Genomic DNA, 288,358 nt, shown 5'->3' on the forward strand with positions numbered 1-288,358 from the left:
GTGTCTACTTCAGAGTTGGCCTGCCTTTAAGGTCCCCAGCCCCCGACCACGCTGTTCCAAAGAAGTCAGCAGGCTGCCTCCAGGTCCCCTTGTGCAAACACACTTTCGAGTCCGGCTCTTTTGCTGGCCCACGTGCTTCACACATCTTTTAGGGTCATCCACTGGGAGTCGGCTCTGGTGTCAGGTAGGCTGAGCCCCAGTCCCAGCTTCCTCATTCAGTAACTCTGCCTCCTTAAGACACGTTCTTGACCTTTATGAGACTGGTGTCTCCCTCAGTTAAAGTGAAAGTTGTCGTTGTTGGTCAGTTGCTCAGTCGAGTCCAACTCTCTGCGACCCCATGGACTGCAAGATGCCAGGCTTCCCTGACCTTCACCGTCTCCCAGAGTTTGTTCAAGCTCATGTCCATTGAGTCAGTGATAAATACCTAATTCTATTTTGTAGTGATGTGGATGGACCTAGAGTCTGTCATACAAAGTGAAGTAAATCAGAAAGAGAAAACAAATATCATATTAATATATTAATGCATATTTATGGAATCTAGACTAATAGAGTTTTGCCAAGAAAAGGCACTGGTCATAGCAAATACCCTCTTCCAACAACACAAGAGAAGACTCTACACATGGACATCACCAGATAGTCAACACTGAAATCAGATTGATTATATTCTTTGCAGCCAAAGATGGAGAAGCTCTATACAGTCAACAAAAACAAGACCAGGAGCTGACTGTGGCTCAGATCATGAACTCCTTATTGCCAAATTCAGACTTAACTTGAAGAAAGTAGGGAAAACCACGAGACCATTCAGGTATGACCTAAATCAAATCCCTTATGATTATACAGTGGAAGTGAGAAATAGATTTAAGGGACTAGATCTGATAGACAGAGTGCCTGATGAACTATGGACTGAGGTTCGTGACATTGTACAGGAGACAGGGATCAAGACCATCCCCATGGAAAAGAAATGCAAAAAAGGAAAATGGCTGTCTGGGGAGGCCTTACAAATAGCTGTGAAAAGAAGAGAAGTGAAAAGCAAAGGAGAAAAGGAAGGATATAAGCATCTGAATGCAGAGTTCCAAAGAATAGCAAGAAGAGATAAGAAAGCCTTCCTCAGCGATCAATGCAAAGAAATAGAGGAAAACAACAGAATGGGAAAGACTAGAGATCTCTTCAAGAAAATTAGAGATACCCAGGGAATATTTCCTGCAAAGAGGGCTCGATAAAGGACAGAAATGGCATGGACCTAACAGAAGCAGAAGATATTAAGAAGAGGTGGCAAGAATACACAGAAGAACTGTACAGAAAAGATCATCACGACCCAGATAATCACGATGGTGTGATCACCACCTAGAGCCAGACATCCTGGAATGTGAAGTCAAGTGGGCCTTAGAAAGCATCACTACAAACAAAGCTAGTGGAGGTGATGGAATTCCAGTTGAGCTATTTCAAATCCTGAAAGATGATGCTGTTAAAGTGCTGCACTCAATATGCCAGCACATTTGGAAAACTCAGCAGTGGCCACAGGACTGGAAAAGGTCAGTTTTCATTCCAATCCCAAAGAAAGGCAATGCCAAAGAATGCTCAAACTATCGCACAATTGCACTCATCTCACACGCTAGTAAAGTAATGCTCAAAATTCTCCAAGCCAGGCTTCAGCAATACGTGAACTGTGAACTTCCAGATGTTCAAGCTGGTTTTAGAAAAGGCAGAGGAACCAGAGACCAAATTGCCAACATCCGCTGGATCATCGAAAAAGCAAGAGAGTTCCAGAAAAACATCTATCTCTGCTTTATTGACTATGCCAAAGCCTTTGACTGTGTGGATCACAACAAACTGTGGAAAATTCTGAAAGAGATGGGAATACCAGACCACCTGACCTGCCTCTTGAGAAATTTGTATGCAGGTCAGGAAGCAACAGTTAGAACTGGACATGGAACAACAGACTGGTTCCGAATAGGAAAAGGAGTACATCAAGGCTGTATATTGTTACCCTGCTTATTTAACTTATATGCAGAGTACATCATGAGAAATTCTGGGCTGGAAGAAGCACAAGCTGGAATCAAGATTGTCAGGAGAGATATCAATAACCTCAGATATACAGATAACACCATCCTTATGGCAGAAAGTGAAGAGGAACTAAAAAGCCTCTTGATGAAAGTGAAAGTGGAGAGTGAAAAAGTTGGCTTAAAGCTCAACATTCAGAAAATGAAGATCATGGCATCTGGTCTCATCACTTCATGGCAAATAGATGGGGAAACAGTGTCAGACTTTATTTTTTGGGGCTCCAAAATCACTGCAGATGGTGACTGCAGCCATGAAATTAAAAGACGCTTACTCCTTGGAAGGAAAGTTATGACCAACCTAGATAGCATATTCAAAAGCAGAGACATTACTTTGCCAACAAAGGTTCGTCTAGTCAAGGCTATGGTTTTTCCTGTGGTCATGTATGGATGTGAGAGTTGGACTGTGAAGAAGGCTGAGCGCCGAAGAATTGATGCTTTTGAACTGTGCTGTTGGAGAAGACTCTTGAGAGTCCCTTGGACTGCAAGGAGATCCAACCAGTCCCTTCTGAAGGTCAACCCTGGATGTTCTTTGGAAGGAATGATGCTAAAGCTGAAACTCCAGTACTTTGGCCACCTCATGCGAAGAGTTGACTCATTGGAAAAGACTCTGATGCTGGGAGGGATTGGGGGCAGGAGGAGAAGGGGATGACAGAGGATGAGATGGCTGGATGGCATCACTGACTCGATGGACGTGAGTTTGAGTGAACTCCGGGAGTTGGTGATGGACAGGGAGGCCTGGCGTGCTGCGATTCATGGGGTCGCAAAGAGTCGGACATGACTGAGCAACTGAACTGAACTGAACTGATGGATCTAGAAAAATGGTACAGATGAACCTATTTGCAGGGCAGGAATAGAGATACAAACATAGAGAACTGACATGTGGGCACAGCCAAGGAAGGGGCATGCATACTAAGTTGCTTCAACTGTGTCCAACTCTTGGCGACCCTATAGACTGTAGCCCACCAGGTTCCTCTGTCCATGGGATTCTCCAGGCAAGAATACTGGAGTGGGCTGCCATGCCCTTCTCCAAAGGAAGGGGAGGGTGGGACAAACTGGGAGAGTAGCGCTGACATATATACACTACCAGGTTAAGAGAGAGCTAGCGGGAAGCTGCTGTGCAGCGCAGAGGGCTCGGTTTAGTGGTTTGTGATGGGGGTGGAGGGACAGGAGGGAAGCTCAAGAGGGAAGGGATATGTGTATATGTATGTATACTTAGAGCTGATTCACTTTGTTGTACAGTAGAAACCAGCACAACATTGTAAAGTGATCATACTCCAATCAAAAATAAATTAAAAAAAATAGAGTACCTAAGTCTACACAAAGTAATACATTTAATCCTGGGGACAACCACTTGCCCAATTGGGAGCATTGTTTCTACCATCCTTCCCTACACATGCCCTGATGGCAAGGAGAAGAGGGCCAAGAACAGGTCCGCAGGTCCTTCTGCTCTGCAACCTCAAGATGGGATCTGGGCAGAGTCCAGGGGAGGAATAATTGCATACGCCTCGGTTTCCTCTCGCCCTGCCATCCCCATCCATCTCTGAAACCCCCTGCCCCCAACCACCACCACTCAGGCCTGGATGGCATCTTTTAAATTTATTTATTTATTATTATTTGGCTGTTTCAGGTCTTAGGTGTAGCACATAGGATCTCCTATCTTTGGTTGAAGTATCCGAACACTTAGTTGCAGCATGTGGGATCTAATTCCCTGACCAGGGATCGAACCCAGGCCCCCCGCATTGGGAGTGTGGAGTCTTAACCACTGAACCACTAGGGAAGTCCCCAGATGATGTCTTTTTATAGTAAGTTCCAGGCAAAGATTCCACAGTTCCCAGAAACTAGGAACAGAGACCCCGTCCCCTCATAGGACCTCAAGCAATAGGGTTTACTGCAACGATCTCTGATCCCTGGAACCCGGGAAACACCCAGGTCAGGCCTTGAGGCAATCAGGAGCTGGAGCAAGGCCGGGATCTGGAGAGGCCCAGGGTCTGCCATTGGAGTAGGCTGCCAGCTCTTTCTTAAACTGCTCTGCTGTTCTCTCCCCAACAACGATTAGGACATAAGAATCAGGGCACATGATGCCATCAGGGAAGCACTCAGGCTGGCAACCACTGGCCATTCCAACCTCTGTGAGATGGAACCTTTGCAAAGAGTGACCTTGGCAAGGAGACCAGGAAACAGCATGGTTCCTGGGAGCTGGAATCTGCTGTTGGTAAACACAGGAATATACAAATGGGGGCTGGGCTGTACGAGCACACCCACCCTTAATGCCCCTGACAGTTGGTACCTAACCATGGCAGTCACTGTTCAGGGCCCCTCAACTTCGTGTGTATGGAAGGGGACAGTCCAATTCCAAAACTGAGACACAAAAAGATGCCCCTTTATACTTTTCTAAACAAAATGTAACCAGTCAATCCCAGGTGGTGGCGTGTTGAGCCAGACAGAGCATGCATGAGGGCCAGCTCGTGACCTGGAATCTTCAAGGCATCCGTGCCCAAAACCCACCTGCTTTCCTAGCAGCCTCCCATGGATACAGGAAGGATGTGACAGAACAGACAAGTTTCCAGCAAAAAAGCCTCGGTCAGGAATCAGCCACCTGGAAATTCACAATGGACAAGCTCCAGTAATACCTATCATGAGACTTCTCGCGACCTATAGATTCTTGGAACTGCTTAGCTTCAAACGACCAAGCCAGTGTGGTAATAATGTGAACATCGGTGTGCATGCGTGCATGCATGCTCAGTCATGTCCAACTCTTTTGTGACTCTATGGACTGTAGCCTGCCAGGCTCCTCCGTCCATGGGACTTTCCCAGCAAGAATACTGGAGTGGGTTGCCATTTCCTCCTCCAAGGGATCTTCCCGGCCCAGGGATGGAACCTGAGTCTTGGAGGATTTTTTACCACTTGAGTTATCAGGGAAGACCATGGACATGAGCATTAACTCTCACATGAGAAGGCTATTCTGGAGGACAAGGATGTACCTCTGCTGGCTCGCAGCCAGGTGAGACAGAGCACTGGAAAGTTGTAGAGGAGTCTTTAGAGATGGTGGCAACCGCACTGGGAGCAGTGAAGACTTAATCACGCACCTCCTCCTTTCACTTCTCCCTAGAGATACAGCTTCTACACACTCACAGCTTCAGTTTACACAGGCTGCTCATGGCCAATTGGTCTTTCATTGTATGTGAGCCTTTTTGCTTCCTCTGCCACTGTTCACTGTTTCATTACCTACATAAGCTTTTTGGGTTTGTTTTATTCGGTAGCTCTGCTGGGTCTTCATTGCTGCGTGTGGGCTTTCTCTCATCCAAGCGAGCAGGGGGCTATTCTCCATTATGGTGAGGATGGTGCACGGGCTTCTCATTGCAGTAACTCCTCTTGTTGTAGAGCACAGGCTCTAGGCATACGGGCTTCAGTAGGTGCAGTGCATGGGCTTAGTTGCTCATGTAGAGTCTTCCCGAACCAAGAATCGAACCTGTGTCCCCTGCACTGGCAGGTGGATTCTTATTCACTGTACCACCAGAGAAGTCCAAGTTTTTTTTTTTTTTAATAGTTACTTTTTTATTTGACTGGGATGGATCTTAGTTGTGGCATGTGGGATCTAGTTCCCCAGATCAGATCAGATCAGTCGCTCAGTCGTGTCCGACTCTTTTCGACCCCATGAATCCCAGCACGCCAGGCCTTCCTGTCCATCACCAACTCCTGGAGTTCACTCAGACTCACGTCCATCGAGTCAGTGATGCCATCCAGCCATCTCATCCTCTGTCGTCCCCTTCTCCTCCTGCCCCCAATCCCTCCCAGCATTAGAGTCTTTTCCAATGAGTCAACTCTTTGCATGAGCTGGCCAAAGTACTGGAGTTTCAGCTTTAACATCAGTCCTTCCAAAGAAATCCCAGGGCTGATCTCCTTCAGAATGGACTGGTTGGATCTCCTTGCAGTCCAAGGGACTCTCAAGAGTCTTCTCCAACACCACAGTTCAAAAACATCAATTCTTCAGCACTCAGCCTTCTTCACAGTCCAACTCTCACATCCATACATGACCACAGGAAAAACCATAGCCTTGACTAGACGAACCTTTGTTGGCAAAGTAATGTCTCTGCTTTTGAATATGCTATCTAGGTTGTCATAACTTTCCTTCCAAGGAGTAAGCGTCTTTTAATTTCATGGCTGCAGTCACCATCTGCAGTGATTTTGGAGCCCAAAAAAATAAAGTCTGACACTGTTTCCACTGTTTCCCCATCTATTTCCCATGAAGTGATGGGACCGGATGCCATGATCTTCGTTTTCTGAATGTTGAGCTTTAAGCCAACTTTGTCACTCTCCTCTTTCACTTTCATCAAGAGGCTTTTTAGTTCCTCTGCACTTTCTGCCATAAGGGTGGTGTCATCTGCATATCTGAGGTTATTGATATCTCTCCTGGCAATCTTGATTCCAGCTTGTGTTTCTTCCAGTCCAGCGTTTCTCATGATGTACTCTGCATATAAATTAAATAAGCAGGGTGACAATATACAGCCTTGACGTACTCCTTTTCCTATTTGGAACCAGTCTGTTGTTCCATGTCCAGTTCTAACTGTTGCTTCCTGACCTGCATACAAATTTCTCAAGAGGCAGATCAGGTGGTCTGGTATTCCCATCTCTTTCAGAATTTTCCACAGTTTGTTGTGATCCACACAGTCAAAGGCTTTGGCATAGTCAATAAAGCAGAAATAGATGTTTTTCTGGAACTCTCTTGCTTTTTCGATAATCCAGCGGATGTTGGCAATTTGATCTCTGGTTTCTCTGCCTTTTCTAAAACTTTATTCATATATAATTCATGTACCATGTAATTATCTCATTTAAATGTACAATTCAGGTTTTTTAGTATATTCACAGTTGTGTGACCATAACCACAGTCAATATTAGAACATTTTCATCACCCCCTAAACGAAACTCCATACCCATTAGTATTACTCCCCATTTCCTCTTAACCCTCTCCCTACACCCAGCCCTTGGAAACCATTAATCTGCTTTCTGTCTCTGTAGATTCATCTCTTCTCAACATTTCATAGAAACGGAATCACTCAATATTTGATCTTTTGACTGGCTTCCTTCACAATGTAATGTTATCAAGATTCATCCATGTTGTAATATGAATCCAGACTTTCTTTTATTGCTGAAAAGCATCTATTGTGTGGATACACCACATTTTATTTATCCATTCCTCAGTTTGAGGACATTTAGGCTGTTTCCACTTTGGGGGCTATCATGAATAATGCTGCTATGAAGATTTGTGTGTAAATTTTTGTGCAGACATATGTTTTCATTTCACTTGAGTGAATATACTTGCTGGGTCACATGGTAATTCTTTAACTTCCTGAGGAACTGCCAGACTGTCTTCCAAAGTGGCTGCACCATTTTTACATTTCCACCAGCAGTGTAGAAAGGTTCCAGTTTCTCTGCATCTCATTCTCTATGTATCTTAGTTGCAATGTTTGAATATAGATTGGACTGACAGGGCATCTCTTACCACCAGGAGATACAGTTCACTGTCTAGTCCATGGAGTCTGCCTTAGGTTGGATACTCAGTGTTGGTCAAGTCACCTAGGGCAAGGGTGATGAAGCAGAGTAACACATTCAAAGTAAAGGTGCAGAGCGCCCATACCTTCAGCACAGCCCACAGGGAAGAAAAGAGGTTTGAACGATGTGATTCCCTAAAGACAGAGGCCTTGAGGATGAAACCAGCTTCATCTCAGGACCATTTGTGCACAGAGGGCAGCTGGCTACAGAAACAAAATGGTATTGCTTTTTCTTGAGACTCTCAACAAGGCAAATTAGGAGGCCTCATAATGAGTTTCATCTGCTTCAACCAATGCTGTGGAGTCTGCATACAGTCAGGTCTCTAATTTTTCCCTGAGTCGCTAAAGCATCTGCATGCCGTTGTGGGCAAGAAGCCCAGTGTCTCCATCGCAAGGCTTCTCCTTTCCTCCCTGAGTTGTCCAAGAATCTCACGGGGCTCTCACTCAGGTCAGGGGGGTCCATCCTGCTGCAGTTGCGGAAAGAGAGAGAGGACAAGGGGTTGGCTTTGTTTACCAGCTAGTGTCTCATAGGCACCTCAGCATCACCACTGAAAGCAGGCCTTCCTTACTGGGTGGACACTTGCTCCTTTTGCAGAGACCTGACCCAGAAGCCTAAGGCCACCACCTGCAGCTGCGTTCCAGGCTCCAAGTTCAAGGCTCTCTTGGATCACACTGATACAACTAGCGGATGAGTCCAGAGCTTCCTTCTCAGCCATACCTGCTGTGGGAACCAGCATGCGGTCCCCATGAAGATTCATCCCAGGATGAGGCCCAGGGCTTACGGACACGGACCTTTCCAGCTCACTGGATCACAGACTCACACAACTATTAGCATAAGCAGATAAACAGCTTACTTGTTGTTGTTCAGTCACTAAGTCATGTCCAAGTCTTTGTGACCCCATGGACTGCAGCATGCCAGGCTCCTCTGTCTTCCGCTGTCTCCCAGAATTTGCTCAGATTCACATTCATTGAGTTGGTAATGCTATCTAACCATCTCATCCTCTGTTTTCCCCTTCTCCTTCTGCTTTCAATCATTCCCAGCATCAGGGTCCTTTCCAATGAGTCAGTTCTTTGCATCACGTGGCCAAAATATTGGAGCTTCAGCTTCAGCAACAGCCTTCCCAATGAATATTTAGGGTTGATTTCCTTTAGGATTGACAAATTTGATCTCCTTGAAGTCCGAGGGACTCTCAGGACTCTTCTCCAGCACCATAATTCAAAAGCATCAACTCTTCGGCACTCAGCCGTCTTTATGGTCCAGCTCTCACATCTGTGTACTTTGACATAAAGAATGTGCCTGCTGAGAAGGGTATTAGGCAGATCTGCAGAACATGCTTCGCTCACAGACGAGAGTGGAAATTCATTACATTTGTCAAATGGCAAAACCAGGAGGGGCCCTGAGATCCCCTCCACTGGGCTGCACCTTGACTGTTTACCTTCCTTCCCAGGTGTGATGCAGAAGAGGTGTTTATCACCGTAAGAGGACTCTTCAAACAAACTCTGGGAGATGGTGAAGGACAGGAAAGCCTAGAGTACTGCAGTCCCTGGTTTCGCAGAATCGTACATGACTTAGCGACTGAACACGACTCTTCTCAACACCTTCACCTGAACAAGCCTCTTAGCCAACTTCGACAGAACGCAGCTGAGAATAGTCAACCAGTTTTTTCCTGTGGACCCCCACCTCTGGACCTCCAGGTATGTCCTCCTGTGAATCCTCGCCAAGCTCCTTGCAGTCTTCCAACCATTTCCCCATCCTCACACTCACACCTCTGGTCTCCAGTTCAGAACTCTCTTACACAGTTTCCCTTGGGGCTTTTGGTATTCTTTTCTGTCAGCAACCTTTCATTTATCCCAACAGGTTTTCCTGTCTTTGAATCTCAGAGAGAAAAGGCTGAGATTTGGAGATTTTGCCCTGACAAATCTCCTTTACTGTTGAGTGTGTGTGTGCTCAGTCATGTCTAACTGTTTGCGACCCTGATGGCAGCCCACCAGGCTCCTCTGTCCATGGGATTCTCCAGGCCAGGATACAGGAGTGGGCTGCCATCTCCTACTCTGGGGGACCTTCCTGACCCAGGGATCGAATCTCCTGCATTGGCAGGTGAGCTCTTTACCACTAAGCCACCTGGGAAGCCAGCCTCCTTTACTGTTGGGCAAGTTTATATTCTTTCTCCTCAGCTACTGGATTTGCTTATTAAGAGGTATTCAGGGAGAAATGGGCTTCATCAACCCTTTAAAAAAGCTTTATCACCTTCCACTAGGGCAATGAGCGCCTACTTGCTCAGAATTTTCATAACTGAAAGAATCTACATGAAGACTCTTGCCTGAAGATTCCACCCTGTGGCATAATCATAATTATGGCATAATTTATAAATTTCTCTCAATAGGTGCCCAGTTGTATTTTTCAAAATTTTTAGATAATTTTGACGAATTATTGTGTCGCAAAGTTCTTTCAGACAAAAAGAGACAAATGATCATTAATCTTCATATATTTTTTAACTCTCAGGATTTAAAAATACTAAAAAATATGGTAACTTCCATTTTGTTCATTATGTTTCACCCTAATGATCAAGATTTTTTTTTCTAATGATCAAGATTTTATAAAATAGTTTAAAAATAAAACATTTCATAATCATTTGATGAATGGTTTTAAGGATTAAGTTTCTTAGAATGAAAAACAAGAGAGAGATAAAAAGAGGGGAAGGGAGGAGGTAGGGGGGAAGGAGGAGAAAAAAGGGAGGGGGAGGGAAGGGGTCCCAAGAATAACTTTACTAATTAGTACAAAATGTATGGCTGAGATGGTTTATTTTATTATACATGTGATTTTATTTGTGGTACATTGAAATGCAAACCTTGAAATAGTTCTTTAAAGTAAGGCTTTACTAAAAGCTATTTGAAAGTTACAAGTCTCCAGGGGAGTTAATTTACAAGCACAGGCTAAAGCTGGCAGCTACTGGCCTGGGTGGATGGACTGTGACTATTACATTAGGCCCTAGAGTCCTGAGATCTTGGCTCTTCATGCCAGAATCCTCAGTAACTCACTGTGTGTATTAGGGACTCGCTTCCCTTGGGCTCTTGAAATTCTGCTTCAGTTCCATGACCGCTAATACAAGACTCAACGCCACAAATAATCAAAATCTGAGGTCAAGGATTTCACCCCACTGAGCGGTAGGGGGCGACTCATGACTATGCCTTTTGTTTTTACCCCAGCTGGAAGAAAACCTTTCCTGCTTTTACAGGAAGTCATTCCTGAGATCGTGGGCTCCATTTCAGAATGAATTCCTTCTTTCATTATTTTTTATTTCTTATAGCACAATCGATCCACTAACAAAGACCAAAGCCTTATTTGAAGACCAAGTTAAAAAAAAAAAAAGTACAGGATGTGCTGCTGATCTAAGATTAGGACACAGCGCTAGGATGGGAGGGCTTCCCTTGTGGCTCAGCTGGTAAAGAATCCGCCCGCAATGCGGGAGACCTGGGTTCGATCCCTGGGTTGGGAAGATCCCCTGGAGAAGGGAACAGCTACCCACTCCAGTATTCCAACCTGGAGAATTCCATGGACTATATAGCCCATCGGGTCACAAAGAGTTGGACATGACTGAGTGACAGTCATTCATGCTTTCATTCCATGAATCAATGAGACACCCCCATTTTCTAAAATTGGAAAGATTTATGAATCAGAAAAAGTATACAGTCTGATTATAATTCTACTCCAATAATGAGAAGTGACCACTCGCATTTGAGATGATATATGGTATGTTATGGCCCATTCACATCTTGGTTGATTTTCTAGCAATGTAAGCCTGATTTTGAGGGAAAGGCAAGTGGTCTTCGCACTTCTGTTTTTGTCTTTTAGCTGCTAAGTCGTGTCCAACTCTCTTTTTCGACCCCATAGACTATAGCCCTCCAGGCTCCGTGGGATTTTCCAGGCCAGAATACTGGAGTAGGTTGCCATTTCCTTAGGCCAGGTTTGTTCTTTCACAAAGAGCAGGGTCAAAATAAAATGTCTTTGTATGAGATAGGGCTATTTTATCCTTGTATGGGAATAGAAAAATTAATGAGTCACATTTATTTCTTAGATAACTAGTAAGAAACCCCATCACCCCACGGCTCTCTCCCATAGCTCTTGCTGGTGGCAGCAATTACGGGAAATCGTAGCATCCATCATCATTCCTCTACAGGGACTAGAGCTGTCCCTCTCCAGGCAAATGGACAAGGTTATGAGCAGAGAAGAATCTCAGCATCATGGCAAGGCCTAAAACCTGCATTTGAAAGACTGGAGAAAAATGAGAAGCAACTCCTTCCCCCTGGGGAAAGTGGTGAGTCCATAATGTCAGACGAGTTCTATTAAGAATAGTGAGGAAAGCTGAACAAAACATTGAAGACAAGTGTGTGAAGGTGAATTACCAACGTGGTGAGGGTTTGAGGGCCACGATCCCAGAAAAAAGGGTTAGAGGAGAATTTACTTTTGAGATATTTGCCCATTCTTAAGAGGTAGAGACGTTTCCAGCCTCTTACGCTAAAGGGACAAAAATTGGAGTTCAGAGCCCCCAAGGAGGAGAAGCCCACATAATCACCTGGGCATTCAGCTTGGAGTTCCGATGCGCTACACCAAAGACTGGGGTGAAAATGGAGAAACTCTCCCAAAGATTGAAACCCAGCTTCCAATCAGCTCAGTTTTTGATTGGGTTAAGGCAAGGTTTCTCAGCCTCAGTGTTATTATCATTTGGGGGCAGCTAATGGGCTTCCCCAGTAGCTCAGTGGGTAAAGAATCTGCCTGCAATACAGGAGATGAGGGTTCCATCCCTGGTTGAGAAGATCCCCCGGAGAAGGGCATGGCCACCCACTCCAGTATTCTTGCCTGGAGAATCCCCATGGACAGAGGAGCCTGGCAGGCTGCAGTCCATAGGGTCACAAAGGGTGGGACACGGCTGAAGCGACTTAGCATGCACACAAATGGGACCAGCCTGTGCCTTGTAGGATGTTGAGCAGCCTCCCCTGGCTTCTGCCCACTAGAGGCTAGTGGCACCCTCTGCCAAGTTCTGACAACCAGAGACATCTCCAGGCATTGCCAGTGTCCCTTGGTGAACAGAATCCTTTATGATTTAAAACCAGAGTGTGAGGGTATCTCCCTAGACCTTACTGCCTGCCAGAAACAAAAGTAAATCCTTCCATCATCCAAAGCCTCAAATTATAGCTGTAATTTTTTTTATACATGATATCCAGTACCTAATAAAAATATCACTCTAAAACAGATGATAAAGTTGATAGACATGAAAGGAAATAGACAATCCACAATCATGGTGGGATATTTTAGAACACGTTTTTCAGGAATGGATGGAATAAATAGGAAAAAAAAAATCAACAAGGTTTGGGCAATGGGGTTAATAACCTGTGAAGAAGGGAGAGTTTCTGGAAGGAAAGAGGAAGGCAGTTCCACAAGGGTGAACGCGGGGGTGCTGGAGGAAAAGGAGGCATTAGGGAAGATGAACAGATGGCGAGCAAAGACACATCTTTGTGGCCCACTTATGCTGAAAGCCTAACGCTATAAGACCTCCTCACTGTGGGTGCTACAAGGGAACTGCCCAAGTGAAGAGTTTTTTTGTTCCTTCCTCTAAAGTCTATACTAGCTGCTCTGTGCGATCTCTGTTCATCTCAGTCCACAGCTGTGGCCTCCACTGTGTTCAGTGATGCTTGTGTTAGCAAAGACTGGTAAGGCAGGCAAAGCAGTGGTAAGCGCTTTCTGATCAACTGCGGAGTATGTCTCCAACACACCTGCAGCTGAATTCTCTTTTTCCCAGCCCCCTGCCATGGAGGCGCCACCAGGTATCACCAGACTTGGCATCCTATTGTCTCAGGGCTTTTTCCAAATTAGGGCACAGTAGGACTGACTATCTGATTCCTGTTTCAACCCTCCCCTCAAAGTGTTAGCAAAAAGCCCTCCAGGACACAGAAGAGGGGCCTGTCCCACCTGGGTTACACGGGTATTATTGATACGTGCTATATGGCAGACATTATTCTAATTGCTGCCGAGATGCAGAGAGTATAAGACCGGGACATAGAGATGGGTAAGACCAGCCCAGTGGGAGTGAAGGGGTGAGTGGAGCAAACCAAGTAAACCAGTAGCTTGAACACAGTGTGTGGAGGCTGTGCATGGCGGAACATAAATTGCTCATAAAATGCAGGTATAATCGGGACAAGTAGTTCATGGAGACAGAGGACAGTAGATCAGGGGAATCTGGCTTAAGCGTCTTCTGGGGAGCAGGAGTAATATGAACAAAAGTCTGCAGATGGAAAAGTAACAAGTTCATTCAGAGAAAATTTTTTCTTAATATTTATTTTTATTTATGTGGCTACACCAGGTCTTAGTTGCACATGGAGAATCTAGTTCACTGATCAAGGATTGAACCCAGGTCTCCTGCATCAGGAGTGTAGAGCCTTAGCCACTGGGCCACCAGGGAAGTCACCATTCAGGAAAATTTTTACCCAATAGTCGTTGAGCACCTACTCTCTACCAGGCATTGTGCTAGGAGGGAGATGGACTTCGGCGAGCAAGACTCAGTCCTTCTCTCCAGGTTGCTTAGGGCTGATCCAGTAATGAAGTTTGAAAAGGAAACAAGAGATTTCCAAGCCTTGATGGGGAGAAGTTCTACAGCGAGCTGTCTGGAGTAGCTAGAGCATGGAATGCAGGCAAAGAAGAGGTGGGAGATATTGAATCCATCTGTCAGGCTAGGCCTTAGGCTTCCCAGGTGGCACAGTGGTTAAGAATCTGCCTGCAGGAGGTGCCAGGAGTTGCAGGTTCCATCCCTGGGTGCAAAAGATCCCCTGGAGGAGGGCATGGCAACTCACTCCAGCATTCTTGCCTGGTAAATCCCATGAACAGAGGAGGCTGGGAGGCTACAGTCCATGGGGTCCCAAAGAGTCCAATATGATTGAGCATGCATGCATATTATGCCTTAAAACTTAAGGTGAAGGAATTCCCTGGTGGTCCAGTGGCTAAGACTCTGTTCCCAATGCAGGGGGCCTGGGCTCGATCTCTGGTCAGCAAGCTAGATCCCACATGCCATAACTAAGAGTTCGCATGCTGCAACTAAATATCCCACATGCTGCCACGAAGACCTGGTGCAGCCAAATAAATAAATATTTACAAAAAACCCCTTAACTTTGTGTGTGTGTGTGTGTGTGTGTCAAATGATTGGTAATAGGGAGCAACTGATGTCTGTTGGACAGAGAATTTGTGCATTACACATGTGAATTCTTTAGGCAAGATGTCATCTTGTCCTTGATTCCTGCCTCCACCAAAGCCAAGTCAGAGGTCAAGGTGGAATGGACAGCAGCATGTGTGTGATTGACAGGGTGGATCTTGAGGCCTGAGTTCAAGCTTGTAGGGCATGGAGATCCCCTGTTAATATCCATCCTATTCCCACTGCCTGAGAAGATAAGATACATGGCTTGACAGAGAGTCGATACTCAGTAGCTGACACTCTCAGTTTTTTTTCTGGAAAAACCTTTTTTTTTAAAGCATGATTGCTCTTTATTGTCCCAACTCATCTGCTAAAACCAGCATTTATAGTACGTATGTGAACTATGTATATAAACTGCCAGAACATAACCAACCCCATCTTTGAAGCTCTGTGTTAGAATCGGGTGCTACTGAAGTCCAACAGGAAGCATTCACATATAGCGGTCAAATGTTACTAGCCAGTGACTCAGCAAGCCTATGAGGCATTTCACATGATATATGATACCTTGAACCCAAGCTGCCAACAGCCTGCTAGAATGGCATGGTGGATTATGACAGAGCAGAGTCCTTGTGACTCCTCTCTTACTGGGAGGCATCGTTAGTGGGGCAGCTGAGAAGAGACTCACTCTGACCTGGGGAGCAGATGCTAGTCAGATGCATCCATGCCGATGACACTGGGCTCATGGGCTCTGTTCGAGGATGATCTCAACACCCACCTCTTCTGAGACCTTTCTTTATCCATTATCTCAACACTCTTGTGTGTCCAGCTTCTGTCTCTCACTTGATTTTCCCATCAGCATTAAAATATCCTCAAGTCATCCTCATCCCTCTATTTAGTTACTGCTCCATCTCTCTCTTCCCTTGCAAAACCAAGTTTCTGGAGGGAGTTGTCTGTACTCACCACCTCTCCGTCTTCACCTCCTGTGTTGTTCAAGTTCCTTTAGAATAGAGACCCATCTGGCTGGCATGAGGGAGCTGCCTCTTGCAGGGGCACACGAGGAACCGTGTGCAAATCTAGAGTTAAGATAATGAAATAAAGCTAGTCCCATAGAAACTGGGAATAAGGATGGCACGTCCATCAGGATCAAATTCTCCTCGCCTTTCCTCCCTTCAACTCCACTCCCTTCCCCTTCCCTCCTCTCCTCTCTCTCTCTATTTCTCTCTGACCATCTCTTCTATTCTCCCATCTCTCTACATCTCACCTAGTGCCCTCTCGTAAGGATGTCATCAGCTCCAGCCAACCTCAGAATCTTTAGCCTGGCTCCTACTGTCAACAGACATATGCCCAAGAGAGATGCAATGTAATTAGCCTGCTAATTTCCTCAATAGAGGAGAGGAGTCAGGTCTCTGACCTCATATTACAGGATGTGACTATTTAGGGCCAAGGGATCGTGCACAGGGCAGCCTCCGACAGAAGGGTCTGTGGAGGAGGAGAGCAGACCATCAGAAGCATCTTTGTTTTGCTCCCATTCACTCTTCAACTCAAGGCAATTGGCTTATGTGCTCAGCAGCCCAGAAGCTGCCCTCACTGAGGTCATAAACAATGCCTTTGTGGTTGAATCCAATGGCTAGTATTCATTTATTTCTGTCTGTGAACGTTCCAGGGCTTTTAGACTCTTGACCCTTTTCTACTTCCTTTTCCTACAACTTCTGTGACATTTACACTCCTTAATTCTCCCCTTAGTATTCTGGCTGCTCTCCTCCAGCCTGTCTTGTGGGCAGCTCTTTCTCCAGCTCTCCTTTCAATGTCGGCCTCCCTCTGGGCCCAGATTTCCTTTCTTCTCCAGAGTCCTTCCTTCTCCAGGCCACCTGGTCCTCTGACACGGCCTCAATCACCAGCTCTATACTAAGAGCTTCCAGTTTTCTGTACCTGCCTGACCTCCTCCCAGAACTCTTCACCAACTGGACTGCTCTACCTGGATGCCCCCACAGGTACCTCAAAGTCCCTGTGTGTACGTCTGAACTCACCACCTTCTCCCTCAAACTTTTTCCTCCTTGGATGTTTTCAAGTTCACAAGATGGCACCACCCCCTTGCTCAAGCCAGAAACTGGGCCTCATACTTTATGCCTCTCTCTACCTCACTCTCCGCACCCAACCAAATACCAAGCAAAAAAAAAATTGATAATAACCTTAATATAGCAAATACCCAGTATTCCACTTTCTAAGTGTCTCTCTGCTTTTTTTTTTTTCATTTTCCCTCCTGCCATCACCGTTACTTCTAGGGTCATTCAAACAGCCTTGAACCCAGGCTTTCTACCTTCAGTTTTCCAACCTGTCCAATCTAGTCACCCCACTATGGCCAGGGTGTTCTTTTTCTTTTTCATCTTAAAAAAATATATAGTTTTAGTGCTTTTTAAATACTCAAAGACTCAAACCACTACAAAAATTGGAGGCAGGGGACTTCCCTTGTGGTCAAGTGGTTAAGACTAGGAGCTTCCACTGCAGGTGGCATGGATTCCATTCCTGGTGCCTGGATGGGGAATGAAAATCCCACACGGTGTTTGCACAGCCAAAAAAAAAATGGAGGCAGGCCGGCCTTAATATGAATATGTATATGTACTTTTATTACTTTTAAACTTTTTATTATGCAGAATTTTGAACATATATTAAAGAAGACAGAATACTATGATACTATATGTTCCTATCCCCCCACTCCCAACAGTCATCAGCCCAGGACAGGTCTGCTGAATTCCTGTCTCAATCTGCTCCCCACTCACATAATATTTTGAAGCAAACCCCATATAACCTATGATTTTATTCCTAAATAGTTAGTTCAGTTCAGTTCAGTCCCTCAGTCATGTCTGACTCTTTGCGACCCCACGAACTGCAGCACGCCAGGCCTCCCTGTCCATCACCAACTCCCAGAGTCCACCCAAACCCATGTCCATTGAGTCGGTGATGCCATCCAACCATCTCATCCTCTGTCGTCCCCTTCTCCTCCTGCCCTCAATCTTTCCCAGCATCAGGGTCTTTTGAAATGAGTTGGCACTTTGTATCAGGTGGCCAAAGTATTGGAATTTTAGCTTCAACATCAGTCCTTCCAATGAACACCCAGGACTGATCTCCTTTAGGATGGACTGGTTGGATCTCCCTGCAGTCCAAGGGACTCTCAAGAGTCTTCTCCAACACCACAGTTCAAAAGCATCAATTCTTCGGCACTCAGCTTTCTTCACAGTCCAACTTTCACATCCATACGTGACCACTGGAAAAACCATAGCCTTCACTAGATGGACTTTTGTTGGCAAAGTAATGTCTCTGCTTTTTAATATGCTGTCTAGGTTGGTCATAACTTTCCTTCCAAGGAGTAAGCATCTTTTAATTTCATGGCTGCAATAACCATCTTCAGTGATTTTGGAGCCTAAAAAAATAAAGTCAGCCACTGTTTTCCCATCTATTTGCCATGAGGTGATGGGACTAGATGCCATAATCTTAGTTTTCTGAATGTTGAGCTATAAGCCAACTTTTTCACTCTCCTCTTTCACTATCATCAAGAAGCTCTTTAGCTCCTCTTCACTTTCTGCCATAAGGGTGATGTCATCTGCATATCTGAGGTTATTGATATCTCTCACAGCAATCTTGATTCCAGCTTGTGCTTCCTGGATTTCTAAAAGATAAAAGATTTTTAAAATACCATTATCAGACTTAAAATAACAATATAATTCTTTAGCATTAAATATCTAAAATATCTAGTGTTCAGATTTCCAATTGCCTCATAAATGTCACAAGTTTTTAAAAACCTAGGATCTAAATGAAGTTTATACATTGTAATTATTGCTGTGTCTTTATCTTTTTAATTTTTTTTGCTTAAAAAATCTTTATTTGCTTGGCTGTGCCTGATCTTAATTCTGGCACGTGGGGTCTTTGATCTTCATTGCAGCATGCAGGATCTTTTAGTTTGGGGATGTGACCTCTCAGTTGCAGCTTGTGGGATCTAGTTCCCTGATCGGGGATTGGACCTGGGCCCCCTGAGTTGGGAGCAAGAAGGCTTAGCCACTGGACTACCAGGGAAATTCTTGCTGTGTCTTTAAATGTCTTTAAATCTGTTTCTTCTTCTCTCTCTTTCTTTTCCTTGCAGTTTATTTACTGAAATTAAGAGAAAAGAGACATATTGTAGTGATTCCCACATTCTGGGTTTTGCACCCCATGGTATTTAACTAGATGCTCAGTCTTTTGTATTTCCTATACATTGGCTATTGGACTTAGAAAATCTTTTAGTCAGTTAGGGCTGTCATAACAAAATACTGTAGGCTGGTTGGCTTCAACAGTAGAAATCTATTCCTCACAGTTCTGGTAGCTGGCAAGTCTGGGATTAGGGTGCCTGCATTGCTGGGTTCTATGAGGACCCTATTCCTGGCTTCTTGCTGTGTCCTCACAAGGTGGTGAGAGAGCTCTGATCTCTCCTCCTCTTCTTATTAGGATGCTAATTTCATCATGGGGGCCCCACCCACATGACCTCACTTAAAGGGCCCACCTCCAAATAACATCACACTGGGAGTTAGGGCTTCAGCAAATAAATTTGGTGGGGAGGAAGGAAGGGAGAGAGGAGTACAAACATTCAGTCCATAACAGAGAATATATTTTTTTATTAGCAGCATCATTGCATCAGACTCTTAATATTTAGGATCTTAAGGTTGATTGGTTTTCCTTAGTAGTTTGAATTTCTTGGACAAGTAGACGTGTCTAAATCTTATTACATCCTCCCCTATTTAAAATCCTTGGGCAATGCTCCCCTTTTCCTTAGGTTAAATGCCACAGGAATGATCTTGTTATTGTTCTCTGGCCACTGCAATTGGTCAAGGAATGATTATGTGACCAAGCCAGGCCAATCAGAGCCCTTTGTCAGCTTTTTCTTCTGGAGCTGCTGAGACTCTCTTGTGCTATTTACTGACCCTAGGTGAGGCACAGAGGAATTCTTGTGAAAGTTATCTTGTTTCCATGAAGGAACTTCTGCACATGTTTCTTAATCCTGGCTGCACAACCAGAGAGATTTTAAAAAATACACTAGCCCATGAAAGAAGCCAGACACTAAAGACCACATATGTGATTCCATTTTATGAAATGTCCAGCAAATCCATAGTGAAAGAAAGTAACTTAGTGCTTACCAGGGGTTAGAGATGAGGAGAAATGGATGGTGACTGTGAATGGATCTGAGGTTTTTTTTGGGGGGATGATGAAAATGTTCTGAAATTAGACAGCAATCATAAATGTATGACTTTGTGAATATATTGCTGCTGCTGCTGCTGCTAAGTCGCTTCAGTTGTGTCTGACTCTGTGCAACCCCAGAGACGGCAGCCCACCAGGCTCCCCCGTCCCTGGGACTCTCCAGGCAAGAACACTGGAGTGGGTTGCCATTTCCTTCTGCAACACATGAAAGTGAAAAGTGAAAAAAGTGAAAAGTGAAAGTGAAGTCACTTTTGTGGGGTTTTTGTTTGTTTGTTTGTTTTGTTTTTGGCTGCACCTTGCCGCTTGTGGCTTCTAGTTCTCTGACCAGGGATCGGGTTCAGGTGCTTGGCAGTGAAAGTTCAGCGTCCCAACCACTGGACCACCAGAGAATTCCCTGAGTTGTATACTTTTAAAAGCGCATCTTATAGTAAACGAACTATTTCTCAACAAAACAATTTATAAGCCTAGACTCCCCCCAGGCGTGGATACTTTTGGAAAGCTCCCCAGATCATTCTATTAGCAGCAAGGCTTGAGATTCACTGTTAGAGTAACACACCTACTCCCTCCCTTCCCCACTCTCTTGCCTCCAGGAGAAGTGGAGTAACTAGAGAGAGAGCTTTGAGTCTGTTTGCTTGACTCCCGTCTCTGTACTTTCCTCTCTCAGATCAGTTCTGCAGGAAAGATCTCAAGAAGCCCAGTTATGGCTGTAGATCTTAGTCTCTCTTATGGACTGAATTGTATTTCTCCCCATTCACATGTATTCACTTGGTGTGAATGTCTTTGGGCATAGGGCCTTTAAGGGCTTCCCTGGTGGCTCAGTTGGTAAAGAATCCCCCTGCAATGCCGGAGACCTGGGTTCCATCCCTGGAAGATCCCCTGGAGAAGGGAAAGGCTACCCACTCCAGTATTATGGCCTGGAGAATTCCATGGACTGTATAGTCCATGGGGTTGCAAAGAGTCGAACACAACTGAGCAACTTTCACTTTCACTGGTGACTCAGCGGTAAGAAAAGAAATCCCCCTAAAGGAAGGCGGTTTTGATCCCTGGGTTGGAAAATCCCCTGAAGAAGGAAATGGCAATCCATTTTAGTATTCTTGCCCAGGAAATTTCATAGACAGAGGAACCTGGTGGGCTACAGTCCATGGGGTCCCAAAGAGTCAGACATGACTGAATATGCACACAGGGCCTTTAAAGTGGTAACCTGGTAGCTCAGTTGGTAAAGAATCTGCCTGTAATGCAGGAGATCCTGTTTTGATTCCTGGGTTGGGAAGATCTCCTAGAGAAGGGATAGGTTACCCAGTCCAGTATTCATGGGCTTCCCTGGTGGCTCAGGTGGTAAAGAATCTGCCCACAATGTGGGAGACCTGGGTTCCATCCCTGAGTTGGGAAGATCCCCTGGAGGAGGGCATGGCAGCCCACTCCAATGGAGATTCTTGTCTGGAGAATCCCCATGGACAGAGGTGGCTGGTGGTCTACAGTCCATGGGGTCGCAAAGAGTTGGACGGAGTGACTGAGAACACAGCACAAGGTTAAATGAAGTCATCAGGGTGGGGCCTTGTCTTCATCTAAAGAGGAAGACACACAAGGGATAAGTTCAAACAGAGAAAAGACCATATGAAGAAAGAGAGAGGGTGCCATCTGTAAGCCAAGGGGATAGTCTCAGGAAAAATCAAATGTGCGGACACCAGCCTACAGCAGTCTGTTACTGCAGCCTTAGCAGACTAATACAGTCTCTAATCCAGTTGTTTTGGTAATAGCGCAGGAGGTAGGCAGTCATATCTGTATATAATGATAATTTTGTCTTATCTTTTCTAATTGTTATACCTCCAACTTTAAAAAATTGTGTTATTGTGGTGTCTAAACTTCCAGGAAAAATGCTGAATAATATGAGGAATAACAGACTTCCTTGTCCCGTTCCTTGACTTAATGAGACTGCCTCTAGTGTTTTATGGATAAATATGACGTTTGCTTTTCATTTTTAAGTCAGGTTGCTATAACAAAGTACCACAGACTGGGTAGCTTATAATCAACGAATATTTATTTCTCAGAATCCTGGAGGCTGAAAGTCAGGGTGCCAGCATGTTGGGATGATAGCTCTCTGCTGGGTCACAGAGTTCTTATTGTGGCTGAAGGTGTTAGAGATCTCTCTGGACCCTCTCTGAAAAGGGCACTAATCCCATTCATGAGGACTCCATCCTCATGACTTAACCACCTTCCAAAGACCTCACCTACTAATATCATCACTTTTGGAGGTTAAGATTTCAACATAAGAATTTGGGAAGGTCACAAACATTCAGACTGTAGCAGACACTTTTCTTCCAACTAACCCATCTTGACAAACCACCTTCTTCCTGCCGCCCTGTCTAGACACTTCTAAGGTTTCCTCTGCACACTCACCAGGCTATAAACAAAATGAACTATGAGCTATTTTTTGGACTTGCCATGCCCTTTCATGGCTTCATGCCTTTGTACATCCTCTTCTTCATTCCAGGAACACCCTTAACAATATTCAAACATCTGGCAGATGAAGAAGAACCAGATAAAATTTTATTTCCTCTTTAGACCTAGAACATAAGGAAGAGGGGCTTCCCAGGTGGCGCTAGTGGTAAAGAACCCACCCGTCAAGGCAGAAGACTCAAGAGATGTAGGTTCAATCCCTTGGGAAGATTCCCTGGAAATCCCAAGGCAATGGAAACCCACTCCAGCATTCTTTCCTGGAGAATCCCATGGACAGAGAGGCCTGGTGGGCTACAGTCCACAGGATCGAACACAGCTGGCACAACTGAAGCAACTTAGCACAAGAAAGCACATAGGGAGAAAGATTCTTGCTTCTCTTCCCATTTGGGATAATATCAGAGGAAACATTCTCATCACCCTTGCTCTCTCCCAGGGGAGAGGTGGACAGGCTGATGGCACCACTCTCATCAGTGAGTGGGGTGACTGGTCTTTAAGGCAGGGCCCAGGCTCCACCCTGCTTTCACTTCCTGAGTTCACATATGGTGCTGGCCACATGAGTATGGTTAGCACCTCCTGACAGGGCCACCCTCCTCAGGGAGGGGGAAGCAGGGATCTGTCTTTGTCTCTTTTCTAACATCTCCCTGAGACTGGATGGGTAGATCCAGTGACCCTGCTCTGTTCACTCAGCGGAGGGATAGGAGGACTATGTCTCCCTTGGGCCTAGGTTTAAGCATGTTCAAGTTCAGCTTTTACTGGAACTTTGAATGAAGGCTGGTTTTCTATTTCCTGTTTGGCTGGAGATCCTCAGACATACCCTATTCAGTTGGTGTTCAGCCTGGTGTGCGGGGAAGGTGAGAGACTCTCACCCAGTGATCTCATCAAATGCTTGCTGGGTGAATGAGGGAACTGACGGAGGTACCCCAGGCTCTCCCTGCTCTAGTCATAGCTACTATTTACTGAGTAACTTCCATGATCTCACTGCATCCCCTCAACAAGTCTATTGGCTTCCCAGGTGGCTCTGTGGTAAAGAATCTGCCTGACAGTATAGAAGACTCAGGAGATGCAGGTTCAATCCCTGGCTGGGGAAGATCCCTTGGAGGAGGAAATGGCAACCCACTCCAGTGTTTGTGCTTGGGAAATCCCTGGCAGACTACAGTCCATGGGGTCACAAAGGGTTGGATGCAACTGAGCACGAGCATGCAACAACTCTATCAAATGTGTATCATTGTTTCTATTTTGTAAAAGAGGATATCCTCTATACCACTATCATATTAACTCTCCTAGAGAAATTCTTTTTTTTTTTTTTTAGAAGCATCCTCCAATGTGGAGAGAAGGGAACCTTTCCATACTCTTGGTGGGAATGTAAATTGGTACAGCCACTATGGAGAACAGTATGAAGGTTCCCTAAAAAGTTAAAAATAGAGCTACTGTATGACCCTGCAATCCCACTTCTGGGCATATATCTAGAGAAAAACATGATCCAAAAGGATACATGCACCCCAGTGTTCATTGTAGTACTGTTTACAATAGCCAAGACGTGAAAGCAACCTAAATGACCTAAATGTCCATTGACATAGGAATGGACAAAGAAGATGTATGTATATATATATGTATGTATATATATATCCACACATACACACACACACACACACACAATGGAATATTACTCTGCCATTAAAAAGAATGAAATAATGCCATTTGCAGCAACATGGATGGGACCTAGAAATTTTCATATTGAACAAAGTAAGTCAGACGGAGGAGAAATATCAAATGACATCCATTATATGTGGAAACTAAAAAGAAATTACTCTAATGAACTTACTACAAAATAGAAAAGATACTCACAGACTTAGAGAACAAACTTACAATTGCCGGGAGAAGGGATAGTTTGGGAGTTTGGGATGGACAGGTACACACTGCTATATTAAAAATGCTAACCAACAAGGACCTACTGTATAGCACATGCAACTCTTCTCAATGTTGCGTGGCAGCTTGGATGGGAGGGGAGTTCGGGTGAGTGGGATGACGGGTGTGTACATATAGCCGAATTCTTTTGCTGACAACCTGAAACTATCACAACATTGTAAATTGGCTATATATACCTCAATACAAAAGAAAAGGAGTACGTCAAGGCTGTATATTGTCACTCTACTTATTTAACTTCTATGCAGAGTACAGCATGTGAAATGCCAGGCTGGATGAAGCACAAGCTAGAATCAAGATTGCTGGGAGAAATATCAATAACCTCAGATATGCAGATGACACCACCCTTATGGCAGAAAGTTAAGAAGAACTAAAGAGCCTCTTGATAAAAGTGAAAGAGGAGAGTAAAAAAGTTGGCTTAAAGCTCAACATTCAGAAAACGAAGATCATGGCATCCGGTCCCATCACTTCATGGCAAATAGATGGGGAAACAGGGGAAACAGTGGCTGACTTTATTTTCTGGGGCTCCAAAATCACTGCAGATGGTGACTGCAGCCATGAAATTAAAAGATGCTTATTCCTTGGAAGGAAAGTTATGACCAATTTAGACAGCGTATTAAAAAGCAGAGACATTATTTTGCCAACAAAGGTCCATCTAGTCAAGGCTTTGGTTTTTCCAGTGGTCATGTATGGATGTGAGAGTTGGACTATAAAGAAAGCTGAGCTCAGAAGAATTGATGCTTTTGAACTGGGGTGTTGGAGAAGACTCTTGCGTTTCCCTTGGACTAAGAGGAGATCCAACCAGTCCACCCTAAAGGAGATCAGTCCTGGGTGTTCATTGGAAGGACTGATGTTGAAGCTGAAACTCCAATACCTTTGGCCACCTGATGAGAAGAGCTGACTCATTGGAAAAGGCCCTGATGCTGGGAAAGATTGAAGGTGGGAGAAGGGGACGACAGAGGATGAGATGGTTGGATGGCATCACCGATTCAGTGGACATGAGTTTGAATGGACTCCGGGAGTTGGTGATGGACAGGGAGGCCTGGCGTGCTGTGGTTCAAGGGGTTGCAAAGAGTCGGACATGACTGAGCGACTGAACTGAACTGAACAATACAAAATAAAAAGTTTTTTAAGAAGCAGACCCCATTCCTCACAAAACCCAGCCCTAGAGCCATCAATCTTCATTTTGCCTGCTTTTTGGCAGCTCAGCAACTGCCTCACCTCTATACTGCCCTAGGTGTTACTGATCTTGCTGAAACATGCACTTTTCTGCCTTAGTTCCTGCTTTCATGCATTCACAGATATTTATTGAGCACCTACTATGTGCTTGGTACTCAACCAGGTGCTGAGGACATGGTGGGTCATGAAGAAAAATACAGTCTCTGCCCTCATGGGGCTTTCCTGGACTAGGCCCTCAGATTTGAACAAGCCCAGTGAGTGTTCCAAAGGAGAACTGGGGGCTGAGTGGGTGTGAGACAGAGGGACATACGGTAATTTGGCAAGCCGAGGAAGGCTGTTGTGAAGAAATGATGAGTTTAAGCCTAGTTTTCCATGTGCTTGCTCAGGCCACCCTGAATATCTGGTGAATGGAAGAAGCTCAAAACTGGGGACTCTGCCAACAGCAAGGTCCTACTGTACAGGGAACTATATTCAATATCCTATGATAAACCATAGTAGAAAAGAATATATGAATCACTTTGGTGTACAGCAGAAATTAACACAGCACTGGAAATTAACTATCCTTCAATAAAGTTTTTAAAAATTAAAAAAATAGAAAAACTGGGACTCTATTGTCATTGTTTAATTGCTAAGTCATATTTGATTCTTGCAACCCCATGAACTGTAGCCCTCCAGGCTCCTCTGCCCATGGGATTTTCCAGGCAAGAAAAATAGATCGATTTGCCATTTTATTCTCCATAGGAGCTTCCCAACCCAAGGATCAAACCTGGGTCTCCTACATTGGCAGGCAGATTCTTTATCCCTGCGCCACCAGAGAAGTCCAGACTATTACTAGCTGGTAATACTGCTTTGGCCAAAAAGTTCATTTGGGTCCCCGAACAATCTTTCTGGCCAACACAGTATTTTTGTGCTGCTTTTCAAAATCAGAATTACAGGTAATTGCTGTTAAAAGAACCCTGAGCCCAGAGTTAAGGTCATCTTCCAGTTTAACTTTCTGTAGGCACATATCCATTTGCCTAGCATTTATTCAATGAAGAGTGTTGAGCACTTATGATTTGTGAAGAACTCTGAGGACTGTGGTGACGCCAGACTGAATAAAATTTGACCCCACCCTACACAGTGGAAAATATTGTCTTTTCTCTGTTGATTGTAATTACTTGTTTGCTCTATAACCCAAATGTTTTATTGTTAAATTGTGTTCATGAGGGAAATTTATGAGCATACCATGAGTATATTTTTGAGTTGGTATAATTTCACTTCCTTCTTTCTCAAAACGTTTACTATTGATAACACTGCACCAAAATTTCCCCTTTTTTTGAAAGCATGGCAGGGATATGGAAATTTCTTATATGAATGTGGAATTAGGTACAAAGAAGGAATCAGTGATTGTGATCAAGACACCTGGATTCTAGTGCCAGATCCACCCACAAATTAGCTGCATCACTTTGAGCAAATTCCTTAAATTCTGTAGACTTTGGCCCTTTTCTGTAAAATAAAGCTGTTAAACTAACCAAAATTCCCCTCCCCTCTTAAATTTCTATGCTTTCATGATTCTAGAGAGAATCATAAGGAACAGAGAGTGAAACAGCTGCGACAATTAGGAAACTGTTCAGAGAAATAAAAAAAGAAAATGAGGGGAAAGGAAAATTCCACGGACAAAGAGCCAATACAAAAACTTTAGAACAGCAGAAAGATAGAGAATCCACCTGCTAATTCAGAAGACTTGGGTTTGATCCCTGGGTCAGGATGATGCCCTGGAGAAAGAAATGGTAACCCACTTCAGTATTCTTGCCTGGAGAATTCCATAGACACAGGAGCCTGGCAGGCTACAGTCCATAGGGTCACAAAGAGTTGGACACACGCACATGCATGAAAAGTAAAACAAGGTAAAAAGGAGGAAATGGAAGCTAAAATGTCTTCAAAGGCATTGCAAATATACATCATATGAAACTTCATTTTTAAGCCAAAGAGGAAGAAGAAGTCTGGTTATTTATATTTCTCTTACACTGATATGAAATCTTTAGAAGTTCCTATGACTTGCCTCTCTAAGCAATTCTAAAGAAAAAAAAAAAAAAGCTGGTATTTTGTAGCTACTTTGAGCTCTCAGCTTGTTAATACTAGTACATAGCTGTTATTGAGTGAATAAATGGTTTTTAAGGAGAAGAGAGACAGAGAATGTTGTGGCTAAAATGAGACAAAGTGGGGTCACACGTGAATGAATCATTCAATTCTACTGGTTCTCCTCCAGACTAAGAAAGAACGATTACATTTCCCAACTTCCTTCAGCCTTCCAACAAAGCACAGTACAGAGGAGGGGAGTACGGCTTAGCTCACAGCCACCTGACCCGCATGACAGTGGGGCCTGTTGCAGGGTGTCGTGTGAGTGGCTTACTCTGATTCTGTTGGCCCATCAGAGGCAAGACTGCACAAACAGCAACGGCAGTCCCTGAGCAAACCCTCACTTGGTACAGAAAGGGGGAGGGAAGCATCTCCTCTGGGCTTTTCCCATCCTCTCTGCTCCTCTCTCGGTCCCAGTTATCTTGCTCTTGTGGTCAGAAGTAGGGTATAGCTGTCTGTCTCCTTCATCCTCTTAGGGGCTCAGAGACCTTGACAAGTTCCTTGAGTCCTCTCTCTCTCATTGTCCACATCCCTAAATAGGGGTGCTCGTGTGCATCATCTGAGGGTGCCTACCACAGAGTCTCATGCAGAATGAATGCTCCAAAAGGTTAATCATTCTTAGAATATGTTTTCACTCCATGGACATTCTTTTTCCTTTCCAAAGAATAAGATGAATTGTTTAGAACAGAATACCACATTTTGAAAGAAGATTTCTCTGAAAAGTGCTGTTGCTAGCGTTGCTGCTGCTGCTGCTGCTAAGTCGCTTCAGTCATGTCCGACTCTGTGCGACCCCATAGACGGAAGCCCACCAGGCTCCCCCGTCCCTGGGATTCTCCAGGCAAGAGCACTGGAGTGGGTTGCCATTTCCTTCTCCAATGCATGAAATTGAAAAGTGAAAGTGAAGTCATTCAGTCGTTTCCTACCCTCAGCGACCCCATGGACTGCAGCCTACCAGGCTTCTCCGTCCATGGGATTTTCCAGGCAAGAGTACTGGAGTGGGGTGCCATTGCCTTTTCCAGTTATTAGCGTTAGGGACAGGAATATGTAATTTCTGTCATGGAAAAGTCATACAAGATATTACAGATAGATTCCATGGGACAATAAGTGTTAAGTCATAGAATCATGAATTTTGGATATGGGAAGAATAGAGAGCTTATTCAGAAAGGGATTCTAGGCCATTTCACCAGTAAATACATTGTTAATCTCCCTTTTGCTTTGGAGAATCATGGCTGTTGGTGGTTTTGAGTAAATTGACCCACAATAGATGTGATCAAGTTAAGATGGGGTCATACTAGAGCCCTAATACAATGGCTGATGCCTTTATAAGAAAAGGGACAATTGCATACAGACATACAGATCCACTTGGAAGAACATCACGTGACAATAGAGGCAGAGTTTGGAGTGATGCATCTACAAGGCAAGGGACACCAAGGATTGCCAGCCAACACCAGGAGCTAAAAGGACAGGAAGGATTCTTTTCTAGAGCTTTCAGAGGGAGCATGTCCCTAACAGCACCTTGATTTTAGATTTAGTTTGCAAAACTGCAAGAGGATAAATTTCTGTTGCTTTAAGCCACTCGTTATGTGGTGCTTTGTTGCAACAGCCCCAAGAAACTAACACATTGACCAAATAATATTTGCTTGTCCCCTTTCTTGCCTATCAGTTCAGTTCAGTCGCTCAGTCATGTCCAACTCTTTGCGACCCCGTGGACTGCAGCACGCCAGGCCTCCCTGTCCATCACCAACTCCTGGAGTTTACTCACATTCATCTCCATTGAGTTGGTGATGCCATCCAACCATCTCATCCTCTGTCGTCCCCTTCTCCTCCCACCTTCAATCTTTCCCAGCATCAGGGTCTTTTCAAATGAGTCAGTTCTTCTCATAAGGTGGCCAAAGTATTGAAGTTTCAGCTTCAACATCAGTCCTTCCAATGAATACCCAGGACTGATCTCCTTTAGGATGGACTGGTTGGATCTCCTTGGAGTCCAAGGGACTCTCAAGAGTCTTCTCCAACACCACAGTTCAACAGCATCAATTCTTCTGAGCTCAGCTTTCTTTATAGTCCAACTCTCACATCCATACATGACTACTGGAAAAACCATAGTCTTGACTAGATTGGCAAAGTAATGTCTCTGCTTTTTAATATGCTGTCTAGGTTGTTCAAAACTTTCCTTCCAAGGAGTGTCTTTTTGTTTCATGACTACAGTCATCATCTGCAGAGATTTTGGAGCCCCCAAAATAAAGTCTGCCACTATTTCCACTGTTTTTCCATTTATTTGCCATGAAGTGATGAGACCAGATGCCATGATCTTCATTTTCTGAATGTTGAGCTTTAAGCCAATTTTTTCACTCTCCACTTTCACTTTCATCAAGAGGCTTTTTAGTTCCTCTTCACTTTCTACCATAAGGGTGGTGTCATCTGCATATCTGAGGTTATTGATATTTCTCCCGGCAATCTTGATTCCAGCTTGTGCTTCTTCCAGTCCAGCGTTTCTCATGATGTGCTCTGCATATAAGTTAAATAAGCAGGGTGGCAATATACAGCCTTGATGTACTCCTTTTCCTATTTGGAACCAGTCTGTTGTTCCATGACCAGTTCTAACTGTTGCTTCCTGACTTGCATACAGATTTCTCAAGAGGCAGGTCAGGTGGTCTGGTATTCCCATCCACAGTTTATTGTGATCCACACAGTCTAAGGCTTTGACATAGTCGATAAAGCAGAAATAGATATTTTTCTGGAACTCTCTTGCTTTTTCAATGATCCAGCAAATGTTGGCAATTTGATCTCTGGTTCCTCTGCCTTTTTTAAAACCAGCTTGAACATCTGGAAGTTCATGGTTCTCTTGTCTATAGAATAGGACTAATTCTTGTTCTCACTAGATGTGGGGTTTCTGATGGAGATAATTATCAATACTTAGTATTTTATATTAGGATATTATACATTTGGGTTGGGGAACCTTTCAGATGGCTGAGTTGGTAAAAGCCCAGGAGAAAGCGAGACGCTGTCTCTACAAGCCCTCTTTTGTGCCGCTCCATTGAGGGCAGGAAACCCTGCCGGAAGAAGCCAGGCACCACAAAATCATCTGTGAAGGCTGCTGATATTTTCACCCTGCTACCTCAAAATAGGAGCTTCCCAGGTGTTGCAGTGCAAAAGAGTCTGCCCGCCAGTGCAGGAGAAGCAGGTTCGATACCTCAGTCAGGAAGATCCCCTGGAGAAGGAAGTGGCAACCCACTCCAGTATTCTTGCCTGGGAAATCCCATGGACATGGAAGAGCCTGGAGGGCTACAGTCCATGGGGTCGCAAAGAGTCCGGCACAACTTAGCAACTAAACAACAACCACCGCAAAATAAAAATACATGTTTATAATTTGCTTGGAAAATCCCATGGACGGAGGAGCCTGGTAGGCTGCAATCCATGGGGTCGCTAAGAGTCGGACACGACTGAGTGACTTCACTTTCACTTTTCACTTTCATGCATTGGAGGAGGAAATGGCAACCCACTCCAGTGTTCTTGCCTGGAGAATCCCAGGGACGGGGGAGCCTGGTGGGCTGCCGTCTATGGGGTCGCACAGAGTCAGACATGACTGAAGTGACTTAGCATAGCATAACATAGAGACTGCTGTGGGAAATTAAAGGTAACAATATCTTCCTTTGCCTCCTTTTTTTTTTTTTTAAACTGGATTTCCCCTCTTCGAGTTTGGTATTCATATCTTTCCCTCAAGACATCTTCTCCTTGGTACCTGGTGATAAATAATTCTTGTCCTGATGTCATTGGTGATTCCACAGCTGAGCAAAGGTATTATTTTTCCATTCTGTCAGGAACTCAGCTATTTATTTCCATTCATTCTAGACTTGTGGCTGAGAAGGATATTTTGATTGAATACATTCCCTAACTTGTTAGGTTGTAAAAATGAGTGTTAATGAAACACATCCCTAGTACTGTGGGCTTTTTAAAAAAAATGTGAAACCCTGTTTTACGATGTTAACCCCTGTTGACTTTATGCTTTTTTTTTTTTTTAAACATCTCTCACCACTTACATTGAGTCATATAGAACCTGGAACTGATACTAAGCCAATGATCCAAAAAGGATCTGTGGCTTAATTACATTAGTATTAGTGCTTTAACTCTCTGGTCTCACTTTCTAACTCCAAAAAAGGTTTTGTTTTGTCTGTTGAAGGAGGACTCCTCTCTCCTGGTGTTGAGAAAATTTTTCTGTGCTTACTTTCCAGCTTCAATGCTAATCCTCCCCTAGGACATTGCTAGTATTCTTTTTCTTTGAGCCCTAAAGAGAAATATGAATAGCTATTTGGTTTTCTTTTTTTCTCTCCACATGACCCTTTGGCTTTCATTCTTTATCTGAAATGTAGGCTCTTTTTTGGCCCATCATTAACCTTTTCTCATGGGCTTTAAGAAGATGCTTTCTCACATTAGGTGCTAGTTATGCTTGAGGATTTTATGATTTTAAAAAAGTGATATTCACACTCATCTTGTCATTCACACTCTGTGCTATTTTTTAGCAGACAGCAAGCTTGTTGTTTTAGATTTAATTAATAATGGAACTGAATTTCTCAACTCTATTTTTTTCCATTTTCTCAGTGAGATACTTGTAATAGGTCTCTAAAATCATCATTTTCAATAGATACTTTCATTTATCCAATAACCTTAGAGAACTTATCGCTTATGGGTGGAAGTGAAAGTTGCTCAGTTGTATCCGACTTTTTGTGACCCCAGGGACTAAACAGTCCATGGAATTTTCCAGGCCAGAATACTGGAGTGGGTAGCCTTTCCCTTCTCCAGGGGATCTTCCAGACCCAGGAATTGAACCAGGGACTCCTGCATTGCAGGTGGATTCTTTACCAACTGAACTATGAGGGAAGCCCCATCACTTATGGGTAAATTGTTATAAGTAGCTTGTTTATATGTGTCTATATTACTTTGTATGTTTCACATTATACTTAGAGAAAAGAGTCCACATCTTTTAGGGTGACTGGATGGACCCCAAGAATGGGAAGGGGGTGATGGGAAGAAGAGAGAAGAGTAGATAAGCTGATGATGAGCTCTTTGGCTGATATTAGTAGCTGAATTGTGTCCCCTGCAAATTCTTATGCTGAAGTCCTCAGATTGTGACTGTATTTAGATACAGGGCCTTTAAAGAAGTAGTCAAGGTAAAAATGAGGTTATGTGGGTGGGCCCTAATCCCAAATGAGTGGTGGCATCCTTATAACAAAAGAAGATTAAGACACATACAGGGACTTCCCTGGTGGTCCAGTGGTTAAGACTTCACCTTTCACTGCAGGGGGTGAGGGTCTGATGCCTTGTCAGGGAGCTAAGATCCTACATACTTCTTGGTCAGCAAACCAAAAACATGAAACAGAAGCAACATTGTAACAAAGTCAATAAAGACTTTTAAAATGGTCCACATCAACATATCTTAAAAAAAAAAAAAAAAAAGACACATACTGCACACAACAGAGAGAGTTGTGTAAGGATACAGCAAGAAGGCAGCCAATTGCAAACCAAGGAGAGAGACCTCAGAAGAAATGAACCCTGACGACACTTTGAGCTTGGACTTCCAATCTCCGCAGCTGAGGAAATAAATTTCTACTGTTTAAGCCACGAAGTCCGCAGTGCTTTGCTATGACAACCCGAACTGCTCCCGCAGCTGGACACTGACTGAAAGGCCTTCCCTCCAGTGGAGCTCAGCTTGAAGGGCAGTGGGAGGGGCTTGGAGGAGAAGGGCAGTGGGAGGGGCTGAGTTGTCAATTTGGAGATCCGCTTAGAACAACCCTGAAAGCTCAACAAAGAGTGTCATCATGCATAGGCCAGCTTGCAGAAATGGGGCCCTCCTTGAGGGTAGAGAAAGGGAAACAGCGCAGGTAAGAAGAACATATCCTAGTATACAAATACACACTCCTGGGTCTAGGGGAGAGGGGTGGCTGAGGGGTGGCAGCAAATAGCAACCCGCTCCAGTATTCTTGCCTGGAAAATCCCACGGACTGAGGAGCCTGGTAGGCTAAAGTCCCTGGGGTCCGCAAAGAGTCGGACAACACTGAGCCACTTCACTTTCACTTTCACTTTCCCTGGTGGTTCAGTGGTAAAGAATCTGTCTGACAATGCAGGAGACTCAGGTTCAATCTCCAGGTCGGGAAGATCCCCTGGAGAAGGAAATGGCAGCCCACAATCTCTCTGTCCATAGACAGAGGAGCCTGGCGGGCTGCAGTCCATGGGTTGGCAAAGAGTTGGACACGACTGAGTGACTAAACAACAATAAATTGGTTGCTGTCATACTCGAGTCCCTGATGACCGATGACTTTCCTAAGTAGTAAATAAATCTCGACTTTCTAAAATTAGAAGGAAACAATACAATTAATTTGTACAGGCTTCTGTTACTCTCTGTATAGCTCTTTCTTAGTGATATGAGGAATCAGTATATTAAAAGGGACAGTAAAAGAAAATCAAGCCGTCCCAAAGAGACCTGTAAACCTTCCTTGGGTAAGTGCACTTGGTTCAACAGCGTCCCTCTCTCCTCCAAATTCACATCCAGGAGGAAACTGTGAACGTGACCTTATTTGGAAACAGAGCTTTTGGCAGATATAACTAGTTGTTAAGATGATGTCATAGTGAGTTACAATGGGCCCTAAATCCCATATGACTGGAGTCCTTATAAGAAGAGAAGAACCGAGAGAGACACAAAGAAGTGGAGCGGGAAAGGCCATGTGACAGCAGAGGCAGAGACTTGGAGTCCTGTAGCTGCAAGCCAAGAAATGTCAAGGATTGCCGGAAGTCACCAGAAGCTTCGAAGGCCCAAGGAAGGATGCACTTCCAAGCCTCTGGACAGCATGTAGACCTGCCAACATCTGGATTTTGGACTCCTAACATCAGGAGAGATGGATTTCTATTGTTTAAAACCTCCTAATTTGTGGGACCTGATTACAGCAGCATCAGGAAACGGATACAGAAGGTGAGTAGGGCAGAGACAAGCATAGCGATTGACAAGTGCTTGATGGCTTGAAAGTATCCTACAGGTCCCAGTGAGAAACTTCACACCTGTAGTGCATATTGTATATGTGGGAAAGTGTCTAGCACAGACCCTCAGAAATAGCTCTCCCCTTTCTTTCATCACGTAAATATGGTAAATGAAAACTGCAGATTGATGTTCCGTGAGGACACATTGAGGGTATCCATTGTCTCAAATAAGATAACACATGTAAAGAATTTTAGGGGCTTCCCCTGGTGACTCAGTGGTAAAGGATCCACCTGCCAATGCAGGGGACATATGTTTGATTCCTGATCCGGGAAGATCCTCCACAGGACAGGACTAAGCCCATGTCCTGACTATTGAGCCTGTGCTCTAGAGCCTGGGAACCACAACAGCTGGGTCCACGTGCCACAAATACTGAAGCCCGCGTGTCCTTGAGCCTGTGCTCTGGAACAATAGAAGCCACTGTGGCGAGAAGCCTAAGCAATGAAGAGTAGCCCTCGCTCCCCGAAACTAGAGAGAGCCTGTGCAGCAACAAAGACCCAGCACAGCCAAAACACAAGTAAATTTTTTTTAAAGAATGTTAGAATCAGAATGCTTCACAAACTGGGAGGTGATTATTGCACTTCTAGCATAAAGAATCTTCTATATTCTCATACAGAATAGCTGCTTTGGGATGTAAAATCTGCTAACTTTTGAGAGAAATCTTTCCCTTTATGAGAAGAATTATCATTTAGCAAAAGGTACAGAAATGGAAGTATTTGGGACTGTACTGTTTTCTTACATCTTTCAGATGTAAATTTGAAATATGAAGCCCTGGTTTTAAAGTTTAGTGTACGATATGCTTGTCTTTTCTGCCAAAAGCAATTGTGTAAATATGAGTGAGGTGTATATTTGAAGTTGGTTGTGAATGAAATAGCATCGTCCCTAGGTAGGGAATTAGAGAGAAGCTAGGCGGTGTGGTGGGAATCATGCTGGATTAGAAAATCCAAGGTTGGTTTCTGTGAAGCCTGATGTTGAAATGTGCTGCCTGATTGTATGGCAAACTACTGCAGCTCGCTGAGGCTTCATTCAGTTCAGTTCAGTTCAGTCGCTCAGTTATGTCCAACTCTTTGTGACCCCATGGACTGCAGCACACCAGGCTTCCCTGTCCATCACCAACTCCCAGAGCTTGCTCAAACTCATGTCCATCAAGTTGGTGATGCCATCCAACCATTTCATCCTCTGTCATCCCCTTCTCTTCCTGCCTTCAATCTTTCCCAGCATCAGGGTCTTTTCCAAGTGAGTCAGTTCTTTGCATCAGGTGGCCAAAATACTGGAGTTTCAGTTTCAGCATCAGTCCTTCCAATGAATATTGAGGATTGATTTCCTTTAGGATGGACTGGTTGGGTTTCCTTGCAGTCCAAGGGACTCTCAAGAATCTTCTCTAACACCACAGTTCAAAAACACCAACTCTTTGGCGCTCAGCTTTCTTTATTAGGCTAGGTGATTGCTAGAGCTCTATGTCATTCCACCACTGAGTGGGGAGGGGTCTGGCCATTGTAATGGATTGAATGTGTGTGTGTGCTCAGTCACTAAGTTGTGTTCGACTCTTTTGCGACCCGTGGACTGTAGCCTGCCAGGCTCCTCTGTCTATGGAATTTCCCAGGCAAGAATACTGGAGTGGGTTGCCATTTCCTTCTCCAGGGGATCTTCCTGACCCAGGGGTGGAATCCATGTCCTCTGCATTGTGAAAGTAAAAGTGAAAGTCGCTTAGTTGTCCAGACTCTTTGTGACCCTGTGGACTATACAGACCATGGAATTCTCCAGACCAGAATACTGGAGTGGGTAGCCTTTTCCTTCTCCAGGGGATCTTCCCAACCCAGGGATCAAACCCAAGTCTCCCTCATTGCAGGCGGATTCTTTGCCAGCTGAGCCACCAGGGAAGCCCAAGAATACTGGAGTGGGTAGCCTATCCCTTCTCCAGGGGATCTTCCTGACCCAGGAATTGAACCAGGGTCTCCTGCATTACAGGTAGATTCTTTACCAACTGAGCTAGCAGGGAAGCCCATCCTCTGCGTTGGCAGGTGGAAGGCAGGCGACAGACCCTCAAAAATGGGAGCGATGGAAAGGAGGGAACAGGGGGAACAGGTAGTGTCCATTCAGAGTATTCCCTGAAGGCCTTAACTGAGAGGCCTTGCCCTACCCACCCCAACCTTGAGTGGCAGGAAGACTAGACTAAGTTAGATGAAGGCAAGGCTTCCTGCCTTACTGCTGGACTGCTTTAGGTTGCTTATCCGACATTTCTGTAAAAGCTCAGTCTAAACCCCTGTAGCCGGCTATACCACAACAAATGCAATCACATGCATGCTATCAAGAAGGAGGTTGAGGTAGATCTTAAAAGTTCTCATCATGGGACTTCCCTGTTGGGAAGGATACATGTGATTGCATTTGTTGTTATTCAGTCACTAAGTCATGCCCAACTCTTTGCAATCCCATGGACTGCAGTCTGAGAAGCTCCTCTGTCCTCCACTATCTCCCAGAGTTTGCTCAGATTCAGGTGAGTTGAGTCAGTGATGCTACCTAACCACCTAAATGTGACCAGGGTAGGAGCCTTAATTACATCTCAAGATATCCTATCATACTTTCAAAGACACTTTTCTGTATACAGTAACATTTGCAAGTTCCAGGGATTGGGCTCTGACATCTGATATCGGTATAGCTGGCTACAGGGGTTTAGACTGAGCTTTTACAGAAATGTCAGATGAGCAACCTAAAGTGGTCCAGCAGTAAGGCTGGAAGCCTTGCCTTCATCTAACTTAGTCTAGTCCTCCTGCCACTCAAGGTTGGGGTGGGTAGGGCAAGGCCTCTCAGTTTAGGCCTTCAGAGAATACTCTGAATGGACACTACCTGTTCCCTCCTTTCCATCTCTCCCATTTTGGAGAGTCTGTTGCCTGCCTTTCTTTCTTTACTTTTTATATTTATTTGTTTCTTCTGGCTGCACTGAGTCATTGTGGTGGCATGCAGGATCGTTAGTTGCAGGATTTGAACTCTTAGCTACAGCACGTGGGATCTACTTCCCTGAACAGGGATTGAACCAAGGCCCCTTGCGTTGGGAAAATGGAGTCTTAGCCACTGGACCACCAGGGAAGTCCCCTGTCTTCCTTTACTTCCCCTCCTGTCTGATGTCTCCCAGCTCCAGTTTTGAAAATTTCAACCCTTTCAAAAGATTAGGACCTACACTACCTCCCCAAATACCCATCACTTCAGGTTTCATCCTGTTGTGACTTAGAATGTTCTTCTCTTGGCTCTGGGTTGTGTTTGGGGGGCTGGTGGGGAGTGAGCCTGGGTGCCTGTGAACCAGGGGAGGACCTGGTGCCTTGCTTGCTTCCAGAGATTTCCTTGACCAGGTGTTGTGTGACCAGGTTCCTTCTGAATTCCACAAAGTGAAGTACACCTGGCACATGGAGTGTTATGTTTCTTCCAAAGACAGTCTAGTCTATTATCACAAGATGAAAACAATTTCTTCCTATTAATAGTACTTTGGGATCCACTCCCGGAACATCTGCAACCCTAGCATTATTGAATGAAAGACTTCTTCCTAGCTCTATTTTCATGATAAGGGCTCCATATTTAACTGGGAATAGCTCTCTCTGAGTCATTTGGGATGAATGGTGCTATCCTTGAACATACTGTTTCTGATCTCTAAATTTATCTCTTGATAGAAGTGTGTGTGTTAACAGCTACACAACTGTTAGTGGATTAGAGAATTAAGGGTGGGACTTTGCTGGACTTGGGGAACTAAGATCCTGCATGCCACATGGCATAGCCAAAAAACAAGAAAAAAAAAAAGACAGAGAGAGAGATTTAGGGGTAAGAGAAAGTATATCCAAATTTAGAAAGAGGGGAGGGGCTACAGTGACGCAAGAGAATGACCAAAGGGGGAAAGGCAAATCAAGAGACAAAGAGCAGGCCCCAAATTCTCCTGGCATGTAGAGCATAGAACATTCTTTTATGCTAGTGTTGGGATCATGGTTTGTGGCACCGGAAGCTTTCCAACATATGGAGGTTCTTCTTTATAGAGAAGAATACAAAGTAATGAATACAGAATTATGCAGAGGGCTTTGGATGAAATCCAAAAGTCCTGAAAAGTGAAAGTGAAGTCGCTCAGTCATGTCCGACTCTTTGAAATCCCACGGACTGTAGCCTACCAGGCTCCTCTGTCCATGGGATGTTCCAGCAAGGGTACTCGAGTGGGTTGCCATTTCCTTCTCCAGGGGATCTTTTCAACCCAGGGATTGAATCCCGGTTTCCCGAATTGCAGGCAGATGCTTTACCATCTGAGCCACCAGGAAAGCCCCCAAAGTCCTGAAGCTTAATGTAAAATAAGTAAGCATCCAAGATATATATTATACGGTACAAGAAAACAGAGCCATTATTTTGGAATAACTTAAATGGAATACTAAAACAAAGTCCTGAAGCTTAAGTTTTATTAGCCCTAGGGCAGATCCTCTGTCTCTGGTGAGGAATTGTACAGTTAGGTCATGACAGATGGCTGTTCTCTTGCTTTCTGTACATGTCCCGCTTGACTAAGTCCTGCTTCTCTCATGTGATTATCCAATCCTCTTAATTTTAGGACTTAATGGGAACTGTCTACACGCTTGCCCCTGCTGCAGCCATTGGTTTGCCTGGTAACTGATAAACCAACCTGACATCAATCCTGTATCTATATACTGAATCATACATACTAACATATTTCATCTTTAGTATATATTAATATACGGGCTTCACAGGTGGTGCAGTGGTAAAGAATCTGCCTGCCAAAGCAGGAGACACAGGAGACTCGGGTTCCATCTCTGGGTTGGGAAGATCCCCTGGGGAAGGAAATGGGAACCCACTCCAGTATTCTTGCCTGTATATTCTCATGGACAGAGGAGCGTGGTAGTAGGGCTACCGTCTGTGGGGTAGCAGAGTCAGCCATGACTGAGCACAGACACATGTATGTTAATATATACATAGTAGGTATATCATATATGTGTTAAAATATATGTAATATGTTAGAAATCTCTCAGTTGAGGTCTAGAGGGAAAAACTTTACACATAAAGTACATTTTTTGAAAGTTATACAGTAAGAATTCTTTAACACTTTATAGCTTAGGACACTGTTTCAAAGACGAATTCCCTTAATCCTCACAATAAACTTGTGAAGAAAGTTATATATATATATTTTTTTATTAATTTATTTTTAATTTGAGGATAATTGCTTACAATATTCTGTTGGTTTCTGCCATACAGCAATAGGAATCAGCCATAGGTATATATATGTTCCCTCCCTCCTACCTCCCACCCCACCCCACCCCTCTATGTTGTCATAGAGCATCAGATTTGAGCTCCCTGCTTCATACAGCAAATTCCCACTGGCTATCTGTTTACATATGGTAATGTATATGCTTCCATGTTACTCTCAATTTGTCTTATGACAGTTTTATATTTTATCTCTAGTCTACATAAGGGAAATTGACTTGGAGAGCTGGGAGATTTGCCCAAGTACATTAGGCTTCCATTAATAGGGGTAGTGGGCAGGGACCTAGGGCTCTGCTAGCTATCTGTTGGGGCTAGGATGGGGGTGAGGGTAGAGAGAACAAGGCAAAAGAGTTCATCTAAATTGCCTGCCTCCTGACACGGATCCTTCCTGTCTGTCTCTCTCCATCCCTTTGGACTTCTCAGTTCCAAGCTGGACAGACAGAACAGTAAGTAATTTGCTCCAAATAGGCCAGGTCGGCAGAAAACAAGGGGCTGGTGTTGCTTTAGGGAATGCCTTCAGATCCAGAGCTTGTCCATCTCTGCAGGCAGAGTTCCCCGAAGCTTGCTCTCCTCCTCTGAGACAGACTTCCAAACATGAAATCACAACAGAAAGAAAATCCAGATATTAGTCAGTGGCCTTTAAATGTAAAAGCCCCAGATAAAATTGCTTATGGGCCATGATTTTTTCCCATCCAAAATAAAAATAGTTTTACAGAATCCCAAGGGAGAAATAGGCCCATGCAGAAGTGATGGCATAGACTTTTTAGTGTCTGAGTGTCCCCAGCCTGTCCCCTTTTTCCCACAGCTGGAGAGCTAGCCAGTTTAGCCTTCTATTTTTCCCCCCTCTCCCACCCTCCAAGGAGGGCCAGACCTCTCTTTGGGAAATAAGCCTGAGTCACCGTGTGAGCATGCTCAGTTGCTCAGTCGTGTCCTACTCTTTGCAAGCCCACGGACTGTGTAGTCCGTCAGGCTCCTCTGCCCATGGAATTCTCCAGGCAAGAAGAGTGGGTTGCCATTCCCTTCTCCAGGGGATTGTCCTGACCCAGGGATCGAACCCAAGTTGCCTGCATTGCAGGAGGATTCTTTACCATCTGAGCATGCGCCTCATTAAAAACATTACCTTGGAGACTCTGCAAATCACACTGTATTATTCGCTGCCCCACTCTCCAACCCTATATACCCCTCACTCCCTACGCTCATCCAGTTGGGAGCACCCCAACACACACCCTTCACTGTGTTTCTGCAGGCTCTTTGAAGAATTGATGTAAAATTCAGGGTAAAGAATGGAGCAGTATTAGGAAAATCCAAACCCTCAATTTCCTTGTCACTAGTGCTACTCTCATGAAAAGGTGCAACACTGTGAGCGGTTATTATTTAACCAGCAGAAGAAACAATGGGTTGGAAATGCACTGGGCAGCTTTTCCAAAGGTGTACCAAATTTCTACAGTCTACAGTCCATGGGGTCGCAAAGAGTCGGACACGACTAAGCACACACACACAATTCCACCTCTACCCCACCCCCAGCCCTGTCGCCATTGTTTTCCCGTGCAGCACAAAGCCTTCTCTGAAAAACCTTTAAAATGACTATCTAACAGAAGGCATTATTGACAGTCGTTACTGATTTACAATGGTAAAGGCCCCAACAGGCCATCAGCTTGAGAATTACAATTGGCAGAGGCTGGACAAGCCACAGCTATTGCTGTGGTTTAAGTAAAGGTGCTAAAGGAAAAACTCTTCCTTATATTCTATTTAAAAGTGGATACAGGGCAGAAAAATGGCTTATATACTTAACCACAGCTCACTTTGACAGCATTTAAGGTGTTAGGAAAACTCAAAAATATTAAGTAGCGTGTGTAGAATAAAAAGAGCTATGCCCTGGATTCCTGACTTGTCAAGGCAAAAGGTTCTAAATCCTTAGGTAATAAGTTACCTAAAAATACGTTTTTGTGTGCGGTGGAAGAATATGTTTTAGACACACACATATTTAACTCTGTATTTTAGTTTGAGGCATTAAAAACACATTAAAAAATCAAAAGAATATACAGAAATATAAAGTGAAAATTAAGTTTCTATTCTCTTTCATGCCATTTCTGAGTGTCCCCCCCAAGCCCTATTCCCATTCCTCAAAGGTAATCACACTTCCTGTGTTTTGTTTCAGAAATGTTTTGGGCTTATAAAAACATAATATCTCTCCCACTCTCCCCATTAAAAGCCCAAGTGGGATACATTCAAGTCTCTCTGCAACTTGGACCTTTTCTATTTAACAGTATCTTTTTTTTTTAAATTAGCTTATTTAGAACTCTCTAATTTTTAAGCTATTTTTAAAATTGAAAAATAAATGCATAACAGAGAGGAAGTGAGAGACAGCTGTTTTTGGACAAATATGAAATTATCACTGTAAAAGGCTAATTTTCTTTCCTCTGGAAGGAGAAAGACGAGATACAGAAAACACATTCCATTCCCTCCCCCCCTCAGCCCCCCCCCGCCAACTCCCCCTCCCCTCACACACACACACACACACACACACACACAAAAGCATCATCACTGGTTTAAACAATAATGTGGGTCCTTGACAAGTTTGTCAGACTGTGCAACTAAAAAGCAGAACTTATTAACCCCCAAAGTATAACAATGGAGGAGAGATCATCTTCTCTTTTAAACAAAAGTATCATTTAGACGAATGTTAACTGTTTCCAGAGGGACTTCAGGGACTTTCTTCTGGTGCTTCTCAAATGAACAATATTCAGTTCAGTTCACTTCATTTTAGTCACTCAGTCGTGTCCAACTCTTTGCAACCCCATGAATTGCAGCATGCCAGGCCTCCCTGTCCATCACCAACTCCTGGAGTTCACCCAAACTCATGTCCATAGAGTTAGTGATGCCATCCAGCCATCTCATCCTCTGTCGTCCCCTTTTCCTCCTGCCCCCAATCCCTCCCAGCATCAGTCTTTTCCAATGAGTCAACTCTTCACATGAGGTGGCCAGCGTATTGGAGTTTCAGCTTTAGCATCAGTCCTTCCAAAGTACACCCAGGACTGATCTCCTTTAGAATGGACTGGTTGGATCTCCTTGCAGTCTAAGGGACTCTCAAGAGTCTTCTCCAACACCACAGTTCAAAAGCATCAATTCTTTGGTGCTCAGCTTTCTTCACAGTCCAATTCTCACATCCATACATGACCACTGGAAAAACCATAGCCTCGACTAGACAGACCTTTGTCGGCAAAGTAATGTCGCTGCTTTTGAATATGCTATCTAGGTTAGTTGTAACTTTCCTTCCAAGGAGTAAGCGTCTTTTATTATATATGTTAAAGTTCCAAAATGGTTGTTACAATTTCCAGTTGTCCTTCATAAAGTTATGGGAGGAGATATGGCAGTCAAATCCAGGAAACATTGGTGATGATTGGTTAAATGTGAAAACTTGGCTTGTGAGTATCGTAGGCTCTTTATGGTCCCAACTGCTGACTGAAGAAATCAGCAGTCTCCTGACAGGCAGAATATACATTTAACAAATATATATCTTCTCTGGAAGATTTCTCATGTACAAATAAGACTGAAGAATGTTCTTGTAGACAAATAGCATACAAGACTGTAGACAAGTAGACAGAAGATGATGTTAAAAGCCCAATTTCACCATAGGACACTAGAATCTAATAAGAACCCTCAAATCTCAGAAACAGTAAATGTGAGAATGAAAGACAAATCAATAATCACAGTTGAGTCATTTACCATTATTATTTGTGTAAGTTTAACTATGTGGACACATGTCCTCACATTCACTGATTTTAAGGCTAGAAGAACACTCAGTGATCATCTCTTTTAAAAAAGTAAGGAAACCGACGCTATAATACAGAACAGGCTAGAACCTAACTTCCTAGTGGACATACTTAAATTAGTATAAATGTATGATACATGTAAAGATACATAATACACATGATGGTTATTCATTTTTAAAAAACAGCATCACATGAACCTTCTACCATAAACTGGGTGGCATCCTTCAAGTGCAGGAAGGTCTTGAATTAGGAAGTTGGAGGAGAGTGATGAAGGATGGGGAGACCAGCCAGGTCTGGTAGAGTTGGGAGCACCTGGCAGGTAAGCAGTATCCGAAGTTCAGGAAGTCTCTAGTGGACAAGGCAAGGCATCTGTGGCCGGAAACTGAGGGACAACATGAGAGACACAGTGTTTACTCTTTCCACTCACTCTGCTTGGCCAGGCCCTGCTACCAGGCCCAGGCTCCAGCTACCCCAAAGTCAAGCATGCTTTCAGAGTGAGAAGAACAGAGCCATGTGCATCTGCGTCAGATAGATTCCAGGAGCATCTTCAGCTTCTCTCTCTCTCTTAAGAGGTCTGCTTGTTAAACCTGGATTTACATACAGGTCATAAACCCCGTTCCTGGGTATTAGTTGATAACTGACAGGTGTGTTCTACTAAGCTGCTGTCAGGCAGATTTTTTCCAATTAATTTCATTTAAAACAGTGGTGCTTAATCCTGGCTACACATCAGAATACTCTGGGGAGCTTAGAGAAAGAAAATACTGCTGCCAGAGCCCATCTCAACTAAATTCTGCTTTAATTGTTCTGAGATCCATTGGTAAATTTGAAAAACTCCTTAGGTGATTCTAATAAGTAGCCAGCGCTGGAATCACTGATTTAAAACATCAGAGAAAGTTTCAATCAACTGATCAGTTGACTCAAAATGGTTACAGTAGCATTATTTTCTTCACATCTGGCAATATGATTAAAAAAATAATGAAGTAATTTGCAGAACATCCTGTCTTCTTAAGACTTTCTCACTATCTATTCCTTGTTGCTAAGGAAAGTCCACACATGACTGAATTCAATAATAAATCTGACACTGATGGTTCCACCGAATCTTCACCATCTTACTGCCATTATCTTCTTTGTCCAACTCATCTCATTTGCCATAGTAATCACTCCTTTTGACCTGCAGGCTGAACTGTTTGGGCAGTCCAAAAGCCATAGTACTTATCAGAGATTCCAGGAGAGTTTGTCATCCTGGGACTTTCTGTGCTATGAAAATTCAACAGAGAAATCAGTGTGGACTGGAATAATTAGTAATCTGGAACTCCTTCCTACTTTTGGGGCCTCTCACTTTTATCTGCTGCTGCTACTGCTAAGTCGCCTCAGTCGTGTCCAACTCTGTGCGACCCAATGGACAGCAGCTCACCAGGCTCCCCAGTCCCTGGGATTCTCCAGGCAAGAACACTGGAGTGAGTTGCCATTTCCTTCTCCAATGCATGAAAGTGAAAAGTGAAAGTGAAGTCGCTCAGTCGTGTCCGACCCTCAGCCCCCATGGACAGCAGCCTTCCAGGCTCCTCCATCCATGGGACCCTCCAGGCAAGAGCACTGGAGTGGGGTGCCATTGCCCTCTCACTTTTATCTAGCAGAAGGTTAAAAGAATTGCCTTTCTCTTCTACCTTTTGTTTGTTTTACTTGTTTTTTCCTTCATCCTTTTTAAGGCATTAGAAAAGGCAGGAGATAGGCCTAGAAAGACTCTAGTTCAGCACCATCTGAGACCAAGACATCTTCCCAAGATCATACAGCTAGATCACCCCTAGAGTGGGACATGGAACTGGGGATCTGACTCCCAAGCCCCATTCTGTTCAATAGACCACCTGGCCTTTCAAGAGAGATCAGATATTTGGGAGGGTCTCCATCTTCCACAAGATGTTCTCCAGACATCTCATCCCTGTCAAAATAGACCCCTTTTATTTCCTTGACATTAAGTCTTCTCACATGCATCCTTCTTAATTCGGGACATGATAGCTTATGAACTTTGCTCTCTTCTGCCTCGTTATTAGAGCCCTGTTTAGTATTCTTGCCTGGAGAATCCCAGGGACAGAGGAGCCTGGTAGGCTGCTGTCTATGGGGTCGCACAGAGTCGGACACAACTGAAGCGACTTAGCAGCAGCAGCAGCTGCTAATACTTAATTTCTATTGTTACATGCTTCTTGTTGATTTGCATTTATTGAATGTTTGCTGTTGTCAAATGTCACAAGGTTCTAAGAGGAAATTCCAAAAGAGAAGACGCTCCCGCTCGGAGGAGGAGAGTCTGGTTCCGGATAGACCCCTGCAGCCAGCCCTATGGGTCGCATTTCCCAGCTCTCCTAAGTCTGGGTCTTTGCGGGCAGCTCAGGCCCGGGAACGAGGGGATTTCAGGCTGTATTTGGGGATTGGGCCTGGCTTTTCTCAGAGCTGGTGAAAGTAACAAATAACCTGACGCATAGGAAGGAGAGGAGGTCCCAGGAGGGGGCTTCTGCCCCAAAGGCCGCAGAGCAGCTGCGCTGCCAGACTCAACCAGGCCCGAGGTTCTGACCGTATCAGCCAGGGGAGGGACAGAGGGCCAGCCAGGGGCGGGGCTTGAGAGGAGTTGTAGGAGAAGGGGGCTGCCCGGAGGGGAGAGAAGAGGCAGGAGGAAGAGCCTCGAGGGAGGAACCAGGAGGAGAAAGCCAGAAGAAACCAGTGAAAAAGGCCGCGGGAAAGGGCAGCAAGAGGAACCGAAAGGTGAACTAGGCGAAAGGGGCGGGGAGGAAACGGGGAGGGGGCGGAGCCTGGGGGAAGTCGGGGGAGTGGCCGGGAAGGGGTGGGGCGAGGAGGAGCCAGGGGAGGTGCCGGGGGCGGGGCCGGGAAAGGGGCGGAGCCGGGGAGAGGCCTCCAAGGCCGCCGCCGCCGCCCGGGCGCGTTCTCCACCCGCGGGTCGGGCAGCCGGGGCGCTTCCTCAGCCGCCGCTCCCTGAAGCGCGCGGGCTCAGGCGGCCCCGGCCAACGAAGACTGCCCGTGCGAGCCGCCGCCGCCGAGCCGCGGGCGCACCGGAGCCGCCGCCGCCTCCCTCGGCGTCCGGGGCCGGCATGGAGCTCTTCCAAGCTAAGGACCACTACATCCTGCAGCAGGGCGAGCGCGCGCTGTGGTGCAGCCGCCGCGACGGCGGCCTCCAGCTTCGACCGGGTGAGGCTGGCGGCGGGGGGCGGGGGTCGCCCTGGGCGGGTTGGCGGGGGCCGGTGAGGGGGCGCGGCCGGGCCCCTCAGCCGGAGGCTGCGGATCGGGCGCCGCCGGCGGCCGTGGCGGGCGGGGCGGGCGCGAGCGAGGGCGCGAGATCTGTCATTATTTCCTGAGGGGAGGGAGCGCTCGCCGGGCCCCTGCCCCTCCGCGGGGGACAAAGGGCCGGCGACCCTCGCCCCTCCGAGCGCGCTTCCGCGTCGAGATCCGCTCCGCTGTCCGGAGAGAGGGGAACCTGGGATGAGGCGCCCGCAGTCAGGGTCGGGCCGGCGCCCACCAGAAAGTTCGGGTGAGGTGCGCCTGGCTTTAAAGGCCGCCTCCTCTCTGGAGTGCCCTCTGACCCTCCTTCCGGGCAAGTTCTGGGTTCGAATCCCGGTCGCGCCAGTTTCCGTAGAAAGTCCTGCAGGAGCTTCAGTCCCTGTTGACATCTCTGTGTTTCTGGTCCCTTATCATTATGGGCATGGCTTCATTCTGATTACCTCATAAGCACTCGATTTACAGCACCTTTAAAAAAATTTTTAGTATTACAATTAACCTGTAATGTTCAACTTTTAATGTTTATATGTGACTCAGTATTGTGCGACACAGTCTCGTGGGTCCGTGTTTCGGTGTCGTGTAAGCTGTCATGATATGCCTCACTCTACAACATTAGTTTGCGTTAGGAAAACTAGGTCACAGTGGTGAGTTAAGCAGGACAGTCCCTGCCCTCAGAGAGCTGACAGTCCAGGGGGCGGTCCTCTGGAGGGGCTCAGTAGCCCCTCCCCGTCGAGGGTGCCGGTCCTTTTTCCTAATCACCGCAGAGATCTTTCCTTTTAGGAGATGTGAGAGAATAGAGTTCTTTAAGGAAATCGCGAGAGCATTTCGAGTTTACCTGTAGTTCTTGTGTGTAATCTAGACAAAGAATTACATGGTATGAATTGGAAAGTATGAAAGGTACAAATCAACCTTTTGTATATATCATAGCAGTTACCGTATATAGGAGGGTTTCCAAGGATTTGATCCCTTATTATTCCCAATCTTCACAACAACCTTACCAGGCAGGTGGTGGTATCCTCATTTTCAAGTGAGGAGACAGGTGTGAAAGGTTGAGTAACTTGCTGGAGGTCACAGAGAGGAGAATTGGCCCCCAAGACACTTGCTGACCGGTTCTACTACTTGTCTTGGAAGCTCTGGTGGTTGATTTGCTAGAGCAGTGAAGGAGAACTTAGCTGTTTTCCGCCCCCCCCGCCCCTAGTTTTGGGGTGTATTTTCTTGCTATTACATTTTATTTCCTCAATTCAGAATGGAAGAGAAACTACTGCACCCAGATAAGGCTCTTGATAATCTTGAGACAGACGGTGTTGTAGATAGGCTAATTTTGGCCAGTCTCCAGTCATTCTTTTCTGTTTTTCCTGATTTGATCATTTGCCTGGTCTTTCCCCCCATCCCTGCCCCCAATGTTTGGGGAAGGCTTCAAGTGCAAACTGAGGGAAGGTAGATTGCAAAATTCTCTAGGCTGCCAAAGAGCCAGCTCTTTGGATTCTAAGAGCTTAAAATTAACTATTTCAGCTGGATAGAACTTGACATCATCTTTAACTCACTTCTGCACTTCATTTCCTCAGCTATAAAATGAGGGTTTGACTTTTTTGGTCTTTGTACATAATGAAACGTTTTTCAAACAATGCCAGTTTAAGTGTTTGGTATACCTCTTTGAGGACGAGAATTGACGTGTTTCATGGAAAACACTCAGGAAATCTCTAGGTCACTTGTGTATCAGTATAGTGAATTGAGGCAGATATTAGTAGAGGTGGGCGTGGTTGTCTCCATTTCTAGGGCTACTCTCTCCTTTTCTCTCAGCCCCTAAGATTTATAGAGATGAACCAGACTGGTGGAATTACGTGAAAGGAGATAAGTCCTCTAAATAGACGACTTTAAGTGAATTATTTGTCATTCTGTTTGGTTTGTGTTCATTTCTTGTACACAGAAACCTGTCCAGTCCTAATAGCTTTAGGGATAAGTTGCTTCCCTCAAGTGAAGTAAGTCAGCCCTCTTCCAGGGTTTCCTTGGTGGTTCAGATGGTAAAGAATCTGCCCCCAGTGTGGGAGACCTGGGTTTGATCCCTGGGTCGGAAAGATCCCACAGAGAAGGAAATGGCTACCCACTCCATTATTCTTGCCTGGAGAATCCTATGGACAGAGGAGCCTGGCGGGCTACAGTCCATGGGATTGCAAAGAGTCGGACACGATTGAGCAATAAATGCTGATACTGATTAGAGATAAGTTGCTCCCCTCAAGTGAAGTAAGTCTACTCTTATAGGGTGCTGGCTAGTAGCTTACCTTTCTAGTGGAAGAATACTTAAACCCATATTTCTGAGCTGAGGAAGCTCAAACGGGCTATAGGCTTAAGACTTTAAGGAAAGTTAAGGGAAACCTGGGCCTAGATTTTGAATTAAGCTATGTAATTTGAGTTACCATTTATGTATCCAAAATCCCTATCAGAAGGCAAATTAACTTTTTTTCTGAGTAAATTGGTTGTAGTCTTGGCAATTAGGTTTATCTCACTTCTTAGGATATAGCCAACCACAGACTAAAGTAGACCAAAAATACAGAGGAAGGAAGAGGCCATTATCTTACAGAAAAGCCTGTTTTGATCTTCAGGTGTTCAAGTACATATAGCAAGCAAATAAAGAACCTCATGCTCTTGACTTTAAATAGTTTATCCTATCTAGTACTCAAGAGCCTTTCTAAAGAGTGACCAAAGAATAATGAGCCAGCTCATTGGAAAAGACCCTGATGCTGGGAAAGAGTGAAGGCAAAAGGAGATGGGGTCAGCAGAGGGTGAGATAGTTGGATGGAATCACTGACTCAGTGGAGACGAGTTTGAGCAAACTCTGGGAGATAGTGGAGGACAGAGGAGCCTAGTGTGTTGCAGTCCATGGGGTTGCAGAGTTGGACATGACTTAGCAACTGTACAACAACTACAAAATGGAATAATGGCTTTTTAATTGTTATCAGATCTCTGTACACTAACTTAAAATTCTCCATTTTATTGGATCATTTCCCTCTGCTTTTACAGCCAGTTTTGCTGTTGTTTGTAACTAAAGCATTTATGATCTTTCATAGTTTCTTATTGATTATTCAACTGAATATATTACTAGCCAGCTCCCTTTTGTTTCTAAAGGGCAGTATCATAAAACCAAAAGAGCCTGTGGACATTGTGATTTTTATGTTTGTGGCTATTGAACAACCTGAAACAGTACTCTTTTCTAGTGGTATCAGACGGATCATTATTGATACTTAAGGTTAAAATGATCATTTTCTTAGCTTTGAATGTTTGTTACTGTTGGTCTCTTTTCCTTATTTTGTAAGATCCAGTTTGGGTGCCACCCCTTCTCTGTGCTCACCACACTCTGCATTCCTGGGGCAGAATTATTGGTCACCTTTTTGTGTTTCCAGGTGTTTTATACACTTGGTACACATTTTGTTTGTAGCTCTTAACTGCTTCATATGAAAATAGTTTTCTTCTTCCCCAGTGGACAGAGCATTCCTCAAGCAAGGACTTTATTCTGCTTATCTTGGTATCTCTGAGCTTGAGTGTTAGGACATAGAAGGCATTTTTGGTTGAGTTGAACTGAGTTAAATTAAGTCCAGGTTTTCTCTCAGTAATATCATTGTCATAAATATAGGATATTGTGTTATACTCAGTCATTTCAGGGACTATTTTGAATATCTTCTAACTGGGGTGGAAAATCTCTGTCCAGCTGAATAAGGACATAAATGTGAGGAAAGATGCATTTCCGCTTGTGATGTTTTTCTGATTTAATGTCACTTAGAAAAATTCTTTGTGATGGTATTCCTTATTTTCTTCTTTAATGTTGTTTACATTTTTTCTTCTAAAGAGTTGAATATTTTTTCTGGTGTTTCCATTCTTTTAAGTATAATGTGTAGTCTGGGATCATACTTAGAACTGCTTTTTGGGTTAGGGGCTTCCCTGGTGGCTCATTCGGAAACCTGAATTCTATTCCTGGGTCAGGAAGATCCCCTAAAGAAGGGAATGGCTACCCACTCCAGTATTCTTGCCTTGAGGATTTCTCGGACAGAGGAGCCTGGCGGCCGACAATCCATGGGGTCATAGAGAGTCGGACACGACTGAACGACTTACCCTTTCACTTTTTCACTATGTCTCTCTCAGGGTAATGGCCACCAGAGGAAAGTATTTAGTTTTATTTTTAACCAGGGAAAATGGTAAAGTACTGTGTAAACATTCAGTAATCTTCTGAGAGTGGAGTTTCACTATCTGAGAATAAGGGCTGTAATTTAAAGACTTAAAAAGCAATGTAATACAGTCCACCGTTGGGGAAGGGTGATATGGTCTTATCTCTTTAATCTTAAAATTGCTTCCACTTGTCCTTGTAGGTTGTTCTGATAGAGAGTGTTATATAATTTACTGCTGTGTATTGCTTCATTCTGAGATGAAGTGACCACAAAAAGATGGTAGAGCATGTCATACACGTAACATTCATAAGCATGTAAACTATTTAGAGATGAAACTCGGATAAATACTGGTGAACGGTTATTGGGGGGGATGCTAGTTATCTGTTAGAATGCACAGAAGCATAAAAATGTGTTCATGTTTTTCCTAGTTATTTTTTGATAATGACATTATATTTAATATGTCATGAAAACTTTTTTGAATGAGAGATTAGCTACAGAACTGACATCTAAATAGAACTTTTATCTCCTTTGCAAAATTATATTTTATGAAACTGTTCAGTTAAGCATTTTGTGTTATTTAGTATTTACTTTGAAAAAAATTTTAACTTTACCTTTTAAAAAAATCATGTTTACTAAAAATTCACAAAGCACCATGACAAAATATAATAGGGCATTTTAATTTAACAATTAGTTGTTAAATATATTGTAAAAATCTTTTAAACCAATTTTGTTGCTGTTGAATAATCAGTTTTTTCTGGTGTCTGTAGTTTTCAGTTTCTTTTAAAGCTTACCAGGTTTATACCTTGAACACTTCTTACCCCATATTTTATATTTCTAACAGGTCAGCAGTTGGATTGAGATCTGTAAACTTATTTTATGAATATTTATTGTTACACATGCAAAGTAGAAAACACATCTTTCCAAAAACTTTCACCCTTTCTTTGGCTTTCAAAAAAAATAGTCTTTGTAAGGTGAATGATGACAGTTTTCAGAATCAAGTTTTACAGATAGAGGGAAGTTTTTGTCAGCTAAGATTAATAGTAGGTAATAACACTCTGTGACAACCTAGAAAGTTGGGAGGTGGGAGGGAGGTTCAAGAGTGAGGGGACGTATATATACCTATGGCTGATTTGTGTTGATGTATGGCAGAAACCATACATGACTTCCCTGGTGGCTTAGAGGTTAAAGCGTCTGCCTGCAATGTGGGAGACCTGGGTTCGATCCCTGGGTCGGGAAGATCCCCTGGAGAAGGAAATGGCAACCCACTCCAGTATTCCTGCCTGGAGAATCCCATGGACGGAGGAGCCTGGTGGACTACAGTCCATGGGGTCACAAAGAGTCGAACACAACTGAGCGACTTCACTCACTCACTCAACTCATGGCAGAAACCAACATAATATTGTAAAGCAATTATCCTCCAAGTAAAAATAAATGCATTAAAAATAGTAGCTAATAACAGCAGCTTTTATTTATTATTTTTCTGAACCAGACACTGTTCTAAGCCCTGTATGTGTACTGTTTCATGTCATCCTCACAATAAAATTTAGTTTTTTCTAATTCTTATTTTACAGGGACAGAGAAGTAATTTGCCCAAGTTTAAAGAATAAGAGGGAGAGCCAGACTTCCAACTCCATACTGACTCCAAAGCCAAGTTTTTCTCAATATTGACAAAAATGTTTTATAAACCTTTCTACCTTCTTGACTGCAAAGTTATAGGATTTATATATATATTTAATAATATTTATTTATGGCTGTGCTGGGTTTTCATTACTGCGTGGGCTTTTCTCTAGGTGCACAAGCCTCAGTGGTTGTGGCTCCTGGCCGCAGTCATTGTGTTACCAGGGGCTTAGTTGCTCCGTGGCATGTGGAATCTTCATAGATCAGGGATGGAACCTGTGTCTCCTTCGTTGGCAGGCGAATTCTTTACCACTGAGCCACCAGGGAAGCCCTGGGATTTATATTTTTATGGGGAATATCTGAAACATTTGTAACAACCATACTCATTATCATGTAGTCTATGTAGAGAATAAAATAGCCTCTCAAATGTCAAAGTATGCTCATTGAGGAAGGATCTATGGATCGATAGAATAAAAGAATGATAATGGGACTACTGGCTCTTGGACATTTCACCTGTCCTGACTCTTTTCTTGTAAAACTAGTTTATATAGTTACAGGGAATATTGTTTTTGTAATAGATTGACTAGTTTTTCCAGTTATGGTCAGTTTATCAGGTTTCTCAAGTTTTTAGAACATTTGGGGGTTGGGGAGGGAATAGATAGAGGGAAGATCTTGAAGCAGAAACACTGATAAGTACTGGATGGGAACTATTTCAGCTGGTGATGAGCAACCTGAAGCCTTCCCAGTCTAGCTTTGCAAGAGTTCCAGATCCAGTTTCACAGACATCCTTTCAGAGCACATAAAGCAGAGAGGGAATGGAGGAGGAAAAGTCTTTAGGGCACCCGCCCCCGAAAAGGGGAGGGACTTTCCTAGCATCACTGACTCCGAGATGCTTATGTTCTGACCAGGCCATGACAGCAGAGACCAGGACTTGCCAAAGGCTGGCTTCAGAGGAGAGGCAATATGCAGGCCTTTAGGGCAGAGCGTGAACGTGTCAGGAACCAGGGTGCCCAGAGAGCTTGGTCTTTCCAGAATGTGACTACATTGATGCTGTTCCAGGATGTCCAGCCGTATGGCTTCCCTTGTCCCACCTGGCCAGCCTGACTCAGCCCACTCAGGGAGAGGGAGATGGAGATTCATTACTGTGTCCCTCCACGTGGCCCACTGCTGGTCTTCTGTAAAAATGGTAGGAATGAATTGAAGTAAGTCTAGTTTCTGGTTGACCCCACGTATCTTGAGCAGCAAAGAGGTTGTTGTGAGGATTAAATAGAGAACATAAGAACAGAGGACTAAAATGCTACTGTCTGAAGCAGCTTTTTAAAAGATGCCAATTTCTCATCATTTTATTCAGGAAAGGGAGGAATCTGAATTTTAGTTCTGTGGGATTCAACAGATCTTTTTTTGTTTTTAAATGAAAATAAATGAGACCCAAAGACATTTTTTATTTTTCTCTAGCTGGCCCTATGTCCAAAAAATTGCTTGTTGCTGATTTTGGTTTTTATGATTTATGACAAAATTAGCTGATATATTTGCAAATAGATACAAGGCTATTGGAAAATCAAACTAATTTGGGTATAGTATTGATTGAGTGTATTCTCAGAGCCATAGTCTATCCTTGGTGTGGTTTTCTGGGGATTTAAATGTATTAGGTCTTTATATTGGTGGGAATGCAAACTAGTACAGCCACTATGGAGAACAGTGTGGAGATTCCTTAAAAAACTGGAAATAGAACTGCCTTATGGTAGATGGGAGGCTCGGCCGGCGGGGGCAGGGGCCGCGCAGCCGGGGAGTTTCAGGAACTGGAGGAGCGGGGCGGCGGCTGGAGTCGCCCAGAAAAAAAAAAAAAGAACTGCCTTATGATCCAGCAATCCCACTGCTGGGCATACACACTGAGGAAACCAGAAGGGAAAGAGACACGTGTACCCCAATGTTCATCGCAGCACTGTTTATAATAGCTAGGACATGGAAGCAACCTAGATGTCCATCAGCAGATGAATGGATAAGAAAGCTGTGGTACATATACACAATGGAGTATTACTCAGCCATTAAAAAGAATACATTTGAATCAGTTCTAATGAGGTGGATGAAACTGGAGCCTATTATACAGAGTGAAGTAAGCCAGAAGGAAAAACATAAATACAGTATACTAACGCATATATATGGAATTTAGAAAGATGGTAACGATAACCCTGTATGAGAGACAGCAAAAGAGACACTGATGTATAGAACAGTCTTATGGACTCTGTGGGAGAGGGAGAGGGTGGGAAGATTTGGGAGAATGACATTGAAACATGTAAAATATCATGTAAGAAATGAGATGCCAGTCCAGGTTCGATGCACGATACTGGATGCTTGGGGCTGGTGCAGTGGGACGACCCAGAGGGATGGTATGGGGAGGGAGGAGGGAGGAGGGTTCAGGATGGGGAACACATGTATACCTGTGGCGGATTCATTTTGATATTTGGCAAAACTAATACAATTATGTAAAGTTTAAAAATAAAATAAAATAAAAAAAGAAAATGTATTAGGTCTTTATAAGCTGTATTATTATCTCTTTGTGCACCTTTTTGTAAGCTGTATTATTCCTGTTCACATGTTTTAAGATATGACCTTTTACAATCTAACAAACACAAGTCTAAGAAGTAACAGTAGTGTTTTAGAAAGTGAAAATCACTCAGTCGTGTCTGACTCTTTGTGACCCCATGGACTGTAGCCCGCTCCTCTGTCCGTAGAATTCTCCAGGCAAGAACACTGGAGTGGGTTGCCATTTCCTTTTCCAACAATGTCTTAGAATCTCTAACAAATTACTCCTTAGCTGGGTTAAGTCATAATCATATGTGTCAGCTGACCGTAAGTGAGCTGAGAATGTTTGAATTAGATTATGTTTACCAAAAATAGAGAAATAATACATTACTTTATTACCAGTAGCTGTTGATAATACATTAAGTGATATTGAAGTAGTATTTAAAAGGTGAGGGCTAACACTGAACATTCAGCATCATAGTACATCACAACACATAGTGGTAGTATCTTAATTAAATCCCATGCTCTGTTAAGATGGCTCATTTTCTGGTTGCTTCGAGACCCTTAAAGCAACTGCTATCATTCACAAAAAAGCATCCTCTCCTGACAGCTTTCTTTGAGGCTGGTTGAAGGAAGTACAGGTTGATTTTAGGTCAGTATTCCATGTGTTTTCTCTTAAGTTACCTCATTTTAATTGCAGATTCTTTCAAATTTAACCTTGAATTTCTTTAACTTTATAGTGGGATATTTAAAAATACAAAGTGCATTATTTTATCTTTATGAACATTTATGAATCTTATTCTTTGAAACCACATTTTTACTTATACTGAACTTCAAATTCCAGTTTCTGCAATGGTCAACATACATAATTTGAAATAGTCCTAACATCTAACTGAAATGTTGGGGCATTTTAAATATGCTACAGTGCTCTTAATTTTAGCAGTTTGCATGTATAATATTAATGATTCTTCATGGTGTCATTCATACATTGTTTTTATGCCAGATATAAACATTCTTCTCCCCATTTCCAGCATAATGGTCCTCCCCTCCCCCAGGAAACAGTTGTGGTGGGCAGAACAAAGAATTTGGCAGAGTTTCTAATTTGCTACTCTCTCTCTGGGCACTTGTTTTTCTTGACTTCCAGGATTCATCTCTTGTAGCTGTATTTATCCCCCTTTGCCGGAGAAGGCAATGGCACCCCACTCCAGTACTCTTGCCTGGAAAATCCCATGGACGGAGGAGCCTGGTAGGCTGCAGTCCATGGGGTCGCTGAGGGTCGGACACGAATGAGCGACTTCGCTTTCGCTTTTCACTTTCATGCATTGGAGAAGGAAATGGCAACCCCCTCCAGTGTTCTTGCCTGGAGAATCCAATCCCAGGGACGGGGGAGCCTGGTGGGCTGCCGTCTATGGGGTCGCACAGAGTCGGACACGACTGAAGCGACTTAGCAGCAGCAGCAGCACCTTTCAAAAACTCCCCACCCCAGCAACTAATTTAGTATTCTATTTTGTTCTCCATCCAAATTATATTACGTCTGAAATTCTGTTAAGTCATTTACTTATTATTTCAACAAACCTTTATTGAAGATCTGACTTCTAGGCATTGTGCCTGTATAAAAAGTTGGATAAAATATTCTCTCTGCCCTAGCCCAGGTAGTGGTCCAACAAGAGAAAGCCATACATAGGATTCTAGAGTGACAAAATCCCTTGGACTGCAAGAAGATCAAACCAGTCAATCCTAAAGGAAATCAGTCTTGAATATTAATTGAGAGGACTGATGCTGAAGCTGAAACTCCAATACTTGGGCCACCTGATGCGAAGAACTGACTCTTTGGAAAAGACCCTGATGCTGGGAAAGATTGAAGGCAGGAGGAGAAGGGGACAACAGAGGATGGGATGGTTGGATGTCATCACCGACTTGATGGACATGAGTTTGAGCAAGCTTTGGGAGTTGGTGATGGACAGGGAAGCCTGGTGTGCTGCAGTCCATGGGATCGCAAAGAGTCAGACACCACTGAGCAACTGAATTGAACTGACTGAGAGTGACAGATACTGTGATAGAGCTGAGTTCAGTGGGAGATTTTAACTGGGTCTTGACATTCAAAGCCTCTGCTTTTTTCTAAGATAATGCAAATATATTTTTCTCCCTAATAAAGAAATGGGAAGAAGGGAGTTCTTTGATTCCATGAAGTTCCTTCCAGCTGTAAATAGTCTGTGATTATTTCTCATATAAGAGTGGAAAGTCTTGAAAGAAACTGTCTATGTGACTAGTGAACTTTAATGGATTTTTTTTTTTTTTGTCTTGCCAGAAATAACTTTGTATGCACAGTGCCTTGGTTCTAACTAAGTACTCAAAAAAAAAAAAAAAAAAAATTATGGGGATGAATAGTGCCTAACTGGCCAGACTGAAATAGTACAGGTTCTCCCCTGTACTCCCACCCCCACAGAACACTCTGCTGTGGCCCCTGCTTGATCTAGAAGCGGTTCTTGACTTGAGGCCAATTAAAATAGACCTGCTGGTGTGTTTGAAGGTAGAGCTTTTTGGTGGTAAGGACCTATGGTATCAGAATGACTATACAGACAATCCTAGATGGAAGAGAATAAGTTTTGAACAGTTTTTGGGAAAGCTAGGAAGTTATTTAAACACTGACAGAGACAAAGGTTACTTCTGTTTTATGTTCAGAGTGCTAATTTTATGCTATTTTAATCTGTTACCAGCTCTAAAATGAGCTAAGGAAAATACCAATTGTTAGCTCCCCTGTGCTCTTATGTAGCTCTCAAATCCTATTTCTGAAAGTCATATTGTTCTGAAGAACAGTTTTTGGGAGAGCAGAGGTCAGGAGTGCATCACAACACACTGCCGTGTTTCTTGGGTGATGCCTTATGAATTTGTTATCCAAAGGTTTAGCTAAGCCTTCTTTGGACTGGTTATATTTTCAGTTTCCTAAGGTAATGAGTTGGGAAAGTTGTCATTTAAGCTTGTACTTCCCTTCATTTATTTTCAAACTGTGTCTTTTCAATCTCTCTGCCCTATACTGGTATTCTGAATGTACTGTAAAGCCCACATCTTTTATAATCTTATATATATTCATCAGATCCTCTCAGGACCTAAGTCTTTTTCTTTAGTTGTCCTCTGTCCTTTTTTTGAGTTGCACCGGGTCTTTCTTGAGATGTGACAATTAGAACTTTATACTTCAAATAGAGAATCATAACAATTTTTAGTTTGGATAGTATAGAGTTAAAAATTTTTTTAAACTATTTTTACTTATTTATTTGACTGCCCCAGGTCTCAGTTGCAGCATATGGGATCTAGTTCCCTGACCAGGGATCAAACCCTGGGCCCCCTGCATTGGGAGCATGGAGTCTTAGCCACTGGACCACCAGGGAAATCCCCCTAAAAAAAACAATTTTTATTGAAGTATAGTTGATTTACAATGTTATGTTAATTTCTACGGTGTAGCAAAGTGACTCAGTTATATATTCTTTTTTTATATTCTTTTCCATTATAGTTTTTCACAGGATATTGAATGATTCCTATGCTCTACAGTAGGACCTTGATGTTTATCCATCTTGTATATATCCTAGTTTGATGCAGGGTTGAGAAGATCCCCTGGAGGAGGGCATGGAAACTCTTTCCAGTATTCTTGGCTGGAGAATCCCATGGACAGAGGAGCCTGGCGGGCTACAGTCTATAGGGTCGCACAGAGCCAGACATGACTGAAGCAACTTAGCATGAACGCATGCATGCATATATTAGTTTACATTTGCTAATTCTAAACTCCCAGTGCTTCCTTTTTCCACCCCTCCTCTGACAGCCACAAGTCTTTTCCTCTGTGTTGGAGTCTATTTCTGTTCCGTAGATTTGTTCGTTTGTGTTGTATTTTAGATTGCACATATAAGTGACATCAAATGGTATTTGTATTCTCCTTCTCTTTCTGACTTCCTTTGCTTAGTGTGATAATCTCTAGGTCCATCCATGTCGTAGTCCATGGTATTTATATATACACCACATCTTTTTATAACCATTCATCTGTTAACGGGCTTTCAGGTTGTCTCCGTGTCTTGGGTATTGTAAATAGTGCTGCTGTGAGCATAGGGGTGCCTGTGTCCCTTTGGGTTATAGTTTTGTCAGGATGTATGCCCAGGAGTGGCTTACTGGATCATATGGCAACTGTATTTTTAGTTTTTTGAGGAACCTCCATGTTCTTTTCTATAATAGTTGCAGCAATTTACATTCCAATCAACAGTGTAAGAGGGTTCTCTTTTCTCCATACTCTCTCCAACATTTGTTATTTGTAGACTTTTTAATGATGGCCGTTCTGACCTGTGTGAGGTGGTACACCTTCTTGTAGTTCTCTAATAATTAGTGATGTTAAGGATCTATTCACATGCCTCTTGGTTACCTGTACGTCTTCTTTGGAGATGTGTCTATTTAGAACTTCTGCCCAAAAAAACACTTCCAAATATCCTTCGTGATCAAAACTTTGTAGCCCTGTTGCTGCACTGTAATTATTAATAAATCCCTGTTTTAATGGAGAAGTCTAGAAATTCTTAGGATCCCTTTTCTTGGTATGTATCTCATCTTTTAACTATTCTGAGGTTTTTTTTTTTGTTTTTCTATTTTTCCCTTAGGGTTACTTTTTTAAATGTATATTTTTTTTATATTAGCTTAACCAGCTTTTGCCAGTTCATTGTATTATGAGCTCTTTCTGCAGTTTATGGTACTTAATTATATGAAAATAGTTCAAAGCTGTATATGGACAGGCATCATCTTTGAATCAGACTGGTAGGATAAAACTAAGCTACTAATGCAGAGTCCAACTAGTAGCCTATAATCAGTTTGACCTGTAATTCTCAACCTAGCTTACCTTAGAATCATCTGGAAGAAATTTACAAAATACCTATGCCTGGGCCCCACCCTGACCAGCAGAGTCAGACTCTCCAGGTGTGGGGCCCAGGCATCAGTATTTATAAAGCTCCCAGATGACGACAATGATGGCCAGGGTCCAGGGCCACTGAGCTGGAGTTGACACTAGGAAAGCAGCAGCTGCTAGAACTTTTAAATTGGATTAGCTCTTTAGCTTGCTGAATGCTGGAAAATAATTACTGTTAGAGTTGAGAGAAATGTATATCAAATTTTGCATTTATAAGAAGGCAACCGAATCAGATTACTCCTTAACCTTTTCTTCTGGCCTAATTAAATTTTGAGAATTGAAGTATGGATGAGCTAACCACTGGACCTTCTAGTTCCTCATTGTAGAACCCTTTCCCTCATCTGTTTGACTTTGGCGTTGGTAATTGCCTTTTCAGAGCAATAATACCATTTGTCTTTAGCAGGAAATGAAACGAGTCAGATTATGTATGCATACCTTGGACCTTTTTTTTTTTTTTTGACACGAGAGAAACTTCAGCAGCTGTGCAAAGCCCAGGGCTGTTCTTGGGCTCAGAGAGCAACATCAGTTATGGCTCTTGGAATGAGTGACTCATGCTGTCTGCAAGCACACAGTACTTAATCACTTGTTTTCTGTATACCAGGAGGAGGAGGGCACATGAAAATAGAAGCCATGGACTGCCAAATGGGATCTGAAATAAGAGTGGAAATGTTGACCTAATGGGTCAGACAGTTGAGCTTATGACAAAATACTTATGTTTTGTGTCTATGTTCCTTTAATGATTTCACTTATTAAAATTTGTCATTATTTCCCAAACCCTACGCTTTTGTAATTTGTAAGCAACTCTACTCTTTGCTAGATAATTTTGATAATCCTAAAATTTAAAACCTATTTACAAACTTCAAATGTTTCTTTTTTGAAATTGTGTGCCACGTTGGAATATGCCTTTCAAAGGAAGGATTAGAAAGCAGTACATTTGTTGGAGCAGATAAATTACCTGGCTATTCTTTGTGGAAGGACAAGCCCACTGGCCATTTTCACTGCCATTCCCATGCCTTCTGCCTCCATGTAACCATTAATAATGGTGACAGGGTGTCCATTAACAAGCATATGCTAAGTTACTGCATGCAATCCATGGGGTCGAAAAGAGTTGGATGCAACTGAACTGAAGCTACTACATATGCTTAGACCAATATGGTTTATACTGATCTCTATGTGAACACCCTGCTAGTGCTTTTATTTTTATTTCCTTAGTAACAAAATAAAAACTACACACATATTTTGAAGTGTCTATTGTGTGTTAGACACTGTACCAGGCATAAAGTCATAGCAGCTCAAAAAGACACACTTAGCCTCCCTTCTTGTGCCAGTTACGTATCCTGCTTCAGACCTTCCTCCACTGGCTTGTCTCTTGTCTCGTTATTGGCTTGAGAAACTGTGAGCACTTCTTAGAGATTTTAAGATAATTTAAAGTTTCCTGAATTTTAGTTGTCTTTCATTGTTAGAAATCACATGAGAAATCATCATTTATTACATTTATTGAAAGAGAAACGCTTTTATTATTAAAAGTACCCACCTAGCAGAGACTTGTGTTTTGGGACTTTTCTTATTTTTTAATATTTATTTTTAATTGGAGGATAATTACTTTACAATGTTGTATTGATTTCTTTTGTACAGCAGTGTGAAGCAGGAGTTGACTCATTGGAAAAGACTCTGATGCCGGGAGGGATTGGGGGCAGGAGGAGAAGGGGACGACAGAGGATGAGATGGCTGGATGGCATCACCGACTCAATGCACATGAGTTTGGGTGAACTCTGGGAGTTGGTGATGGACAGGAAGGCCTGGCGTGCTGCAAGTCATGGGGTCGCAGAGTCAGACACGATTGAGCGACTGAACTGAATTGTACTGAGCCTCCCTCCCCGTCCCCCATCTCACCCTCTGTCGTTACAGAGCATCTTCCCACTGGCTGTCTGTTTTACACGTGGTAATGTATATATTTCAGTGGTACTCTCTTAATTTGTTCCATCTTTTCCTTCCCCTTCTGTGCCCAGAAGTCTGTTCTCTCTATCCATGTCCCTATTCCTGCCCTGCAAATAGGTTCACCAGTAACATTTTTCTAGATTCCGTATATATTTATTTTCTCTCTTTCTGACTTACTTTACTCTGTATAACAGGGGTCTAGGTTCATCCACCTCAGTTTAGCTGACTAAAATTTATTCCTTTTATGGCTGAGTAATACTCCTTTGTGCGATTCATGGGGTCGCAAAGAGTCGGACACGACTGAGGGACTGAACTGAACTGAATACTCCTTTGTATATATGTACCATAACTGCTTTATCCATTCATCTGTCGATGGACACATAGGTTGCTTCCATGTCCTGGCTATTGTAAATACTTATGCAATGAACATTGGGGTACACACATATTTTAGAATTGTGGGCTTTTTTCAGGGTATAGTCTCAGTAGTGGGATTGCTGGGTCGTATGGTAGTTTTATACTTAGTTTAAGGAATGTCCATACTGTTCTCCACAGTGACTGTATCAATTTGCATTCCCACCCACAGTGGTTCCCTTTTCTCCAAATCCTCTCCAGCATTTATTGTTTGTAGACTTTTTGATGATGGCCATTCTGACCAGTGTGAGATGATACTTCATTGTAGTTTTGATTTGCATTTCTCTAATCAAGAACAGTGTCAAGGGACTGTCTTTTAAAACAGCAAAAACTTAGGATGTTAGTCTTATTAAAAGTCAAAGACAATAAGCAATTGGTGGGAGAAGATTTCCAATTCACTCTTCCATGCTTGTTCCTATTTACCTGTTCATCTGGTAAGGTAACCATAAACGGTTCAGTAGCCGTTGAATGAGTCCCTGTTGTGTGTCAAACCCTGTGCTAGGCTGCAGGCATACATCCCATCCTTCCACGAACAACAGCCATGTAATTGATCTGCTGCAACAAATGTATTGTTTCCTAATCTTCTTTTGAAAAGTATATTCTGTAAACAAAATAGGTCTAGAATTAAATTGATAGAAAAATTGAGACTTGATAGTCTTCTTTTTGAGTCTTTAGGAGTCTTTTAATTGGTAAGTTGAAATTTTACATTTATTATAATTAATAACAACAACACTGCTTCTTACTCATCTTTTCCATTTATTGTGCTTTTCTCAGTTTTTTGGTTTTTTTTTTTTGGTTCTATCACCTTTTACTGTGTTCCACTGGGTAGTATGATTTTTATTTTATTTTGTTTTTGTTTTTTGGATGGTGTGAAATTTTTCAGATGCCTTTCTGTTGCTGATTAGAAGTTACCCATCCTGTTTTTCATTCTTGTGTTTCTCAGAAATTCAGACCAGTACTTATTTTCACATATACAACTGAAGTCTACTGATGTCTGTAGCATATTAAAAAGCAGAGACAGTACTTTGCCAACAAAGGTCTGTCTAGTCAAAGCTATGGTTTTTCCAGTAGTCATGTATGGATGTGAGAGTTGGACTATAAAGAAAACTGAGCGCTGAAGAATTGATACTTTTGAACTGTGGTGTTGGAAAAGACTCTTGAGAGTCCCTTGGACTGCAAGGAGATCCAACCAGTCCATCCTAAAGGAGATCAGTCCTGAATATTCATTGAAAGGACCGATGCTGAAGCTGAAACTCCAATACTTTGGCCACCTGATGGGAAGAACTAACTCACTGGAAAAGACCCTGATGCTGGGAAAGATTGAAGACAGGAGGAGAAGGGGATGACAGAGGATGAGATGGTTGGATGGCATCACTGACTCAATGGACATGGGTTTGAGTAAACTCCAGGAGTTGGTGATGGACAGGGAGGCCTGGCGTGCTGCAGTCCATAGGGTCACAAAGAATCGAACACGACTGAGGGACTGAACTGAACTGATGTCTGTGTCTTTTCCCAAGCAATATTTCAACCTCCATTTGGACTTTATCTCTTCTAGATTTTTCCTCTCCAGTGTAAGGAACTTCGGGGAGGGGAGGAAGCTGGCAGTCATGCTTGATTTGCCATTTGGACCTGAATTGTGTTGCTAAGACTGAGACTGCATGCCTAATTTTGAGCTGCATCAGAGCCCTGTATCTGTTTCACATTCTGAAGAAACAGAATTTTGGGGGCATACATAAGCATTGAGATATTTCATAAAACCTTTATTACTCTCAGAAAGCCTTTAGGGATTATGGCCTTACCATAAATTTTAATGCAAAAAAACATTATTGAAGTTGTTTTTTTAAATATGTAGACCCTTGATATAAAAATCTATAGAGAGATTTATTGAGTGGTAGGAACCTGGAATTTTAAATGCATATACATTTCCCAACTTGAGGTAAAAGTTATTGAACATTTATGTGCCAGACATTGTGCTGGGTACTTTCACATAATTCTTTCATTTAATCCTCATGAAAATCCTGTAAGTTAGATGGATTCCTGCTTACGAAAGAGGAACCTGAAGTTGAAAGAGGTTCCGAGACTACAGTAGAGCTAGTAGGACTTTCTCTCGGGACGGGGACCGCAGGTTGTGCCTGCATCGTGTAGAATCTCTTGGCTCTCTCCAGCCTTTCATTTCCAGTCGTGGCGCCAGGCCGCCCTTGTGCACACTCCTGTCATTGGATCTCTGGCTTTAGGCTTGCCTCTTTGGGTCCACTCTGTACATAGTGGCCCTAAAGTTCAATCTCACATGCAAATCTGCCCTCTCTGGAGGAGAATTTACTGTCTGTGGTCCTCCTGAGTTGGTCCCTGTTTGGTTTTTCAACCTTATTCTTACAACTTCCTGCCTTTTACCTTAGGGCCTTACTGTACCAAACCATTTAGTCTTCATTGCATTCAGTAAATATGTGAGTGCCTGTTATGTATTAAACAACCTGCTGGCTGTGAGGCTGCCCAGGGCTTTTCTCATGACCCAGGTAGGGGAGGTCCTGATTCCCAACAAGGACAGCAGCAGTGGGGATGGAGAGAAGTGAAACATCAGATATGAGGAGGTGGAGTCAACAGGACTTGGTGAGGAAGGAAAGCATTTTGAATGTCTCCCGGGTTCTGGCTTGTGCAGCTGGAATGATGGTGGTGAGCTGGAAGACTCCATATACTTTTAAAATGAGAGCATCATATCTGAGTAATTACACCTGGTAGGGAAGCTTATGGTGTTAGAGGTATGATAGAGCACTGGACCGAGAGTGAGAAATGGGGTTTCGGTTTTCACAATATGGGTAGTAAGTATCAGACACTTTAACCCCTGCCAGCCATGATTATGTTTGTTTGAAATACTGCAGATAACTTTCATTTTCCCACTTCAGATACTGAACGCTTCTAATGTGATTCAATGCAAATTATCTGACTCCAACCTATTTCTTCATTCTGAGTCATATGTTCAGTCAGTTGTCCATTCAGCATTTTGGAGCCTGCAGTGTATGTATCACGCACCTGAGACATAAAGCTGAATGAGACCAGGTCTCAATGAATTTTATGTTCTCGATGGGCTTCCTGTTCAGTCAGAGAGACAGGCAAATCAATAATTAGGTGCATTAAACCAAAATGATAAGTCACAAAGGGTATATGAGCAGGGTCCAGGGGGCTCACAAAAGAGCTGATCAGCTCTGCTGGGTGGGTGGAGAGGGGAATGTGTCAGGGAACACCAGTGACCCTTGTTCTGAGTCAGGAATGAAAAGCAGGCTGAAGTGGGTGGGGAGCAGCATTCCAGGCCCAGCCCTCGGACACTTCTGGAAGATGAAGGATGCTGGGGGTGGGGAGGCAGGAAGAGAGTAGACAGGAGCAACCCATGCACAGCCTTGCAAGCTTTTCCAAGGAATTTGGACTTTGTTTCTCAGGCTTGGGATGTAGGAGAAGTAATATGATTAGATTAACAGTGTTCTGTGTTGTATGTACTTATTTTTTTTAATGCCTGATATATTTCTTTTACAATATTAATCTTAGACAAACTAGACTTTAGGGCAAAAGAGCAGTATTTGAAATAAAGGCAGTTATTACATCCTGATGAGCAGAGCAGTTCACCAGGAAGATATGATAATTCTCAATCTGTGTGTGCCTGACAACATAGTTTCAAAAAATATAATGCAAAAATTACAAAGGAAAAATGGGAGGGGGGAATACATAAAGCATGAGATTTAAAAAACAAAGCAAAACAAAAAACCCTCTCAAACTGTCAATATTAGGCTAAGCAGTCAAATAATTAGCAAGTACATAGAGCAGTTGAAGAAAATAACAAAGTTGATAAAGAGCCCTTACCCCAGAGTTTAACAGTGTATTCTGTGTTTGAAGTAAGAAATACTTTAAAAATCCTGACCTGAACAGACACATATGTATGTATGTAGCGGAAACAAAAGTTTTGTGAAATGTTTTTCCTTATGTGGTGCAGTTTTTCTGTTTTCTGTTTCATTAGCGCTGATCTCATTGTACAAAACTGATAAAATGACCCGCTAATGGATTGAATTGATGCCCTTTTTCTTGAAAACACTAAGCAAATATACATGCTTTTCAAGTGCACACAGAACATTTACAAACGGACTTTCTGGATTCTCCTCACCACGCCTAGCATCTGCTGCTACTCTTGTTCTGCCTCAGTCCTTCCCCCTGCATAGAAAAGATGACTTGGACTCCTATTTGTACTGAGTCAAGGCCATTCGATACATGCATCTGCTTCTCAGCTCCATTTCTGTATTTAGCCTTTTCATCTTTTCTTCCAGACTTAGTAAAAAGTAATATCTTCTCCCACTCCCCGGGTTCACTTTTATACCTGTACTTTTGATTTCCTTTTCTTCTGTTTTCTTTTCCTCCTTTAATATCTCCTCTGGTTCTTATACCTAAACATTTCCCCTTGACCATCCCATCATGAACTCAGTCTTAATGAACTTACCTGGTTCTCTCTTTGAATCTCAAAGATTATCAGTGACTATTATTTTTAGTCAATTAGACCACAAAATATAGCTTTTTCTGTTTTTGTTTTTTTTTTTTAAGTGAAATTTAAATTTTCTTCAATGGCTGATATAGTCAAACAGTTCAAAATACCATAGGTGCAAAAGGGTATTATTTGAGTTAAGAGGTTTTCACCCGCCTTTTCTCCCAGCTCCTATATACCCTGCTTTTTGTGCCTTGCTCCTTCTTACTCATCTCCGTCCTCATCTTATCCCTCTCTGGAGAGGATAGCTGTTTCACTGTCATTTGTAAGTTTACCCTCTTCCTGTCCTTTGTGTAGCTTCCTTTAAGGTGTTTCATGTTAATCTCCTTCTGTGCTTTCTTCACCTACTGCCCACCCTGCTCCCCAACTACCATATCCTTTCAAGCCAACACTCTTGTAATAAAAACCATCTAGCTCCTTTCCACCTCCTTTCAGTGCTGTCAGCTAATCCCTGGCTGCAGTCTTGTTTTACTTTTGTTATTATTTGCCTGCCAAGGCCTCCAGGAAGTAAGGTTCCTTAATGAGTCTTTTATTCAAGTCTCTCCTTATTGGCCTCAGTGTACTTTTTCTAGTCTTCCCAATGAAAATCTCCACCATACTCACCGTACTCCTTGGTCTTCTGATCTATATTGTTTGCTCCTTTATTTTCATATCTTCTCAGTACCTGGTTCCTGAAATGTACTTGATAAGTATTTCCCCAGTGAAGGAATGGATTCCAAAACAAACCTTGTACTTTCTTTCTGCCACATCATTCTTCTTTCTGATTTCCTTATGCTTGAAGTTCCACTTCCTCTGTGCAGCTGTTCATGACTGCTTTAGCACTGACTTTTCATCCTCCATATTCCTCAAGCTCATTTGATACCCAAGGGATAGAATCCTGCAACTGTGCTTGTTCATTTGGGGTCAGGGTGAGATTATGAATAGCTGGAGCTCTTTCCTTAGCAGGGGCATCAGTGTTGGCAGAGGTTGAGATGTGGCCTGCCTGATGGGGATTCTGGTTATTTGAAAAGAAATCAGGATACTTCTAGTTTATATACCAACATGAATTCCAGGGTTAGGGTTAGATTTTTATAAATTAACAAAGGGGTAAAATTAATAAATGATTGATAACAGATAAGGAACAACTTAGTGATCTTCCCTGTAGCTCAGATGGTAAAGAATCTGCCTGCAATGCAGAAGACTTGGGTTCGATCCCTGGGTGGGGAAGATCCTCTGGAGAAGGAAATGGCAGCCCACTCCTGTATTCTTGCCTGGAGAATCCCATGGACAGAGGAGCCCGGCAGGCCACAGTCCATGGGGTTGCAAAGAGTCAGACCCGACTGAGCGACTAACACTACTACCCCTAAGGAACAACTTGATAAGATAATAAGGGAAATAATGATGGATAATGAAAGTGATTTGTATAAAAATTTAAAACTGAAAGTATTTACAAACATGTCAGAGTTGATGTCCTTAGTATAAAAACTCATAAATCCATAAGGAACATAAAAAATTCTTAGGAGATCTGAATAAGGAAATCATAGAAGAAGAACCATAAGCAGCCAGTTTTATAATTAAATGTTTAATCTTACAAGCAATGAAAAGAAAGTAAACATCATTTAGGCAATGGATGCCATCAAAATAGCAAAATTTACAAAGAAATTCTAAATGATAGCAAGCGTAAGAAGCATTTTTATATGCTTCTAGCAGAAATCTAACTTGGTGTATAACCTTTGTTGATAGTATTGAAAGCTTTGTTTTTAAGTTTTCACCTACTGATTTCATCCCTAAGAGTTTGTCCTAAAGCTATTAATTAGCAAATAAAATACTTGCATAATATTCATCATTTATCACAGCATTTTTTATAATAGGGAAAAACTGGAAATGACTTAAATGCCCAAGAGTGAGACAGTGCTTCCTTAAGTGGAAAATTAGACAGCTGTGAAGTTATAATTTTGAAGAATATTTTAAAGATGTGAGAAAATACTCATGAAATATTATAAGAAGTTAGCATATAGTGATATTGCAATATTGCAGTTGGATATGCACACAAATATATGATGTGAAATGTAGCAAAATAATATTCTCTCTGGATGACAGGATGGAAGTGATAAAGTGTTTTTTCCAATCTTACAGTGTATTACTTTTATAAGAATGCATGTTACTTAAAATGTAAATATTGTCTTATTGATTAGTTCCATGTGTGTATAGATTCTGTGTTTGGACGGTTAAGAGCACAGGCCATGTGGTGTAGACATGGCTTTGAATTGCAGCTCTGGCCTTGGCCCATTGTGTGATATGGCCACTTTACTTTTCTAAGGCTGCATTTCCTCATCTGTGATTTGGAACCTGGTACCTAACTCAGAGAAGGCAATGGCAACCCACTCCAGTACTCTTGCCTGGAAAGTCCCATGGATGGAGGAGCCCAGGCTGCAGTCCATGGGGTTGGGAAGAATCAGACACGACTGAGCGACTTCACTTTCACTTTTCACTTTCATGCGTTGGAGAAGGAAATGGCAACCTACTCCAGTGTTCTTGCCTGGGGAATCCCAGGGACGGCGGAGCCTGGTGGGCTGCCGTCTTTGGGGTCGCACGGAGTCGGACACAACTGAAGCGACTTAGCAGCAGCAGTACCTAACTGCTAGAGAGTCATCAGGATTAGAAATGATAGTATGTATAATAGCCTTTAAAAAATTAATTCTCTATTTTACTTTAATTCTTGCAATAAAAACAGAAGTCAACTTTTTTTTTTGCCTCCCACTGAATATATCATTAATAACAAAGATGTTCAAGATACAGTAGTCAAAACTCAAATGAATTTGGAGACTATTAAGTCTTTTGTAATTACCCACATGAGTTACAGATTGATTATACATTTCATTAAAATAAAATTTAAATGGTAGTAATTAAAATGTAATTTAAAATTTCTGCTAAGAGAAATAATGTTTTCATTCTTGCTAATCTTTTCCTGCTATTGAACCACCACTAATATTACCTTTATCTGCATGGGTATAACAGCCTTTTGTAGCCTGCGTTCCACAACAGAATTCAGCCCTAACGTCCTCAGGCATCTGTTGTGTGTAATGAATTAGCTTCTCTTCTGTGTGTCTAGAATGGTACAAATGATCTACCATCCTTGGGAGAATTGAGAATACAGTCATCCAAGTCATTGTCTTGTTCTGTGGTTCAGATGAGAAACCCTGACTGGGATGCCTGGCACATAGTAGGCACTCAGTATAGACAGAAGTGATTCCTGTTGTTGTTGCCATAGAAGTCACATGAAAGAGAACTGGCTTTCCGAATTTCTTTGTTTGGTGTTAGCTTCTTTGGGAAAGGATATTTTCCGGAGTGTGATTCAGTAAGTGGACATCTCTGGGGGGGGTGGCTCTCAGTTCTTGTCTCTGGATCTGAGACTGGCTCTGGCAGTAGGACCTTGGATAACTCCTCTCTTTGCCCTCTTATATTGTACCAGCCTCCTTCCTCCACTGCAGGGCGCCAAAGTACTGCCTCCCATCCAAGTAGAGTTTTAGAATGTCAGTTATCTTCCCATAACTGTCCTTATGTTAGAGAACTTACTCAGGCCTCGGATTTAATGCCTCTCTACAATGGCTTTTAGTAATGTATTCAGTTCTGGGTGTTGATACCTGCTCTTTTGGGTTGCTGATCATTTTTTAATACATTGCTAAAGACACTTTGTATTTTAAATCATTTTGTGACTTCTCTGTGACATTTATTTTAAAAATTTTTTATTTTTATACAGTGTTAAAGGTTACTTTCCATTTACAGTTATCAGGAAAGATTGGTTCTGTCCCGTGTGCTGTATTATATGATCCATCCTTGAGCCCTCTTACACCCCGTAGTTTGTGCCTCCCCTTCCCTCACCTTTATCTTGTCCCTTCTCTCCCCACTGGTAACCACTAGTTTGTTCTCTATAAAGATATTGTTTTAATGTTTTCCAATGAATACTTTCTCATGACTGCTTCTTATTTTATTTTAGCTACCGATCTGCTTCTTGCGTGGAATCCCATTTGTTTGGGGTTGGTAGAAGGTGTTATTGGAAAAATTCAGCTTCATTCAGGTATGTTTCTGTAAACTCTTTAAGCTTGTCAAATTTAATGTGGCATTCTGTGACGTTGTCTTCTTTGAGGATAAATGTAGATTCTGTAATGGCCTGGATTCCTTTACCTTAATTTTGGATCTACCCAAAGTGGGTATATTTCCGTGTTGCAGAAGCCAGTACTCGAGAAGCCAAGCACCACACTTGGAGAGTTGAAGAACTCAAGTTTATTATGCCAGCGGGCCCAGAGGAGTTAACACTCCAAGCTCTGAGCCCCGAACAAAAGGATTACAGAGCTTTTATAGACAGACTGTAGTGGGCAACACTAGCTGTTAATAGGCTGGTTTAAACTAAGGAGTTTCGTGAGCACAGGAACAGTGGTCAAGATGGGGAGGGGGATGCCTGACCTGGACAGGCATGATTAAGCAGGTTTGCAGAGGCTGGGAGATTGCAAAGAGCAGGACAAGGGTGAGTGAGATAAACTCCAGTTCCTAGTATTGCAAGTCCCCACTTTTTGAAACTACGTGACCTACGTGATCTAGACTTTGCAAGGGGCAAGCTGAGTTATAGAGGCAGAAGGAAAAGGAGGTTATGTAAAATTTTAACTTTTCCTCTTCATCCATATAAGGGAAACAAAAAAAACAGGCATCCCTCATTTTATTGTCCTTTGCAGATGTTGTGTTTTTTTACAGATTGAAGGTTTATGGCAATTCTGAGTCCAACAAATACATTGGTGCCATTTTTCCAGCAGCGTTTGATCATTTCATGTCTCTGTGTTACATTTAGGTAATTCTTACAGTACTTCAAACTTTATATTTGTTATGGTGATCTGTGATCAGTGATCTTTGTTACTGTTATGATTCACTGAAGGCTCAGATGACGGTTAACATTTTTTAGTAAGAAAGTATTTTTTAATTGAAGGATAGTTGATATACAGTGTTAGTTTCTGGTATATGGCAAAGTGATTGTTATGCATATATATACACACACACACACACACTTCCATGTTCTTTTATATTATAGGTTAATATAAGATACTGAATATAGCTCCCTGTGTAATACAGTAGGATCTTGTTGTTTATCTATTTTATATTTATATATAGAAGTTTGTACCTGCTAATCCCAAACTCCTAGTTCATCCCTCCCCTATCCTTCTTCCCTCTGGTAACCGTAAGTTTGTTTTTTAAGTCTATGAGTCTTTCTCTATTTTGTAAATAAGTTCATTTGTGTCATATTTTAGATTCCATGGGTAAGTGATATCATATGGTGTTTGTCTTTCTCTTTCTGGCTTATTTACTTTATGATAATCTCTAGGTCTATCCATGTTGCTGCAAATGGCATTATTTCATTCTTTATTAAGGCTGAATAGTTTTCTATTGCCTATATACCACATCTTCTTTATCCATTCATCTGTTGATGGACATTTAATTGCTTCCATGTCTTGGCTGTTATATAAATAGTGCTGCTATGAACTTTGGTACATTGCTATGTATCTTTTCAAATTATAGTTTTCTCTGGATATGTCCCCCGGGGTGAGATTACTGGATCATGTGGCAACTGTATTTTTAGTTTTTAAAGAAACCTCCATACTGTTTTCTTTGTGGCTGCACCAATTTACATTCCCACCAACAGTGTTGGAAGGTTTCCTTTTCTCCACACCCTCTCCAACATTTGTTATTTGTGGACTTTTTAATAATGGCCATTCTGACTGGTGTGAGGTGGTCCCTCATTGTTTTGATTTGCATTTCTCTAATAATTAGCATTGCTGAGCATCTCTTTCAACTGCCGATTGGCCATCTGTATGTCGTCTTTGGAGAAATGTTAACTTAAGGTAATTTTTTGCCCATTTTTGATTGAGTTGTTTTTTTGTTACTGAGTTGTATGAGCTGTTTGTGGTATTTTGGAAATTAAGCCCTTGTCAGTGACATGGTTTGCAAATATTTTCTCCTATTCTATAGATTGTCTTTTCATTTTGTTTATGGCTTCCTTTGTTGTATAAAAGCTTATAAGTTTGGATTAAGTTCCATTTGTTTATTTTTGGTTTTATGTCTATAGCCTGGGGAGACTGACCTTAGAAAACAGTGGTATGATTTATGTCAGAGAATGTTTTGTCTCTGTTCTCTTCTAGGAGTTTTATGGTGTCATCTTATACTTAAACCATTTTGAGTTTATTTTTGTGTAGAGTGTGAGGGTGTGTTTTAACTTCATTGATTTACATGAGCTGTCCAGCTTTTCCAACACCACTTGCTGAAGAACCTGTCTTTTCTCCATTGTAGTCAATATGTTCATTGAAGAAGTACTTTTAATTAAAGTATGTACATTTTTAGACATAATTCATTGCACACTTAGTAGACTACAGTTTGGTGTAAACAACTTTTATAGCCACTGGGAAACCAAAAAAATTTGTGTGACTTGTTTTATTGATTTATTTGCTTCATTGCAGTAGTCTGGAACTGATCTCCAAGGGATGCCTATAAAGCTTTAGAGAAAGGAGGCATAATATTAAAATCCTTTCTTCCTCTTAAACCCAACAACTTATTAAATGCCTACTCTCAGGAATTGCGTTAGTTGGTGGAATACAATAGTGAGCAAAAACTGACCTGTTCCCACTCTCATGGAGCTTTCGGTTTAAGAGGGAAGGCTAGACATTAGTGATTAATCACTGAAATAAATGTATAATTATTTGTTAATTGTGATAGGTGCTCTGACAGATACACCAACTTCAGTGGTTTTGAGGGAGAGAATAGTGGAAATAAGGCTGGAGAGGTAGGCAGGTGGCAGATTAGGACTGATGGGCTTTGGTCAGCTGTCTATTCCTCATATAGTCAACTCTGGCCAGGGAAGAGAAAGGGTCTGTTAGTACACAGTGCGGTGCTCCTGGGAGTCCTGTCCAGGAAAAGCAAATTGATGGAAGGTCTGGTTCATTCACTAGACCCTCCCTTGGCAGGACAGGCACCTGTGCCCTGAGTTCAGAGGGAGTTTTGTTAAAAGATAGGTGTAACATAGGCTTCCAAAAAGTCATGAAAAGGACTAACTGAAATATTTTAAGCACAAAATTTAAATATATATTTTTTCACTGTTATTGATTTTAATGTGAGTTAAGAGCTATAGGAAGCTTTGCTATTACTGCTATGCAATCAGGAGTGTAGCCACCCTTGTATGTTTTAAAAAATTCTTTTAAGGTAAAATTATTGCACATTTGGAAGCCAGGTTGACTTCTGAATATAAAGCACAAATTGCCATAGAGAGTCTTAATTTCTTTTTGCTAATTTTTTTTGTTTATTTAAAAAAATTGTTAAATATTTTATTGACACAAAGAGCTATTTGTCACCGATACACAGTATACTTGTTGTAAATTAAACACATTTATCTACCATGTAGATTAAGAAATGAAACCAATGTTTTTGGAACTCTTGCTGCCTTTTTCCAAGAGTCTTGTTCCCTTCAAGAGAACCTGTGATTTTGAATACTGTACTTATTAGCCCATTGATTTTCATTATTGCTTTTGTTACATATATACCCCTAAATAATATATTGCTAAGTTTTATATTTTGGAAATTTGGTATAAATGATGTTAAGCCACTTGTGTTCCTTCACTTGTTGCCCCTACCCACACAACTGGATACTTTTGAGATTTGTCCACTTTGATATATGAAACTTTAGTTCCTATCTTCACTATTGTATTACTATATCATAATTTGTCCTTTTCCCCATCATTGGGTAATTTTTATTTTGGGGGCTTTTTTTTGCCATTAGAAATGAGACCACTGTGAGTGTTCTTGTACATTCTGTCTTTGGTAGTTTTGAATTCTTTCAGTACAAAGGAGAAAAGCATTTAGACATTGTGTAACATGCTAATAAGTATTTTAGTCACACTCTCCTACCTGTCCACATTTACATACTTATATTTTTAATTCATTTATATGCTGACAGGATAATTTCACAGTTGAATGTTCTGAGCTAAAATTCATTTTCTATTGTTTAAGTGAAGCATATGAAACTTTTGAGTTATTTTTCTCCAATTTCAGTTACATCTTGAAACAATGAATAAATCACTGACATGAGTCAAGAGACCTAAATTCAAGCTTTATTTATTAGAGCTTTGAGATATGAGAGAAATTATATAACATCTGTTTCATCTGTTGCTGTGTAATAAACTGCCACAAAAGTTTTAAAGCCTTAAGTAACAGTTTAGAGTATCTCAAGTTCTGTGGGTTGACACATGGCTCTTCTGCCCTTTTTGCCTGTTGGCCAGGGTCATCTGAGTGGCAGCACTCAGCTAGGGGTTTGCCTGGGGCATCTTAGTTTTCCTTCATGTGGCATTTCTTCCATGTAGCTCATCTCACGAGGCCTCTTTTTGGGCCCTCTCTGTCTCCTGGATACCTGGACATCCTTTCAGGGTGCTGAGGTGACAAGTTCCAGTGTAGAAGGGCTTATCAAGCCTCTACTTGCATCACTGACTTGCTAATATCCCATTGGTCAGAGGAGGTCACACAGCCAAACCCAGAACCAACATGGGAAGGGGCTTCGCAAGGGTTTGCATCCCAGGAGGCTAGTTCATTGGGGCCCCCAGTGCCCCAGAGCCTCTACTTCCTTGTAAACTATAAAACAAGAATGAAAATAACTGCTCACTTTTTTTTTCCTGAGGGTATTGTGGGTCTCACGTGAGGTAGTATACCTAAAGGTGCTTAGTAAATTATCACTATTTTATCAATTCTTTTGGTTGCAAATACAAACCTATCAGTTTATGCAAACAAGTTTTTATTAGAATTCAAGGGAACAAAACCAATAAGTTGATTTGTTCAGGATCTGAGATTACATTTTTTGGCAGACAGTCTCTGACCATCACTTGTGTCTGAACATCTCTTATACATTCTTGTCTTTTTTTGGGTTTCTCTGTGTTTGTGTATGTGGGATGAAATTTCTGTCCTTATGTGGTACTCAGACCGACCTTAGCCCTCAAGCCAACCAGCATCTGATGTTCCCTATAACTTCTGGAGATTGACGGGCTCTCTAGTTAAGACCCTAGGAAAGAGACCCTTTTTGGCTCAGTCTGAGTCAGGGGCCTCCCCTGGTCACAAAGTTCAAACATGCCCACTACACTAAGCAGGACAGTTGGTCAAAGCAGGAGGGTTTGAACTTGGCAAACAAACCCCAAGACATTTCCTAAAGCAGTGTACAAATATACTACTGGTTGGTGAGTTTGATGCAGTGAAAGTATGGTCTTTAGGCAGGTGGGGGCATTTCTTATGGTCTTTTGTGGTCAGCTCCTGTTTACATACACCTTCCCTCCTTGTAGGACCTTTCTTTGGACCAAAAAGAAGTTGGTAGGCAGTGTAGATACCTGTCATGTAGGATATTTTGGAAGAGGGAAAAGTGAGGGAATAGAGTGAACTAGAGAAAATAATAAAATAATAAAAAGAAGTAAATGGAGCTGGGAAAGTTTTCCACGCTCCTAATCTCTGTACTTCCCCCCCGCCCCCGCCCTGTCCCCTCTTGCCGCATCACTTCTAAGGTTTGGCTGTTAAGAAAGGATACAGGGGAAAAAAACAAAGGAAAATCTCTTTTCTGGGCCCCCTGCTGCTCTTTCCCTCACCCGGAGAACTGCAGCCCCACCCTGGGTACCACTCCACCCCGGCTTCCATGCTCTGAGCATCCAGCTTGCTCTTCCCGCCTTCTCTTTCTTCATCCTCTGTCCTGGGCATGCCTCATTTCCTCCCCACCCTGTGTTCCACCTAAGCTCTTGCTTTGACCACACTATCAACTTGCCCGCTGGGAGTGTGGTCCTGATATGTGTTAGAACTGAAATAATCACTCCAAGTGCACTTTCCCATGGGAGCATCTTACCTTCTGGGGGTAGAGGATGAGGGGAAGAAAATATCTGTACTTAAACTCTTTCTCACTCCTCTTTCCCTCCTACTTATTCTCTACATATTAATGCATGAATTTCTGTTCTTGCCTAGTGAGATGGGAACGAAGTTTACTTGAACAGTTGTCACTGACAGTCTAAGAGCGGCGTGGGTGAGCTGTGACTGTCATCAGGCAGTCGTGACTCTGGAACGGCATTAGTTTGCTAGGCTGCCGCAGCAAAGCTCCTCAAACTTGGGGGCTTAAACAAATTTATTTTCTTGTCGTTCTGGAGGCTTAAAGTCTAAGATCTAGTCATCAGGGTTGGTTTCTTCTGAGGCCTCTTTTGTTGGCTTGTAGATGGCTATCTTCTCCTTGTGTCTTCACATTATTTTCACTCTGTGTGTGTCTCCAGATTTCTTCTTATAAGGACACCGGTCATTAGGGATTAGAGTGCACCCTAATGACCTCATTTAACTTAATTACAGCTTTAAAGATCCCATTCTTTAAAACAGGCTCACATTCTGAGGCTCTGGGGGTTAGGACTCCAACATAATGAATTTTAAGGGGACCTAATTCAATCCATAATAGGAACCTAACATCCTCTGGAATGCTCACTACAAAAGCATGTCCAGGAGAATTCTCACCTTTGCATCTGCCCTTTTCTCTTATAGTGGAATAGGCCATTCCCCAAATAGCACTGGGTAGGCACTGGCCCCAGCACTGGACTGACCTTGAGGTCACATGATTGCCTTGGATCAGGTTATTCATCCAAGCCTCGGTTGCTGGGTGATGATACCACCTAGATAGGGTTATGGTAAGTTTAATAAACTCTCATTAAGTGCTTAGCATGGCTTCTGATAATAGTAGGCATTCAGTAGATGCTGGCTATTATTATTTGTTTTTCCTTAGTTTTAAAGGTAAAACATATCACTAGAGAACACTTAAGTTCTGAATGTATAATTTTGAATAAATGTTAAACTTAGACTGTTTTTTCCAGTAACACTAATTTTTACTGAAACTAATGATACTAACATGTCACTAAAAGACGACATGGTGGGGATTATAAAAGCAATGTTTTTAGAAGTGAAATATTAGTAGCATTAATGAAGGTTATATTTTATAAGTTGTGTGCCCATTTAGAAAAATGTGTGGTAGAAAAGAGTTTAGAAGTATTATTTGGTTGTGGAATCCTTTGCTGATAATTGCCCTTCCTTTTATAGCAAGCTCTGCCCCTCAATTGGTTCTATTAACCCTGGTGCCTAGAAAGCAAACTATTTGGAATAGTTGGCCTTTCTTCAGTTTGGAAGGTCTCTTCCCCCAGACATTTGCAGGCAGGTAGACTTTCAGCCAGGGTCTAATGAGTCTATCTTTGACAGCCTGAAAGTGTCTGACTCTGCTTTGATAGGTTGGGCTTTATTAGGATGAGGAACAGAAAGTCGAAGGAACATGTAATGTGCTAAATAGATGAAGGAAAGGTAAAGCTCCATGAAAAATCATTGTCTTCTATTCCTTGTAGTGTCCAGGAGGAAGTCAGAATGATAGTCAGCTCTTACCACAGTTGTAACGACACATGAATTTTTTGTTTTCTTCTTTTCTGTTTGTCTTCTTCTTCCCTCTCTAGAGGATAAGCTCCAAAACAGGGGCTGTGTTTGTTGTGCTCACTGCTGTATCCCCCTGTCCAGTGGCTATTCAAAAATATTCAGTACAGAATATTAATATTTAACAGATATTTACAGAGTGCCTGTTGTATGCTGGGGGCTACAGGGTGAACAAAATGCAAAGCTTCCAGGAGCATAGAGTCAAATCCAAGAGCTAGACATTAATTGCCTGATCACAGTTTTATCATTAAACTTAAGCTTCTGAAGAAGACAAATGTGGGATATTGTGAAGCACGTAGCAGAGGGGCGTGACTGGTGGGGATGGGGTTCCTGGATGGAAGGCATCCCTGAGGAAGTGATGTCTCAGCTGAGGCCTGAAATGTGTTTTCTCAGTTACAGGGATCTTTTTGCACACGGCTTACTCTGCCAACAACTGCTCTCCTCTCACTTTCCTCACCTTGACCCTGTCCAAATTACCCTACTGAAATAGTTCTGACTTCAACTCAGACATCACCTCTGTAGGAATGCCCTCCATCCAGGAGATAGTATATCATCACACAGATAACCTTGAAAAGATGGCGTACATGCTAAGTCGCTTCAGTCATGTCTGACTCTGTGTGACTCTATGGAGTGTAGCCTGCCAGACCCCTCTGTCCATGGGATTCTCCAGGCAAGAATACTGGAGTGGGTTTCTATGCCCTTCTCCAAGGGGTTTTCCAAACCCAGAGATTGAACCGGCCTCTCTTATGTATCCTACACAAGCGACACCTGGGAAACCCCCAAGATGGCTGAGGCTGGAGGTTTTAAATGTATTACAAAAGCTCTTTAAAATATACAGTAGTCCTCCCCCTGCCACACCCGAGCCCGTAGTTTCCCTTTCTGAAGTTTCAGTTACCTGTGGTCAGCCATGGTCCAAAAATATTAAATGGGAAATTCCAGAAATAAACAATTCACGAGTTGTAAATTGCATGGTGTTCTGAGTGGTGTGATATCTCTGTGCCCTCTGGCCTGGGATATGAGTCATCCCTTTGTCCAGCGTATCCACACAGTATGTTTCCAGCCCATTTAGTCACATAATTGGTTCAGTTATCAGATTGGCTGTTGGTATCATAGTGCTGTATTCAAGTAACACTTATTTTACTTAGTAATGACCCCAGTGTTCAAGAAAGAATGTGTATATAAGGTTTGGTTCTATCTGCAGTTTCAGGCATCTGCTGAGAATCCTGGAATGTATCCCCTGTGGGTATGTGTCCTGAAGACTGTGCATGCATGGGTGCTAATTTGCTTTAGTCGTGTCTGACTCTTTGTGACCCCATGGACTGGAACCCGCCAGGCTCCTCTGTTCATGGTATTCTCCAGACAAGAATACCGGAGTGGGTTGCCATTTCCTCCTTCAAGGTATCTTCCCGACCTAGGGATCAAACCTGTGTCTCTTAGGTCTCCTGCATTGGCAGGTGGGTTCTTTACCACTAGCTCCACGAGGATAAGCTTGTTAGGGTATGAAATATCTGACTATAAAATGCAAATATATCCACCGTGTATTCAGAACTAGTTTGAAGAGAGAATTGTCAGGAATCCTGATTTATTTAGCAATAGGGGCTCTTCATTTAGTAGTTAGGAGAATTACTACTCCTAGTATTGAATAGCAACAGACACAATTCACTCAAGTCTCTCCCATTCATTAAAATAGTATCACCATCTGCTTCTCCACTTTTAAAGTGGTGAGGATATCGAGATCCTTAAAATGGCACAATGTATTATGTATATGATTTTAAAAGTGTGATTTTGGTCCCTTGCTGTCTGTGGGGACTTTGCTGTGACACTCAATGATATGAAATATTTTTATACCTACAGTGTGAATGAATGGAATTTCACTAGCATTGCTTTCATACTTTCCTAAAAAGCCATTAGAAAGGCCCACCCCTCAGGGGCACTAGAGAAAAGGGAAGAGAGGCCTGGCAGGGCCCCTGCTTGAGGCCTGCTTCTTGGGCACAGCCTTTAGATAGTACTGGTGTTTAAATATGAGTTTCATAGTCTGTGTACAATTGCATTGTGGGAGAAGATTGTTTTATTGTCTACTGATGACTCATAGAAACATGTAAGGATTGTGATAATGGTTGCACAACTATAAATTCATTAAAATCATTGGCTTGTTTATATTTAAAATGAGTGAATTTTATGGTATATAAATTATATCTCAATAAAGCCACTGAAAATATTTGTCAGAATACTTTTTTGTATCCTTTTGTCACTACTTCTGATTTTATCTTATTTTAATAATCTACCTTTTGATACCTTAAAGGTGACTTTTTTCAAAAGGTCAATTTTCATTCCAATCCCAAAGAAAGGCAATGCCAAAGAATGCTCAAACTACTGCACAATTGCACTCATCTCACATGCTAGTAAAGTAATGCTCAAAATTATCCAAGCCAGGCTTCAGGAATACATGAACCGTGAACTTCCAGATGTTCAAGCTAGTTTTAGAAAAGGCAGAGGAACCGGAGATCAAATTGCCAATATCTGCTGGATCATCAAAAAGGCAAGAGAGTTCCAGAAAAACATCTATTTCTGCTTTATTGACTATGCCAAAGCCTTTGACTGTGTGGATCACAATAAACTGTGGAAAATTCTGAAAGAGATGGGAATACCAGACCACCTGACCTGCCTCTTGAGAAATTTGTATGCAGGTCAGGAAGCAACAGTTAGAACTGGACATGGAACAATAGACTGGTTCCAAATAGGAATAGGAGTACGTCAAGTCTGCATACTGTCACCCTGCTTATTTAACTTCTATGCAGAGTACATCATGAGAAACGTTGGGCTGGAAGAAGCACAAGGTGGAATCAAGATTGCCGGGAGAAATATCAATAACCTCAGATATGCAGATGACACCATCCTTATGGCAGAAAGTGAAGAGGAACTAAAGAGCCTCTTGATGAAAGTGAAAGAGGAGACTGAAAAAATTGGCTTAAAGCTCAGCATTCAGAAAACGAAGATCATGGCATCCGGTCCCATCACTTCATGGGAAATAGATGGGGAAACAGTGGAAACAGTGTCAGACTTTATTTTTCTGGGCTCCAAAATCACTGCAGATGGTGACTGCAGCCATGAAATTAAAAGACGCTTACTCCTTGGAAGGAAAGTTATGACCAACCTAGATAGCATATTCAAAAGCAGAGACGTTACTTTGCCAACAAAGGTCCGTCTAGTCAAGGCTATGGTTTTTCCAGTGGTCATGTATGGATGTGAGAGTTGGACTGTGAAGAAAGCTGAGTGCCGAAGAATTGATGCTTTTGAACTATGGTGCTGGAGAAGACTCTTGAGAGTCCCTTAGACTTCAAGGAGATCCAACCAGTCCATTCTAAAGGAGACCAGTCCTGGGTGTTCATTGAAAAGACTAGTGCTGAGGCTGAAACTCCAATATGTTGGCCACCTCATGTGAAGAGTTGACTCATTGGAAAAGACCCTGATGCTGGAGGGATTGAGGGCAGGAGGAGAAGGGGACGACAGAGGATGAGATGGCTGGATGGCATCACCGACTCAATGCACATGAGTTTGGGGGAACTCCGGGAGTTTGTGATGGACAGGGAGGCCTGGCGTGCTGCGATTCATGGGGTCGCAAAGAGTCGGGCAACTGAGTAACTGAACTGAACTGAGCAACTGAACTGAACTGAAAGTTGCTTTGAGGGAAGAATCTTAAAGATTAACAGTATTATTTGTCATATAACATTTCTACCAGATAATCTAAAGTGTAATTGAAAAAGTCATTTTATATTCAGTTTTTCATTCATGGCTTCCCTTGTGGCTCAGCTGGTAAAGAATCTGCCTGCAATATGGGAGACCTGGGTTTGATCCCTGGGATGGGAAGATGCCCTGGAGAAGGGAAAGGCTACCCACTCTAGTATTCTGGCCTGGAGAATCCCATGGACTGTATAGTCCATGGGATCACAAACAGTTGGACACGACTGAGCAACTTTGATTCATGAGGGTCTCAGAACTCATGAATTTTGGAGGTAAGATTCATGTTGGTTACTAGGTTCCTGGTTAACCCTTAAAAGATTCTTTCACTGTAGTTTAGCTGATCTATTCAGTTAATAGCTTTGGGTCTTGGAAGCAGGTGGGCTAAGCGGCGAGGGGCTCCTTTCTTTGGCATCTTTTGGTTGCTCTTTTTTGCTTCTGTCTTCCTTTTACTCTCTCCCCAGGTACCTAAGTGCTGAGTGACCCTTCCCTCCTCTCTTTGCTCCCCTCTGTCTGCTCCATTACTTTATGCTTCAGAATTTCCCATCACCTCCCTTGTCCCTGATCTGTGCTCCAGTCTCCTTGGTGTGGATGGTTCCACCTCCCTGGTAGGAGCAGTGCTTGAATGAGACACATGAAGGTGACCCACAGTTCTGAGCTTTCCCAAGGGCATCAGACAAGCATGCTGCTTAGTTCTGAGCATATCTCTAACTGACAGATTTTTATATCCTCAGGCAGAGAGATACGTTAGAGGTAGGCCAGCTTGCCTCTTCTGTTTCAGTCATTCTGCTGTCCAGTTATAAATGAATTTGTTCTTAAACTCCAGTTGTTTTCTCAGTGATTTCTATGGCAGTGATATTAAAAGTTCCTAACTCCATAAAGAGAAGAATCTTGTAAAGGTAAGAGTGACTGAGTGTATGTATGGGCCACCTATAAAGGTGTTTCCTGTATTTATATTATTTCCTCCTTTATATTCTTATTAAGGTTTTTATCTTACTGAACATTTTATCTTCCTGAACATTTTGAAATGATTACAATCAAATTATTATCAGGTCTAATTGTGTTTTAAAAAGGATATTTTTGATTAAAAAAAAAAACCCTCACTTACTTATATCTGGCCAGTATCAGCCATCCAGGGCAGAAAATGAAGGTTATTCATCTAATTGACTTTGACTTGGCTGTCAGGTTTGTTACAGCCTGTGGGCTTGTGTTCCTTCAAGCAGAGAGGCCTGTAACCTCCAGCCTCACAGCATACTTGTGTCACTCCTCAAAACAGTGGTTTATCTTCATGATGATAAACCTTCACCATAAATAACCCCAATTATATTTAGTATGCTGGGGTTTAATAGGTAAGAAAGTATGTAATACATTAACGTTTTAAATATGTAAAGAAGCATCTTACTTAGAACTTTAGCAAGAGAAAGACACAGTTATATGGAAAATGTACTCTTGTAATAGAAACTCATTTTGCCCATTGATACTTAGACTTTTGTAGTTTCCTAGGACTGTTATAGATAGAAAAGCCTTTATATTTTTATAGATTATAATAGATTAATTTTATGGCAGGTCATTATTAGGGATTTTGTTATTAGGCTGAGTTTGAATTCGTAGGTTAAGCTGAGTATGGTTCTGATTGCACCATTTGGTACCTTTGAAAGGGACCCTAATAAATGTACCTCATGTCCCAGACACTCTCCTTATGAGTCACTGTTGGTTTTCTGTATGTGCAGACTTAGGACACTTTAGTAGGCAATAGAGCAATCAATTAAGAAACACTGAGTAGCTACTATGTTTGGAAGATGAACAAATTAATGACTGACTCTGGTCACTGAGAATATTAGAAGCCCAATATGATGTACTTTTAACTACAGATATCTGACAGTGGAAAAAAACAGCATTGTTGTGTGGTAGTATTACTTGTATTTCTACTTACTTGATGTATAATGGTGTATGATGGTCCTTGAAATATAGTCAAAGGAATATACTACTTTATTTCTGTTCCTATTAGGAAAAGTATTTTTCTTGATATAGGTTTTTAAAAATAGAAAGGGCCTTAAATAGAAAGCAAAAGATTAAACATACTGTGAATCCATATCTTTTAGTAGAAATTTAAATTCATGCTGTTTAGTTGCTCAGTCACGTCCGACTCTTTGTGACCCCATGGATTGTAGCCTGCCAGGCTCCTCTGTCCATAGAATTCTCCGGGCAAGAATAGAGTGGATAGCCATTCCCTTCTCTAAGGGACCTTCCTGGTGCACGGATCGAACCCAGGTCTCCTGCATTGCAGGCAGATTCTTTGCCATCTGAGCATAAACTTACATACGATCTATAGACTTATGGTTATATTCATTTAAAAGTACTAAATGGCCAATTAATAGCTTATGCAATAGGTATCAATGAAACAGATTTTATGCACACAGTGGACTGAATTTAAATTCCTACCAAAGATTTATTTAAAAAAAAGAAAAGGCAGGATCCTTCAAATTGGAACATAATTTATCTTGAGATAAGCCATGGTGGCTCAGTAGTAAAGAATTGACTTGCCAATGCAGAAGATGCAGGTTCAACGCCTGGGTCAGGAATATCCCCTGCAGAAGAAGACGGCAACCCACTCCTGTTTTCTTGCCTGGGAAATCCCATAGACAGAAGAGCCTGGCAGGCTACAGTCCATGAGGTCACAAAAGAGTCGGAAATGACTTAGTGACTAAACAACAACAACAAAGCCATTAGGATATTACCCAATGATTAGATTCTCTTAGAATGCATAGTGTGTTACTGTGCTATATAACAGATCATTTAAAGATACTTGGTACATTTTAAAAAATGAGATCAAGAGAAACTAGTCAGAGATTGTTTCTTACAGTCACAATATCAAGAAATACTTTGAACTGCAAGAGGAAAAAATATGAAGAAAACCACACTTGAGCATCTCATAGCAAAACTGATAAAAGCTGAAGTCAAAACATCCTAAAGCAGCCAAAGAAAAGCTACACATTAAATTCAACGGTATTCAATAAAGCTTTGGTAGGAACAGTGGAAGCCAGAAGACAGTGGAATGATACCTTCAAAGTGCCTGTCTAGAATTTTATACCTTCAAAAATTAAGGAAAAAAAGACATTTTGAGCCAAACAAACTGAATTTGTCACCACCAGTACCTGCACTAAAATAAATACTAAGGAGTTCTTCAGGTAAAAGGGAAATGATGCCAGATAGGAGTGTGGAAATGTTGGAAGGAACAGAAAATAATGGAAAGAGTAAATGTTGGTAAATTTAAACAAAGTTAGCTTTATATGAGGCTTAAAATTAACACAGAATGAAAACACACAACAATAATAGGTCTTTTCCCTGTCCAGGAACTGGCAAAAGTACTTATTTACATTAGGTTTTTGTAAGTTAGGGCTCATGTTATCAGACCCTGCAATATAACCAGTAATAGAATAATAAAATATTATAAAAAACTAATAAAGGGAAGAAATGGAATAATAATTTTAACACTCAGTCCAAAAGAAGACAAGGAAAGAAAGTATATAGAACAGGTGAAGAAATGGTAAGACAGTAGAATGATTCTTAAATATTTTAACAATTACATTATATATAAATGGACTCGTTTAGTCACTAAGTCAAGTCTGACTCTGTGATTCCATGGAGTGTTGCCCGCCAAGCTCCTCTGTCCATGAGATTTCCCAGGCAAGATTACACCTGCTTTGGCAGGCAGGTTCTTTACCTCTGAGCCACCAGGGAAGCCCATGAATGGATTTAGTAGTTTAAAAGCAAAGCTTTTCATAATAGAAAAATAAAATTCATCTACAAGCTACTTTTAAGACAAATACCTTAAGTATATGTATATGTATAGAGAAAGGCCAAAAGTAAAAGGATAGAAAAAAGAGAAACCAAGCAAATGCTAACCTACTGAAAACTGATGTGCTCATAATAATATCAAAACAGACTTTAAGGCAAGAAGCATAAACAGATATACATTTCAAAAACAGCCAAAGTTCAAGTCACCAGAAAGATAAAGCAGTGTTAAATTTGTAAACACCTAAGCCTTAAAGTATAAAAGGAGCAGTGAGTCATTTGGCTTAAATTTATTAGTTCGGAGTGTCAACTTGAAATGGCAGAGAAACACATAAGTATTCTTATTGTCAGCTTGACACAGAAGAAGGGAAAAGTGAGCCAACTGTAATTGCCTTTCCTAATTCTCTTTTTCCTTCACAGCAGCACATTTCCATCCTCTGATTCGTCTGGTTCGAATGCAGACTCTAAGCTCTTCAGAGGCATAATCTGCAGAAGCTCTTCAAGAAGTTACATATTGGTTATTGAATATTATGTTAGGACTTTGGAGTATGTAGTAAATAAATGTTAGTAATTTGGCATGTGGATATAATTGTAAATTCTTTTGTGTATAAGCTGGCTTGAAACTCAACATTAAAAAATATTAAGGTCATGGCATCTGGTCCCATCACTTTATAGCAAACTGAAGGGGAAAAATTGGAAGCAGTGACAGATTTTATTTTCTTGGGCTTCACGGTGACTGCAGCCATGAAATTAAAAGGCTCTTGTTCTTTGGAAGGAAAGCTGGACAGCGTATTAAAAAGCAGATACATCACTTTGCCAACAAAGGTCCATATAGACAAAGCTATGGTTTTTTCCAGTAGTTGTGTGTGGCTATGAGCATTGGACCATAAAGAAGGCTGAGTACCGAAGAAATGTTATTTTTGAATTGTCTTAAAAATCCTGCTGAACCGGTCAAATCAGAAACAGTCTTGGAAAAAGGCAAGCCAGAAGGAAAAAAAAAATCAGAAAAATAAAATTATTTTCACACAGATACTTTACTCACTTCAAGTGTCTGGCACAGAGAATATGTATTGTGTATGTATTTCTGTCAGTAGGAGCTCTTTTAATTGAACCTCACTTAAGATTAACCAGCATTCCTCACTGCCTCTGTGGAATATATTGGTAGATGTGTTGGATGCTCTGAAGGCTGGTGGAGACTGGGTAGGAAGCCCTGTCTTCTGGTAGATTATGGGTTGTGTTTATTTCCATACCTGTTCATACTTGTTTTACTTGATACTGTAATTACATAACTAAATAATCCCATCAACTGTAAATACAAAAGGAATGACTTCCTGTTTCTATGAAGACTAAATTGAATGCTTTGAAAAGATTAGATAAAGCTGTGTTGCATTAAAAAAAAAAAATGCTAGGGGCTCATTCTCAAAGAACATAGGATTTTATTTCCTGGACTAGGGACTGAACTATGGCCCTTGTAATGGAAGCTCGGAGTTCTAACCACCAGACTGCTGGGAAATTCCCTAAATTATGCATGTTTAAAAAGTCATTGGTGGTACTTTCTCAGTGGTCCAGGGGTTGAGTCCATCTTCCAATGCAGGGGATGTGGGTTTGATCCTTGGTCAGGGAACTAATATCCCACATGCTGAGGAGTGACTGAGCCCTTGAGCTGAGACTACTGAGCCTGCACACTGCAACTAAGATCCAGTGCAACCATAAATAAGTAAATATTTTTAAAAAGTCGTTGTTAAGCTCAAGTAAGATTGGAAGGACTAATGCCAGCAGTGGTAACCAGTTGTTCTTTCTCTGCTAGTCTTCTTATATGAGAGAACTCATAAAATGGGGTTTGGATTAGATTTAAAGAATTTCCATGGAATGGGGAACAGTGGTGAAAGGGAATATTAATTTTATATGTAATGTTTACATTTTTAAACATGTGGAATGTATTCCTTTATTTTCTTTATGATTAACATTAATAAAAATAAAGGATTGCTAGACATGCATTGTTGGATCAAATGCTTTTCTATTGATGCATGTCAGTAGAATGGGTAGCCATGTTGAGAAATATTAAATGCAGTACTTAGAGGTGAGGTGGTGAGTAGGGAGAAAAGACTTTCATACGGTGGTGGTTTAGTCACTAAGTTGTGTCCGACTCTTGCAACCCCATGGACTGTAGCCTGCCAGGCTCTTCTGTCCATGGTATTCTCCAGACAAGAATACTGGAGTGGGTTGCCATTTCCTTCTCCAGGGGATCTTCCTGACCCAGAAATCGAACCCAGGTCTCCTGCCTTGCAGGCAGTTGATTTATCGACTGAGCTATGAGGGAAGCCCCTAATTTTAATTTTAGAAAAAAAGGTTTTTTTGGATAAAAATCTTTCTCCTGCGATTGCTTACCCTAATTAACTGAGTCAGTTATTGTATATGGCAAGCAATTGAATCTTTTCCAGGACTATTGTTTTACTTGCCCTAACTGGTCATGCTTTTCAAGATAATCACTTCCTAGTTAGTTTTCTTATCTGCCTGGGAAAGTCACATTTTTTGTCTTTTATTTATTTATTTTTTTTTAAGGAGTCAGGGTTGCAAAATTGACCTTTATCCCCATTGTAATATATTTTAAAAGTTGAGGAAATATCTTTATACCAAAAGACCTTGCTAGAATAAATTACCTTTGACTCTTGTTTATACTACATAGCCAGATCTCAGTGTGATGGCTTTAATTAAGCCAAGTTTCTTTTTCTGGTGGGTGATATAAATTAATGCAGTAACCTGCTTTGGTGCCTTTAAAAGCTTCATTACAAAATTGTGCTTGACTGGATATACAGTGCTAAACAATAGTAATGCTATACTTTTGCATTTTTCTTAGCTTAAAATTCAAACTAGAGAAAATATATTTGGACCATTTAACCCTGTAACTAACACTCATTTTTGCTGGATTTCCAGGCTTCTATGTGTTTACTGTTGTGTTTGTTTCACCTACGGCAAAATAGTTACAGGAACACTCCTTCTCCAGGGGAACTTCCCAACCCAGGGATCGAACCCCGGTCTCCCTCATTGCAGGCAGACGCTTTAACCTCTGAGCCACCAGGAAGCCCCTAACAGGAATACAGATTGCTGTTATTTCCCAAGAGGTTTTTTGTTTTGCTTTGTTTTCTAGAATCAACCTAGAAATATCTTAGTTTCCAATTCAAGTTTTACATTTTCTTTCCATTTTGATAATTTTACTTGTTTCTTTAAACACTATTTCAAGTACTTAAATCTCTGTGTTTGGTAGAAAATATACTTTTTAGTTTATTCACTGTTCTAGTAAGTAAGACTCCTAGCAAGTTTTTTTGTTCTTTAGAAGCTTTTTTTAAATTGAGATAAAATTCACACACCATAAAATTCACTCTTTTAACATTACAATTCACTGGGTTTTAGTATCATCGTAAGGTTGTATTATCCTACCATCACTGCTATGTAACTCCAGTGTATTTTCATCATTCCAAGTTACTTAGATTATAACTAGTATGTATCAGTTTTCTTGTCTATCTTTTAGTTTTTTTGTTTTGATCAGTGTGTGAGACTGAAAACATTAAGGCAGGAAACTATAGTGAAAGACTTATGAGACATTAACCCAGTGCAATTTGTAGAGCTGGTTCCAAGTCAACTACAAAAAGGTGTTTTTATCCATCATCTCCATATTCCCAGCATCTAAATTATTTCAAAGTAGGTTCCAGGTAGATACATTTGTCTGCAGATACTTCAGTATGTATTTCAACACCAGTTATTGACATACCATACTTTCCCCCTCTTTATCATTGTTAACTTAGATGCCCATTTTCACATGGGTCTCTGTCTGTTTTCTTTTCTAGTACTCATTTGTCCATTCCTATACCAGTACCACATTGTTTTATTTACCATAGCTTTGTAGTATGTTTTGCTACCTGGTAAACATTAACTCTTATGCAGAGTACATCATGAGAAATGCTGGGCTGGAAGAAGCACAAGCTGGAATCAAGATTGCAGGGAGAAATGTCAATAACCTCAGATATGCAGATGACACCACCCTTATGGCAGAAAGTGAAGAGGAACTAAAAAGCCTCTTGATGAAAATGAAAGAGGAGAGTGAAAAGGTTGGCTTAAAGCTCAACATTCAGAAAACGAAGATCATGGCATCTGGTCCCATCACTTCATGGGAAATAGATGGGGAAACAGTGGAAACAGTGTCAGACTTTATTTTGGGGGCTTCAAAACCACTACAGATGGTGACTGCAGCCATGAAATTAAAAGACACTTACTCCTTGAAAGGAAAGTTATGACCAACCTAGATAGCATATTGAAAAGCAGAGACATTACTTTGCCAACAAAGGTCCATCTAGTTAAGACTTTGGTTTTTCCAGTGATCATCTATGGATGTGAGAGTTGGACTGTGAAGAAGCCTGAGCGCCGAGGAATTGATGCTTTTGAACTCTGGTGTTGGAGAAGACTCTTGAGAGTCCCTTGGACTGCAAGGAGATCCAACCAGTCCATTCTAAAGGAGATCAGCCCTGGGATTTCTTTGGAAGGACTGATGCTAAAGCTGAAACTCCAGTACTTTGGCCACCTCATGTGAAGAGTTGACTCATTGGAAAAGACTCTGATGCTGGGAGGGATTGGGGGCAGGAGGAGAAGGGAACAACAGAGGATGAGATGGCTGGATGGCATCGCTGACTCCATGGATGTGAGTCTGGGTGAACTCCGAGAGTTGGTGATGGACAGGGAGGCCTGGCGTGCTGTGATTCATGGGGTCGCAAAGAGTTGGACACGACTGAGCGACTGAACTGAACTGACATAGTGGAGCTAAAATTTGAGTCTGAGTTCTGACGTCTAAGTCAGAACACATTGAGGCTTTTCTGAAAAGGGAAACTATTGTTCACAAATTTTGTTCCTTGTTGTTTGAGATCATTTACATTGTATTTTCTCAGTTTTAATCTTCATTATAACCCCTTAGGTATTTTGAACTTAAGTCTGTTATGTTTTAAGTGATTTTAAGTTTGTAAGTTGAATTTCAGTATTGACAATACCAGCATTTTCGTGTAAAAAGCGTGCTTTTTGTTTTCCCAGGTGAGTCTATGTATGGGGTAAAACCTCTGTGTTTGAAATTTGGTATTTTTGGTACTATGCCATTAGATGGCATATGAGAAAGACATTTATCACATTTGATTATGCACATTGTGTTTTTGTCATTGCTGTAATTTTTTAAAATTGCAGTTCATAATGTTAATAAGAAGACAAGAAGGCATAAACTAGGAAGAGGGCTTCCTAATGTTGGCTTGTCTTATCCTCTGCCAACACTCTAAATTGTTCCATGTAAAATAAAAGTTATTCTTGTAAGGTTAAGAGATTTGTGGTAAGGGCTTCCTTTTACTCAGCTGACTGCAGTAACATTCAAGTGTTCTGTGCATTATGTGCTTTATTATGTGTTAGGTTTACTGTGTGTTAAATGCTTGGTAACCTTAATCCGTGCCTGACGTACTTCCCAGCACATGGTGGGTCCTTGGTTAAAGTTTAATGATCGTGAATAATGAAATGACTTATAAAAGCCTTGAAACTTTGGAGTGAATTTCCACTCTACTTTATAAAGACTTATGAAACATTTCCAAACTCTTGTATTTATGAAATGTTTAATGCACATCTCCAAAGCACTATGCCTAAAATGAAAGTGGATTAGTATTTGGGAGAAAAATGGAAGAAATTAAAATACTGTGTCTTTTTAAAAAATATTTTTTCATAAGCACAATATATATCCACCATGTTGTTTTTCTATAATAAATTTCTGAAACATTGTTTCAATAGTTTTGGGTGTTTTTTTTTTGGTAGTAATTAGGTAGTATTTTTAAAGGGTATAGTCTCAGAATGAAAAATTGCTTTTACATGCTGGCTTTCATAGACTGTTTCTTATTTAAATAAAAACCTTTTGTGAAAAGTAGAAATTCAGATTGAAAAGATAACTGTTGGGCCTCTAGGCATTTTCTTTCCTTTCTTTCTTATATTTATTAAGTATTTCTTTGTTTTATACCCCTCTCCCACTTTCATCAATATGTTTACTTATTTGCTCAGTCCTAGTGTGCACATGAAGTAGTTCTGGAATTGCTAACCCATACTCTTCTGACAAATAACTTGCTTCAGTTCAGTTCAGTTCAGTCGCTCAGTCGTGTCCGACTCTTTGCGACCCCATGAATCGCAGCACGCCAGGCCTCCCTGTCCATCACCAACTCCCAGAGTTCACTCAGACTCAGGTCCATCGAGTCTGGATTGATGCCATCCAGCCATCTCATCCTCTGTCGTCCCCTTCTCCTCCTGCCCCCAATCTCTCCCAGCATCAGAGTCTTTTCCAATGAGTCAACTCTTCTCATGAGGTGGCCAAAGTACTGGAGTTTCAGCTTTAGCATCATTCCTTCCAAAGAAATCCCAGGGCTGATCTCCTTCAGAATGGACTGGTTGGATCTCCTTGCAGTCCAAGGGATTCTCAAGAGTCTTCTCCAACACCACAGTTCAAAAGCATCAATAATTTGCTTACCAGAGTACAATATTGTATACAGTTCTTTTTGTCTTTATCTCTACAAAATACTGTTTTCCAAAGTTACTTAATTTTTTTCTTCCTTGTCTCCTACATAGGTTACGTTTTCCATTTGTAACAGAGTTGGGTTACATTTCATCTTGGGTTCATTTCATATTCTGATTAATTTGAACCATTTATTTTTGAGGAGATGTAAAACATTATCGTGGTTCAGAGTCAGAAGTATGTCAAAGGGTGTACTTGGAGAGCTGTCAGTTCCAGTCCCTTTTATCTCATTCCTGTTTTCTCTTCCTTCCATCTCATTTCCACCTACCCCTTGTTAGGTAACCAACCTCGTTAATTTCTAATTTATCTCTCCTCTCTTTTTCTATACAAATGAGCAAATATGTTTTTCTCTCTCTTTTTTTTTTTCCCAGAAAGGGTAGTGTACTCTAGCTACTCCATTGTGCTTTGATTTAATACTATATCTTATTATATTAATAATAAAGATATTAATACATGAATAATATATCCAGTTTATCCCCTTATCAGTTTCTAGAATGCTTTGAATTCTTTTTAAGAGCTAATTCTTTATAGTACTCTGTTCCATAGATGTGCCATAGTTTGTTCAACCATTCTTTGTTGAAGAATTTGGGCATTCAAGTTGTTTCCAGTAGTTTGCAGTTAGACTGCTGCAGTGAATAGATTTGAGTGTATATATTTTTGTTTAGTTGAGATGTATTTTCAGGGTAAATTCACAAGCGTGGGATTGCTGGGTAAAACAGTAAGTGGGTATGTTTTAATGTTAGTTATAGTAAAATTAACATCTGAAAAAGTTGTATCTCTTTGTGTTCTCACAAGCGCAATGAGGGTGCCTGGTTCCCACAGCCTTGTCAGAATGTGCTGTCCTAACAATACTTTTTTATTATCCCCAAGCTGATGGGTGAGAATGGTATTAAAACATTTTAATTTACATCTCCATTGAACATCTTTTCATAGGTTTTAGGGCCATTTTTCTGTCTTTGTTGTGCTCTTTACCAAAGGACTGTGGGCTTCCCTGGTGGCTCAGTTGGTAAAGAATTGGCCTGCAATGCAGGAGATCCCGGTTTGACTCCTGGGTTGTGAAGATCCACTGGAGAAGGGATAGGCTACTCACTCCAGTGTTCTTGGGCTTCCCTGGTGGTTCAGCTGGTAAAGAATCTACCTGCAATGCGGGAGACCTGGGTTTGATCCCTGGGTTGGGAAGATGCCCTGGAGAAGGGAAAGGCTACCCACTCCAGTATTGTGGCCTGGAGAATTCCTGCATCTGGAGGATCACAGATGGACACGACTGAGCCACTTGGACTTTCACTTTCACCAAAGGACTGTACTGTTTGCATACTGTGTTACTCAGCTTCAGCTTGCTAGGACAGCAGTACTTTATAGAAACCAGACACTCAATATGCCTTTTCTCTTTCAGATCTTCCGTGGTGGCTTATTTTAATTCGGCAGAAAGCCTTGGTGGGCAAACTTCCAGGAGACCATGAAGTCTGTAAAGTAACCAAAATTGCTGTACTATCACTTTCTGAAATGGAACCTCAGGATCTTGAGCTAGAGGTAAGGTGAAGTTTCAGGAAATTTCATGGCAACTTGATATGGGTGTAATGGCAACCATGAGGATTTGATTTAATAGACCAGAATCATAGAGTTCTAGCGCTGGGTATCTTTAGAGTAATTGAGTCCTGTGTTTTCAGACTTTGGTGTGGAACCTTTGTTTTAAAATCTATGAAAGCCAGTAAGTTAAGATGCATAGAAGCAGAGTTGCACTGGTTGAGGTGGTGATGGGGGAAGAGCTTCTCCTTGGGGCCCTTCCTACTTTGCCTTTGCTGGAAACCCACCTCTGCTTCTGGGGACTCCTGTGTGTGTTAGGCACGCAGTTGTGTCTGACTCTTTGCAACACCATGGACTGAAGCCCACCGGACTCCTCTGTCCATGGGATTCTCCAGTCAAGAATACTGGAGTGGGTTGCCATTTCCTTTTCCAGGGGATCTTCCCGACCCAGGGATCGAACTCAGGTCTCCTGCATTGCAGGCAGATTCTTGACCGTCTGAGTCACTATAGCACAATTTGAAAACTGATTTAGGGTGAGGAGAGTCAGGAGGTTAGATTTAACTTCTACTGTACCTTCTTTTGGAGAAGGCAATGGCACCCCACTCCAGTACTCTTGCTTGGAAAATCCCACGGACGGAGGAGCCTGTTAGGCTGCAGTCCATGGGGTCGCTAAGAGTCAGACACGACTGAGTGACTTCACTTTCACTTTTCACTTTCATGCATTGGAGAAGGAAATGGCAGCCCACTCCAGTGTTCTTGCCTGGAGAATCCCAGGGACGGGGGAGCCTGGTGGGCTGCCATCTATGGGTTCGCACAGAGTCGGACACGACTGAAGTGACTTAGCATAGTATCTTCTTTTATCTATATGTCTTGAAATTTTTCTTTCTTTTTTTTTTTTTTAGAAAACCAACATGTTTATTGGGATGGGGGAGGGATAAGTTGGAAGATCAGGATTGACATATACACACTACTATATATAAAACATGGCACAGGGAACTCTACTTATTACTCTGTAATGGGATATGTGGGGAAAGAATCTGAAAAGTGGATATGCTGCTGCTGCTGCTGCTAAGTTGCTTCAGTTTTGTCTGACTCTGCGCGACCCCATAGATGGCAGCCCACCAGGCTCCCCTGTCCCTGGGATTCTCCAGACAAGAACACTGAGCTATATTTCTCTTGTAATTTTTTTTCTTAAAGTTGGGTTTTTGTTTTTTTGTTTTTTTTTAAAGAAGAAAAAAAAAAAAAAAAACCCTGACCTATTAGACTTTCATTTTCTAAAAGGAAACCAGGCCCACAAGTTGAGTAAGTTAGGGCCAAGATAATGAGATTGCCCGGGGCCAGTGTTTGTCTCCACACTGGCAGAAATAACCCCTGAAAGCACTTGTATCATGCCTACTATCAGTGTGGGGATGTGGCATCTAGGGGTGTCATCACGCTGTCATAGCCCTGGCCTAATTTGATCACTGTGTGGTGTACCAGACAGGCCCTGAGGGTTAAATGGATAATCACATTTCATCCGTTGGGCCATCCTGTGAAGTAGGCATTGTTAGAATCCATGTTGCACAGGTGAAGAGAGAAGGCTTGGCAAGGATTAACCACACAGCTGGCTCGTGGTGCATCCAGACCTGGACTTAGGCCGTCTGTTCCTGGATCCCTCTGCTGGGCTTGCCTCCCTGTTACCTGAACCGCAGGTAACAGGTAGCATAGTGTCCACTGCCCCACAACTCAGTATGTGTTTTCTAGGCTGAATGTTGGGGAAGGAAATTGAGGTACAGGGTTAAATTATTTAAAAAAATACATACAGGCATATCTTGGAGATACTATGAGTTTGGTTCCAGACCATTGCAATAAAGCAAATAATTATAATAACATGACTTTTTTGGTTTTTCAGTGCATATACGAGATATGTATATATTACACTATAGTCTGTTAAGTGTACAAGAGCATTATGCCTAAAAAAAAAAAAATACCTTAATTTAAAAATACTACTGCTAAGATACTAAATGTGTGCTTAGTCACTCAGTCATGTCTGACTGTTTGTGATCCCATGAACTACAGCCTGCCAGGCTCCTCTGTCCATGGGGATTCTCCAGGCAAGAATACTGGAGTGGGTTGCCATGCCCTCCTCCAAGGAATCTTCCCAACCCAGGGATTGAACCCACGTCTCCCACATTGTACACGGATTCTTTACCATCTGAGCTACCAGAGAAGCCCTCACCACCATCTGAGTTTTCAGGGAGTCAGTCTTTTCACAGTAATATCAAAGATCACCATAACAAATATGATGATAATGAGAAAGTTTGAAATCTTGTGGGAAATTACCAAAATGGGAGACGCATGAAGTGACCAAATGCTGCTGGAAAAACAGTACCAGTAAACCTGTTCATTGTGATTGCCACAAACCTCTTTTTTTTTTCCCCTTATAAAGCATCTGTAAAGCACAATAAAACAGGGTATGCGGTAACAATATAGTAATTTTTGTGCTTCAGATCTTTCTGGAAGTTTGACAGTCTAACAGACCAGTATTAAAATGAATTTAGGAGGACACTGATACTCTGTTATAGGAATAAAAAAAAAAAGATTCAAGTACTTATTTCCTTTGATTGGTACTAGAGATAGAATACTATTCACTATTGCTGATCCTCAGACAAGTAACTTTGGTGGCAGTTGGGCCTGTTAAAAACAAGTGTTTTGCAGTTTTTGTTTTCATTTTATTTTAGCAAAGAGCAGACTAAAAAAATTTTATCCATTGATTAAGCCAGTAAACTTGTGTCTTTTGGATGACTGCTGACAAATTGAAAGATCAGCCTGGCTTCTGTCACCAGTCTTGGCCTTGAGTGTGAGCACTCCTTGGGTAGCGTGCTGGTTTGAGCAGTAAGCTGGGGGCCTGGACAGTTAGAGCAGAGACCAGCTCCTCAGCACCTTGGTCACCTGTTAGTCATCAGTTTGCACATCTGGCACCCCCAATTCTGGGGAAATGAACTATCCTCACCCAGAGGCCTGCATAGGATGCCTAGTGGACTTTTCAGGAAGATGCTCTTCGTGGCCATCAGTCTGTATCATTTGAGATTGTTGTTGTTGTTCAGTCACTAAGTCATGTCCGACTCTTTGCAGTCCCATGGACTGCAGCTCACCAGACTTTGCTGTCCTTCACCATCTCCCAGAGTTTGTTCAAACTCATGTCTGTTGAATCAGTGATGCTATCTAACCATCGCATCCTCTGCCACCCCCCCTCTCCTTTTGCTTCCAGTCTTTCCCAGAATTAGGGTTTTTTTCCAGTGAATTGGGTCTTCGCATCAGGTGGCCAAAGCATTGGAGCTTCAGCTGACTATTGTATAGATGGTGGGTGGTGGAGGGGGAGGAATCTTTAGGTAATAACATTTAGTGGAATTTTAAAACAACAAAAAAAATGTGACCGTGATGACAGCTTTTAAAATGTCTTCATTCTGAAGACTTTTCCTTTTTTTTCTTGACACTCTCAAGTGAATGAGATCATCCTCACATGCAAATGAAAATGAGATAGTCCCACATAGCTGAGTGTTTTTACTGTACTGTTGGACCGTCTGAGCAATGGCATTTGCCAGGGTACTAAAGGTACAGTCCATGTTAAGAGCTGGAAATATATAATGACCCTTGCTAATTAGGGATAAACGTGATTATAGATAAAGTATTTCCAGATCCCAATTTAGTGATAGTTTGGCATTGGTTTCTCTCAAGAGAATATAATTTCAGAAATTTGCATTTAAGCCTTTTTTCCCCTTCCTTTAATCCTGTTTTCTGTTAATGCAGCTTTATGACAGTGAACAATAGAAGGGCAAAGAACAGCTCTGCTGAAAATCACAAACTGTTTGCTTATTTTCTGACATGTTAATTTAAATTTTTGGTATTCTTATTCTAGTTTCCATATAATGCCAGTTAAAAAGAGCATTTAGAAGCATGATAAATTTTTGTGGGGCTTTTTATTTTTGATTATATAGTAATTGTAACTGAGGAGGAGGAAAAATATTCTCCCACATAGAAATGATCAATGTCAATATTCTGGTTTTTAAAAACAATTTAGTTTTAATTGAAGGATAATAGCTTTACAATATTGTATTGGTTTCTGTCATAGGGATACATGTGTTCCCTGCTTTCCATTTGTCTCCAGCTCTTTGGAGGAGCAATATTTCAAATTTTCAGGGTAGTTTTTATATTTTGCATCTTTGTATATTTTTCCTACTTCTTTTAGTTAAAAAATTCCTGTTATTTTTCATGACCATATGTATCTTATGCACAGAAGACTTTCTTAAATGAAGCTGACTCTTAGGTCTTCTTGAAAGTGAAAGTTGCTCAGTCATACTCAACCCTTTGGAACCCCATGGACTACACAGTCCATGGAGTTCTCCAGGCCAGAATACTGGAGTGTGTAGCCTTTCCCTTCTCCAGGGGATCTTCCCAACCCAGGGATCAAACCCAAGTCTCCTGCATTGCAGGCAGATTCTTTACCAGCTGAGCCACAGGGGAAGACCAAGAATACTGGAATGGGTAGCCTATCCCTTCTCCAGTGGCTTCCCAACCCAGGAATCAAACTGGGATCTCCTTCATTGCAGGCAGATTCTTTACCAATCCTGCATTACAGGTGGATTCTTTACCAACTGAGCTATCAGGGAAGTCTAGGGCTTCTTAGTATGTCTTTATAATTTGGACATCTGTGTCTGTGTTTGAATACCCACTGCTTTCTACCTTTCCCCTCAGGACCCCTGGGCTCTTTATTGTGGTCACTGTTCTCAGATTTTCAAGGACCTCATCTGTCTTCTGTCATTGGAGCAGAAGCATTTTGTAACAGAGTTGGGAATTACTAGTATTTCTAGTTTTCTACCCCAGTAGACTTTTTACTTTACTTGTATGGCTTATTATGTTTGCCAATTCTTAAAATAATTTTCATACTATACAGTTCATCCATTTAAAGCACATAATTCAGTGGTGTTTAGTATATTCACAGATTTGTAACCATCACTGCAGTTAATTTTAGAACATTTTCATGACTATAAAAATAACCCTGCACTCATTAGCAGTCACTCATTTTCCTCCAAACCCCAGGCAAATCCTAGGCAACCACTAATCTACTTTCTTTGTCTATATAAATTTGCCTGTTCTGAACAGTTCTTCTACATGGCATAAAATATGTAGCCTTTTGTGCCCAGTTTCTTTTATTTAGCACCGTGTTTTCAAGGTTCATGCTTATTGTAGCATGGGTCAGTACTTAATTTCTTCTTATCCCTTTGTATGGATATACCACATTTTATTTATCCTTTCATCAGTTGATGGACGTTGGGGTTGTTTTCACTTTGGAGCTGTTTGTGAATAATATTGCTGTATATTTATATACAAGTTTCTGTACATAACAAAACTTGTACATTTATGTATAAGTTTTGGGTGGACATTGTTTTCATTTCTCTAGTGAGAAAAAGAAATTCTATACCTAGGAATGGAATTGCTGTATTATATAGTAACTCTGGGTTTAACCTTTTGAGGATCTGCCAGACTGTTTTTCAAAGCAGTGTGCCATTTAAAAAAGAAAAGATCTATACAAGGATATGAAGAATCTTTGGAGTTCAAATAGATGAGAACATAGATATTCTTTCTTTTGGAAAAACATCCTTTAAAGTTTTATAGGCTTATGTTCCATGTCTGCATATCTTATTTGCTGTATCTCATTGCTCTAATAGATAACTGCATCATTTTCCATATTTGGTTTCCCATTAGACATCTGTTTAAAATTTTAGCTCCTGATGGACATAAATAGATATCAACTTATAAAGTAAAATCATTTATTTTCCTTTCCCTATACAGCAGCAGCAGCAACATCAGCCCTTAATCTTGGTTGTGAACTCTAAGTGGTTAGAGCAGTAGAAATACTAGGGGAGCACTGTGGTGCTGTGGTTGTGGTTTTCTTTTTGAGATTGTGTGTATCGATGTTGTGATAAGGGCCTAAGCACATATTATGCAGAACTGGCTGGGCCTCTGGAAAAGGGAAGGTGATCTTACTGTACACGCTGTGTGTTGTAATCCCAAGAGTTCTGTCTAAACAAAGCATTTTAGGACTGGAAGGAATTCCAAGAAGTTATTTTCTATATTCTTATTTCTTGGTAGGACTGAACTTAACCTTTAAAAAAAGATAGTGAACCTGTTTGCAGTGCAGCAATGGAGAGCCAGCCAGAGCACAGATGTGTGGACATGGTGTGGGGGTCGGGGGAGGAGAGGGTGGGATGAAAGGAGAGAGTAGCAAAGAAACACATACGTTACCATACACAAAATAGATAGATGGGAATTTGCTGTATGATTCAGGGAACTCAAACCAGGCTTCTGGGGCAACCTAGAGGGTTAGGGTAGGGTGGGAGGTGGGAGGGAAGTTCAAGAGGGAGGGGACATATGTATACCTGTGGCTGAGTCATGTTGATATATGGCAGAAACAACACGATGTTATAAAGCAATTATCCTTCAATTAAAAATAAATGAATTTATAAAATGAGATAGTGGTCATGCTTTCTTTTCTAAAGTTAACTATATATATGTGCTGACTGTCACAAGTGCTTAGCCATGTCCGACTCTTTGCAACCCCATAGACTGTAGCCCACCAGGCCCCTCTGTCCATGGGATTTTTTTCCAGGCAAGAATACTGGAGTGGGTTGGCATTTCCTTCTTCAGGGGATCTTCCTGAACTAGGGATAGAACCTGGGTCTCTTGCATCTCCTGCATTGGCAGGCAGGCAGATTCTTTACCACTATCTATATATACAGGTGATTCTAAAATATTAATTGAAAATTTTTATGTTTAAAGTAATTTTAAATTTCTCTTTAGAAAAATCAACTTATCGCTTCTTGGCCTTTTGGCTAAGATCAAGTGTAGTACAGTAAACTACATTTTTAACTTTTCAAAAAAAAAAAGAAAAATCAACTTTAAGAGAGATGGTGTGGTGACTTGATGCTCTGCTGTGCATATCACAATCCTTATCTGAAACCTTTGAGGCTAAATTTAGTTTAGAATTCAGGTTTTGAGGGCTTTCCAAAAGGTTATTCCATGTATTTTATTATATGGGCAGTTAGTCTGGGATGTTACCCTACAAAACTACACATTCATATTTCTTAAAGAATCAGATAAATGTTCATTCTGAGGAAGGTAAATGATGACTATAAATAGCCTCTCTTTTGGGGTTATTTTATCATTAGATGAGCTTGTAGCAAACTTTAAAAATACCCTTTCAAGTTTTAGCATTTTTTGAAGTTGTTGGTAAGGAAGTTAAGGGATATTGAGCCTCTGTCAGCTCTGTTCCAAGCCCAGGAGGAGAGTAGATTAAAAAAAGAGAAAAGAAAAACAAGGAAGACATTGCCAGGCCTAGAGGGAAACTGCATCTTATCTTCATGGACCAAAAATGGAATAGCAGCTTAAATAGAGGCCATAGGCCTCCTAGGTTCTGGGTCCATAAGTAGGCAGTGGTGGGTGGAGATTTGGTCTACACAGTGAAAAAAAGTGAAAGTGTTAGTCACTCAGTCTTGTGACTCTTTGCGACCCTATGGACTGTAGCCCACCAGGCTCCTCTGTCCATAGGATTCTCTAGGCAAGAATACTGAAGTGGGTAACCATTCCCTTCTCCAGGTGATCTCTACACAATAAAGGGAACTAAATGGAAGCCTGGAACCCTTTTCAGTACTTGAAGCCTGGAGTGCTTCAAGTGGTGCTGGAGTGGACTCCCCAGTTCATGAAAGGAGGCTGTTAGGTTTTGTGCTCTAAGTGGGATGATTGTGCATAAAAGAAGTCTGTTAAGCCAGTAGCACCTCCCTCGAGAAGCAATGGTTTAGGCAAAAGATACGGATCTGAATTAACACAATAGCAATCAACATGAAATAGTTGGGGTTGATAGAAGAAACTTTATCAGGGAGAGTAACGGAAGATGACTCGAAGGTTTCTTGCTTAAGTGGTACAGTTGGTGGTATTGCCTGAGATAGGGCATACCAGAGAAGGAACAAGATTTGTGAAATAGATGTTGGTCAGTTTTGGAGATGCTGAACTTGAGAGACTAGTGTCAATAGTAGGGAAATGTATTTTGGGGTCATGAGCTCAGAGCAAAAGAGTAGAGTTAGAAATGTGGAGTTAAACATCAGTTCAGTTCAGTCACTCAGTTGTATCCGACTCTTTGTGACCCCATGAATTGCAACATGCCAGGCCTCCTTGTCCATCACCAACTCCCGGAGTTCACCCAAACTCATGTCCATCGAGTCGGTGATGCCATCCAGCCATCTCATCCTCTGTCGTCCCCTTCTCCTCCTGCCCCCAATCCCTCCCAGCATCAGAGTCTTTTCCAATGAGTCAACTCTTCTCATGAGGTGGCCAAAGTACTGGAGTTTCAGCTTTAGCGTCAGTCCTTCCAGTGAACACCCAGGACTGATTTCCTTTAGAATGAACTGGTTGGATCTCCTTGCAGTCCAAGGGACTCTCAAGAGTCTTCTCTAACACCACAGTTCAAAAGCATCAATTCTTCTGCGCTCAGCTTTCTTGACAGTCCAACTCTCACATCCATACATGACCACTGGAAAAACCATAGACTTGACTAGACAGACCTTTATTGGCAAAGTAATGTCTCTGCTTTTGAATATGCTATCTAGGTTGGTCATAACTTTCCTTCCAAGGAGTGAGCGTCTTTTAATTTTGTGGCTGCAATCACCATCTACAGTGATTTTGGAGCCCCCCAAAATAAAGTCTGACACTGTTTCCACTGCTTCCCCATATATTTGCCGTGAAGTGATGGGACCAGATGCCATGATCTTCATTTTCTGAATGTTGAGCTTTAAGCCAACGTTTTCACTCTCCTCTTTCACCTTTATCAAGAGGCTTTTTAGTTCCTCTTCACTTTCTGCCGTAAGGATGGTGTCATCTGCATATCTGAGATTATTGATATTTCTCCCGGCAATCTTGATTCCACCTTGTGCTTCTTCCAGCCCAGCGTTTCTCATGATGTACTCTGCATATAAGTTAAATAAGCAGGGTGACAATATACAGCCCTGATGTACTCCTTTTCCTATTTGGAACCAGTCTGTTGTTCCATGTCCAGTTCTAACTGTTGCTTCCTGACCTGCATATAGGTTTCTCAAGAGGCAGGTCAGGTGGTCTGGTATTCCCATCTCTTTCAGAGTTTTCCACAGTTTATTGTGATCCATGCAGTCAAAGGCTTTGGCATAGTAAATAAAGCAGAAATAGATGTTTTTCTGGAACTCTCTTGCCTTTTTGATGATCCAGCAGATGTTGGCAATTTGATCTCTGGTTCCTCTGCCTTTTCTAAAACCAGCTTGAACATCTGGAAGTTCACAGTTCACGTATTGAAGAAGCCTGGCTTGGAGAATTTTGAGCATGACTTTACTAGCGTGTGAGATAAGTGCAGTTGTGCAGTAGTTTGAGCATTCTTTGGCATTGCCTTTCTTTGGGATTGGAATGAAAACTGACCTTTTCCAGTCCTGTGGCCACTGCTGAGTTTTCCAAATTTGCTGGCATACTGAGTGCAGCACTTTGACAGCATCATCTTTCAGGATTTGAAATAACTCAACTGGAATTCCATCACCTCCACTAGCTTTGTTTGTAGTGATGCTTTCTAAGGCCCACTTGACTTCACATTCCAGGATGTCTGGCTCTAGGTCAGTGATCACACCATCGTGATTATCTGGGTCGTGAAGCTCTTTTTTGTACAGTTCTTCTTTGTATTCTTACCACCTCTTCTTAGTATCTTCTGCTTCTGTTAGGTCCATATCATTTCTGTCCTTTATCGAGCCCATCTTTGGATGAAATGTTCCCTGGGTATCTCTAATTTTCTTGAAGAGATCTCTAGTCTTTCCCATTCTGTTGTTTTCCTCTATTTCTTTGCATTGATCGCTGAGGAAGGCTTTCTTATCTCTCCTTGCTATTCTTTGGAACTCTGCATTCAGATGCTTATATCTTTCCTTTTCTCCTTTGCTTTTCACTTCTCTTCTTTTCACAGCTATTTGTAAGGCCTCCCCAGACAGCCATTTTGCTTTTTTGCATTTCTTTTCCATGGGGATGGTCTTGATCCCTGTCTCCTGTACAGTGTCATGAACCTCAGTCCATAGTTCATCAGGCACTCTATCTATCAGATCTAGTCCCTTAACTCTATTTCTCACTTCCACTGTATAATCATAAGGGATTTGATTTAGGTCATACCTGAATGGTGTAGTAGTTTTCCCTACTTTCTTCAATTTAAGTCTGAATTTGGCAATAAGGAGTTAAATATAGTAGTAGTTAAAATGAAGATGTGTGTGTTAGTCGCTCAGTCATGTCCGACTCTTTGCGACCCTACGGACTATAGCTCACCAGGCTTCTCTGTCCATGGGATTCTCCATGCAAGAATACTGGAGTGGGTTGCCATTCCCTTCTCCAGAGGATAGAGGATGAAATTTTCTCAGCAGAGCATGAAGGATGGGCAGAGAGCTAAGGATGGAATGTCAGGAACCACCATCATGTTTAGAGGTAGAGATGCTAGACAGAGAAGGAACAGTCAGAGGTCTGGTAAGAGCCCAGAGAGATAGGTTTCATGGGGACCAGAGGAAGAGACAGCAGGAAGTGATCATTACTGCCACATTCTTTGATTTGTCCTTTTCAGTGTTGGGGGGCGCGGGGTCCTTGTTTCACTCTGCCTCAGGAATTTCACTGGGCCATCACTCCTTGATCTACCCCAATTAGACTAGCATCCTCACAGTTCCAAGGACTATGGCATAGAGATTTCAGGGTTGAGGAATGATTAAAAAAAAAAAGATTCAGTAAACTTCAGTAGTGTTAAAAGGTGGTAGGAAAGGGGCCAGTGGAGGGAGTTTGCAATAGAGTAAAGGGGAATGGATGACGGGACAAGGCCCCAGTCCTTAAGGGGAGACAGTGGGAAGCCAGCCTTGCAGAGAAAAACAACTCCCGTCCTTCTGCAAATGAGGGGAGTGTGGGTGTAGGCTAGGTGTGCTGCTACAAGATTACTTTAGAATAGCTCGATATTTAGAATAATCATCTTTGATGTATTCCTGGGGGAAAATCTTGCTGGCTTGAATGCTCTTAAGGAATAACTGTATCTGACAGATGCATAACATTCTGTTGGAACATTAAAATTGTAATAACTTATACCTAGGTTTGAGGCATGTTTTCAGACTTTTTTAAAAAAGAAAGTGCAGCAGCAGCAGGGGACTAACAGAGCTTCTTGGCTGTCTCAGGAGCTCTGCGCTAACCAACGTCGAGGGGCGTGAGGTGTATTCATGGGAGAAGGGGAGTGATGGTTTCCCAAGACTACTCTTATGACCTGTGTGTGAATCTGGAGGTTACCACTTCACATTTGTAACATCAAAGCCCATTCATTCATTTAACAAAGGTTTTTTTGTGTGACCTCCTGTACCAGGTACTGCTAAGGCCCCTGGAGATGAGTCAATAAAGCAAAGGTGTCTGGTGAACATGGGGCAGGCAGTAAACATTAAGATGATTATGTTATGTCTTATGTTGAAAAGTAATCATTGCTATGGGAAATAAAAATTGAGTGCAGTAAGAGTGGTCGGTGGAGTGCCAGGGGCGGAGATTATGGTGAGATATCTCGGGAGATGTCTGGAGGGCATCACTGACTCAATGGACATGAGTTTGAGCAAACTCTGGGAGATGGTGAAGGACAGGAAACCTGGATTGCTGCCAGTCCACGGGGTCGCAAGGAGTCAGACAAGACTGAGCAACTGAACAACATTTGGGAAGAGGACGAACAGCTAGAACAAAGGCCCCGAGGTGGAAGTAGCCCTGACGTGTGGGGAACAGCAGGTAGCTGATGTGGGTGGAGCGGAGTAAGCAAAGGGAAGAGAGCCACAGGAGATGAAGGCAGGGAGGGAAGATGAGGGTCTGGTTTTGGATGTGTTGAGTGTAAGGTGCCTGATGGAAATCCGAGTGGAAATGTTGGCGTTTGTGGTTCTAGAATTTGGGAGGAGAGCAGAGCTAGAAATATACTATTGAGAGAGAAGGATTGGTATGTCGATGGTATTTGAAGCCAGGAGACTGGATGAAATTGCTGAGAAAGTGAATGCAGATAGGACTGAACCTGGAGGTGCCAAGATGTTAGGAAGTGAAATGGTTGGGAAGGAACCAGTAAGAAAGGTAAAGAGTGCCAGTGGAAGTCAGGTGAGACAGTGTATCAGAGAGGACGAGGGACAGGGGAACTGTGTCAGATGCTACTGATCAGTTAAGATGAGGACCAGGAATCCACATTGCATTTAGCCAAGGAGACCACATGGGTCACACTGAAGATAGGTTAAGGTGGAGTGGTGAGGGCCAAAGCCAAGTTGCAGTGGGCTGGGGAGAGAACAGGAGGAGAGGAATTGGAGGCAGTGAGGGTTGTAAAGACATAGGATCCTAGCTGGCACACGAAGGTGTTAGAGGAGAGAAATATCTGTGTTTCTGTGCTGGTTGAGTGATCAGGCAGAAAGAAGGGAACAGGGAGAACTGCTGGAGCAACATCCATATGCTTTTTCTCTCTCCTTCCCCATCATGTCATGATCTGGTTAGTTTTGCTTGTGTGTGTGCTAAGTTGCTTCAGTTGTGTTTGACTCTTTGGGACCCCACAGACTATAGCCCACCAGGCTCCTCTGTCCATGGGATTCTCCAGGCAAGAATACTGGAGTGGGTTGCCATTCCCTCCTCCTCGGGATCTTCCTGACCCAGGGATCAAACCAGAATCTGGTGTGGCGCCTGCGCTGCAGGTGGATTCTTTACCTCTGAGCCACCAAGGAAAGCCTTGGAAGAAAATTTAAGTTAGTTCGAGTTTCAGCAGGATGACTGTAGATCTTTTTTACTTCCCCTTGGGTTCCCTTGTCTTCCCCTGGTAGGCCAGGAGGAATGTAAAGTTGTAGTCATGTTGTGAAACCCATGTAAATTGAGTGTTTGATAGCCAGAGCTTTAAAAAGACATAAACCCCATAAGATTGCATTACATGTAAATTTTTGGTTCAATTATCAGTCTCCATTTCCAATCTGATAAAACAGGAACAGCCTCCTTCCTTTTTTTAAAAAAATAACTTACTATCAGAACTTGAACTAGGACTTCTCTGGTGGTCCAGTGGTTAAGAATTCGCTTTGCAGTGCAGGGGACACAGGTTCAGTCCCTGGTCTGGGATGAGCCTGTGCTCTGCAACAAGAGAAGTGACCACGATGAGAAACCTGTGCACCACAACTAGAGAGCAGGCCCAGCTCGCTGCAACTTGAGAAAGCACCCCCCCCCGCCCCCCCGCCAATACAGCAGTGAAGATGCAGCACAGCCAAAAACAAATAATTAATAATTAAAGGAAAAAAACCCAACTTGGACTAGTTTTTGCTCTCCTTGTTTTTCTCATCCTATTATCTAGTAATAGTTATTTTGTAAGTAAGACACTACTAATAATAAGCATATAGTAAATGTTACCTCCTAACAGGGTTCTGGCACTTAGCACAGCAATAAAACCAGTGTATTGAAAAAATGGCATTAGTCTGCATATGGTTAATAGAATCCATGTGTCCCCTTTAGAATGTTTGGTTTGTGTGTTGAGTCACATGAAATTATATGTAAAATGCTCGACTCTAACCAGATAGTTGTCTCTAGAACCTTTGTGCCTTTCTCTTGTCTAAACCTTTCCATCCTCTTCCTCACCTTTGTGGGCTGCTCATTTCCTGCAGCTCCAACTTTTTGGTTCTTCAAATTTAATCTCTGGACCCAACGAGTGTGTTTTTATGCTGATTTTATCAGTGTGTATGTGAGGATAGAAGGGGAAAGAGTAGTTGAAATGTCCAGATTTTAAGATTCCTAATAGAGCAGACTCTTGGCATCTTCTCACCCAAAACACTCCACTAACTAGCATTAATATTTAGCACGTATTGCTGTAAAGAAATGTTCCTAGAGCATAGAAAATGTGTATATTGCAATAATTTTAATCTTGTGTGCCTGTACATACTCAATTCTCTTCCGTCGTGTTCAACTCTGCAACCCCATGGACTGTAGCCCACCAGCCTCCCCTGTCCATAGGATTTATCCATGGCAAGTATACTCAAGTGGGTTGCCATGCCTTCCTCTAGGGGATCTTCTCCACCCCAGAGCCTCCTGCCATTGGCAGGCAGATTCTTTGCCACTGAGCCACGTGGGAAATCTTAAATGCCAATTTGTAAAGCTTTAATGAACCCCAACCAGAGCATTTTATTCTTCAGTTATATTAGATAAGAGCTTACTATAACCCCCAAGTATGTCCTGCCCTGTATTTTTCGCCTGTGCTCTGCTGTAGCTTTCTAATCCTTGAAACCACAGCTGTGTTTTCTAATATCAGTGGACTGCTTGGTCATTTTACTTGCTCTTGAGGTTTTAACCACAATGCTTGAGCAGTAGCTACACTTGTGCACTCATGCTAGAACATTTAGCAAGCAGATATTAGTAATAATGAATTCTCTTTCTCTTCCTAATTATGTAGCTCTGTAAGAAGCATCATTTTGGAATTAACAAACCAGAGAAGATTATACCATCTCCTGATGACTCAAAGTTTCTACTGAAGACCTTTACGCATATTAAATCCAATGTGTCTGCTCCTAATAAAAAGAAAGTAAGAGTTTGACTGATATGGGCTTAGAATTCATCTTCGATTAGTTTTAAATGGAGGGGCGACTTTCCTGCTGGGAGACTTATTTTCAGACTACTCATCATCTTAAAGCACTGTCCCTGCATGTCCTTGGGATTATTTTTCACTTTTCTCCTAGGGAGTTGTGTGGTATCCACATAATGTCTTGCATTTAATTCCTGCAGTAATAGTGGATACATTTCTTATAGGTTAAGGAAAGTAAAGAAAAGGAGAAGCTGGAGAGAAGATTACTCGAGGAGTTGCTGAAGATGTTCATGGACTCGGAATCCTTTTACTATAGCTTGACCTACGACCTGACCAATTCAGTGCAAAGGCAAAGCGCTGGGGAGGACCCCCGTCCCCTCTGGCAAAAGGTACACCTCACAGCTCAGAGCAGGGTTTGCCCCCAGAGCAGTTTATGGACCTGTGTGGCCTCTGTGGGAAAACTGAAGCAACGTGTTTCTGACCTATTTGTTTTCTACCTTTTCCAGGTTGATGACCGATTTTTTTGGAATAAATACATGATACAAGACCTTACTGAGATTGGTGTGAGTAGTTGTTTCTGAAATATTCTAAGGTAGTTATAATTGTTAAGCAAATATTTTTAAGTTGTACTAAAAGAAATTTAAAAACTCACATAATGTTTTACCCTGTAGAATGGGAATCATTTAGCTAGGAAAAACCAAGGTACTGTTTTAAGGCGATTCACAGTTCAGCTATATGGCCACAGACTTATCTTTTTAGCAGGTTCCCATAGGACATTCGTAATTTAAAGATATGGAACTAAATCCATAGAGTTCCTCTAAAAGATATTTTGTTTTTACCCACTGGAAATGTTGAAGCCCAGTTTTCCTTTAATGAGATAGTGAAGTGAAGTCGCTCAGTTATGTCTAACACTTTGTGACCCCATGGACTGTAGCCTGCCAGGCTCCTCCATCTGTGGAATTTTCCAGGCAAAAATACTGGAGTGGGTTGCCATTTTCTTCTCCAGAGGATCTTCACAGCCCAGGGATCAAACCTAGATCTCCTGCATTGCAGGCAGACTCTTTTACCGTCTGAGCCACTAGGGAATCCCAGTTATTAAATGTTCCTGTTTCCTCATTTGCATTTATTGCTGGAACAAAATTATAAATAATGAGAATGGTAATGAAAATAATGAATGTGGATAGATTCTTCACCTCACTGTTTTCAACTCTAATCACCTTCCTGAGATCCTGTCTACAGGCTCCATAAAACAGAACTGTGAGGGGACTTGGAAGATACGGTTGTAAAAAAAAAAAAAGGGGGTGGATTTGAAGTTGATGCTGAAATCTGTATCAAGGGTAGATACAGATATGGAGACAGGGGAGAAAGAGGGACAAAGAACAACTTCTCTGGAGCACTTTTCATCCTTTACTGTCCCCGGATACAGTCAGTTGAGAAATTTTCTGAGTATTTTTAGTCTTAAAGACTAAGAGGAGATCTTTGCCTTTAATTAATACTTACCTAATTACATTGGATGACTTTTTAAATATTTATGGAAATGATTTTTTTTTGGTTCATTGACTGCTTAGATTTTAGCTGGGCACAAAGCAAGACTTTGTCTAAACTAGAAAGTAGAATAGACCTTTGTGTTTCATAACTAAGTGATCAAAGTTGGTTTTACTAAAGGCTTAATACAATTGTGAGTTGAAAAGCAACCTTTAAGCTATATCTTCTTTTATACCAACAGGAATTAGCTACATTTGTTAAATCCTTACTTTAAGCAGGCAGGCATTTTAGATTTTACTCATTTAATCTTCACAGTAACCTTATGAGGTTGTTGTCTTATTTCACAAAGCAGAATGTCTGGAGGCCTGGAGAGGTTAAGTCATTCTCCTGAGTGAGGCAGTAAGTGGTGGAGCCTGAATTTGTACCCAGCCATCCAGCTCCTATGTTCTGGTCCCTCTCAGGCAGCTCTTCTTGAATGACCACCATAAAGGAAATGAAAGGCTCTGCCCCCTCCCTCCCTTCATTCCTCAGTGTTCTCCAGTAAGCAGAAAATATGATTAAAGAATGGAAAGTTTCTGCTTCTAATAAACTAGCAAGTGTGTGATGTCCACTGCTTGAATTTAAGGAAGTATAGCAGTGCTGTACAGAATAGAAATAACATGGTGTTCATATTATTTTCAGACACGAGATGTGGACTTTTGGATCATCCCCATCATCCAAGGTTTTGTGCAGATTGAAGAGCTTGTGGTTAATTATAATGAGTCATCTGACGATGAGAAAAGCAGCCCAGAGACCCCACCTCAGGAGTCCACCTGTGTAGATGACATTTACCCACGATTTCTAGTGGCTCTCATTTCACGCCGAAGTAGACACAGAGCAGGTAAGTGGAGGGCTGTAATAGTGTGCAAATCAGATCCAAGCGAGAATGGAACATTGCAGATGAATTGAAATGCTAATGGCAATAATGGATTTGGAAAAACAGTTTCAAAGTGCTCAGTGACTCTCAGTAGTGTGGTGTAATTGGGGACCAATTTTTTGGAGAGAAGTGAATGGGAGAGTGTTAACAAAAGGGGAAAGAAAATGAGGTATATTGTGGAAAAGAGCAGTAAGTCACTTGGGATGTGCTTCTAAATACCGTTGTTCCCACTGACAGCTTGTATCACTGTAATAAATCCTTAGTGCTAGCACCTTTGGGAAAACCCTCCTCTTTTAGTTTACAGGCATTATCTCAGCTTCAACTTTTAAAAAACACTAGCGAATACAGGCATAATTTTGGGGTAAGTTGATACTGTGCTGCCAAGCAGTTGCATGTTAGATCCCCAAGGCTATCCTGAAAGACAAATGTTTTTTTTTTTTTTATTTTATTTTTAAACTTTACATAATTGTGTTAGTTTTGCCAAATATCAAAATGAATCCACCACAGGTATACATGTGTTCCCCATCCTGAACCCTCCTCCCTCCTCCCTCCCCATACCATCCCTCTGGGTCGTCCCAGTGCACTAGCCCCAAGCATCCAGTATCGTGCATCGAACCTGGACTGGCAACTCATTTCTTACATGATATTTTACATGTTTCAATGTCATTCTCCCAAATCTTCCCACCCTCTCCCTCTTCCACAGAGTCCATAAGACTGTTCTATACATCAGTGTCTCTTTTGCTGTCTCGTACACCGGGTTATTGTTACCATCTTTCTAAATTCCATATATATGCGTTAGTATACTGTATTGATGTTTTTCCTTCTGGCTTACTTCACTCTGTATAATAGGCTCCAGTTTCATCCACCTCATTAGAACTGATTCAAATGTATTCTTTTTAATGGCTGAGTAATACTCCATTAAATTTTTTAAAAAACTTTTGATTTGGTATCGGGCTGTAGCCAATTAACAGTATTGTGATAGTTTCAGGTGAACAGTGAAGGGGCTTGGTCATGCATGTACATGTATCCATTCTTCCCCAAACCAGACTAATTTTTAAAATTTTTGCTGTTTTAATTTTTTTTTTAGGAATGCGTTATAAGCGAAGAGGAGTGGATAAAAATGGAAATGTTGCAAATTATGTGGAGACTGAGCAGTTAATTCATGTGCATAATCACACTCTGTCATTTATTCAGACACGAGGCTCTGTGCCTGTCTTCTGGAGCCAGGTTGGGTATAGATATAATCCAAGACCTCGGCTGGACAGAAGTAAGCCTGTCAGTTATTTGGTTTGCAAATGATGATTTCAGAGGAGATGTTTTTAAAATCCTAGATACTTCATAGGTTTGGATTTATTTTGCCAGATAGTTCATTTAAGATGGTAGCTGGTACACTGAGATTTAATAGTGATACAATAATCTTAAAAGCATTAATAATAGTGGTTGCTGACAATTTAAGTAATTAACAATAAAAAATTGCAAAGTAGAGTATCGCATAGCTTATTTCACAGATTTTAATTTGTTGTTTCTTTGAAGAATACTTTACTACAGTGCTTAATTTTGGAAAAGTGTAAATATAGCCAGTATGTGTAGAAGCAGGAAATACCTTAACGAGACAGTGTCTTCATGGAATAAGTAAAATCTCTTTTCAGATGTTTGCTGTGAAAGGTTTGTTGTTTGAAATATTAAGGATTTAATTTCTTCAAGTATTTTAACTGGAATAGCTAAATCATATTAATATAATTAGATTACTCAAAGGGGCTGATTTTAAAATTGTTTACAGAATATTGTTCACTCAAAACTTAATTCATATTTGTGAGACTTCAGTAAACTTTAATTTTTAATATCCTTGCTTTAAGGGGTTTTTATTAATTTATTATAAACCACATGAAACCTTTTCTGACAAGTTGGTTGAATATATAGATTAAATGCCACAGTTTCATAGTTGACATCTTTAGTATGTTTCAGTTTAGTCTAATTGGGGGAAAAAGAGAAATCAAATCTTTAGCTTAGCACTTCATTTAAAAATACTAGTTTTAGACAATCTTGGTTACATTTGGGCTGTCAGTGTTTAAAGTAAGAGTAAAGATGAAATAGACACTAAACTCTGTCTTAAACATGGGAAGGAAAAATAGATTTTGTATCACTTTTTCATAGGTGAAAAGGACACGGTTCCCTATTTCTGTGCCCATTTCGAAGAACAACTGAAAATTTACAAAAAACAGGTGGGATTTCATCTGTAGTAATGTGTTCCTTCATATTTTTAGAAATGGTTGTGCATCTGTTTAAATTTGAAGATAACGACATACGGCTCATAATTAAGTAAAACGGCATTTGTCATGACGTTAAGAAACACATAAGCTAAGAGTATTCTTTAACAATTATTGAGTCAGCTACTTTAAACTGTTTTAGATGAGATTAGTCTACTATCAGTTATCACAATCTGAGATATGTCTAGAGTAAGATATGAAAGGCATCTTTCAGGTCCACCTCTTTGAGGTAACAATTAGAAATAACCTTCAGTATCTTTTTTTCTTTGCACACCTTTCTTATGTATTCATACAGTCAATATGTAGATATGTGAACATATAAACCAAAATCATTTGAGAACTGTTGGGTGAAATACAATTTCAATAAGATGACCAGATTTCATATAGATTAATATAAAATAATCAGTGACTCTTCTTATCTTTTAGCAGTGACCAGTCTGAAGGTATAACGCCATGGGATGCATTTTTATAACCATAGCACAAATAGGAAGAAATAGCGTAAAATCTATTGAACATACAAAAAAGATAGCATATATATGAGGGGAGGGGTTTGTTGGGAAGGAAAGTCTACTGGAGAACATAGAAGAAAACCTGAATAAACAGAGAGACAATACCATGTTCCTGGATGGAAAGACTCAATATTGAATAGACTTCAGTTCTTGCAAAATTAATATATAAATGTTTTGCAGTCCCAAAGATAGTCCCAGCAGGGAAATAAAAAGGAAATCCTCACATTGGAAAAAATTATATAAAGTGTGAAAAGAAGAAATAAAGGCAGGTAACTGGGGAAATGAGAACTGCCACACATTGCTGTGTGGAGATCAAACCAATCAATCCTAAAGGAAATCAGTCCTGAATATTCATTAGAAGGACTACTGGATGCTGAAGCTCCAGTACTTTGGCCAACTGATGTGAAGAGCTGACTCACTGCAAAAGTCCCTGATGCTGGGAAAGATCAAGGGCAAGAGGAGAAGGGGGCAAGAGAGGATGAGATGGTTGGATGACGTCACCATCTCAGTGGACGTGAATTTGAGCAAACTCTGAGAGCTAGAGAAGGACGGGGAAGCCTGGCATGCTGCAGCCCATGGGGTTGCAGAGTTGAATATGATTTAGCAACTGAACAGCAGCAACACTTCGCTGGGAGGAGCATAAATTGCTGTGGCCATTTTTGAATGGTATTATCAATCAAAATAAAATACTCTTGTACTGTTAGTATAGTAATTTGGTTTTTGGCCCTTCATGCCATATACAGAAATCAGTTCCAGATAGATATGGATCTAAATATTAAAGGTTAAACAATAAGCCTTTTAAAGGAAAATATTGTTAGACTATCTTTTGACCTTAAATCTTTTAAACAAGGTTTTAAAAGAACTAACAGTAATAAAAAAGTAGACTTTACTAAATTTTTGATTTTTATTAAAACTTTATTGAGTTATCATATATTTTCAATATTAAAGCACTACAAGTGGTATATTATTTATTAAAATGAAATAAGACTTTAAAAGTACCAACCATAATGAAAAATTGGTAATTTGACTTTACTAAAATAAAGAAATTCTTGATTATTAAAAAGCACCATTAAGAGAATGGAAAGGCAATTCAGAAAGTTGCAGAAGACATATATATGACAAAGGGCTTATATCTAGAGTACATTAAGAATGCCTTCAAATTCATAAAAGGTGTACAACCCAAAGAAAACTGGACAAAAGACTTGAGCAGATTCTTCCTGACAAAGGATAGTCCAAGTACAATAAACTGGACAAGGTACTCCACTTTCTTAATCATTGGGGAAATGCAAATTGAAACCACTGCTCACACACTAGGATGACTAAAATAAAAAAGATGGAAAATACAAGTTTTGTCAAGGATGTGGAGCAGTGATAACTCTAATACAAATTAAACAAAAAACTTAAATCTCCTTGAGAGAAACGTGTTCAATCAAGGAGGCATGTATAAACCTTCTTTATTGCAGCATTAAAAAAACCCTGATTGTTCATTAGGCATTCAATGGATAAAGCACAGCATGTCTAAAATGTTGAATACAAATAGTTAAAAATGCTGAGATGCATCTGTGTGTACTAATGTGAAAATATCTTAAAATAATATAGTAGAGTGAGAGGAAAACTATATAACAGCATATGGCATGTTACCACTTAAAAAATCCCACAAAACAAAACTGCCGTTTATACATATGCAGTTCTCTTCCATATATACGTGTGTTCTCACCTACATATGGCATACACATTTTTTTAGGGACGTGCTTAGGTGGCCTGAAAGGGTATACTTCAAACTTGTAGCAGGAGTTACCTTTAGGGAAAGGTAAGGAAGGATGTGACCTTTATCCACATTTGAATTTTTTACAGTCTGAAAAAAATTTCATGTATTTGCAGTATGTGTAGTTAGAAGTAGTACTGTGGGCTTCCCAGGTGGCTCTCAGAGAAGGCAGTGGCACCCCACTCCAGTACTCTTGCCTGGAGAATCCCATGGACAGAGGAGCCTGGTAGGCTGCAGTCCATGGGGTCGCTAAGAGTAGGACACGACTGAGCGACTTCACTTTCACTTTTCACTTTCATGCTTTGGAGAAGGAAATGGCAACCCACTCCAGTGTTCTTGCCTGGAGAATCCTAGGGATGGAGGAGCCTGGTGGGCTGCCATCTATGGGGTCGCACAGAGTCGGACACAACTGAAGCGACTTAGCAGCAGCAGCAGCAGCAGCAGGCTCTAGTGGTAAAGAACCCCCTGCCAATGCAGGAGACACAAGAGATGTGGGTTTGATCTCTGAGTCAAGTTCCAAAAAAATCCCCTGGAGGAGGAAATGGCAACACACTCCAGTATTCTTGCCTGGAAAATCCCATGGACAGGGGAGCTTGGCAGACTACAGTCCATGGGGCTAAGAGTCAGACACGACTAAGCTCAACAGAGCCAATAAGTAGTATCACCTACTTACAGTGGTAACAGCTAATTGTTATAAAAATTGAAGTAATACTGAGGTATGTAAAGAAAGTAGAAGAAATAACCTCTTGACCACCCTTCCTGCTGACTTTCACGACCTGTTTGTACACATCAAACTTACGGGCGTAGGTATTAGCAGTCACCTGTTCCTTTCTAACGGTACCCCAAAGATATGCTTTTATCCAGCCTCATCTCTTGAGTAATTGTCCTGGGAGGTAGTCCTGTGGTTGGTCTGACTCAGTCATGGTGTCAGTACTGTTGCTCTTGCCTGTGGTTGGTATAGTTGTGGGCCAATGTATGTTTTTGGCACTTTGACCAATGAGGTCTGATGTGAAGAGAAGTCTGTTGGGAGGCTCCAGGCAAGATTTCCTGCTCTAATAAAAAGAGATGCAGGAACCCACAGTCCTGTGGTGGTTGTGTCTGGATTTGACTGGTAACTGCTGCAACTTTAACCAGGCTAGTTCATTAGCTTGAGGATTGATCAATATGTGAAAGATGGTAGAACAAAAGAGCTGCTATCGGTAACTACTGAATAAAGCAGTTCCAGAACCATGCAACCTCCAGACTTCTGAGGTTCAAAACAGACTCTGTCCTGAGATTTGAGTCAGGGATTTGTTATTTGCAGCAAAGAAACATCTTGACATATGCATATATATGCATTCAAAATTTAAGTCAAAAGAAGGCTATAAGCTATACCATATACACTGTTCTGCAACTATTTTCACATAGTAGCTGGTAGCTGTTATTCAACCACTTCTCCACTGGTGGACCTTTAGGATATAGTTTCTGCTTGCTATTCTAAAATTCCCCAGAGAACACCTTTTACACATTTTAAAATATGTGTGTGCTGTATAGACTAAATTTCTAGAAGTGATATGGCTGGATCAAACATTCAGTTCAGTTGCTCAGTTGTGTCTGACTCTTTGCGACCCCATAGACTGCAGTATGCCAGGCGTCCCTGTCCATCACCAACTCCCGGAGCTTGCTCAAACTCATGTACATCAAGTTGGTAATGCCATCAAACCATCTCATCCTCTGTCGTCCCCTTCTCCTCCTGTCTTCAGTCTTTCCCAGCATCAGGGTATTTTCCTATGAGTCAGTTCTTTGTATCAGGCAGCCAGAGTATTGGAGCTTCAGCATCAGTCCTTCCAATGAATGTTCAGGACTGATTTCCTTTACGATTGACTGGTTTGATCTCCTTGCAGTCTAAGGGATCACACATTAGATTAACTTTAGGTTGATACCCACCACTCAGTTGCTTCCAAAAAGATCATTCCAGTTTATACTCTTAGCAGCGAGAGCCGGTACCCATTTCTCCACATATTCACCATGCTGTTCATATTTAGTATTCGGTTTTTGCTTGTCTATAGATTAAAACTGATTTTCTGTTTTAAAATTTATGTATCATTATTAACAAAGTTGCAAATCTCATGTATATTGGCTATTTGTCTATTTTCTCTTCTGAATATCTTCTGAATCCTTTACCTGTATTTTCTTACTGAATTTATAGCACTCTGTATTTTAATGGTTTTGTGTTGCAGGTATAATTCCCCTAGGTAGTCGTCTGTTTTTCTTAATGTTTGCTTATACTGTCATTTGGTACACAAAGGTTTTAAATGTTCATGTTGTCGCATCTGTCCATCTTTTTCTTTATGCTCTCTGGTTTTTATTATGCTTGGAAAGTCCTGTGACATCCTACAATTAGGGAAAAATCATGCCAACATTCTTCTTGCTTTTTTATAACTTGAAGAAAAAATATTTAGATCATTAATGCATCTAGAATTTCTTTTATATATAATGAAGGGGCTAACTTAAGTCCCCCCATGTAAATAGACAGTTATCCCAATATCATTTATAGTATGCTACTATAGTATATTACAGTATAGTAATATACAGTATCTGCAGTACAGTCTGTGTATAGTATAGTCCATATTCTCTGAGAATAATATCATTGTAGTTTAGATTCCTCAATGTTCATAGGTCTATCTTGGCCATCTGTTTTGTTCTGTTGAGTTGTTCATTTTTCTGCACACATACCATAGTTTTAATCACTAGATTTAACCTATGTTTTGCTCTTCAGTGGGACAAGTTCTTTATTGTTTTTCACAAATTTCCCCATATTATTCACTTTTCTAGAAAAACTTTAGAATTAACTTGCCAAGTCTGTACAAAGACCCTGTTTGAATTTTGACTGGAACTGTTGAGTGTGTAGATTAACCCGGGGAGCCCTGACATCTTTACAGTATTGAGTCTTGCCATCCAGCACCATGGTGTCTCTCTCCATTTACTCAGGTTTTCCTTTATGTGTTTCAGCAACGTTTCGTAGTGTCTAACATGTAGGTCTTGTATATTTCTTTAAAAATTATTCTAGAGATTTAAAATATCATAAAGGAACTTGTTTTCATTATGTATTCTAATAGGTTATTGCACATGTATAATGTGTAAAATTATTCTTGCCATTGATGTAAATTCTTATAAACCTAAAAAAGTGTAACAAATGAAAATCTAATTTTATAGGGGAAAAAACTGATGCTTGAGTGGATTAATTTCTAAGTCTGGGTACAAAATATTTCTAAAACATAACTCTAAATAGATTCAGTGAAAACATGAGTCTCGGATCTGATTAACTTAACTTTTTCTTTTCCCCCACTCTCACAGGTTATTATTAATTTGGTAGACCAGGCAGGAAGAGAGAAAATAATTGGTGATGCTTACCTGAAACAAGTGTTGCTCTTTAACAACTCACACCTCACCTATGTTTCATTTGATTTCCATGAGCACTGGTAAGATGGCTTCCTGAAAAATTGTATAAATCTTAATTATGTTAAATTGGTTCATAGTGCTTTTCAGGTCAACTGTATCCTTCTACTTTTCTGTCTATTCATTCTATTAATTTTTGAGAGTTTGACATTGAAACTCCAAATATAAATCTTAATTTCTCTACTTAAAAGAATTGTAAAGTATAGTAGAACTATGTAACTTTGTTCTGTATTTTCCAAGTCTCCTGTAAATGTGTTATCATATTTTCATAATTTAAAAAAAAGAAAGAGAAAAAAAAAAGATGGCTTCCTGAGATGAGTTTTGATCAGGTCCAGTATTTGTAGTAGTTGCTGCCACAGAGACCTTAGTTTTTCTTCTCTTTTCTTATTGGGAAGAAAATCTTGTTCTCATTGTTAGAAAGAAGACTATCATTTCTTAGTTCCATTTCCATATTGGTTTTATTTTGCCTAAAAAAGTTAATTCTTCCTGAAATATTCAGTCTTTTTGTTCCAAAATGACTTCAAGATTTAGAGTTCCTTTTATCCTTCACTTAATTAATGGAGCTTTTTCTTTCTGCTTGAGTTTGAGCCTGGCAGGAGTAATAGCATTCCCTTACTTAAAACTTATCTTGCTGGCTCGTCTTCACACTCTGTTAGTAATAATGCTCTCCCTTGGGATAAGTTCACTAGTTATCTGGAAAACAACGATCATTTTGATGGTAATTTTAACTTGTGTGTATTCTGAAAGCACATTTCTTTTGTCATAAGCCTGGCTCTAGTGTTGGTTCATTTACCTAGGTATTGAAAACTTTGGTGGGGAAAGAAGCTTCCAGCCACTGTGATGTGTTTCAGTGTATTCTTAAGCATATTTTCTTTCATAATGCAGATTACTTGTAAATATTTATATAATTTCCCATATAATTTAAAGTAGTATTAATCTCATATTTACAGTAATAATTTTAATTTTTCCAAGCAATCTTAGATATCATATCTTAAGCTTAAAAAATATTCTTAAAGACGTTTTTCTTTCTTTTGGCATATATTTTAGCCGAGGAATGAAGTTTGAGAATGTCCAAACACTAACAGATGCCATTCATGACATTATTCTTGACATGAAGTGGTGTTGGTAGGTATTTCATAAGAAATCAGTTTGACAAACTCTTGGTCTGTCAGATCATATGTTTTTTGTCTAGTACCAGTAAGCGTTAAAATAATAGCAGGCTGGAAAAGACTTTTTGTTTTTCTTGTTTCAACCCCAGATTCCTATTCTCCTTTTCAAAAGTATTAGTCGTTAGGCATTGTTAGCTTTGAACAGGAAGAAGGTGTCAGATGATTAGCAAAATGGAGCAAAGTGCTCTATGACTGTTCTTTAATTCCTTCTAATACTCTGTCCTCTACATTTCTTCTTGGTCCCTAACATGGGAAGGAACGCTTAGAGGTATTTGGTCTCAGTTTTGAGACATTTAAAAATTGCTGGAGAAGAAAGATAATTCTCAGACTATAGGAGGGAGAAGTAGGAAGGAGAAATTGGCTTAAAGGACAGAAGAGAACATTTGATTAGATTTTAAGGCCACAGGTGGCCAGACGAATTAGATGAGTGAGGCAAGCGTCATGATTCCACCCCGGGTGGTAGAGTGAATTAGTCTGTACAAGCTCATTTAGATGCATTTCTGCTTGAAGTCAAAAAGCAGGGAACAGGATGTTGTTTTAAAATGCCTTCTGGTTTTGAATGTGTAGATAAGCATAGCTGGGGTTGTGTCAGCTCTGCCTAGTAATTGTGTGACTCAGGAAAGTCACTCTGCATCTCAATTGTCTTTTTTTTTTTCAAAATGAGGGTAATATTTTCCTTGTCAGGTTGTTGTATAAATTAATAATAATGTTTACAAAGGTCTCAGTAATGCCTGCCACATGATATTCCAAGCAAATAGATAACCAATGTTGCTGTTGTTATCGTTATACTGTAAAGAATTGTGGGTTTTGAAAACTTTTTAAGTATTTCCTTTGTAAAGTAATTCTATACTGTTTTTGAAAAGGGTTGATCAAGCTGGAGTAATATGTAAACAAGAAGGGATTTTTCGAGTTAATTGCATGGACTGCCTGGATCGCACCAATGTGGTCCAAGCTGCCATTGCACGAGTGGTCATGGAACAACAGGTAATTTGGAGTCCACTGGATTGTAAATATTCATTTCTAAGAAGACTGTGAGGCTGAAGGAGGAAAAAGGGACAAGTTTGTTCACCTGTGTTATATTCCCATCATCAGCACCCTCTCTGGGGCTCTGGGTCCTTTGGCATCACAGAACCAGCCTCTTCCCTTTGTGCCCCAACCCTCCTGGTGGCACCTGTTTCCTGTAGTTATTACATCTCTTACCTCTGTGTCTCCTTTTAGAGCTTTCATCCTTCCAACACCTGGGTAATGAATTCCTAAGGTTGATATTCCTTGCATGGTGTTTTGTTTTGTTTTCCTGAATCGAGCCTTGTGACTGTCCTTAGAGGAAGTCTTCTACTGTTGCATTGAAGCAGCTAGGCTTTGGTGACGAAGCCCTGGCCCTACCACATACTAGGTGTTTTGACCCCATGCAAAAAACTGAGCCTCTCCAAACTTCTTTCTTTTCATCCATAAATGAGGATACTAAAATGGATAGTCTAGACAGGATAGTCTAGATAGTTTAGACAGGATACTAAAAAGGATACATCCAAAAATGAGCATACTAAAGAGTATTGATTGCATAGACTTGTTATGAGGAATAAAAGATCATTTATTTTAGAAAGCTCTTAGCATATGGCACCAGACTTAACCTTTACTGAGCACTTACTGCTGTGCTACTATTTATGTTATTGTTGTTTCTATATGATTTTTTTGATAGCTTTACTTCGTAGCCAAATTTAAAAGAAAGATAAAATAGTATGAGTATATACATTAAAAATGACACCAGAACAGTATGAATGTTTTATTCTATTTATTCAGATGTAGCAGTTCATAAAGCTCTCTCTCAAGTGGTACTTAACTTTGAAAAAAGTCTGCAAACATTCCTTGAAGGGTCCTAAATTGTACGTGCATATGCTTCCTTTTCTCTGCAGTATATGTTTTATACTATGGTTTCCTGGCTTATCTGCAGTTAATCTACCAATGCATTCATTTTAGCTGAAAAAATTAGGTGTGATGCCCCCGGAGCAGCCATTACCAGTGAAATGCAATCGGATTTATCAGATAATGTGGGCCAACAATGGTGACTCCATTAGCAGACAGTATGCTGGGACAGCTGCTCTGAAGGTAAGTGTCTATAGCCAGCATCTGGGGGACGCAGGGTGTGGTTTAAAACCAACTTGGTTTTTGAGAAAAAAGCATGTGGGTTTCAGATGGTAGGTCTACATAGTTGACTCTGGAATGTTTGGGTAAGGCAGGGGTCACACTTCCAAATTCCTGCAGGTACCAAGTCGTGTGACTTGAACTGGCCACTCGTTAGCTTAAAGGGAGAGATGGGCGATGTGTACCTGAGAAAGAGCATACGATGACTCAGGAAGGTGCTGCTCTGCTACTTCCTAATGGGGTTAGAGGCCCAGTGTTGCCGGAGCTCCCAGTTTTCAAGGGAGTTTGGAAATCTACAATTTTATATGTAATAGCTTGTTTTTAAAACTTCATATAGACAAAATAAAACGTGTCGGTTGGTGCAATTTGGATCCCTAGTATAATTTGCCTCCTCTAATTTTGAATCCCAACCCTGCCTCTTGCTAGCTCTGTGACTGTGGGCAAGTCACTTAAATTCTCTGTGCCTGTCTCTTCTTTTATAAAACAGGAATAATTCTAGGCCCACTTCAAAAAAAGTGGTGTGGGATTATACGAGCTAATACGTTAGAGCTTAGATTGTTCCCTGACACACAGTAAATGGTGAAGAAATATTTTATTATCTTTTTGTGATTGTTTTACATAAAGTCCTTTGAGGATCCTACCAAGCTGATCTTCACAGAATTTAATGTAAATGTAAAATACAGTCACTGGTTACTAGATACTCCGTCTCTTGGCAATAGGAAGTGGTTGAATTAGTTTAAATTAGGTTTATAGTTATTTTCCTTCAAGGTAAATAGTTCACCCCAGAATATTTGTTATAACAAATTCTGAATAAAATCCTAAAGACTCCATCAGAAAACTGTTAGAACTAATAAATTAATTCAGTGAAGTTGCAGGATACAAAATCAACCTATGAAAATCGGTTATTTCTATATACTAATAGAGATTATCTAAAAAAGAAATAAAACAATCCCATTTATAATAGCATCAAAAACAATAAAATACTAAGGAATAAATTTAAACAAGAAGGTAAAAGATCTGTACACTAAAAACTAAGACCTTGATAAAAGAAATTGAAAGCACAAATAAGTGGAAGATAGCCCAGGTTGATGGCTTAGAAAAATTAGTATTAAAATATTACCCAAAGCTGTCTTCAGATTCAGTGTAATCTATCAAAATTCCATTGGCATTTTCTACTAGAATAGAAAAAACAGTACTAAAATTCATTTGGCAACACATAAGACCCCTAACAGCCAAAGCAGTCTTGAGAAAGAACAAAACTGGATGCATCCTACTTCTGATTTCAAACTATATTGCCAAGTTGTAGTAATCAACACAGTATAGTACTGGCGTAAAAACAGGCACAGAGACCAATGGAATAGAACCGAGAGCCCAGAAATAAACCTGCATGTGTACAGTCAACTGGTAATTTGACAAGGGAGCCAAGAATAGTCAATAGGGAAATGATAGTCTCTTCACTAAATGCTGTTGGGAAACTGAAATATTCACATGCACAATAATTAAACTGGACACCATTCACAAAAATTGAATTGAAATAGGTTAAAGACTTAAATGTAAGACCTGAAACTTTACTCCTACAAGAAAACATAGGAAAACATTTCATGACATTGGTCTTAGCAATAATTTTTTTGACTGACACCAAAAGCACAAGAAGAAAAGTGAAAATAAACAAGTGGGACAACATCAAACGAAAAATGTTTTGCATAGCAAAATAAGTAATCAACAGAATGAAAAGACGGCTCATGGAATGGGGGAAAATATTTGCAAACCATATGTCTGAGAAAGGGTTAATATCCAAAATATGTAAAGAAGTAATGCCACTCAATAGCAAAAAAAAAAACAAAAAACAACTGATTTTAAAATGGGCAAAGGATTTGAACATTTTTCCAAAGAAGATATACAAATGGCCAGCAGGTACATAAAAAGGTGCTCAATGTCAGCAGTCCTCAGGGAAATGCAAATCAAAACCACAATGAGCTATCACCTGTTGGGATGGCTGTTATCTAAAAGACACGAGATAACAAGGTTGGCAGAAAAGCTCACCCTTGTGCATTGTTGGTGGGAATGTGAATTGGCAAAGCCATTATGGGAAATGGTAAGGAAGTTCCTCAAAACATTAAAAATGGAACTACCATATGATCCAGCAACCCTATTTTATAAATATGTATCCAGAGAAAATGACATCAATATCTGGAAGAAATACCTGTACTTTTGTGTTCACTGTAGCATTATTCATAGTAGTCAAGATCTGGAAAGAACCTAAGTGTCTGATGCCAAATGAATGGCTAAAGAATATGTTGACAAGGGAAGCAGCCATACAAAGTTTTATATATATATATATATATATATATATATATATATATATATAAAATGGAATATTCAGTCATAAAAGGAAGAAAGTCCTGGGATTTCTCTGGCGGTCCAGTGGTAGGGAGTCTGCTTGCCAGTGCAAAGCATACAAGTTTGATCCTGGTCCAAGAAGATCCCACCTGCCAAGGAGGAACCAAGCCCATTTGCCACAACTCCAGAACCCACTCGGTAGAGCCTGTGAATCGCATCTACTGAAGCCCAGGTGCCTAGAGCCCATGCTCCACAACAAGAGAACCACTGCAATGGGAAGCCTGCACACAGCAATGTAGACCTAGCACAGCCAGAAATAAATAAATAAGTAGTTTATTTATTTAAAAGAAGGAAATCCTGACATTTGTAGCAACATGGATGAACCTTGAGGGTATTATGTTAAGTGAAAAAGTGAAATCAGGCAAACAGAGAAAGACAAGTAAGTAATGCATGATCTCTGAACTTCCCTGGTGGTCCAGTGGTTAAGAATCTGCCTGCCAGTCAATGCAAGGGACATGGGTTCAATTCTTGGTCCAGGAAAATCCCACAGGCCATGAAGCATCTAAGCCCGTGTGCCTCAACTACTGACACTGGCCCCTGGAGCCCATGCTCTACAACAAGGGAAGTCTGCACAGAAACTCTAGAAAGCCTGCGTGCAGCAATGAAGACGCAGCATAGCCAAAATAAATAAAAATAATGCATGATCTCACTTGTATGTGGAATTTTAAAAAGTCAGACTCACAGAAACACTGAGACTGATGGTTACCAGAGGATGGGGTAAATGGGGAGAGACTGGTCAGAGTACAAACTTTCACTTCTAAGTTCTGGGGATCTAAAGTACAGCATGGTGACTATAATTAACAATACTATATACACACACAAAATATCATATTGTACACCTTAAACTTATGCAGGGGTACTTTTTAATTATACAAAGCTGGACAAAGAGGAATACTTTTTTCCATTGATATTAAACTTCTTTGGATGCAGCATTCATGTCTCTCTTTTCCATAATAGATTCCTGTTGCTAAATTAATATTTTCTGTGAATGACCTAATTGGCAACATGTTCTTCCTAAATTGTCAATTTTAGGATAGGGCCTATTTCTAAGATTGCCTTGGATGAAAATAGTGGAATTGGGATGGGGGAAAAAAGAGACTGTGCTTTCCCTACCTCTCTAGGGACTTGCTCTGACATCTTTGTTGTGAAAACCAAGAGAAACAAAACAATTAAATCTTCACTGGATCATTCTACAGGGATTGTAATGTGCAGCAAGGTATGGAAACCTCTGCTCTGTCTGTATATACACACAACCACATACACAGGTTAAATACGGTTGTAATAAGCTCTAGGGAACTGTCCACATTTTCCCACATCAGATATTTGTGTGTTTTGAATATCATACCAATTGGAGGCTTGAAAATCTTTTTGTTTTGTTATATATAAGTTTTGACCTATAAGTTCTAGATATTCTACAGACTGCCAAGAATGGCTTTACCTTAAAGCACCATCTAACTGTGAAGGTGGATAACACCAATAGCGTGTTTAGTTATTTGACATGCTTGGATCTGGGTCAAATACTAGTAGATATTTTAATTACATTATTTGGAAATTGTAAAAGCCTGTAGAATTCCAGTCTTGAATCAAAAGCCTACTGACTTCAGGAACATTTTTGTGTTTGGTGTCAAAGTGACTTTTTTATTGACAGGGTGACTTTACAAGGACAGGAGAAAGGAAGTTAGCAGGAGTTATGAAAGATGGTGTTAACTCGGCAAATAGGTATTACCTGAATCGATTTAAGGATGCTTACAGGCAAGCTGTTATAGGTAAGGAACACAGATGTCTTTAAAATTTGTTATACTTTCTGTGACTAACATTTTACAGTAACCAACTTCATTAACATAATCCATATGTTTTATAATACACTTGTGTTTCTACATTGAACATCTTACCCGATAAATCAAATTTTTACAAGATTAGAATCTGACAAATTTTTTAGGCTTGGAGCAGCAAAAGAAACTGCTCACTTTCTTACATATTTGTCAGTTTGTTATTTATGTAACAGAAGGCAAGGTTGAGGCTCCTGGATTATGGAATATGGTGCCCTAAAACCTCATCAAGTAAAAACTCAATATTCTGTTTTCCTATTACTCAAGCCTGAGAGATAAAACAAAATGATTTTCTTTCTTTGTCTGATGTTTATCATGTGTTCTTGCTGTGGACAAATACACTATCCTTCCTTATAAGCATGATTTAACAGGGTGTTAGGATATCAGACTATCCTAACCAATTCTTATCATTATTTAAGAGAAAAAATGGAGGGTGAATTGCCCAGTGGCATTCATCCCACAGCATATTTTTTTAAAATGTGACTTTAAATTTAATTTCCATGCAAGTATTACCTTTTAGGATTAACGTAAATATAGAGTATTCTGGATTAGAACCAAACATAACATTGTCATATGGTCTCTAGGAATATTTTTAAAATCCTATTTTCTTAACCTGATTATTTATTATATATGAAATAGTAGGGCCCACACATAGGCAATTTAGGAATTTGAGAAGTCTGATGTAATTAAGTTTGGTTCATTTGGCACAGATATGGTATGTACTGATAGGAAAATTGGATTTTAGCAGTTTTTTAAAGGAAAAATTGATACATTTTTTTCTGTTGGTTGATCTAGCAATTCAGTTAGGTCACTGAGGACCCAGATTCTGTTCCTTTCTCATTTTGACCATCAAAAATATCAGCTTCATCCTAACCCTGAAGCTAAATCTCTTCCAAGTTTGAGAGAGACGGGCTAGTAGCAGTCTGGGTTCACTGCTTCTCCATAAAAGGCCAATGGCTGGCAATTCTCTCCCAGAAGTCTCACTGTCCCAAATGCGTGTAAGGAGTGGGATTACAAGGATTTTGTTAGTAAGCCTTGAGCTGTGTCCTACACCAGGAAGAAGTTAACTTGTCTGTTCAGTTTCTTTGCTCAATTGAAAATTGGCTTATTTGTCTTTTTATTATTGAGTTGTAGGAATTCTTTTATTATTGATAATAATTAATAATAATTCTTTTATTATTGAGTTGTAGGGCTTTCCTAGTAGCTCAGTTGGTAAAGAATCTGCCTGCAATGCAAGAGACCTGGGTTCGATCCCTGGGTGGGGAAGATCCCCTGGAGAAGGAAATGGCAACCCACTCCAGTTATCTTGCCTGGAGAATCCCATGGACAGAGGAGCCTGATGGGCTACAGTCCCTGGGATCGCAGAGAGTCAGACATGACTGCAACTAACTTTCACTTTCAGGAATTCTTTATATATTCGTGGATACAGGTCCCTTATAGATGATTTTTAAATATTCACTTCTACTCTATGGGTTGCCTTTTAACTTTCATGGCATTTTCCTTTGAAACACAAAAGTTTCTGATTTTGATGGTGTCCAGTTTGTCTTTTTGTTGCTTGTGACTTTAGTTCCATATGGGAAAAAAAAAAAAAACATGCCTAGTCCAAGGTCACAAAGATTTATGCCTGTTTTTAAAAATGAGAGTCTTATTGTTTTAGGCCTTGTATTCTCTTTTGCTTTTAAAAAAATGTATTAGTAAACTAAGAAGATGATAGATATCAATACTTTCTACTCTAGATTTGATGCAAGGCATTCCAGTGACAGAAGATCTTTATTCCATATTTACCAAGGAAAAAGAGCATGAAGCTTTGCATAAGGAAAATCAGAGAAGCCACCAGGAACTAATTAGCCAACTCTTACAGAGTTACATGAAGTTACTACTGCCTGATAACGAAAAGTTCCATGGTGGCTGGGCCCTTATTGACTGCGACCCCAGGTAAGTTGGAGTGATGTCCTGGTGACTAATGTGCTTAAATTTCTGATGTTAAGCTGTCCTAATTATTGCTAGCAGTTGTCCATAAAGCTGTGGGGCATGGATGCAAAGTGCATGGCAGTTCTCAAATACATGGCTGGTACTAAGGCAAGCTGACAAGGCATTCAACTTCGGCTGTAAAATTAAAGGGGCACAAAAAACTCAGTAATGAGGTAAAATATGATAAAACCCAAATTGTGAAACTATAATTCAAAGCTTGTTTCATGGGTCCTCCCCTGCCCCCAGCCCCAACCCATGCCCCAGAAGCTAGGTTTATTGTATTAATGCACAGAACCACGTGCACCAGGAGGTTTAATGATGCTAGTTACCTTGATGGGTTGTTAAGTGGTCCTGGTCTTTCATAAAATAAATAGGCCAACTAATACTCAACATTCTTTTTTAAACAAAAACCATCCACTTTCAAGTGGTTCTTTAAAATATCAGCTGAATGGCAGGATCCAAATTTATCCACCAGATTGCTTGCTTTCAGGCTAAAATCTAAAATTATAATTTTCAATATTATGAATCAGAAACACTTCAGAAAATTCTAAACCAAGCTTTAAGAGTAAAAGGCTCTATTTAGATTTTATCTTCTTTTACATTTCATATGTTTTTTAATAAAAGGGGCATAAAACAAGCTTGCAAGAACAACAGAATGCAAGGGAGTATTTACATATATGATAATGAATAAAAAACGATACTGACCGTAGGTTCATAAGGAGTCCTTCCATGATTTCAAGTTCATGGATTATTTCACTTTGATAGTCAGTACTGTATGTATGGATGCAATTTTGGGATCCATAAGAGATGAGGTTTTCTGCCCATTTGGATTTCCAAAGTTAATTATATGCCTCCATCTTTTTTGTTGTTGTTGTCGGATATTTATCAGGCTGCCTTGGGCCTTAGTTGCCACACATGGGTTCTTCATTGTGTCACATGGGAGCTTTTGTTGTAGCACGTGGACTCTCTAGTTGTAGAGTGAGGGCTTAGTTGCCTGACCAGGGATCGAACCTGTATTCTCCACAATGCAAAGCAGATTTGTAACCACTAGACTACCAGGGAAGTCCCTATATTGCCATTTTGATTAGTTCTTTAAGAACTGTCCTTCTTATGAGAGATGCTTTGTGGTTATCATCCTTTCTATTACTGCTAAAATTTCTTTAAATTTGCTACTGGTATTTATCATTTGCAAGGCTTAAAGATTTTCTGGATGGTGGATAGCTTTCCTTTTCTCTTGAAGGGAGATGTTTGGAAACCTGCCGTTGGGCTATCTGAGGTTGCTAGAGAGCCTTTGTACAGTCTGTCTACTGAGCCAGAGGTGTGGACCCAGAACAGGTACCCCCTGGTTGAGGACAGCAAGAGTAGCTCTGGGAGTGGCTTTGCAGGCTCAGATCCTGGACAGCGTGTGATGGCCTCAGTCCCTCAGGCTTGGGGGTGTGGCAGTTGGCACCTGTCTGCCTCCAGCTGCATGTATGGTTTTTAAAAACATGTGTATGTGTGTGAAGTTGCTTCAGTCATGTCTGACTCTGCGACCCCGTGGACTGTAGCCTGCCAGGCTCCTCTGTCCATGGGATTCTCCAGGCAAGAATACTAGGGTGGTTTGCCATGCCCTCCTCCAGGGGATCTTCCTGACCCGGGGATTGAACTTGTGTCTCTTATGTCTCCTGCAGTGGCAGGGGGGTTCTTTACCACGGCTGCCACCCAGAAAGCCCCAAAATATCTTTACTGAGATGTAATTCTTATAGCATACATTTCATGCATTTTAAGTATATAATTGGGTGGGTTTTAGAATATGCTCAGTATTGTAAGACTATCGTTTTGGTCAGTTTTAGAACATTTTTATCACCACAAAGAGAATCCTTGTACTCTATCCCCAGCCTCACCCCCTAAACAACCACTAATCTACTTTTATCTCTCTGGATATGTGCATTCTGGACACTTCATATAAACGTAATCATGTAATATGTGGCCTTTGTGACTGGCTTCATTCACTTAGCATAATGTTTCATGGTTCATGGGTATTGTGCCATGTAGCAGAACTTCACTCCTTTTCATGGCTGAATAGTATTTCATTTTATGTCTAGACCATGTTTTCTTTTTTTACTTTTCTTTTGGGCATTTATGTTTCCACCTTCTGGCTCTTCTGTTGCAAACAGTGATGCTGTGAATACTTATAAACAAGTTTTTGTTTGAACACCCATTTTTCTTTTGGGTATATACCTAGGAGAGGAGATTGCCAGGCTACTGTGCTTAACTTTCAAGACACCACCGAACTATTTTCTTCGGTGGCTGCACCATTTCACATTTCCACAAGTAATTTGGGAGGGTTCCAGTTTTTCCATGTCCTCACCCACACTTTTTTTCCCCATTTTTTTTATTGTCATCATCCTAGTGGATGTGAAGTACTGTCACATTGCGGTTTTGATTTGCATTTCCCTCATGACAAATGATGTTGAAGATTTTTTCTTGGGTTTGTTGGATATTTATGTCTTCCTCAGAAAAATGTCTATTCAAATCCTTTGCTCATTTAAAAAACTGGGTTGTTTTTTTGTTGTTAAGTTGGGCCACATGTTTTTGTCAATAAAGCTTTATAGGAACGGAGCTGGAATTAGGGTGAGGCAAGTGAGACGGGGTTGGACAGTTTGCAGAGTCGGATCCTATCTTTATTTGACATGTTGGATGTTTTGTTTATCATGGTATGTTTGCATTAATTTTGACTTTTAAAAAATACGGCATTAAAAACTTTCGTTGATGTCAGGCTTTTTTTTTGGCACCCCCATAAATTTTGCGCCAGAAACCAGTGCCTCACTGACTTCACTGCAGTTACGGTCCTGTTTAATTTTAAACATGGCAGAAAAAGTTACGGCGAGCTGTTTACAAATGCTCAGTATTGCGCAGGCAGCAAGAATGGCTGCCCTTCCCTTTTCCTTGATCTCCCAGGGCTCGAGTTGGAACTGTCCAGCCACCTGGAGCCCACCCTCGGGCCTTTTTATGTTAAACCCCCGAGCACAGCTCAGTTAATTCCCTACAGACAGCCGCTGGCGTACACAGATCACACCTCCTGGTCGTCCCGCGGCCAGAGCTGACTCGAGTGACAGCCCCTAAGCGCCGGGTGGTGCACTTGTGGCTGGGGGAATATTTAATGTGACAGGAAATCGGGGGACTGTCCAGGTGCCCTTCAGCATCTGCACAAAGCCCCCTCTTTATTTGGTCCAACTCGGACTCGCTTTTTCTTACACCGAGAGCAGCTGACTACTGGTACCCGTACTAGCGGACTCACAAGGCACGCGGCAACCTCTCTCAGGCGCGCGGCAGTGCGGGCAGGCGCTTAGTCACGGTGCCGCAGGCCCGCGCCAGTGGCCCTCCGGGCGGGAGGGACGGCTCTTCACCAAGGTGTTTGTGCATGCACTCTCCCCGGACCCGGGCCAGGGCTGAGCCCACCTCAGCATCCCTCCGGGATCGGGGGCCGCACCCTCCTCTTGATGTAGGCGGTGCTGGATGGGCTGCGCCTGCGCACTGGGCGCGCACCGCGGCGAGCGTGGGCGGCGGAAGTGCGCTGTATTTGGGGGCTGGACTTGGCACGGCCGCGGTGCAGTTGCCGCAGTGGCTGCAGGCGTAAGGTTTGGCACAGGTGGCTCTAACTGAGCTTCGACTACTTGACGGACGGACTGACGGACTGACGACCGACCAGATGCCGCGCTCCCACCGGCCTCCTCCAACCGCTCAGCGGCAGGCGAACGCCACAGGCAATGCCGCCGGCAACGCTGCCGAGCCCAAGCCCGAAGGCGGCAGCCTGGCGACCACTTTCAAGATTTTTCTCCTTTTTGCAGGACTGATGGTTAAAGTTCCTGTGGGGTTGTATTTTTCCTGCAAATTGCTGCTTTTCCAAAGCCTCCTGTTAATGTCCCCCGATGACAGTGGCTTTTACGCAACCATTGTCGCGGTGGTGGGGCTGCATGTGGTGCTGGCGGTGTTTGTGTTCATCGTGTGGAAGGAGGGCATGCCTGACTGGCGGGAAGAGAAAAACGAGTAGCAGCCCTTCCCTCCAAGCTGCAGGCGAGGGGTGGGGGAGCACCAAAAGGGGTTTTCTTTGTCTGTGTTTAAAAAAAAAAAATGGGGGTTAGGTTTTATTTCTGTTTAAGTGGGGCAGAGGGTGGTGGGGAGGGAAATTAAGTATTCACTGCAGCTTATATTTAAGTAAAAATGCGGGTGGGGGGAGGGCTGACTTCTTTCTTGATTGCCTGTGACGTGCCAAGTGCTTTTTCTTTCTGGACGTAATGCTTTTGACTGAGATCATGTTTGACCAATGTAAATATTCGTGTCAAAATAGAAGCTATGATAAAGTAGCACTACTTAGTAGGTGTAGAAATTTTTTTTCATATTAAACTACGTGTCGTGACGTAATTTTTATGGCTTGGCTCAAGTGACAGTTTTAAGAGTGCAGGTAAGCACCAATGCGCAAAACTAAATTGTATGTTACAGTGTTCGTCTACGGTATTCTCGGTGAGGTTGCCGAGATCGTAGAATAGATGGTTTTCTCTTTCCGGTTGGTTGGTTGGTTAGTTATTGCTCGTATTTTGGATCAATCTGTGTATTAATTGGGTTCTGACTTCTTCAATCTAATTAGTTGTATTTGGGGGGCATGTTTTTGGTGAAAATTGAAGTTAGTTTGTTATTTTAGATTAAAATTGTTCTAGTTATGGTGCAGCAAGATGCCCCTGATGTAAAATACTGCAATTTAAGATCTTGGTGAAATTTTCTCTGCAGTACCTGTTAAACAGTGACCTCATTCTTAGGCAGATTATGTACGTGACTTTACTTAAATTCCATCTACTAGTCATTTTTCCCCCTATTGTTTTCCATTTGTTTTTCAGTAGCATTTGGTCAGGTTTTTCAAATATCTCTGAAATTCTAAGATTTCTAAGATAGAAATATCTACTCCAGCAGTGGAATTTTGAGAACCAATATAAGTGTGCAGATTAATTTTCATCTTTTGATTGGAAAGCTGTTTTAATAGTAGATGAATATTTATTTAAAAGGTTGAGTTCAGATTCTGCCCATGTTACCTGTTGAGTATTTGTGGATTTCATATGTTGACCTTTTTAAAAAAAGTAGTATTTGGTTTAATGGTTCATCAGTACTCGGTTTCTAACCCTTACACTGGTATTTGACTTTACAGTGGAGATAAAATACAGCAAAGTGGACTTAGAATATGGAAATGTTTACTCATTCTCTAAAAGCTGTGTAAATTAATCTGTAGTTTAAAAAAAAAAAGCAAGATAGTTTGGGCTTGGTTCCATTTTTGCACATAAATGTTATATTTATGTAAAAGTCTTTCAAAGGATACTTTCTGCATGAGTATAAACATATGGTAAATGTGCAGTGTAACTTGAAGATTAGGCCATGTGAGATGATCTAGATTTCTCTTTTCTCAGTCTGATATTTTCCTTTCTTTACAATCCTTGCCCCCTCCACCATCATGCAATTTCCCCCTCCTCCCCGCATACCATTATCCTATTTTCCCTGAACCCTCCCTTCTCCTTGGCTACTCCAGTCCTTCCCTCCACCTACCCCACCTTCCTAAACTGTGTTCCTGGTTTGATTTTGTTTTTTTAAATCTCCAAATGGATAGACTGTGTACATTTAACTTCAGAAGTAGGACTCATTGATTACTTGATATTTTTCTCCCCATCCTAGCCCCCACCATAAGGTGATAAAGATCATGATAAAGATCCCCTTTATCATTAAGGGGATCTGCTATAGAAAAACTGTAGATGAAAATGAAAATATTTAATTCCTTGTGTCATGTTTGTTTAGCCTCATTGATGCTACTCACAGAGATGTGGATGTGCTGTTACTGCTTTCTAACTCTGCGTACTACGTGGCCTAGTAAGTTGCTTATTGATTTAAAGCTTTTACTCTCTTTTAATGCGAGTAAATATCCTTTTTAGATTCTATAACACAAAAAGTTAATCTAGTTTTGCTATATATTTTAAGAAATTTCACTGCTTTATCTTACATAATTGTTACATCACTTTTATCAATTTGAAAAAGTGATTTTAGAGTTACTTATAATAGTGTTCTTTGAGTTTTTGATAGTATCTCCTATAGATCTCAAGTTCTGATGTATTCTACATATTTTTATTGTAATTGACCATATACCATGATTTTTTATTACGATACCATAGTTAATGTTTCCCCATTGTTAGGTATTAACATACTTTTATCTTTTTTGCTATGAGGAATGAGACAGCTGTGTGCAGGTAATTGTGTATGTGTTCACATGCACTTCTCTGATTATAAGGATATGATGAATTACTACTTTTTATGCCTTAGAAATGACACCCAGTTAACAATGCCACTAGCAGAAATGCAAGTACTTCCTCATAGCCTTAACCAGAATAATTTTTCTCAAATACACAGTCACTTCTTTTTGGTCTGGTATGAGCTATCATTTTTCAGCCCTTGGCCCCGGTGCCTGTTGGCACTGATCATTTTTTATTTTGGATATCAGATTTACCTGCCAAATCAGGAATATGTAGCTCAGTATCTGTTTTGCTTTCCTTTTAGGTTAAGTTTTAGGCTTGTTGGTTTTCGTTTTTGTAAGAGCTTTTATAAAACTGAATTTAATTTTCCTTTGTGATTTCCTTTAGTGTAAGATCTATAAACTGATTTTCATTTAGCTATTGAACTATATATATATATATATATATATATATATATATATATATAAAATTTCATCTAGTTTTTTAAATATTTAACTCTTTACCCCAGAATGTATTGTGTTGTGGAAGACTTTGCCTGCATAATGGTTGTTGCTATTATGCCTCAGCCGACCAGCCAAATATGCTTTTGATTTTAATCCTCTTCTTACTCCCTTTCCCTTTGTCTAGTTATGATGATGAAGTTGACAAAGTAAACCAGTATCAACGACTGAGTCTTGAAGACCTGGAAAAAATAGAAATAGGTAAATTTTTAAGATACTAACCAGGTCCTAGAAAGCAAATACTGTTTCTTCCAAGAGTGGGTTGTTATTTAAGCAACTGGTATAATAACATCTTACTGGAATCAGAAAGGAGTAGTCTAAGTAGTCCATTTCTTAAGATTCCCTTCTATGTTTTAGAGATGAGTGGTGGATATAGTCTAATAATAATTGTTTATTACTTGTCCTGTGAAGATTAAGCCTAGGGTCTAGAAAGTTTAAATATTTGAGACTCAAGAGTTTTTATTTATAGTCTTATTAGACCAAGTCATCATGATAAACGTGTGTGCTTATTCAGATGAAAAAAGTGCTAAATTGATGAATCAATCATCAATATTTTGAAGTATTTGGATAATATCAAAATATCAGTATTTTGAAGATACAGAAGAAAGTTAATGTTATGTGAAAGATTAACATATATTCTTTTGGGTTCTTAGGTCCTGAACCCACTCTTTTTGGTAAGCCAAAGTTCTCCTGCATGCGACTGCACTACAGATATAAAGAAGCAAGTGGCTATTTCCATACACTGAGAGCTGTAATGCGCAACCCAGAAGAGGATGGGAAGGGTAAGAGAGGTGAAAGTATTCAGTTACAACTTAATCTGCTTTTATAAGCCCAAGTGCAGCTGGGGACTGCACATACCATTATACAAGTGAGTGATCAGGAAAAATACCTTTGTGATTTGAGATCTTGAAATAGCAACTTTGTTCCCGGCAGTGCAGGGACACAAATTGATTAGTTTGGGCAAGGAGATCTATTATGGGAATCTTCAGTGTGCTTGGCCATTTGAGTGTGATGGCTTTTCCTACCACATACGCCTCTCATGGAAAAGTCAGGAACAACGCCTGTCTTGTTCGTGCCTATTATCTCAGCGTCTGGCACAGTGTTTGGACAGATGTGAGTTTCCGAATAAACTTTTAATTCCAATTGATTTGGTTCTTTTGTTGTTCATTTAGTTTTCTGTTAACATTTTAGAACATTTTGAATTAGGGGAGTGAAGAACAAGTAGTGTGTTTCTGTAAATTATAACAAGCTTTTATTATAAGATTAAAATCCCATTTTGAGTTCTGAGTTAGAACTGCTAGTTTTTAAATGTTTTTGCTCAAGTGGCAAGCAATTACATTTGGGTTTCAGATACCCTTCAGTGCATTGCGGAGATGCTGCAGATCACCAAGCAAGCCATGGGATTAGATGTACCTATAATAGAGAAAAAGCTTGAGAGGTAAGTATACCACTTTGCACAGAGTGTCTTTATTCTACAGAGAAAATAAAGTTTTACTTCTTTTAAAGTCTCTGCAAAAAGGAGAGAAATCACATTATGATACTGTGTTGATTAATTTAGAGGGGGAAGGATATCTTTGTGGATCAAAAAGTAGTAATTTTATTATTGTTGTTGTTGTTAAAACAAGTGATATGTTTTAAAACTCCTGACAGGGAGCATTCAAATTTAAATAACGTTTTAGAGAAAATAAACAGCCAGTATATTTTAAACACTAGGTTAATTTGGGAAAAGAAAGCCTATAAACAAATTATATTTTAAATTTGTGGTTTTTCCATCTAATGAGCAGGTTTTAAGTTCCAAATTCCACTAGAAAGGAGGACCATCTGGTCATCTAGATAAACATTTTCAGTCTTCTGTTAGAAATAACTATTTCAGTAGCTTTTTAAAAAAGCAGTACTGTATTTAATAACTCTTTAACATAATTTTTATGAAATATTCTCATGACCAGTGATCCTGTATGACCAAGTGTTGAACTCGTGTACTGAGATGTGCTGTAAATAGGACTGCCTTTTTTCTCATTTTTAGCAACCAGGAGGGCTGGCTAAGGAGAAAACACAGATTGTTTATGTTAAATGTCCCAAGTTTTCTCAAATAAATTCAGATAACCCACGGGAAGGATAAGGAAATGGAGCTCTTTCCCCTCTTCTCTGCCTGAATTCAACCAAAGTGCAATGTGTGTAGATCAGCTTTAGTTAAAATGCTGTAAATATCCATTTACAGTCAGTGTCTCCTTTGCTGGTGGTTTAGATCATGGATGTAGTAGATCTGTGCTCCCCCAGATTGTAGTGAGTCACCACATATAGCTGTTTTGAAATGTGAATAGTTCGAATTTTGGGGTGTGAGGTTTTTGGGGAAAGATTCTCAGAATAATGCAAAAACAGAGGTTGAGGCTACCATTAGGCTTCCCTGCCTCCTCCCCGGCCTCCCCTCCTCTCTGAATGCCAGGGAGAACAGTTGAAGGAAGCGTGCCATCACACGTGATGATTTGTAAAGACAAAAGGTCTGGTCCAAGAGAACAGAACTCATCTAATTACTATGAAGAGCTTCAGGAGGTGGGATAGAGACTGGAGGTAGTGTTCCTCCAGGGTGGTTCTTCAGTACCCCGTGTGTCCAGCTTGAGAGAGAAGACCGCTCACTCGGGAGATGTCTGTGGCCTGCTTGCTGGACCTGGGGTTAAAGTCACATAGCGTGCCACCTCTTCCCTCTCAGTGCCTGCAGGTGACTCATCCGTGTCACTTAACAAAGGCTTCTGCCCTTTTATGAAATATATGTATTTTATGAAATATAAAATACTTCGTTGTTTCAAAGACTTTAAGTTTGAGAAAGATGAAGATACCTGATTAATCATCTCTTTAATACTAATTATGTGTTGAAATGCCAAATTTTTGTATATAAAATTGTATTTAGCCCACATATTTGTATTGGACATTAATGCTGTAGCATCAAGTCAAAGAAGTTATTCAGATTTGTCATTAAGCAGTATGCTACTTTTAAGGAATTGAGGCCAACTTGAGTTTTCACTTACATTAATAATCGGAACTGTCATATGGATTCCATGGGAAATTAACTTTTTTCTTTTCTAATCTGTAGGAAGAGCAGTAAACCTCATGAAGACATCATTGGCATCAGATCTCAAAACCAAGGCTCTTTGGCCCAGGGAAAAAAATTTTTAATGAGCAAATTTTCATCTCTAAATCAAAAAGTGAAACAGACCAAATCCAATGTAAACATTGGCAATCTGCGAAAGCTAGGAAACTTCACAAAACCTGAAATGAAAGTTAACTTTCTAAAACCAAACTTAAAAGTAAATCTTTGGAAATCAGATAGTAGTCTTGAAACCATGGAAAACACAAGTGTGATGGATAATAAAGCCCAGGCAGAGTCAGAAGGGGAAATCTCTTCAGATAATGACTCGTATCACTCTGATGAATTTCTTACAAATTCCAAGTCTGATGAAGACAGGCAGCTAACTAACTCTTCAGAGAATGTAGGGCCAATAGACTATGTTCTTCCTAGTTGTGGTATTATTGCTTCGGCACCTCGGTTAGGCAGTCGATCCCAGTCTATTAGCAGCACTGATATCAGCATTCATGTTCCTTCAGAGGTTACTATTGCTCATGACAGTGGGCTTGGAAAAGGCCACGAGTCTTCTTTGAAGAAAAGTCCTTCTGCTGACAACATACACACATTGACTGGATTTGCTAAGCCTGTGGATATTTACTGCCACAGATTTGTTCAAGATGCACAAAACAAAATGACCCAGCCATCAGAAACCAGCTCTGTTTCTCAGCAGGCTAGTGAGGAAGGAAATCAAATGACCAATCAAGTTTCTAGCGAAGAAACTCAGTTTGAATCGACGGAACAGCTACCGTCTCGACCTTCTCAATTAGACGTGTCTTTTTCTGCATCAGGCCCACAGTTTTTGTCAGTTGAACCAGTGCATTCAGTTGTATCTCAAAAGACCCCCGGCTCTGAATCTGGCACGCTTGAACTTGAGAGAGGGCTTCATGTAACTCCTTCTCCTTCAGAGAGCTGCAGCAGCAGAGCAGTCTCTCCTTTTGCAAAGATTCGAAGTTCTATGGTCCAGGTTGCTAACATTACCCAGGCTGGGTTAACCCAGGGGATAAACTTTGCAGTGGCAAAGGTTCAGAAGAGCCCTGCAGATCCTGAAGTAGTTAATGAAGTCCAGCAAAATGAACTTAAAAATATGTTTACACAATGCCAGACACGAATAATTCAGATTTAGTTTTTAGTCACATAGAATCCTGTGGCTTTTATTTAACCCCCTCAAAAAAAGGTGTCACAGAGCGTGTACTATATGTGAATCTAGGGATCACAAATTCTAATTACGTTAATTTGGAAAGGTTTAAAAGACTAAACCTGAGCAGATTTCCAAATTTGAGAGCTAGGACAATGGAAGTGCATCATCCTAGAATAGGACCTAAGTAGCTTATACACTACAGAGCAGTTTGTCTCTTCACAAGTAATTCAGGAATAGATTACTTTGGGACATAATAATATGAAACCTTTTGGAGTGGGGTGGGTGGGTAGAATGTATGAAGTAGACTCAAAGGGTGGACATGATCCTTTTAGATGAGTAGCATTGTTCATAATTGTTACTGTTCTGTCAGCTCATTTCTGTGTGTTAACCTCTACCAGTTAAATTCTTAGTTTAGTGACTCTTAAGTGTTACTAGTATGGAGAAACATTTTAATGTAAAAACTTGGTTTAATTTTTGATTGGCTTAACCATTCCCTATAGAGTTAGGGCTAATGGCACTGGAATCAAGGAATGTATGCCCATTTGATCCTAATTTTCCCCACATTCTACTTAAATTTTAAATATTCCTACCCTGTACACCCCAAAGTCTAAGAGCATTAAGACCTGTCTGCCATGAAACCTGAGATATCAGATGTAATTACCAGCACCTATTAATTTTGTTCTCTCTTCAGAAATGTTAAAAATATACACATTGGATACTAGTAAAGCTTGAAAGAAGTTTTCAAGTTGTAACTTTTTGCAAGGTGCAGTCCATAATATCTTGTATAGGCTCTCAAAACTGCTGAAAATTTTAGCCTGAAGCACGACTGTAATGTCGACCACGTGGAACCAGGGCCTCGTCTGTAAGCCCATACAGTAAGAAAGTTGCACATCTTATTCCAAACAAGTATTGGTTTGTCTGGTATCTTTAGAGCCTTACTCTGTTGAAGTGATTGTCAGCTAAACATTATGTCTGTTGTAACTTTGATAAGTATTTCCACTTTTGTTATTTATTAGTGGTATCTTTTTTTGAAGTGTCAGATGTGACTATTTAAAATAAAAGGTCATTATAATTTAAAGTGATGATGTGTATGAGAATTCCTTGAATAACATTTTGAAGATTAGGATTTAAGTCAGACTGAAGAATTCAGAAGCAGAGGTTAGTATGTTAGCCATAACTGAAACTCTTGGTCCCAGCCTTTCCAAATACTTCATTCTTAAAGTGTTATCATGATTTTAAAAACTAAACATCAAAACTGAACATGTACTCTTACCATCTTTTCTTGAAACTATTAAGGTGTCCTACAACATGAGAGAAAATAAGGTCAGGTGATAAAAATGTATTTTAAGCTCCAAGGAAATTAATTCCACAGAGATTTTTGAAAACTAAAATTAAGGAGGTGATGTTTAAATCCAATGAGGGTAATATAGATGCCTGTTCATTTTCCCAGTGCTTCAAATCGGGTTACTGTTGCATTAGATCAACAAATTGCCCCATGGAGAAAAGGACTTATGAAACCCAGAGTACCAATCTCTTACCTGAGTGGGCCCTCAGAGGGGGACACCATGCTGTATCATCTCATACTGAAGTTTCATCTCTGGTAATTTTCCACACAGATCACATGGGGTGAGTCTCATAATTCATGAAAAACAGCCCAAAGTACTAGTAATTTGGTAAGTTTTATTTATTTGAAAGAGGGTTTTCCTTTCAAGGGAACTTTTCTGTAAGACCAGGCAAATTCTGTACTTCTCTTTGGTAAATTACAATCCACATTGGCACAGTAAACGCACAGGAACTAACCTACTCTGTTGAAGTTTATTCTCACAAATCCAGCTGAGCCTTTGTTTTATTTCTAAAAGTTTAAGGAAAGTCTAGTCTACCAGTTATAAAAATGAAAACCAGTTAGAATTCTAAGTATAAACAGATTATTTACATTAGTTTATAAAAATAGATTTGAGTTTAGGAAAAGTTAAAGAACTAATAATTTCCACTTCAGTTCATGAGGCATAGTAGATTGCTCCATTTTCAAGGCTGACCCTGTTTTCTCAGTTCAGGCTCCGGGGCTAGGGGAATGCCAAATTTAACTAATCATTTAACTGATCTCTAATGTTCCTACATTACTGACTAAAGAAACTAATTTTTATATGTAACCAGTGGTAGTGTAACAAAGTAATGTTCTAACCTTTCCAAAGATTCTCGATGCCACAATTATACTACTATGCTGTATCAATTTGCATTCTAGCTATGGATAATATTTTTGTTCCTTTAAAAATTTGTTAAAACTGTAATTTGGTGATAACCTACCTACATACAGTTTTATCAGGGCATTCCTGGACTAGCAGATAATGTTAGCTGAACTAATGGATAAACATATAAGAAGTTCAAAATGCAAGGTAATCATCAAAGCAACTAAATGACATTTATTAGGAAAAGAATAAAAACCAATTTTTTTTCTGAAGAAGGCATTTTTTTAAAAGTTAAATTATTTTGTTCTCTTCCTCTTTGGGCAAAACAACTTCACAGGGCAGGCAGCATTCCCTTTAAGTAAGTCCCATAAACAGTGGTTCCCAAATGCACTGGAGTAAAATGAGAAAAATAAGGACAATATAGTGCGTTTTTTTCCTTCCAAAATAGCTACATTTATTCCATTTAAAGGACTCTCTTGTTCTGAGACTGTTCTTTTATGGAAAAAAAAACGATAATACAGTGACTTCTTTCATTACTTGGCAAAATAAATTGGCAACTCTCAATCCCCCACAATTTTTGGAAATATTACTGGTCCATGAAACCCAAAAGTCTGGGAACCACTGCCATTTAAAGACTTGCTTTTCATGTTGTTAACAACTATTAAATAAATGGAAAAAAGGTGTGGTCCAGTGTCTGGGAAATGATACTACATATGTGATTAACGGCAAGTATGCTCCATTCCCCAAACTTGGACCACTATGCACATTCAGACCCGCTGTTCATTGGAGAGACAAAAATCTGAAGTGAGCAATTCCTTTGACTTTGGAATTGCAACAGTTTTCTTCAAATGATGTTCACATTTCTTATTTCAACAGAGTCTGGCCTATGACTTAGCTGAAGCTAAGGAAACTAAGGAAATGGTATATCAGCAACATTATCAATATTAAATTTTTAATATCAAATACATTTTTGTACATTGTTACTAATTTATATAATTATAAAACAAAATTCAAAAGCTCCATAAAATCAGTAAGGTAAAAGCCCTTACTGAATATTATATAAACTTTAGATGTTACCAGGCGTGATTTCAGGAAAAGTCATCAGTTTCTTTGATACAAATTATCTACAAAACAATGTGATATAAATGATATTTGAATTTTACAATAATGTGGCTAGAATTTGCCCATTACTCTTTATAGATGTCAGACCTTTAAAGTTCATTTCCGTTGACACATTTCTGCTGTTGAAGCCTGGCTCTTCTTAAAGACTCCAGCTGCTTGGCTCTTAGCCATCGTTCTCTTGACAGCGTTGTCTGACCAGCACTGAGAGACAGAAACCTGGTTTGAAATACAGAAACAAATTACAGACTCTAGACCTAGAATAAAGCCTTTGGGGGGAAAAAAAAAATTGGTTTAGAAGTTTTTAAAAAAATGTTGTTGTGGGAGACAAGACCATCTGGTAGCTACCCAGCTCAACAGCCAAGTTAAGACTTCTACAGAGGAATCCTTTCAGAGTCAGATTTGGAGGGTGATTCCCTGAGTGGGGCGTCCCTGGTAGCTCACGTGGTAAAGAATCTGCCTGCAGTGTACGAGACTGGGGTTCGATCCGTGGGTCAGGAAGATCCTCTGGAGAAGTGAATGGCTACCCACTCCAGTATTCTTGACTGGAGAATTCCATGGACAGAGGAGCCTGGCAGGCTACAGTCCACAGGGTTGCAGAGAGTCAGATACAAATGTGTGACTAATACTTTCACTTTCTTCCCTTTGAGTGGAGAACAAGGAGCATGCCTTGTCCACTGAAGTGACTCTGGCCAAACGTAATTCCCCCTCCGTGAGCCATTTCACAAGGGGGTTTTCAGAAGCGAACCGTTCATTTCCATTTTATAAGTCTGCCTCAGTTATCCTAAATAAGGAGAGTTAGCCACAGGTCGCTGAAAAGGCAACGGTGGACGGGGACTGACTCACCGAGCTACGATGAGTAACTGGTGGAGATCGTCGGCAGTGATGCTCTGAGGATCGTTCTTGCGCATCTCCACAAAGTCGTCTTCAACTGCCTTTATCAAAAGAGTAAATCAACTTTAAAGTTATTCCTTATGAGGAAATGATATTTGCATTTTGTAGGGAAAAGGATTCTTCACCAAGCTAAAGTAAGACGGTCCTTGCCCAATGTGAAAATGAGGTCAGCCCTGCACCTTGGACAAATGAGACAGTATGGGTAAAAGGACCCAAACCAAACTTTACACCTAAATTATACCACTGAGGAGAGTGCTGGAAACAGAATAACAAAACTCGACTCATTTGAGGTCAGACAGACAGATGCAAACCAGCAATTCGCATAGCAAAACACGATGCCTTTAAATACAGGGAAGAGAGATGTCAGCAACATTGGCCAAGTCAGGACCTCTGAAAACTCCCCCACCATTAAAGAGAACAAGAACACTGGTAAAAATGATCACAATCAGCTCCTTCAATACTAGAAATTAACCAGACCCCTGAAATAAACTGGGGAGCACTTTCTCCAAGAAAGACAAAAGAACATAGTGCTTTGAGGCATTTAAATTTGCCCTATTCCCTCCCCATCTCCAAGCAGCCGTGAAAACGGTCAGGCAACCACTGGAGGGGCTGGTGGGGCTGGAGTGTCAAAGCACCATGCCCAGAGAACTGTCATTACTTGACTGCCTGGTGGTTCCTCCCAAGAACACATTCGCAAGGCTGGCTTTTTTTTTTTTTAATTGAAGAATAATTGCTTTACTGTCTTGCTATCTTTATTTTACCTGACTGGGAGCTTGTTCAATGTGAACAGCTTGTCTCCCCCCACTCCACCCCCCACTGAATGTTTATCAGAAACAATCAGAAGCAAGTATCGACCACCTCAGCTGCCCCAGACCCTGGACAGTAGATGGGGCAAACAGCAGGCTAATCTAAACCATTAAAAAGAAAATCTAGGAATGAAATGTCCATATATTCCCCTGACCACCAGGAATTTACACGGCCACACACAGGCCCAGGGCTGTGCACGTGCTCAGGAGATCTGAGCCTGAGCAGGCAGGCCGCACGCGCTCACTCCTCACAGCCCTGTCAGGAGATCTGAGCCTGAGCAGGCAGGCGTACGCGCTCACTCCTCACAGCCCTGTCAGGAGATCTGAGCCTGAGCAGGCAGGCCGTACGCGCTCACTCCTCACAACCCTGTCAGATCTGAGCCTGAGCAGGCAGGCCGTATGCGCTCACTCCTCACAGCCCTGAGGCCCTGTGCGAGCAGAAGGCAAAGGCCAGGGCAGCGCTGTCAACTGCATGGCTCAGTGCCCAAGACTGGCCCCACCATGGACATAGGGTCCCCTGGCTTATAGTGGGAGACTACTTGCAAGCATCTAAGGAAATTAAATTTCTCTCCAATCACTGACCACTGAACTGAGGGAGCTTCTGTGCCCACATACAACTAAGAATACAGACTTTTAGAAATCAATTCAGAAAAGTCACTAAACAACAAACCCTAGGGCAGGGGAGAATCTGCCAGAGCAGAGGTGCCAGATTATATTATTTAAAGCACCAGGCTTCCAGCACAAAAACTGGAAGATCTACAAAGAAACAAGCATGCCTGGCCTGCTTTGTGGGAAAAGAAGAAGTCCTTGAGGAAACCTAAACATTGGAGTTACTACACAAAGACCTTAACTCAGGTATTTTAAATATATTCAGAGAACTAAAGGGAAACAGTTCTTTAACTGAAAGCATGAGAATGATATCAAATAGAAAATATCAATAAAGAGAAATTACTTAAAACATATTCTGAAGTTGAAAAATACAGCTTAAATTAAAAATTCACTTGAAAGGCTCAACAGCAGAATTTAACTGGCAGAAGATTCAGAAAATCTGTAGACAGGCTGACCAAGATTATTGAACAGAACCTCAAAGACCCGTGGGACCCATCGAGTGTACCACATACACACCTGGGAATGCCAGGGAGGAGGGAGAAAGGGGCAAGAAGAAACTTAAATAATGGTCAGAGATGTACCAAATGTCTTGAAAACCTCCCCAAAGTATGCATTAATCTGCATATCCAAGAAACTCAATAAACTGCAAGCAGGGTAAACTCAGAGATCCACATCTAGACACATCACAGCCCAACTGTCAAGAGCCAGAGAGAATCCTGAAAGGACAAGAGAGAAATGACTCACTAATGTACAAAGAATCCTCTCACTGGAAACTCACTTCTTATCACAAAGTCCAAAAGGCAGCTGGAGGACTTACTCGAAGTGCTGACAGAACAAGCCTATGATCTAAGAATTTCACACCTAGCAAAATTAGTTCACTTTCAAAAATTAAGGAGAAATTAAGACATTCCCAGATAAGCAAAAACACAGAATTTGTCACAAGCAGATCTCCCTTACAGAATAACCCTGAGAAATATGAAAGTTCTCCAGGCTGAAGTGAAAGTAACTTGGATCCATGGGAAGATCACTGGTAAGGGTATCGACACAGGTAAATACAAAAGGCAGTACAAATGTCTTTAAAGACAACTGCATAAAGCAATACTCATAAATGTGTTGACAGACATACAATATAAGATGTAATCTGAATGATAATAAAGCACAAAGGAAGAAATGGAATTATGAAGGAGCAAAGCTTTTGCATACTATTATAAGTAAATCGGCATTAATCCTAAATTAATCCCAGATTATCATAATTAAGATGTTAATATAGCTCCCAAGGCAACTACTAACAAAAAAAAATTTGTGTCATAGAAGACAAAATTAAAAGTTGTACACTAGTAATATCTATTTCAAACAAAAGACATTAACAGAGGAACAAAAGACATTATGACATAGAAAACAAAAGCAAAATTACCTTATCAGTAATTACAGTAAATGTAAATTGATTATTCCAATTCAACACAGAGAAATCCTTTGTTTTAACCCAAACACACCTTGGTTATTTCATCAGAGATGCTATAATCCAGGAACCTCAAAAGGGTCAGATAGATGCGGAATTTATTCAGCACAGAGGGCAGCACTGCTGAGAGAAGGCTGTTCATGTACTCCTCCATGTTTGGTGGCATTAGCTGTGGCTGTAAGTGGATCTGGCAGTCTGCCTAAAAAGAGAAACAGTACACAGTATTTTCCAAGTTCCTAAATTAATCTAAATTTTTAGGGGATGCTTCAGCTCTATCAGATCCCTGAGGGAAATAGGAAATGTGATTTATTATTAGGGGGAGGTCACTTTTTAATATTAACTTATGTGAACTGTAAATACGCAGTGATAATTACCAAAGCTAGCCTTTTCTTGGTTACTTATGTTTCCCCAGTTATCAGTAAGCATATAGAAAGAGAGTGCATCTCTACAAAGTGGCTAATTAAAACGTTTTAGATGTTTCCTTCGTCATGGAATATACTGGATTTCAGACACCACATAAAGCAAATCACACTTTCACCACAGAAGCTCACCACTGGGCCACCTCGTTCTCATTCACAGGCAGTCCTCAAACATCACGGGTGAGCACATTAGATGTGAGCAACTAGATGTCTTTCAAGCAACTGGGCATATTTCTCATCATTAAAAGACTCAGAAGTAAAGGTGCTCTTCCATGAACCACTCAAGTAACCAGGTTGATTAGAAACATTCTAAAGGGAACTCTCAAATATTTCTCACGAAAGATTCGCAGAAAACAGTGGAACAGAGGCAACAAGAACCAAGGTCTGGATGTTAATCAGGTAATTTACAGACAGCTTCTTCTCCCCACATGTGGGGGTTTCTGCTGCCAACAGCTTTCTTTCCTTGCCTATAATTTTCTAGATACTAGGTGTTCATCCCAGAGAACCAAAATATTCAATTTCCTCATTAATAATCAGCAGCCACAATTTTGAAACAAGCTAAGCTTATTGATAATATGCAGTGCCAAGAAACAAAGCAGAAGTCCCAATCTCTCTCCAATAACTGCCCTCCATTTCAAAATGACCCCTCGTACCGGCAGGAGCGATCTCCCCTCTGAAGTAATAAAAACATTAATGTTGCAGGGAAATTCCATCTGGTGGTAGCTGAAGTCATAATCCACCTTCTGCCAAGTTATTAGGTTGCTCAGGGCAGTCACATTATGAACACCTACAAAAGCAAGAAAACAATTTTTCAGTCGCTTGATTTTAATTACTTAACCAAATTAGTTTTGCTGACACTGATAATAAGACATGAGATTTCTACTGCTTTAAAAAAGTATGAGAGGCACTGTCCAATTTTCTAAATGACCATTAACTAAGAGGGTTCACAGAAAGTATTTGTCAAGATAGATAAAACATATTTCTGGAGCCAAGATTCCCCACCTACCCACCCAAAATTTACTATCAAGCATATGGTGTGCAATTAGACAGAAAACAGTTTCCAAAAAAATAAGATTACTTTGTATGTGATGTGTTCACAGGGCTAAAATAATCTGGCAGGACCAAAACGGTTTTTATACAGAGATGAGGTTACTGAATTTTAATGAATTTATACTCATTTTTGCCTTAATTCTACCCCATCTAACACTGCTTTTTCTACCTTTACCTCTTGAACTGATTACTAGCAAAGTGTCTTCTGCATTCTCATTTGAGCACAGGTAAAGCAATCTGCTTTCTTATAATTTCATAACATGTTCCATAACATTTTAGTTCAAGCCATTTGATCTTCTAAATATTTTGATTCTTTGGGAAAGAAGTTTAATCACATTGGTTAGTAAAAAAAATGTTTTATTAGGTCTTTTCTACAAGTTTTCTTTTCAGATAATATAGGATTAAAGGCAAAGCCTCCTTCCTTGCAGCCTTTAAAAAGCTATATCACTTACCTGTATCATGGTACAATTTTCATACCATCATAAAACACAGCTGATGTACACAACTTATTTGTTTACCATATAAGCTTTAACTAAATTCACAGAGCAAGCCTTTATCTTAAATATCTGTGAAGTGTGAATCTGCCCTTGTTCACGGTTATATTTTTAGAAAACCATTACCCAGCCTGGCCTCACTGGGACTTAAAAACGGTGGGGAAACGTCGGTGCACACACCTGGTGTGTCCAGCTGCCCCTGCTCCAGGAGAGTCTCGTCAATTACAAGCGAAGTGTTGCTGGGCAGCTGCAGGAGCCCGCTGACCAAGCGATTGGCTGTATAGTCTTTGTGGGGAATGAACTTCAAGTGGTTCATGTTCTCTATAGTCATCTGTAGACGAAAAGACTGCAAAGAGAAATTTCCTAATTAGCAAGTTTCGCTCTTTTAAGAAAATATGTATTTGGAGTTAAACACTACCTTTTATATGGAGAGAAAGATCTTATCAATTTTTAAGGGAGTAGGCTCATGGTTTCTGGAGCTCTCAGAAACAAAAATTTCTACATCCTCAGTAAGAATTTCTCTGATTCTATGAGCTGGTTTATTCTCAACTGTCCTGTTCCGTATTCCTGGAGAATAGTTTTTATTTTACTAGTGAACCAGAAACAAACCATAGACCACTGAGATATACATTGGTATATGTATCTCAAATACACAGAGGCTTAAAAAAAAAGATATCGCCAGAAGCTTGCTAAGACTCGTTTATGGGGTCCCATGAGGTCAAAATCCCGGATAAAGGATCCATTCAGTGTGCAAGAGAGACCAACGAATTTATGACAGCAGAGCATAAAAAGCTCACTGATGAGATCTCAGATTTCACACTTGCAACTCTTTTTGAAGAAAATACCACATGGACAGTTTTTTGTTCAGTATCAGAACATCCACAAAGAACATCCACAGTTATCTGAAAAGGCTGTTGACACAGTCCTTCCTTCGCCAACTACGTTTTCATCTGTGTGAGGCTAGCTTTCCTTCATATACTTCAGTCAAAACATCATGTTACGATAGACTGAATGCAGAAACAGATATGCCAATCCAGCTGTTTATTAATCCAGACATTACAGAGACTGGCAAAAATTTAAAACGTCACTTTTATCACTGATTTTTTTTTGTTTGGGAAAAATAGCTATTTTCACAATTTTACTTATGTTCATATATAATTGGTTTGTTTTCAATGACTATCTTAGTATGTTTTAATTTCTAAGATGGTAAATTGAGGATACAAACGACCCACACAAACCATTTCTCTCTGAGGCCTCAGTGATTTTTTAAGAGAGTAAAGTCAGTCACGAAGACCTACAAGACCTTTTAGAACTAACACCCAAAAAAGATGTCCTTTTCATTATAGGTGACTGGAATGCAAAAGTAGTAAGTCAAGAAACACCTGGAGTAACAGGCAAATTTGGCCTTGGAATACGGGATAAAGCAGGGCAAAGACTAGTAAGAGTTCTGCCAAGAGAATGCATTGGTCATAACAAACACCCTCTTCCAACAACACAAGAGAAGACTCTATACAAGGACATCACCAGATGGTCAACACCAAAATCAGATTGATTATATTCTTTGCAGCCGAAGATGGAGAAGCTCTATACAGTCAGCAAAAACAAGACCAGGAGCTGACTGTGGCTCAGACCATGAACTCCTTATTGCCAAATTCAGACTTAAATTGAAGAAAGTAGGGAAAACCATGAGACCATTCAGGTATGACCTAAATCAAATTCCTTATGATTATACAGTGGAAGTGAGAAATAGATTTAAGGGCCTAGATTTGATAGACAGAGTGCCTGATGAACTATGGACTGAGGTTCGTGACACTGTACAGGAGACAGGGATCAAGACCATCCCCATGGAAAAGAAAAGCAAAAAAGCAAAATGGCTGTCTGGGGAGGACTTACAAATAGCTGTGAAAAGAAGAGACGCAAAAAACCAAAGGAGAAAAGCAAAGATACAAACATCTGAATGCAGACTTCCAAAGAATAGCAAGAAGAGATAAGAAAGCCTTCTTCAGCAATCAATGCAAAGAAATAGAGGAAAACAACAGAATCCAAAGGAACATTTCATGCAAAGATGGGCTCGATAAAGGACACAAATGGTATGGACCTAACAGAAGCAGAAGATATTAAGAAGATATGGCAAGAATACACAGAAGAACTGTACAAAAAAGATCTTCACGACCCAGATAATCACGATGGTGTGATCACTCACCTAGAGCCAGACATCCTGGAATGTGAAGTCAAGTGGGCCTTAGAAAGCATCACTATGAACAAAGCTGCTGGAGGTGATGGAATTCCAGATGAGCTCTTTCAAATCCTGAAAGATGATGCTGTGAAAGTGCTGCACTCAATATGCCAGCACATTTGGAAAACTCAGCAGTGGCCACAGGACTGGAAAAGGTCAGTTTTCATTCCAATCCCAAAGAAAGGCAATGCCAAAGAATGCTCAAACTACTGCACAATTGCACTCATCTCACACGCTAGTAAAGTAATGCTTAAGATTCTCCAAGCCAGGCTTCAGCAATATGTGAACCGTGAATTTCCTCATGTTCAAGCTGGTTTTAGAAAAGGCAGAGGAACCAGAGATCAAATTGCCAACATCCGCTGGATCATGGAAAAAGCAAGAGAGTTCCAGAAAAACATCTATTTCTGCTTTATTGACTATGCCAAAGCCTTTGACTGTGTGGATCACAATAAACTGTGGAAAATTCTGAAAGAGATGGGAATACCAGACCACCTGATCTGCCTCTTGAGAAATCTGTATGTAGGTCAGGAAGCAACAGTTAGAACTGGACATGGAACAACAGACTGGTTCCAAATAGGAAAAGGAGTATGTCAAGGCTGTGTATTGTCACCCTGCTTATTTAATTTATATGCAGAGTACATCATGAGAAACGCTGGACTGGAAGAAGCACAAGCTGGAATCAAGATTGCCGGGAGAAATATCAATAACCTCAGATATGCAGATGACACCACCCTTATGGCAGAAAGTGAAGAGGTACTAAAAAGCCTCTTGATGAAGGTGAAAGTGGAGAGTGAAAAAGTTGGCTTAAACCTCAACATTCAGAAAATGAAGATCATGGCATCAGGTCCCATCACTTCATGGGAAATAGATGGGGAAACAGTGGAAACAGTGTCAGACTTTATTTTTCTGGGCTCCAAAATCACTGCAGATGGTGACTGCAGCCATGAAATTAAAAGACGCTTACTCCTTGGAAGGAAAGTTATGACCAACCTAGATAGCAGATTCAAAAGCAGAGACATTACTTTGCCAACAAAGGTCCGTCTAGTCAAGGCTATGGTTTTTCCAGTGGTCATGTATGGATGTGAGAGTTGGACTGTGAAGAAAGCTGAGTGCCGAAGAATTGAAGCTTTTGAACTATGGTGTTGGAGAAGACTCTTGAGAGTCCCTTGGACTGCAAGGAGATCCAACCAGTCCATTCTGAAGGAGATCAGCCCTGGGATTTCTTTGGAAGAAATGATGCTAAAGCTGAAACTCTAGTACTTTGGCCACCTCATGAGAAGAGTTGACTCATTGGAAAAGACTCTGATGCTGGGAGGGATTGGGGGCAGGAGGAGAAGGGGACGACAGAGGATGAGATGGCTGGATGGCATCACTGACTCGATGGACATGAGTCTGAGTGAACTCGGGGAGTTGGTGATGGACAGGGAGGCCTGGCATGCTGCGATTCATGGGGTCTCAAAGAGTCGGACACGACTGAGCAACTGATCTGATCTGATCTGAAAGTCAAGGACAGTGAGGAATGCTGGTCTACTTGGTCTATTGCTGTGTTTCTTAAGGGCCCAGAAGACACTGAATAAACTGGGTAAATGAATGATCAGTTAACACTGGATAAATGAATGATCTACTTCAATCTGTTAAATTTCCAAAGTAAGGTGTGATCAGCATTGCCAGGCACACAACTAATCAGAAGCTATTCCCCTAAGATCTTACCACCACACAAACACTTCATTCCAGATGCCCTGGCAAATAAAGGTAGCTTGACTTTCAAACAGGAATTACACTTGGGCAGCAGAGATAAAGTTATTTCCTCAACTAAAAAGAATTATACTCCTACAATTTAGAGTTAATTGACATTTAAAATCTTAAGGCATACAAAGGATACCAAATAGTACAAACGAACTGGCATCAAAGGAGAGTACAATGTTAAAGGAATTACTACAGTTGTATTAACTGTTATTCAAAGAAATTCATGCTAAGGCAACAAAGGAAAAGTGAAATGTTTAAAGGTAAGTACATTTTAAATTATGAAACTGGCAGGCTTTGTTTCCCCTTAATGAGATCTATTAAAATCTCAAAGTTAAATATTTGGGTTGAATGAAAGACCATTAGATGGACTTTTAAAGTGTGCTTAGGTTTATAACACGTGTTTATATTGATCTTACTGCTGGAACCAGATGTTGAATAATTCGATATAAGTGTTCCGTGAAGGTACTATTCCGTGGACAACCACTCAAGTTAACCGTAAATTTTCCTAGTGGAAGAACATCTCTTCTTGTGTATCTAAAAAAAAAAAAAAAAAAGGTTTAAACCAATAAGACACTCAAGTGATTTCCTGATCTCCATCAAAAGGCAAACAAAGAAAAATTAGCTTAATACTGTCATTACAAATAAAGCAGATTGCTCTCATCAGCTTTTTTAAAAAACAGAAACAATAATGAAAATAACAGCCAATACTTAAATGCTGGTGTTGTTCTTCTACCCTGTGCCAGGTACTGTTCTAAGTACTTTATCACTTAATTCCCAAACACTCTGAGGTAGGTAATATTATTTTCATCTTACAGATGAGAGATATGAGGCGTTTAAATCGTACGCCGACACTCGTACAGCCATGAAGTGGTAGGGCTGGACCTGAACACAGCCCATTCGGTCCCCGCATCCGCCCATTCCACCATTATGTACTACTGTCCCAACCCTGCCTGAGCAAAGGGTTATTAGCACAAACATGTCTACTACAGAGTTATTTAAACAGAGAAAAACTAGGGAAGCCTAACATTTAGGGGAAAGGTACAACTGTCTATAACGAAAGATACTGTACAGCCATTAAAAGGCTCAAGGAGAATTATGATGGGAGAATGTCTACTATTTATTAATGATAAAAGCAAGCTAATGATCTATTTAGAGTATAACTGAGACCACGTAGGGAGGTATACACACACAAACAGAAAGAGCTGACATCATCAGCTACCAAGGTCTGTTAACCGACACCATCTCTAAGTGGTGAGATTGCAGGCAGTTTCTGCTTTCTTCTTTATGCCCTTGGAGCTTACTGAAGGCACGCACATTACTTTGAAATCGGGAAACAAAGACCTATAGCGAGGTGAGAGGAAGAGGGGCTCACGTCCATGGACAAGTGAGGCCACCCAGCGGCCTCGCGGACTGTAGACACAGAGCCTCAGGAGGTATAAACAGGGGACTTACAGACTGCAAAAATGACAAGACAGCTTATTTTACTCATCAGCTAGGTTCCATGCCTAGTTTTAGCTCTTAAATTTAAGGAGATACAATCAAAATGCTACACGTGACCCTGAGAAAAGCTGAAAAAAGGAATATCTGAGATTAGGTGTAACAGCTGTTGCACTGAACAAATAAAAACCATCTGGGGATGAAGCCTAATGAACAAAACAAATTATCTCAGAAACCTTCCTCTTCTTTGTCCCTCTCAACAAAATACCCAACTCCCAGGAACACAGCACTTACACTGTAGAGATGAGATGTAATATAAGGTACTCAGCGGCCAAGCTGTCTCCCAGAAGGGCATGAGTGAGGAAGCCAAGCAGTTCTGCTCTGACTGGAGACAACTCGGACATGAAACCGGAAACAACTGGAGAGAGAAGGGCGACCAGATTGAGCAGACACGCCAGGCCCTCGCGTGCCTCTGGCTAAAAAGTAACTATGCAACAAAGCAGTGCACACCAGCAGACAACTGGACGGACTTCTAACACTGGCCCGTGAGTGATGCCAACTGTCAAAACAAGACAAGGGTATACCTTTTGGGAGAGGCCTCATTTTAATGAAGAGAATTAACACACAGGAAAACGGGCAAAGCGATGGTGACCGATGGAGGAACTTTTCCTAACAGCTGAGCACCTGACCGACAGTGCCACAAAACGCAGCTCCCGCACGCCGGGTGAGTCTCTGGGCCACGAGGTGTCAGCACTTACACTTACAGGTCTTGCTCTCCTCTTTGTTAAGGCAAGCAGGCAGTAAGGGGTTGATGTGCTGCAGCTTCTGGGCCAGGACCACGTGGATTCTTGGCACTAAGGAGGCAGGAGGACTGTGCACCCTCTGTTCCTCAGCCATGTCCGTGCACTCCATCGGGTCCAGCAGCGAAGAGGCGTCCCTGCCGAGAGAAGACAGAGCTCGGTTCAGAGGCGGCAGCTGTACACACGAAAAAGTAACATCTGTGTCTGAAAATGAGATGGGAACTCAAGCCGAGGACAGTTCCACCTGCACTTCTCCTGAGAGAACAGAAAATGCTCCTCGTCTTCGTAAACTGTTACATGAAAGATTTCAGGCTACCTACATATGTCACATTATGATAAAGGTATACGTATGTACACGTGTGTACCAAATATAACAAAGTGATCAAAAAGAACTTCACCAGTAAGAGGACACTGCACCTCCAGAAGTGATGCACTGAGAAGAATATATCACTTTGTAGTTTTCTGCCCCAAATGCATAGCTGGAATCTAATCACAATCTAATCTGATGTGACCTAATCTGTCACATCAGATAAACCCAAACGGACAGACGTCCTACAGAGTAACTGGTCTGTACTCTTCAGTGCAGCGAGTCTGCTCTGCCATGTAAGGACACAGCAAGAAGACAGCCATCTACAAGCCAGGAAATGGGCCCTCACTAAATGCTGGTGTCTCAACCTTGGTGCCTCCGTACTATGAGAAATGAATTTTCTCAGTGTCAAGGAAAGTGTCAATACATTGAAGGACAGGGGGAAAAAAAAAAAGAAAAGAGAAGTATCAAGGCCTTGAAGGACAACTAAGAGCTGGAGACTGCTGCAGGTTAATGCAGAGAGCGATCCTATGGATCCTGGACAGAGAAAAGGACTGCCAGAAAGAACAGCGCTGAGACACTTGGAGAAGTTTGGCGTGGCCTACGGTTACTGCACTGTGTATTCACGCAAATTCCCAAACTGTGTAGCTATACTCTGATTATATATGAAATATGGACACAGCAAGTATTTAGGATATGAATACACAACTTACTCTCAAGTGTTTGCAAAAACTACACATGTATAAAAATGTATGTATATAAAAATAAGCACAAATGAATGACAAAACAGACGGAGCTGAAGTGTTAACAACCTGTAAATCTGAATGAAGCGAAAAGGGAGTTCTTTATATAACCATCCTCCAACTTTTCTCAAAGTTTGAAATTATTTCAAAATAGACTCACCTTTCATCATTATTCAGTATACTTAGCACAGGATCCACAGAGAGTATGCCATATAACTCAAGAACATCATTTACTTTAAAACAATCCCAGTCTTCATAGACCTAACAAGAGGCCACACAAAATCACAGTTAGGACTCAATGGCATCAAAAAAGCATAAGATATTAGCCTTGAAGTAATAATAATCACAAAATGAACCTTACAGCATCTCCTTTATTTGATAAATGGAGACCAAGGGAGGTAAGGCTCTTACCTGAAGCCATTTTGCTGGTTAGCAAATACCAACTAAAACACAGGACTCCTGACCAATGTCTGTTTTCCCACTACTTCAGAGAAAAGCTTTTCCCAAAGGATGAACTAAAACCAGAAACATGAGTTATCTCAAAATCTATTAACTCCATTGAGAGATGGGGGAAACTGAGTATTATTAACTTTGGACTTATTCACAAGCTATGCAGTATTAGGAGGACTGACACAGACTTCAAATGGCCATGAGGCTTCTCACGATAAAGAGCCAAACCTCCAAAGCCGTCTATCAAGATGGACATTAGAAACTGTCACAGCTGCTTACTGGGGAGACCTAAGAGAAGCACTGAAGGAAAAATGGGCTAATTCTAGTTCCTGTGCTACATAGCTGAAGTGCCATTTAACTTAAAACCATAACAACTAAGAATGGAAATTCTCACTGATTGTTTCTGAAACTTGTATCACTTGTTCTCTGCTCACGATTAAAAAACCAGAATGAGCAAAATAGGGGAACAAACTGTTAACAGATTTTCTTCTACCTTATTTTAAATCTAATTGATAAGAAAAGAAAGAATGGTGAAAATAAAGCAGAAATTAGTAACTTAGAAATGATACAGGAAGAATATAGATATCAATTTAAATTCTGTTTCACCTCTATTTGAAATATTCATTTTTTAAAAAATAAAGACAATGCTGTGGTAGATAAAATGCCCCCTCCCCGCCATACACATATCCACATCTCACTGGAATCCTTGAATATGTTACCTTACATGTAAAAGGGACTTATATAAATTAAAGGACCTTAAGATGGGGAGATTACTCTGGACTGCATGAGTGGGCTCGATCTATAATTACTCATGTCCTTAAAATTAGAGAACCTGTCCTACCTATGGCCAGAGGGAGATAAGACTATGAAAAAATGGTCAGAGGGCTGTATTACTGCTGCCCTGGAAGATGGAGGAAGGGGTCACAAGCCTCTGGAAGCTGGAAAAGGCTAGAAGAGAGATTGCCCCCTGGAGTCTTCAGAGAGGAACCAGTCTTGCAGCCACTTTCATTTTATCCCCAGTGAGATTCACATTGGACTTCTGGCCTAAAGCCTCTAAGATGATAAATTTTGTTATTTTAAGCCACCTAAATTTGTAGCAATTTGTTACAGCAGCAAGAGAAAACTCGCTAACACAAATGCTAAGACTTTTCTGTTTTAATTTCTGAGACACTTAGCACATCTTTGTCAGCATCAGACCCGTCAAAGACTTTCTTACCTTCACGAGACATGCAGGACCCTTCTCTCCTGGCAATGGAAAATTCAGATCAAAAGGAGAAGAGAGGTTTAGGGAGCTCAGCTGTTGTCCAGAAGAAGCTTCAGTTTCTAAACGTTTTGGCTCGCCACACCATTGAAGACCACCAACATTCCCTAAATTCAAAGGGACAGCATTGCACATCGTCATTTTAAAGGCTTCCTGGAGATAAAGAACATTCCTAAACAGCCTTTTGCATTTGACTGAAATGATATATTTCTGAGCTTGCAAACTTCAAGTTGTTCCTATTTTAAAGGAAGTAACACACACTAGAAGCCACCTATAAAGGGAACAAAGATTACATAGATCTGGAAGTGTGATCACCTTCCCCTACAATAAAACAGCAACAGATTCCCGCCCCTCCCCACTATCAAATTTCCTAGATGTAACTTTAAAAGTTAATATTTAATAGGGTTATTTAACATCTTTGACCCAATGAGTATATGGGTCTACAGACAATAAAAACACTTTGGTAGAATATAGTTCTTTCTACTTACTAAGCAGAATAAAATAAACACACATAGCAATAAACTTATTTACTGAACAACTACTAACTTCCACTATGTACCAGGAATTAGACTAATTGTTGGGGCTACAAAGATCATTTAAAGATAGCCTGTAACCCTAAAGTAGTTACAATTTAGGACTGATAACTAGTTAGAATTAAAATATAGCTTGCCATACCACACTACACTGCTCAGCAATCAAAAGAATAAACTACTGATATAAACAATAACTTGGACAGAAAGGAAATTATGCCAAATGACAAAAGCTAATCTATAAGGTCTATATACTGTATCATTCCATTTATGTAACATTCATAAATGACAAAATTTAGGGATGAAGAACAAATTAGTCATTGCCAGAGGGGAGGCAGAGAGGCAGGAGAGGTAGATGTGATTCTAAAAGGGCAACAGAAGAGATCCAGGAAATGAACTGTTCTGTATTCTGACTGTGGTCGTGGTCACATGAATCTACATATGTGATCAAACTGCACAGACTAATGCACAAAAACAAGTGCATGTAAAAATGTGAATTTTGAGTGACGTCTATGGACCATATCAATATCCGTTTCCTGGTTATGACATTCTACTATAATTATGCAAGATGTTATAATTATATAAGATGCTGACCCACTTGAAACTGCATCAAGGATATATGGGGATCTCTCTGTATTATTTTTTTTTGGTAAGTGCATGTGAATCTACACTTATCTCCAAAACAGCTTAATATATACATATATAAACACAACACAGTCTGATAGATTGCCTAGAAACCAACAAACAAGGTTAAATGTTAGTCGCTCAGTTGTGTCCGACTCTTTATGACACCATGAACTATAGCCCTCAAGGCTCCTCTGTCCGTGGAATTCTCCTGGCAATAATACTGGAGTGGGTTGCCATTCCCTTCTCCAGGGGATCTTCCCAACCCAGGCATTGAACCCAGGTCTCCCATATTACAGGCAGATTCTTTACTGTTTGAAACACAAGGGAAGACACAAACAAGGTAAAACTTTACACAACTAATGCACTCAGATGTATGCAAAAGCCCCGAAGTATGACATGCAAACCAAAGGGGCAAGAAACAGAAAGAAGCATCAAGTCAAGAAAGAGAATTACCATGTGCCCTGGATTCTAATATGTATTTAAGGTTACTGTTATGATGCACCATTAATTTGAATAAACATTTGGGGGTGAGTAGAGAAAAAGAAAGAATACTATTACATTTGCATATATTTGGTGTAAAACATTCCAATTTTAAAAATATGCCTTAGCTTAAAGAAATACAGTAATATGAACTTATAAAGTAGAATAATATATGGTTAAATGAAACTCAGTAATAAATCTTTGTTTACCATTGATTGCTATATTTGCTCTCTTAACCCACTCTTCAGATTAAATTAATTCATTTGTTTTACTTCCTCTGCCTTTAAGAAGTGACAGGACATAAAAGGAGAAATAAAGACAAACTTATTTACCTGCCATATGAAGGAATTCACTGCTCATAAAAACTGTGATTGGCAAATCAATAATGATATATACCAATTTTGAAATTCTCTTAGAAAATTTCAACTTTTGGCTTCCTTGTATAATCAGAATTACTTGCGTTTTAATTATATTTTAATACATAAACTACTACAAACCTACTTTAAATAGAACAAACAGAACTGTGACTATTCTAAGGGTTACTTGCTTTAAAGTTTAGGAATAAGTAATCCAGCGTACCAAAACTTCACGTTTTTCCTCCAATGTGCTTAGTCTTACTAAATTAGAGCATCATTATCCCAAAAAGAAAATAAGAAAGGATGTTTTCAGATATAAATAAGTCATTTTTAGAGTAGAGTACTATGCTTTTGTATTACTTAAAGGCCGAGATGAAAAATAAACATGAAGAAACACAAAAGCCCTTTCCTAGCTTCCCAACTTGAGACCCTTCACACCTGCCAGCAGAGCAGCCCCTTCCGAGTGACGCCTAACCGCTCAGTTACGAAGCGCAGGCTGACCAGAGCACGACTGTTACAACTCTCAGAACTGCCTATGATTCTGGTAAACCTGAAAGCACAGCTGTCCAATCACTGCCAGCCCCTAAATCTACAGCTGCTTAGAGAACTATGAATTCTGAATATGAATCCACTGCGAGAGAGCAGAAGTCTCCAGAACGCGGGATGGCACACGCTACCTGCTTGTCTGGCGCCCATATGCTGGTCTTTCTGTTTATTGGGCTGCAGATCCATATCTTCGTCATCTTCATAGCTTCTCTTGTGACGGCTGGGGGTGTAAGACGTTGAAGGGCTGACTCGAGCTTGGTTGGCATTAACATAGGCGTTAAATGAAGGGTTAAGGAAAGATTTGCATGAACCGGGGAATATCCTAAAATTATGCTACCTCTATGACTAATAAAAGACTACTACTTTGGTAGCTTGGTTAAAATAAAGATTTTTTTTTTAAAAGACGACTGATGTATACAAAAAATAAGCTACAAAGATATATTGCATAGCACAACAAATTAATATGAAGTAAAATCTACCAAAATTTTTGAATCATTATGTTGTACCTGAAATTAATACACTATTGTAAACCAACTACACCTCAATATATTAAAAAAATAAAAAAAGAAACAAGGATAAAAAAATTATTTTTTCCAGCTAACTTCATTGATGTAAAAAGACTAAGCTTAAAAAAAAAAATCAATATGAATTGTGGTTTCTTCAATTAAGAAAATTATCAGGAAGCATTCAACACATGAGAAGGTTCAGATAAAGGATATTTCTTTTACCCACATAGATTCTCCAGGCACTGGAACACAATAGAATGTCTGTCTCTCCAAAGTAGTAGTTCGTGGAGAGTTTAAATCAACTTCTTGCTGAGGCTGTGATGTTCACAAAATTTATTAAAAAACTTTAAAAAATTAGCAACTGTGTTTTCAGGTTGTTTATAAAATCACAGTAAATACTTCATACTGAGTTAATTAACAAGCGACTACTAAATCTAAACTATCATTTTTGAAATGAAAACTGCCTAAAATCACTTCAGACGCAATCATCAATACAGCATGTACAGCCTGAGACGGTATGTATAAGCACGGTGGGTTTTGTTTCTTTCTTTCTTTCCTTCCAGGGCCAAAGTCCCCTTTTCCTGGTACGGTGCTCTTACGACTCTTCAGCAACACAGCACCACCTCTTGCTCAGTGTGTCCGACTCTGCGACCCCATGGACCGTAGCCTGCCAGGCTCCTCTGTCCATGGGAATTCTCCAGGCAAGAATACTGGAGTGGGTTGCCGTGCTCTCCTCCAGGGGATCTTCCCAACCTAAGGATCGAATGCAGGTCTCCTGCACTGCAAGTGGATTCTTTACTGTCTGAGCCACCAGGGAAGCCCAATTAATACTGCACCTTCCTTCAAATCCAAAATACACAATACCCTAGGTTACAAAATTAAATCCCTAAACACACTATTTTGTTAAATTTTTTTCAAAGACAACACTCATGGTAATCCCACTGTCTCTCTCACAGGAATGCTATCAACATTAGCCTATCAAATAGGAATTTAATGATATACTTCTTATGAGGTTGCTCTGAGATGAGATTTAAAAATCAGGTATTGTTCATTACAAAAGGCATATTCTCTGTTTCAAATCTACTTAGAAAGTCTTAAGTATAGATAGGTAGAGGACCCAAGATGTAATATTAAAAAGAAATTATTTCAAGATACTCATATTACTTTTTTTTTTATGTGTGCATTTAATTATTTATTTTTTTTAAATTTTATTTTATTTTTAAACTTTACATAATTGTTCATATTACTTTTTTTTCTTTTTTTTTCTTCATATTACTTTTATAGTACAAAAAAAATTCCCTTACAAGTAAACAAAATCTATATTCTATCTTATAAGAGAAAAACAGAAAAGAAAGAAAGAATTCCAGAGACATCAACTGAATCTGAGATGGTATGTGTAAGCAAAGTGGCTTTTCTTTCTTTCTTTCTTTCCAGGGCCAAAGTCCCCTTTTCCTGGTATGGTGTTCTTACTTATGACTCTTCAGAAACACAGCACAAGCTCTTTGCCTTTGGGAATATTACAGATGGACACCCTCATCTATTTTATTTTCCCATTTCTAGATGTTGAGATTACTGAGTTAGAGAGACACTGCATTATTGTGTCCTAGAAGAAAACTTCTGTATTAATTTATCAGCCTAATATAACTTAGGGCTCCATAAACAGGAATGCAGGAAACATTTATAAAGCTGATTCATTAGACTCAGCACAACAATGTATTACTATGTCATGGAAACACCCTTAAAAGAAAAAAAGACACTGGGAGACCTGGAGGTCATCAAAAGATTAAACGAATTCATCTTTCACGAGTCCATTACTCTAAGTAAGTGTAGGAAGTTATATTTCTTTCTCTACAGAAACTTTCCTAATTAGGGCCATTCTTCCATACAGATCAGCCTGCTGAGCTAGAATATTTATTTCAGGATTTTGTCTTCTTTCTTCTTCCCTTTCCCATTATTGATATGTAGGAGAGTTTCTATTACTTCCTTTTATCAAAGAAGGCTTAAATTTACTTTTTTCTTCCCAGGAAAAGAGGGCAGGATTTAATCAAATTTAATTAAGCACATGTAGGGGCTTCCCTGGCAGTTCAGGGGTTAGGTGTGGATTTGCTCCCTGGTCAGGGAACTAAGATCCCACATGCTGTGCAGCATGGCCAAAAGAAAAAAAAAAAAACAGGTATAAAAAAATTAAGCGCATGCAAAGCCTTTAAAGTAATATTCTTTCATTTTTCTTCTACTTTTCATTTTAAAAGAACTTAGGTAATTTTTAAAAGCAAGTATGTAGACATTAGGAAAAGAAAGGAAGTAACTTGTCATTTACAATATTCCACCTTCTAAGACATTTTTAGAAGATCAAAAAAAAATCATATCAGAGAAACTCAAGTAAAAGGCAAATAAACAAAACATTTCACATGACTTCTTAGAACTTATATACAAGATAAGTAAATTTATGATCCACCAAAGGAAAATAATATTCCCTGCCCAGGAAAAAATGCTCATTAAAAAGTTTTTTATAAGCCCCATGTTCCTCCCCGCGTCCCTCCGGCACCTGGCGCTTTGTAGCGCCCAAAAGCTGAGAGGGGTTAGAGGCGCCTATCACATCCTAGAGGTTGTTTATGTCGAGCTGTGGATATTACACGCGTTGTTTGGCCAGGACAGCGAGATGCTGGCGGCCTTCTACGGGTGGTTCAGGGTCTCTTTCGTGGTCAGCGCGGTCCCAGGATGCGGAGTCCTGGTCTTCATCATCGGATCGCCCCTTTACCAGTATGTGACCAAGTCCCTCATCGTAGCAATGTGTTTCCAGCTTCGGATCCGCCAAAATCAAGCCAGAGGTCGGACCAGACAGCTGCTAAATTCTATGCGGGCCTGGAGGTGCTGGGGTTAAGGCGGGGCCGACCCCGGCCCCCTAATCCAGAGGACAGGGAACGCACGGCTTGTGCAAATGCTGATCTGGAGGTCTGGAGGCTAAGGCTCCACCCAGTTCTGTGAGCACCATGAAAGATGCCGATGAGGGTAGGGGTGGGGCACCTGTTCTTAATTCTGTCCCTTTTGAGTGACTGCAAGCTCAATCTTCTAAGGAAATTTTCTATGGTTTTATAATAAGTGATTTTTGTTGGAAAAAAAAAGTTTTTTATATATTTTAAGTATACATACCCCACACTCTGCTACATCTCTATATTTTCCAAAATGAAGAACCTATGACCAAAACAAAAAATAACAGTATTATATCAACATTATCAGAATCAAAACTGCCATAGACAAAGCTAATCCTACTAATTGTGAACACTAAGTTTAACGAAAAAGGCGATACATACACGTGCTTTTGTGTTTCGGTTAACAGTTTCATACACTCCCATGTAAAATTCAGGGTCAAACATATCCTGAACCATGCAACGAAACTTCACAAAACTGTTAGGTTTCAAATAATGAAGAGGAACTTCATTCAGTGATGGTACCTTAAAGGAAAACAAACAAACAAGTCAAAATAGTCTGTGTATAAGACGTTAAGCACATACACATATATATCCAGACAAACCACCGTCCCCACCTACCCACCGCATATACAAAATCAGGCCCTATCAGGGAGCCAAATGATTTCAACGCTCAATAACACAAATGCTGAACATAAGTCCTTTCCGCGTTCTTGCAAGTTCAGTTTGTATGATGACATTTGATTATAATGTCAAAGGATGCTTTTCCTTCAGAACACTTTCCACTTAGCAGAAAGGTATTGGCTTTGTTGAGCTCATCTCTTAAAACTCGTACAAGTAATTCTTTAAAATGAAGGTAATAAAAAATCATCGAAGCTCGCACAATTACCCTTTTTTTCACGGTCAGTTACTGCCACCTACAGGTGCCAGTACAGAAGCACTTATTTGCTTGAATTTAAATTGCAAGAGAACAAAATCTTTTAATACATATGCACTTAAGGCAGAGGGCGGTACATGTTAATTTATATATTTTTAAGTTATATGTGGATCACTACTGCGAGAAACTGGAAGTCTGCCCAACCCTCGCCCACCCACCCACCTCCAGCAAACAGCATTAATAAGCTTACCCATTTAGGAGCATTATTCTCCTTCAGCTTTTCCTTAAAATATTCTATTACTTTCTTCTCCCAGTCAGGATTAACTCCATTTTGAGCTGAAAGAAAAATATACTTTTCAAAGCTGAAGGTACATTAGTTTAGGGTGCCTTATTGGAAGCGCTGCGCAAGACACCAGAAGCTGCCGGGTAGGGGGCTGGATATTACAGTCGGGGTGAGGCCGAGCCCCTGTGGGCTCTCAGGTGCTAACGGTCTCCCGAGAGCTCTTCCACAGTGAGAGATGAGGCCCCCAGACACAGCAGCACAGGAACCATCGCCTGAAAGGCACTCTGCTGCTTGAAAACATTTTAATACAGATTTAAAACACTTTTACAATTACCCTGAAATGAAAAGAGAACATGTTCTTCTTCTACTGTTTTTTTAAATTTTTTATTTGGGAATAATTTCAAACTTCCAAAAAGTCACAATGAAAATTACAAAGAACACTTGTACCCTCGCCCCCATTTACTTTATTATTTGCTTGCTCTCTCTCTCTCTCCCACATTTTTCTCACTTGACCTTACATTACACACACATCACTTATTTTTATCTTTAAATAGTACTTGGGCTTCCCTGGTGGCTCAGCTGGTAAAGAATTTGTCTGCAATGCAGGAGACCTGGGTTTGATCCCTGAGTTGCGAAGATCCCCTGGAGAAGGGAAAGGCTACCCAACTCTCCAGTATTCTGGCCTGGAGAATTCCATGGACTGTATAGTCCAAGGGGCTGCAAAGAGTCGGATACGACTGAGCGACTTTCACTTAAATAGTACAGTGTGTTTCCTAAGAATAAGGAGATTATCTTACATAACCACGGTACTTGCTATCAATCTCAGGAAGTTTGAAATCAATACCAAACTTTTTTTTATCAAGTCTACCACGCATATTCCAACTTGTCTCCTGACCTGACACTATTGTTTATTGTACTTTTTCCACTTCAGTACAGATCCAGTTTAGGATCACATGCTGCTTTCTGCTATCTTTTTTTTTCCTTTTAATCTTTTTTTATTCCGGAACAGTTCCTCAATCTTTATCTTTTATGACACTGATAATGAAGAATACAAACCCATTATAAAAAACAGAATGTTCCTCCCTGGGTCTGTCTGATGTCTCCTTATGCGTAGAGTGCAGTTACACGTTCCCAGTCAGAGTGCTACATAAGCGTGCGGTGTCCTTGAACGGCTGTACGTGCTTCGCTGAGACAGGAGATGTTCATCTTCTCTTCGTGCATGTTAATTTTCACCACCCAGTAAAAGTGACAGCCAAGTTCTCCACAGTAGTCACTTTCCCCCTGTCTCCTCTAGTAAGCAATCTACAGGAGATACCTCAGGACCAAACAAGTAATTTTCATGAAACTTGCCCTGCTCCCAAGATTCAGCACACCTCTTGCAATGATGATTGCAAAATAAGAGAAAGGTGTTTTTAATGTCATATTAAAGATAAGAAACCAGCTTTTAAAAAATTATGCGAACTGGCCAAGACTAAAAAGTGAATCATCAAAAAAAAACAAAAACAAAACCCCAGGAATATATATATACGCATGTTTTCATGAATTAGAACTACCTGAGTGAACTCCGGGAGTTGGTGATGGACAGGGAGGCCTGGGGTGCTGCGATTCATGGGGTCGCAAAGAGTCGGACAAGACTGAGCAACTGATCTGATCTGATCTGAACCAGACCTTTGCCAACAAAGGTCCATTTGGTCAAGGTTATGGTTTTTCCAGTGGTCATGTATGGATGTGAGAGTTGGACTGTGAAGAAAGCTGAGGACTGAAGAATTGACGCTTTTGAACTATGGTGTTGGAGAAGACTCTTAAGTCTCTTGGACTGCAAGGAGATCCAACCAGTCCATTCTAAAGGAGATCAATCCTGGGTGTTCTTTGGAAGGAATGATGCTGAAGCTGAAACTCCAATACTTTGGCCACCTCATGCGAAGAGCTGACTTATTGGAAAAGACCCTGATGCTGGGAGGGATTGGGGGCAGGAGGAGAAGGGGACGACAGAGGATGAGATGGCTGGATGGCATCACTGACTCGATGGACGTGAGTCTGGGTGAACTCTAGGAGTTGGTGATGGACAGGGAGGCCTGGCATGCTGCAATTCATGGGGTCGCAAAGAGTCGGACACGACTGAGCGACTGAACTGAACTGACCCACTGCTGGTCGATACTTCCAACAATGCATGGGTACCACATACATCACACAAGTGATATGGAAATGTGGTGTAAAGGGCTTTTGTCTTTATTTGTTATGCAGCTGGTTCTGTTAGAAACACTCATAAGATCCTGCTAACACCTGCTGTAGCAGAGATTCCTAATGCTTTCACTTAACTGAGCAAAAGACAGTTATTAAAAAGCACTCGTGGAGGTGAAAGAGCCCTCAGTGATTCTGATTGCAATGAGGGTTAAATCACTGTGTGTGTGTGTCAGTCATCACGTCCACTGCTTTGCAACCCCATGGACTGTAGGCCACCAGGCTCCTCTATCCATGGGATTTCCCAGACAAGAATACTAGAGTGGGTTGCTATTTCCTTCTCCAGGGCATCTTCTCAATCCAGGTCTCTTGCACTGTAGATGGATTCTTTACCAACTGAGCTACAGCAATGCCCCCAAGGGTTAAATCTACTACTAGTAAACTGGTCCTCAAAGTGTGGCTTCCCAGACCAGCAGCACTAGCACCACCTGAGCAGTTGTTAGCAAGGCAGTTCTTCAGCCCATCCCAGAACTACTGAATGAGAAACTCTGGAGGTGAGGCCTAGCAATTCATACTTTAAAATACCCTCTAGGGATTCTGATGCACACTGAAATTTGAGAAGTAGTGGTCGACTAAATGCATGCCAATAAAGGATCACTGAATGGGGATGGGGGGTGGGGAGACTAGACTGGGTATTTCTGGTTCTAGTCAAAATGGATGTTTGCTACAAGCAGACATGACCGCCAACACCACTATTCTGACTGCATCTGTGTAAGAAGGTTGAATATACCACATCAGAGGCAATGAAGCTACATCAAAGAGTGACTAGGAAGCAGCAAGTTACTTCGAAGTAACTTACATGTTATGAAACGTTAAACAAAACATCTGGTATTGCTGAACAATTTAAGGACTGCAGTAGAGAATTCCAAAATTCTCAGAAGTACAGTAACTACCCATTATGTATTAAGCCTACTTTATGCCCAGCACTCTGCCAGGTGCTATCAGGATCCTTAGAATTGAAGGAACTTAGTGACTTCACTTTCACTTTTCACTTTCATGCATTGGAGAAGGAAATGGCGACCCACTCCCGTGTTCTTGCCTGGAGAATCCCAGGCACGGGGGAGCCTGGTGGGCTGCCGTCTATGGGGTCGCACAGAGTCAGACACGACTGTAGTGACTTAGCAGCAAGCAGCAGAGCTAAGACAGGGCTTCCCAGGTGGCTCAGTGGTAAAGAATCCTCCTGCCAATGCAGGAGACGTGGGTTTGATCCCTAGGTTGGGAAGATCTCCTGGAGGTGCATGCAAGCACATGACAGCTAAGATAAGCTATGAGCAGAAAAACAGGCAAAAGCAAATAGGAAAAAATAATGAAGGTCAAAATATCTCAGAGAGGGCTTCTGAAAGAGGTGGTGTTTGAGCCAGGCCTGGGAAGAGAGGCAGAATGGAACCATGTTGAGGTATGAGGGGTGGGCATATTGCAGACACAGGGCATTCTAGAGGAGGGAACAGTAATAGTAAGCCAAAGACAAGGACGGACATACCAGAAATTCAAATACGCGAGCACAAAGTGGCTGGAAAAGAACAAAGCTAACGAACAAAAGGAAGATGAGACCAAACAGATCACAGAGTTTTCAATGCCAGGCTACAGATCCACTCTCTGTTCATCAACAATTCACCTTTACATTCCCAGGCTCTAGCAAGCGCCTGGGACACAGCTACTAGAGTCAGAGAAATAAACATTAAATAGACAAAACACTGAGAAAAATAAGCTGTTTCGCAAGACTAGCACCCATTTCCCCTTTTTCTAGCAACAGTGCCTCTTCTGAGGAGGAACCACAGCACCCTCACTCTCAGCCCCGGGGCGGACCTGACGGAGGCCTCACAGAAGTTCTAATGATCAGGTTAGGGGGGCCTCAGTCAAGGACAACCCCGGGTATAAGGCTCAGCAGCTGGGTCCCACAAATCCCAGAGCTGCCTGTGGCCACAATGACAGAGGTCTGTCTGAAAACAAAGCCATCCCAGGGGAAAGTGGAGTAGAGAGCCTGATTTCTGAAGTATTTGGCTGTAGTTGAGCCAGACGTTAGCCCACTCAGGAACTGTTACCTCAAACAATGTGTTCATCTTCCTCGGTTTAAGCAGAATCGACCTGGGCCACGGGCAACCGAGAATCCTGCTGAGCACATATATATCACTATCATCTTTCTCACGAATTCCCCGCCATCTGAACGTGGGCACCCCTGCACTCTCTTGCCCTAGTTTAAGTGGTCAGAGGAACTGAGGAACAAAAGACAGACACACTTTTACACTCTCACCAACAGCCTATGAGAGGTCCAATGCTCTGCCTCAATACTTCATCTGGTCAATCTTTTCAATACGCATCATATACCAAATTAATGTTTTTGTTTCTAGTGTGACATAGACATCAAGGCTCATTTTTTTCCAGAAAGATATCTATTTGTTCCAGCCTTATTTAAAAGACTTTCTAGCGGTAAACTGCTTTGGCAAACAGAGTAACAATTAACTGTCACACAATTACCAATGAGAAAACATGCCACAAAACCATGGTCAAAGATGAGGAACTTCACTCATACACTGTCAATCTTTCCTCCTATAGAATTAGCAAACTTGCATGGGTCCAAGTCCATCACTGATGAGAAATAGATGCTGTAAGTGGGGAAAGTCTTCTCGCTGGCCCTCAGCAGCAACAGATGAGATTTTTTTGCTGTGGTACTACTGTCAAACTCAACTCCTGTTTTTGTTACTGTATTCTGTTAAACTGGTAAGAGTTGTCTATCCTTATGCCAATACCATATTGTCTTAATCACTATAGACTGATAGCGAGTCTTAAAATTAGGTAGTGATGTTCTTCATCTTTGCTTTCAAGTTTGTCTTGATTATTCTAGATTCTCAACATTTCTAAGTAATTCTGAGGAACACTTGAAAACGACTGCTGAAATTTCTATCAGATTATATTTTGATGTTTAAATTTCAATTTGATTATATACTGCATATATAGATTTGAGGAGAACTAAGATGTAAGTCCCTTGGACTGCAGGGAGATCCAATCAGTCCATCCTAAAGGAGACTAGTCCCGGGTGTTCATTGGAAGGACTGATGCTGGAGCTGAAACTCCAATACTTTGGCCACCTTATGCAAAAGACCCTGATGCTGGGAGGGACTGCGGGCAGGAGGAGAAGGGAACGACAGAGGATGAGATGGCTGGATCGCATCACCGACTCGACGGACATGAGTTTGGGTGAACTCCAGGAGTTTGTGATGGACAGGAAGGCCTGGTATGCTGCGATTCATGGGGTTGCAAAGAGTCAGACACGACTGAGCGACTGAACTGAACTGAACTGAAGATGTAGGAAGAAACCGACCTGCTGTTGCTGACTTTGAAGACCGAAGAGGCCGCAACACAAGAAATCAGCCCAACTCTAGAAGCAGTAAAAAAGGCAAGGAGATAAGAGTACCCCCTAGAGGCTGCAGAAAGGAGGGCAGACCTATGGACAACTTGACTTTATCCCAGTGACACCCACATCAGACTTCTGGCCTCCAGAACTGTAAGAGAATACATTTGTGTAACAAACGCTGGAGAGGGTGTGGAGAAAAGGGAGCCCTCTTAGACTGTTGGTGGGAATGTTAAGTTGGTGTAGCCACTATGGAAAACAGTTAGGAGGTTTTTAAAAAAAAAAACTAAAAATTAGAGTTGCCACATAAACCAGCAATCCCACTCCTGGGCATATACTGGGACAAACCTACAGTTCAAAAAGATACAGTATCCTGTGACAAATCATAATGGAAAAGAATATTAAAAATATATATATTATGTATATAACTGAATCATTTTCCTATACAGCAGAAATTAACACAACACTGTAAACCAACCATATTACAATAAAAAAATAAATTTATGTTGTTTTAAGCAATTAAATTTGTGGTAATTATTACAGCAGAAATCGGAAATTAATAGTGTATTTTTTAAAGAACTGGTCTATTGCATCCAAGCTGTTGAATTTATACCTAGAGCTGTTTGTGTCACTCTCTCCCTGTCTGTATTGCCCTTTCACATGTCTCCAATGGTACCTGCTCTTTCAAAACAGTACAGCAACTCTGGAACGCAGTTTGGCAGTTTCATACAGGGGCTTCCCAGGTGGCGCTAGTGATAAAGAACCCGCCTTCCAATGCAGGAGGCACAGAGACACAGGTTCAATCCCTGAGCCAGGAAGATCCTCTGGAGGAGGACATGGCAAAAAAAAAAAAAAAAGGATTATCTTATTATTCCCATTTTACAGATGGTAAAATTCAGGTAAAGAAAGGTTAATTGACATGCTCACCCTCAAGGTTAGGAAGTAGGAGGGGCCAAGCAGTGACCCACTACAGAAGTGCTAAGAGTGGGCTAGCCTAAGCACTAGCAATAGGAGGTACCTTTGCTGCAGAGAATCTAAAAATAATAAAACCAACTAAAATCCATTCCACTTCTACCATCACTATGAATTAACCATTCTAAACAATGTCAGTGATAAACTATTTTTCCTTTGAAAATCTTCTGCTGGTATAAATCCTAAACAACTGTTGACTACTGCTGAGTTTTAACACAGACTTCCCCAGTGGCTCAGATGGTAAAGAATCTGCCCACAACGCAGGAGACCCAAATTCGATCCCTGGGTCGGGAAGATCCCCTGGGGAAGGGAATGGCTGCCCACTCCAGTATTCTTGCCTGGAGAATTCCACAGACAGAGAAGCCTGGAGAGCCTACAGTCCACAGGGCTGCAATTACTACATTTTTACTGTTTACCCTTTAATAAATATCTCATTAGACACAGAAGTTTATTTGAAGAACCTCTGTTACATTTTGTGACCCCATGGACGGGCTCCTCTGTCCTTCACTATCTCCCAGAATTTGCTCAAAATTCATGTACACTGAGTTGGTGATGCTATCTAACTACCCCATCCTCTGTTATATACTTAGCTCCCAAAACAGACTCAGCCACATGCATTTGTCTGGACAGTAAATTTCTCAGTGGTACGTGTGTGCATGCCCAGTCATGGCTGACCCTTTGCAACCCCAGGGACTGTAGCCTGCCAGGCTCCTCTGCCTGTGTAAATTTTCCAGACAAGAATACTGGAGTGGGTAGCCATTTCCTTCTCCAGGGGACCTTCCCAACTGAGGGCTTAAACCTGCATCTCCTGCATTGGCAGACAGATTCTGTACCACTGAGCCACCTGGGAAGCCCTCTAAGTGATACAGAATAGTCCAAACTTGGTTAGAGCAGTGAGCATCCCCCAAGCCCTATGGTACTCTAGAGTCCTACAGGTATACGAAAGATTTTAAATAAACAAACAATAACCCAGTGACTGTAAAGATGAAGGAGAACTTGAATTACTTCAATTCTATCTTCCATGGGACAACTTGAACAACTTTTTGTGTTTAACATTTTAAGCAGTGAAACAGTATGAAGTGAGAGGTGCAGTTGGTGCAAATTTTGCTCGTAAGTGAACATTTTACTGAATTTGAATCGTATCTTAATATAGAAATATATCCTTCTTAAGGGCTTGCTTCCCTGGTAGCTCACCTGGTAAAGAATCCACCTGCAATGCAGGAGACCCCGGTTGATTCCTGGGTTGCAAAGATACCCTGCAGAAGGGATACCCACTCCACCCTGGTGGCCCAGACCGTAAAGAATCTGCCTGCAATGTGGGAAACCCGGGTTCGATCCCTGGGTCAGGAAGATCCCCTGGAGGAGGGCATGGCAACCCACTCCAGTATTCTTGCTTGGACAATCCCCACGGACAGAGGAGCCTGGTGGGCTACAGTCCATGGGGTCGCAAAGAGTCAGACATCACTGGGCAATTAAGCATAGCACATTTTCTTAAACAGCTATTTGTTTTATAGTAAAGAACGAATCAATAAAATATCAGTAACATCAGTGGAAAGATTTCTAGTTTGTGTCTTTTGTAGATGTTTCAGTTTTATCAAAATTCATTTATAATTAAACTGTTTATATAAAATATTATATTGAATTATAACTAAAAGACCAAAATTCAAACGATTTAGTAGGTATAAACACTATTCAGTAAATAGTTTAGCTTTTTGTCTATAGAAACGTGTTACTCTTAATACGAAAAATTCATTAATTATACAATTAATACAAGATTATTCAAATCTAAAGTGTGGTACCTGTACCAACATGAAACAATGTCATCATAACAGAACTCAACCACCACAAAAAAATTCTAAAATAAGCAGGGTTGAGGAAGAAGTTGATAGAAGCAATGTCTAGATTGAAATATGTAATTACCTTAAACACTGCACATAGCTTCATTTCATGATTATTACTGAAAATAATTCTATAGTATAAAGAAACAAAGTATTAGAAAATGATTAGAGCTAAATGCCCTGGGTATGGCCCTGTAGCTAAGAAGCAGTTTGGCTTTAGAATCTGAAATCTTTACTATTCTCTATTACCCAAAGAACTAAATGCACTACAGATTCAATGCAATCCCCACCATAATGCCAACTGCCTTTTTTGCAGCAATGACAGATTCTAAATTCATATGGAAATACAAGGGATTCTGAAGAGTCAAAACAATCTTTAAAAAAAAGAATGAGGACAAAGTTGGAGGACTCATGCTTCATCATTTTAAAACTTGCTACAAAGTTGCAGTAATCAGGACAACACAGTACTGGCAGAAGGGTAAGCATACAGAGCAACAGAATGGAACTGAGAGTTCAGAAATAACGCTATACATCAATGGTCAACTGATACACACACAGACACACACACAGTTTAAAAAAAAAAAAGCTGCCAAACTGAATCAGTGGGGAAAGAATAGTCTTTTTTAACAAAAAGTGCTGGGGGAGCTTCCAGGATGGTGGAGGCAAGCACGTGCTCAGAAGGCAGCACAGCGAAGTTCCCTGCAGACAGAAGCTGCCCACAAGCGACCCTACCAGACCTTGCCCTTTCATCTGCGTACTTTATGAGATGCTTCAAAATAAACGGGCAGGTGTTCAAACACACATACACAAGGTGCTGTGACAACTAGATGCGCACATGCAAAAGAAGGAATTTGAATCCCGACCTCATACCATCATCCACAAAAATTACTTCAAAATGGATCCAAGACCTAAATGTAAGGAGCTAAACCTACAAAATTCTAAGAAAGAACACAGATATATATCTTTGTGACCTTGCATCAGACAATGGTTTCTTAAATATGGTACCAAAAGCATAAGCAACTAAAGGAAAAAGAAATTGGACATCATCAAAATGAAAAATCTACATCAGAAGATGTTATCAAGAAAGCGAAAAGGCAATTGATACAACAGGTGAAAATATTTCTAAAACATATATCTGATAAGGGTCTAATATACAGAATATATAAAGAACCCTTATAATGCAACAATACAAGCAAAACCCCAATTTAAAAATCTGCAAAAGGGAATTCCTGGAGGTGCAGTGGTTAGGATTCTGGGCTTTCACTGCCAAGGGCATGGGTTCAATCCCTGGTCAGGGAACTAAGATTTGGGAAAAGCTGCATGGTGTGGTCAAAAAATAAAAATCTGCAAAGAATTTGAAAAGTTGTTTCTCCAAATGAGATATACAAAAGGTCTATATGCATGTGAACAGATACAATATACTATTACATTACAGTAATGCAAACTGCAATCATAATGAGATATCACTTCACCCCCATTAGGATGGCTATTATTAAGACGCTGAAGTGGACTGGAGAAACTGGAACCCTCATACTTTGCTGGTGGCAGCATAAAATGGTGCCAATACTTTGGGGAAAGTTCTAACATGAAATTACCACATGGCCCAGCAATCGCACGCAGAGGCATATGCCCAAGAGAACTGAAAACATGTATTCACACAAAACCATGTGTATTCACAGCGGCACTACTCACAACAGCCAAGTGTCCACCTATGGAGAAACGGATAAACCACACATGGCACATTCACGCTATGGAGCACTGTTCGCAGTCGCGGAAAGGAAGGTAGTACTGACACACGCTACAACACGGATGAACCTTGACGACATTATGCCAAGTTAAAGAAACCAGACACAAGAGGCCAGAAGTTGCATGATCCCATTTATATGAAATGTCCAGACTGGGTAAACCATGGACAGAAGTCCTCGAGTGGTTTTAAGAGGATGGTGGATGGGGCAATCGGGAGCGACTGCTAACACATACGGGCTTCTTTCTGGGGTAACAGTAACGTGCTGATGGCTGCACGTTCACAATGAATAAACTGAAAACCACTGAACTGTACATTTTTAAACGGTGAATTTTATGTTATATCTCAATGCAAAAAAAAAAAGAACTATAATCAGAAACAGTTAAAGAAGTGGGACCCTCAGTGGGAGAAAAGCAGCACACGCTTACTCATTTTATACTGTAACACTGTTTTTTTAATCATATGCAAGTTATTATTCAATAATTTAAAAATTCATATACATACACATGTATGTATCTATACATATGCATGTGTGTGTGTGTGTCTGCTGCTGCTGCTGCTAAGTCACTTCAGTGGTGTCCGACTCTATGCGACCCCACAGACGGCAGCCCACCAGGCTCCGCCATCCCTGGGATTCTCCAGCCAAGAACACTGGAGTGGGCTGCCATTTCCTTCCATGTGTGTATATATACATGCCTTTTGCCATGGCTCGCCAATCCATTCCTCCCTGAGAACTTCCCCCAGTGGGGAGGTGTGAGCCTCAATAGTTATGACCATCCATTACATAACACTGCCCTGGCAGTGGCTGACTGGCCCCTGAGTGAACCACTGACTCCATGCTGGGCCAATCAGATCCTCTAACCCTAAAATCTGGGATTAAGATAAAGATGCTGGAACTTCTCTGGTGGTTCATCTGCTAAGACTCTGCCCTCCCCATACAGGGTGCCCAGGTTTGAACGCTGGTCAGGGAACTAGATCCCACATGCCTCAGCTGAAGACTTGCATGCCGAAACAAATACTGAAGGTCCTACATGCTGCAACTGAGAGCAGGCATAGCCAAAAAAATATTTTTTGAAAAAATAAAGATGCTAGGTCAAGCAGGTTGGAACTGACAAGTGAAACTGGGAGCCCTGGACTAGAGAAAGGTAAAGTTTGTGCGCAGAAATGAACATAGCCTAGGGGAGAAAACTGAGATGTGCTGCTTGGTTGGATTTCTGCTAGCTTTCCAATTTCACTCAGTAGTCTCCTGGGTTATCAAACCACTTGCCCTGCCTTTGGGTTCTACAGCCTTAAAATAAATTACTTTTTTTTTCAATGGCCTAACAGGGGCCTGAATATTCATTGGAAGGACTGATGCTGAAGCTGAAACTCCAATACTTTGCCCACCTGATGTGAAGAACTGACTCATTTGAAAAGACCCTGATGCTGGGAAAGACTGAAGGTGGGAGGAGAAGGGGATGACAGAGGATGAGATGGCTGGATGGCATCACTGACTAATGGACATGAGTTTGAGTAAGGTTGGGGAGTTGGTGATGGACAGGGAAGCCTGGCGTGCTGCCGTCCATGGGGCTGCAGAGTTGGACACGACTGAGCGACTGAACAAGGGCCAGGTGGCAGGGAGGCCCAAGGTGGGCACAGACAAAGAGGAATGAATCCCGGTGACAGCAAAACATCAGACAGACTTTTAGGTGATTTTACTATTGCTTTAAATTCTCTAAAATGCTAGTGATAAGGTACTACTCCCTTCTCTCCTCCACACGTCAGTGACCTTTTTCTTCTAAGAGCTAGTCTAATTCTCGTTCTGTTAGATATGACCAAAGTGCCTTGAATATAACTGAAACTAACGATCTTGACCCAACCAACAATCTGAACATAAAGAAATCTGTTGATAAGCATTCCTACTTATTCTGAAATTAAAGCAGTTATTAATTCAAGTGAAAAAAAATTTTTTTTAAATAAAAAACAGATTGAAAGAAAAAAGTATACAAAACTTTTTTTTTTCTCTCTCTCATTTACAACGCCTGCTTCTGTTTAAGGGAAGCAAGTTGTTACAGGTTACTAATGAACAATCACTTCGGGGACCAAGCCATCAGCATTATGCACATACTCAAGCTCAATATGAGCTTCCCCGGTGGCTCAGACGGTAAAGAATGCGCCTGCAATGCAGGAGACTGGGGTTTGATCCCTGGGTTGGGAAGTTGCCCTGGAGAAGGAAACAGCAACCCACTCCAGAATCCCATGAACAGAAGAGCCTGGTGGGCTACAGTCCATGAAGTCGCAGAGTTGGACACGACTGAGCAATTAACACACACACACACACAGCTCAATAAAGTATTTCTAAATCTTAAGTCTATGGACCTCAATGTTCTGCATATAAAATCTTTTAGAAACTGGAATAGAAACAGAAAAAGCATTTTATGAAAGCTTACAGGGAAAAATTTACATACGAACAATCGTAATATGGCAGATACAAATTCAAAATACGCACTGGTTCACAAAGATGAATTATGATTCATATAGTTGTGATTGTGGTCACTAACACAATTTCCAAGTTTCTTATTTGAACCAAGAAAAAAGAATTAGGATTTGCATGTGCAAGTAACTCATACCTGGTATGATCATATTCTCTGTACCAATATAATGTCCACCAAGACTGTCTTTAGTTAAGTTTGTGGTGACAGTAACCACCCCAGTTTACACCATTTCTGATTGATTAATCAGTCTTTTCACTGCCTCTGCTCAACAAACATTCACAGAGCACTCTTTTTAAAAAAATCTTATTTTAGTTTTTGGCTGAGGAGCATGTGGGATCTTGGTCCCCTAACCAGGGATCGAACCTGTGCCCTGGACATTGCAACTGCGGAGCTTTAACCACTGGACCACCAGAAAATCCCTGATGGAGCATTTTCGATGTACAGGTATATTCTAGGCAAATTAAACAGATACACATCCTAAAACCCCCAGGATTAAAACATAGCCAAGGAACCCAGGAAACAAGTGATTTCAACAACATGCTTTACAAGTTAATTTTCAGGCTTCATAGGATCCTATAATTACATGCAGCAGAAGTTACCTAACTCAGGTTCCCAAAGAAGAGTAAGATTTAGCTAGGAAAACAGAAGTGGGAGAGGAAGTCGTGACCAGACAAACGGAACAGCCTATGCAGAAAGCCGAGTGGCATGGTTTAGGATCAGAGAACTGGAAGAAGGTTCAGTGTGAGGGGGAATACAGTGATGAGGTCTGAGAGCTGGGCAATGTGCCTGCCCAGTTGTGTCTGACTTTTTGCGACCCTATGGACTGCAGACCGCCAGCCTTCTTGGTCCACGGGATTTTGCCAGGAAGAATACCGGAGTGGGGTTGCCATTTCCTTCTCCAAGGGATCTTCCTGATCCCAGGATCGAACCTTCGTCTCCAGGGTCGCCTGCATCACAGGTGAATTCTTTACCACTGAGACACCAGAGCTTGGCAGGGGCGGGGCCAAAACGCCTCATAAACCACAAAAGATGAGTATTATTTTTCTCTCTGGGGGAAAAATGGATTTAAAACAATTTCCTATTAGACCAAAGAGTCTACAAGTTTAACACCTCACTTCTCATACAAACACACCTGTAATGTTGTTATTATAAAGCTATCCAATGCCATATATTCACAGTGATAGGAAAATATAGCAAAAATATGCATTATACATCAAAGCAGCTTCTACAAAAATATCATGCCTATAAGACAGGATTAGTTTCTTCTCTGCAAGACACAACCTGTATGAGAATAAGACATTCTAGAGGAAAAACACATCAACAAGGTCCAGGTCACCAACAATACACAAACTTCACAAAATACTGTACAGCCAGAGTTTTATATCCAAATTACACCTATTATACTATAATGAGTTGTTTGCCTCTTAGGGTCCTAGAAGCAGGAGACAAAATCTGACACAAACAGATTCAAATATATACCAAATATAAAACCATCTCATTTATCCAGCCAGACTAGGACACGGATATTTCTCATAAATTTTCTAAACATCAATTAAGCACCGAAACTTACTTACTTTTGAATGATTTTCCCTAAAAAACGTCTCTGTGTCTGCACCCTCTTAAACCTACTGTGCAATTTAATCTTCACTCCACATTTTAAGGCCATTATTTTGGAAAACAATTATGGGTTCTAGTATTCATTATGAGCATCAATTACTAGGATTTAGTAGAGAGACATACGCCCCTTTTTGAAAAGGGCCCTGGATGGATATACAGGGATTAAAAAAAATTTTTTTTAAACACTATATACGTAGTTTGAAATTTCTCCTTTAATAAGTTGTCAGTGTTCACTAACTACAATCTGGATGACTACCCAGGGCTTTTCCTAATTTGCTGCCTTTAGTTTCAGCCTGGGAAACCAGAAAACTGAACAAGTTCAAATCACAAGGAAAACGAATCAAGAGTTGCTGAGTGAGCCTTTCCTGCAAGAAATGCATTTTCTGGCATCCGTTTTGGCTGCTGGGGACTACTTAGCTTCTTAATAAGAGTTCACACTAATATTCCACAAGGTCTTAAGTGAGGAAGGCCACTTTACAAGTTCAAGTTACCTCCTGACAAGTCAGGTGTTCTGATCTTACACACTGATTCCTGGTTGGGTTTGCCTCCACCACTCCTAAGTGCAAAAGACATGCGGGGTGGGGCCAAAATGCCTAGTGAACGGCAACCAGACCTAAATTTTCCTTACTGTACCCTACCCGAAAAGTGTCATTAACCATGACTGCAAGTGCAATTTCCTGAGCTTGCCTGCCACATGCTAAGCTCTTTCTATGCAGGAACGCATCTGAGTTCGTTCACCATTTCTTGCAAGCTCTGGCCCAAGAGGAGATGGGGAGACGAGACAGGTTTTAAAGGTGTCCTAACGGAAAAAATCTAAGTTATCACACTAAATCTTATCTCGAAAATAGAAGATGTGTGTAATACGGGAGTTACAGCCAACTTCTGCAGCGAGCGAGCAAGCAAGAGAGCACTCCCCCCACACACCGGAAGTTTTGAAATGTCCTGCGGGCTTCCCATAGGCAAAGTGCTTTTCGCTACAGCCCATCTCTGCGGGTCCTCCCGAAAGCTTCGAGGACCCCCAACCTCAGAGTCCGGCCGCACGCGGGGCTCGGGGGCCGCCCGCGGGGCCACGAAAGGGGAAGCGAGGCCGTCAATCACGGCCGGCCGCCGGCTCCTGGCGGCGTAACCTTGGCCGCTCGCGAGTCGCGAATCGGGCAGGTGGGAGGCACCTGCGGCCCGGGCCCGGGCAGCCGCGGCCCGGAGTCTCCGGGCGGGAGGGGGTTGCCAAGAGCCGGCGGCGCAGGCCCGGCTGACCGTCTCGGCCGCTCGAGCCCTCGAGGCGGCCCCGCCTGGGCGCCGCGCGGCAGGGTCCGGGCCCCGGGGGCTCGGTGAACTCGGCGGCCCGCCCGGCCCCCGCCCGCCCCCCGGCGCCGCCACTCACCGAAGAAGCCCTGCACGATGCCCAGCGGGTGGCTGAGCCAATCCTCCCCACAGGGCATCTCGCCGACGGGCCGGAGCCGGCGCGGCCCGGGCGTCCCGCGCGCCTCTGCTCCTCGTCGGGGGCTCGGCCGCTCCTCGCCCGCGCCCTCCCACGCAGGGGAAGCCTCGCGGCACGGGCCGCCCGGCCTCCCCGCGCCTCAGGGAACGGCGGCGGCGGCGGCGGCTGTGAGGCGCTGCCGGCGACTGGCAGGCGGCGCGTGCGGGCCCCCAGCCTCCACTTCGCACAATGGCGGGAAATAGGCGCCGCCGCCGCCGCCGACCGCGCTGCCGGCGACCTGGGTGGAGCTCGTGCGGGGAGGGGCAGCGGGAGCGCGCGGCGCGGCCCCGCGGCGGGGAGGCGGGGCGGCCTTGCTCCGGGGAGGGGGGCGGGGCTCGGCGGGGCGGGGCCGCGGCGGCGACGCGGCGGCAGGGCGGTCGCCATCTTGGAGACGGGCGAGGGGAAGGGCAGGGTTGGCCTCGCGAGTCTGCCGCGTGGTTACTTGAGGGCTGCATTTTGCTAGGTGTCCCTCTGCAGACTCGGAAGGAGAAATTCCCGAAGTCTGGTTTGTCTGTTTATAGTGGCGAGGCCTTGCGCAGGTTGGAGACCTCAACAGTCCAAAAGCACAAGCGCAAAGAGACCTCAAAGTTATCTCTGGGCAAAATTAGAAGGTAACGTTGCCTCTGGTGTCTGCCCACCTCGTCCCGCCTCTTGGTGTTTTTTTTGTTTTGTTTTGTTTGGCCAATGGCAACTCTTTTGTTTGGTTCCGTGCTAGAAACCCTCTGTAGTAATTTTCCTCCCGTGGATCAAGTCTTGCCTCGACTGGATCAAAACAGTGGTATCTGTACACAGAAAAGATCTGGTTAATAGTAACCTTTGATGAGGAAATTTGGAAAATATCCCAGTTCTGTAATGAAACAGCCCCTAGATCTGGAATATATCGGAGAAAAACCTCCCTCTCATAACCTGAAATACAGCGTATTAACAGAAGGATGATCTGAATGCGATCATCTTCACTCCCTAAAAAGTGGGGAGCTGGAGAACTGAACTCAGATCTCAAGCCCTCCTTAGGGCAAAAGGGTTTATTTTGTATCTGTCACTGTGAACTAATTACATTCCTCTGAATCTGGTGGTCAAGGCTGGTTGAATCCCCAGATATGGAAACTGAAGCTATGGAGACCTGATCACGCAGGGCCTTCTGTACTGGCATCCACAGATATCTGTTCCTGGAACCAATTCCCTGCAATTGATACCAGGGAATGACTGTGATTGGTATATTATACTATACATCTGGCTCTTGTGAGTTTGGGTGAGCTGAGAAAATGGTTTCAAATCTTTGGCATTACTACTTCTTTCATTCATTCATTTAGCAGAGAAGGGCTCGAGATTCCTGGTATTGAATAGAGAAATCTCCTATTTAGCTTTGTGGCCAGTAAAATGCAAATTAAATGTATGTCATGGACATCTGCTTTTAAATTATAATTTCAATTTGCTGTATATGAAATTGCAGCTGGACACCAATTCAGCAGTGGCTAAGAACACTTCAGCTTTTGGTTTCTCCCTCTGTAGTCAGTGATTTGTAGACAATTGTTCAGATTTAACTTTAAGAGACACTGTGATCCTACTGAAATGTAATTACTTTATAATGTGAATAATTTCACCCTCTAATTTTCCTGTTTTGACACTACTAATGAGTGGTTATGAAAACTTAAAAGGCCAAGGGAAGGTCCTTAAGAGTACTTCTCTATGGCAAGATTTATTTTCCCACTGCTGTCAATCACACTTCCCCCACTCTCAAGTCTGTATTTTTAAGAAGGGCATTAAGGGACTTCTGTGATGGTCCAATGGTTAAGAATTTGTCTCCCAGTGCAGGGGACCCAGGTTGATCCTTCATGGGGAAACTAAAACTCCACACGCTGAGGGGCAGCTAAGCTGGTGGGCTACAACTACTGAGCCCATGTACTCTAGAGCCTGTGTTCCACAACGAGAGAAGCCCCCATGGACTGCAAAAAAGACCCACTGCCTTCATGTTATGTACAGTTCAGTGAGAGACTTATGACTGAATAATTATCCATTTACAACCATGATAGATACCAGGAAAGAAAAAGTGAAGTTCTGTAAAAGGAATGAATAGCACCATCTAGTCTAGAGAGGGAGGGTTTTGGGGGAAGGATCCTTCAGGGATTTCCTGAAAATGTGACATTTTCCACTAGGACTTGAAAGATAAATAAGAGTTAGCTAGGTGAAAAGCGTGAGGGAAAATTATTCCAAGTCTTAAGGCAAGGAAAACAAAAACTTGAATAGAAAATTAAGAGTCACAATTTATGTCATGACAAAGCTCTCAAGAGTATTTAACAGCATAATAATGTTAAATTAGAATATTTATCTAAGCAACATTATAATTCAACTTTAGGAAGCTAAGGGGATGAGGATGTATAGGATTCATATATGTGATAGGATAAATAAGATTTAAACCTCATCTTAAACCTGGGAAGTCAACACATAATTCAAAGGAGGAAAAAAGGAAAACTCAGAAGTGACAATATAATGTTAATTTGAAAATACAGAAATACTGAAACAATCAGCAGAAAGAATTGAATGTTGTTGCCTCCAGGATGGGGTAAAAGTTTCTTGTAAACATTTGCTTATTTTCTATGTACTTAGCATGAATTCAGCCTCAGCTGCACTGGAATTTCCACTGGATTATGAGATCTTTGAAGCAGTGATTTTGGTATTTTTATGCTGTATTGTTCCCAAGTACCTAGAACAGTGTCTGATGTCATAGATGTGCAATAAATAGTTGCTGAATGGATAATGCATACTTTCCATTAATTGCCTAAATCTCCTTTCTAAATAGACGCATTGAGCATTTTTTAATTAATTAATAAATTATAATTTTGGCTGCTCTGGGTCTTCATTGTGGCGGGCGGGGCCCTTCTCTAGTTGAGGTGTGTGGTGGCTTCTCTTGTGGTAGAGCACAGGCCCTAGCGTGTGCAGGGTCAGTGACTGTGGCTGCCCAGTGGCACATGGAATCTTCCTGGAACAGGTTTCAAACCTGTGCCCCTGCATTGGCAAGCGGCTTCTTAACCACTTCCCCAGGGAAGTCACATCAGGTATTTTATATACATTATTTTCCTAAAGTCCTTTGTCGTATTCTGATCTGGTTTGTTGCCCTCTACTTCTGGTGCAAAACTGTCTTCTTAGGGTCTCCCACCACCATTATCCTAAAGATTCTCTTCTTTAGGTTCATCTTTTCATTGAGACTTCAAAAAAATATGTTTTCTCCTTTCAGGGTTGTGGAAAGTTTGTCCTGCGAAGAACTGCATTTCCTAGCTACGAAGTGTAGGGGAAGTTTGTTGCCTGGCTAGGAACTACATTTCCCAGGCTTCTTTGATGCTAGGCAGGGATATATGACTAGGTTTACCAAAGCAGCCAAGGGAAAGTGTATCTGGAACTTCCACTTCAATTTCTTAAGAATTTGGCCTTGGATATGTTCTTTGTTCTTTCCTGATGGATGGGGTGGTGATGTCTAGAATGACCTTGTGCTAAAGCCAGCCTAGATTTTCATATGAACATTGCATTCTGAGATAGCTTTTTTTTTTTTTTTACAGCTGCTAGCATTACTGTAAATAATACAGAAATTATTTTCAGAAGTGATGTGCTACCGTAACAAAGACAAAATGCATAACGTGGCTCTAGTTTAGTGCTTGGATAGTGGATGACAATAGATGAAAGACAAAATGCCCCCGGGAATGCAGAAGATCATTTATTTGGGCTGTTGGCAATAGAGAGAACACACATTCAGGAGAGGTGTTTTTTTTTGCACTGGGTCTGTGTTGCTGTACATGAAGTTTCTCTAGTTGCAGGGAGTGGGGACTACTCTGTAGTTGTGCTGAGCAGGCTTCTCACTGTGGTGGTGACTTCTTTTGTTACAGAGCACAGGCTCTAGGGTTCGTGAGCTCAATAGTTGTGGCGCTCAGGCTTACTTGCCCCAAGGCATGTGGAATCTTCTAGGCCCGGGGATGAACCCACATCCCCTGCAATGGCAGGGAGATTTTTAACCTCTGGACCACCCGTGACCTCCCTCAGGAACATTTTAAAGAGTTAAAATTGGAGATTTTATAAAAGAGTCACTGAGGATGGGGTCAGTCTTATTTTGGTAAGTGCAAGAGCCTCCTTTACAGTTAGCCCTTTCTTAGAAAACAAAAGGGAGGAGTAATTTTCTTTATTTTTTGACCATGCTGTATGGCTTGCAGGATCTTAGTTTCCTGACCAGGGATTGAACCTAGGCCCCTGCAGTGAAAGCGCCAAATGCTAACCACTGGACCGCCAGGGAATTTCCAAGGAGGAATTTCTAACCATCCCTATTTTCTGGGGAGTGAGGGAAACAAATGGGAAAGTTGGCACGTACCAATCCATTGCTCTACTGTCAGAGGATATGGGTCAGAGTTCTATTGTTAAATGCAGTCTGGCCATTGTTTGTGTGTTCAGTCTCCCAGATGTATTGTGCAAACCACATATGTAATTTAAAAGTTAAATTTTAAAAAGTAAAAAGAAACAAGTAACACTTTTTTTTTTTTTTTTTTAAATGAGCTGACTTTCTGGATACATTTAAAAGGATAAATAGTCCTTTCAATCAGAGAAGGCAATGGCACCTCACTCCAGTACTCTTGCCTGGAAAATCCCATGGATGGAGGAGCCTGTTAGGCTGCAGTCCATGGGGTTGCTAGGAGTTGGACACGACTGAGCAACTTCACTTTCACTTTTCACTTTCATGCATTGGAGAAGGAAATGGCAACCCACTCCACTATTCTTGCCTGGAAAATCCCAGGGACGGGGGAGCCTGGTGGGCTGCCATCTGTGGGGTCGCACAGAGTCAGACATGACTGAAGCGACTTAGCAGCAGCAGCAGCAGCGGTCCTTTCAATGGAGAGAAAAAGAATAGACATTGCTCTGGCACAGAGTGGTAACATTAATTTTAATAATATATTTAACCCAATATGGATTTCCCTTGTGTCTCAGCTGGTAAAGAATCTGCCTGCAATGTGGGAGACCTGGGTTCGATCCCCAGGTTGGGAAGATCCCCTGGAGAAGGGAAAGGCTACCCACTCCATCGTTCAAGCTGGTTTCAGAAAAGGCAGAGGAACCGGAGATCAAATTGACAACACCCGCTGGATCATTGAAAAAGCAAGAGAGTTTCAGAAAAACATCTATTTCTGCTTTATTAACTATGCCAAAGCCTTTGACTGTGTGGATCACAATAAACTGTGGAAAATTCTGAAAGAGATGGGAATCCCAGACCACCTGACCTGCCTCTTGAGAAACCCATATGCAGGTCAGGAAGCAACAGCTAGAACTGGACATGGAACAACAGACTGGTTCCAAATAGGAAAAGGAGTACATCAAGGCTGTATATTGTCACCCTGCTTATTTAATTTCTATGCAGAGTACATCATGAGAAACGCTGGGCTGGAAGAAGCACAAGATGGAATCAAGATTGCCAGGAGAAATATCAATAACCTCAGATATGCAGATGACACCACCCTTATGGCAGAAAGTGAAGAGGAACTAAAAGGCCTCTTGATGAAAGTGAAAGAGATGAGTGAAAAGTTGGCTTAAAGCTCAACATTCAGAAAACTAAGATCATGGCATCTGGTCCCATCACTTCATGGGAAATAGATGGGGAAACAGTGGAAACAGTGTCAGACTTTATTTTTTGGGCTCCAGAATCACTGCAGATGGTGATTGCAGCCATGAAATTAAAAGACGCTCACTCCTTGGAAGGAAAGTTATGACCAACCTAGATAGCATATTCAAAAGCAGAGACATTACTTTGTCAACAAAGTCCGTCTAGTCAAGGCTATAGTTTTTCCAGTGGTCATGTATGGGTGTGAGAGTTGGACTGTGAAGAAAGCTGAGTGCCGAAGAATTGATGCTTTTGAACTGTGGAGTTGGAGAAGACTCTTGAGAGTCCCTTGGACTGCAAAGAGATCTAACCAGTCCAACCTAAAGGAGACCAGTCCTGGGTGTTCATTGGAAGGACTGATGCTGAGGCTGAAACTCCAATACGTTGGCCACCTCATGCGAAGAGTTGACTCATTGGAAAAGACCCTGATGCTGGGAGGGATTGGGGGCAGGAGGAGAAGGGGACAACAGAGGATGAGATGGCTGGATGGCATCACTGACTCGATGGACATGATTTTGAGTGAACTCCAGGAGTTGGTGATGGACAGGGAGGCCTGGTGTGCTGCGATTCATGGGGTTGCAGAGTTGGACATGACTGATTGACTGAACTGAACTGAACCCACTCTATTATTCTGGCCTGGAGAATTCCATGGACTGTATAGTCCATGGAGTCACAAAGAGTCAGACACGACTGAGTGACTTTTACTTTCACTTTAACCCAACATATAAAAATATTGTAATCTGTACAAATAATCCATGTGAAGACTATTATCTTTTTTTAATCTAATTCATCAAAATCCGGAGTGTATTATATACTGATAGCACATCTCAATTCAAATAGCCACATTTCTAATATTTAGTAACCACAGCTGGGCACAGCTACAAAATCAGGAGATCTGTAAGCACAGGAGAAATTGGGGCTTTCCTGGATTGAAAAAAAAAAAACAACAACAACAACGTGGTATTCAAACTCAAGGAGAATTTATTCAAAGGTGTTTTCAAGGATAGGTCCTTTAAGGCTTCTCAGGTAAACTAAAGAATCTAGCTTTGTAGCAAAGGTCAGATCAGGATTGTAGCTTGGTTTTAAATGACCTCAAGTTAACCACCATTGAAAGTCACTCAGTCGTGAGCTACTCTTTTTGACACCCATGGACTATACAGTCTGTAGAATTCTCTAGGCCAGAATACTGGAGTGGGTAGCCTTTCCCTTCGCCAAAGAATCTTCCCAACCCAGGGATCGAACCCAGGTCTCCTGCACTGCAGGCGGATTCTTTACTAGCTGAGCCACAAGGGAAGCCCAAGAATTCTGGAGTGGGTAAGCCTATGCCTTCTCCAGTGGATCTTCCCCAGCCAGGAATTGAACTGGGGTCTCCTGCATTGCAGGCAGATTCTTTACCAACTGAGCTATCAGGGAAGCCACAGTAACCACTGTTACGCTCAGAGAAAAAAGAGCTCAGGTCAGACACGGAAGTTACTTTACTGGAAACAGCAAACCAGGGGCTGGCCTGAAAGAGTCTGTAACTGTTCAAGCCTGAAAGCAAGTTTCAGGCTGCAAACTCATACCAACAGGAAGTAAACTGCCAAAGCTGTACTGCCCCTAACGAGGATGTACTTCCCAATGCCACTTCACTTACGGCCTTAGATGACCACCATCAAGGAGAAGCCCCCCAGAGGGCAAAGCCAGGGCCAGTAAGGACTGTGGATGGGGGTGGGGGTTATTTACAGAGAACCAAACCAAAGACAGCCGGGACTAACCACAAATACTCTCCACTGTCAGGGCAGGGGTATTTTCAGTTTTTGTCTAGAAGGACTCAATCATTTCTACAAAACAGAGAGTTCTGTGCTTTCCATTCCTCTTTGATTCCTAGCGGAAGTCTCCATTGCAGTTACCCTGTTGTTTCTCCACAACCATCTATTGAGTGTCTCGTAGTCATAGCTCCTGAGGAACCACATCCAGAATCACTGGGAAAAGCTGAGCTGCCCAGGATCCTGGACTTTTAAGCTGAAGGCAGCTGGTTACCACCCTTGGGGCACGAGTATGTTCCATTTGGGAAGAAGGCTTGGTAAATGGTGGCCAGAGGGATAGACTGCCATGGCAATTATCATTTGCCCACCAAAACCTTCTTCCTCCATTGTTATAGGACTGTAGTCACCAGAATTGTGGTTACCCCAGTGTGGAGTGTTATTTCCCAGCTCTACTTGTACCCAAAGGGAGTGCCTTTTGTCGAAGTTCACACTAGTGGAATGTGACCCAAAGTGATGTGTGTTAACTTCTGTCTCATTTCTCTTAAGGGACATTTGGACTCTCTGGTGGTCCAGTGGCTAAGACTCCGTGCTTTCACTGCAGGGGCCATGGGTTGTATCCTGGTTGGGGAACTAAGATCCCACACACCTCACAGTTTGGCCAGAAAAACAACATGGGACATTTGTCTCTGAACTGAGCTCACCTCTTCTTATTGCCTTGGGGGGCAGCCTCAGAAGCGCTATGTTGAAGACAAAAGCTGGTCACCAACACGTACTCTTGTTTGAGTGAGAAAGGAACATCTGTTTGAACCATTGCAGTTTTGGGTCTTTTTGTTAGGGAATGTGCTTGAATTCCCCTGTACACCTGTGTTGGATATCCTGTTACTTGCAGCCCATATAGGAAGACTTAGCCTTATTCCTTTATTTTTGGTGGTGCCCCTCCATCGTATTCTTAGAAAGTCTGCTTGAGAGGTAAATATTTTGGGAGCTGAATTTCTGTGCATCTGACCTGTTTTTATACTTCTGGAATCTGTATGGATCTTTGTCTCCTGTGCTGTGTTTTTTCAGCTATTGTGCTGAATACTGAAGCACCCCCCTACCCCCTACCCCCTTTTTTTTTAAGATTAAAATTTTTTTTTTTTTTTGGCTGTGCTGGGTCTTCCTTGCTTTGCTCAGGCTTTCTGTAGTTGTGGTGAGTGGGGGCTACTTTTCTTTGCAGCGCAGGGGCTTTAGGGGCGTGGCCTTCAGTCGTTGCAGCACAAGGGCTCAGCGGTTGCAGTGTGATGACTTAGTTGTTTCTCGGCTTGTGGAAGCTTCCTGGACCAGAGATTGAACTCTGTCCCAGGTGGTGTTAGTGGTAAAGAATCTGCTTGCCAATGCAGGAGACGAAAGAGACACGAGTTCAATCCCTGGGTTGAGATGATCCCCTGGAGGAGGAAATGGCAACCCACTCCACTATTCTTGCCTGGAGAATCCCTTGGACAGAGGAGCCTGGCTGGCTACAGTCCATGGGGTTGCAATGAGTTGGAGACTACTGAGTAACAGAGCACAGCAGTGTCACCAGGGAAGTCCGAAGATTTATTTTTTAATGGATCATTTTTAAAGTCTTTCCCAGATTTATTACAATATGGCTTCTGTTTTATGTTTTGATTTTTTGGCCATGAGGCATGTGGGATCTCGGCTTCCTGACCAGAGATCAAACCGGCACCCCCTGCATTGAAATGTGAAATCTGAACCACTGGACTGCCAGGGAAGTCCCACTAAACTCTTTTAATTTGGAAACCGGTATCCTTCATTTCTGGATATAAATTTTTTTCTTGATGATTCCCTCCCCTGCATGTTCTGTCTTTTTTAGCAGAGCTCTTAAAATGCAAATACTGGTTTTTCTTGCCTGGTACTCTTAATTTTCTTAGGTTTCTTGCCTAGCTTCCATCTGTTTGTCTTTTTGTTTTCCTTTTTGAGAAAATTTCTCGTATTTATTTTCCTTATACTTACTTTCTTGTTTGTTCCCTAAATATTTCTTTTCTTTCTCGAACAGCACCCTGATCCTGTTTCTTGGTTGCAGATCCCTCTGAAGATATTACTGATAGATTTTTTAAAAGTCCCTGCCTTCCTGTGTGGGTTATTTCTTCTAAATTGCCATTTCCTGTTCCTTTTGTGGGTTATGTTTGGATCACTGTCTTTCAGGTTCATGACTTTTCTCAATCATGTGGTAAATAAACTTAAAGTGTGGGGACGGCCTCCCACCTGTGCTTCTTCTGATCACACCTGTCAGCCTGAATTAACACCCAGCACGTCACCTTGTATAGAAAGCAACACAAACCCTCCTCCAAAAGAATGGCCATTTCTGATATCGACAGAGCATGAGGCTCTCTGCCCACTACCCCCAACTTCCAAATCAGTCACATGTGAGCTGATGCCTCCTACATCTCGTTTTAAGCCCAGACTTCTTTCTTCAGTTTTAGAGCCATCTAATTGCTGGGTATCTCCATTTTTATGTTCCACTTTGTCCGCCTGTTGCTCTGTGTTCCCTGAATCAGAAATTAGCACACTTTCCATCCAGTCTCCTGTGCCTCGTCTCCCTGTTTACCTGCCTTGCCAGGTGGACGTGAGTGTGGAAGAGAGGGCTGCTGCTCCCCAGGGTATGAACTGTCAGGACTCTGCTGGTCTGGCCATTCTTGTATCCCCCATGTCTGGCACAAGGGCAAGTTCACGTAATAGAATTTGCTGAAGGAATGCCTGAACAAAAAAGTGTGGGGACTAAAAAGGTGTTTGGGAGCTCAGAGCAGGTAAATGGGTCTGGTGGTTATTTTTTGTCTAGATGAGTTTATTTTTATATGAATCAGTTCAGTCGCTCAATCGTGTCTGACTCTTTGTGACCCCATGGACTGCAGCATACCAGGCTTCACTGTCCATTACCAACTCCCAGAGCTTGCTCAAACTCATGTCCATTGAGTCGGTGATGCCACCCAATCATCTCATCCTCTGTCATCCCCTTCTCCTCCTGCCTTCATTCTTTCCCAGCATCAGGGTCTTTTCTAATGAGTCAGTTCTTCACCTTAGGTGGCCAAAGTATTGGAGCTTCGGCTTCAGCATCCATCCTTCCAACGAATATTCAGAACTGATTTCCTTTAGGATTGACTGGTTTGATCTCCTTGCAGTCCAAGGGACTCTCAAGAGTCTTCTCCAATACCACAGTTCAAAAGCATTAATTTGTATAAAAATATTTATATGAATATTTCATGGAAATGGGAATGTAGCAAGAGGGTCTGGGTAGTAGAATAAAAAATTGTAAGTGGAGATTCGTAGGTGTTTCTCTATTTACATCTGGGATCAGGCTTTCCCAACACTGGGCTCAGCATCGGCCCATTTCTGCTGCCCATATGCAGATGCACCCCTGGGCACACTTGGCGTTGCCCACAGGGCAGCAGGAGCAGTAGCTCTGATTTGCAGGAGGTGCATTTGCAGGAGCAAATACTAAGTGGGGGCAAGTGCAGGAACCACCAGAGGCTCACGAGCACTTAGGGTTCATTTTGAGCTGAGTTGAGGCTAGATGTCCAAATCAGTGGCTAAGAAGACATTTGGGCTAGTGGCAGGGGAATTCTGGGCTAGCTGATTGTGAGGTAAATTATGGGGTGATCTGCCTGGGCTTCCCAGTTAGCTCAGTGGTAAAGAACCTGTCTGCCAATGCCAGAGATGCAGGTTTGATCCCTGTGTCTGGAAGATCCTCTGGAGGAGGAAATGACAACCCACTCCAGTATTCTTGCCTGGAAAATTCCATGGACAGAAGAGCCTGGCGGGCTACAGTCCATGGCATTGCAAAGAGCCGGATACGACTGAACAACTGAGCACATCACATGCTGCCTGGGCTGTCTTACTGGGGAACCCTGATTTAATTATCTCTAGATGTTTGGCACCCCACTCCAGTACTCTTGCCTGGAAAATCCCATAGATGGAGGAGCCTGGTGGGCTGAAGTCCATGGGGTTGCTGAGGGTGGGACACGACTGAGCGACTTCACTTTCACTTTTCACTTTCCTGCATTGGAGAAGGAAATGGCAACCCACTCCAGTGTTCTTGCCTGGAGAATCCCAGGGACTGCGGAGCCTGGTGGGCTGCCATCTATGGGGTCACACAGAGTCAGACACGACTGAAGTGAGTTAGCAGTAAGCAGATGTTTGTTCACATGACCCCAAGAAGAGTCTGCTAATCTCCTGCCAAGAGGTTGAAGACCTGGCATCTAGTGTTTTCGGAGCTAAGTGGAAAATTGGGCTGGGATTGTGGAAGAGAGTGTTTTATTATTCAGTATGTACATATTTGCTCAATCTTCCTCCTGTTTTGGGCTTCCCTGGTGACTCAGACAGTAAAGAATCTGCCTGCAATGCAGGAGACCCAGGTTTGATCCCTGGGTGGGGAAGATCCCTTGGAGAAGGGAATGGCAGCCAACTCCAATATTCTTGCCTGGGAAATCCATGGACAGAGAAGCCTGGCAGACTACAGTCTAAGGCTGTGGAAGTGTTTTATTACTTACTATGTACACAGTTGCTTAATCTTCCTTCTGTTTTACCCTGTCCAGAAGGAAAACTCAGTCTTTTTCCTTTAAGGGGGATGGTCAGTAGTCTAGAGTGGGGGGGTCAGAGCAGGGGGAGGGGATCTGTTTAAAAAGTTTTCTCCAATCCTAATTCCAGGACCTCTGTTTTCCACTGGACCGCCACTTCCAGAGGTGTCTGAGGTTATCAGGTCCTAAACTTTTTGGTGATCCTATGGTGCAAATAATGCTGCTTTTGAGCTCTCCCCATTACTGGTTTGCTAAATCATCTACTACTTGCCCTTTGTTTTTTTTGGTAAAATCTTGTTGCTGTCAAATCGTCCCACATTCTCCTCATCCTTACGGGTGTATGCCTAAAAAAACAACAACAACAAATCAAACAAACCTGTTTGTGCTTTCAACAGAGTTTTAGGAAGAAAATGAAGATCCAGCTGCTCAGTCTGACATCTTTACCCAGAAATCACTCCTATTTCTGTTCACTCCGACTGCAATTGCTCTCCTTTGAGTCACCATCATTGCTCAGCTGGCCACTGCAGCAGGCTGCCAACTGTTTTTTCTATGCTCAGGTTTGCTCTTTCCTTATCTATTTTATTACACTGAAGTCAGAGTGAACTTTCTGCAGAACAAATATTATTTCTCCACCCGCCTTTAATCCTTTCTTTCAGTCCCTTTTGTTCTTAACTTGAAGGACCGTGTATCAGCTGGCCTTGATCTACTTTTCATTCTTATCTCCAGGCTTTCTCCCACTTGTTCACTGGGCTCCAGCCATGCTGTAACCCAGGTTTCTTTTATTACATTCAAATATGACATCTTAAGGCATCCCTACATACTGTAATTTTATCTGTTAGTTGTCTCTTCCCACATCCTCCAACCCCTCTCCTCCAGCTTTTCTGGTTAACTTCTACTCATTCACTTTCAGGTTTCAACTTAAATATGTTTTCTTCAGGAAAGCCTTTCATGTGGCTTCAGACAAGGTAAGCCCTTTGTTGATGGTCTGATTGTTCTAAATACTTGCTATCCCTCCCCCCCCCAAAGGTTACAACTCCCTCTCCTGATGGTGTCAATATTCCACATAAGACACTTTTGGAAATTTCACATTATCACTTTCATCACACTTCATTGTTATTGTGTGTTTAGTTGTCTGTCTTTCTGACCAGACTGTAAGCTGCAAGAAGGAAACGTCCTGTGTCTATCTTATGTACCATGGTATCCCCAGGGTTTAGTATACCACCTTGACCACTCACAGTAATGGCAAAGTCCCCTTGACCAAACTCTACCATGGCTACTAACAGCATAAGGCCATGTCCCCAGGATGAACCCTGTCCCCCTTAAAATGCCTGCATGAGAAAGCTCAACAATGCAGGGAGAAGTGACAGTTCCGACCTAAACCAGGTGATAGGCATAGAGGCCCCTGATCCTCCCTTAAGTAGTTACTTTAGACAGTTAGCTACTATAAATCTTCTTTCTGCCCCTTTGAGATATAAAGCTTTTGTCACACAGAACTGTATTCTCAAGGACTTGACAGCCCCTCCCAGCCTCGTGGGTGCCAGCATGCATGCCATGTCACTTAGTCGTGTCTGACTCTTTGCGACCCCATGGACTGTAACCTGCCAGGCTCCTCTGTCCATGGGATTCTTCAGGCAAGAATATTGGAGTGGGTTGCCATGCCAACCTCCAGGGGATCTTTCCCACCCGGGGACCAAACCCACATCTCTTACGCCTTCTGCATTGGCAGGTGGGTTCTTTACCAGTAGTGCTACCTGGGAAGCCTGGTGGGTACCTTGCTTTAACTTGTACCACTGCCTGTCATGAAGATATGAAAAAGTTAATTCCTCCTCCACAAAAGTACAAATTAACAAACCTGGGTGGCCTAGTCACATGTACCAGCAACCCATGACACCCTTCAGTGCTTTCCTTAGCTTTTTGTTTTTTTTCTCTTGACAGTAAGCATGCTGCTGCTGCTAAGTCACTTCAGTCGTGTCCGACTCTGTGCGACCCCATAGACAGCAGCCCACCAGGTTCTGCCATCCCTGGGATTCTCCAGGCAAGAACACTGGAGTGGGTTGTCATTTCCTTCTCCAATGCATGAAAGTGAAAAGTTAAAGTGAAGTCACTCGGTCGTGTCCGACCTTCAGCAACCCCATGGACTGCAGCCTTCTTGGCTCCTCCATCCATGGGATTTTCCAGGCAAGAGTACTGGAGTGGGGTGCCATTGCCTTCTCTGACAGTAAGCATACTAAATAGTTATTAGGTAATAAACGGGTACTATGTTAAAAAGCAGACATTACTTTCCCGACAAAGGTCCATCTAGTCAAAGCTATGGTTTTTCCAATAGTCATGTATGGATGTGAGAGTTGGACCATAAAGAAAGCTGAGCGCCAAAGAACTGATGCTTTTGAACTGTGGTATTGGAGAAGACTCTTGAGAGTCCCTTGGACTGCAAGGAGATCCAACAAGTCAATCTAAAGGAAATCAGTCCTAAATATTCATTGGAAAGACTGATGCCGAAGCTCCGATATTTTGGCCACCTCTTTTGAAGAACTGACTCATTGGAAAAGACCCTGATGCTGGGAAAGATTGAAGGTGGGAGGAGAAGGGGAGGACAGAGGATGAGATGGTTGGATGGCATCACGGACTCAATGGACGTGAGTTTGAGCAAGCTCTGGGAGTTGGTAATGGACAGGGAAGCCTGGCGTGCTGCAGTCCATGGGGTCGCAAAGAGTTGGACATGACTGAGCGACTGAACAGCTGAGGGACATGATAGTTTCGTTATTTCAAAGCTTTCTTTGGGGTTTCTCCTATAGCCTTCTCCTATCCTCCAGTAAGTTATTTTTTTCTTTCATAATCTAACTATATGAAAGATAATCATACCCAAATTATCCACAATAAACTAGTCAGATTATTGTGGATGGGTAGAGGTGGACACGACTTAGCCACTAAACCAGCACCACCACTATAGAAAGCTGTTAAAAAGTCACACACCCAAACATCGATTCTCTCTTTTCGCTTTTTGGCTTAAAATCTTCAAAAGTTTTACCATTTCTTTTTTTTTCCCCTTCTGGTGAAAACAAAAACCATCCAAAATTTATTCTCCAACAGACAGTAGCAGCAGGTGAAAACTACAGGGGTTTCTCCACAGATCATGCATTCAGGAGACATTATTAGCTAACAAATGAGAAATCCTCTGGTGTATTTTCTGTAAGTTTTACCATTTCAGTTTCTGGACCAATGACAAGAATTCAGTTCAGTGCAGAAAGTGTGGATGGGTAAGATGCGGATATCTAGTCAGAGCGGGTGAGCTGGTCTATACCTTGGCCACAAATGGCCCACACACCTCTAGTCCTCCCTTGGTCTGCTGCTAGCAATATGTTTACCTACACGTGCAGCTTTCGCACTTCCTCAAAATCTTACCTAGTTAAACGCTCCTGTGGGTACTTTATGGAAGCACAGAGCGCCGCCCGCAACCCGAGACTTGCAGTGTCGATTCGTACTTTTATTTACAAACAGCAGCACCCCATCTCCCACGCTCCAGCCCCAGTCTGTCCGGCCCCGCCCGGGCAGTGGCCGACGTTGTCACTTGCTAGGACACGGGCGCGAGGTCGCCGCCGCCATGTTACTTTCTGGCGGCCCCGTTGGAGAAGGCAAAGGGAAGCTGAGCGGCCGCCCGGAGTTCCGGCCCTTGTGCGCAAGTGCGGAAGTGTGTTGGCCCCGACTGCGCTCAGTTTCCGGCCGGTGTTTCCGCACCGGCCGCCCGTAGACGTGTAACGGACGGTGGGCCGCAGCCATGGCCGAGAGGAAACCTAACGGTGGCGGTGGCGCCGTCTCGGCCTCCTCGTCGGGCACTAACTTACTTTTCTCCTCCTCGGCCACGGAGTTCAGCTTCAACGTGCCCTTTATCCCAGTCACCCAAGCCGCCGCTGCCTCGGCCTCCCTGCTCTTGCCCGGAGGTAGTAAGGAGATGGAGATCCGGGTGGGCAAGTGTGGGCGGGGGGCGTGAGGTGAAGGGTCGGACAAAAGGTTTTCCTTTGCCTGGATCAGACCCTCTGCTACCTTGTCAGGGCAGTTAGTGGCCAGATTTGAGTAGCTTCGGGACTTTGGGGTCTTGGGGGCGGGGGCCAAGCTCTTCGTCAAAGGGACTGTTCAAGTGCTGGCCACTCCTGCACTGGCATTCCTCACGTTTTTGTTAAACATCTCCTGGTGAGCCAGGTGCTTGCAGGGAAGGTAAAATAAATTATTACCGCCTCTCCTCGGATACAGTAGACTATCTCTTAGGGTAGGCTCGTAATACTTGCAAAGCAGAGGTATAGAACACAGTCATCTTTCAAGGCCGTGCCTCATTTTCTGTTAGAAGCTCTTGCTTGTTCTCTTAGGTACCCACTCCTATGTTCATCTTAGCACTTTGTACGTATCTTTATTAGTGTGTGCGGAGCTTGCGTTTTCATGATTATGCGGCATAACCCAGAGCTGGTGTTAGGAGCACCGACTGTATTCCAACCCTAGCCCTGGCAGTAACTTGCTGTGTGATCTCAGGCATGTTACTTCACCCCTCTGTGCTTCGTTTTCCATACATGCACAGCCTCCCAGGGCTGTCATGAGAATTGAATTGATTTTTGTGAAGCACTGAATATAGCGTCTGGCACATTATGTTGCATAAACGTTTGTAAAGTAAGCTTGTCTGCCTGTTTGGACTGTGAGCTGTGTGAAGTTTGCAGCTATGACTTATTTACCTTTTTATTTCTAGGATCTTGTTTAGTGCCCAGCACATAGCTCCTCAGGAAATGGTGAATATTTTTCTCTTGAATAATTTGTTCTTATTTGGAGGACCAAGGAAAGTTTCATGGAGAGGTGAAAAAAGGCGAAGCGGAGCAGTACACGATGGTTCTTCTTCTCTGGTGTCATGTTTCTTCTTGGTGCTTACCTCCTGACGTGTCCACATCTTTTGTTTATCTTGTTGCACTAGCATGTAAGCTCCATGAGAGAGCAGGAGCTTATACCTAGAACACATCTTGATGTGCTGTAGGCACATTTTTATTTCTATAGAAACGTGAATGAATGAAAGGGTGGGAGTTAGGAGTATGTTTGTCTTGTTTTGATAGTGTGGCTGAAAGGTTCCACATTGCCATTTTTGGTGGAGGACCAGCGTGGCTGGAGCAGAATGCTTTTGGAGGTTGCAGGATGTAACCAAATAAATACGGCTGTACGTGGGGTTCTCTTACCATCTGCTGCTTCACAAATGTTTGGTTCATGCCTATGTTGCTTTGTAATATTTTGTTTGTGTCTGTCACTGTCAATAAATGGTTAACATCTTCATTGTCAAGTATAGGGTAACTTACCTGTCTTGAAAGCTGTTGTTTCTTGGAGATGGTTTATTTTTTAATAAGAAAATTAGTTTTAGAACTAAAATTCTTTAACAAGTATTTTTCTACCTTTAACAAAGATTTGATCATTAGAAGTCCATTCAGCGAATTTCCAGAGACAAAAGGAGAACCGATGGCATTGGAAGCAGCGATGAATTAGTGTCAGTGAAAGAGGCATACAGGAAGCAGTTTCATTCACTCAGCAAACCTGGACTGAGCAGCTTGTTTGCCAGGCCCTGTTCCCAGTGTCAGAGAGACAGAGAGGAGCAGATAGCATTGTCCCCGGTGACTGCACACTTTTACACACTGTGCCCAGCTGTGTAAGTGGTTGTGGTCCAGGTTTGTGATGGCTAAAAAGAGGGATTGATGGGCTGCTGTGAGAGCCGTGGCTGTCAGGCTGGCTGACCAGGGAGCAGACATCCCTTAGATCTTTAGAACTTTACAGAGGGGGTGATTCTTAAGCTGAGTGTTGAAGGATACATAGGAATTAGGAAGTCTGGGGAGACAGGCATTTGTAAAAGTCTGGAGGTGTGAGAGAAACCTGCAGATTTGGTGGGATTTTGAGGTACGTGCTCACATTCTCTCGCCCCCTCTTTCCTTCTTGGCCAGTCCTCCTGCCTCCCACCCCGCCACTCCCCCAGGTCCATGTGACTAGAGTGAATGCAGGGGAGTGGCTCAAGTGGTTAGTGGGGGAACCAGGTCATGAAGGGCCTCATACAGCACATTAAGGAGTTCATAGTACATCCTGTGTGGTGTGCGGGTGCCCTTAAAGGGTTCTAAACAGGGCAGTGACATTAGAGATATGTTTAGTCTTTCTGAGATTGCACCAGAGTAAAGCTGACTGTAGCAGAAGTGTCCAGTCTGGACGCCACTGTGAGTCAGGCAGGAGCGAGTGGCACTCTAGCCCTGGTCAGCCAGGTGTAGGTGAAGAGCAGGAAACAGAAGTAAGAGATTTTTACACCGTCAAATTATTGGGACCTTTCATGCATTGGAGAAGGAAATGGCAACCCACTCCAGTATTCTTGCCTAGAGAATCCCAGGGGCGGGGGAGCCTGGTGGGCTGCTGTCTATGGGGTCGAACAGAGTCGGACACGACTGAAGCAACTTAGCAGCAGCAGCAGCAGTGACTCACTGAGGGCCAGACTGTCCAGTGTACAGGCTCTTTATCTGTTCAGTTTCAGCTCCAAGGTACAGCTCCACCTGGCATATAATAGATACTGTGTACTTACTTCTTTAATTGAAGATCTAAATGATTAAATGGAAAAGAGGGAGGAGTCTCAGGAGGTTTCTGGTTTTCATGTCTGGATGGATGTTGGTAGACATCCATTGAGGTAGTGAGATTGTAAAAGGAGCACATGAAGGGGGACCGTTAAGATGATGGTCGAGGTTTACTAAGCTTGAGATGTATGTGTCTGAACCTGCCAAAAGTACTGAGGAGGCAGTTGGGAAATAGGTTCTGGGGCACATACGATCAGTCTCAGTTTGGGACAGAGTTGGGAGTGTCACAAGTATACAGGCGCTTATTAAAGATATGGTCTTGATGCCAAAGGTGTCCACATGTAATTAGAAAGTGCCCCTGTGAGCTTGTTGAGATCAGTATTTTGTTTGTAAAGGATGGTAATCAGAGAAAAGTTTGTTGTATCAGATTGATCCCAAGTTGCTTTATAGGATGAAGGACACAGAGGTTTTCCCCCTGCTTTCAGATGTTGAGAGATGAACTGAAGTCTGAGTCCAGGTGAGGTTCACGGGAATGGAGAGAGAGGATAGGAACCGGAAATGTTATCAGAGAAGTAGAATGATAAAAGCAGAAAGGGAGCCTTGCTCAGGAAATGATATTTTAATTACAAAGAAACAGTTCAGAGGGGTATTTTGAATAGTGGAGTATCTCAGTTAAATTGATGTGTGAAATATAACTGGGAGCAGCCTAACAGCTGAAGGCCACGTTCAGCAGCAGAGGTCAAGAAGGAGCTCTGAGCTTGAAAGGTCACACTTTGGCAGGTTTCAGGGACAGGGACCACAGCCTGCCTGTGTGTTGGGAAGCGGTCCACCATTCTGATCTGCTCTGTGCCTCCAGTGGTGGGAGATTAGAGAGATTTGAAGAAAAGGGGTTGAGATGGGAGAAAGAAAAGATTAGGAAGAGAAAGGTGATGTTCCAAGCTAAGGACTCATAAGTTTCTAATGAAAACTAGATGACTTTTTAGGCCTTGTAGAAGGAAAATCAGAGAAGGCAATGGCACCCCACTCCAGTACTCTTGCCTGGAAAATCCCATGGATGGAGGAGCCTGGTAGGCTGCAGTCCATGGGGTCGCTAGGAGTTGGACACGACTGAGCAGCTTCACTTTCACTTTTCACTTTCATGCATTAGAGAAGGAAATGGCAACCCACTCCAGTATTCTTGGCTGGAGAATCCCAGGGACAGAGGAGCCTAGTGGGTTGCCGTCTGTGGGGTCACACAGAGTCGGACACAACTGAATCGACGTAGCAGCAGCAGCAGAAGGAAAATATTATTTTACAACTTGGTAGCGAAAGAGAGAATAAAATAATATAGTTTGGTGCCAAAATACCAACAGTGAAGATCATGTTTGGCAAAGGGAAGTGAGGAGACCTTCCCTTTGTTAGAAATGACTTTTTTTAAATACTGATTGTCATTCTCTAATGATGATTACCTGGTTGTGATACTGTGTGGTTTTAGGGATGGTAGTGAATGGTTGACCTACTTTGCCTCGAGAATGCCAGCGCCTCATGTTCACTTGTATAATGAGTGCTTTGTAGGTAAGAGCCCTGACACACCTTTTCTTGTCAACAGAGTTAATATCTGTACTTTAGCTTCTTGTTGTTACTGTATAAATAAAGTTCTGTGTATTTGGGTAGTGGAATAATGTTTGAATTGTTTCTTACTAGGAAAAAAAATCGTTCAAAATAACATCTAAAAGTAGTAGGTACAAATTTTGTTTGCATTTTTTGAAAAATTCTCTTGTATACAAATGTGGGCTTCCCTGGTGGCTCAGATGGTAAAGAATCTGCAGGAATGCAGGAAACCAGGGTTATATACAAATATGTCTACATAATTTATACATATTTACCAAATAAATAGTATGTAACTATATTTATTTTAAAAGTATGGAAAGGTATGTATCAACATATTAACAGCATTAACAGTGATTGTCTCTGGGAGGTGAGCTTACCAATGAGTGCAAGGTTTCCCTCCTTTTGTTGTTTCTTACTGGTATTTTCTAGTTTTTCATTTCAAAGAAAAAAGAAAAACAAGTTTTTCATTATTGTCTTTAAGGCAGAAATGTAAGTTTGAACAACAAAATAAGAGGTATAATTGCTAGACCTGCCATATAGAATCTTGTCCAGAGTGACAGCATCCCTTTAAACCATGTGCCCTCCTGTTCCCTTGCAGAGGATTCCACCGATGTGGGTGAGGAGGACAGCTTCCTTGGGCAGACTTCTGCTCACACATCTACCCCACAGACATTTAGTTACTTCTCTCAGGTATCAAGCAGTAGTGATCCTTTTGGGAATATTGGACAGTCCCTGTTAACAACTGCAGCAGCATCAGCTGGACAATCAGCCTACTCCAAGCCCCCAACGTCTCTGCCTTTTACAACTGGATCCCAAGATGTGTCGAATGCATTTTCATCATCCATTTCGAAGGCGCAATATGGTGCTCCACCTGCTTCACAAATCGGAATAAATCCTTACCCGCCTTCTCAGCCTAGTAATCTCCCTCCTTCGAATTTTGGGAGCCCACCACAAGGAACGCCCCAACAAGGATACAATCCGTATCGCCACACGGCTGTAAGCAGCAGGGCTAATCCTTACATTGCACCACCGCAGCTGCAGCAGTGCCAGACACCAGCTCATCCTTCCCATCCTCCGCCCTCCGCACCCCCCGTTCAGATGTACCAGGTGCCTCCAGGATCTTTGCCGCCGGTATGAAGACATGCTTTATATCTTTATATCATTCACTGTAATTCTAATCCCTCTCATTTTTACCTGTGCTTTGATGACAAATTATTTTCAGATGGTTTTTTTTTTTTTCCGTAAGCTATATGTTTTGAAGTAAACAATCTTTTAAAAGTAGGTCATTGAATGGTTCATGTTTTAGGTTATATTTTGTATTTATGGAAGTAGTAATTTATTTCAATGCATTAACCGTATGCCAGTATTACCAGATTTAATATAAGATAGCAATAACAAATGTCATCTGGAGATATGTGAGAGTCGAAGGAACTATTATCAGCTTCTCTTTTTTTAATTATACTGCCTGATCAAAACGCTTAATTACTGGGACTAAAATTGATTACTCCAATAATTTATTTACATTTATAAAGTTTGAATCTAGACAGACTATCTCAGACAGATGATGGAATAACTTTTGCCTTGGGTAAATTTTATGAAATTCCTTTATGCTTCCCCCCCCTCCCCGCCCCTAATTTTTCAGTTGACTTCCAAAGGGAAGTGAACTGAATCAGAAAAAGGGAAATGATTGAAAAAAAGAGTCAAGAACCCAGTGTGGCAGGGATAATGGTACTGTAGTCAGTGGCAATAGAGAATGGGCTCCATTTTACCAACTAATCTAAATCATACCAGTATACAAATTCTTGGTAACGGTGGATTTCAGCAGATTGGTAGCATGTAATGTAAGTTAGTATACTTGTTTGCTGATGAAACTTTGAAGAGTTCTGATTAAAAATGTTTAAATAATTTTAAGTAAACCGTTGCAAAAATAAAAAATAGGACAAAGAACACCCCAGTGCTCTAACCCAGGTTCCCTGTCATGAACATTTGTTCTCTCCTTCGTGAACATGCACACTGACACGTGTGGGGGCATCCTCTCCTCCCTCGTTCCTTTCTCACGCTGTGTATGTGCAGTTTTGGGGGGAAACATTTGAAGATCAATTACATACATTATAGGGCTTCCCTGGTGGCTCAGCTGGGGAAGAATCCACCTGCAATGCAGGAGACCTGGGTTTGATCCCTGGGTTGGGAAGATCCCCTGGAGAAGGGAAAGGCTACCCACTCCAGTATTCTGGCCTGGAGAATTCCATGGACTGTGTAGTCCATCGGGTCGCAAAGAGTTGTATACAGCTGAGCGACTTTCACTTACATACATTATGATTCTTTACTCCTAGATACTTTAGTGTGTATTAATATTTCCTAAGAATAAGAATATTCTTTTGCTTGACCACAGTAATCAACCTCAGTAAATGGAATATTTTGAAATCATTTTTTAATAAAAAATTGTATTCTGTTTTTAAAAGTATTTTTACTGCACAGAACTTGAGAAATGACTAATAGCCAAATGAGTAAAAATTGCCACGAGAAAACCTTGTTTTTAGTTTTTATGTCTTTCTTATCTTTTTTCTTGATAAACATAATTTTTCCTCGACAAGCATTATGTATGTTTACTTACATAAACTATGTCAAGATAGTTTAGATGTTAAGATTTTTTTCTAAAACATTTTTAATCTTTCTAGAGAATTCTAGTATATGAGTAAAAGATGATTTATTTAATCAGGTTTCTGGTAGGTCTTTGGATTGTATCCAGTGATTGTTATAAATAATCTTTTGGTATTCGTCCTTGTGGGTGAATTTTTACAGTTATGTCTTTAGGATGAATTCTTAGAAATGGAATAGGTAGGTCAAGGAATATGCATTATATTTTATTTTATTTTTGGCCATGCCTCATGGCTTGTGGGATCTTGGTTCCCGAACCAGGGATGACCCCAGACCCTTAGCAGTGAAAGCAGCAAGTTCTAACCACTGGACTGCCACAGAATTCTCGAGCATTATGCGTGTGTTAAAGATGGAATAAATGACAGGAGGTGTACTGCTGGATTGATTCTATAAAGGTATTAGTTTACTTTGCCATCAGTGTGAGAAAGCCCTGTTCACTTTCCAGCTGGCATGGGGTTTTGTTATATTTTTAAAAAAATTTAATTGCTCTGGAGCTTAGTTATTAAATAGCTGTCTAGAGAAATATTAAGAATAATTATTACTAATGTCAGTTTGGGTCTGCATCATACACAGAATTGTTCCTTTGGACTGACTGGTGGTCCTGTCTTTTATACCCCCAGATCCCTCCTCCAGCGCAGGCAGGGTTGCCCCCTCCAATCCAGCAGCAGGCACCTGCCAGACCTGCAGGACCCCCTTTGCAAGCGCCACCTCCTTTTCTACTTCAAAACCAGTATGAACCTGTCCAGCCCCACTGGTTTTACTGCAAGGAGATAGAATACAAACAACTATGGATGCCTTTCAGTGTTTTTGACTCTTTGAATCTTGAAGAAATCTATAATTCAGGTAAGTGTGGGTCCTGCATCATTTGTATCTGATTTGAGGAAGAGTGGAATGAAGAGTAAGTATCCATGGCCTCCTTTTTATGAATGTCATTTTCTTTAATCCTGTAGACCTCACCAGCCTCTGTACCTTAAGGTGATGATACTTTTAATAATACACTTGTATTATTAAGTTCTGGGTTATGTGAGTAAGGTATTTGAAGACATGTTTTAGTAATTTTTTTGTTTAAAGGTATTTTAAATCCAAGAACTAAAGTAGTTCGTATAATCCAGGTGTCAGTTTTCTTATTTCCTTTATTTGTTTGTAGCTAGAGGGCAATGCAGGAGACCTGGGTTCAATCCCTGGGTTGGGAAGATCTCCTGGAGAAGGGAAAGGCTACCTACTCCAGTATTTTTGGCCTGGAGAATTCCATGGACTGTATAGCCCATGGGGTCACAAAGAGCTGGACATGACTGAGTGACTTTCACTTTCACTTCATAGGGCATTTATAAAGCATTTTCTATGGAACTCTTGTTCCTTCAGATAAGAGTTTTAAAAATGCTATAACTACATCCCTCTCTCTCTCTCTCTTTTTTTTTTTTTTCCTGGAGCAAGAACATCCATCTCTTGAGGCGATGTACAGGAGTAAGTTAAGACTCTGAGAAGTTTCACTATAGAAATAGGTTTTTTTGTTTATCCTGAAGGTATTTCATCTTAGGACTTAAAAATAACCTATTCTTTAGAAGTATGTTCATGGAGCATTTTCTGCTTTGATACATAGAGAAAAAGCCTACCAGTTATTGGAATTATTTCATGATGCTTTTATATTTTACTCTGGTTATTTCTTCTCCACTTAAAAGAGTCATCATTTTGAGCAGCACAGATTAATCTTACAATTCTGTTTTTGAATAGAAATGAGCTTTGTTCTTTGTCTTTAATGTTAGACGAGTCACCATATTCATTATTTATTGCTTTTAAGTCTACCTTGTAACTGTTCAGTTAAAATGTGGACTTTGTTTTCCAGTCCAGCCAGACCCTGAGAGTGTGGTCCTTGGCACTGATGGAGGGCGCTACGACGTCTACCTCTATGACCGGATGCGGAAAGCCGTGTACTGGGAAGAGGAGCCAGCCGAAGTGAGACGCTGTACTTGGTTCTACAAAGGTGACACAGACAGCAGATTTATTCCCTATACAGAGGAGTTCAGTGAAAAGCTAGAGGTACGTGGGCTTTATTCTTTTATGCCTTTCTTTAAAACACATAGACTCTGTATACATTGGAGCCTCATGTAACACCTCTCACAGTGGAGTGGACTTTATTTACAGGACACCTCATCTTGATCCTATTCACAAAGAAGACTACTTTTTAAGTAATGTCATCTTTTTTGAAGTGCTAATTGTGGTCTTGGTGTCTGAAGATAGAATGTTGTTCAGGGGAACATTACAGATTTAATATAATAAGATATTGTATCAAACCTTCAAAAGAACTTAGGCTGCTGGGATCTGCTGTACTAATACATGCCAAGCATATGGATGTTTTTCAAATTAATATTCAGTAAAAGGGTTTATGAAAATAAACATAAGAATAGGAATAGATGTTGTCAGACTTTTTAACCATTGTAAAACTGGTGGTTAATGTTGCTTTACATAATAGTGTTAATTTATTGTTGTTAAAATTTTCTTAATAATTGAGTATTTAAATATTTGAAATGTTAACTTATCTGCATACATGGGCACGATAAAGGACAGAAATGAAAAAGCCCTAACAGAAGCAGAAGAGATTATGAAGAGGTGGCAGGAACATAGAGAAGAACTGTACAAGAAAAATCTTAATGACCTGGATAACCACTATGGTGTGTTTACTCACCTAGAGCCAGACATCCTGTAGTGTGAAGTCAAGTGGGCTTCAGGTAGCATTAGAAGTATAATTGACAGGCAAGGAACTATATATATTTATGATACATATATGTTTCAAAAAGTTTGGGCATATCCATACACCTGTGAAACCACCACCACAAACAAGTTAGTAAACCTGTCTGTTGTCCCTTTTTGTCTTTTCATACTGTTCATGGGGATCTCCTGGCAAGAGTACTGGAATGGGTTGCTATTCCCTCCTCCAGTGGGCCATGTTTTGTCAGAACTCTTCACTCTGACTTATCTGTCTTGGGTGACCCTGCATGGCATGCCTCACTGAATTATGCAAGCCCCTTTGCCAGGACAGGGCTGTGATCTGTGAAGGGGGTCTTTTAAGAAGAGGTGGCAAGAATACACAGAAGAACTGTACAAAAAAGGTCTGATGACCTGGATAACCATGATGGTGTGGTCACTTACCTAGAGCCGGACATCCTGGAGTGTGAAGTCACGTGGGCCTTAGGAAGCATTACTATGAACAAGGCTAGTGGAGGTGATGGAATTTCAGCTGAGTTATTTCAAATCCAAAAAGGTAATGCTGTTTAAGTGCTGTATCAAATATGTTAGCAAATTTGGAAAACTGATCAGTGGCCACAAGACTGGAAAATGTCACTCCAATCCCAAAGAAGGACAGTGCCAAAGAATGCTCAAACTGCCATACAGTTGCTCTCATTTCACATGCTAGTGAGGTTGTGCTTAAAATCCTTCAAGCCAGGCTTCAGTAGTACGTGAACCGAGAACTTCCAGATGTACAGGCTGGATTTAGAAAAGGCAGAGGAACCAGAGATCAAATTGCCAACATTTGTTGGATCATGGAGAAAGCAAGGGAATTCTAGTAAAACATCTGCTTCTGCTTTGTTGACTCAGCTAAAGCATTTGACTGTGTGGATCACAGCAAACTGGAAAATCTTAAAGAAATGAGAATATCAGACCACCCTACCTGTCTCCTAAGAAACCTGTATTTGGGTTAAGAAGCGATAGTTAGAACCAGATATAGAACAGTGGACTGGTTCAGAATTGGGAAAGGAGTACAACAAGGCTGTGTATTGTCACCCTGCTTATTGAACTTATAAACAGAGTACATTATGCACAATGCTGGGCTAGATGAAGCACAGACTGCAATCAAGATTGCTGGGAGAAACATCAACAACCTCAGATATACAGATGATACCACTTTAATGGCAGCAGAAAGTGAAGAAGAAATAGAGAGTCTCTTGAAGAGGGTGAAAGAGGAGAGTGAAAAACCTGGCTTAAAACTCAGCATTCAACAAACTAAGATCATGGCATCTGGTCCTATCACTTCACAGCAAATAGAAGAGGAAAAAGTGGAAGCAGTGGCAGATTTTATTTTCTTGGGCTCCAAAATCACTGTGGGTGGTGACTGCAGCCGTGAAATTAAAATACTGTTGCTCCTTGGAAGGAAAGCTATGACAAATCTAGGCAGTGTCTTAAAAAGCAGAGACATCACTTTGCCGACAAAGGTCTGTCTGGGCAAAGCTATGATTTTTCTGGTAGTCATATATGAATGTGAGAGTTGGACCATAAAGAAGGCTGAGCACTGAAGACTTGATGCTTTCAAATTGTGATGCTGGAGAAGACTCTTTTTTTTTTTTTTTTTTGGAGAAAACTCTTGAGAGTCCCTTGGACAGCAAGGAGATCAAACCAGTCAATCCTAAAGGAAAACAACCCTGAATATTCATTGGAAAGACTGATTCTGAAGCTTCAGTACTTTGGCCATGTGATATGAAGGGCTGACACATTGGAAACAATCCTGATGCTGGGAAAGATTGAAGGCAGAAGGAGAAGGGGAGGCAGAGGATGGGATGGTTCGATAGCATCACTGACTCATGAGCAAATTCAGGAGATGGTGAAGGACAGGGCATCCTGTTGTGCTGCCGTCTGTAGGGCTGCAAAGAGTCAGATTAGCAACTGAACAACAACAACAAAGAAATTAGTAGACAACTCGAAGCTTTGGTTTTCACCTCTGTGTAATGGGAATAATGTTATTTAGGGCTGATTAAAAGCAGTTGATCAAATGAGGTACCATATGTAAAATGTTAAGTTTGGTAACCACTTAATAAATGAGATCTGCCATTATTGTTATTTTTATTACTATCATTGTTAATCATTTTCTTCCACACTTCTCTTAATGTGACGCAGATTTATCTTACTGGATTGTGTATTGTTTCCATTGTAGGCTGAATATAAGAAAGCTGTAACCACAAATCAGTGGCACCGAAGATTAGAGTTTCCAAGTGGAGAGACGATTGTTATGCACAATCCAAAGGTAGTGATATTGTTTAAGATATTAAAATGTTTAGGTTTTAAAAAATTATTTTGCTGAATGTGTTTGATAAGTGTTCATTTTTATTCTGCAGTAGGGAATATTTATAACAAGTGCATTGCATGGATGATAGAAAAATAAATGAAATTTAAATTTGTCTCACTAAGTTTCTGTTTATGGTAGCACATTAGCTAAAGCTTAGTATGCATCGTTGAAATTAAGCTTGACAAGTTTTTGTACTTCACCCAAGGTCAGCAGACTTTTCTGTGAAGGGTCTGAGAGTAAATATTTAAGGCTTTGTAAGCCATGTAGTCCGGAGAAGGCAATGGCATCCCACTCCAGTACTCTTGCCTGGAAAATCCCATGGATGGAGGAGCCTGGAATGCTGCAGTCCATGGGGTCGCTGAGGGTCGGACATGACTGAGCGACTTCACTTTCACTTTTCACTTCCATGCACTGGAGAAGGAAATGGCTACCCACTCCAGTGTTCTTGCCTGGAGAATCCCAGGGACGGGGGAGCCTGGTGGGCTGCCGTCCATTGGGTTGCATAGAGTCGGACACGACTGAAGTGACTTAGCAGCAGCAGCAGGCAGCCATGTAGTCTCTGAAAGTGTATTGGTATTTAGGCAGTATGTAAACCAACAGGCATGGCTATTTTCAATAAAACAAACAATATTTCAATTAAAACAATATTTCAGTGTTTTCATTTGCTTATAAAAATGAGTGGGAGGCCAGGTTTGACCTGCAGCAATAGTTTGCCTACCTTACCCTTGAGAGTAGTTTGTTTCAACCTTTACAGTAAAAATACATTCTTCCTCTTTTTATTTATATTGTCTCCAGGAACCTTGCTTGTTTCTTTAAAGATACCGGGTGTGGTGTTCAAATTCTTCCATTTACCATCCTTAATCTAAGCTCCAGGTCTCTCACCTGCAACAGTGAGAGGTGTTTTTAGATAGGGTCTATTTTAGGGTCATATTTTAGATGAAGTGAGGTGGTTTGTGCAAGAGCATCTAGCACGGTGCATATGTAGTTTCTCAGGACATAGGCTGTTTATTACAGAAAATGTAAAAGAAAAAAATAATCTGTGTCTGACCACCTCTATAGTCCTTACTGATACATTGAAATAAGTAAATAAAAACACCCATAGCCCATCAAAATTTAAAGTGTTGAAGGGTATTAAATGAAAAATAAAAGCCTTTTACTTCTACATTCCCCTAGTTTTGCCTCTTAATGGTAACCATGCTTACTCTCTTTAAATTTTTTTTTTTAACTCTTGTTTTTATGCAACACACAGAACTTTGCATACCGTCTTACATGCATTCATTTTTTTGGGGGGAGTGAGAGACCGATGTTAAACTATCATTTTACTTTTTTAATTGAAGTATAGTTGATCTATACAATATATTAATTTCAGGTGTACAGCATTGCGACTCAGTAATTGTATAGATTATTATACTCCATTGCAAGTTATTACAAGATAGTGTCTGTAATTCCTTGTGCTGTGCAATATATCCTTATAGCTTATCTATTTTATATACAGTAGATTGTGTCTCTTAATCCCCTACCTCTATCTTGCGTTACTCCTTTCCCTCTCCCTAGTTGTTAAACTGCTTTGCTTTTTTTGTTTTTTTTTTAATCTATGAGTCTTTCTGTTTTTCTATATACATGAATTTGTTTTATTTTTTAGAGTCCACAGATAAGTATTTGTCTTGTATTTATCTTTTCTGACTTAATTTCACTACACGTGTTTTCTAGGTCCATCCATGTTGCTGTAGATGGAAGAATTTCATTCTTTTTTTATGGCTAATATTCCATTGTATGTGTGTATTTCTCTATATCTGTGTGTCTGTCCAACATCTTCTTTATCCACTTGTCTGTTGATGGACACTTGGATTGCCTCCATATCTTAGCTGGTGTGATTAGAACTGTTGTGACCTTTTAAGTTTTTTGGTTTAAGTTTATTACTAGGTATTTTATTTTCGAAGAGATTTTAAGCGGAATTTTTTCTTTTACTTCCTCTTTTAGTTCATTATTAGTGTATAGAAAAGCAACAGGGTTCTGTATATTAATTCTTGTATTCTGCCACTTTACTGAATTCATATATCAGTTCTAGTAGTTTTTGGTGGAGACTTTAGGATTTTCTGTATACAGTGTCATGTCATGTGCAAATAGTGACAGTTTTACTTCTTTCTTTTCAGTTTGGACGCCTTTTGTTTCTTTTTCTAATCTGATTGCTGTGGCCAGACTTCCAATACTATGTTCAATAGAGTGGGCATCTTTGTCTTGTTTCTAGTTTGGAGGAAATTCTGTCAGCTTTTCACCACTGAGTATAATATTAGTGGTGGGTTTTTTCATAAATGGCCTTTGTTATGTTGAGATACGTTCTCTCTGTACCAACTTTGATGAGAGTTTTGTCAGGAATGGGTGTTGAATTTTGGTTGTTATTTCTCCTTTTTCATTTCTTATTTTGTTTAGTTGTGTCCTCTTCTTGGTAAACCTGCTCAACGGTTCATCAGTTTTGTTCTTTTTTCAAAAAATCAGCTCTTGGTTTCATTGCTCTTTCTTATTGTTTATTTTAGTCTCTGTTTTATTTATTTCCTCTCTCATCTTAATTAGTTCTTTCCTTCTGCTGACTTTGGACTTCATTTTTTCTTCTTTTTCTGATTCCTTTAGATGGTAGATTAGGTTGTTTGAGATTTTTCCATATGACACTGGGCTAAATTTAATACAGTTGATTTAACAGAATAGTGTATGTCTTCCTGAAAAGTGGTAGGTAAGTCCGTTTTTGACATTGAAATTGAATTTGCACTTTGTTATTTAGAGAAGTTTGTGTTTATAAAACAAAGATTCCTCTACTGCAGGTGACTTTTCTTTAATTTCTTACATGTAAACCTGGAAGTTTGTTATATTTTTAAATCAAGACAAACTACTTCTCATTTAGTTGTATTATTTTTCAACACAAGCATTGGAAATAATGGTATTGACTTGCTTAATATTAATGGTTACTGAACACCAGCAAGACTGCTAGAAAACTGATTTTGGAGGACCAGTGTAAGTACTTGATTTATAAGCTATACTATAAAGTAGTTTATCGTGTACGGAAATAAATCATTTAATTTATAGTGGAAATGGATTTGGTAGTGAGCTCTGTCATAACCCTTCTCTGTATCTTGAAGGTTATTGTTCAGTTCCAGCCTTCCTCAGTGCCTGATGAATGGGGGACCACGCAAGATGGACAGACAAGGCCTAGGGTTGTAAAGCGCGGAATTGATGATAACCTGGATGAAATTCCTGATGGTGTGTATAATTTGTTTAGGATCAAGATCATTTTTAAACTTTTCTACTTTAAAATGATGAGAAAAGCAAACAGCTATTAGGATTACCTGCCATATTTGAATTAAATAATGAATGAAATGAAACAATCTGAATGATTATTCAGATTAAATAATCTGAATCAATCTACAATCTAAATGAAATAATCAGTAAAATAGTGGATTTAGCTTGAAAATGTTCATTATAGTGTGTATAAATTTAACAAAGAGAAGGATTTTGGGAAAAGATTGTAAATTTTATATTGGCAGGTTGCTTCTCCACGTGGGGCTTAGTGCCCTGGGCAGTTCTGGAGAAATGACAAGGTTAATGGAGCCCCTAGAGGTACAAAACCGATGGTTGTCATTGGCTCATAGCTTCTCCAGTGAGCTGCTTTCTCCACTCCTTGGTCTCGTTCACTGATTTATGCCAGGATGGACTTTGAGCTCTGTTCATCTAATTTTGGCAAGTTTGTGATGACAAAAGGGATATTGAATATTGCTACTCGTTTAATAAAACCTAAACCAGTCTCCAGCTTGTGTATGTTTGTATGTATGGATGTGTGCATGTCTTGTCTGTCTTTTGCAGGAGAAATGCCTCAGGTTGACCATTTGGTGTTCATGGTACATGGCATTGGACCTGTGTGTGACTTGCGCTTTAGAAGCATTATTGAATGTGGTAAGTGTTCATGAAATGATTTGAAAACTATTAGAAGAACTTTAAGCCTTTATTTTAAAGTGTTTCCAGCTGTGTACTGTTAGCTGATGTACTGTCAGGAGAGATTGAACTGAACACTGGGCAATACTAATTTGTACTTGTTTTGCTCTTATGACATTTGTAACTCAAAATCCTAGACTGTGAAGAATGAGCAGGGATCTTGGAAATAATTTAGCCCTTCTGACAGCCTCTGCCTGAACACTTTTCAGCTATTAGGAACACCTACATGTTGAACTGATTTTTGGTGGATTAGTTGTGAGAAGTTGTTTAAAGGAACTATGAATTTGTCTGTTTTACATAAATTAAAAGCTATGAATTTTATTTTTTTATTTGTAGTAATAGTTCATATTTATTGAATCCTTGGTATGTGCCAAGTATCTTACATGTTTTGTATCATTTAACCCTCATAATAACCTTTTGAGGTATAGGTGCTGTTACTGTCATCTTTACTGTTAGGTAAGGAACTGAGGCCCAGAGTGTGAGTTAACCTCTCCTGTGTCTCAGTCTGGGAGGTTCTGGAGCAGGTCAATTTGATAATTTGATTCCTGAGTCTACCCACAGTGCATTTCTGCCTGCCAGTAGTGGTAGTTGAGCTAATATTTTTCAGTCATTTATCTATTTCTGTAAAATAATGTAAGAACTTCTTAAAGATTGTTTTTTTTTCTTCTCTGAACTAGATTTTGTCATTTTTTTCCTTTGAAAAGTTAGTGTTACAAAAAATACTGGTATAATTGAGGTGATTGCTGACTGCTTACCGAGGTAGCAAAATTCAATCCAGTACATTTGTCTTCCCTGATTTTTTTTTCTTTAAGTGGATGATTTTAGGGTGGTTTCTCTAAAATTGCTGCAGACACACTTCAAGAAATCTTTAGATGATCGGAAAGTAAGCAGAGTGGAGTTCCTTCCAGTTCACTGGCACAGTTCCTTGGGTGGAGATGCCACAGGTGTTGACAGGTTTGTGGATTTTGATAACTTGGTTTTCAGATTAGTCAAACTTAGACTCAGATTTTAAACTGTCATATAAAGTAGTTTATTATGACTTCAACAAGTACACTAAAAAGCTTTGATTATATATTTGCTCTTATATATTATTAAATACTGTTAGGTTTATATGCTACTTTGTATGTGTGCATGCCTGATTGTGTATGTATGTGGTGTGTATATTTCTATTGTAAATATTTAAGAGAATCTAAGAAACTTAAACTGGTTTAAAAATACTTACCTATAGTGGTTTTTTCCTTGTATAGTGGCTCAGACATGGGGCTGTCCTGTACATTGTAGCATGTTGAACGGTACCCTTGGCTTCTATCCTCCAGATAAGAGTAACACAACCTAACCTCTAATTTAACAACCAAAAATGTCTCTAGTCACTGCCAGATGTGCCCTGGTGGCAGAGTTGCCCCTAGTTGAGAACCACTGGTTTAGATGATTGTTTCTCAGTGGAGACTCTTCTGGCAGGACAGATGTCATGAAAGACTGTTGTGTGTATTGTAGGCCATTTAATATCCTTAGTCTAAATGCCACTAACTGCCAGCAGCACTTACCAGGCACTGTGACAACTAAAAAGGCCTCCACTCAATTTTGATTGCTTCCAGTTGGGAACCACAGATTTAGGAAGTATTTCTTCTAGGGACACAGAGCTGATAACATACTTGGATTTTAGTGAACGTCATGATGTTTCAGGGCACGTGTGTTAATAAAACCAACCTATGAACATTTTATCATGTAAGGCCCTGTACAGAGGATGAGCTGGTTGGACAGTATCACCGACTCCATGGACATGAGTTTGAGTAAACTCTGGGAGTTGGTGATGGACAGGGAGGCCTGGCATGCTGTAGTCCATGAGTCGCAAAGAGCTGGACACGACTGAGCGACTGAACTGAGCTGAGGCCCTGTTACAGGGCTGTTTTCTTTCTCTGGGTGTTCCTGAAGTATGCTGTGCTGTGTCCTGAAATATGACCATCTCAAATCAGGAAAGATTTTCATTCTCTTAAACTCCTTTCTTAGTTTCTTGCCACATTCTCTGTTGTCTTTTGCCACCTACAATTTTTGTCAGGTATCCTGATTTCCAGTAGATTGGAAGAAAAAGGTAGGCTTTCCTCTTTAAAAACGAAGTAAAGATCTTTGTTTTGGCCTTATTTTATATGATAACTTTAGAGAATCCACAAATTCACAGGATAGTTATAGGCACAAGTTGATAATGTTTTTGGTTTATCTTGATTTATTGACAATAACTGACTGAAATCCACTCATAATTAGTCTGTGAGTTTTTTTTTCTCAGTGTATTTTCAGAATTCAAAATAAAAACTTTTATAAACTCATATTTAAGGTGGTTACTAAGTATACTTTTTTCTTTCCAAACAGGAATATTAAGAAAATCACTTTACCGAGTATTGGTCGGTTTCGTCACTTTACCAACGAGACCTTGCTAGACATTTTATTTTACAACAGCCCCACCTACTGTCAGATGATTGTGGAGAAAGTGGGGTTGGAGATAAACCGTCTGTATGCACTCTTCATGAGTCGGAACCCAGACTTCAAAGGCGGGGTCTCCGTTGCTGGTCACAGCTTAGGTGAACCTTTTAAATTTCCACATTTAAAGTACAATTTTTGTTGAGTCATCACTGTTTTCATTGTGGGTGACATGGTTCGTAAGAGATCTAGAATTATAGATTTTCAATTTTATAAAGGGTAGAAGTGAATGCTTTGAGTTTACATTCTGCCTTTTGCTATTCACCTTTCCTGTTGCCTAGGAATGCTTTATATTTTAATTTATTCTGCTATTTGGTAAAGCAAGAATATGGATTATCACATCTTGATTAGCATCTAACTTTACGTGACTTCCGCTTGGGACTTTGAACAAAAAGAGTAGGAGAATTTAATTAATGTTATAGAAGCACCTAGTACATTATGAAACAAAAAAGCAAAATGCTTCTTCTTTTTTTTTTTAAAGGCTCTTTAATATTGTTTGACATCCTGTCTAATCAAAAAGATTTGAGCTTATCAAAGTCTCCTGTGCCTTTTGCTGTTGCTAATGGAGTTGTGAAGCAACCACATTTTCAGGAAAAGCAGGTATGGCCCACTAACATCTAGATTTAGAGTTTGAGCCAAAGAGCTTTTCAAAATCTGAACTGATTTTATGTAATAAAACTCCTTGAGGTTTACAAGTATGGTGGAACCACAGAGCTCGTTTGAGTTTTTCTCACTTGTCTTCCTTATGGATTATACATTTAAATGGGATAGAATGTTTATGGTTTGTTTGAAAAATGTGAAGTAAATTATTGTAGAAAATGAGGGCATACAAATTTAGTAATTTTAGTAATTTTCTGAATATTCAAACTTGGAATAACAAACTGCCCAGAATTAGGATTTATGTATGGGACAGAATTAAGATTTTTCCATAGATCAGAAGATATTTTATGGGAGTTTTTCTGAACTTTGTAATATTCTCCCAACTTTTTTTTAAAAGATACCCGAAGAGCCAAAGCTGACGTTGGATGAGTCTTGTGACCTTGATGTTGAAAATGAAGAAGTCCTGACTTTGCAAGAAACTCTGGAAGCACTTAGTCTCTCTGAATATGTTAGCACTTTTGAAAAGGAAAAGATTGATATGGAATCTCTGGTACTGATGATAGTTTGATTCATTTTTATCTGAAACTGTTTTTCCTTTGTATGAGATGGAAAATTATTAAGGTTTAACCTAACCTTTTACATCACTGGAGAAGGAAATGGCAACCCACTTCAGTATTCTTGCCTGGAGAATCCCATGGATGGAGGAGCTTGGTGGGCTACAGTCCACGGGTCGCAAAGAATCGGACACGACTGAGCGACTTCACTTTACATCACAGTGAAAGCAGAGACTTAAATGTTTAAAAAATTGAAAAAATCAGGAGAACTTTAAAAAAATAATAATCTGGGAAGACTTTTCTAAGTAAAGCAAAACCCACAAGCCATGAGGAAGAAAAAAAATTGTGTAGTAGGGGATGCCATAAACAATATCTAAAGGCCAATGATAGGTTAAGAAGACAATTTGGAGCACACCTTATAGACAAAGCATTTATTTCCTTCTTATTCAAAGTTGCTACAAATTAACTACATGAAAACCATCAACACAATAGGAAAATAGGCAAAGGATATGAACAGATGTATATGGAAAATAAAATAAGCAACTTCTTATCAAGAAACTCAAGAAAAATATGAATTAAAAGTGCAATGAGATTTTTTTTTATCCTGTCAGTTTGGCAAGAATATTAAGAGTTTGATGTTCATACACTGTGTGGCCGGGATAACGGGAAATAGGTACTGATACATACTGGAGTAAGAGCATAAATTGGTACAACTTCTGTGGAGGGCAGTCCACCAATATCTTTGATTATTTTTAAAGAATTTATTTATTTGGCTGCACCAGGTTTAGTTGCAGTATGTGGGATCTTGTTCCCTGACCAGGGATCAAACCCGGGCACCCTGCATTGGGAGCATGGAGTTTCAGCCACTAGGCCACCAGGGAAGTCCTGTCTTTTAAAATACAAAGAATGCATGCACTTACCCCAGCAATTTCACTGCGAAGGGTATTTCCTATGAAAAAATACTCACATGGGAGTACTTCCAAGGATACTCACTGTAGCACTATTTGTGATAGCAGCACCTTAGGAACACCTGTGTCCGCTAGTAGGGCGCCAGTGAAATCATTTATGGTGTATGCACACAGTGGTGAACCCAGCTGTTGAGTGAACGAGGCAGTGCCAGAGGGATTGGTGTGGAATGATCTCTAAGGTTTGTTATGTGAAAAGACCAAAATTCAGACCTGTTTGTGTATAGGTTTGTTGTTCAGTCACTAAGTCATGTCCTACTCTTTGTGATTCCTTGGACTGTAGCGCACCAGGCTTCCCTGTCCTACACTATCTCCCAGAGTTGCTCAAATTCATGTCCATTGAGTTGGTGATGCGTAAAAGTCACACACATGGAAAAACACGGGATGCTGTGTATACATAAGAGATCTCTGGACGGAGAGGAAGTTGCCTGCAGTATCTGCTCAGAGGACTGGGTGGTTCGGGTGGGTGGAGGGAGCCGACTTCATTTTACACTTGACATAACTTCTGATACCATACAACCGTGCGTGTATTTTCTGTTAAAAATTAAGAGAATGATTTAGATGTGGAGGCTGAAGAGTTTACCACCTAAATTAGTTCGTAATTAAAAATTACTGAGGGTGGGGGTAAAAAAATTAAATTGACTAGGATATTCAATTACCTTAGATGATATAGTTTCTTTTCATAATTTCCTTTTTTCAATTTCAGTTCATGTATCATTAGATTGACTAATGTGCTTGTCTGTTTTCTTTTAAAGCTTATGTGTACAGTGGATGATCTGAAGGAAATGGGGATACCACTTGGACCCAGAAAGAAGATAGCTAACTTTGTAAAACATAAAGCTGTCAAACTGGTAAGGTTCATTTCTGCTCCTAAAAGAAAACACAGCTTATCTCTGACTGCTGCTGCTAAGTCACCTCAGTCGTGTCCGACTCTGTGTGACCCCAGAGACGTCAGCCCATGAGGCTCCCCCGTCCCTGGGATTCTCCAGGCAAGAACACTGGAGTGGGTTGCCATTTCCTTCTCCAATGCAGGAAAGTGAAAAGTGAGAGTGAAGTCGCTCAGTTGTGTCCGACTCTTAGCGACCCCATGGACTGCAGCCCACCAGGCTTCTTCGTCCATGGGATTTTCCAGGCAAGAGTACTGGAGTGGGTTGCCATTGCCTTCTCCATATCTCTGACTAGCTTGTTTATATTTTGGAAATTTTTTGTTCATACCATTATGGTTAGGCCAGTTACTGTGCTCCCTGCTCAAGGGAACAGTAATGAAGTTGATGGAAGCCCAGACGTGGGAGTCAGCCAGAACTGGGTTTAAATTCTAATTAAATTCCAATTCATGGTTTTCCTGGGGCTGATCAAAGTTCAGGTTAAAAGGACTTTAAGTTTTTAAATTGGTATTTGCATATTCCCAGTGCGACACTGGATAAGTCCTAGACAAATAGATGAGCTGGTGACCCTAATTTCCAGTTCAACTACTCATTAACTATATATTCATGAGCAATTTGCTTAACTTTTCTGGTCCTTGGTTTCCTTCATTTCTACAGTGGGATTGATAATGCCTTCCTTACAGGATTGCAGAGTGGATGAAGCCATGCATGTATAGCTAATCACCCAATAAATATTAGCTCATTTTCTGTCTTTATAATCCTTCTCACCCTCTAAAGGATAAAAAGAACACACACATACATCTCATTAAATAATAACCAAAAAGCAAAAATTGTCAGCAATCCAAAACACAGCAATAACAGCAACAACTAAAAAGCATTTAAGAAGAAGTAAAACAATTGGGAATAAATCACTTGTTTTATTTAATTTTCATTAAGTTAACTATACAGAGATTTTCTGTAAACTTAGAAAAAGTTGGTAGCATTTAGAGTAGGTATTTTGTTTTTATTGTATATTAATTAACATGATCTTCATTGACCCTTCCATCATTTAAACTTCTGTGGTTCTTTACTTTGGAAGGACTTAACATGCCCCTTTATGTGTAATACGGTTATAAAGTCATAGGACAGAGTTGTTGTGATTAGCTAAGCAGTTGAGTTGTTCAGCATTTTCCGAGTGTATCTTTTGGATCAGGCACGTGCTGGATCCTTGGGACCTGGAGATGAACTGTGCAGTCTGTGGTCTAGCTAGAGGGGAGATTTGACCACAGAGAAAGTATTGGTCCCCTGACAGCGCTGTCTCTGCTGTCAGAGCCAGGTGAGGCCTGGCCATGGGAGAAGGGACGGGCTGGTGAGGGAATACTTCCCCCAGCTGTTGGTGAATGAACTTGAAGGAGGGGTGGGGTCAGGGGAAATGGCTTTCCAGGAGGGGGCAAGTATTTTTCTGCGATGGAAACAACAAGGGGACTGAGAATAGGGTGGGGGAGAGTCCCAAAGGCCCGAACGGCAGAAGTGGCAGCTGGTCCTCAAATGTATTCTCATGCCCGGGAAGGGCATGGTGCTTTTTAAACTAACACCATGAAATGCTGACTTGCTTATTAATTTTTGTCACAAATTATGATTTAGCACCAAATCATTTATTTAGTCTAAATTTTAATTTTTTACTTCAAAAATGTTAAAATTTAAAGCTATGTGCTCTAAGCCACATTATCAGGGTCTTCTGCATTGCAGGCAGATTCTTTACCAACTGAGCTATAAGGGAAGTCCCTATAAAATTTCAACCATGAGCAAATGTGCTTATAATAAATAGTAAATGAGTTTTTAGACATTGATTCCTTCCTGGTTTTTCCATTAATATTTGCTGTCTTTTGCTATTGGTTAGGGCCTACTGGCTGATATGCAGTACTAAAGGAAGAAAAAGTTGGAGCAAATCTTAAAGTTGAGACAATTCCATTATCAACCTGAATTTTATGTTAATATGTGTGTGTGTGTGTGTGAGAGAGAGAGAGCGAGAACTGGGCTACATTTTAGCAGCAGTGTAAAGCCACTGGGTCAGTTCTAAGGGACACGATGTGAGAGCCACTGCTGTGGGTCAGTGGAGCAGTCAGGGCACTTCCATGACTGGGCTGGTGTTTTAGAGTTCACTTGGTTACAATGTGGGCATGGAGTTAGAAGGGGGTGAAGCTAGAGGCTGTTGGGAATCTCAGCATTGTCACTGTGATTATGCAGTGACTCAGAAATGGTTGGGGTGTAGTAGAAAATGGAAAAGAAGGTGCAACTCAAAACACATGTTAGGCACAGGATAGTGTTTGTGATGGTTGGTTGAAGGTGATGAAGACTGAGTAGAGAGGCAGCATCTCTGGTGAGCACAGTGGTCACACCAAAACCAGGACACCACAGGTGTGTCCACGCTGGACACCAGCCTGTGTTCTCCACGTGTAAGCACGTGCGTCTGCATGTGCACGTCAGTGAAGCACAGGCCTGTAGAAACAGAGAAACAAAAAATGAGAAAGAAGCTAGATTTCCAGGCCCTGCATCTGCCCTTGGTTTCATAGTTCAATAAAAGGAAGAAAAGTCTTCTGTTTATAGTTCTTGAAAAGTCTCTAGAAGGAGTTTGGTTTGGCTCCTGTAGTAGCTTGGCTGTATCAGTTATGGCACTTATAAGAATGTTTTGAAAGGGTAAAAACCTATAAAGTCATCTTATTTTTTAAATTCAAAAATAATTGCCTCTGAATGAACTGTGACACTTTCTCAGCCGTGTTACCATTGATCGCTCTGTTTTTCATCATTAAGGTTAAGCATCATCAAGGTGCTGCTGGATCAATAATGAGATAAAATGGTGCATCCTATTGATTTACTGTAACTGAAAAGTTAGCCCATTATTTTTAATAAGGAGATCAGGTATTTGTGACCTGAACTTTTCTTTCCCCTTTGTAAACCATCTTAATCATTTTCCTTTGAAAAGAAATAATTCTTAGTGCTGGGAATGTTGGTTCACTTTGTTTTCCAGTTACTGCCTCTGTCTAAGAGGGAAACAAAACAACAGTTTGCAGTAGGACGGTTTAGGATCTATTTAGACTGTTCTCTTAGCAATTTAGATTGTTAAGTTGTGTGACTGTAATGGGAGGTACCTCGAAGTAAGAAAGCAAATTTAAACTGAAGAACGTTGGTCACATTCTTCAGTTTGTGTTTTGGGTTTAATCCTGTGGTGTCTCCAAAGGGCAGAGATAACAAGGCCAACCCAGACCTTCATGGTGGGATCAGTTCCCAAATGGCTGGTGGAGAGCTTTCTTTTTGCTATATCATCTTTTGAATTAACCAGTTGGACTGGTTTCCAGGTTTCCTAGTATTTGAAATTCACTGATGGACAAGAGCAGTTAGACCAGCTGTTGGGTTTAGGCACTGTCAGTAATGTTCAAACAGAGACTTAGCCAGGCATTCACAGCTTGGGGAGTGAGGACCACTGAGACCTGTGCCCATGGGAAGTCAGCAAATCCACCATGACGGTTGTTCACATTTCCCTGACATTGTTGCCGCTGTACTGGGGCGCAATCACAAACCAACATGGGCGGATTTTGTCTCATTACTGTAGTGATACAGCTGTTCTGTTGATGCTCCCAGAGATTTTCTTTATTGACTTATTTATGAAACGCATAGATCTTGAGCGTTCTGTTCAATAAACTTTGACAATTTTTGCACCTGTGTAATCACCAGCCAAAACCAGAAATAGAACATTTTGTCACTCAGTTCTCTCATGCTTCTTTCTAATCAGCTCCTCCTGCCACACAGCTCCTCTTCTGAATCTGATCACTATCCAATAGTTTTGCCTGTTCTAGAGGTTTATATAAATGGAACCAACACTGAAAATTCTTTTATATCTTTCTTCTTTTACTCAAAATAGTGTTTTTAAGATCCGTGCAGTTGTAGTTTTATTTGCAGTTTACTTCTTTTTATTTCTGAGTAGTTATCCCACTGTATGAACGTACCACAATGTGTTCTTTACAGAATGCTTTTGAGGAAAACTTGGTGGCTTCATATAGACGTAAGAATGTAAACATGTTGAAGGATAAATTTCTTAAGTTTACACCTCTTTATGCTATGCTATGCTATGCTAAGTCACTTCAGTCGTGTCCGACTCTGTGCGACCCCATAGACGGCAGCCCACCAGGCTCCCCCGTCCCTGGGATTCTCCAGGCAAGAACACTGGAGTGGGTTGCCATTTCCTTCTCCAATGCAGGAAAGTGAAAAGTGAAAGTGAAGTCGCTCAGTCGTGTCCAACTCCTAGCAACCCCATGGACTGCAGCCTAACAGGCTCCTCCATCCATGGGATTTTCCAGGCAAGAGTACTGGAGTGGGGTGCCATTGCTTTCTCCGACACCTCTTTATAGGAAGTATATATTTTACAGTTACATAAGTACTTCTAAAATTATCTGGCTAAAGTTGAGATCATAAAGGAAGAAGTTGGTATTTTAAAAAAAAAACTTCTATTAAAATTTTAAATTACATAAAAAGTGTAGGGCACAGAGTATAATAATAGCTAATATTTAGATTTAATTGTAGCTGTTTCGCCACATTTTTCTTTGTTCTTAATTTTCTTTTTCTTAAGAATTTTAAAGTAGCTTATAGACATCATGGCATTTTTTTCCTTGACTATTTAGTATGTGTCTCTAAAAGGACATTTCTCTAATTGACCACAATGCTTTCATTCTTAGGCCTAAGAAATTACTAATCATTCCTTAATATTGATATGGGTATTTCATAGTGATAGCTGATAACTTTTCCCCCTTAGTTATGTTATGAAATTTTGGTATTTCACAGGAAGAGAAAAAAGCAGCATCGGAAAAGAAGGCAGCGGTGGCCACTTCAGCAAAAGGACAGGAGGAAAGTGCTCAGAAAGCTAAAGACATGGCTTCTCCTCCCTCAGACTCGAACGAGTCCAAGAGGAGACTCCCGCTTGGAGCGTCCGTCTCTTCTGTGCGTGTTGATTATGAGGCCTTTGAAGTTGGCACCGGACAGGCAAGTCAACACACTGACTCAGGCTGTGTGGTTTATGTTGGAATCACTTACCTGGGTTATTTGGGCGACTTTAAATTCTTTAAATATTTATTCAACAATTTTTTCAGGGGAGGATGGAGAAAACTGATTTTCTCTTAATAAAAACAGTATGCTTTCATAATGTTAGAAATAAAGGATTGAATGTGTGCTGAACATATCACCTCGCCTTTGAAATTGTCTCTATTTAAATCTTTTCACCTCTCGGTTTTATAGCGTTCAGTGTCTCAGCCACCAGAAATAGAAGTGGTGATAGAAAATTATTTTCAGAGTATGCTTAAGCTTTTTTATTACTCACAGTTCTTCCCTGAGGGAAATAGTTTCTGTAAAAACCTACCAAGTAGTTGATAATGCTGCATTTAATGATAAACTTGTTTCACAGTGGCTTAAAAGTATTAAAATCTTTTTAGAGAAGGTTACTTTCAATTTATTTATAGTTGTATGGTTCTAATCTCTTAAGTGAGTTCATGACTGATTTAAAGAAGGCAGAAAATATTGCTGGATGTTTGATACAACCTATTCAAGCTTTTAAGCTTAATTCATTCATAAAATTTGCATTTAAAAGGATTTTTATTTATTTCTTTAACTTACTTATTGGCTTGCCTACTCCAGAGTGAACGAGCTTGGTAGTTACAACTGGCAGGCTCAGTTGCCCCACGGCATGTGGGATCTTAGTTCCCTGATCAGGGATCAAACCTGCGTTCCCCACATTGCAAGGCTTGCAAGGTGGATCCTTAACCACTGGATCACCAGTGAAGTGAAAGTTGTTCAGGCGTGTCTGACCTCTTGCGGCCCCATGGACTGTTGCCTGCCAGGCTCCCCTGTCTATGGAATTCTCCAGGCCAGAGTCCTAGAGTGGGTAGCTGTTCCCTTCTCCAGGGGATCTTCCCAACCCAGGTCTCCCACATTATAGGTGGGTTCTTTACCATCTGAGCCACCAGGAAAGTCCCCAAAAATGTCTTCTTAAAACATGAGCAAACTTTAACAGACTCTAGGCAATAAGAAAGGACAGATACTTTCTTAGCTGCATGTAAAGGCTGAAGAGGAGGTTTGTGGAAACAGGGCTTCCCCATCACCAGGACACTCTCACTGCCTGCTTCTCCTTGGAAGTGTTGGCATCTGTGAACATGGAATTGTGGGTGTTGGTGGTCTGTACTCCCCTCTTCATAGCTTCATCACCACAGAGGTAAAGGAATCTACCTAATAGGTCCAGTTAAGAAACTTTAAAGGAAGGATTTTATTTGACCTGACTTGAGTCTTAAGTCCATTCTGGACCAATTCTTATTGCCTGGGGAGTGGGGCATGGTTTGATTGACCCAGTCCAGGTCCCATGCCATCTCCTTTGTTACCCAGAGGGTTGTTGTGGTAATCCACAGTGTGCATCATTCATGCCAGAAGGCCAAAAAGTACTGATTAAGGAAAAGATAAGGGGAAAAAAAAAATCTCATAATCTCCTTAACCATGACTAATTACCATAAGCAGTTTGAACAAGGCCTTCTGGACTCTTGAGCATATATTTACATATCTATTTTAATAAAAATGGAAAATACTAGAACATTATACAGGTCTCCCTTGACTTATGATGGGGTTACGTCCTGATTAACCCATTATAACCTGAAAATACCCAAAGTCAAAAATGGATTTAATACACCTAACCTGCCCAGCATCAGAACATTAAACATTAAATATGCTCAGAACACTTAACATTAGCCTACAGTTGGGCAGAATTATCCAACACAAAGCCCATTTTTTAAATAGGCTGCCATAACAAACTATCACAAGCTGGGTGGTCTTAATCACCATAAATTTACTGTCTCACAGTTCTGGAGGCTGGAAGTCCATGACTCAGGTGTCAGCAGGGCCTTGCTCCCCGCTGAAGCCCTGTAGGGGCACCCTTCCCTGCCTCTTTCCCTTCTGATGGTTTGCCAGCACTGGTTAGCGTCCTTTGGTATAAGTGTGCTTCAGCCCCCCACCCCATTCTTCCATTTTCACGTGGTCACCTCCCTTTGTGTTCACGTCACTTCCCTGTCTCTGTGTCCAGGTTTCTCCTTTTTATAATGACACCAGTCACTGGATTTAGGGCCCACATTAATGCTGTAATGATTCTGTTTGCAAAGAAAGCCTGAGGTACTGGTACAGTTCTCTTTGGGGGGAACACATTCAATCCATAATATTGGACCTGTAGGCAGTTTTTCACTCTATTAAGCAGTCCAGTGATAAACAGTTTTAAACTAATTTTCTGTGAACATTTTTTATTCTTTCTTGCAGTTATATAACTGGAAATATTTATAGCTGGGCCAAAAGCCGTGAACACAAGAATGTTAATAGTTATTGCTACTTGCCCCTGGAAAGTTTGTACTCCCACTGGCAGCTTATAAGACTGCCTCTCTCTCCTCTCCCTTGCTAGTACTATCATTCTTGTTTAAAAATGTCATATTCTAAAAAAAAAAAAAAAAATGTCATATTCTTACTTTTATAACTTCTTCTAAAGAAATAATTTTTTCACATGCAAACAGGAGTTTTTAATTTTTTTTTTTTAGTATTTTATTTATACCTGTGCTAACTGTATCTCACTGTATTTCTTTGAGCACTAGAGAAGTTAGATGTTTTGTCATCTGTTTTTTATGCTTTTTTTCAATGATGTACTAGTGTTCCTATTTTTCTATTGGGTTGCTTTTCTCTTTACTGGTACTGAAGAATTCTTTATATATTAGGGATGTTGGCCCCTTCATGTAAATATTTTTTCCAATTTATAATTTTTTTAACCTTATTTTTTTTTCTGGAACTGAGGGAAAATGCATAATCTTGAGAGCACCTCCTTTGTGGTCCCCATCAGTAGCATAAACTATTGAATTTGCAAATTAGGAGCAAACCAAGGGATGTGAAGTCTAGACTTTGTTAGAAGGGCAGCCTAGTTAGTAGAAAGAGCTTTGCATTTGGAGTTAGACGTCATTCTGCCACTCACCATGTGCTCCTGGTAAGTGTCGTCACCTACTTGGGCTTCACTGTCTTCGTTTGATACGTGGGCATGAAGGTCCCTGCCATGCCCTCTGCTCTCAGTGGACCTCTGTCATGCCCTTGATTATGCCATTCCTTGTTCTTCATTCTCAGGATACTGAAATGATGGAGACAGAATTTCTGTCACTGAGCAGCAAACGAAAGAGCTTTGTAAAGTACAGAGAGCTGTCCGAATGTGGGTGCTTTCTCTTACGCTAACAGTTCTCTGTGAGCTGAAAGGCTACATGTGAGCTTCCCCCACACAGGAGCTCTTTGGGGATAAATCATCTTTTAATGGAGAGAAACATGCCGAATGAATGAGGATGGTAGTTGTAATAGAAGTCATAGTCATTGGATGCTTAAAATATGCTAAGCACCTTATGTGGATTTGATTATTAAGTGTGGTTTTTCAACCACATTATGAGTTTGGCATTGTTATGATTCCCATTTTATAGATGAGGAAACTGAGGTGGAGGCAAGAGAGATTGAGAAACTTGCCTGAAGACACAGAGTGAGGAGTGGAGTCAGGGCTCAAACCCAGGTAGTTTGATTCTAGAGTCTGCAGCTTTGACCACATTTATAACTAACATAGGGATGATACTTCTGTACACTGTATATTTTATGCTTTATACAATAAGTGAAAGTCTAGTTAGAGGATGTAATTGTGGATAAAGATTTCAGAGGGAAATTTTTTGGTCCTTTTGTGCTAGTAGCAGCTGTCCATTACAGTGATCATTAGCATCGTAAGCCACACCTTGCAGAGCATCATCTGTATTGGGGTGCTTTTAATTAAGTGAAGTTTTAGTTGAACCTTTGATATTTGTCTTTCATGACATTGAAATGACTGTCTTTCATTGTTTTCTGATTCTTCCTAGGTTTCTGTTGTTTACAGCTCCTTAGACTTTGAACCAGAGATTTTCTTTGCCTTGGGATCTCCAATTGGTATGTTTCTCACTATTCGAGGAGTGGATAGGATAGATGAAAACTACAGGCTTCCTACCTGCAAAGGATTCTTCAATATTTATCACCCAGTGAGTAACCTGCATTTACTTCCGCTTTGAAGAAGACAAAGCACTAGTCCTCTTTATCCTGATAGAGTCTCAGATTCTTATTTCTTGGGAATTAAAACTGATTTTGATTTTGTACAACTCAGCCCTCTGACCTAAACAATACAGTCTGATAGTTTGCAATAAACTTTTCTACCAGAAAGCCTTTGTTCAGGGAAATGATTCTTTTGTTTGCAAAGTAATTTTCTCCACAAACTGAAAAGTCGTCTTATAAAATTACCAGTATTTGAATAAGGTGTGAAAAAAAATAAAAATCTCTGGTTTGCCAGTTATCTGTTTTCTCACTTAACTAAGATACATAACTCAAAACAGCTTTTCATAAATTTCTAATTCTTCGGTTTATAGCTTGATCCAGTGGCGTATCGATTAGAACCTATGATTATACCAGATTTGGACCTGAAGGCAGTTCTCATTCCACATCACAAAGGCAGAAAAAGACTGCATTTAGGTAAAGAGAAAATGCTATAAAAACTCATTTCCTTCCTGTCATTTTGTGACCTGTCATTTAATGATTTGGGTTCTTCCTGTCATTTGCATTTTAACACTAAGCTCTTATTTAAGTGCCTACTATGTTCAGAACCTGTTTACTAAATATTTGGAGGAGCTATAAAGTTACAAAAGAGTTTCTTCTCCTTGATGATTTCTTGATAATATTTGATATTTGTTGATACAATTGATATAATTGTTGATATAATGAGGAATGGGGGAAGTTGGTGATAAAGTGAGATGCATACATTTTGATAAAACTTGGTAAAAGTTTTTGGAATTGGGAAGCAGAGTTAATTTTGAACTAAAGACCAAACCATCAAGAAATAAATTTGATGCTCAGTCAAGTGAGCTGTTTTTTCTTTGGTAACTATAAACAAACTTTTTCTTTTAAATAAATTTTATTGAACAAAATGGATTGATAATATTCCAAGTAGGGTTTAGGTTTCTTTTATGTCTATTAATGGTGTATATTACTTCTTATTCATAGGTTTAAAAGAAGGAAAAGTAATCATGCCCTCTTAAAATTTTTTTTTTCTTTAAGCTTGCATCATGCTTTTCAAACATAACTTTTGAAGTTAAAATGAGAAATTTGATACTTTGATATTCTTAAGATTTTGAATTAAAATGTGATTTATTAGACAAAAGTAGAGAAAGTAAAGGGGCAGTAGTTTCTTCGTTTTTAAATTAGGAGTTTAAATTGTGATTATATCAGAATCTCAAATTCTCAAAACCATTCACCAATACATATTAGAAAAACAGTCATCTTTTTAGTCTTGTGGGCCCATTTTTTGACTTATAAAAAAAGGCCCTTAAATGTGCTTATACATTTTTATGGTATTTGAATTATGTCTTTTTTTTTTTTTTTTGGAGAGAGAAAATATATAGGTTTAGGCTGGATCAAGTTTAGTCATTAAGAAAATGGTAGAGTAAGACTCCACAGAACATTTTAACATGTTGAGCGTTCTTGGCTGAGAAACTCCCATGTATTTATTTGACATTTAAGAGACGAGTAAGAGGTCTTATCCAGTCTGAGGATAGTGTAACTTGTGTTTTAATTTTTGTGGTGCAGAATTTTACCCAGTAACTAATACCTTGTTATGTCGTCTTAATCTCTTTAGAGTTGAAAGAAAGTCTGTCTCGTATGGGATCTGATTTGAAGCAGGGTTTCATTAGCTCTCTGAAAAGTGCTTGGCAGACATTAAACGAATTTGCCCGTGCTCATACCTCTTCAACTCAGTTGCAAGAAGAATTGGAGAAGGTAGCCAATCAGATCAAAGAAGAAGAAGAAAAGCAAGTAGTTGAAGGTAAATTTAACATTTAAGGCATTTTCCAGTGCAAAAATTATTTGTGAACAAAGCACACATGAATTATTTGATGCTGTTTTTCCATTATAGTCCTTTTTGTTGAAATGTAGAGGCTCTTCCTATAAAGGAAAAACTGTTTGTACAAACTGTACTTCAAAACGCATGGCATCCTTTCTTTTTAAACTAGGTTTTGGGCTGATAGTTGCAGGTTTTACTCTACTGCTGTTTAGTTGCAACCCCATGGACTGTAGCCCATCAGGCTCCTGTCCACAGGATTCTCCAGGCAAGAATACTAGGGTGGGTTGCCATTTCCTGATCCAGGGATTGAGCCTGCTTCTCCTGCATCTCCTACACTGGCATGAAGATCCTTTACCACTGAGCCACCCGGGAAGCCCAGGTTTTACTGTACAGGCTTTAAATTTTGTTGAGATTCATAAGGCCAGAATGGAATGTCGGAGTTGAGAACTAAGTTGGTATTCAGACATCTGAATGGCCCCCTGTGAGGAAAGCTCTTCTGTGTCTGACTGTGTCACTGTAGACTATACGTGCAATGTCAAGTCGTTGTGCCGTGATGTTTTTGATTCTTTCAGGTTCTAATTCTATTTCCTTTCTCTCTGCAATGCTCTCTTACCCCTTTTCTTCAAAACTCCTGTCAGCTGGTTGGCTCTCTCTCCTCTCTCCCGGGCAGCCAGCCCCTCTCCCCCGGGCTCTTTGGAGGAATGGGAAGTGAGCCTGGTAGCTCCCCAGGCTGCTGCGTTTGTCAAGCAATTTTCTCTTGAGCCCAGAAAGTCAGCTAAAGTCAAAGGATAATGATTAAGTGATTGACTTTGATATTGAAATGGTTTGAATTCTAGCAGAAAAGATTGTTGAAAGTCCAGATTTTTCCAAGGATGAGGACTACTTAGGAAAGGTTGGAATGTTGAATGGAGGCCGTCGAATTGACTACGTTCTTCAAGAAAAGCCAATAGAGAGTTTTAATGAATATCTTTTCGCTCTTCAGAGTCACTTATGCTATTGGTAAGTATTTTCACCTTTGAAAGTGTTCATGTGGCCTTTAGGTGCCAGTACATACTGCAGTTCCGTGAGATTCTTGCTGAATTAGCATTTGTTACGGAGTATTAATTTGAACGCCCATATATTCAAAATCAGTCTTTTCCCCCGTTAGCTTAGTTATCCACAAGATGGCAGCGTGTCACCTGCGTTTGACCAAAGGCCTTGGTACTTGCACATATTGTTGGGATGCCTTTCAGATCGGGAATGGTGGGGACTTTGAACGCCATCCTTTCATATATCCGGTGTCACCAGGGAGAACGGCAGCACAGCTGTTTTGTTGCTGATCAGTCTTTATCCATTTTTTAAGGACAGCTCTGAGATTACACAACTTTGTTTTCATTTGCCCTCCTTAGGTAGAGATGAATAGAACCAAAGCTGCCTTTCCACCTTTATGCATAGAGGTTAATTCCTCATTATCTCTTAAGTAAATGTGCTTTTCTTTTTTATAGGGAATCAGAAGATACTGCTCTGTTATTACTTAAAGAAATTTATCGAACAATGAACATTAGTCCAGAACAGCCCCAGCATTGATTGGACTTCAGCTTAACTGTGTGAGTTTATTTTGTGTATAAATTCTGAAGGCTTCATTCTGAGGCTTGTTTTTTTTTTTTTGGGTGCACCCTGCAGCATGTAGGATCTTAGTTTCTTGACCATGGATCAAACCTGGGCCCCCTTTGTTGGGAGCAGAGTCTTAACTCCTGGACTACCAGGGGAGTCCCATGTCTTTCTCTTCCTCTCTTAGTCACCTGGCAAAAACCATAATCCTAGGAGACCCAGTTGTCTCTTACTCTGAACCTCACCTGAGTTGCAGCACATGGCCAGAGAAAAGTCAGGCAATTGTGTTAACCATACTCGCTTCAAATCTATGACCAAAACATCCAGTGGGCAGTAAAGCCTGCAGTATGGTTCTGCCACACTTGTGCTGGTAAATTCCCTTCCCCACACCCTGAGGTGACTGTTATTTTGCTCCTCTCTCTCCTCACGTTTCCCACAGCCCTTGACCATGACCCTACTCTCACACACTTTGGAGAGAAGCCAGAGAACCCCGCTCTGACCACCGCCAACTTTACCCACTCTTCTCACCTTTGTATCTTTGTGATTTTCCCGCATCCACCCACCCATCCATTCATCCACCCACCCACCCACCCACCCAGCATCTATCCATCATTTGCTGCGCACCTTACTTACCTGCTAAGTGCCTAGGCCCTGAGGGTCACAGCAATGGACTACACAGTGTCTGCCCTCAAGGATCTTCTTTCCTGTAGGGGAGGACAGACAATAAATAAACAATGGAAGTGAGTCAGATGGTTAAAAATAGAGCAGCAGGATAAGGGGGAGAGGGGAATACCTTTGAGATGGGAACAAGTTGCTGTTGTATATAAAATGGCAGGGGACATCCTAAATGATAGAATGTCATTGGAGCAACTGAGCCAGCTGGATATCTGGGGAAAGAAGATCATCTCAGACAGACAGAATATATATCAGAACAAAAGAGCTGCCTCATCCTTTTTAGTGATTGTGTCGTATTTCATTGACTGTTACACCACAATTTGTTTTAACCATTCCTTACTGTTGGGCATATAGGTTTACTAGTATGAACAGTGCTTCAGAGATACATTATATTTAATAGTTGTATTTCATTCATAGTTCTTTTTATTAAAATCCTTAATTTATCTACCACTGTGGCATGTTTAGGTGATTTTCCAGTTTTTCTCTATTATAAAAAATTCTTAACATGTAGTTGTACGTACTTTTTGTGCATCTCTGTTTGCTTGGCCTAAATTCCTAGAAGAAGCATTGTTAAATCTAAGAGTTGTCACATTTTAAAAAGATTTTTGATCTGTATTTATTGGGAAGTTATATTTCAGAAGGGTTGCAGAAGTTTCATAGCTACTGTCAATATAAGTGCTAGTTTTTCTCTACCCTTGTCCATATTGGTTATTACTATTTTTTAAAGCTAATTTGATAGCTAGAAATTGTTAGGCATACATACTAAGTCACTTCATTCATGTCCAACTCTGCAGTCCTATGGACTGTGGCCCTCCAGTCTTCTCTGTTCATGGTATTCTCCAGGCAAAAATACTGGAGTGGGGTGCCATGCCTTCCTCCAGGAGATCTTCCCCACCCACCGGTCTTCTGTCTCCTTCATTGGCAGGCAGGCTCTTTACTACTAGCGCCACCTGGGAAGCCCAGAGGTTGTTAGATCATTGTTTCATTTTGTGTTTCTGTTACTAGTGAAATTAAGTATGTTTAAGTGTTTTTAACTGGCTATTTCTTCTTTTGTCAATTGCCTGTTTTTGACCTTTATGCTTTTTTCTGGAGGTGGGGGGTATGATATTTTTGCTTCTTATTGATTTATAGTTTTGATAGTCAAATTAACGTTTTGTCATTACAGTTTTTTTTTGAGTTTGGCATTTGCCTTCTAATAAATAAATACCCCCTTTTATTTTTGGGGGGTAGGATCAGGGAGCATGTTTTAAAAATGTGCAGTCTTTTAATATTATTTAGATAATTACATTTTTTTTTTTTTAGTTTTTATATGGTTTTGTTTTTTCACCTGACTTTATAGTTTTGAAGGATATGGTATAGAGAAGAATTTAACTTTTTTCTTAAATATTTCATCTTTTGCCTGTGCCATATATTGAATAATGTACCTTTTTGTTGTTGGTTTGATGATTTTATCATGTGCTGTTGACTTTTTTTTATTCATACACCCAGTATTTGTTTTCTAGGTTTTCTGACATCTTTTCTATTGACTTATTTGTCTGTCTGCCATATTTTACTGATTTCAAGTTACATATTTTTTGCATTTCAGCATCTTCACATTTGGAATGCATCTTAAAAAGCAGCTGTTGCCTTAATGAAAGTTGAGTTGTCCCTGAGAGGGTTTGAGTTTTCTTCTACCAGTCACTGGGGGGCACTGTTCGTCTGAGTCTGATGAAACTAACTTCTCTGCTTCAGATTTTCTTGGCCTGTGCTGATAGTGTGCACTCAGGTCATAAAATCTGCAGGCTGGTGGGGGTGGAGGCACCAGGTCAATATCAAGGAATTTCCCCTCCTTCCTGTTGTCAGAGAAGTGGTCTTCAGCGTCTTTGCTTTCTTTCTGGAGGACGCATTATTATTTTTATTATTATATTTTTACCCCTCACTGAGGCTGTTTGGGATTTGATATCCCCACTTTTTGTGAGGGGCTCTGTGCCTTTTAGACTCCCCACCCCAGGCATCTTTTTTTTGCATGATGCATAAAACAGTGTTGCATATTATAATTGATGCTGTCTTAGATTTAGTGAAAGTTTTTTTTTTTTTTTAATTTTTTTTTCTAATTTTATTTTATTTTTAAACTTTACATAATTGTATTAGTTTTGCCAAATATCAAAATGAATCCGCCACAGGTATACATGTGTTCCCCATCCTGAACCCTCCCCCCTCCTCCCTCCCCATACCATCCCTCTGGGTCGTCCCAGTGCACTAGCCCCAAGCATCTAGTATCGTGCATCAAACCTGGACTGGCAACTCGTTTCTTACATGATATTTTACATGTTTCAATGCCATTCTCCCAAATCTTCCCACCCTCCCCCTCTCCCACAGAGTCCATAAGACTATTCTATACATCAGTGTCTCTTTTGCTGTCTCGTACACCGGGTTATTGTTACCATCTTTCTAAATTCCATATATATGCGTTAGTATACTGTATTTATGTTTTTCCTTCTGGCTTACTTCATTCTGTATAATAGGCTGAAAGTTTTTAATATCTGGTAGTCCAATTTCTTAGGATACCATAGTCTTGGCTATTATTCCAAATGAATTTTGAAATGATTTAAATTCCCCTGACATTCTTTCTGCACAAAACAAAGCAGAACAAACAAAATCCGAACCATAGCAGTTCTAGGACTGTGACATCATCACCTGCTATGAAAAATTAAGACCCTTTCAGCTTGCACATGATTTGTTCACTGTAATTGTTTTATTTCTTCTTATACATGGTTGTAAAACTTAGGCAAGAGCTTAGTTCCTAACAGTATACTGACACTATAAAATAATTTGAAATCGTAACAGTCCCTCTATACATGGTTCATTCAGGCATCGACAGTTTTGCTGAATTTTTTTTCGGTCCTTTAATTTTAGAATCGCTCTTTAAAAAGCCTCAGATTAACCTGACAGATAATTCACTATGTTTTGTCTTTTATTTTTTGTACTCATTTTGTTTTGAAGATTATTAAGCTAGTTAACCTCACTGAACACTCCCTGATGGCCTTCTGTCCCTCCAGAAGGCCTGTCTGAGGACTTTGTGTTCACGGGCCTTGTTCTTCCAGGCAGTTTGCAGTGTTTGCTTGTCGCTTGACAGTGTGTTCTTTTATTTTAGAAAGGAATGACAGTGAGTTTTTGTGTTATGTCTGTAAGTTTGTAAAGTTGACCGAGGACTCTTTTTTTTCTTTTGAAGACTCTTGTCTTTGCAGAAGCTTGCAGTCTAAATTACAGTGCTGAGAAAATCCTCGGAGGACATTCCCAGTCCGCTCTTGGGATGGCTGACAGAAAAGTGATTCATTGACAGTTCCTGTGCTGTCATTCTCAGATGTAGGGGTTCATTTTAAAGAAAATATGCAGGACAAAAAGACAGTGCAAAAAATCAGTACCACATTTGGACTGTGTAGGTGAGAAAAAGAAATGTTTAAAATGACGCAGTTTAAAACTCCTCAGATCAGTTTAATTGTACAGTTGTCAAAGTAATATGTGATATCAATGAAGAATATTTGTTGCATGCAAACGGTTGTTTCTTTTTCCTAAAAAACTACTGTCATTGGTCTATTAAACGTGCATTTTAAAATTAATGTAGTATGTTCTACAGACTTCTCAAGAAACTATAATAATACAGTTTTTTAAAAATTTATGTTCAACTTTTTAAATGTGAATTATAGTTTGGGCTGCTTCAATGCAGGGTTATTTGTATTTGTTAAGCAGAAGTAACCAAAATCACTTCTGTTCCAAGCTCCGCTGTGGTCTTGGAGCCTTCCAGGCTGTTGCTGGGAGGAGAGTGGTGAGAGGAAGTGAGACGCTCTGCACTCACGGAAGTCCTGTGAACGCTCTCCCGGTGTCGCTTCCGCTAGTAGCGGTGAGCAAGCCAGAAGTTTCTCCATTTTGTCACCTTTGGTAGCTGTGCAATCGCCTTATTGCTGAAGTTGCAGTTAATATGAGAACCACAGTAGAATTTTTCTGGGTTTGGGTTTTTTTGCCTTGTATTAATTTCACTTATACCAAAGTATTGGGAAGTATGAACTTCTAGACTGTAGCTGTACTTCATGAAAAGACTGTTCTGTGATATTTTACTTTGTTTTACTGTAGCTTCAGATTATCTGAATATTTTCCTAATAGTCTGTGGGAATGCTGATCTGCTTTTGTTACGCAGTAGGAACGTTTGACACTGTTTACATAGTTCTCATGGAACGTAGAATTTTTGGAAAGCCACATATGATACACATTTTTTGTGTATATATATTAGTGTGAATAAAACAGTAACATCAGTGCATTTTTCTAAAGCAGAAAACTTCTGTAATTTTCTTGTCTTCCTTAAAAGTATTCCTTTGAGTTCAGTGTTCATTTACTTTTCATTGTGAGCATCTGCTCTATGGTTAATGTCTAACTATAGCATTTGCTCCTAATAATAGAATTAGGACAGTAGAGTTTTTGAACTGCAGCTGACCCCAGACGGCATATGTTCCAACCACCTTATTCTGCATCCAAGGACACGACACTAAATGCCTTTCTCAGGCTGCTGGTGGCAGATCTGGGCTGGAGTATGGTTCCACCCACTCCCTTTTGGCCTTCATTTCTCGACACCAGTGCTATTACTTTTCACTTAATTTCCTCCTAACTTCCCCAACTGATGAAATAAAAATAAGAGTTATTTATGTATATTTTAATAAAATCCTGTTCGATTTTTCAACTTACAGCTGGTTTTGTCTGTATTATTCAACCTATGTTTTCTGAACATTGAGCAGAGGAGAAACCCTTGAACCAGTGTCCATAGTAGAAACATACACCAGAGCAGTTTTAGGAGTCTTGTGATTTTAACCCTTCAGAAGATAAAACGTAGAATTTGGGGGCATGTATTTATATCCATCTTCAGTTTCTTAAAAAAAACAAACCTAAAGTCAAAACAGTAAGTAGGTCTGAGGGCAGAGTCTCTTTATCAGCGTGTTGCTCACTGTTATAACCACCCTGCCTAGCACAGTCTCGTCACAAAGTGAGGCACTTACCAAATATTTGTTGAATAAAACAATTCAGAAAATCAGAAGTAGAATTAAATAAGAGACCTTAGAATGACTGTTCAGACCAAACCCTTTACAAATTACGTATTTTCTTTAATTTTGCTTTCTGTTTAATATATTTATTGTTTGTTGCTGCTCTTGGGCCTTCTCTAGTTGCGGTGCAAGGGCTTCTCGCTGTTGTGACTTCTCTTGTTGCAGAGCATGGACCCTAGGTGCTCAGGCTTCAGTAATTGGGGCCCACGGGCTTAGTTGCCCTGAGGCATGTGGAATCTTTCCAGACCAGGGATCGAACCTGTGTTCCCTGCACTGCAGAGATGAATTTTTAAGCCCTGTACCACCAGGAAAGCTCCCCATTTAAACATTTTAGATGAGGGTATAGCTGTTGAGTAAAGCTTGACCTCCTTTTCCCCAGCAGCTCGTCCTCTCCAAGGACCCTCCTACCCATTCCTAACCTGGGTTGATGCTCTCATTTTCTTCCAATGAGGGAAGTCAAGTCTCTAGTGATTCTGAAATTGTTTCATATGTAGAGTTCGGGACTAAAGTTAAAAAGCTCCAGTGTCTGAAATTGAAGGTCAAAGGGTTGTTGTAAAACCGGTAAGGACAACCTAGGTCTGGTTTGTTAGGTCTAGGGTGCTTTGAGCTGCAGACACTGAATGCTCTGATTTTACTCCAAGTTAATGGTTCTCATTGTGCCAATGATTTGGCACTGGTTAGTATGAGTTATTAATAGTTCCCCAGGGCAGGTCCTCTAAGGCGAGTTGATAGAATTTAGTTCTGTTACGAGTTATGACAAACCTAGGCGGCATATTAAAAATAAGGGACATTACTTTGCTGATAAAGTGTCTGTCTAGTCAGAGCTATGGTTTTTCCAGTAGTCATGTATGAATGTGAGAGTTGGACCATAAAGAAGGGTGAACACCAAAGAATTGATACTTTTGAGCTGTGGTCTTGGAGAAGATGCTTGAGAGTCCCTTGGACTGCAAGGAGACCAAACCAGTCAGTCCTAAAGGAAATCAGTCCTGAATGTTCATTGGAAGGACTGATGCTGAAGCTGAGGCTTCAGTACTTTGGCCACCTGATGCGAAGAGCCAATTCATTAGAAAAGACTCTGCTGGGAAAGATTGAAGTCGGGAGGAAAAGGGGATGACAGAGGATGAGATGGTTGGATGACATCACCGACTCCATGAACACGAGTTTGAGCAAGCTCTGGGAGATGGTGAAGGACAGGAAGCCTGGCGTGCTGCAGTCCGTGGGGTCACAAAGAGTCACATGGCTGAGCGACTGAACAACAAGCTGAGGTGCTGACATGGCATTTCTGCTCTTGTCCGTCTCCCTGCAAAGCACCTGATGGACCGTCAGTTGACTTGACTCCTTGCTATTTCTATAAGACTTCCAACAGGTATCAGTCTTTTTCTGGTGTTTCACCTCTAAAGTGAGCTTACCAGAATCTTGACAGTGTGTTAGAGAGCACTGGTGCCCACCTGCCGTTGTGTCCAAGCTCTCTGCCTCTTAGCTGTGGGACCCACGCAAGATCATTTTCGCCTAAGCTCTTGGCACAGTGTTTCTGGTCAGTTTCTTCTTTGATGAAATTCCTCAACCTCACAGTTGTGAAGCGTAAACGAAAATATGAGTAAAGAGAATATAGTGGTTCTGGGCTTTAGTAAGGACTCATAACAGTAGCTAATTATCACTACTGTTGCTCTTTTTATCATGAACACTCAGATTCAGGGAAGACCCACGTCTTTGTGCCACTTGCAGTCCTCCCTGGGCTGTACCCGGCCAGGTTTCTTGTCTCTGAGGGATGCGGGAGGTCTGAACGTCCTCCAGATGCCAGGTGTCTGCAGGTGTGCAGGCCTAGAGGTGGAGGTGACGGGAGGACGCAGGAGATGTGGAGCCAGTTGGGGTGGGGCTAGCGGCGGGGGTGGTAGTGCTCATGAGTCTGTCTTCATGCAGGTCAGTGGGACTCTGAGAAAGCACCTTTGAAGAACTTCTACGTGCCCTGATTCTCTAAGCTCCTTTTGGTATAAGGATCGAAAAAACACGTTTTCCTTCCTAAATTCTGCCTTCTTTTCTCCCTATTTTATTTTCCTGCTTTAAAACACCAACTATGCTGCAGATTTTCTCAAACCTATTGGCTCCATGGACAGAGGAGCCTGATGGGCTACATCCCATGGGGTTGCAGAGTCAGACATGACAAGTGACTTGGCATGCATGCAGCATTGGCCCCACAGAGCTCTGAGGGTGACTTCCTGTTGTTAACACTAGTGGGCGCTCGTGAGACAGTGCAGCCTCTTCATTTAATGCTTCCTTCTTGCAAGTCTCAAAGCAACTGAAACGCGTTTAGATGGTATTCACACTTCGTGACAGTAAGTGGTCAAGGTATATGTTTAATACAGGAAACCTCAGAGTGACCTGTAGAACAGACCGGGGATTAGCGAGGACGCATCCTGGAGACAGTGGCCAGTGCTGCATATTTGCTAGGGGCTGAGCTGCAGTTCAGGTTCACGGACAGGTGGAGTCGGTGTACCTGGGGTGACCCACTGTGTTTTTCTTTCACTTATCCTGTTAAAGAGCGATGTTTGAAAACTTTTATTGTAGAGATTTTCATATACTCCAAAGTGTGGAGAATGGTGTAATGAATTGCCATGGATGGACCCCTGCCCTCGCCTCTGGTGATGCCAGGGTCTGCCTCTCTGTAACCTAAAAGACAGGTGAGCAGTGGCAGCCAGGGCCAAGCGGGAAAAGAAAGTGCGTTCAAGACGTGGAAAGACCTGAGCGGGAAAACGGCATCACACAGTGGGGCGACTGGAAGAAAGTACGTTGTGCGTGAAGCACAATAAGAGCTGTTTGAATGTGTTGAGTATGGTTTTCATTAAAATTGTTTTAAAGACAACATTTCTAGTGGTGCTTTTTCTTTTTGTAAGCCACTTGCTGGCATTCACTCTTGCTGAAAGGAACGTGGTTTGGAATATTGGAAAGTGCTCACTACCAACCAAGAGGCATTCTTTTTTGCCTGTGCCTCTCAGAGCGTGTGCCCAGCTGTATCTCCGAGACCTGCCTGCTTCTCTTTCCAAGGAACTGTCTAAATGCGTTTCAGTTGCTTTGAGACTTGCAAGAAGGAAGCATTACATGAAGAGGCTGCACTGTCTCATTAGTCAGTAGGTAAAAAACTGTTTTGGAGAGTACTTCCCACTCTTGGAGAAGCTTCTCATGAAGGCGGCTGTAATAGTTCTGAATGTTACTCCTTAGAATAGAACTGGGGAGAGGAATTTGTGTTTTGGGGCATGGACTGTGTTTCAGGCGCTGTGCAAACTCTTTTGTGTCTTTACAGAAACCCCATGGGAGTAGGTTTATTTTTCCATTTTACAGATAAGAGAACCGAGGCTCACAGAAGCTAGCCATCTTGCCAGGGCCACACAGTTAATGGCAGGGAAGTATAGAGTGTACTTAAGACTCAAAAAATAGGAGGAGATCTCTGCTATAGGAAGATACTTGCAAATTGCCTCTTTTTGAAACACCCAGGCAGTCACAACACTACCTCCCCTGCTTGTTTTTTTTTCCTCCCACAAGCAAAAGCATTTTCAAAGGATCCTTTGAAAGAAAAAGGTAAGTTTTAGGAGGCGTGGATTATAATTTGCTTTGTTGTTTGCACCTGGAGTGCTTTTTCTTTTTAACGTAGAGGGTAAAAGCCTCTTGTTAGTGGAGATTCCCAAATATTGGTCTGAACAGGACCTAAATGTTTGAATAACTACCCTTTGAACTGAAAAGAGAAATAAAAAGATGGTCCTTTGTCCTTAAAAAAAGAGTGTAGAGGTGTCCTAGCTTGTGTGCCCACCTGAATGTCTCAGTGACCGGTCCCAGGTTTTAGATGTTACCTTGGGGTTGGTTCTCCATTCTCACTGCCATCACCCTGGCTTTCCTTTAGCCCGGGCCACCGAGACACCGTGCAACCCTCCAGCATCCTCTGCCCTCCCCTCTCCCTATTGGGGGCTTTCTCTGGTTCAGAATTTCCTGTCCTCCTCTCTCCGCTGCCCCAGCCTCTCTGCTGCCTTTCCTGCTGCTCCCGCAGTATGAGCCAAGCTGGCTATTCATTTTCCCAGTTTGCTCTTCCTTCATCATCCCCTCCTGGCCTCTGCAGGAGACCAGAGCCTCGGGCTCCCACCTTCTCCACAAAGCCTCTGCCCTCCAGAAATCCTAAATAGGGCTGCTTCCCCAGTGCTGCTTGGTGATGTTGAATCGACATTTTACCCTGGTTTGGTCGCAGATGTCTTAAAGAGCATCATTCAACAGGGGAGAATGACTAGCACGGGATTCTAGCCTCCACATCAGAGGGAGGCAAAGCCCCCGGGCACAGAAAAGCCGATAAGAATGCCTTTCCTCTCTTCTCTGAGGCCGGTGGCCTCTGCCTCTCTGTCTTCCACCTGCACCCCTCCCCAAACACAGTGGGAACGTGAGTTTCTCATCTCACAGCTACATCTTGACCCTTGTGGGCACCCATCAGGTAAGAGGAAGACTTCATGTGTAGATTTCAGCAAGTGGCTGGCAGGGAAGGAGGTGCATGGTTCTAAACATGCAGTTACCTGGTAAGGTGTCCTTTATAGGCTGGAATTTCATATTAAGGATCTGGATTTAATGCTTTCTGTTCTCACTATTTAATAAAAAAAAAAAAAGCACCCTATTACAAAACTTCCTGTGAAAAGGTACATTATAAAATCCCCTCCCCACTCAATCAGTTCAGTTCAGTCCAGTCGCACAGTTGTGTCCAACTCTGCGAGTTGTGCCCGTGGACTGCAGCACGCCAGGCTTCCCTGTCCATCACCAACTCCCAGAGTTTACCCAAACTTATGTCCATTGAGTCAGTGATGCCATCCAACCGTCTCATTCTCTGTCGTCCCCTTTTCCTCCCACCTTCGATCTTTCCCAGCATCAGGGTCTTTTACAGTGAGTCAGTTCTTTGCATCAGGTGGCCAAAGTATTGGAGTTTCAGCTTCAGCATCAGTCCTTCCAATGAACACTGATCTCATTTAGGATGGACTGGTTGGATCTCCTTGCAGTCTAAGGGGCTCTCGAGTCTTTTCCAACACCACAGTTCAAAAGTATCAATTCTTCAGTGCTTAGCTTTCTTTATAGTCAAACTCTCACATCCATACATGACTACTGGAAAAACCATAGCTTTGACTAGATGGACCTTTGTTGGTGAAGTACTGTCTCTGCTTTTTAATATGCTGTCTTGGTTGGTCATAGCTTTTCTTCCAAGGAGCAAGCATCTTTTAATTTCATGGCTGCAGTTACCATCTGCAGTGATTTTGAAGCCCCCCAAAATAAAGTCTGTCACTGTTTCCATTGTTTCCTCATCTATTTGCCACGAAATGATGGGACCAGATGCCATGATCTTAGTTCTCTGAATGTTGAGCTTTAAGCCAACTTTTTCACTCTCCTCTTTCACTTTCATCAAGAGGCTCTTTAGTTCTTCACTTTCTGCCATAAGGGTGGTGTCATCTGCATATCTGAGGTTATTGATATTTCTCCTGGCAATCTTGATTTTAGCTTGTGCTTCATCCAGCCTGGCATTTCACGTGCTGTACTCTTTATATAAGTTAAATAAGCTGGGTGAAAACATACAGCTTTGATGTACTCCTTTCCCGATTTGGAACCAGTCTGTTGTTCCATGACCAGTTCTAACTGTTGCTTCTTGACCTGCATACAGATTTCTCAAGAGGCAGGTCAGGTGGTCTGGTATTCCCATGTCTTTAAACTAATTTTTCCCAAAGTATCATCTCAGGTCAAAATACTTAGTTTCTTTAAATAATATCTGTGATACCGTTTATTAGATGGACTTTTCTGGATACATTCAGAAATTCTTGTCTGTTTTGAAGGTTTCTGTCATTTTCATTAGAAATTCTTCAGGTAGGTCATGGGTGTGAGAGGGAGGGAGTTTATTTTATTCAGCATTCGCTAGGCCAACTCTTCAGTCTTATAATTCAAAACATACATTTGTAGTAGAAAGTTGTTTATTTTTTGAGGCTGTGTTTCATTTCTTTTAGCTCAAGTACCTTTCACTGAACTTCCACTAAAATTCATTTTCTGATGCCACTTTTCATTTTTCAACAAATTTCAGAATCAAGCCCTCAGTGCCTCCACTTTCTTTCCTCTTTTCCCAGTTTTGTCAACACCTGAGTCTACTCAGGCTGTGGTCTTTGGATGACTGTGTGTGATTATCTCCCTCTATCATTACTTCTTATTGCCTGGGGCCTGTGGAGTTTTATTCTCTAGAAAATGACAATATTTTGCCAACTGAAAATTAAGAGTTTACCTCTACTGTACACGATGAGCTTTGAATGGGTGAATTTGAGTCTCAGTCCCCTCCAGATGAAATCTGTAAAGAGGAAGGTTTCTGAATCCTTGGGCATCGATAGTTGAACATGTGCTGCTTATCTGCAGAGAATTAAATCCAGTCTGCTGGCTGGATTGTAGAGTCACGTCTGTCATCACTTTCTTTGGAGCTGAAAGAGGAGCATGAAGTCTCCTCTTGGCATATCTTAAAGTTCTGGAAAGAACTTTCTTGAAATGCAAGAGTGCATGTGTGCAGTTAGCTGGAACTAAATTCCCATTTGCCAGGCCCCAAAGGGAAATGAATATTTAAAGAAGTTTTTATTTTATAGCTGTTTAGCTCTGCAAAGTGCAGATCCCAACCAACTTTAAAGTGTTCAGTTTTATTTTTTTTGCTTTTAAATTTTATTTCATTTTAAGAGTGTCACATCTAAAGAAAAGACACCGTTGTTCATAAGACATATTTAGTATGGTGAAGTAGAGAACAAGATCAGTTTTTCTTAAACCTGCTTTAAGTCAAGAAACCATTTCACAACAATAAGTATATATACTTTAATTTCTATAAACAATGGGTGTGTTAACAATATTTGGCTAAAATGTTCATTTCACATTAATCAATTTCATAGTTTTAACTTTTGTCTGGAATTAACTGTCCCATCCTTTTTAGCTGTGGAAGAAAGTACTCCACAGATTTTTCTTTGAATTGTTAGCAAGTTAAAATATCTGAAAAGGTCACGAACAGATAAGTCAGTAAAACAGACTCATACACTTGAAATAAAATTTTCATCCTCATTACTTACCTTAAAAAATACAAATTAAAATGTAAAAGAAGGGACTTGTTTTTTTAACTGCTCATAATGCCAAATTAAAAAAAGATTGGCTTGAAAGCTCATCCATTGCTGGCAGAAATATCAACTGGATACTTCTTTTCCAGAAGACAATTTGGTATAATATGTATCAAGAGCCTTAAAATGGTCTGTACCTTTTAACCCAGTAATTTCACTCTGAGAAACAGAGTCTTTGAAAAAATGGACAAAGATTTATATATCCTGGATTGTTCATCCTGGGAGAGTTACAGAGTGTAAGTCTGGAAACAAATGTTCAGGGTAGTTTAAACAAAATTACATGGTCAGTTTGGGAAGAAGTTGGAGGAGAAGTGGGAAGAAGACTTGGAAATTCACAAATTTCTAGTTTTGGCCACAAAGAGTCTTATTGGACAATAAGAGCCCATGGACAGTTCGATGTAAGTCTGTATTTCTGTAACTATAACAACAGCCCAGTTGTATTGCTGCCAGGCAGGCTGGCAGCACTACCTGTACAAGGTCAGCTTGTCAGACAGGGTTGCTATCCTAGCTCAGATGACGCTAGCTAGAAATAGCCCAGTCTAAAAAAAAAAAAAAAGAAATAGCCCAGTCTAGGAGATCAGTGAATGTGCAGAGCTTGAACTGTGGCTGGAGCTGGGGGCACAGGACTCCTTCTAACAAGTCCTTGGCAATCTGAGGATCAGAAAGGGGAGGGAGCCTGGTCAGGGTCGCAGATAGTGACAAAACCAGCGTTGCAATCTCCTGAGCCCAAGTTCATCTGTGTCCATTTTGAATCCCAAAGAGAATATCTCCTTTTTATGTAACTCTGGCATTTGTGGCATCAGAATGGCATTGGCCCATTTTATAGATAAGGAAACTGAGATCAGCAACATGGAGTGACTATCCAAGATCACATTATAAGTAACTGGTGGCTTTGTGGTCAGAGTAGAGAAAAGAAAATTTTTAAAAAAATGAGATGAAAATTCAAGCTTTTAGTTTTCCTCCAATGTTTGGACAAAGTCTTGGAGGTTGCTGACCAATATTCTTTAGTGGATTTGGAAGAGAGAGGAGTGTGTTATCATCTGAAAAAAAATCCTCCTATTCTTCACATGTGGCTGGGTCTCCCACAGTATCCTTCCCTTGTCTTTTTCTGCCTCATGTAACTGTTGATAAGGTACCACTGGGGACCTGGGACAGCTGTTTCTTCACTCTAGTGACTTGTGAGAACATTTTGTTTTTTCTCCCTATGGGCAGATACTACCTACCTGTCCACCACTCCTGCTTTGGTGCTTTGTCAGGATCCCGCATTTGTCCCACCTGAGGGAACATGTGTGGTGGTGATGATGGATATTTTTTTTTCCGATGCAAAATACAGTCTTAAAACTTTATAAACTTGAGTCAGATTCATAAAAAAAACTTTACAAGCAGCTTTAATAGTTAGCGTTACTCCTTTTGCTGAACCTCACTTTCCTCTTGGCAGAAGACTTTCATGAACTTTTTGCATTTGATATTTGCACTAATTAAGGGAGGGAGACAAGCGGGGGATGAGCATCTCCATCTTTAATTAGATGAGAGAACCGAAATTCCCAGAGGTGCTGTGACTTGTCTGAAGTGACTCAGAGCAGTGAGCGGTGAAGCTGGGACTTGAACTCAAGTCTTCTCCCTCAAAGTCCAGTCCTCTGACGGTGGCATCATTCTGTTTCTGTGTGGAAATACATTATTTACCAGTACAGGCAATTCTCACGGTCCTTGAAAGTTATAAACATGAAATAGCTCTCAGCATTGTGTTGGACTGAAAATTTGGAAAATGCAGAGAAGCATAAATGAGAAAATAACAATCACATATTCTGCTCTCACCATTTTGCATTTTTCCTTAGTAAAATTGGGTCACATTATAATATTTGGAACTTCCTTTTTTCATTTACTGTTTCTTGAATTTTGTCTGTTATGGAAACAATTTTCTATAAAGTCAAATTGATTTTTACTTTCACTTATTTTTTGTTGTTTTCAGTTTTCCATATACATATGCATATGTGTGTGTGTGTGGATAGATGTAGATCTATCTATCTACATACATCTAGATACACCATACATACATCATAGAGGTTGATCAGATCAACTTTTTTTTTTTACTGTTTAAAAAAAATGAATTATTTATTTTTGGCTATGCTGGGTGTTTGTTACTGCGAGGGCTTTTCTCTAGTGGTGCTTGAGCTTCTTATTGCCGTGGCTTCTCTTGTTGCAGAGCGCAGGCTCTAGGGCTCGTGGGCTTCAATAGTGTGGCTCCCAGCTCTAGAGCACAGACTCAGTAGCTGTGGCACGTGGGCTTAGTTGCCCCGAGGCATGTGGGATTTTTCTGGATCAGGGATGGAACCTGTGTCTCCTGCAATGGCAGGTGGATTCTTTTAGCACTGAGCCACCAGGGAAGCCCCTGGTGATGAACCTTTAGATGAACCTCCTTTCAGAGAAAGCTTCGTGAACATGTGAATTAGATTTTAAATTCAATCACTGAATAGGTTTAAGATTTCTCAGAGGTCAAATGATATAGGAAGTTGCTAAGGAAATAAGACTTTGTTCCCTTGATTTTATTTGAGTCTTTGTACAACCTCTTTTCAACCTTAAAATCACCTTCAAGATTCTGTTTCCTGAATGATAGTTTTGGTATTTCCCAACCTGTATGTTTCAAGTAGATTTAACTCAGTCACTTAGCTACCTAGTAAAGTGGTGGTTCTCTTTTTTTCAGGCCAAAAATAATTCTGCTAAAAAACTAAATTAAAAAAAAATGAGACAGTGATGGGAAATATGAATTCTAGAAGACATTCCTCTGTTAGAACATACTGACCTTTTTGTTCTTTAACCAAAAGGGGGTAAATTGTTTCTAAACTACAAACTGGTTTTACCAGTGGATGCCATTTAAGTATGGCTTACATATATGATCGTGTAAGCCTAATGATTCTGTTTCTGACCTTTTAGAATCTTCTGGAAAGGCTTCCTAGTTCAGGAAGTTTTGAGTTGTCTTGTTTATGCTGTATATTTGATGTATATTGCATTCATTTGGGACATACATCTTACTTTAGAACTTGATCTGACTTATGTAGCTAATGTTAGCAATTTTTAAAATCTCTTTTGTAGTATTTGTTAATTTTACTTATTTGCTGCTGCTGCTGCTAAGTCGCTTCAGTCGTGTCTGACTCTGTGCGACCCCATAGACGGCAGCCCAACAGGCTCCCCCGTCCCTGGGATTCTCCAGGCAAGAACACTGGAGTGGGTTGCCATTTCCTTCTCTGATGCAGGAAAATGAAAAGTGAAAGTGAAGTCGCTCAGTCACGTCCGACTCTTCGCGACCCCATGGACTGCAGCCTACCAGGCTCCTCCGTCTATGGGGTTTTCCAGGCAAGAGTACTGGAGTGGGGTGCCATCGCCTTCTCCGTTCACTTATTTACTCATTTAAAAATGAAAATTGTTGAATTTGAAAAATAGATAAATGTATGTGGATAACTGAATCAGTTTGGTGTCCACCTGAAACCCACAACATGGTTAATCAGCTATGTGCTGTGCTGTGCTTAGTCGTTTAGTCTAGTCCAGCTCTTTGCGACCCCATAGACTGTAGCCTGCCAGGCTTCTTTGTCCATGGGATTCTCCAGATAAGAATACTGGAGTGGGTTGCCATGCCCTCCTCCTAACCCAGGGATTGAACCCAGGTCTCCCAAGTTGTAGGTGGATTCTTTACCATCTGAGCCACCAAGGAGGCCCAAGAATACTGCAGTGGGTAGCCCATCCCTTCTCCAGGGGATCTGCCTGACCCAGGAATCGAACCAGGGTCTCCTGCATTGCAGGTGGATACTTTACCAGTTGAGCTACCAGGGAAGACCCTAATCAACTATACTCCAATATAAAATAAAAAATTAAAATTTTCAACTTGAAATTTGCCTTTGATCATAAAACTTTAATTTCAGAACATGTAATTATTGGCTTTAGTGTATTGTTTCCTCACAAATCTGTTCAGACTCTCTATTTACATTCTAAAAGCCTTAAATCCAAATTATGTATATAAGAAGGGAAGAAGGGGAGCAGAGTAACCCACCTAATGTTGTCTCTCACCAAGCAATAGTATCTTCCAGAATATTCTTGTTCCTTTTTAGCTTTTTTCCCCACCCAATTTTTATCATCCAACTCATAACGTTTTTCAGTTGTGATGCCATAAGGGAGACTTCCACTTTCAGTGATGGTAGACTAGCTGATTGTATACCAACCCTCCCACTAAAAACAACTAGAAAATATACGGAAAAAGTGTTTGAAGGTAGCAGAGACCTACCAAAGAAGCGAGGTACAAGGGATTCTGAAAAAGACCCCCACCATTTCAACTGGGACTTCTAACAAGCTATTCCTTCAGACGGGGATAAAACAGAAGTAGAGCAGCCTTCACAAGGACTATGGCCCAGATTTACATTGGCTTAATCCTTGATTCAGAGAAGGCGATGGCTCCTCACTCCAGTACTCTTGCCTGGAAAATCCCATGGATGGAGGAGCCTGGTAGGCTGCAGTCCATGGGGTCGCTAAGAGTTGGACACGACTGAGCGACTTCACTTTCACTTTTCACTTTCCTGCATTGGAGAAGGAAATGGCAACCCACTCCAGTGTTCTTGCCTGGAGAATCTCAGGGACTGGGAAGCCTGATGGGCTGCCGTCTATGGGGTCGCACAGAGTCGGACACGACTGAAGTGACTTAGCAGCAACAATCCTGGATCGTAAAGTAATCTACCCATCTCCAAACTGCCTGCAAGAGGCAAAACACAGTTTTTGGGGAAGATAACATCATCTAGAGCTTCAAATTTACTGTATAGTTTTGCATACATGATAACTAATCTATATGACTAAAAGCCAAAAAAAAAAACACAAAAAACAGACCTATAGTACATCCGGAGAAGACAATGGCACCCCTCTTCAGTACTCTTGCCTGGAAAATCCCATGGATGGAGGAGCCTGGTGGGCTGCCATCTCTAGGGTTGCACAGAGTCGGACACGACTGAAGTGACTTAGCAGCAGCAGCAGCAGCAGCATAGTACATCCAGACATTGGAGTTTCTTAGACACAGATTTAAAATAACAGCGATTAATATTGTCAAGAAATAGGATGACAATTTGGAGACTTCTTTCAGAGAACTGGGCTTCCCTTGTGGCTCAGACAGTAAAGGATCCAGGTTCAATCCCAGGGTTGGGCAGATTGCCTGGAGAAAGGAATGGCTAACCACTCCAGTATTCTTGCCTGGAGAATTCCATTGACAGAGGAGCCTGGTGGGCTACAGTCCATGGGGTCGCCAAGAGTTGGACATGACTGAGTGACTAACAATTTTAGAGAACTATATATGTATATAGTTCTAAATATATATATATAAACTATACACACACACACACACACACACACACACACACACACATATATAACTGAATGGAAATTCTAGAACTGAGCACTATAGTAATGGAAGATAAGAATTTGGTAGTGAATTTCATACCAGGTAGGACATAACTGAAGAGATGAATAGTGGATTGGTAAGAAAGTCAGAAAGAAATAGATTGAAACTCACAGAGGAAAAAGATAGAAAGCACAGGAAAGAGTGTAAGAGATATATGGAATATGGTGGAAAATCTAAATATGTGTAATTGGGGTCCACAAAGCAAGGAGGACAGAGAGAGAGCATTATTTGAAGAGATAATGAGGATTTTCCAAAACTGGTAAATGGTTTCAAGAAACACTGTAAACCCTTGTCTGGACACAAAGAAAGCCACACACTGAGGCACATCGTGGTAAAATGCTAGGTGGCTTGAAATCACTCCTTCAGTTGCTATTTGGCAAGAATGTCTTCAGCTCAGTGGACAGCACTGTGGCTATGAATTCCCACAACTGCTTCCAGAGCTTTGCCTTTAAATTCTTACCACACACGTCTCTCTTTGGGGGTGCAGTTTCTAAGGACCAGCTTTCGGTCTTTGGTCTTCGTAAGAGCTCTGCGCACCCAGCGGTGGAGTTCTCCTCTCGCCGCGCTTTTGTCTGTGGCCCCAGGGGAGCACACTCAGTGCCTTCTGTGTCCTCGCTGGCCTCCTGCTGAGGGGCTGGAAACACATTGCCATTTTTTTTTCCTTTGGCTGTGCCTCTCAGCTTGTGGGATCTTAGTTCCCCGACCAGAGATTGAAACCGGTCAGCAGTGAAAGCGTGGAGTCCTAACCACTGGACCACCAGGGAATTACCAGGTTTCCTATCTTTGTTCCACCACTTACTCATCATGTGATCTCACTTCTTGAAGCTTTCAGTCCTAAAATGTACAATTAAGATGATAATGGTTATTTACACTTTTTAGGGGTATTATGAGAATTAGATGAGTTCATGGATGTAAAAGTTTTGACATACAGGAATTAATGGAATTAGTGAATGAGTTTATTTTTAAATCTCCTCAACCCATGTCTTCAGTCTGATTGGCAGCCACATATTCCTTCCTTAATAATAGCTGAGGCTTCTTCAGATTTTTGTGCCTGGCTCATCCCAGTGGGAAGTAACATGAAAGGAGAGGAGGTGGTATACATTTTGTATCAGAGGAGAGAGCTTAAAAATTAATCTCCTTAAGTATGTACAAGAGTTGGTGAACTTCACCTTTCAAAAGAAGTGAACATTCACAAGGAGTTAGAAAAGTTTCTGAAGAACCAGAGAAATCAGATCCTGAAAAGATCAAATAAGCCACCTAGATTGTTAAACATTGCCACTCTTACTACCCTGACCCAATTTAAATTTGGTTCCTGTTTCTGCCTTAAAAAAAAAAAAAAGATACATAAAATATATACCATTTTCTCTATCAGAAAATTCTTTAATAACAATTCCATTAATTTGGACCCTGTATCCCTGATTCAGCTGCCTTCTGACTACTGTTAACTCCTTGACTGATGCATTTTAATATATGCATGTAAGTCAAGAAACACCAGGAGTAACAGGCAAATTTGGCCTTGGAGTACGGAATGAAGCAGGGCACAGGCTAATAGACTTCTGTCGAGAGAATGCACTGGTCATAGTAAACACCCTCTTCCAACAACACGTGGACATGGACATCACCAGATGGTTGACACCAAAATCAGAAAATTATATTCTTTGCAGCCAAAGATGGAGAAGCTCTATACAGTCAGCAAAAACAAGACCAGGAGCTGACTGTGGCTCAGATCATGAACTCCTTATTGCCAAATTCAGACTGAAATTGAAGAAAGTGGAGAAAACCACTAGACCATTCAGGTACGATCTAAACCAAATCCCTTATGACTCTACAGTGGAAGTGAGAAATAGATTTAAGGGACTAGATCTGATAGACAGACTGCCTGATGAACTATGGATGGAGGTTTGTGACATTGTACAGGAGACAGGAATCAAGACCATCCTCAAGAAAAAGAAATGCAAAAAAGCAAAATGGCTTTCTGAGGAAGCATTACAAATAGCTGTGAAAAGAAGGGAAGCAAAAAGCAAAGGAGAAAAGGAAAGATACACCCATTTGAATGCAGAGCTACAAAGAATAGCAAGGAGCAATAAGAAAGCCTTCCTCAGTGATCAATGCAAAGAAAAAGAGGAAAACAATAGAATGGGAAAGACTAGAGATCTCTTCAAGAAAATTAGAGATACCAAGGGAACATTTCATGCAAAGATGGGCTCGATGAAGGACAGAAATGGTATGGACCTAACAGAAGCAGAAAATATTAAGAAGAGGTGGCAAGAATACACCGAAGAACTGTACAGAAAAGATCTTCATGACCCAGATAATCACGACGGTATGATCACTCACCTAGAGCCAGACATCGTAGAATGTGAAGTCAAGTGGGCCTTAGGAAGCATCACTATGAACAAAGCTAGTGGAGGTGGTAGAATTCCAGTTGAGCTATTTCAAATCCTGAAAGATTATGCTGTGAAAGTGCTGCACTCAATATGCTGGCAAATTTGGAAAACTCAGCAGTGGCCACAGGACTGGAAAAGGTCAGTTTTCATTCCAGTACAAAGAAAGACAATGCCAAAGAATGCTCAAACTACAATTACACTCATCTCACACACTAGTAAAGTGATGCTTAAAATTCTCCAAGCCAGGCTTCAGCAATACGTGAGCTGTGAACTTCCAGATGTTCAAGCTGGTTTTAGAAAAGGCAGAGGAACCAGGGATCAAATTGCTAACATCCACTGGATCATCGAAAAAGCAAGAGAGTTCCAGAAAAACATCTATTTCTGCTTTATTGACTATGCCAAAGCCTTTGACTGTGTGGATCACAATAGACTGTGGAAAATTCTTAAAGAGATGAGAATACCAGACCACCTGACCTGCCTTTTGAGAAACCTGTATGCAGGTTAGGAAGTAACAGTTAGAACTGGACTTGGAACAACAGACTGGTTCCAAAAAGGAAAAGGAGTACGTAAGGCTGTATATTGTCACCCTGCTTATTTAACTTATACGCAGAGTACAGCATGAGAAACGCTGGGCTGGATGAAGCACAAGCTGGAATCAAGATTGCCGGGAGAAATATCAGTAACCTCAGATATGCAAATGACATCACCCTTATGGCAGAAAGTGAAGAAGAACTAAAGAGCCTCTTGATGAAAGTGAAAAAGTTGGCTTAAAGATCAACATTCAGAGAACTAAGATCATGGCATCTGGTCCCATCACATCATGGCAAAAAGATGGAGAAACAGTGGAAACAGTGGCTGACTTTATTTTTCTGGGCTCCAAAATCACTGCAGATGGTGATTGCAGCCATGAAATTAAAAGACGCTTACTCCTTGGAAGGAAAGTTATGACCAACCTAGACAGCATATCAAAAAGCAGAGACATTACTTTGTCAACAAATGTCCGTCTAGTCAAGGCTATGGTTTTTTCTGTGGTCATGTATGGATGTGAGAGTTGGAGTATAAAGAAAGCTGAGTGCCGAAGAATTGAAGCTTTTGAACTGTGGTGTTGGAGAAAACTCTTGAGAGTCCTTGGACTGCAAGGAGATCCAACCAGTCCATCCTAAAGGAGATTAGTCCGGTGTTCATTGGAAGGACTGATGTTGAAGCTGAAACTCCAATACTTTGGCCACCTGATGCGAAGAGCTGACTCATTTGAAAAGACCCTGATTCTGGGAAAGACTGAAGGCAGGAGGAGAAGGGAATGACAGAGGATAAGAAGGTTGGATGGCATCACCGACTCAATGGACATGGGTTTGGGTGGACTTCGGGAGTTGGTGATGGACAGGGAGGCCTGGCGTGCTGCGGTTCATGGGGTCACAAAGAGTCAGACACGACTGAGTGACTGAACTGAACTGATGAACTCATACACATTTTCTGTAATTATTATACTGCAAAATATTTTATTCTCATTGTGTTCTTTTTATTTAGGTAAATATATAGTTATACAAAAAAGTTGTTGCATAAAATTGGAAATTAAAATCTTACTCAAAGAGTATTTCTAACCACTATTAGCATCAACTTGTCTGATATTTGGCTCTCCATTCAGAGAATTAAGAGAAATCTCCATCCACAGAGCACTTATTTTATCAGGCACCAGGAGAAGCCATCACTGTGCTAGATCTCATTTGGTCTTCACAGCAACCTGGAGAGGTCTTTAGGCCCAGGGCATCATTTTTTTTTTTTTCACTAGGCAGAAATTTCATTTTAATACAATATAAAATTACTATTATTTTTGGCTTCACTGCAAAAGATCATGCCCTGTGGGATCTTAGTTCACCAACCAGGGATTGAACCCATATCCCCTACAGAGGAAACATGGAGTCATCACCACTGGACCACCAAGGAAGTCCCATGAATATAAAATTGTACAGAAGTAATATGAGGTATCTTAGTCTGTTGGACTGCTATAGAAACTACCACAGACTGTGTGTATTATAAACAACAGAAATTTATTTCTCACAGTTTTAGAAGCTGAGAAGTCCAAGATGAAGGTGTCAGTAGATTCAGTATCTTGTGAGAGCCCACTTTCCTGATTTGTAGACAGCTGTCTTCTCACTGTGTCCTCACATGTCAGAAGGGTGAAGGAGCTCCCTGTGGTCTTTTTCATAAGGGTACTAATCCCTTTTGTGAGGGCTCCACCCTTGTGACCTAATTACCTTCTAAAGGCTCCACCTCCTAATATCATCACATTCAGTTCAGTTCAGTTCAGTCACTCAGTCGTGTCTGACTCTTTGCGACCCCATGAACCACAGCATGCCAGGCGGGAGGCCTGGTGATGGACAGGGAGTGTCCATCACCAACTCTCAGAGCCTACCCAAACTCTTGTCCATTGAGTCAGTGATGCTATCCAACCATCTCATCCTCTGTCGTCCCCTTCTCCTTCTGCCCTCAATCTTTCCCAGCATCAGGGTCTTTTCAAATGAATCAGCTCTTCGCATCAGGTGGCCAAAGTATTGGAGTTTCAGCTTTAGCATCAGTCCTTCCAATGAACACCCAGGACTGATCTCCTTTAGAATGGACTGGTTGGGTCTCTGCAGTCCAAGGGACTCTCAAGAGTCTTCTCCAACACCACAGTTCAAAAGTGTCAATTCTTTGGTGCTCAGCTTTCTTTACAGTCCAACTCTCACATCCATACATGACCACTGGAAAAACCATAGACTTGACTAGATGGACCTTCGTTTGCAAAGTTGGAGGTTATGATTTCAACATTTGGACTTGGGGGAAACATACATGTTCAGTCTGTTGCACCAGGTAAAAAGTGAATTTTTCACTCTATCCCCTTGTCCTAGTCCCTCTCTTATTTATATTTCTTTATAGTGTTTCCTCAGTATTTTGTAATTTTTGTTGCTGTGTATGTGATGATTTTTTAAAAACAATTTCAAGTTGGATATTGTTAGTACATGGGCAAGTATTGATTATTATTCATAATCTTATGTTAGTTGCCTAACTCTTCACTCTTATGAGTACTAATAATTTTCAGTTGTTTTTCTTTTGTATTTACTGAACATCAGTTTTCTCATCTGTGAAATGAAGATAGTGTGACAGAGCTTTAATAAGGACTGAATGAGATAAAGAAGCTGAGCTTAGTGCCCAGCTCAGTGGGGGCTTGATTAATATTAATTTGCAGTCTCACTTGCACCATCCTCACGATAAGATCTTTTCTTCATGATTCCCTTCACTGATTGTGGGAAAAGGATCATGGAGAAATGATTTGATCAGAAAAGGCTCTACTTACAGTTGCTGATACTGAAAGACCGACATCAATCAAGAGGCTACTAATAGTTCTTTTTTTTTCAGTCTTTACGTGCTTAAAAAATTGTGGCAAAATTCACCTAACATAAAATGTACCATCTTAACCATTTTAAGTGTAGTACTGTCTCATGAAATATTTTCACATTGTTGTGCAACCATTGGCTTCATCCATCTCCAGAACTCTTTTCATCATGCAAAACTGAAACTCCGTACCCATCAGCAGTAACTTGCCACTCCCTTCCAAATGCTGGCAGGCACTGTTCTGCTTTCTGTGTCTATGAATTTGATGACTCTAGGTACCTCATGTAAGCAGAAACATACATTATTTGTCCTTTTGTGTCTGGCTTATTTCATTGAACACAATGTCCAGGCTTCCCTGGTGGCTCAGACGGTAAAGAATCTGCCTGCAATGCAGGAGACCTAATTTCAATCCCTGGGTGGGGAAGTTCTCCTGGAGAAAGGAATGGCTACCCACTCCAGTATTCTTGCCTGGAGGATTCCATGGACGAGGAGCCTGAAAGGCCGCAGTCCCTGGGGTCATGAAGAATTGAACATAACTGAACAACTAACACTTTAATGTCCTCAAGGTTCATCCATATTGTAGCATTTGTCAGACTATCCTACCTTTTTAAAGCTGAAAAACATCCCAGTGTATTAATATGTACATACTACGTTTTGTTTATCCATTCATCTGTCAGTAAACACTGGGGTTGTCCCACACCTTGGGTATTGTGAATACTTCCGCTTTGATTGTAGGTGAACAAATAGCACTTTGAGTCCTTGCTTTCAATTCTTTGATGTGTATATGCCAGTGGGTTTTTGAAAGCTAGAGCACATTAAGGATAAAATTCGTGTGTGCCTTCTTTGGTTTCTGTAGCCCTTGGAAGAACGGCCTGACCAGCAAACCCTGGGCATCTTAGGCTGCCGAGGCAGAAAGGAGGGGTCTTCAGTTGACTGCCACTGTGTGTTGAGCTTTCAAAACCCCCACCAGCTTGCCGTCTCAGCACTCATGGCTGCAGAAAGCGCTGGACAAATGCAAGATTTGCTGCTGCTGTTGCTACTCACAAATGTACATTTTTCTATTTTATTGTGTAATTCCAACCACTAAAATGACCCTGTACAATGTGGAAGCTCCAATCAAGCATTCACATGTGGCTTCCAGGAAAATAAAAATGCAGCAGGAAGCAGCAGCAGCAAGAGAAAGAAATTACTGGGAAAGACTCACAATATGAAATGCCGTGGCTGTTTTTTTCCCTCCCTCTCACCTTCATTTAAATGCCCTGTATTATTAAATGCAGCATTGTTTGTAATGGCAGAGACTATAAACAACCTCGATGTCTATCAGTGGGAAATGCTTAGATAAATCACACTTCTCCACGCCGTGTGAGATTGTAGTGCTGTAAAAAAGGTGCTCGACCTTTTTGTAGAGAAAGATCTCCCAGATAAGTGAAATAACATAGGTGAAATGCTGGTTAGATTGTAGAGTATGCTGTACTTTGCAGAAAAAATGAGCATTAAGACTGTGTGTTGTGTATTTATATGTATAATGCATTCTTACTCTTGTTTGTGTGTGTGTGTGTGTGTGTGTGTGTGTATACTCTTGCTTATATAATGAAACTCTGGAATGATGACAAACCATTATCAGTGGTTATATTTGGGGATGGGAAGATTTTCACAGTATCACTTTTTAGATATACTTTTTATTCCGAAACCTTGTGAATAGATCATTTTTTGAAAATCAAGAGAGAGAGAGTTTGTATTTTCCTACCAGCCTGACCATGCTGCTACTGCTGCTAAGTCGCTTCAGTCATGTCCGACTCTGTGTGACTGCATAGACGGCAGCCCACCAGGCTCCCCGTCCCTGGAATTCTCCAGGCAAGAACACTGGAGTGGGTTGCCATTTCCTTCTCCAATGGAGGAAAGTGAAAAGTGAAAGTGAAGTTGCTCAGTCCTGTCTGATTCTAAGCGGCCCCATGGACTGCAGCCTACCAGGCTCTTCTGTCCATGGGATTTTCCAGGCAAGGGTACTGGAGTGGGGTGCCATTGCCTTCTCCAGCCTGACCATGGGAGAGGCTAAATATCTAAATTAAGTTGATTTACAGGCAACAAACAGTTGCATAATATCTTGCAAGAAAAAACACATCTCTGTTATGGGCTATTGAGAATTTATTTTCTGGTCAAGGAAACCAATAACTTCTGAATCTGACCCTAGAGATGTTGAGAGAGTTAGGGAGGGATTGGTGCTCAAAACCTCCCTCTACAGCTGACCCTAAACTCTTGGGAGAAAGGGGAGAGATGGGTTCAAGGTAGGAAGCCAAAGCCATGGTGGACTGGTTATACTTGGGCTTTCTCGCTCTCTTACATCACCCTGGTGAGCCAGGGCAATTAGCAAACCTTTGATTTATATGGCTGGATCCGAACTCGGGTTGTTTGAAACTCTGAAATCTCAATCAGCTCATAAATTAGCAGGCAGATGAACATGCTGATTGACTGAGTGCCCACTGCCATGTGTCCAGAGCACCTATCACTGCTCTCCCTGCAGGGTGACCAGGCAGGAATTGCTTGAGTTTGGAAAGCCCCAGTTGGGACTTCCTGTCTCTGTATCTCCAACTCACCTGGAGAAGCACAAGGTAGGGCTTATTCTCCCTACCAGAGAGCCATCACTAGCCAAGGAATAGTTAGTCTTAAGGGAATAACGGTGAACGCAGAAGAACAATTAAGAGACTTTTGAGGAGAAGCCACCTAAATGTCCATTGACAGAGGAATGGATAAAGAAGCTGTGGTACATATATATAATGGAATATTACTCAGCCATTAAAAAGAATGAAATAATGCCATTTGCAGCAACATGGATGGATCTAGAGATTGTCATACTGAGTGAAGAAAGACAGAGAAAGAGAAATATCCTATGATATCCTTTATATGTGGAATCTAAAAAGAAATGATACAAATGAATTTAAATGATACTAATGAACTTATTTACAAAACAGGAACAGACTCACAGACTTAGAGAATGAACTTATGGTTCAGGGCGGGGAAGAATGGGGGTAAGGGATAGTTAGGGAGTTTGGGATAGACATGTACACATTGCTATATCTAAAGTGATAACCAACAAGGACCTACTGTATAGAACATGGAACTCTGCTCAGTGTCATGCGGCAGCCTGGAAGGGAGGGGAGTTTGGGGGAAAATGGATACATGTATATGTATGGCTGGTTGCTTTGCTGTGCACCTGAAACAACTTTGTTAATTGGCTATACCCAACATAAAATAAATGGTTTAAGTAATTTTAAAAACGAGACTTCTGAGAAGCAAGAGTCCTGTGAAAGAGGGATGACTGCCGAAGTCAGAGATTCTGGGATGAGAAAATCCCGAGATCTAGTGACATATTATCTACCAAATTATACTTGAAACAGAAGGACACAGAAATACTGAAAAGAAAGAGATGAAAAGAGATACATGAGGCAACTAAAGCTCAAGGAACAGTTTTAGTATCAAAATGATTTTATGGAAAAACATCAAAGATAAAGAGTTGCATGCTGAAGAAAGGCACGATAAACCAAGAAGATCTAATGATTATAGACATATGCTCCTCATCCCATACCCTTGAAATATATAAAGCAAAATACAGTAGAATTAAGATGCTGCTGCTGCTGCTGCTAAGACACTTCAGTCGTGTCCGACTCTGTGTGACCCCATAGACGGCAGCCCACCAGGCCCTTCTGTCCCTGGGATTCTCCAGGCAAGAACACTGGAGTGGGTTGCCATTTCCTTCTCCAATGCACCGAAGTGGAAAGTGAAAGTGAAGTTGTTCAGTCATGCCCGACTCTTAGCGACCCCATGGACTGAAGCCCACCAGGCTCCTCCATCCATGGGATTTTCCAGGCAAGAGTACTGGAGTGGGGTGCCATTGCCTTCTCTGGGAATTAAGATGAGAGGTATATAAATCAAGAGTTATAGTTGGAGATTTTAACATATGCTCAAAAGCTGATAAGCAGAAAAAATTACCAAGGATGTAGAAGAGTTTAAGAACATGGTTAGTTAATCCAGATTAACGGAGATGAATTTAAGCAACACAGAATATACAATCTTTTGAGCACACACAGAATAAGCACACAGTGATTTATGTACCATAGCACAAAGGAAATCTCAGTGAATTTGAAAGAAATTGGGTACAAAATCAATATTAATAGCATCTTCTTACTCTAGAAATAACTCATTATAAAATGAAAACAAAAACAATTAGAAGCTCCACAGACCTTTACATTTTCTAGGAGTTAACATAATAAAAAGCCTCAAGATCTTTATGAAGAAAAGTTTGAAACTCTATTAGACAATATAAAATAAAATGTAAATGAAAGAAGAGCTGTGGACAGGATAACATTATAAAACTATTAATTTCACTTAATTTGTAAATTCAATGCGATTCCAAATAAAATTCCAAGAGTATTTTGAGAGGACTTAATAATAAACTGATTCTGAAAATTAGATAGATGAATAAAACTTCAAGAATAGCTGAGATATCTTGGGGACAAAAAGGAGCAAAGAAAGATGACTAACACTGCCAGATATTAATATATATTACAGAACCAGACATAAAACCAGGCCTGATTGAACAGAAAAGCATCTAGAAATAGACCCCATATAAATGGGGTTTTGGTATTTTATAGAGCTAGGGGAGAAGGGGATGACAGAGGATGAGATGGCTGGATGGCATCACTGACTCGATGGACGTGAGTCTCAGTGAACTCCGGGAGTTGGTGATGGACAGGGAAGCCTGGCGTGCTGCAATTCATGGGGTCGCAAAGAGTCAGATACGACTGAGTGACCTGATCTGATCTAATCTGAGAGCTAGGGAAAAGATGGATTATTTGGCAATTAATCTTGGCTTGTTATCTGGAGATAAAGTTGGATCCTCATCTCTACTATATACAGAAATAAACTCCTGGTGGATTAAAGACCTGACTTTAAAGATAAAAGCGCTATGTTATAGAAAACAATGTAGCTAATTCTTTATGATCTTGAGTGGTGGAGGATTTCTTAATAGGATGCTCAAAGTGTATACACTAAAGAAAACAATAGACTCGAACGTATTTAAAACAGACTTCTTTGGCTGCTGTTAATAGGCAGATATTATCAAAGTAAATAGATGACAGCTGGTAATATGCATGTGCAACATCTACGACTGGAAAGCAATTAACTTCTAGAGTGTAGGGGAAAACATCTAAAACTCAGTATAGAAAAAGGGAAATAAATTAGGAAAAAGAATTAAAAGGGAAATTACATGAATGGACAAGTTATGGAAGAGGAAGCCTGAATGAATGACACATATCCAAAGAGATGCTCACCATCAGTCAGAAAAACACAAATTGAAATAGTGATGAGACCCTATGTCCATTTGATACCAAAAAAAAAAAAAAAAAGTTTTTAAGTTTATGTCACTCCCCTGTGTTAAAACTTTCACACACACCCATGCCACTTGCCCGATGGACCACACACTCACCTCTCCACTTTCCTCCTTTGCTTCATCTCATCAGACTTGCCTTTTAGTATAACTCTAGTAACTGTGGAGATTGGAGAGAGAAGATACTAGAAAAAGAATGACTACTTAGAAGCCCACTGAAATAGAACAGGAAAGAGATGCCTAGACTGGGATGCCAAAGAGAGGGTCAAAGTGAAGAAACACTGAGAGAGAAGGAAGGATGTGCAGACCTTTGTTGGGGGGCAAGGAGTGGTTGTGAATGGCTTCTAAGTTTTGTCTCCCAACTTGTCCCATGGTGGTGCCATTCGTCAAGACGGAAAGGAGAAAGTCTAGGTTTATTTTCACTATGATGAGGCTGAGATAGCCATGGTACCTTCAGGAGGAGCTGTAGAGTTGTGGTTGGCTATGAAGGCTTGGCATCTAGAAGGGTGACCTGGGCAGAGGTGTCAGTTCACTCCATAGGAAGTGGTTAACATCATTTCGTTCAGTGAGACTGAGCCATAAAGCACAATAGCTTCCCTTTGTTGCTAAAGATGCCTTCTAACTACTGGCATTTTTTTTTTTTTTTTGCAGGGCTAGGATGACCCCTCACCCCCAATTTGACCACCTCATTTTATTTTTTGTCACATGATAAAGCTCACCTCTTGTTTTAGAGTCACACTTCATTGTTTGAAAAACTACTGATTGATGTCAGTGGTGAAGATAATTAAACTGCTTTACCTGGAGTTCAAATTCATGACTTTGGCCTCTTTAGTACTGTTGCCTTAACCAGCCAGAGACTTAATATCTGACTCTGCTATCTGGCATGAAAATAAATGAACTTGAAAGTGAAAAAGTCTTCTTATTATATTTGTTTATTAGATGACATTTTGAATGAGTTGTAGGTTAAAGTGATAAACGCTGTTACTAGAACTTCCAGGTTATTGATATTCTAGGATTTATGATCTAGAGTTACTTTCTAGTACTAGTAAGTATACAAATTCAAGTTACAAAGGTTCTAGAAAAGTACCGTGAGCTAATTAGAGGCACTTGATATATAAGCAATTGTGATATAATAGGAGATATGATTTTTCCCTCAGGCTGTTATCTGTGGATAGTCTTTCAGTGTAGACAGTGAGCTAAGAACATGGGAACATGGGATTTGGGACTTCCCTGGTGGTCCAGTGGTTAAGACTCCACGTTTCCACTGCAAGGGGTATGGGTTCAATCCTTGGAAGGAGAACTAAGATTCCCACATGCTGCTTGGCTAATAATAATACAGTACCATTTATTAAAAATAGAACATGGAATTTGGAGGCAGACTTGAGACCTAGCTCTTCCACTTACTAAATGTGTGTCTTCTTAGGCTGTGGTTCGAAGATGGCTAGGGCAGTTCCAAACATCCAGAAGCATCAGAAGGGAGTCTTTCTTCCTGCATCTATGTAAGTTATTGAGAGACCTTGCCCTGAGAGCTAAGGCATACTTCCCTTCACATCTCAGTGGCTGGCATTGCACTGCATGCCCTGTCCTGAGCCAGTCATTGGCAAGGAGGGCATGGAACTATTATGTTTGGCTAGACCACGTCTCTCATATTCCAGAAAGTCACGATCCTGTGTCTGGGTATGCGTTTATCTGCATCCACTGTCAGTTGTCTTTTCAACCTGCTGACTCATCCTTTAAATTCTGAAGAATGTTCTTGAAACATAAATAAGTTAATTTTCTTCCCTGTGGTTTTTCTGTTCTCTCCTCTGGGAGTGCCCCTCTTATGTGAGTGGTCTGGTCTACTATTATTCTACCTCCTGGACTGGTCTCCTATTCTTCTTTCTCTAATATTTTTCATCCCTTTGGAGTTTTGTTTTCTGAGTTCTTCATTTTGGCTGCTAAAAAATTTAACTCCCAAGAGCCCCCCTTTTTTCTTCTTTTTCTACTTTTTTCTTCTTTGTGCTCAGGGAAAGTGAAAGTCACTTGGGCATGCCCGAGTCTTTGCGACCCCATGGACTATACAGTCCATGGAATTCTCCAGGCCAGAATACTAGAGTGGGTAGCCTTTTCCTTCTTCAGGGGACCTTCCCAACCCAGGGATTGAACCCAGGTCTCCCACATTGTAGGTAGATTCTTTACCAGCTGAGCCACCAGGGAAGCCCCTTAGCATCCTGTTCTAATTTCATGGAGATAAACTATTCTCTTATTGCCCTGAGAATATTAAATGTGGCTTTGAAGCTTTTGTTCTTAGAGTGTCTACTTCTTCTAAATTGCTTTTTACTATTTTTGGTGTCTTTCATGTTAAGGATTTTACTCAAATATCTGATAATTATTTTTAAGCTTGAGACACCAAGAACCCCTGTGGGACTGGGCTTGTTGATAGAGAGCCTCACCATGGGTGGAAGGACCATTTCATTGGGGATTCCTCCCTCTCTCCTAACTGTCTTTATGTCTTTTCATTTGAATTGGCCAGAGAAAAATTTTAAACTCCTTCTTGGGGTTAGAAGCCTGGTTTACCCTGGGTTCTGAGTCAGGGAGGAGAGCTGAGTGTTTCAACATTAATATGTAGATCAGTCTTATTTTCAGTATCTTACTCTGTCTCTCAACTAGGGCTGGTGCCCCCGTCTTTTTATACCCATTCAAATGAATAAACCTCCCATTTTCTGCCAAGGTGGGGCAGGGGCAGCTGCTGAAAAGCATCATACTGGGGAGAGCATCCAGGAGATCTCAGAAAAACTGAGAAGATGGTGTAGTGTTCCCTTATACCCAGCACTCAGTTCCCATTATTATTAGCATCTTACACTGGTATGATTCATTTGTTACAATTAATAAATGGATACTGGTGCATTATTAATCTTTTAAATTTTGGGCCATATCCCGCAGCATGTGGGATCTTAGTTCCCTGATCAGGGGTCAAACCCATGCCCCCTGCATTTGGGAGCATGGAGTCTTAACCCCTGGACCACCAGGGAAGTCCCATAAGCATTTCTAAAAAATAATTTTGCTTATTTATTTTCCCTTCTGGCTGGGTGGGGTCTTTGTTGCTGCATGGGCTTTTCTCTGGTTGCAGAGAGCGAGGCGACTCCCTAGCTGCAGTGCATTGGCTTCTCCCTGCAGTGGCCTCTCTGGTTGCAGAGCACAGGCTCTAGAGCAGTCGGGCTTCAGTGGTTGCAGTGGGTGGGCTCAGTAGTTGTGGCTCCAGGGATCTAGAGCACAGGCTCAGTAGTTGTGGTATGTGGGCTCTGTTGCTCTGCAGCCTGGCATGTAAGATCCTCCTGATCAGGGATTGAACCCATATCTCCTGCCTTATTAGGCGGATTCTTTACCACTGAGCCACCAGGGAAGCCCCATAAGCATTTTAAATAAATGAATGAGTCTCCGTAGTCCTCAGATAACTTAGGATTGTGCCTTCTTATAGTAAGTCCTAAACAAATAATAACTGTTTGCCGCACACACTACCAAATGCTTTATTACCACAGCAGAATAAATAAGCATGCAATTAAGTCACAGAAGATGAGAACCGCAAAATTCAAAGACACAGTACTCTGCTTCCTCCAGATGAGTAGCTTTTATTTAATGCTTATGAGTTATTCCATTCAGTCACACCTAATGCAGTTGGAAGGAAGATGCTAGAATGGGTACAGCGGCTGCCCTCCTAGAAATAGCACACTGAATAAGTAGGGTGTGTCTAGGTGCCAAGGAGAGGAAGGAGAAATGAAGTCAGGTTCTCAGGAGCAATGTATGCGGAGAAAAACATCACACGTTAACAACACTAGGGAAGAAAATACAGATTTCTAGGGCTCACCTCTACCTCTTTGAAACCTAAAGCCTGAGCACAGAAAAATTTATTCTAATTAAATACAGCTTCATTTTAATCCACTTCAGAATTTTCATCCATCTCTTTTACATTTGAATTTTAAGATTTCACTCTTTAATATTACTATTCATATTACTACTCACATTTTGGTTAAAATGCTAAGTGCAAATCATTTGTTGGACTTTTTCACGGTGGGGAGAGGTGGAGGGTTGATGGCACCATCTGGGAAGTTCTATCTTAATGGGATTTGGGAAATGAGATAGGCCAAGTTGGTGATGTTTGTGGCTGAAAATGATAATGCCTTCCAGTGGCAGCCCAACTGACATTATTATTAAAGCCTGTATATATATATATATATATATATATATATATATATATATATATATATATATTTTAGAAATAATAATAAATTGGAGTTGAACTTTTGGTTCCTCTCCCAGGTTAAACTCCTCAATGTTTATCTTGTAGAAGACACAGAAAGAATTTGGTTTTAGACCTGTATATTTATCTAAGTGCAGTGAGTGACCATTTTTTTGTCTTTTTTTGTTGTTGTTGTTGTATATTTTCTATAGGGAAAAAGCAAAAATGTGCTTCAGAGAAAAACACAGAAAAAGTCATTAAAATAAAAACTCAAGATTGAGCCTCTGTAATATATTTTGCTAGTGGCAGCATAGCCCAATAAATCAGGTCTATTTGTTCACTTTCTTTATAATTGATTTTCCATATTTTTCAGCAAGTCATGGAAAATTCAGCTTTAAATATGTCTGTTTTTATCTATGACCTACTGTGGGAAGAAATTACTTGTGTCCATATTTTAAATTATTTGCCCTCATGAAATTTTCATGGTCTTCCCTCCACATTGCTCTTCCATAAAAGGGCTCATTCATTTATTCACCCATTGCTTGTAAACGCCTTCCGCTGGACTCCCAGGGGTTGGCTCAGTGTCTGACATATGGTAGCATTTTACACATATTTGATGGATGAAAAAGTGTTGTCTGCATGCACACAACATCGTTTTGAATGTATTTCCTAAGACATGGTCCCTTGCGATGTTCATTTTCTTTCCCTACAGGCTCTCCCTTTCTTTGCCAGAGAAAGAGCTTTTTAAAAAAGTTAGTTTTAATTGGAAGATGAAAATTGCTTTACAGTATTGTGTTGGTTTTTGCCATATATCAACATGCATCAGCCATGGGTATACATATGTCCCCTCCCTCCGCATCCCACCCCTGTAGGTTGTCACAGAGCACTGGATTTGAGCTCCTTGAGTCATGATAATGAAAGAACGTTTAACTGGGTTCTGCCTTTAGAAGGGAGGGACTTCTCTTCTCCTTGCCACAGTTCCCCCTTCTTACTGGTTGGAGTGCAGACAAGATGTAGAGCTACTGTAGACAGATAAAGGCAACGCTCTTGAGGATGGAGAGTCACGGATGGCAGGTGTCTGGATCCCTGCATGACCCAGCGGAGCAGAGCGGCCCTCCAGCCCCCACACTGCCCCTGCAGCATTACATGAGAGAGAAACGAACTCCCATCTTTTTAAAGCCATTGTTATTTGGAGATGTTTCTTACACAGCAGCCAGATCTGTTTTTTAACCATACAGTTCTCAGGGCATTTAACTCTAGAAGGGTTGAAATTGTTAGTTCCTTGGTCTTGTCTGACTTTTTGCAACCCCATGGACTGTAGCCCACCAGGCTCCTCTTTCATGGAATTCTCCAGGCAAGAATATTGGATTGGGTAGCCATTCTCTGCTCCAGGGGAAGTTCCTGACCCAGGGATTGTACCTAAGTCTCCTGCATTTCAGGCAGATTCTTTACCATCTGAGCCACCAGGGAAGTCCACAAAGGTTGAGAAGTTCTTAAATAACCATAATGTATACCAGGATGAGAGAAATTCCATGAGAGAGTTCAATAAATGCTCTGAGAGTTTAGAGGAGGGAGGGTTCACACCCCCCATTAGCAGAGCAAATGAAGTGTGCTTTAGATATTAGGATGTCTGAATTTTAAAGTTTTTTAAAAATAACTTTATTTATTTATGACTTGGCTGCACTGGGTCTTAGTTGTGGCACATGGGATCTAGTTCCCTAACCAGGGATTGAACCCTGGCCCCCTTCATTGGGAGCTTGGAGTCTTAGCCACTGGACCACAAGGGAAGTCCTATGGATGTCTGAATTTTGGCGAGCAGCATTACTCTAGGGTTTGATGGCCATGGATATTGTTATTCATGGTACCTTAACCGCCTGCCTTACCTTGCTTGTCTGTCTGGCACAACGTTGCCACCTTCAGATTTGGGCAAAGCAGACAGACATTCCAGAGGGCCTGGGGAGAGGGAGGGGTCAGTGTGCACTCAGCTTGCATGCAGAACAGAGACTGACCACGCTCTCTCTAGGTAAATAAGTTCTGACCCTTGCAAATTATCGAGATGGCCAGGAGATGTGAGATCGGACAGATGTTGGGGTTCAGATTCTACCTTTAATTTGCAAATTATCGAGATGGCCAGGAGATGTGAGATCGGACAGATGTTGGGGTTCAGATTCTATCTTTACCATTTCCCAGCTGTGAGCAAAAGATTGTGATAGCTGAGATCTGGCTCAATGGGTTCAAATCTCTGTTCCACCCCTCAGGACCCATGAGATCATGGCGATTTGTTTTACCTCTCTGTGTCCTGATTTCCCGTGGGATAAGAGTACCCACTTCTTACAAGTGGTTGAGGACTGTTGAGGAGATTAAGTGATTAAGTGAAAACTCCTGATAATATTAAGTCTTTAACACACATTTAATGCTTAATATGTGCCAGGCACACAAGTATATTTATATATCTATTTAATTTGTATATAAAGAAAATAGTGTCTGGCATATAATAAATATTTAATGAATACTACCTATGATTGTTGTTGTTTTTAGTGACAACTTCCTGTGATTTAATGGCCTCAGTTTACATACATGTAAAACCCAGGTGATAATACTTACCTTCTTGTCCTCATTTATAACATGAGGACCCCTTAGGGTCATAAGATTATGTCTGTAAAACACCTGCAAAATGCCTGGTAAGCAGGAAGATCAACATTATCAAGCACCTTTTGAAGTAAGTCTCTAAAAAATATTTCCTCATACATTTCCTATGTACTTCTAAGGCAAGTGTGTGCAGATTTGTTCAATGCAGACTTGAGGGGAGAGGAAGCCATGGGCATAAGTGAAATAGTGTTGGCCAAACACTCTGCTACACTGATGATATTGTAAGGATTTTGTGGCAAAGATACAGAGAATTCCAGTTGGTGTCCGGGGTGGGAAATAGTAGTTGCCATTTATTGAAGCCTTCTATGTGGTTCACCAAGGCCCCGGGGTCTGTGGGACTGTGTCCTTTCCGATGGTCAAGAAAAGTAAGGTTCAGAGACGGTAACTGATCTGTCCACAGTCTCTCAGTTGGCCTGGAACCTATTGCACACACCCTCTGGGTTCCTGTTCAATCCCTTTCTGGCCGAAGTGCCAGTAGCAGGGCCAATGGTCCAGGCAGGAATGGTGGGATGGTGAGCTTGGCTTGCCTGGAGGTTCCTGTCCACCTGTGAGTGTCAGTAGATCCCCTGCCCCTGTGACAGCCTCTGACTGTCCCAGAAGGTGCCCAAGCAAAGTATTAATAACCTCAGACCCTGTGGTGGTCCCTTGGGATCTTCCCTGGATCTTCCAGGACCTGGTCAACTCTCAGTCACTAGGGATAAAACCCTCTTTCAGCTGGAATGGGAGAACTCTTACCACGGTGTCTCCCAGTCTCGTGGTGTCATAGGAAGCATTGAAATCATAGGGAAGAGGGCTGTGAGTTGACCACTCATTTTGGAGGCTCTTTGAAAGCACGGTTCTCTTTCTCTTGCCTTTCTGGACCTCTGGAAGGGTTGTGGGGACTGTGCGGACCCCCTCAGTTCCTGACCATTCTTGCTGCTCTCCCTGTGTGGTTACTTCCTGGGCTTTGTGGCACAAGGGACAAAGCAGAAGATGCCCAGGGCTCCAGGTGGGACAGGTGAGGCTTGGTTCTTTCCACGCTGGGATTTCTAATCCATCTGGGTCTCCTCCAGGAGCCTTCAACACCTGCTCTTCTGGGAGCAGAGCCCAAAGCCAGGCTTTTTTGGGTCCCTCCATTCCTCTTCACCTCTCTGCCTCCCTTTTCCTGCTCCAAGGTAAGAGAATAGATGGGGAGGGCACAAGATGGGGAATCGCTTCTGCCAGATAGCACCGCTATTTAGATTTTTAAAAATTTGGACCGTACCCTTTGCACTTAGATACAAATAGTTTGTTGTCTCATTGTCTGGACATGACCTGGCCACAGCCCCTGGGACATGAACGCAGCCCACTTTTTATGATCCAAAGAGACTGTGGGTAGAGGGAGTATGGGGCCACGGGGCACATTCCTGCGTCCCAGGGTCATCCAGCTGCCTGTCTTTGCTTGGAGTGAGTGCGCCTGTGTGTTTCCACCCTTCCTTTGCGTCCCACATCCTTAATGTGATGAGACACGTTTCACCCAGTCCCTTTGTACAGAAACTATTGTGGTTGTATGTTTCTGTTATTTGGTATATATTTACTATAATACTCTGTTATTAGGTGTTAGCATGTATGAATTTTTCTGTGTTAAAGAGTTTGGGGAGCATTCCCCCCAAAACCCATCAGCCATGTTTTACACCAAGAACATGTGTCAGACGTTTATAGGATTTAGGACAAGCTCAGGAACAGGTTTCATGAATGAGGGTAGTGGATGGTTCAGCCATATTATCTTCTGTTGTTCAGTCACTCAGTTGTGTCCGACTCTTTGTGACCCCACGGACTGTAGCACACAAGGCTTCTCTGTTCTTCACTGTCTCCCAGAGTTTGCTCATGTCTGTTGAGGCAGTGATGCCATCCAACCATCTCATCCTCTGTCGTCCCCTTCTCCTCCTGCCCTCAGTCTTTCCCAGCATCAGGGTCTTTTCCAATGACTCAGCTCTTCGCATCAAGTGGCCAAAGTATTGGGAGTTTGAGCTTATCATATACTTATCATATACATATTATCTAGCATATCGTATACTCTTTACCAAGAATCTACTCTAGATAAAGCCATTTGAAACTCCAACAACCCCTGACTGGGGGCTCTCACAAAATTGGACTCATCCCGGGGAGGATTTGCTCCTCACCTGTTGGTCTGTAGTCATCTTTGGTAGGACTTATGCTTTGAGTCCTGATCTGAACACAGTGGCTGTGGACACTGGGGACTAGGAACAGAGCCTGATGATGGCCAGGAGTCAGATGCCTTTAAATGTTTACTTCTGAGCCAGTCTTGATGCGGGGCTTCTGTTTGGAAGTTGTCATTCATTGGCCCTGTCAGCAGATGTCACAAGGCGGATAGCTGTGAGTGATGACATGTTGCAGGGGGACACAAGATTGGAAAATCACTGGAGTGGGGCAAGGGAGACAAATGGGCACTTTCTGTTTTAATGAAAATTTTTAGCAGTGAGAGGATGTAATTCAGAGATGATTTAAGATACAAAATGTACCTTTGAACTTATTGTTAATGTTTCTTATTTTTCCCAGACTATAGAAGTAGAAAAGTTGGAGGATACAGACAATTACAAAGAAGAAAACAATTACCCACCATTCCACCACCCAGAGATAAGCTTTTATCTATGCACATATTCCTACATGTAGCATATATTATATAAATATCATATACTTAATGTTTTAGAAATATTTTATTTAGAAACTTTTAATAATTATGACAGCAATACAGGCTTGCTGTAGAAAACTTAAGCAGAGATGACGGTCTCCCCAGCCACCTCATGGAAGGTCAATGTGGATTTCTGGTGTGCATTCTTCTAGATATGTTCTTCACACACGTACTCCCTGCAAATTATTTTATTTACTCATCTATTCTTTCTTATAGCCATTTGGCCATAGATTTCCAATATCTTCTTCCAGTTCCCTGTCCTGGTGCCTGATTGGCTCAATTAATGAGCTCACCTTGCTGAATATACTGAGGCCACTGGTTCAATAGCTGGCTAGCACCCTTCTGAATCACAGCCCATAAGGGCTCGCCCATGGGACTGGCCACTGAACATGGATGGGAGCAACAGCCCACTTTCCTTTCTGGGACAAGGAGCTTCTCACAGGGAGTCTGTAGAGGACCCTGGGAGCAGGGTGGGTCCCTTACCCCCATCCTCCCTGTTCAGGGCGTCAGACTCAATAATTCCCACCCTGTCACAGGGAGCCTCTAGATGGTGACTGTGGTTGGCTTCGCAGATGCTACCTATGTTTAAGTTGATTTAAAGAAATGAAAGCTATGTTATGTCTCAGCATTTGTTATCGCATATTCATATGTACTGGAGAAGGAAATGGCAACCCACTCCAGTGTTCTTTCCTGGAGAATCCCATGGACAGAGGAGCCTGGTGGGCTGCAGTCCATGGGGTCGCTAAGAGTCGGACACGACTGGGAGCCTTCACTTTCACTTTTCACTTTCCTGCATTGGAGAAGGAAATGGCAACCCACTCCAGTGTTCTTGCCTGGAGAATCCCAGGGACAGAGGAGCCTGGTGGGCTGCCATCTATGGAGTCTCACAGAGTCGGACATGAACTGAAGCGACTTAGCAGCAGCATTCATATGTATTCCAAACTTGTACTTGAACAACCTCCCAGAAACTCTGGAAAAATAGCTTCTGAGTTGGCTTCTAGTGTGTCTGAAAAGTTTTGGTGGTGTCTGGAAGCATGAAGAAGTTGACCCGTCTCATCTCTCCTGCAACATGTTGCTTACAGACATTACCCACCTCCTCAGAAGGGTCATGGCAATATTAACGCTGGTTCGGCTACTGACAGGAGAACTTGGGATTTCCCAGCGCTCTCTTAATTCTGTCATCAGCTGGGCTTAACACCATCCCCTCGCCCCTCTCCGCTTCCCCTGTCTTCCTCTCTGTACCTTCTGGAGGGTAGTGCAGTTGGAAACCCACACTTTTCTGTGTGCTCTCCCAATTGTTAAATGCAGCTAATTAACTGAATTTTCCAAAACTCTAGGCAGGAAGAGAAACCCACATTTGTGGGCTAACATTTGACACCATGGCACTGTAGGACTATATTCCAACCTCCCCATCGAGTTACATTGTTTTTTCATAATTTCAGAGAACCCAAAATTCTTATCTTGCCTATCTCATGTGATTTATAGGCCAATTGGATGAGTAGTTATTTTAAACACCCTTTAGTTTACTCTTTAAGAGGGCTCATGGGCTGACTTGAAAACAAAAGGTGACTGTTTGAAGATGCTTTTAATGTATGCTAAAGACATTTCGTTTAAGGAACAAAAACCAAAAACCACAACAAAAACCACTTACTCGGAGAAGGCAATGGCACCCCACTCCAGTACTCTTGCCTGGAAAATCCCATGGACAGAGGGGCCTGGTGGGCTGCAGTCCATGGGGTCGCGAAGAGTCGGACACAACTGAGCAACTTCACTTTCACTTTTCACTTTCCTGCATTGGAGAAGGAAATGGCAACCCACTCCAGTGTTCTTGCCTGGAGAATCCCAGGGACGGGGGAGCCTGGTGGGCTGCCGTCTATGGGGTCGCACAGAGTCGGACACGACTGAAGCGACTTAGCAGTAGCAGCATGGTACTTACTACATGTTAATTATAAACATAATTAAGACTGGAATTTTAAAAAAGAATTTGTTAACCACAAGGCAAATTAAAAACATAATTAAATAAAGTGTTTCACATTCTAAAACAAAAACAAAAACCAAATTCTGTGGTTTTGTAAAGAGAGGCCAAATGGAAATTAAACTTCTTATGGAAGTATCAGTGGGCATGCTCACCTCCCTAACATAAATTCAAGCCTACGTGATTTGAGTGTTATGATGCTATTTATCTCTTTGAACAGAGTAAAATGGTAGTGTATGTGACAAAATTACAACGTTGTGTAGTTCCTTTCTCCATTATTAGAGTCTAAAGCTCCTTTTTCTACATGAAATAAGGGTGACAATTATAGAGAAGCGCATCAGATGCTTTCCCTAGTACCTGCTCCCCGCCCCATGTCTTTCTCCTGCTTCCTCATTCTAAAACTGCCTGCAAGGTCCACAGGAAATGTATTGTGGTCTCAAAGCTGTCAATGCTAACTACTGGTTCATCTATTTTTCTGGTTCATCACCTTTTTCTTCTGAGGGATTAATCAGCTCTCAAGACTCTAAGATGTAAGAATAAGCCTGATGCTGTAAGGATGAGAGGAAAAATGAGTGAATGCAATGTGACCACAGTTGCTGGCTTCATGCCTGTATGTTCCTGTCACTGGGATGACATGCTATGATAAAATCCATTTCTTTTATGGGAATTTCTTTTTACAGAAGTACAGAGACGCCACGTGTCAGTAACTTAGTTCCCAGATTAGTGAAGACCTTGAAATCCTGTCCTCTATAAAACCGTGGGAAGTTTCCCTTCCAAAGTCAAGTCAAATATCTGACAATTAGAAAAAAATTCTAATGGGGGTGGGGTAGAGCTTAATAAGATCTAATTCTAAAAGCTATGCAGTATTATGTTTAATGTAAGGGCAAACCATATCTTAGAGTATCACAAAAACTATTCCCTGGAACCATATTTATTTCTTCACAGTTCTTCATGACAGTTGAGCAGGGTTTAAAAGTCACAGATGGGGGGGTTGAATTTGTACTTGCACTTGTGTCTATTGGTAAAGACATTCTCTAAGTACAAGGTTCCTGTCAGCAGCCAATAATGACATTACTGTTGCTATCTTTTATCTCTATCATAGTTCCAGAAGCCTCAGGTTTTCAACCACAGCATGTTCCTATTGTGATGTATATTGCCAAAAATTTAACAAGAAATAATCTTAGGAGATATACAAAGGTTTTTTAAAGTTTAGGTGGCTATATATTTAAAGTAGTTGAAAAAAATACAGCTAGAACACCAAACCGATCAATTCAGATATGTATAACTCTTTGAAATAAAGTAGATGCTTTAAATGAAAGTAAGGAGCCTGACGGCCGGCAGTCCACAGGGTCGCAAAGAGTCGGACACGACTGAAGCGATTTAGCATGCATGCGCACACACATTAAGTACATAATAGTTTGAGTGATACATGAATATCATGAGAAACTGTGAGTTAATGGAGTCTCCCTGGGTCTAGCGGGCTGATTCTGTTTATCTGTCTCAGTGTTTGGCTGCATTGGGTCTTAGTGGCAGCCTCTGGGACCTGTTGGTGGGGCCTGTGAGTTCAGTGGTTGCTGCACTTTGGCTTGGTTGCCCTGTGACATGTGGGATCTTAGTTCCCCAACAAGGCATCAAACCTGCTTCCCTTGCATTGCAAGGCAGATTCCTAACCATTGGACCACCAAGGAGGTCCCAGGGTGATACTGTTTTTTAACTTTAAAATTGCAATCTGATTAAGGTAGACCTCAAAGATCAAGATAGATAATCCCAGTGATTTAACATCATGGGGAGCCTGAAGAGAATGTTCAGTCAGCTGTTGACCTTATCTTCCGATTTACCACCTGCTGTATCTTAGGTTCGGTTGTAGGCACCTTATTTTATATAATAGTGCAGACTCTGGATTTCTGACTCTCTATTTTTTTTGTGTGTGAACTCAAATTTGTGTGAACTCAGATTTACTCAACCAACATGAACCTATTTTTTTCACATGTAAAGTGGGGAAAAATAGTACCTGGCTTGGGAGGTTCTTCTTAAGATTAATAAGCCAAAACACACCAGGGATATAGGCTGTCACCAAATGAAGCATTGGACAAATACTAGCTGTTACAGTTTTGGGCTTCCCCAATGGTTCAGTGGTAAAGAATCCGCCTGCAATGTAGCAGCTGCAGGAGGCACAGGTTTGATCCCTGGGTTGGGAAGATCCCCTGGAGGAGGCCATGGCAATCCACTCCAATATTTTTGCCTGGAGAATCCCATGAACAGAGGAGCCTGGTGGGTTACAGTGCGTAGAGTTGCAAAGAGTTGGACGTGACTGAAGTGACTTAACATGCACATACTCACACATGATTGTTTTATGTTTCTGAAAAGTTGTGTAAAGATAGTGGTTTATATATAAAATTTCATTTATCATGCCACAAATGAGCTTATTTAAAATAAATGCTTGGCGAATCCCACTGTGAAGCAATAATTACTATGAAATGTACTGTACTTTTGGACAGAATGGGCTGAAGGTGAGGCTGTTCTTAGAAACACTTAAGTTCTGTAAAGTTTTAAAGGCATTTATTTTCACTGTTTCTCACTGTGACTTGGCACAAAGAAAGGTACTTTAAAAAAATAATATAAATTAGCTTGGGATTCTTGAAGGCAAATATTCCAAACTGTATGTGTAAGACTTCAGGATGATGGTCTGTATAATGAGAAAAAGTACTTCTACATTTCTCCTGGGAATTTTTTAGAGGAACTCTAGGTTATGGCACTTGAAAATGAGGTTTTGGTTTCTATTGTCTTTAGCATCACCTGAATGGAATGCAATTTCATTCTTTAAAAAGTTTGTAAGATATCAAACATCTTGCAGTTAGGTATGTCATATATTTTTACTTGGAAGAGGGTTTTTTTTTTTCCTTTAATTAATTCAGTTCAGCTGCTCAGTCGTGTCCAACTCTCTGTGACCCCATGGACTGCAGCATGCCAGACTTCCCTGTTTATCACCAGCTCCTGGAGACTACTCAAACTCATTTCCATTGCGTTGGTAATGCCATCCAACTGTCTCATCCTCTGTCATCCCCTTCTCCTCCCACCTTCAGTCTTTCCCAGCATCAGGGACTTTTCCAATGAGTCAGTTCTTCGAATCAGGTGGCCAAAGTATTGGAGTTTCAGCTTCAGCCTCAGTCCTTCCAATGAATATTCAGGACTGATTTCCTTTAGGATGGGCTGGTTGGATTTCCTTGCAGTCCAAGGGACTCTCAAGAGTCTTCTCCAACACCACAGTTCAAAAGCATCAATTCTTCGGGCTCAGCTTTCTTTATAGTCCAACTCTCACATCCATACATGACCACTGGAAAAACCATAGCTTTGACTAGACATCCCTTTCTTGGTAAAGTAATGTCTCTGCTTTTTAATATGCTGTCTAGGTTTGTTATAGCTTTTCTTCCAAGGAGCAAGGGTCTTTTAATTTCATGGGCTGCAGTTAATTAACTAATTATTTAATTTTTGTCTGTGCTCGGCCTTCATTGCTGTGTGCAGGCATTGTCTGGTTGCGGCGGGCAGGGGTTGCTCTCTCGTTGTGGAGTGCGGGCTTCTCACTGCGGTGGCTTCTCTTGTGGAGCACAGACTCTAGGGCACTTGGACTTCAGTAGTTGCAGTGCATGGGTTTAGTTGCTCCATGGCAGGTGGGATTTTCCTGGGCCAGAGACTGAACCCATGTCCCCTGCATTGGCAGGCGGATTCTTAACCACTGGACGCCAGGGAAGTCCCTGGAAGAGTATTTTGATTCTAGCTGTTTAGGTAGGGCTACATGTAGAATCGCAGAATTTTTAGAGTTGGAAGAAACCTGAGGTATTGTTGAGTCACCTCCTTCCTGGTCTTTCTGTCACAGAGCCCTACTGAAGTTCACCAACTTGTCCATGTTCCCCAGCTAGGTGGTGATTCTTCTAATGTACTACCACCCCAGGTCTGATTCTGTTTAGACTGGTCACTCATTAAGCTTCCACATCCTAAGTTTCTTAGTCCTGTCAAATTCCTTACGCATTTATTGCTTCTTTGTCCAAAAAGTATAAAAGCTGCGTGCTTTGACTACTTCTTAGGCCCCATTTCTGTAAGACCTTCATATGCCCAAGTTAAAATTAGTTTCTCTTTTCTCCCGTCAATCAGCCTGGTGTCAATTTTATTATTAGTGCAGCCACAAGAACTCAAGAGGAGTAGAAGGGGAAATTTCCCCTCCCCGACCATGCATAAGGGTGAGAGAGCCTTAAAACCATGGAGAATTGCCAGAAGGACCTGCGTGGCTGGGTGTTCAGGAATTTTCTTTTCCTGACTTCTGTGACAGTGGGAGACTCTCCCAATGAGAACCTGGAGACAAATAACTGATAGAAAAATTATCCTGGTACTTCTTTTCATGAAGAAAGAGAAAAGTTTTACCATGCTAAAGACCAAACCCCTGATTTATAAAGGGGTTGATTTCTACTTTGCAATTGCAAAGAAGAAAGGATAAAAATATCCATGTTGATTAAATCTCTGGGTATTGTGCTCCATTTCTCTTTTCATCTCTTGCCTGTAGGTTTATGGTCCCAGCAGCCTTGATTAGTTCATGATGTTCATTTTATTTGTTTATTTATGTTGAGCTCCACTCTGTACCACTCTCTGGCACAACTTGTTTGATGCACCCTAAATATTAAAGAGCTAATCTTTCCTACTGACAACAATAAAGAGGAGGAAGTATTTGGGCCTTCTCTCTGTGCCTAAATGTCTCCCTAAATGAATCTCAATTCACAAATAGAGGCTTTGGATTAAAACAAGCCATGCTTACCTATATGGGGAAAGAATCTAAAATCGAATGGTGTATGTATATGTATAACTGATCCACTTTGCTGTATCCCTGAAACTAACAGGATTGTAAATCAACTATACTCCAATGAGAATTAAAAAAGCAAACAAACAAAAAAAACAAGTCCTCTTGAGACAGTTCTGAAAGGGGAAGTATCAGACACTCAGTTTTAGTATGAAATACATCGGTTTTCTCCCAACACCAAGTTGAAAGCTACACTTATGAAGCGATTTACCTATTTTGGGAGTGGAGAAGGAAGTGGAAGTAGGGCAAAGGAAGAGGGTATTGTGGCTCACAGGGGCACTTTGGACAGTTAAGAACACACCAGAGAATTGCTGGTGGTGCCTGGATGCTGGCTCTGGGAGAAGACTGAGGAGACTGGTGATTTAGTCCAGTGTAAGAAGAGCTTCTTTAATTAAGGAATAATTGTATGGATATTTTAATTTTTGCTCCTTTGTATTTATTAGATCCTGTGTAGAATAATTCTATGTGTTTATTAGAAAATCATCCAGAAATAGCCTGGTGGGACTTTTGCTCTTGCATTTAGAGAGCTGTCTGGTGGGAGAAAGATGATGCCCAGCAAATTGGACATTTGCACAGGGAAATTTTTGCCTTGGCCCGCTGTGCTGTTAACCTTCCACCTGGTGGCTAATTGCCTGTGGATCTCAAAAGCTGAAGCTAATTAGAAAACGAAAACTTAGAAATCTCAGTAAATGGGACATTCTGAAGATCTTTAGAAAACTTTTGTTTCCTCCCAAAGCAAGTTTCACTAACATTTATCTTTTGCTATTATGAAAGAAAGTATGATCTAAATGTCCTTGCATGAGTAAGTGTCCAAGATATATTTTGCCTTATTAATATTATTAGTATTTTTTGGCCACACTGTGTAGCATGTGGGATCTTTATTCTCTGACCAGGGATTGAACCCATGCCCCTGCATTGGGAGCACTGAGTCTTAACCACTGGTCCACCAGGGAAGTCCCTTCTGAGGTTAAGACAACAAAATAGGTTTCAGGACTAAGCCTTAAGCATGATACACACACACACACACACACACACACTGTTACAGATCCTCTATAAGTAAATACAAGAATACAGGGATGTAAAGTAGCTGTCACAGAAGAACTATACAAAAAAGATCTTAATGTCCCAGATAACCATGATGATGTGATCACTCATCTAGAGCCAGACATCCTGGAATGCAAAGTCAAGTGGGTCTTAGGAAGCACCACCACGAACAAAGCTAGTGGAGGTGATGGAATTCCAATTGAGCTATTTCAAATCCTAAAAGATAATGCTGTGAAAGTGCTGCACTCAATATGCCAGCGAATTTGGAAAACTCAGCAGTGGCCACAGGACTGGAAAACGTTAGTTTTCATTCCAATCCCAAAGAAAGGCAATGCCAAAAATGTTCAAACTACCGCACAATTGCACTCATTTCACACGCTAGTGAAGTCATGCTCAAAATTCTCCAAGCCAGGCTTCAACAATATGTGAACTGAGACCTTCCAGATGTTCAAGTTGGATTTAGTAAAGGTGGAGGAACCAGAGATCAAATTGCCAACATCCATTTGATCATTGAAAAAGCAACAGAGTTCCAGAAAAACATCTACTTCTGCTTTATTGATTACCCCAAAGCCTTTGACTGTGTGTATCACACCAAACTGTGGAAAATTCTTAAAGAAATGGGGATACCAGACCACCTGATCTGCCCCATGAGAAATCTGAATGCAGGTCAAGAAGCAACAGTTAGAACTGGACATGGAACAATAGACTGGTTCCAAATAGGGAAAGGAGTACATCAAGGCTGTATATTGTCACCCTGCTTATTTAACTTCTATGCAGAGTACATCATGAGAAATGCTGGACTGGAAGAAACACAAGCTGGAATCAAGATTGCTGGGAGAAATAGCAATAACCTCAGATATGCAGATGACACCACCCTTATGGCAGAAAGTGAAGAGGAACTAAAAAGTCTCTTGATGAAGGTGAAAGTGGAGAGTGAAAAAGTTGGCTTAAAGCTCAACATTCAGAAAAACGAAGATCATGGCATCCGGTCCCACCACTTCATGGGAAATAGATAGGGAAACAGTGGAAACAGTGTCACACTTTTTTTGGGGGGCTCCAAAATCACTGCAGATGGTGACTGCAGCCATGAAATTAAAAGACGTGTACTCCTTGGAAGGAAAGTTATGACCAACCGAGATAGCATATTCAAAAGCACAGACATCACTTTGCCAACAAAGGTCCGTCTAGTCAAGGCTATGGTTTTTCCTGTGGTCATGTATGGATGTGAGAGTTGGACTGTGAAGAAGGCTGAGCGCCAAAGAATTGATGCTTTTGAACTGTGATGTTGGAGAAGACTCTTGAGAGTCCCTTGGACTGCAAGGAGATCCAGTCCATTCTGAAGGAGATCAGCCCTGGGATTTCTTTGGAAGGAATGATGCTAAAGCTGAAACTCCAGTACTTTGGCCACCTCATGCGAAGTGTTGACTCATTGGAAAAGACTCTGATGCTGGGAGGGATTGGGGGCAGGAGGAGAAGGGGACGACAGAGGATGAGATGGCTGGATGGCATCACCGACTTGATGGACATGAGTCTGAGTGAACTCAGGGAGTTGGTGATGGACGGGGAGGCCTGGCGTGCTGCAATTCATGGGGTCCCAAAGAGTCGGGCACGACTGAGCGACTGAACTGAACTGAACTGAATGCATTCATTTCTTTTGCGTAAGCATCTAGGATTGGAATTGCTGGTTCTTATAGTATCTGTTCAGTTCAGTCCATCACCAACTCCCCGAGTAAATATTTTTTTCCAGCCTGTGGCTTGTCTTTTTATTGTCTTAACAATAAAAAGTGGTTTTGAAGCAGAAGATTTAAATATTGATGCAGTCCAATTTATTAATTTTAAAACATTAAAAAAATCAGTTGTATTTTTTGTGTCTTACTTAAGAAATACTTGCCTAACCAAAACCCTAAAATTTTTTTTGATTTCTTTTATTTGTAAGTTTTATGGCATTAACCCTCTTGTGTGTGTGTGTGTGTGTGTGCGCGTGCGTGCACGCACAGTTGCTCAGTTGTGTGTTTGACTCTTTGTGACCCATGGACTGTAGCCACCAGGCTCCTCTGTCCATGGTATTTTCCAGGCAAAAATACTGGAGTGAGTTGCTATTTCCTACTCCATAACAATAGCAACAACAAAATAAATCTGACCTTAGACACTGACACTGAACTTGGAGATATAAAATGGCAGAGATGGCATGCTGGGGGTTAAGTTGTAATCTCTTTGTAGGACTAGTTCTTATAAAGTAAAGACAGGATATCCCTCTTGCTGGTATGAAAAGAAGAAATATTTATTGATTTTATACCAGATGCCCAGGATCCAATTCTTCTGTCTTTGGATTGACAGTGTGACCCTTACCTGAGATGCATCCCAATTTCAGCAGATAAGACAACATAATTGTGCATTTATTTGCCACCTGCCTTCCACAGAAGCAGGTGGAACTCAAGCCAAGCACAAAGCTGAGTCGGGTCAGAAGGGCATCAGTGTTCATAGTCTGAGTCTATCCCCCAGAGCATATGGTCTATTTTAGGAGACAAAGACTTGATTAACCGAGCTGGCCCCGGTTCCAACGGAAAACAGAGCAAGAGTGTTGCAGCAGGGCACATAGGACTGGTGGGCGGGTTGCGTGATTTACTGTTTGGCAAGTTACCCGAGCGTCGGCTGCCCCCCTCCCCAATATCAACATGGAAAATGGAGTCTTCACAGCCATTTTGCTCCGCTTATTGAAGTTGAGTTGCTTGTACTTCAGTCGGATTTGCTGAGCTGCACCTCCTTTTGGCCTACGTGCTAATAGATTTTTGTTGACTTGGATTGTCTTGCACTGCATTCCTTCAGCAATCAATCTATTACACAAATTCTACTCCTTTCTTCACGTGGAAACTGTGTGGTAGCACAGTTAACAGGGGCTGTGTTCTTTGGAGCAGAGTTCCCATTGTTGTTTGTCTAAGTCCTATCTAATCTTGCCTTCCCAAGGTGCAAAGTCTGGGAGATAAGGGCTACCATTCACGAAAACTAGCTTCTGATTGTTATCAGCCAGTTTATTCTGAGAGCATTTCCCCCCATCATTGTTTGTGAAATTGATTAAGACTAAGTAAAATTCAAATTTCAGGTATACACATGCTCCCCATCCTGAACCCTCCTCCCTCCTCCCTCCCCATACCATCCCCCTGGGCCGTCCCAGCGCACCAGCCCCAAGCATCCAGCATCGTGCACTGAACCTGGACTGGCATCTCATTTCATACATGACATTTCACATGTTTCAATGCCATTCTCCCAAATCTTCCCACCCTCTCCCTCTCCCACAGAGTCCATAAGACTGTTCTATACATCAGTGTCTCTTTTGCTGTCTCATATACAGGGTTATCGTTACCATCTTTCTGAAGTCCATATATATGCGTTAGTATACTGTATTTATGTTTTTCCTTCTGGCTTACTTCACTCTGTATAATAGGCTCCAGTTTCATCCACCTCATTAGAACTGATTCAAATGTATTCTTTTTAATGGCTGAGTAATACTCCATTGTGTATATGTACCACAGCTTTCTTATCCATTCATCTGCTGATGGACATCTAGGTTGCTTCCATGTCCTGGCTATTATAAACAGTGCTGGGATCGAACCTAGGTCTCCTGCATTGGAGGTAGATTCTTTACCATCTGAACGACCAGGGAAGCTCTGAAAAATGGTCCTCATTAAAAAAAATAAAAATAAATTCAAATACTGAGCAAGGCTTCTTCCTTCAATGATTTGCTGATGTTCATTAAATGCTTTCTATACACCAGGCACCATGCTAGATGGTGTACAAAATAGAGTTTTATGGCCCTCACAGAGTTTACATTCCAGGAAAAAGAGAAAGATATTAACACCTATGCAAATATATAAATAAATACTGTATAAGTGCTATGAAGGAAAAGCAAGGAATTAAAAAAAAAAAAAAAAGACTAAGTAAAATTCAGATCAGATCAGATCAGATCAGTCGCTCAGTCGTGTCCTACTCTTTGTGACCCCATGAATTGCAGCACGCCAGGCCTCCCTGCCCATCACCAACCCCCGGAGTTCACTGAGACTCATGTCCATTGAGTCAGTGATGCCATCCAGCCATCTCATCCTCTGTCGTCCCCTTCTCCTCTTGCCCCCAGTCCCTCCCAGCATCAGAGTCTTTTCCAATGAGTCAACTCTTCTCATGAGGTGGCCAAAGTACTAGAGTTTAAGCTTTAGCATCATTCCTTCCAAAGAAATCCCAGGGCTGATCTCCTTCAGAATGGACTGGTTGGATCTCCTTGCAGTCCAAGGGACTCTCAAGAGTCTTCTCCAATACCACAGTTCAAAACCATCAATTCTTTGGCGCTCAGCTTCTTCACAGTCCAACTCTCACATCCATACATGACCACAGGAAAAACCATAACCTTGACTATATGATTTCGGTGTTGACCATCAGGTGATGTCCATGTGTAGAGTCTTCTCTTGTGTTGTTGGAAGAGGGTGTTTGTTATGACCAGTGCATTTTCTTGGCAAAACTCTATTAGTCTTTGCCCTGCTTCATTCCGTATTCCAAAGCCAAATTTGCCTGTTACTCCAGGTGTTTCTTGACTTCCTACTTTTGCATTCCAGTCCCCTGTAATGAAGAGGACATCTTTTTTGGGTGTTAGTTCTAAAAGGTCTTGTAGGTCTTCATAGAACCATTCAACTTCAGCTTCTTCAGTGTTACTGGTTGGGGCATAGACTTGAATTACTGTGATATTGAATGGTTTGCCTTGGAAATGAACAGAGATCATTCTGTCTTTTTTGAGATTGCATCCAAGTACTGCATTTCGGACTCTTTTGTTGACCATGATGGCCACTCCATTTCTTCTGAGGGATTCCTGCCCGCAGTAGTAGATATAATGGTCATTTGAGTTAAATTCACCCATTCCAGTCCATTTCAATTCGCTGATTCCTAGAATGTCGACATTCACTCTTGCCATCTCCTGTTTGACCACTTCCAATTTGCCTTGATTCATGGACCTGACATTCCAGGTTCCTATGCTATATTGATCTTTACAGCATCGGACCTTTAGGAAATGTTAAAACTCTGAAAGAATCGTGGTGAAAAAAGAAACCTTAATTTATCTTAGAGAGCATTTCCAATGAATTCTATCTCAGATGAAAAATAACGTACAGCATGAGATGCTCCCCTAAATAAGAAAACTGTGTATAGATGTGCATGGGTGTGTGTTTGTATAGGGTGTGTGTGTGTGTGTGTGTGTGTGTGTTTATGGCCAGGGCTGTCTCCCCAACACTAATGTTAACTCAAGAATATTAGGCCGGAACTTCCTTGGAGGTCCAGTGGTTAGACTCTGCTCTTTCAGTTCAGGGGGTGCAGGTTCGATCCCTAGTCAGGGAGCTAGATCTCACATGCTGTGTGGCCAAAAAAAAGAAAAGAATTTTAGGCTGGTTATTAGCATTGAATTTGACCTTGAAGCTCACCCAACTTCAAACCTTAAATTTTGCAGGTGAGGAAGCTGGGTTCAGAGTGGTGAGGTGACCATTCTAAGATTCCACAGCCTCTATGTAGCAGTGACCAGAGGAGCTCAGATTCCAAGGTTTTAATCTTTTGAGGGGTTTCCTTACCTAGTGTAAAAAGTGCATGGCATAGGCTTTGTTTTAAACGGTTTCTTTTCAAAACGCTGTCTTTCTCTGATTAGAATTTGACTTGCCATCTTTATTTGCTCAGGACACAGGGTCTCTGGAACTCAGGACTTCGGCAGAAACCAGGGAAATTCAGGAAAACCAGGATGAGTCTGTGACCCTGTTGCAAGGGTTTGCAGCTTTTCATCTAGATGGTTTTGTCCTGTTTCCTGGTGACCTGTGACTTCTGGCCCATGCTACATGAAAGGAAACAGATAACTCTGTTCTGTGACAAAGAAGAGACAAGTTGTGACTCCCTCTGGGCTGTGAGCACCCAAATCCTGCTCCCCTACACCCAGTTCAGTCTGTCCTTTCAGGCTCAGGCACCTCCTTTCCCACCTTCCCTGACCACCGTGGTGGTTGTCAGACACCTCAGTGATTGATAGGGATGATTTCTGTACGAACCATTTCACCCTATGCCATCAAGCACTGCAGTGATTTACTCAAGGTCTCTGATTTCAGGTGGATGGGTTTCGTCCCTTTGAAGATCTTGCGAGCCCCTTGAAGGCAGGAGGTAAGGCCACTGTGTCCTGGACAGGTGAGGATCCTGGCCTCTGGAGCCCATTTGGTTCAGAGTCCTGGTGCTCTGCGCTTTGTTAGTGAAGTAATCTGGGCAAGTCATGTAAAATTCTATTTCTCAGTTTACTTCTGTAAACTGGAGAATAATAGTACTCACTTCCGGAGGTGTCATGAGAATTCACTGATACCCACAAACTGCATATAGCAGCACCTGACACATGGCACATTAGCTACCACGAGTGGGGTCTCAGTAGATTCTGTGCTTGTTGGCTGATTTGAATGCATATTCACATGGCTAATTTCCTTACCTTTAACTTTGACTTGCAAGTTCTGCACTTTGAAAGTGAGCCTTGATGACCTAGAGGAGTGGGATGGGAGTTGGGAGGGAGGCTCACTAGGGAGGGGATAATATAATTATGCTCATATGTGTTTATGGCAGAAACCAGTACAACATTGTAAAGCAATTATCCTCCAATTATGAAAAATATTTTGAGAGAAATTGCAATGGAATTTAAAAAAGAAGTGATCCTGGTGGTGGAGAACATTCCTTGCCACCTAGGCTGTTAAAGGATTCTGTGGGGTTCGTTAGAATTCTAACTGCACTGGAGCTTGCCTTGAAATAGAATCTTTAAGCATAAGGCCATCTGAGAGTGTCCGCTTGAAGATTACTCTTTATAAGTAATGCTTTTCCATCTTTGAACTGACCATTTAGTATCAGCAAGTTATCAATTAAAAATAGTTTAAGAGCATGTTAAAAGGACAGCTAATTTTAATTCATTGGAATGGATCTTTATTTTATTTGATACATAATTTGAGTTTTATGGCTGAAATAAAAGGTTAAAGCTGATAGGTAACTGAAACAGAATATGTGCAAAGTGGGAACTTAACTTTTAATTTTTTATATACCTTGGTGTAATTAATAAAACATTTCTTACAGCAGAATTGCATGACTGGATGAATCCATGAACTCCCTGAGTGTCAAAGCAAATCAGATTACTTCAATCCTCATCTAAGGAATAAAACTGTTCAAATTGCAGGGGCTGGTAAATTCTTGACTTTGCAACAAAGAATCTGTACTGTCTTTGGAAGAAGGAATAAACATTTTCTGCATTCTTTTTACCTGTAAGAAATCCAGCCAAAGCTGATGACAGCATATGTTAATGTACTTGTCTGCCCAGTCCCTTCACCCTCTTCCTATGTTAAGCGAGGTTTCCCTCGTGGCTCAGATGGTAAAGCATCTGACTGCAATGCAGGAGATTAGATAGAATTCAATCCCTGGGTCGGGAAGATCCCCTGGAGAAGGGAATGGCTACCCACTCCAGTATTTTTGCCTGCAGAATTCCATGGACAGAGGAAGCTGGTGGGCTATAGTCCACTGGGTCACAAAGAGTTGGACACGACTGACTAACACTTTCACTTTCTGTTAATGGAGCACCTCCCCCTTCTTTGGGGTACAGCCCTTTCTCCCCTCCAATTGTGTACCGGGGGCTGCCCTTCATAAGACCTCAAATTCCTGACCCCTGCCATAGGTACCTGGTCAACCTGGGTCCTACATGTCTGTATGAGTTTCTAGGACTGCTATAACAAAATATCACAGAGCAGGTGGCTTACCATAACACCGTTAGAAGTCAAAAGTCAAGATGTTGTCAAGGCTGGCACCTCTGGGAGGCCCTGAGAGGGAATCTGCTCCACATCTCTTGCACCTTCTCGTGTGTGTGTTTGTGTGTATGTGTGTGCTCAGTCTTGTCCGACCCTTTGTGACCCCATGGACTGTAGCCTGTCCATGGGATTTCTCAGGCAAGAATCCTAGAGTGAATTGCCATTTCCTTCTCCGGGGGATCTTCCTGATCCATGGACGGAACCCGTGTCTCTCACGCCTCCTGCATTTGCAGGCAGATTCTTTGCCACTGCACCACCGGGAAGCCATAGCTTTTGGTAGTTGCTGGTGATCCTTGACATGCCTTGGTTTGTAGATGCATCTGTCGAATTACAACCTCTGTCATCACATGCTATTCTCCCTGTGTGTGTATGTCCGTGTCCAAATTTCCCTCATCTTATAAGGGCACCAGCCATTGGATTAGAGACCACTCGGATCCAGTGTGACCTCTTCTTAACTTAAATACATCTGCAAAGACCCTGTTTCCAAACAAGGTCAGATTCTCATGATATCAGGAATTAGGACTTGAATCTGTCTTTTGGGGACAGAATTCAACCCACCACACCTTCTTCCCCATGGTGAGTGGTCCAGTGATAATCATTGTACCCAAACTGGGCCAGTTGGAGTCTCCCATTGAAGCTTTGGGGAACATCCTTTTTTCCCCCTCTCTTCCTTCCTTTCTTCTTCTTCTTTTTAATAAATATTTATCTATTTATTTACTTGGCTGCATAGGGTCACACGGACTTAGCTGCCCCATGGCATGTGGGATCTTAGTTCTTCCACTGGGGATGGAACCCACATCCCCTGCATTGGAAGGCAGATTCTTAGCCACTGGACCACCAAGGAAGTCCCCATTCTTGCTCTCTGCTTGAGATAATCGTGGCTGAGCTGCTGGCCATCATAAGCCGGGCCTTGTGGAGAAGGTTGCCTGAGAGGGTGGAGCCCAGGAGCAGAGAAAAGCAGAGAGAAAAGACAGTCCTGATGACATTCAGGTTATTATATCCTGACTCTGATTTCCTTGGCTTTCTCACATGAGCCATGAGACATATTTGAGATAATTTTTCAGTAATTCTCAGCCTAAGGACCCTAAAATAATACAATTTAGAGGTTCTAGGATTTTGTGAGAAACTACCCTAAAATGGAAACACTGTCTCCTGGAAAGCGAGGGCTTAGCCAAGTTCGCTCCAATGCGCCTATAAGTTTACTTGGCAAGTAGTGATGTGTGCGGGCAGGGACAGCTCCTGTCTTCCAGGTCATGTAGAGATGCCTGCTCGCTCTGGATCACCACAGAGGTGGGTTCAAGCTCTGACTTCATTTATTTTTCTTTCCCTCTGTTGATGCAGTCCAAGCATGGGTTGGAAAAGAATTTCTAGACACAGAGCATTTTATCTCAATAGATGCAGAGAAAGCCTTTGACAAAATTCAACACCCATTTATGATAAAAACTCTCCAGAAAGCAGGAATAGAAGGAACATACCTCAACATAATAAAAGCTATATATGACAAACCCACAGCAAACATTATCCTCAATGGTGAAAAATTGAAAGCATTTCCTCTAAAGTCAGGAACAAGACAAGGGTGCCCACTTTCACCATTACTATTCAACACAGTTTTGGAAGTTTTGGCCACAGCAATCAGAGGAGAAAAAGAAATAAAAGGAATCCAAATTGGAAAAGAAGAAGTAAAACTCTCACTGTTTGCAGATGACATGATCCTCTACATAGAAAACCCTAAAGACTCCACCAGAAAATTACTAGAACTAATCAATGATTATAGTAAAGTTGCAGGATATAAAATCAACACACAGAAATCCCTTGCATTCCTATACACTGATAATGAGAAAACAGAAAGAGAAATTAAGGAAACAATTCCATTCACCATTGCAACGAAAAGAATAAAATACTTAGGAATATATCTACCTAAAGAAACTAAAGACCTATATATAGAAAACTATAAAACACTGGTGAAAGAAATCAAAGAGGACACTAATAGATGGAGAAATATACCATGTTCATGGATTGGAAGAATCAATATAGTGAAAATGAGTATACTACCCAAAGCAATTTATAGATTCAATGCAATTCCTATCAAGCTACCAACAGTATTCTTCACAGAGCTAGAACAAATAATTTCACAATTTGTATGGAAATACAAAAAAACCTCGAATAGCCAAAGCGATCTTGAGAAAGAAAAATGGAACTGGAGGAATCAACCTACCTGACTTCAGGCTCTACTACAAAGCCACAGTTATCAAGACAGTATGGTACTGGCACAAAGACAGAAATATAGATCAATGGAACAAAATAGAAAGCCCAGAGATAAATCCACACACATATGGACACCTTATCTTTGACAAAGGAGGCAAGAATATACAATGGATTAAAGACAATCTCTTTAACAAGTGGTGCTGGGAAATCTGGTCAACCACTTGTAAAATAATGAAACTAGAGCACTTTCTAACACCATATACAAAAATAAACTCAAAATGGATTAAAGATCTAAACGTAAGACCAGAAACTATAAAACTCCTAGAGGAGAACATAGGCAAAACACTCTCTGACATACATCACAGCAGGATCCTCTATGACCCACCTCCCAGAATATTGGAAATAAAAGTAAAAATAAACAAATGGGACCTAATTAAACTTAAAAGCTTCTGCACATCAAAGGAAACTATAAGCAAGGTGAAAAGACAGCCTTCAGAATGGGAGAAAATAATAGCAAATGAACCAACCGACAAACAACTAATCTCAAAAATATACAAGCAACTCCTACAGCTCAACTCCAGAAAAATAAATGACCCAATCAAAAAATGGGCCAAAGAACTAAATAGACATTTCTCCAAAGAAGACATACAGATGGCTAACAAACACATGAAAAGATGCTCAACATCACTCATTATCAGAGAAATGCAAATCAAAACCACTATGAGGTACCATTTCACACCAGTCAGAATGGCTGCGATCCAAAAGTCTACAAGCAATAAATGCTGGAGAGGGTGTGGAGAAAAGGGAACCCTCTTACACTGTTGGTGGGAATGCAAACTAGTACAACCACTATGGAGAACAGTGTGGAGATTCCTTAAAAAACTGGAAATAGAACTGCCTTATGATCCAGCAATCCCACTGCTGGGCATACACACTGAGGAAACCAGAAGGGAAAGAGACACGTGTACCCCAATGTTCATCACAGCACTGTTTATAATAGCCAGGACATGGAAGCAACCTAGATGTCCATCAGCAGATGAATGGATAAGAAAGCTGAGGTACATATACACAATGGAGTATTACTCAG

General features: G+C 41.3%; 3 protein-coding genes and 1 pseudogene across 11 annotated transcripts; 3 read left to right on the forward strand and 1 right to left on the reverse strand.

Annotated features, from left to right (window-relative positions):
- Positions 1 to 46,651: 46,651 nt before the first annotated feature.
- On the forward strand, positions 46,652 to 140,825 carry INPP5F (inositol polyphosphate-5-phosphatase F). 3 transcript variants are annotated; one of them, XM_024985962.2, is made up of 20 exons: positions 46,652 to 46,917; positions 71,079 to 71,159; positions 94,090 to 94,226; positions 108,706 to 108,834; positions 109,059 to 109,223; positions 109,341 to 109,397; positions 111,001 to 111,199; positions 112,323 to 112,502; positions 113,390 to 113,457; positions 119,113 to 119,237; positions 120,262 to 120,339; positions 121,247 to 121,367; positions 122,358 to 122,486; positions 126,571 to 126,688; positions 128,488 to 128,686; positions 134,540 to 134,611; positions 135,616 to 135,689; positions 136,142 to 136,270; positions 136,839 to 136,926; positions 138,577 to 140,825. In XM_024985962.2, the coding sequence occupies exons 1-20, from the start codon at positions 46,821 to 46,823 to the stop codon at positions 139,730 to 139,732; spliced, it is 3,402 nt and encodes a 1,133-aa protein (XP_024841730.1). In that variant the 5' UTR covers positions 46,652 to 46,820; the 3' UTR covers positions 139,733 to 140,825. The 3 variants fall into 3 exon arrangements, with proteins under 3 accessions (XP_024841730.1, XP_059738062.1, XP_059738061.1); XM_059882078.1 differs by lacking the exon at positions 46,652 to 46,917 and adding an exon at positions 54,572 to 70,696; XM_059882079.1 differs by lacking the exons at positions 112,323 to 112,502; positions 113,390 to 113,457; positions 119,113 to 119,237; ... (8 more) ...; positions 136,839 to 136,926; positions 138,577 to 140,825 and having other exon boundaries at positions 109,341 to 109,426; positions 111,001 to 111,087.
- On the forward strand, positions 101,073 to 101,211 carry LOC112444566 (uncharacterized; annotated as a pseudogene).
- A 582-nt stretch (positions 140,826 to 141,407) lies between the features above and the next one.
- MCMBP (minichromosome maintenance complex binding protein) lies at positions 141,408 to 180,847 on the reverse strand. 3 transcript variants are annotated; one of them, XM_005225781.3, is made up of 16 exons: positions 180,512 to 180,847; positions 164,863 to 164,948; positions 164,120 to 164,260; positions 163,959 to 164,000; positions 161,022 to 161,123; positions 160,434 to 160,578; positions 157,719 to 157,870; positions 156,213 to 156,313; positions 154,967 to 155,139; positions 154,497 to 154,620; positions 153,182 to 153,299; positions 148,964 to 149,129; positions 147,893 to 148,026; positions 146,855 to 147,019; positions 143,899 to 143,987; positions 141,408 to 143,271 (listed from the first exon to the last, which is right to left on the reverse strand). In XM_005225781.3, the coding sequence occupies exons 1-16, from the start codon at positions 180,567 to 180,569 to the stop codon at positions 143,145 to 143,147; spliced, it is 1,923 nt and encodes a 640-aa protein (XP_005225838.1). In that variant the 5' UTR covers positions 180,570 to 180,847; the 3' UTR covers positions 141,408 to 143,144. The 3 variants fall into 3 exon arrangements, with proteins under 3 accessions (XP_005225838.1, XP_024841380.2, NP_001092444.1); XM_024985612.2 differs by having other exon boundaries at positions 141,408 to 143,256; positions 154,961 to 155,139; NM_001098974.1 differs by having other exon boundaries at positions 142,867 to 143,271; positions 154,961 to 155,139; positions 180,512 to 180,695.
- A 15,391-nt stretch (positions 180,848 to 196,238) lies between these two features.
- On the forward strand, positions 196,239 to 235,761 carry SEC23IP (SEC23 interacting protein). Of its 5 annotated transcripts, none has more exons than XM_005225774.5 (19): positions 196,239 to 196,469; positions 201,286 to 201,818; positions 203,966 to 204,188; positions 205,189 to 205,382; positions 208,270 to 208,359; positions 211,533 to 211,653; positions 212,254 to 212,343; positions 213,195 to 213,336; positions 214,747 to 214,955; positions 215,336 to 215,454; positions 215,852 to 216,004; positions 217,729 to 217,824; positions 222,673 to 222,870; positions 226,779 to 226,934; positions 227,316 to 227,418; positions 228,578 to 228,763; positions 229,618 to 229,780; positions 230,266 to 230,367; positions 234,258 to 235,761. In XM_005225774.5, exons 1-18 carry the CDS (start codon positions 196,307 to 196,309, stop codon positions 230,345 to 230,347), a joined length of 3,021 nt encoding a protein of 1,006 aa, XP_005225831.1. In that variant the 5' UTR covers positions 196,239 to 196,306; the 3' UTR covers positions 230,348 to 230,367; positions 234,258 to 235,761. The 5 variants fall into 5 exon arrangements, with proteins under 5 accessions (XP_005225831.1, XP_005225832.1, XP_010818381.1 ...); XM_005225775.5 differs by having other exon boundaries at positions 229,621 to 229,780; XM_010820079.4 differs by lacking the exon at positions 234,258 to 235,761 and adding an exon at positions 232,632 to 234,251.
- Positions 235,762 to 288,358: the final 52,597 nt, after the last annotated feature.

This window comes from Bos taurus, chromosome 26 (assembly GCF_002263795.3).
Source record: "Bos taurus isolate L1 Dominette 01449 registration number 42190680 breed Hereford chromosome 26, ARS-UCD2.0, whole genome shotgun sequence".
Taxonomy (NCBI): Eukaryota; Metazoa; Chordata; class Mammalia; order Artiodactyla; family Bovidae; genus Bos; species Bos taurus.

Excerpts from the sequence above, each read along its gene's own strand:
- SEC23IP (XM_005225774.5), top strand. The coding sequence starts at position 196,307 with ATGGCCGAGAGGAAACCTAACGGTGGCGGTGGCGCCGTCTCGGCCTCC. Across the intron at positions 213,337-214,746 it reads GATGCCACAGGTGTTGACAG|GAATATTAAGAAAATCACTT; the intron begins GTTTGTGGATTT and ends CTTTCCAAACAG. Across the intron at positions 228,764-229,617 it reads AGAAAAGCAAGTAGTTGAAG|CAGAAAAGATTGTTGAAAGT; the intron begins GTAAATTTAACA and ends TTTGAATTCTAG.
- INPP5F (XM_024985962.2), top strand. The coding sequence starts at position 46,821 with ATGGAGCTCTTCCAAGCTAAGGACCACTACATCCTGCAGCAGGGCGAG. Across the intron at positions 109,398-111,000 it reads AAGACCTTACTGAGATTGGT|ACACGAGATGTGGACTTTTG; the intron begins GTGAGTAGTTGT and ends TATTATTTTCAG. Across the intron at positions 111,200-112,322 it reads CCGAAGTAGACACAGAGCAG|GAATGCGTTATAAGCGAAGA; the intron begins GTAAGTGGAGGG and ends TTTTTTTTTTAG.
- MCMBP (NM_001098974.1), bottom strand. The coding sequence starts at position 180,569 with ATGCCCTGTGGGGAGGATTGGCTCAGCCACCCGCTGGGCATCGTGCAG. Across the intron at positions 153,300-154,496 it reads TTACATCTCATCTCTACAGT|ATACACAAGAAGAGATGTTC; the intron begins GTAAGTGCTGTG and ends TTTTTTTTTTAG. Across the intron at positions 149,130-153,181 it reads TTCAACATCTGGTTCCAGCA|TCTTTTCGTCTACAGATGAC; the intron begins GTAAGATCAATA and ends TTCTCTTTGCAG.